This window comes from Hermetia illucens, chromosome 5 (genome assembly GCF_905115235.1).
Source record: "Hermetia illucens chromosome 5, iHerIll2.2.curated.20191125, whole genome shotgun sequence".
Lineage (NCBI taxonomy): Eukaryota > Metazoa > Arthropoda > Insecta > Diptera > Stratiomyidae > Hermetia > Hermetia illucens.
In genome coordinates this window covers 65,663,914-65,952,271 of record NC_051853.1, presented here as the reverse complement: position 1 = coordinate 65,952,271, position 288,358 = coordinate 65,663,914, and the positions used below count along the sequence as shown (strand labels likewise).

Here is a 288,358-nt window from a genome sequence, read left to right as displayed (position 1 = left end):
GCCATGTGATAGGAAGACGGAAGTGGCAGTGGATAGGTCACCCATTAAGAAGCGGCGACAATAGCATTACGGGCTATGCCATGCAGCAGAATCCACTCTCCTAAGATGGCCGACGGCAAGAGCACTTGGCGCAGAACAGTAGAGGAGGAGCGCGAGCGTCTCGGGAACCCATGGAGGGAGCTAAAGCGCATTTCAGGTAACCACGAGCGTATGTGTGGTTGACGCGCTATACCCCATCAAGGGGTGCTTTTAAATATATCAATTTCTACAAATCATAAATCACACATTAACGAATAATCGTCAATTAGTTGTACTCCTAATTGACGATTATTCGTATATAATCCTCATCATCACAAACCTGATCCAGCATGAGTCAGCGTAATTTGAAAATCCCCAACTGGATATACTGAATATTCTTGATTATTCTGAAGCTGCAGGCGTTACCGCCCCTAGATCCTTGGTGTTATTTGAAACGCTCCCAATCTTATTAACATATCCCACTCTTACCCTAATCAACCAGAAACGTTCTAAACAACAGACAATTTTAAAGCACTATGTGTAGTAATACTACCACAACATGTTTATTTTGTAGTACAAGGACCCTTATCCGCCTTCACTATATCAATTACGCAAACAAGGACTAGGTGTATTGTGGGTTTGGGGATGAATATAAAGTATTTATAAATCGATATAGGCATGATTCTGTGTTCTTTGGAACATACTATGCGATAGAAATAACTTCTACCATAGTAGGTTAGTTTAGTACTCCTTCAAAGGATCATGAGCTTAATTTGTATGTTCAAAGCGAAATTGTCATTCTGTATGTAAAGCTGAATTTTCATTAATAGTTCATGATGCGAATAAGCAGCAGGAGAGGTGGGCAGAAGCTCATTTATATTTAAAGCTCTACTTCCTGGTTCGCAATCATCTTCCCATTTTATTGGCTATAGAAATTTCAATAAAAATCACTGAAGCGTTCAGTGGATCTCCTCCATTCTAATTACTTTCTTCTCGCCCGCAAATTTCTATAGTTCAGAGAAATATGAAGCGGGGACCATTTATACCAACATAACTAGTCCAGAAAGCTAAAGAAAAAGACACTTCCTGCCTTTTAAAAGTCACAATTGGAATTGAATACGGGCATGGCCTTAACATCTTCATGTCCATTGCATATCTACCTAGAACATCTTTTTTACTCCGCACATCCTTTCACTAGGTGGGTGCATACTTTCGTAACAATCATGCCTTCAGCATGAATCTATGATTGTAGATTTCCGTGTGAAGGAGTAAGCGTCCATTCAATCTAATCACCCGCATTTTTTGAATAATATTATTTATTTAATAGAAATAAATTTCAATGAATAAACCGGAATCACAAATAAGTTATTTCAGCTCGGAAATAGCTTTTAGTACGGAAAATATTCATGTATTGAGTACGGTTAGTTTCTCTTTAAATAGAATCGGAAAAGGTTTGACAACTGAAAGCAATTGAATTTTTTAAATTAAAATTTTATGATTAGCTGTTGGAAGGAAATAAACTCAAAGAGGGACTAAAGGATGCTGAAATGAATTTTTCGAACATTTCGTGGAAAATAGCTGACAATGAACCACAAGTGGCTTTAAATAGCCGTACTGCGTCCTTATAACCGCAACCTCATCAGCCTGCGTACAATGTGGTATCTTCGTCTTTCCTTTTCTTTCGCCTCATGATCGGTAGCTATTTTGTTCTATCCCAGGCGTAATCTAGATGCAGTTGCGAGGTTCTCAAATCACCATCCAGAGTATCAAGCCAGCGTTGTTTCAGCCGGGCGGTGTCCAGCCTTCAGAGCAGAGCTGGAAAGAGCTAGGAATCGGTCAACATGATCCCCATCCAACAGATCAATATGCTCCGGAATGCAACCACTCACGTCTTGTTAGCGCAATTCGCTGCGGATACCAAAACTGAACTAATGTTCATCAGTGAACAATACTAAAACAAAGACATAGCCTGATGGCACCCCTGCCATATGGGTTCGCGACGGCAGCCACCTTAGGGTTCTTGCCTAAGGCCGAATAGATGGATTTATCTATATTCGGTGTTTAGGAGTAACGTTTTTCAGTGTCTATCTAACACCGAATTAGATGATGCCAGACTTTCCAAGCAAGCTTGATGCTCTGGAGGACGCTATCTTGGGTGGTGGTCAGGGGTGACTTCAATGGCAGCGCGCATCAATAGGGCACGCCTCAGCCAGAATCAAAAGGAAAACGAATTCTCAAAATGGCGACAAGAACAAGACTTGCTGTTTTAAACACCGAATCCACCTCAACGTTCCGGCACCCCGGCTGCGAAGGAAGCAGTCTCGCCGTAACCTTTGCGTCGGAGTCTCTGGTGGACAGGTGGCAAGTTCTGAAAGACTTCTCGGCAAGCAGCCATCAATACATTGCCTTCAAAGTGGTTGACGTGGACTGTAGGTATGCACTCTTTCTGTGCGTGGAACCTCACGAAAGTAAGAGCTACGAGGTTTGTCGAAACTCTTGGAGGAGGTGGAGCAGCGCTGGAGCATCCTCCTAGGGATGGTAGCATCGCAGGTAAATTCAGTTAAGAACCTGATGACGACGGTGTGCGAAGCTTCGGTGCCAGCAGGGCATCGAGACATGGTAAGCGTTCTATGTATAGCTGGACGGCGGAAATTGCAAAGGTCCGGAAGAAGTGTCACAAACTCCGCTGCTTGACACAACGTCCAAACGACCAGTAGGTGGCATGTACCATGATGACAGAATACAGTCCAGCGAAAAGGAGAACCCACAACACAATAAACAGGGGCAAAGCCCGCTCTTGGCAGAACCTGGCCAACAAGGTGAATGGGAACCCGTGAGAACCCGGTTACAAACTGGTAACCCGAAAAATCAGGGTTCGGCGGAAACTTTTCGCTATAAAAGAGTTCGAAGAGGCAGCTGCGTCTATGAAAAACAAGAAGACGCCAGGAATCAATGGTATCCCAGCAGAGGTATGCAAACTGCTGTTCCAACATCAGCCAGACCTACTGCTCGGCGCATTCAACGCTTGCCTGAAACAGGCATTTTCCCATCTAGCTGGAAAGTGGCGAAGCTCGCGCTGATCAACAAAGGAAAAGGCGACCCTGAGTTGCAGTCTTCATATCGATCACTTTCTATACTTGACACTGCCGAGAAAGTTCTCGAAAAGCTCACCAGAAATAAACCCGCTCAAACGGAACGTACTGCCGGAGACTTATCCCCACGGCAGTTCGACTTTAGAGCAGGGAGACCCACAGTTGATGCTGTCATGAAAGTCGTGGATGCCGTTGATCGAACGAAGGAACACAGCCGCCGAGCTGGATGCGTTGTGCTTCTTATAACACTTGGCGTCAGCGGCGCCAGAATCCATCCTAGGGCCGGACCCCTGGAATGCTTCCTATGATAGTCTGCTTGGACTCAACATGTCAGAAGTTTTGTACCTGGTCAGTTATGCAGATGATATCGCGGGCGTCAAACGGGCGCAAGGCAGGCTGCCTGTCCTGCTCTACGTTGCAGAGATACGGGCTGCGGCTCATGGCAAGAAGGTAAATCGTAAATGTCTTGTGCTAGTACAGCGAGCTTTGCGGGTGGCGTCAGTGTTCCGCACTGTCTGTGGACCACCCGTGATTGTGGGAGTGACCCTCGAGAGACTGAGAGAGAGACCCACTATTTTCTTACCCAACTCCTAAGTGGGCATGCAAGTTTTCAGTCTTACTTGCACATAATTCATCATCATCAATTTCGCAACAACCGGTATCCGGTCTAGGCCTGCTTTAATAAGGAACTCCAGACATTACGGTTTTGCGTCGAGGTCCACCAATTCGATATCCCTAAAAGCTGCCTGGTGTCCTGTAACAAGTTGTTTTCCGTGTAGGGTTGTCGGGCCTACCCAAACCCCAACCTGGAGGACCAGTTGGTACAATTCTTCCCGTTTTTAGGCGCGGGAGACTCGCCTTCATCCTTCTCCGTCTGCAGCTTTTTGTTAAGAAAGAGCTCCCAGCGGTCGCCACGTGGAGGTAGAGATAGGGTTTGGTAGTAGATCTGTTGATGATCAGCAGGCATTTCCCACGTTTCATGCTCCATCGTGGGTATCAATCCACGTTTCGCCCTGGGACCTATACTACCCTTTGACCCCTCTGCACATAATTGGAAAGGCAGAATCTCCTTATTGTGTATTTTGCAATGGAGTTGTGGACGACGCCCATCTCACTTTTTTTTCTTGTGGAAGGTGGGATGGTATTCTCTCTTCATTTTCTCTCCAGACCACACTGTAGAGGAGGTAATTAGGATCGCTGTCAAGTAGAACCGCGTTGCGCATTACGTTCTGGTTCTCCTCGTTGCAAAGAAAGTACAGCTCGAGCGGTAGAGGGGTCGGATGGCAGAGGGTTTCCCGAACAACAGTTTCCTTCTCCCTCTCCCCTCCCTGTTGGTGAAAGGAATTCCCTGATTTGAAGGCTCCGCAAAAGCAAGAGGGCTTGGGGGTTAGCCCGAACTAATGTGACAAACGGTTTTAAGCTAGCTCCCTAACGATGGAGATGTGCTTAGCTGGTAATCTGACGGCCTACGATTGCGGGAGTCTATAAGAAAAATAACCAAAACAATCAAGAGCGGTGAGAGGACGCTTCCTTGATTAACACCAACAGAGACATGAATCGATTTTGATACACCTGCCACACTTCGAACTTTACTTTTCGGATCGTAGGTGGAACAATTCAATCCAACGCATGACTTCTTCTGGGACTAGGTGTTGGTCATAGAATATACCAGATGAGTTGGTGCAGAAATGCAATGCAAAGAGGGCGATGCTTCTCATGATATATCTTCGTGAGTAACCGCGCAGCATGTATTGCGTCAGTAATTACGCAGTTCCTGACAAAGATATTTAATTGATTTCACGAATACGGTTGTGAAGAATGCGTTCAGAAATCTTCATGGTATGGGCAGCAACCGGATCAGACGTTATTTGAACATTCTGCTGGACCACCCTTTTCTTTCCATATTGGAACGGTGGTACTTTTTTGCCAGTCAGATAGTGTTTTAGCTTCCTCAGTAACCTGAGTAAAGAATTATTCGTTTTATTGCTCCCTCGGCTTCAATGGAAGATGAACAAATTCTTCCGTTGAAATCTACTCGAAATATTCCCACCACTCATCGGGATTAATAAGTCAGTAAGCAAGGTAGATTTTCGTCATTAACCCAATATAAGTCTTAGATATCCTGTGTGCGTTGGTTTTGGCTTTTGATAAGTCAAAACAGTTCCTTCTCACCATCCCGAGTGTCTAGTTTATCGTAAAGATCGCTCGGGAAACAGCAATCGCTTTCTTTGATTTACGGTTGGCATTCTTATAAATTTGCCAATTGATAAGTGTTTTATCGTCGAGAAACTTGTGGTAGAGGCATTTCTTTTCACGGACCTTCATTTCAACATCGCAGCCAAGTATCTCGGTTTATGAACCGCTTACTTGGGTTGATGACTCCGAGGGTTACATCGGCCGCTTTGCCCATTGTGTCTTTAACAAAGTTCCACGATTCGTCCACATTTATAATGGTTGGTAATCGTGTAAGTGAGATCATTTCTTCTTTCTTGCATTCCTCATGCTGTTTTATCGATGGCTTGATTTGCGTTGGATGTTGAGGTGCGGTGGTCTCATTCATAGCCATCGACGGTAGTAAAATGTCGGCGTCTTATCGAGACTATACTCGATTTGCGTTTTACTGTTCCCGCTATAAAATGTAGGAAAATGAGACAATCGCTTGATGAACCATGTATTCATAATTACAAGTTCATGGGTGTCCGCAAAATCTACTACACGCTCCCCGACCTCATTGCGCGCTCCTTTTCCCCCCAAGGGGAAACCCTTTTGACCCGCAAGACCATTAAGGTCGCCTGCAATGATGATATAGTCATCATCAGACACGTTATAAACCCTCAGAAATGGCAATGCCAAGACCGTATTGAGCATGTGAACTACCAAAATATGGAAGTTTATAGCTATTTTTACCGCGTTCACGTTCTATGTCGCCGCTTTTAGCACTAGACCATCGGGTTTCTCGTAGAACGGATTTTCCAACATTCAACGAGTCCTCCCAGTTCTTTCGGAGGTTTTTGAATGGTCTTCCAACTTGCAGGCATAATCCTATATAAGCTCTGCAAGACCTGTCCAACTAAGGTATATTCTGGATCCACCAACGGTCATAATGTGCGGCAAAAGCACCAAGCTCACGGAGTGTTTACCGTGGCGTTCAAAATAGAAGTACCTTAACGCTTGTATCAAACTACGACTGTTTTGCACGCAGCCACGTAACATAGAAGTGGTCAAAATTCCAAGCTCTTCATCAATACATTCTACGACGCGTTATTTATGTACAGTAAACGGACACTGTCTGCCTGCCTCCAAGACATACATATATCCGCTGACCCATTAAACGAAAAGGACAATCTTATTTCACAATGCTCAATTCACAACAATTATTGCTAAAAGATTTCGTAGACTCTAAAGGTCCTGCCCTTTAAATTCGCAAACTCTGGGATCCACAGGCATGCGAAGGGATTATACATTCAAACTGATCAGCCTAGCCAAGAAACTGCAAGCCGCCAAGAGGAACACTGCCCCTTAAGTACAAATGCACTTATTTGGAAATCCCACTCACAGGATCCCACATTTTATCCGATTTTATTTAAAAGAACTATGCTAGGCCAGCCATTAAAATATTTATTCAAAGGTTCCAAAATAAGAGCAACAATGGGCACATTAGTATACCATATAAACCAATTTAGCTACCATGGCTTTGAAAAGTAATTAAAAAGCAATTTGGGAAGTAAAATTCAGAAAATTAAAAAAAATCAATAAACCCAAACGGCTGGGCACACTTTTTGGTAACTTTTTAGGGAACTCTTCCCAAGAAATTATTATCAGGACTATAATCCCTAGACATTTGAAAACCGGACATAGTACACTAGTAACGCCAAAGTCGAAACAAAACTTGTCGACCCGAACAACTTTCACGGTTCAATTAAATAACTAACGCACAGCTGCCAAGCCCGGAATAGGGGCACAATATGGAGGACACGGAGGACATGGTGAGTAAAGTGGACTCGCCGGTCCCGGAGGCACGTAAGGAGGACACGGCGGACACCGGTATCTTGACGCTGGCCTGCAGTTGAGTGTAGTTGGGCCGGTTGCGTAGCAACAATATTCTGTTGGTGGAGGCACGCGAACAACTTGCGGAGTTGGTTGGCATAATATTGCCTGGCATACCTCCTTCGGCTCGACAACTACTCTTGGATAACACACAACTTGCGGCTCTGCGTGCTTTTCCTCATGCCATGAAACTTTCGGCTCCTTAATAACTTGAGTGACCCACGTTAATTTGGGAATTCGCATTATCATAACCTCGGTGGTGACATGAGGAATACAAATTTCCCTCATTGCATTGATCAATTTTGGATCTTGACGAATTTTCTTCACGAAGATCACTTTCTTCTCAACAACTAACCTAGGAGGTTGCTGGACAGTTATACACCTCTGCGCCAACTCGGGCCCTGGTTCTGGCATCGGCATAACCCCGGGATATGCACACTGCAATGAAATCCAAGTCATAGGAAGGTCCACAAAACATTGAAAGTTAATTTTAAATTACCGGAAACCCTGGTCTCGCAGGACCGGGCGAGGGGACAGTTGGCATTGCCATCGTTAATGCGAAATTCTCCTTCCCTAGAAACTCCTGCTTAATTTATAGTTAATCAAGCCAATTTTCAGCTTCCAAATTAGTAGTGTCGATAGTTTAGTTAATAATTAAAATACCAGAAAATCAAAGGAAGATTTTAACAAAAGCTGAAAAAATTAAAAATTTTGCCTTTAAATATTTAAAATTTTATATATCGCCAAACTGGTCTCAATCGCTTTTAAAAGCCGAATGAGCACAAAATTGAATGCCTACTTATATTGTCATAATAAATTGAAAACTAAGGAGGCGTTTCCAAAGCTAATTACAGTCCGAATAAGTAGATACGTACAAAGAAGAGTGAAACCAGCTTAAATATTTGAAAGCCGGACTTCTGTTTTGTACAAGCTGTTCTTTGAAATGAAGAAGGAAGTCAAGATACCTGCAGGTTACATCTAGGGGATAAGGTAGATTTTCAAACAATGAAAACCCTGATTCGTGAATGGTGGTCGTCACAAATCTGTGCTTTGTAAGCAGGTGCCTCGTCCTGATGAAACGGAACCACCATTCGCAGTGGGAGCATCCCTCCACTGGTTACAATGCCCCATTTCCTAAAAGGTCAATCTTAATAATTCACTGTGCATACCAGCTACCATAATTTTCCCGGAAATTTTGAAAACTGAATTTTCTCGCTGTCGGTAATGACACTCTAGTCACAATCAACATTACGGGAATTCGTCGTATACCAGATGCTTAATGCACTTTAGAAACCAGAACCAATAATTTTGGTATTTTTTGTACAGGTAGAGCGTGAATACATTTACTTAGAAATTGAACGAGAAAAGAAGAGAGCAGCCAATAAAATACAATGATTTGCATCAATGATTGGGCAGTTCGCCCACTTTGACGAGTTAGTGGTATCTGCTTCAGGGTAGTGTGTTGAAACCAGCCAGCTACTGCAGGCGAAGAAGTGTAAAAAGAATCAAATGAAACCCCACTGTTACCTAGTTACTTCAATGAGTAAGGCTGACCTTACCGAGCTGCGTAGGCTATGGCACGGCAGACCTTCTGATGCCCAAAATCGTGGGAACAAAATGAACAAAGTCAACAATAAGATAAATATATAACAGAAAACAAGCAAAACTCCTTACCGCACACAAACTGATCCACCAAACGGAGGCGCATCTTCACAATACTGATAATCAGGTGATTGCACCAAAGCAGGGAAAAATTGGAAAGTGGAGCCGGGCTGCAAACCGCAAGAGGCCCTCGAGAAGGCTTTGGATAAAGCTAAACCTTCAACAGCAAAACTGAAGAAGAGGAGAGCAGCAGAGGTCGTCTATAAAATGGGAATTCTCACAAGAAATAAAATCCAATCTAAAGAGGGAGAAAACTTCGGGTAGGGGAGGGGTAAATGTTGGAGCTAGGAGGCCCACCGTCAGCTATTCTAGTACGGCAAAGGAGCTATTCTAGTACGGTGAGGAGCAGGAGATTATCGAAGAGCTAATGCTCTGCTTCGATTCACAGGTCTATCACACGGTGGACACCACTTAATGGCTTAGGACCACAGTCCCTAAATTTCCAGGATTGAAGGGAACAGCACTCTCAAAATTTGTTGGAAATGATATACCAGGGTGCAAACATACTGACAGTCTATACCCCAAAGCCGCAGCGATGGAAGCGGAGGACCATGTAGATTTCCTAACCAGAATAAGAATCATCATACATGGTTGTGGACAGTCCTTAGAAGGGAAAGCAAAACCCTCACGATCGGGGGGAATAGCTAATCCCTGGAGGCAATTAAACGCTGTAACTGCTTCAAATTTGGTAATATCCCGGTGCATGTTCACTTCGGATGCTACGGAGGACATATTGGATAGCAAGCCTAAGACCCCCGAAGGAATCGCGGAAATCATAAAGGCCACAATGGTAAAATCGAGCAGGGAAGTGGCCTGCTGGCCATTGAGGAGTAGAGGCTGAAACGTCTAGACCTGGATTTCCTAGAGCTGAAGGCGGGTAGCGAGATATAAGAAAATATCCTAAACAATAAGAAAATGTCATTTCAGAGGAGAAGAACGATAACGAATAGCTCCCAGCATTAATGGAGGCAACGGCCAGAACTAAGATAACCCAGGTAAACATCCACCATACAAAAATTGCATCTGCAGTAATTGCAAGGGCAATTTTCAAGGGCAACATTGGAATAGTGCTAGCTGAAGAGCACTGCATGTATATAGCTGGCACGATTCTTAAATGCAATTTTCCGTATATAAAGATATATATCTTTCATTCAGGAACTCTGAGACACTCTCTCTCTTGAGACCACATTCGAAGACATTGGAAGAGGAAAACTCGCGGGCATTCTTAGCATCGCGCTGTTTCCCAGGTGTCGCACGCGCTACCCACCAAATCTACAACAACTTTAATGATTTCCAGGTCCATAGCAGGAAAGAAATGGGGATGCACCCCAGAAATACTACATTGGATATACACTGCAATAGTAAAGCCAATGATTACCTAAGGAGGAGATCTGGGCAGATAGAACTGAACTCAGCAGAACAACCTGGGTATTATACGAAGTTCAAAGTGTATCACTGGGACAATGAGGATGAACCCATCGTCACTCCTGGAGATCCTTCTTGGATTAGCTTCTCTTCTTTGCATATAGATAAATATTATCTATGGATCAAGCCTCCATATATATTCTAGAACAATATCCAGCTTCTGTGCAAAGTAGCTTGAGATACCAAGAGGAATCCTTGATACCGGATACAAGGCTAGAACACCTAAAAGTAAAGTACATTTCAAAATTCCTTCGGGCTATAGGCTTCCTTGTTATATCCTTTCCTTCCCCAGATGAGATTCGTAATAAGTCTGAAACTCGCATTTTAAAGTTCTGCTCTGGCAACTAAATCTATGTAGTTAGAAATATTTGGCCAGCATCGAAGTTCCATTGGCATTGACTGCTCTGCTAACTCGCCCCAATTATGGTGTGACTAGCTCTGTAATTATTCAATATCCTGTACGAAAGCGGTTCCCAAGTTATAAGAGCACGCCTTGCAGTTAGCATTAATCAAACACCGAATTCACGCTTACTTCTTCCAGGCTTTCCGAAGTCCATAGCACAGTCCCGCAAGGAGAGGATTGCTTCCTAGAGTTCCGCCAACTAACATCATTTAACCCAAGAATTCCCAGTCTATAACTTTGGAACTCACACTCAAGTTGAAGAAAGCAATTCTATTGCAAAAACTGAGAAAACACTCGCCAAAGTTGTGTATCAGATAGTAATCCGTGGCGTACACAATGCTGACCTGACTACATAGTCTCGTAGTGTTCAACTGAAGGTTGAGCCATCTATTCGTTATAATATTGAGATGAAAGTAGCTGAGGGTCCCAAATATATTCGAACATGGACGAGGGAAGGGCAAACGGAGTTTTAGAAACTAATGTAGTCAAGGCTTAACTCAACTAAGTGGAATCGAGCCTTCTGGCTGTCAGCTTGATGTCTAGTCAACATGCTATGGTATTATAAATAGAAATGAAGAATACCAACCCTCAGGTATGTTGATGGTCACTTCAATACCACCCTAATTGTATTTGCTCTAGTTCCAAATCCATTTGATCAAGGTTCATGATTTAAAGAATGCGAAGCTAAGGACATTTGCGCACTTGCATTATTTTACGACAAGGTTTATAGATTTCTGCAGCTTTCCCCTTCCCTACTGTTTTAACGCTGGAGTTTCATAAAAATATATAATAGCCTGGAACTCAAACCCGAATCTTTGATAATACCCACACAAGGGACCTCATTATAAAATAGGTAGGAAACACTCTTTTCGTGGTAATTCCACAAACCTGGGAGGGCTCCTAGCCAACGACAACGGAAGGCACTGCGAAAGAAGATGAAGTTACTTGAGAATGAGAGCATGGGCGTTCCTACACCACCAAGTATGGCAATGTCCAGAGAAATCGTACAAAAGAAAGCGGAACTTTCGACGGAAGATGAGGACAAGATTCACACAACGCAAAAGACTTTTCAGTTAGCGGCGGCTTCCATATTAGACTACTATCTATTATATAAACATACGAGTTAGTCAAATTAAAGCCTCTTCCTATCTACCGGCAGCAAGACTGGAAAAGTTGTAGGACTGTCCTTATATATTTCTGGCTCAAGAGCCATGGGTACGTTTTAACAAAATCTGTGATATTGGATCAGTCGAGGGAACTAGTATCTTCTTCAATGAAAGATCCTGAAAACCGAGAGCCTCCATTCTGATGTCAAAATTGTTAGAGCCAACCATGCTGAGACAATTTTGTTTCTAGGACCTTGTTACGGTCAACTTACAATATCAGGTTAATAATAAGAGGAGCAACATCATAGTTGTGTCTGCTTACTTACTCTATGTTTCTTTGTATCCTTCGCCGACATAAGAACTAAGGGATCTGGTAGTGTATGCAGAATCAAGTGGCCTTGAACTCTTAATAGGTTGTGGTGCGAACGCTCAGCATAGTTGTTGGCGGAGTAGCAAATGCAATCCTAGAGAAGAGAGGATTTTGCACAGTTGTTCTGATGACCGCGAAAGTAGGGTGCACCCCTACGTTTGTGTGGCCAGGCAGAATTGCAGTAACAATCTACACGTCAAAGTTGTTAGAATTAATTAGGGACTGACGAGTGTTAGATAAAGACTCATTCTCAGATCACCGTTACTTAGAATTTAGTCTGACTATTGCAGGCGAACAGTCTGTAATTCAAAGACGCAATCCTAGGAAAACAGATTGGATAAAGTTCAATGAACTTCTTGCCGACAAAATAGAGCTCCCTAGGTGACTAAGGACTCCTTTGGCGATAGAAGATCAATTGAAAAGTCTGAATCGCACACTTCTAAAGTGTTTTGAAGAGGTTTGCCCTATTTTCGCGAGGTCAACGCGGTAAAGTGGTTTCATGCAAAGACTCAGGAAATCAACCAGACGACATCTAAATGGTGCTTGCAAAAGCAATAAGGATGAAAACTGGTTAAACTTTCGGAGACTTTCAGGCTGTGCAAAGTCCTTAATAAGGATGTGTCAGTCAGGTTGGAGTCTCTTAGAAACTTTCACGAATTCCAGAGTTGAGTCTACACAGACTCTCTTGGAAGTACACCACCCGGAAGAATAGGTCTCCAAAGTGGGAGGAGGAGGAAGAGAATTGGTGGTTTCTGCAAACCTTTCAACACGAATTTGTTGCAACGGGAATTGGAACACTGCAGACCAGTTGTTACCAACGAAAAGGCGACACCTGACATAGTATCATTTCGACACTTCAAAGCACCGCGTATGGATGGCATCTACCCATCGACGCTAAAGAAGTATATGGAGCACTTAGAGCAACTTAGAGGACCTACCCAGCAATGCTAAAGAGAAAGCAACTTCTAAGAAACATTTTTCGAAGATGTCTTGCTCTGCGCTATGTGTCTTCCTCTTTGCAAAAGGTTAAGGTAGTCTTCATACCTAAGCCAAAGAAAGATCACTATTCAAATCCAAAGAACTTCTGGCAAATCAACTTAACATCACACTAAATGAAAACCAACATCCTTACCGACGTGGAAAGTTCAGTGACTCTGCGCTTTACTCTCTGATTTCAAAGGTAGAGGACGCAATTCTGAAAGACGAGTACGCGATGGGCATGTCCGTGGACATTGACGGGACGTTTGACTGTGTGCCCTTCCAAAAGCTTTATGATGCCGCCAGAGAGCATGGTGTTGATAAAAGTTTAATAATTTGGATCTACGCTATGCTAACGCGGAGATTGCTGTGTGCTGAAGTGGGTATTGATTGCTACCTAACTACCTAACAATGAAAACGACGAAAGGCAGCCCTCAAGAAGGTCAGGTTCTGTGGAATATGTTGATCGACTCATTACTATGAGAATTTCAAAATTTGCCAAAATACGCTCAAGCCTATGCCGACGACGTAGCTTTGACAGTTGTTGGTCAAGATCTCGGAACGGTGTGTAAAAGTAAACGAAGCGAATGCGTGTCAGGATATACTGACGTCTTCTACACCCATGGTTCAGAAAGAGAACAGGGTTCTGGAGCAGTTGTCTTCGTCTTGAATAAAAGCGAAAAGTGTGTTTTTCCCTTGGGACAAAATACAATGGGCAACAACCTGGATGATTGACTAATGGTTGAAGAGCAGGCGCATCGCAATCTGTAGCGATAGTCAAGCCGCATTGAGGGCGTTGAATAGTCCTTTGATCACTTCAATAATTGTTCAGGATTGTAGAAGTCGATTAAGCTCTTTTTTCAGATTCAATACGGTGGAACAACTCTGGGTACCCGGTCCATGTGGTCTAAAGGGAAATGAAATTCCGGACGCTTAGCAAAAGAGGGTTCACTTTTCCCACGCCCGGACCAGAACCAGCAATTGGGGTGTCAGTAGCATTGGCTAATGCGACCGTCAAAAGCCGGCAACAAATTTCCCATAATGACAGGTGGCTGAGCCTTAATGAATTACGAGTGCAGATTCCGATTACAGACTGCGGTCGGAGTTTCAAGTAAAGATTCTCTGTAAGTCCTAGGTTTTTCGTGAACCAGTCAGTCTTATATCTCTTTCAACTGGCGGCGAAAGAACCACGCAAATCAATAGCAATGCAATCGCCGATAGGAAGAGTGTTGGCTTTACACGGTAAGTAGTGACTTGAAAACCACTAGTCTCCACCCTGCGGAAGTTTATGTTTAGAAAAGTCGTCCGGGTTTTTATAACAGGAACTAAGAAGAGAGGTGCCTGGATATAGTTCTAAGACTCTATCCACTCAGGCTTTGTTACTAAATCTAGTGACTCGTAAGCACCCCGAAAAGCTAGCCTTAAATGAAACAATTTCCATAGAATAGATATGTATCGTCTCACATAGTAACAAAAAGTAAACAACATTGACAATTTGGACTATTTAGACTCCCCCGATTACTTATCGTTAATTCTTTCCAGGCATTATATTTACCACTAGATTTATGTTTCACTTAATCCGAAAATATTGACACTTTTCTCGAAATGAACAAAAAAAATAAAAATCAGATTCGCATGAATAGCAGCTGCACCGGTAGCCAATACCGTTCTGAATAGAAAAAATAATCCTTTGCTTGAACGAAGGACAATGGAAGTTACTATTTCAAGTGGGTTGAAGACATCAGTAGCAATTGAACAGGCTGCTCCTTGGTGCTCCACATAACGTACCTTTGACGTGTGAGAGGCTGAAGTCATCCCAAGTCCTACAGACGTGACAACGTGGAACCGCTCCGTGAACGGTTTGACAATACGAAGCTTTCATTTGACGAACTATTCTTAGGCGTTTTCAAAACAACGGTCTGACGCAACGTCGTACCAGACGGATTCAGAACATATTTGTAGCTATACTTCTTATTCAACGTAGGTGTAGGTTGTACTCTTGATCGCCTTGGCGCAAAATTCCATGTCCTCACGGGCGGATCTGGAATAAGTTTCAACTTCTGCTGCTTGGAATCTGGCATTGAGCTCCTTTGAATTGGTGTAAACTCCATTTTGAAATCTTCAGTAACTTTTTCAACAAACTTTGGTGTCTTACGATTGATAATTGGTATGCGCGTAGTATTCATGACCACTGAGACAAGGTCACGCTTGATACGAAATCTAGGAGTAAAATCCTGAAACTTTGTACTTGTGATGGATCCATGTGATGCTGAAATTATTTCAGGATTCATATGTTCGCCATTCATGCGACTATCTGCTTGCGAATGTCCGCAAGCATATAGTCTTTGGGTATTTTTTCGAAGCTGTCCACCGGTCAGAGAACGAACTACGCCTTTTCCAACACCTGCAAGGTCTTTTTTCCCAGTCATCACAGACTGTAAAGGCGATGTGGACTTCTTATCGGCGGATACAACTCCTGATGACGTTCGGGCTTTGTTTCGGAAAACTTGCATAGTTCGCTCCATGCTCATGGCAGGATGTGCCTTCTCTACCCTTCCAAAAGAGTGTTTGTTGGCAGAATTCGGCAAGCCTATATCATGAAGTGGGAATCTGTCTAAGGTTTTAGAATGATGCGGGGTGTGGTCTGATTTACTGATGAGCGACTTGTTTAAAGTTGGTGCTTGTTGTTGTGGGGGGCTTCGGGGATTCAACTTTTGTTTGAAATCTTCATCTACTACGGAGAGTTCATCCGTGAAAACAACTTCAAGTTGATCTGGTTCCTGTTGCTTAAACTGATGCTTCTGTTTTTTGTTGTACTGAGAAGTCGGCTCGCTCAAATACAATTTCGAAAACATATTCAAGCGAACCCGAGACAAAGATCTATAATCGCTTGACAGGTCCTGCTTTCGGCTGAATGCAATCTCATTGAGATTCCTAGGAGGAATGCGTGGCCGGATCTTCTTTAGGCCGGATTCATCCGTTAGAACAGGCTCAGTGGTCTTAATCACTTCATCATTTTCGCTTTTAATATTCGGTTTTGTTTGGTGAATGTCATTTGTTTCACAATCCTGAGGCTCTATCTTTACTGGCAATAAGGATCCCGAAGAATACTGTGAATTCCGTTCCAACAAATATCGACGCGGACTTAGCAATTTATAAGCTACCAAATTTCTAATCACTCCTTGTTTAAATCCACGCCAGGACAATTTGGCAACCACTATTTCTTCATGTTTTAATACGCCTAGCAAATTCGTCTTACCTGTTTGAACAAAGCATGCATAATAATTGCCCATGCATGACGTTACCAATTAATATTACAAACCTCGTGTTGTCAACAAATGGTAGAATCGACAGCACGTTATGCCAATATTTTTAGGTTGGATTATAGGCTGGAAAAAGATCTTGGGGTAATTTAAACGTATTTATCCCTTTACAATAGCTTACATAAAATTTTGACCTCGTTATTTCACAAATAATTTTAGTGCCAGCCTTGTATGCCATTTATTTAATTTATACGAGTAATCGAAAAACTTGAACAATAAATGGTGACGGTTTGGCTTTTGTTTCTAAAACTTCTGACAGTAAAAAAATGGCATCTTAGATTTTGGCAAACAAACGCACAATATGAAAGCCGTCTCTATATCATTTAACAGCTGATTGATTTAGGAGTAGATAATTTTGTACTTTGTTTTTAAAGGCTTTGTGTAAAAATTTATTTACTCTTTGTCGTCCTGTCTGAGTCTTGCCTTCTTTGACGGGGTGGAAATCTTCAAATGGCACTGGCCTGGACACGTCAGCGTGTTTTTATCCACTAAAACTACACCGACTCCCCCATACCCCGTGGAAACACCATAAGGTACTACATCATGGCGCTGAGTCAGTTCACTCTAGCTTGGTCACCATCCTTCTTTAAGCAGGTTACGTAACCGCACGCATCATCACTCCCAAGTATTTGATTCCCAATTTGAATGTAGGCATAATTTTTTCTACGGCGCTTGGTGATGATGACCGCTTCCCTTTTCTCCTCCGCAGGTGTCAGATCAGAAATTTCTAGCCAACACTTAACAACGCTGATTGCTACGCATGTATATAACTCAGCGTCTTCGAAATGCTTTGAGGCTACAACCAGTGCTATGTCATCCTCGTGATCCACCATAGTTGCTTCGTCCGGGTCCAGTACATTGAGCACATCGTTATACATGATGTTCCACAGTAGTGCGCCAAGTACAGAGTCATACCAGTATTTCCGTTCTTGTAAATATCTATCGACAATAACAGCGAAATAAGCGAGAATACCAATCTTTTCTTACGTGCAACGTCATACCCACGCAATGTGTGCTGGTACTGCCCTTTCCATGAATTGCATATTCGGCGAAGCCAGTAACCAATTTGATGGCATCATCAATCATCATGCATCATGCCAATTTGATGGCATCAAGGTTAATGTCGATCGCAAATGCCTGCTTGCCTCTCGGCGCTCCAGCACTTTCCTTACAGTGCCCAGAAGGGATATGGGTCTTTGGGGGATGGTTCCCCTAGCAGTACCAACTTCTGCCGCTTCCATGCTGCAGGAAATATTCCCTCGCATGCTTCGGCGATCATCTTCGATCTGGATTTCACGGAAAACTTAAACACCTTATTCGGCAATCCGTCCCGGCCCGGGGTTTTCTGCCGCCTATTCTGTCTCTAGTAGCTCCTCTCTGACTGCCGGAATCGCGTCAAATTCGGAGGCCGCTGGAAGTTGTCGGTGCGCCTCTTTTGCTGGGAGAATAACCCCATTATGATTTTCAACAAGAAGGCAGCGTGTGATCTGCGGTGATGAATGGCTTCTGAATTGTCCTACCACGATTGTATAGACATTCCCACAAGAGTTTAGGTCCAAACAGAGCTGCTTAAAGCATTCCCTCCGCTTGATAGCAAGCTTGAGCATTTTGCGGGCTTCCTTATAAAAGTGCTCCTTTTGTCTCTGATCGATCCTACCTATTACCCTCTGAGTCGTTCGTTTGGCTCAATAGCCGACTGATAGCAGGCTGCCAGCTCAATATTCCAGTTGGTCCTACTACCGGGAAATTCGCATCTCCTAGGCATTCTTTTTGTTGAGGTGCCTACTTTATTGAGTTGGTCTAGCCACACCTGTATGATTTTGCACAACAGCCGGAAATCTTTCTCGGTTTCAGACAGACAGTTCTCTGCCCGTCGCATTTAATGCACCTCTTTAGTCAGATCTGTTAAACGCCAGACTACTCATCAATTCCGAACTTTTCCAGAAGCTGCCTCCACTGGTAATCGTATTGTGACCGATTAAGTACCGCCATAGGCTTTTTCAAACTAACAATAGACGGAGGTCTTGACTTGAATTGCTCCTTCAATGCTGTGCAAATTTCTCTTTTCAATGTCGTCAGTTTTATTCACGCTGAATATTTTCAGCTTCAACATGAGACCCGCTTTTTTGTTCTTCGGATTCTGTTTGACGATGCCGCTCAGATCCTTTAGGTCGGAATGAACTTTGACCTTTTTGAGTAAATCCGCATACGACAGATTGCCCTTGCTGAAGATAACAATGGCGTCAAGGCGAATTCGCACTTTTGCTTTCCACTTCGCTTTTTGTCGGTAACTTTGCCAGTGTTTCCGTTCCCCTTTGGTTTCGCTACACTAGCGGCCGTTTGAACTTTGACCCCTTCTATGCTTTTCTGTTAATTCCCTAGAGGTTCCCCTCCTTTTCCCGTACTCTCTTATTCCACCGTAATCCGATAGCAGCACGGTTAGGTGTCACTTGAGTGACTTATGACAGCAGAGTTTGGCTTCTCCTTGGAATTTTTTCTTCCATCTGTGATCTGTTGTAAAGGACTGTAATAACACTTACCACATTTTTTCCGGTTTGGTGCATGTTGTCAAGGACAAACTGGACAGCTCAACTATTTTTACCCCAAGCTGGATGAAAGGTAATTCCTCCGCAGCAGGTCTCTGCTCTCTGTGAGTCCCAAAAAGATGCCTTTTATGTGCTCTTTCACCTTTGACTTGTATTGATCTTTCCTGTACTCTTTATTTTATGGTTTTCGGCATTGGCGGAGATCTCAGAGCTGACGAGGTTCTGTCTCTCCTTCCTGTGGAATTTTTCAAAAACTGGCCTCCTTTCTGGCCTGTGATGTAAAAGAGGAGAGTGCGGGGCACCGCAGTGAGTAACATTGTTATACGTTAAGTTTGGGAATCTCCATGCATACAAATGGGGGATATAACATTTTTCGCCGAATATAGTCATGAGTACACATGAATACAAATGAAAGGTCTTGATTAGTACTTTCCAAAGCTAGTGTTGATTTTGACATTAGGTGTGAAGGAGAGAAGTGTTGGGGATCGAAAGTGATTATTGCGGACTCATTCTCAGAAACTACCCAACGGAAAAATTTGAAAAAATTAAGAAGCTGTCCCTATATGGGGTTTCCAAAGTTCAAAAAAACGGTCAATACCATAATTTGCTGAAATAAAGATAATATCGGTACTTTACTGTGTTTTTAAGGTTTTGTGTGAAACAAAACCTTATTAGAATCGATTCAATGTCTGTCTGTCTGTCTGTCCGTTTATCTGTCTGTCTTTTTTTTTTTTTGAGGAGGTGGAAATCTTCAAAAGACACTGGTCTGGACACACCAGCGTGTGGGATTATTACCCACCAAAACCACCCCCGACTCCCTCCCTACCCCGCGGAACCACCATAAGGTATTACATCACGGGGCGGAGTCAGCTCACTCTAGGTTTGCCACTTTTCTTCCACACGCGGCGCACGTGACCGCGCTTTTCTCCTTTCCTCTGCCTTTCGCAATTTATCTTGAATAGATGCGATCATAGAGTTGACCGCATCCCAATTCTCTTGATGTGCTAGCATTTTCGGCACCAGATATTCTGGTACCAGCACCTCTCCTAGAGTCTCCTCTAGATTCCTCCTTTCTTCCACAAATCTCGGGCAGTGGAAGAATACATGCTCTGGGTCCTCTGGGACTCCATCACAATTTGGACAGTCGGGTGAGGTCTCCAATTTAAACCTGTGAAGGTATTGGAGATATCCTCCATGTCGCGTGAGAAAATGGGTGAGATAATAATTAATCTCACCGTGTCGTCTCTCCAACCACTCCTTGATGGAAGGAATGAGCCTGTGAGTCCGACCCTTTCCCGAGCGTTCCCACCGCTCTTGCCATCTATTTATGGATCTCTCCCTCTCAGTGTTCTTCGTCTGCAATAAGGGAGAGGTTGGCTTCGCATTGTATATATTCGCCATCTCATCTGCCAAGATGTCAATCGGCATCATTCCAGAGATGACGAATGCTGCATCATCTGAGACAGTCCTGAAGGCAGAGCATACCCTCAGAGCTGTCCTCCTGTAGACTGCATTCAGTTTGCTAGTGTTAACTGACATCCGCAACGCCTCGCTCCAAATTGGGGTCGCATAGAGCATGATTGAGGTCACCACCCTGGCTATAAGCAACCTAGAGGTATGCCGTGGCCCTCCCACGTTCGACATCATCCTGGCCAGGGCCATACTGGCAGTGGATGATTTATCACAAACATACTGTACGTGTTGCTTATAGCTGAGCTTCCTGTCTATCACCACCCCCAAGTATTTGATGGCCGGCTTGGAAGTGATGATATGATTCCCGACTCTAACACATGCGTAATTTCTCTTCCGGCGCTTCGTGATGAGGACCGCTTCCGTTTTTTCCTCCGCAAGCGTCAGACCAGAGCTCTTCAACCAGCATTTGACAGCACTGATTGCCTCGCTCGAGTATAACTCAGCATCTTCGAGATGCTTTGCGACAACAACCAGTGCAATGTCGTCAGCGTAACCCACCACTGTGGCTTCCTCCGGTAGGGGAAGATTAAGTACATCGTTGTATATGATGTTCCACAGTAGTGGGCCCAATACGGAGCCCTGCGGGACACCCGCGGAAACGACATACTCCTGCGGTCCGTCATCAGTGTCGTACCAGAGCCTCCTTTCAGTTAAATAACTATCGACAATTGCGGCGAGATAGGCGGGAATACCAACCTTCGCTAGGGATTTCCGAATTAGATTCCAATTGGCCGAATTGAATGCATTTTTCACATCCAGGGTTACTACCACGCAGTATTTGCTGGTACCACCCTTTCCGTGGATTGCATCTTCGGCCAAGCCAGTAACCAATTTGATAGCATCAATAGTTGATCTGGCTTTACGGAACCCATACTGCCGATTTGAAAGGCCGCCTTGGCTCTCAACTACCGGGAGTAATCTATTATAGATTACCCGCTCTAACATTTTCCCCACCGTGTCCAAAAGACATATGGGTCGGTTCACCTGGAGGTTTACCAGGCTTAGACAGAAGCACCAACTTCTGCCGCTTCCATACCGCTGGAAATATTCCCTCGGACATGCACGCTTCGAACAACTCAGCGAACATGTCCGGCCTGGACTTCACGGCAAGCTTAAGGGCTTTATTCGGCACTCCGTCCTGACCCGGTGCTTTATTGTCTTCTATTCTGCCGCAGATCTCCAGCAGTTGGTCTCTGGTGACTGGAGGAATTGTCGTCACATTCAGAGGTGGGTGAAATATGTCGGTGCTCTCCTCTTGCTGGGGGAATAACCCCTGGATGAATTTCAGCGAGAGGGTGGGGCACGTGATCTGCGGAGAGGAACGGCCTCTGAATCGTCCCATCACGATTCTATAAGCACTCCCCCCACGGGTTTATGTCCGCTTCTGAGCAGAGCTCCTTAAACCATTTCCTCTTGCTTCGTTGGATGGCGAGCTTGAGGGTTTTGCGGGTTGCTTTATAGGCGCACTCTTTCTGCTCCTGATCGACTCTACCTACCGACCTCTGAGCCGCTCTTCTGGCTCGGTGGCAGGATGATCGAAGACCGGTCAGTTCATCATTCCACCAGTAATTTGGTCTTCTACTGGCGAATGAGCACCTCCTAGGCATGGACGCGTCACATGCTTTGGCGATGCATTGAGCTAGATGGACGGCTCTTTCCGTAGAGGCACCTTATCAGGTTGATCTAACGACACCTCTATAAAGGTCTGCTCATCCAAAGATTTTACAGACCAGCCTGAAATCTTTTTCGTTTTCGGGCATGATAGCTCTTTGCCCTGTGGCTCGACACATGTCTCAAAGAAGATTGCCTGGTGATCGCTGTGGGTGTAGCGTTCACTGACGCACCAGGACATACCACGTGCCAGCGCAGGGCTGACAAATGTCAGGTATACAACCGAGCCTGTTCCCCCTTTCTGAAAGGTATTTACAGCACCTTCGTTAGCCAAGACCATGTCCATCTGCGCAAAAGCTTCTAATAAACTACGCCCCCTAGCATTTGATTCTCTGCTACCCCACTCTAGGGCCCAAGGCCCCTTTGGACTTCGTCCCCTTGCGTCGAGAACAAGATTATCAAGGATTTGCTCGAATTCAGACAGTGTCAAACTTGGTGGGGCGTAGCAACTGTATATATATACACTTATTTTCGCCCACACAAAGCCACTGGCTGCCTCACTTGCAGTACATTGTATGCCCTGTCGACCACAAGCCCATATCGCCGCTCCACTACTCGAATCTGTGACCCATATGCCACCGTGACGGTTTCTATACGGTTCACTTATGATGGCAACTTCCATCTCAGATTCGAACTTGGTCTGATCAAGTAAATCCTGAGCGACCCTACAATGATTGAGGTTTATTTGAATAAACCTCATTTTCTCATTGCAGTGAGCGCCTTCCTAAATTCCGGACATTTGCCACTTCCGGCAATGTGCCGGTTATCCTATCCCTCTTTTACTTCGCACAATAGGCATTTGGACCGATCAATGCTGCTGGTGCATCCCTTCGCGAAGTGCCCAAACATGAGGCATTTAAAGCACCTCTTTAGTGAAGTTTGTTCTCTTAAACGGCAGACAACCCATCCAATCCGAACCTTTCCGGCAGCTAACAACATCTGCGCTGCCTCCGCTGGTACTCGTATTGTAACTGGTTGAGTGCCACCATAGGCTTTTCGTAGGCCCACAACAGACTCCTCTGTAAGGTCTTTCAACTTGAATTGCTCCTTCAGAGCAGTACAAATTTCGCCTTTCGATGTCACTTCATCGAGATCCTTACATTGTATATAGATCTCATGTTTTTGGGCACGCACAGCGGCATTCTCCCCAAGTGAGTTTTTCACTTGAGTGCGAAAGTCATCAGCTTTGCCCACGCTGGATCTTTTCAACTCGAACATGAGATCTCCTTTCTGGGTTCTTCGGATTCTGTTCACATTTTCGCTCAGATCTTTTAGGTCAGGATCTGCTTTGACCTTTTTGAGTATCTCCGCGTAGGACAGATTGCCCTTACTGGAGATAACAATCGCATCTGGACAAGTTCGCACTTTTGCTTTTCGTTTCGCTTTTTTGTTGGTAACTTTAGTCCATCCATCGTTTTCGTTCGTCTTGGGCTTCGCAACGCTGGTCGATTTTCCTACATTCGCTGTACGCTTTCCTCCTTCTGAGCTGTTGTTGCTGGTTTTTAGAATGTCCTGTCCACCTTTTTTTCTCTTAGGCGCGTGCTGATTATTTATAGGATCCCCCTCTTTTCCACGTACTCTTTTATTTCGCGGTGATTTCATAATAGTACGGTTAGGTGTCACTTGGGTCGCTTGTGATACTGTTGGCACAGCGGGGTTCGGCATATCCTTATTATTCCTTTCCTCCATCTGCGATCTATTATAGAGGATTCTAATAGCCCTAACCATATTTTTTATGGCTTGATGCACGTTGTGCTTGTCCTTGATAAACTCGGGAAGCTCAACTATTTTTGCCCCAAGCTGGGTGAAAGGTAATTCCTCCGGATCGGGACTCTGCTCTCTATAAGCCCCGACAGGGTTGCTCCTTTTATACGCTCCTGCACTTTTGGCGTTTATTGACCTTGCCTGTACTTTATCCTTTATCGTCTTTGTCGTTGGTGGAGATTTCAAAGTTGACGAGCTTCTTCTGAATGGATCTCTTCCTTGTTCCTGGAGCACCTCTTGCTGTCGCGCATCTTGAACATATGCGGTGGGTATTGTCACAGCTTTCGTCGTCCAACGGTCCGTCTTCATTTCGTCCTTGGTTGTTCTTGCTACTGGTGTTCTCGGTAAGGTCGTACTTCGCTTGAACACTTCCTTCTCCAGATCCAAATCACTTGTAACATTATATGCCAAGGTGGCCAAGTTGTCCACCACCGAGGCACTGCGGTCGAGGGATATCGACGGCCGGGAGCCCGCTTGCTCACTCCCAAAAGCCGCCGGTGCTGGGGTTCCAAGCCCCTGCACCGTAAGTTTACTCCTTCTCTCGACTTCCATGGTGGTTTTATGTTCTGGGTATCCTTCCCATAGCCATTTTGGTCCGCGCACCAGAGATGAGCAAACACTAACCCATACACAGTCAGAAAAGAAAAGTGCATGAACACATATTTACACATCAATAGGTATGCCCCAATCCGCCAGCTGGGGTCGCGCCTGATGGGAGTTCTGGCCACTCCTCACAGGTCTGTCTGTCCGTCTGCCTGTCTGTCTGTCTGCCTGTCTGTCACAGCCGATTTATTCGGAAACGGCTGGACCGATTGTCACGAAAATTGGTAGGAGTATGTGATCAGCGGTTCCCTTTACATGCAGCAACTGACGCCATTTTGTGTTAAGTTTAAGGGGGGCTCCCCATACATGTGAAAGGATGGTACAAAATTTTTTTTCACAGAATGTAGCTATGCAGGATATCAAATGAAAGGTCTCAATTAGTACTTTCTGGTTCAATATTTGATATTGGGTAAAATATAGGGGAGTGAGGGCTCAAAATATGACCATCAAAAAGTGTAACAGGTCTCGTTCTCAGAACCTATCCAACCGAAAAATCTGAAAAAAAAACGCAGTAGTGAATCTCTACGAAATCTAGGCCTCAAAATATATCCGGTTCCGATATCTGCACAAATAAAGTTAATAATAGTATATTTCCACATTTTAGAAATTTATCCGGCACCCCCCTTATGTTCATCCCAGAAGTACAAAATTTGGCATGCTTATAATGAAGAACATAATGCACAATTTGGTCAAGTTTGAAGAAAATCAAACTGTTGTTAACAAAGTTATAGGAAGTAAAATTTTACAATTTTTTTGCGAATTTCGTGCACTCTACAACCTGCATGACGTCATCATCACATATCAATTCATCAATACCACAACGAAGTAAGTTCGCATGAATTGGATGGAAAAGGATTATTTGGTTTTAGTTTTTTAGTCGTTTGTATATAAATATCAATTATTCCAACGAGACATGTGTGTATGTAGGTATATAGTATATGCGTGCTAATGGCCTTTGCGGGTAGTGCCTAATTCAGATAGATATAAGAAGTAAATCGGAAATATGGGTACGATCAATTTATATACGTGCATATAAATGTACAATATTCGGAAATAGGCAGTTTGTTTGTTTAGGGTGAGCGTACCATCTACGGCTGTATTATGTACGTATGTCTCGTAGTTTTATAGCTGTATACGGATAGAAAAATGGGCGTTGAAATTTCTTAGATAAGATGAACACAAAACCTTTATACCCGAAGAGCAAGCTTCCGGTATTCCGACTTGTTTCAAAATTGAGAAAATTGAGTGGAAACCCTCCTTACATTTATAGTCGCACCAGTCGTTCAGATTTTTTTATCACTAGTGCCAAATATTTTTTTGACCGTACTAATAAGTTGGTTGTGAAAATCTTTTATCAATTCGTCATCTCCAGGATGTTTTATAAGAAAGAACTCTCAGCGATCACGGTGGAGATAGGGGTTGGCTGTAGAGCTGTTGGTGTTCGTTTAGCAGATGTTTCCCAAGTTTTATGCTCCATCGTTGGTACCAATTCACGTTTTCTCCCTGCAAACTATACATACTACCCTTTGACTACTAATGGTGACATTGTAATATAAAAATGGCGAAAGCACCTGCTACCTGATTTGCTGTCAATATGCAGTTAGCGCTGTTATTAGAACAAATGAAAAGTCGTTTTTTGGAAAGTTAAACTAAAAAGAATTTTTACAGTGCAACTATGTTTTGTTTGTTTTTTAATAAGAACAAATTGGTTAGCTGCCTGACACAAAGATTGCAAATATTAATTTTATTATCCTTATGTATCTTTATTTTTATATTCGCAACTATCGGGTAATTTTCCACCCTAGGGTGTTAGTTGACTTAGCAGAAATAAAATGATTTGAAAACTGATAACAATATAAGAGAGGGTACTGAGATAAGCTACTTAATCTTCTTGATTCTATTATTTAGCCTCCTTTTCAGCTTTTCTTCAAACACGAGGAATTATGCTGGCTACTATTTTAACTTACGCATTTAGATATGTATTTCGATGCAACACGAAGACAGTTCCTATGAACACTCTAATTACAGAATGATTGCTTTTAATTACATTTTAGCTGATTCAAACGCATCAGCCTCAATATTATCACCTATCCGCTATCAGACGGTCATTACAATGGCTATCATTCGGAAACTTTATTCTGAACGTGCCGAAATGCGTAATGGCTTGCTTGCTTCCAATGCGTTCTAATGGAATTACCTCCAAACTCCAGCTACTGAACGGAATTGAACATATGATTACGCATATCAAGTAGCTGAGCCTCCAATCGAATAGTTGTTCTTTGCATATTATGCTACAATATTAGATTCGTAGCGTAAATTGGGGGGGCTAACATTATTGCTAGTAACGATGGATGCATATAAGCTGATAATCCTAATATCGTACATAATAATCGTGCCGGGAAAATTTGGAAAATGTGTAAATTTGTCAAATCATCATCTGGGGAAGCCCTTTATAACGCCAATATAAAATATTCATTATTTTTATAGCTGCATCCTTCTCGGAAAAACTACAGAGGAATATAGACCTGCTTGAAGCAACTTCATAGAAACGAATCGCAAACAAGTCGGAAACCTTCAGAAACGTAGGAAAATGCACGAAGTTCTCATTGGTTCATAGCTAAAAAATCAATTGTGAAATATTTTTTCAAGACCCTCTTACATGACGAGTCGCGTTCTGTAAAATATTTTATCGGGAACAATAGCAACCTTTTATTCGTTGTTCTAGTCTTATCAGCTTTATCTATTGCCTCATTTCTGAGTCTGGGTCCCAACTAACTAAAAAAACAAAAAAATATATATGTAAAATGTTCCTATCCTGTCCCCATCTAGGCGATAGCCACTCCCAACAAAACTTAACTTCGGCGAAATATTAGTTATATCCAGTCAAATGAAAATTCATAGTCGTTCCAGCAAAGCTGATGTATCCGAAAAAATAATCTTCTTGGTACATTTTTCGTGTCTAAGATTTTTTTGAGCCATACTTTATCAAGTTGATACCGGCGTGCCAGTTGTAATCAATAGAGGCCAACATCGGTCCGTGTCGATCAATTTGGATATAAATGGATATAAATTGCCACTTGCAACGCAAAGCTTGCCACAGCTTATTGAAGGATAAGCTTAGTCAATGCCGTATTGCCAAAAATAACCCTGCCAATTGCTTCCCGCATTCATGTGATTTAAGATCTTCAGACATTTTCTTTGGGGCTATATTAGGTCTATACTGACGAGCTAAATAACTTAGAGAGCAATAACAACTACTCGGGCGTAGACAACAATGGATTGTCACCTATCCACGCCCACTTTCTGACCCTCAACAAGTCCACAGGTAAATGGCATGTATGCTGACGAAGTTTCTGCTTATGCTACCCCCATATAGCAAGCAAGCTGGGGCTGCAAAATTTTTTCACCAAATATAACCATGTAAGATATCAAATAAAAGGTCGGAATTAGTTTCTTAGGAGAGAATTAAGGGATTAAAAATTACTATTATAAATCATGGGCCCATTCTCAAGGAATAGCCAACTGGAAAATTTGGAAAAATCATGGAACCCTTATATAACTTTATCAAAATATCATCCATAGTAAAAATAGTGACTAACGGTTTCGTCCAGGGCAGAGGCAACTCATCCGACGCTGCCTCACATCTGCCCTGGGAGCAGCGTGACCGTAAGTGGCAACAGTTGGAAAACGCTCCTTTATATAATCGCAAAAACACGCCAACAGTGCGAATTATATCCAAGTGAAACCGCCAATAGTTTGAGCCTCAGCTACGCTAAAGTAAATTATTATTGAGGATAGTGAGGGTTCCTAACTCCACATCCAGTTGATATTGGACCGGACCAAATGAAGAGCAACTTACTCTCACGTTTTTGCTCGCAGAGCAGAGGTGAGGTAGCATCTGATGAGTTGCCTCTGCCCTGGGCGAAACCGTTAGCCCCTATTTTTAAATGCTTGAGTGCCATGCCCCAAACGAAGGATCCGTGGACCAAAAAACATGAGAGTAGGTTGCTCTTCATTTGGTCCGGTCCAACATCAATCATATAAAGGAGCGTTTTCCATCTGTTGTCACTTACGGTCACGCTGCTCCCAGGGCAGAGGTAAGGCAGCGTCTGATTTGTTGCCCTGGACGAAACCGGTAGTCCCTATTTTTGAATGCTTGGGTGCCCTGCTACAAACGAGGGATCCGTGGACCAAAAAACGTGAGAGTAAGTTGCTCTTAATTTGGTCCGGTCCAACATCAAATGGATGTGAACTTAGGATACCTCACTATCCTTCATGGCGCGATCTTTTACATCAACAAAGGATATTTTTATAAACAACGCCAAAATTATGACACAAAAGAGAATAAGTCAAGAAACCGGAAGCTCGGCGCTTCAGATATGAAAGGTTTTGTTGATTTTTTACGTGATGATATTTGGGTACTTTATTCTATTTATATATAGCTCGTAGTGTATATACGTCGAATATACCCGAAATTTATTTCAATGTGGTACTACTGTGGTACTAACAGTAGCAATTTGAAGCAGATGAGGCAAATTTGACCTACTATAACTTTGATAATAGTAGTAGAATTTCCACCAAACTTTCCAGAATGCTGCAATCGAATCTATTATGAACTTACGGCAGAGAGGGGGAGGGCTCGGCGGGGGTTTTTTAAATTTAAAAATATACTATTGTTAACTTTATTTGAGCTGATATCGTAACAGAAAGTATTTTGAGGCCTAGATCTTACGTGTACGCACCGCCATAATTTTCAAATGCTTGGGTTGGGTAGAAGTAGAGGTAGTTGTCACTTTTCGGACCCTCGAACTCTTCTCCTTTGCAACCAATTTCGAAAGTAATACCAGCTTCGGAAAGTACACCTCAAGTCCTTTCATTTGATTCCTCACATAGTAAAGAAAAACTGACACCTTTCTTTTTAATATATGCGGACCCCCTTTAAATTCAATATGCAGCAATCTTATTCACCACATCCGTAGGGGTTCACAGCTTCCATCTTCCCACCAAATTCATGTCAATCGATAGTTGTTTCTGAGGAAAGTGCCTGTAACAGACAGGCAGGCATGACGATGAAAAATGACGCCCACCAGACAATATATAACGATTGCAAGTACAACTTGGCAAACGGCAGACAACTGATGAATGATATAATTGAAGTGGACCAAATAAAACGCCGACCCTCAAGTCTCCAAAATAACCAAAGTTTAGAAACTACAATGAGGTGGTCACGTTCAACGTACGGACAACACTCAAATACTGAAGGGAGAACAGACGGGCGAAGATCACTGGGTAGATTTCATTGACGAAAACAGAGTATCACTGATCGGATATCGAAATTGAAAGACGCAATCGATGGATCACGATGATTGGAAAAAGGACATCCTAAAGGCCAAGACCCGAAATGAATAACAGTACCAACAATATGTTCTAAGCAGGAGAAACATTCTGGAGAAACTAATAGCTGTTATCAGATCGACATAAAGTGTCACGTATAATATAATGTTTAAACCTCAGAAGAACTTGAAGTCAAAAGCGGAGTCTATCAGGGTTGAATTTTGTTACCGATACTTTTTCCCATTCTCCTCCATACTGCCTTAGATAGAGGACATGGATGGGTTCCATGAACGGGATCATCTTTCCACAAACACCTTCACTACACTAATGATATCTGCTCGCTCTCGTAGTTCTGGACCTTGGCCAAATTACTTTGGATTCGGGGAAGGGGATTGTACACCGATTTACATCAATCATATACCTAAGAAACGTTGTTTCTGCCCACGGCGGTACCAAACTTGAAGTTCCTAACCGCATTAGCAGCACTAGATCCGCTTTCGCTCTTTTATTCAAAATCCGCAAATGTAACTACCCCACAGTCAGCATCAGACTATTGAGGCTGTTTCGTGCCATTGGTCTCTGTTTGCTGTAATATGGGAGAAGCCCATGAAAAATTACAGGTAAATTCCAACCTTTCATCAATTCATGTCTGCGTTATGTCGTCAGAGTACTTTGGCTGGACATAATCTCAAACGAAGAACTACATCGGCGGAAGGATTGCGGTTAAGCTACCTTATTTGCATTCTCCCTATTGCATTATTTCACGCCTTGTCAAAAAAATATAGAGGGGTGCCTATTACATTTCTTATCCCTGGAGGTGACCAATGTGTGTGATGAATTATCTGGATTTCTTATGTCAAAAAGGTACATCGATTGATGGTGAGAGTATCTAGATGCTTACTGATTCCTTTCTTCTCATTCGAAGAAAGACGAAAGTTCACAACTTGTTCTGGAAGACACGGGCACAAGAAGCAAGTGAATGTATGCATCAAATCATGTCCTTTTTCGAGAGTGATACATATCACTAGTATATGGTACACTTTTAAAAGATGTGTAAGTCCTACATCTAATCCAATTATATAATTTGGCGCAGTGAGTTTTAGTTTACTTATGGTGGCAGGAGACAACTAATCTCAACCAACTTGCCTAGCTTGAACCCGGAAAGGAAAAAAGCATGGAATATTTTCCGTTACGAGAGTATATCAACTATACCAATATATCTAATATAAAACATTTACTATACCAAATGGTTTTCCCTGAAAATAAATTGAATATCTGCCATTCCATTTGTAAGTACAAATAGAAGTTAGTGATACCCATATGAAAGCAAGCCACTCTGTTATCTAAAAATAGACCTCCTTACCTAATAGCACACAACTAAAAGTCCTAGAGGCTATTGAAGGTTTCTTGGAGGTTCCATTGACTAAAATCGAAATTTATCCTAAACACATGTTTGAAGATACACCACAGATGCATTCATGCAACTATGCATATGCACTTCGGTAATGTTTGACTACATTTACAGTGTGGTTTCTTCTTATCAGTTGCCTTGTCTAGGATCAGATAAACTAAGAAGATATATCCGCATCTGTAAAAGAAGAATATGTCCAACATTTAAACTTCTGAATAAAAAAACAATAGAAACTACTTTTTCCCGTGATTGCCCTACGAAATCGTCACATTCGAAATTGATAAGGCGCAAGCGCTTCCAAAATTAAAATGTTATCGCCAGAGGCGTAGAACATATGGAAAATTACATGCACACATGGGGTGATAGTATGCTATGTGGACTATTGGAAAACTTCTAAATTCTGTAGAATTTACACTGGCGAGGCTCGACGACGCCATTGGACTAGTACTATCCGAATTTACAATTCCATTCCATTAAGGGGAAGTATGCGCACGTTATCAGAAACGCGAACTGAATTCTTGACGAGTGTATTGAATATTCTGCAGCGGGACCCCCTCAGTCAACCTTAAGTACTACTTCCATTATTATTGAGTCATTGTCCATTTTGCCGGTATACCATATAGTTCTGTAGGCAGCCACTTTGGTTCGCTGTCGCCCCAAATTTTCCCTAAATTTTTTAATTGAAGCAAATTTAAAATTCGTCAATTAAAAATGAGTGTGTGTAGTTGTATAAGTACAACATGTGTGGTTATTGTTATCCTGCAAATTATCAAAACACTGGTACCATGGCTTTACAAAAATCTTCTAGGACCTAAATTCTTCGGCCCCAAAATTGATGTTCGGCGTATGGGGCAGTGGGCAGGTAAGGGCGGTTTTCCGTGTCACGTTCTGCATTTCTGTGTGTAATAATTTTGATGATGCAGTAAAGTCGCACCATAAAATGCACATGTTCGATAATTAAAGAAAATCTTATCAGCATTGTTCGTGTAATAAATTTGGTGAATGGAAGTTTTATTTTATTCTAGTGATCACGGGAGCAACCGATGGTATTGGAAAAGCGTATGCAAAAGCGGTAAGTATTATCACGCGCAGGAGGAAAAAGGGGTTCGAAAAATCCGGCATTTTAGTGACACATAATGCACACATGAGCAGTATTAGTCTACGCATTACTACATGAATGTTATCAATGAACTTTGAACCTAGACAACTGCGGGGTAATATTATCTCCAAAAAATTACGTTGATTACAGCAAGGGTTGCAAGTAAAGAAATATTTGATAGTCATGCTCGCCTGATATGGTTACTCATTTCAATTTCATAACACTCCCTACCAATATTATACCTATTTCTAATTAATTAGAGGTAGAAACTAAAATGTACCATCAACTAACCCCGTAACTAACGCCTCTCTCTGTTGTCAAATTTTGACCTTGGACTGCATATAAAGGATATATGGATACTAATATTTTCGTTATTATTTTTTTTGAGTATCAAATAAGTAAATACCATTCCTTAGTATCTGATGTAGATGTAGTTGCACAGTCGGGAAACTAGCCTGTGATCCATGTTTTTTTGAATGGAGAACAGATTTGCAGTTTCTGGGAAGGAAACACTGGGGCTGGAATGAAAATCGTGCATGCCGGGGTAAAATTGCATTAATTGATCTCGAACAACTTATCCCGAAATGGAATGATCGCCTCATGCAGCATGGTCTTAGATTGAATCTAACAAAACTGAATTTTTAACGACCAATCCCCATGAAACAGGCACAATCACTGTCAGCGGCAGGAATCTGCCCAGATCTGAGCAATTTAAATACCTCGGGTCAACGCTATCAGCCAATGGAGAACTGCGTTATGAAATTGCTTCCCGCATTAACGCAACCTGGATAAAGTGGCATTCCACAACTGGAGTTCTTTGTGATCGACGTATCAACGAACGTTCCAAATCTAAAATTTACCGCAATGTCGTCCGTCCTGTCGCCCTCTATGGTCCTTAATGTTAGTCAACTATAAAAGACAATGATTTTCGTCTTGCGGTAGTGGAGACGAAGCTGTTGCGTTGGACTAGTGGCGTGACACGTTTTGATCACATCCGAAATGAGGATATCCGCGATCGTTATGGGGTTGCTCCGATCGTGGAAGAGAGGCGCCTTCGATGGTATGGTCACGCAATTCGTGCTAACGAGAATTCACTTGCTAAGATTGGTCTGAACATCAAAGTCGATGGAAAACGGCCAAAAGGCAGGCCGAAACAATGGTGGCTTGATACGCTGGATGGGGATTTAAAAGCCTCGAGATTACACCCAGATCAGGCATCCGATAGAGCAATCACGACGAGCCGACCCCGTTTGTGAACGGGACAAAGGCTGAAGAAGAAGAATCAATTCTGTTAAAATTTCTCTATTTGGGGCTTCTGATATAACTCCAGGGTCTAGGGAATCCCCCCATTTTCTCCTCGAGCACCCTGTTTATTGGTAATGCTTTCACCATAATACATATATCATCACAAAGTAAAAATAGCGGCGAACTACTGAAAAAATCAGTATAAAATAGCTTCGTTGATTTTTTCACATAATAATAATAATAGTTGGTGCGACAATCTAATTAGGTCTGGTGCTTGAAGCGTGTTAGAGCATTTCATTCAAGACTGCAACAATACACTACAGGATTGCGTTACCATTTTCAGGGCAATATCGTCAGCATTACGCTGAACCGTGATTATTATCCTGATTTGACTAAAGTACTCCTTCACAGCTGAATCGATTGGTATCCGACTTTCAGTCACAATACAAATCCCTCGGCCACCAGTGAAATTTGAACAACAAATGTTTTAATTGAAATTCCCACACTATCTTAACATTCCATTTATGAAAAGAAAATACTAAATTACTCTCCTTAAACATCATCCTTCATGATCCTTCTCTAGATTGACCTCTACAAAAACTGTCCATGTACTTTTACCGCAGAGGAAATATCTTAGCCTTACTCACTAGATCTGCCGTGCAATCAGCAACATAGTTCTCCCAGCTGGGTCGCAACTCCCCAACCCTGCGAGAAGTGGCGGACGCATCACGCAAGCGAACGTAAGCGACCATCAGATGGTAACCCCTTTCGACGCCAATGTGGTTGCGTCTCTTGTTACACACATCCAGAAGACAACTCCTAAATCTACTGTTGATCGGGAAGTGGTCGATCTGATTACTCATACGGAGTCGGTCAGTTGAGCCCCAACTAACTGCCATAGGCAGATTGTTTGCTTGAACACCGATGACGAGGCAATGGAAGTTTCAGAAATCCACAAACCCCCCACTATTACCGTTACGGTCAGCAAAACCGCGCTTCCCCATCACATGTCCGAGCAAAATGTTGCCACAATGTCACCTTTAGGAAACTTCCCCTCAACCGCGTTTAATTACTCATAGAAAGCATCCTTCCCCACTAGATCGGAAGTCTCCGTTGGTGCGTAGGATTGCACGATTGTGTTGCTTCTTAATAATAATAATAATCGTTGGCGCAACAATCCATGTTGGATCAGGGCCTTGAAGTGTGTTAGAGCACTTCATTCAAGACCGTAACGGTACACTAGGAGGCAATGTGGTCAGCATTGCGCTCGCCCGAGATTATTACCCTGATTTGACTCAGGTACTCATTCACAGCTGAGTCGACTGGTATCCGACGTCAAATCACGATACAAACTCCACTGCCGCCAGTGAGATTTGAACCGCGGCCTTCCGGACGACAGCCTTGCGCTCTAACCCCTCAGCTATCCGGATGCTTCTTAACCTGGACCAAAATTTAGCAGTTCAGTTCAGTGTCAGTCTGTCAGAAACCGGGTCCCAGGTCAAGAGAGTGGGCCTTGCGGTAACCGTTAAAAGCAACCGGACCCCGGATTCGCATCTGCTACCACCTGGCTTTCCAGAGCACAAAAGCACATTGTCGCAATAGTTGATTGGAGTACTATCCAAAGTCCCACCATCTTATTTCGCTTAGGCCCAATACGTCCAATTTATATCGCCGGAATTCTCGCTCAAGCTGGAAAAAGCGAGCATTCTGAGGACCCTCACTACCTTACACAACTTTATCCGAACTTAAGCTTTGTCTGCGTAGAATCAAGGACTTCCCAAATCATAATTTTACGGTTAAACTCGTTGCTGTTTCTAACGGTCTTTGGGTAATTTCCCATCGACTTGAATGTTCAGACCAGACTCATATGACGTAAGACCGAAGAAGCTTCTCTCGCAATTTCCCACGATGTGCATTCAACGCCATGTTCAGCGTTCAGTTGATTGCTTCCTCAGCTTTTATGGTGATGATATGTGAAATTACCCCAAATTTCGATTCTGATGGACGAGTAAATTCTCCTCTTGATAACTCCTCGAAGTATCTTCGTCATCCGTCTATCCAAGCTGCCTAAATTTTTAAAAAACACACGACTCACCTTTCGCATGAGGCAGAGGCAGACGCTGCTCATTCCCGCTCTGAGAACAGAGTGATCGGAAATGGTTGCTAGGTGCTATGCACTCCCTTCTATGGATCCACAAACACGGAAAAACGCGTTGTTCCAATAGTCGTACGGTGGTCTTGTAGAACACGATTTTTCTACCCCTAGTAATGAAAAAATAGCGGCGTATTTTTAAAATATAGTCAATCTGCAGCTTACTGTTGTACATAATGTCTGTTCTCTGTCAAGCGATGGATACTTTCCCTATTTCTAGGCCTGATTTCTAAATCGACCTTAGTGATTGTCCATTTTGGCTGAACTATTTTCCACTTAGTTACCGAGACCATCATGATACCGACAACTGACCATGCCATAGCACCAAAAATATATTGTATTTCTCTTAATTCTTAAATCTTTTCCTAAGAAAACGCACCGGATCAGTGCAAATCGATTTATCGCCGAGAACAAAAACTGGGCCTATCTTTATTCAATTATGCAAGTCTTTCATGTCAATCGGTATAGCCGTCTCCAAGAAAAATGTGTGTAACAGACGGACAGATAGACAGACATTGAACCGATTTTAATAAGGTTTTGTTTGTAAAACTGAAAAAATTGCCTGTTCTTTTTGGAAGTTAAAATATTATGGACACATTTACAACCAGAAATATTGCAGAACAATGTTATCATCCTTTATACGCTTTCCTTATTTCTGAAACGACTGTATCGAGTTTTTCTCGGGGAGATTAATATTTTCCGAAGTAGCCATTGGGGAGAATTGGAACGATACAAATGGGCCGATAAGATGTAATATTTTCTATTGTGGGAGGATCATTATTTCTTAAAGATAGTGTTCCAAACCAAGAATGCCTAGAAAGTGATTCCTTAAGTGTCTCACAGCTTCGTAATTTTTGATAGTTTTTGTGTCCAGGTGCGTTCTTTGCGTCAAATGAGTTTTCACTGTAGTGCTGTATATAGGTAAGATATACCTGTCAAAATCAACGGGAAACCCTTTGAAATTTCATTACGACGGAAAATCATTGCACACCTTCGACCGCGATGGGAGTTGCGCGGCGAAAGTTCAGCTCATAAGGGTTAGTGTTATTGTCGTGTATCTGATGCTGCGCGTTAGTATGCGCCCACTTGGCTGCGAGCACGTGGCAGCATCTGTCATAACAATAGACATTGCACAGCGGTTTATGGTTTCCCACATCCCAGCAGGAACCAAAGGCGGAGCTTTTTTAAAGATTCATTTCGGATTAATGGTAAGCCAATGATGCTTCAATATTCCTCTTGGATCCTCACGGCGATGAGCAAATAAGTAGATGCAACCATCATGTTACATACATTCAAGCCAACTAAGTTCTGAAAAAAATAATTTCAATGGTATCAGTAACTGAATACATACACGATCAAGCACAGTACATTTTATACCAACGAATCGAATCTGCTACCTAGTTACCTCACCTGGTGTTCCAAATATCTGCGCGCTTATCTAATCTGCATTACCCGAAAACACACGGTAAGCATACAGTAAGATCAAACAATTTGGGTGTGTTATGACCTAGCTAACCTTTCTATTGTAAAACCAGCGCACTTCTTTAAAATGATTGATAAACACATAAAACGATAAACAATATATAATCAGCGTTAACTACAAAGAGTCCGTAATTGTGCTTTCCTACTTTGATCGTATTCGCTGGCTCCATTATTAGCCCCTCTCAACTTTATTGTGATTCACTTAGTAATTCCTCCTAGCTTTTTTCATCCTAATATATTTCTACTAAATATAAAATAATACATAATTCTGATTTTCAGCATAATCTCCAATAAGTCTAAGTCTACATATAAAATGCATAAAAAGGGGTTTTTATTTTTCACATTACTGAAATCGGAAATAGTCCTTTGGAAATTCAAGCTGCGAAAATAGCACCGGACCGGTTATTTATAATGAACCGCCTACGAACAATACCTAAAAGGGTTTTTGGAGGCGATTGCCTGCCGAAGAGATCTGAGAACCCTTCTACTCCACCCGGACCAAACCTATGACTGAGGCTGAGAGAACCATCATTCCTTCATATTTTCATTTAAAAAAGAACTTACACCCCGGAGCCGGATTTTTCGTCTGCGATCCTGACTGTTCCCCTCTAATACATTACAACTCAAGATAACAAGCACAAAGTACTGGGATGGCCAATTCATCCCCCCCCCCTGAAGTCCAATTTAAACATATGATTTAAAATATGTGTGGAAGCAATTTGGCCAATTTGGCAATTAGCGATGGTCAAAACGCAATCTCATAAAGTTCATACCAAATGGCGCCGAACTTAATCTCAGGGTCGTAGGTTGGGGCCGTAGGTTGGGCGCCATTTGTAATGATTTATGGGGAAGTACGGAGACAACCTAGAGGGAAGAGCTATCCCAAAAACCTAAAAAGTTGGCGAAACTAACCGTGAAGGTCCACCCGCGAAGCGCTCGGTCGATACATGCTCGGACGCCTCTATGCTAGCCAGGTTCGGAAATGTGGGGGTGGTCGATTGAGCGCTCCGATCAGACATGTGCATGTTGTATAATGACACGTGCGGGATCGGAGTGCTCAAGGACCCCTCCACTCACGAGCCTGGCTAGCACAAACCTTCACGATCAATTTCGCCAACTTTTTAGATTTTTGGGATAGCAATCCCCGCTAGATCGTCTCCGGCCAGTAATGATGATCGTCTGAGCATTGTAATTTCCCATAAGTCATTACACATCCATAACAAAAGAGAGAGGTGATAGACACAATCTGACCAAAAAATCTGTGTCCCATATGATATGAGCCAGTCTCAAAAATTTAACTCAGCAGGCCCTGGATGCTATACTCCAAACGATGTGCCCGTGGACGAAAAAAAGTGAGTGCTTTCCATTTGGTCCGGTCCGACATGAAGTAGATGTGGACCTAGGAAACCTGATATCCCAAACAAAAAAAAATCACCTTTGGCCTAGCTTGGACAATTGTATTGGCGGTTAAAGGTGAATATAGTTCGCACGCACGTCATGTTTACGATTGTATAAAAAGAATCGATTTCCATCTGTTGCCACTTTGGGTCACGCTGCCGGCCTCAGATCTGTCTAGAGATCAGATCTGAGGCCAATGATGAGTTGCTTCTGCCCTTAACGAAACAGTTAATTCCTCAAATTTCAAACAAACAAAAAACTTTTCCTTCTAATATTAACAGAGTTATAGAAAGCAGATTGGCCCTTAGCTTATAGTTAGTAGGTTACCTCTTTTGCTTAAACTTAACGCACACAAAGTCATCATATGTTGAATGTCAGCATCACATAACATTTAGTTAAATTTCTACTTTTGACAAAAACAATTTTTAAGAATTGATTTGAGAACCCTTTGCAAGTTTTGTGATTTTACCTTGAATTTTTCGAATTTTTTAAATGCGGTTCTAGATAATATGACTACTTAAGACATTAGAAGACTTATTTGCAGGTACTTTTCTTTGATTTTTTTTATTGAAAATAGTTAATTGAAATTCAATCAAATTTAAACATTACATTAGCAATAGTTTGAACGCACCACAGACAGGTCGCCCTGATGCCAAAAAAGAAGCCTTCTGGCAACTTTTCGACGACTTGTCATGTGCCTGCTGACGACTATATCATCATTGCCGGCGACCTTAATCATGTGGGTGAAAATTCCGATGGTAACAGAGCGTATAATCGATTTTGCGGACACCCATGACCTTGTACTTATAAATATATGGTTCATCAAACGATTGTCTCATCTTCCTACATTTTATAGTGGGAACAGTAAAACGCAAATCGACTATATTCCCATAAGACGCTAACAATTTACCACTGTCACTGATTGCAAAGCCGTTCCCTATGAGACCATCGCACTTCAACATCGGCCGTTGATTGCCGTCCTGTGAATTAAGCCACCGATAAAACAGCGTGAGGAACGCACTGGTCCGCCGCGTATCAAATGTTGGCGATTTCGTGCGAAGAAAGAAGAAATGATCTCACTTACGCGATTACCAACCATCACGAATGTGGGAGAATCGTGGAAGCAAATGAAAGACACGATCCACAAAGCGGCCTCTGCAACCATCGAGGTCACCAAGCCGGGTATATGTCAACCCAGATACTTGGCTTTGGAATGACGATGTTGAAATGAAGGTCCGTGAAAATAAACGCGGATTGGACCACTTGGGAAGCAACTTTTGTGGACCCCTCTTTTTTGGGGTGTGTTTCCATTATTTTTATTTTTATTAACTTTATTTGCGCAGATATCGTAATGGGATGTATTTTGTGGCCTTGATTTCGTTTAGTTACACCACTGTGATTTTTTTCAGAATTTTTGGTTCGATGGGTTCTGAGAACGAGGCATGTCACACGTTTTAAGGGTCATATTTTAAGCCCCACTCCTCTAAGTATCACCCGAGATCAAATACGGGACCAGTTTCGAAAAGTACTAATTGAACGCTTCCATTTGATATCCCACATGGCCACATTCTGCGAAAACAAAATTTTGTACCCTCCCTTCGCCCGCCCACCAAACTTAACACAAATGGCGGCACTTGTTGTATGTAAAGGGATCCACAAACCACACACTCTAACCAAATTTGGTGACAATCGGTCCAGCCGTTTCCGAATAAATCGGGTGTGAAAGACAAACAGGCAGACAGATCGACTCGATTCTAATAAGGTTTTGTTTCACAAAAAATGCGATTCTGAAAACCTCCCTATGTGATTTCCCCCTTTAACGGGGTCATCCCGTGTAAAGGCCGTTTTTTTTGGCTTTTTTTAGAAATTTTTTGTGAAGAACTGGATAAAGATACAAATATGAATTTTTCACCATAGATTTGTTAGTATCTTGAGCGTAAATAGTAATTTCTCCACCCCGATCGCATAGTTGGTTATTGAAATACAAGGCAATTTATGCACCCATCTCCAAAAAAAGGTGTTTTTCTGCTGCCACGCTAGAGGGCGCTATGATCATCTTAAAGAAAAAAAGTAAACGGCATTTTAACGTACAGACTTAACTACAGTCCGCAAACTAGGATTATTAAAAAATATTAAAAGCTAAATTTTTGGTGCAGTGTTAAACTTGTTTTTGCGATTTTTGGTGTTTTTCCACGGCTTCTTCAACGAATAAAAAAAACTACTGAACGAATCGCAATTATTCTAGTTGTTCTGAATAAGTTGTGAAAATTTCAAAGAATTTCGTTGGATAGATTTTGGGCTACAGTGACAGCCGATTTTCAACATGCAGTTTCGAGAAAAACGCATTTAAAAAGTAGAATGCGATTTTTAGCCATAAAACCTTAACTGACCATTAATTTACTATACCTAGTCGATAAACCTTAGGTTTCTTGAAGAAACACATATACGGCCTTGGCTTCAATTCTTATCCTATTAGCGAAGTCATTCGAACGTCATTCGGATCGATAAGTACGAGCTTTATTACGGGGATTGACATAAATCTGACATGTGACTTCCCACGTGTTTAACACTATAATTTCCGAACGACTCCGAATATCAAAAAATCACTTTGCCCAGATATTCTACACTATATGTAGATACAACTGATGCCAAAAAAAAATCGTTTCCGCGAATCCGACACACGGGAAGACCCCCTTAAAGAAGTGGAGTACTGCACAAAGGAGATACTCTGAAACACCAGAGAATTAAAAATTTAAACCATGAAATATTTACGAGATTACGTATCATACTATGTGCATATATGAGCAAATTCTTCATTCATTACGCAATGAATCTTTTCAAAAATTAATAGCTGCATTCACCCCTACCGTGTTCGTTTCGTTCGTATGTATGTAGGTGTTTTCAAAATGCAACTGCTATTAACCTCTCCATTCAAAGCAATTATCGTAAAAGGTAGACGCGCTCGATTGATCAGTGACATAATATATGTAAGTAAATTACTTTGCCTTTTCTTACAACTTATTTATAGAAACAATCTAAGCTTATATCATAGTTTTCATAGTTGCACCTTCTCAAATATAATTATCGGTCATATGAGTAAAAACGTTTTCAATGCAGTTCAAAATCCAACGCGTAAGTGCATATGTGTACACTTCGTAGAAAAGCAACATTAAATAAACCAAAGTATCTTCATGGAAGTGTTTATTATGCAAATAATTAACTAATTGATGACTAGCTAAAAGCGAGCTTGCGTATGCGTATACTCCGAATATGGCACAAGTACTGTTCAATCATTTTCCAATGCTAATGATTCTAGCGATTTTGCATATGCACAATCATGAATATGGCTATAATGGCCAGTTCGTCTCTATATTTCTGTAAGGGTGTTTGATTCATAGCGGATTATATGGAATGCTTTTTGCTCTACCAAATCTTTGTGGACTGAATACAAAAAGGATAACTGAATTTGTACGTCTCACCTCAAAAGAACTCCTCAAGTAAACCAACTTTCCTTAAGGGATTATTTACAGTTGTAGTGGGTGATTTGATGGCATTTTCTCGATTTTTTTCCACATCTAAAAAGCAGTTAGCAGCATCGATTAATACATATTGTCAGTCGTCGATCCATTGATACATATTGGCACTTACCAAAAAAAAATTTAAAATTGCCGATCTACAGATATTTTCCAAAAGTGCTTTTTTGGGAATGGTTTTCGAACGACACGATAACTCAATTCAGCGGAAATCAGAATTTAAAAAAATATTCGTTACTATATCATAATAACGCTCCCTGTACAGAGAAGGAGTTGCCAAGCAGCTAGCCGATACCCTGTCAAAATATAGGACTGATGTAACAGCGTTACAAGAGATGCGTTGGACAGGGACCGGTTTCCTGGAGAAGAGTCGCTACACCATATATTATAGCGCCATCCAGTAAACCATGTGCTCGGAGTAGGTTTCTTAGTCAGCCAAAAAATGAAACCTTCTGTTATCGGTTTTGAAAACGTAAGTGAATGGTTATGCACTCTGCGCTTGGTAGGCAAATTTAAAAATATAAGCCTCATTAACGTTCACGCCCCTACAGAGGAGACTCCAGACAGAGATTACCTTCTACGAGGCAATAGAACGAACTCTCGAAGCTTGTCCCAGATATGATATCAAAATCATACTTGGGGATTTTAACAGCCAAGTAGGAACGGAGCCCGCATTCAGGCGATACGTTGGCTCCCATATCTTACATCAAAATACAAATGATAACAAACTATGGATGAATTAGCAGTGTCACACGAAATGGTTGTTGGATATACCTGGTTTGCGCGGAAAGCGGTTCACAAACATACGTGGGCCTCGTCAGACGGGACCACTTTCAACCAAATTGGCCACGTGCTGATCGAACACCGCGACCTCTCAGCCTTGATGAATGTCAGAATATATAGGGGGGCCTATATAGACTCGGATCACTATCTTGTTGGCATGACGCTCCGAGCTCGAATAACAACACAACCCAGAATCCCCTCTGACATCAGGTAAGCGTTAACACTGAAGCCATCCACAACACAACCCTCCGCAACACCGATAAGAGGGAAATGGATGCCGCAATAATCGCAACAGAGATCCTGGAGATGAAACATCAACAAATGATCTTCACAATTACCTAAAGAACGTTATCATAAATACGGCCACAGACATGCTTGCCCCCAGCCGCAAAAAAAATCGGAACGGTTGGTTTAACGATGAATATAAGCTAGAAACGGAACGGAAGAATGCTGCATACCGAGTAATGTTGCATTCTCAAAGGATGCGGTCACGCGCGGAGACTTATCCCGAACTCCGGCGATCGGAGAAGGGATTTCACAGACGGAGAAAGGAAGCCTAGGAGAACGAACAGGTCTATGAACTAGAAAAGTACAGGGAGCAACCGCACCAGGCGCAAGTTTTACCAACAAGTCAGCAGGATTGAAGCCTTACACACTTCGATGTTCATCCTGCCGAGACAAAGAGGGAAATCTGATTTCCAACAGAATCGGCATATTGGAGCAACGGGTTAAGTACTTTGATGAACTACTGAACAACCAGAAGATCGACGAGTTGGAGCTCCCACCAACTGAAGATGACGGACAAATACTGCCACCACCAAATATAGAAAAAAAAGTCCGTGCAATTCATTGGTTTAAAAATCATAAGTCGCCAGGAGCCGATGGAATTACGGCCGAATTGGTTAAATATGCAGGCGACCAATTACACCAAGTAGTTCATCAACTTGTGCACAAGGTATGGGACAGCGAATCAATGCCTGACAACTGGCAAAGAGGCATTATCTGGCTCATACATAAAAAGGAAGGTATCACGCAATGAAGCAATTATAGAGGTATCACGTTACTGAGTACCATCTATAAGATATTCTCCGCTGAGTTGCTAGGCTGGATAGCCCCATACGCCCAGAACATCATTGACCCATGTCAAAGAGGCTTCACTCCTGGCAAATCGGCAACAGATCAGATTTTCTCTCTGCGGCAAGCAATGGAAAAACTGTTGGAATATGGGCATCAGTTGCACCATTTTTTCATCGACTTTAAAGCCGCCTATGATAGCATAGCCAGGGTAAAATTGTACACGGCCATGAGCGAATTCGGTATCCCGACGAAATTGATAGGATTGACTAAGCTGACCCTGACCTATCTGCGAAGCTAGATAAAAGCAACAGCATCACTCTCAAGACCATTCGACATCAACAACGGTCTACGACAAGGGGATGCCCTATCATGCGTCCTCTTTAACCTGGCGCTGGAGCAAGTGATCCGTGATGCTAAAGTAGATGCGAGAGGTACGATCATATTTAAGTCCTCCCAGCTACTGGCCTATGCTGACGATATCGACATCATGGGAAGAACGTCCCGAGATTTTCAAATTGCCTTCATCCAGATCGAGCAGGCCTAGACCGGATTGCGGTTATTGCGCCACTGATGATGACGATATCATATTATCTAATCACTGAATGAAGGATAAATACCAACTATTAAAAGACTGGCGGCGATTTTACCAAAATGTTTACTTTTTTTAGCTTCCCTTAAACTGTACTGTGCTATATGGTTTTATAAAAAACTACTTAGCTGAATAAAAGTGCTACCAAACCCACATAGAGGCGGCAAAGGCAGTGGGATATCCTTCGGGCCCGGAATTCTCTCCGAAGTTCAGAATAGATAAACTTTAACAAAATTAGATAAACTATGTTAGTGTGTGGAGCCAAACCATTTCTTCATGCGATTTTTTTCCGTGATTTTCTTCATACTTTGGTTATAGGTGATGAAATTACAGAAATTTCGCGCAATTAGTAGGGTCACGAGGTGATGGTAATCATCCTGCTAAAATATGGTCTACTTATCACGATAATAATTCATTGAATCATTTCTTAAAAAAATTACCTTCTACCTATTCGTTAAAAACGATCTTCTCAACCAGGTGATTGGTTTTTCCTGATCCACCATTTCAAAAAACATTGAGGAACTTTGGAAATTTATTTGATAGCAAGCACTGTCTCTTCCGACATACACTATAGCGGCCTAACTTTCAGGTCCGTTGTTTCTATGTGGGAGTGGCACATGGAAAGTGAACCCCACTATTACTCAAACGCTTCAGACTTTCGTTAACACCTGTCTGCATCATATCATCAGGGTATACTAACCTGATACAATAACAAACGGTGAACTTGGTCGACACACAGGCTCGATACCCGTATACGTTATGATTGGAAGCCGGAGATGGTAGTGGATAGGCGATACATTAAGGACGAACGATAATTGCATTGCTGGCTATACGGTGCAGTGGAATCCACTCTCCCAAGAAAGCCGCCGGATGAGTCGCCCTAAGAGCATTTGGCGCATAACATTACAGGGAAGTGCAACTATCTCAAGAAATCGTAGGGGGACCTAAAGCGCATTTCAGCTAACCGCGAACGATGGCGTGTAGGTATGGTTGACGCGCTATACCACATCAAGGGGTAAATAACAACCATACATATATATATTACCGTAACATTTGCGCCATCATCGTGGATGAGAAGCCTACCGTTTGCGTCCCTCACTAACTATAGAAAGGGCTACGATGACCTGCAAGCGAAGTCATTGCTATTTGCAGCAGCTTCTGCTCCTCTCGAAAACAACAAATTTCCTTTTGTCACGTGGTACATTAGGCTACATCGTATTTTTTTATGTAGCAAAGCTCAAGTGCGTCATGTTCACCCCCTCTCGCCACATTGCACCCATTAACAGATCTCCCAGCTGCTTACGTTCATCGATCTGGCTCCACGTTCCCATAACCAACCAGATTTTTTAACATCCTTTTAGTGGCCGATAATTTCAGATGTACCAAAGGCAAAGACAATTTTGATAGTAGCCCACTCTCATTAATAATATTCTCTGTCATACGCCGTTCGCAGCAAGAAAGTTTTCCCACTGCTGGGCAACAGCCGGAACGCGGAGTTGAACCACACTGAATTTGGCGGCCGAATTAAATATTGGAATTTGGAAGTCCGATGCTTTACTGCCTTTTGAACAGATGCCATAGCAACATACAAGCGAATCTGTCTTTTCTCCTTTTGCTCCAAAATCCTCGAAAGATACGTCAACGACTAGTTGACCACGCACTTCGGTCACTTCATTGTAAAAGAGCAGGATGATTTCGTGAAATATAGATCTACTGCTTCAAACCTTCCGGCCAAATGCTTTAAGTTAGGATAACAGGTGCATGCTATTTATACTGATTTCTCCAAAGCCTTTGATACCGTTGACCATAACAATCTCCTCTCCAAAATCTTTCTGCTCAACTTTCCTCCCTCAATCATCTCCTGGCTTTCCTCCTATCTCTCATACCGTTCCTCCAAAATTTATTTTCGTGGTGACTCACCTCGTTCCTTCTCCTCTTCCTCTGGTGTTCCCCAAGGCTCTATACTTGGCCCCATACCAATGACCTCGCCTCCATCCTCACCTGCTTGTGTTTGCTTTACGTGGACGACTATTACTTCCCTCTGTTTCGTCTCCACTGGAATGTGCTCCCTTGCAGTCCAACCTTGATACTGTGATCCGTTAGTGTTCGGTTAACAAACTTACACCGAATGTCAGTAAATGCCATTGGAGGTGCTATTCGCTTAAACCCTCCCCCACATCCTTTTACTATTCTCTTAGTGGACAGCCCCTTTCACTACTGACCTCCTTCCAAGACTCCTTCCATTATTCGCTGACAAACTTTGTTTCAATTCCATTTCATCCACATCATCAATAGACCTTCGAAAATGTCTAGTTTTATCCTACGTTCATTCTTCGACTTTACCTGAAATCAGCCCTCCATGACACTCTTCAACTCTCTTGTCAGAAACATCCTTGTATATTGCTGTGTAGTCTGGTCCCCTTTCTGTATCCGTGACTATCGCGTTCTTGAAGTTGTACAACGTAAATTCACCCGGACCCTCTTTTACAAAAAGAACCTTCTACAGGCTGACTATCCATCACGACTCCACACCCTCAATCTCCCTTCCCTGCAGCAACGCCGCATCTTCCTTGACAGTGTAGCCTTTTCAAATTCTGTAATTGCCTTATGGACTGCTCTGCCAACTCTGATATTATTTTCCGCAGCGCCTCTCATCTTTGAAGTACCCTTCGCGGAGTTCGAAATTTACTTTCACTCTCCAATCCCGAGGATATGCCGATCCTACAATGCCCTACAGTTTGGATCTTTTGACTCTGTCTCCTTCTTTAGCGTTAAGCGTCATGTAAGCCATTCACTTGCTCCTCCCTCTGCGGACAATATGTAACAAGGGATTTGCTCCCTGAATACTGTCTTAATTAATTAAATAAATAAATCAGATAATGGCCCTTTCAAAATCGATGTCAATTCCTCTTTTGTTACGTACATTCAGAAGACAACTCAAAAATCTACTGCTGATCGCTATATGGTTGAAAGTTCGTTGCCGGTCAATCGAAACCCAACCAGCTTTGTAGCAGGCCCTGTCCTCGAACAGTATTCTACTGATCACGAGGTAGTGAAAGTTGCAATACCCCGGTTTATGATTGGTTTTTGAAATGTGCGCACGCGGAAAACAATATGCTTAAGTACTTAATACATTCAGCGCCATTATTATCTGCGGATTCTTTCTGATGGGAGGATCCCGGTCTCTGCAGGGTCTATCGTTAGGAAACATAGTAGTAGTTCTTCGTGAATAGATCCGCAACCACCCTTCGCCCCCAAATAATATCATTGGAAAATGTACAGCATTTCGATTTTGGTAAGTACCAAAGCCCTTGACAAAAGACTTCTTAATTGACGCGTTGTAGCTTTCCGTATGTTCTTACACATGCCTGCAGTTACACCGCACTGGGAAGGTAAGAAGCACCTTCTTGTTATCATGTCAAGTATATGTCATATTCCGTGCGGATTACCATAAACCCAGCAAACTCGCTAAGCCAGCCCGCAAGGGTCACCTGCATACACCAACATGAACAACTCCCAACTAGCACCTACGAAATAGTGCAACTATGTTAGTTCTTCCAATCGCCCACTACCCAAATCCATATCTGAACCGTTCGATATTCGCATTTCCATTTAATATAGCTTCCATTCGGTTGTCGCACTAAGAGTAACCATAGCTGCTTTCACTTCCTCTACTCGAGGAAAATCATATCTTGTGCCGACCAAACCATAACAATTACTGAAGCGAAATGCCATGGACTTTAACATGTGCCCAGCCCGAAGTTCTGAGAGAACTCAGTTGAAGTAGAGAACCTCATTGACGCAATTCGCAGTTTTGTGACCATTTTGAGAGCCCCAACGGAAACTAGAGCAATGTGTCTTACGGACCTTTATGGTCTTCGCTTTGAACTGAAAATGTGCTTATGCTTTATTTTTTTTTAGAATGATAGGATCCTAAGTCCGCATCAACTTAATGCTGGATCGAACCAAATGGGGAGCAACTTACTCCCTTTTTCCTGGTCCACGGACCGCTCGCTTAGGGCTTGCACCCAAACTTTACAAAAATGTCAAGCGATGACGGCTTTACGGTTTCTTACCAGGGCAGATGCAAATCGTCAGACCCTGCCTCACCTCTGCCCTGGGAGCAGCGTGACCGTAGCGGCTCGCAGATATTGAGTGCTCCTTTATATAATTCGTAGAACACGACATGACTAAGAATTATATTGAGCGCAAATCCGCCTTATTGACCAGAGCTTAGCCAGAGCTGAAAACATTTTTTTTTGAGCTCTGGTCAATAAGGCGGATTTGCGCTCAATATAGTTCGTAGTCATGTCGTGTTCTACGAATCATATAAAGGAGCCCTCAACATCTGCGAGCCGCTACGATCACGCTGCTCCCAGGGCAGAGGTGAGGCAGCGTCTGACGATTTGGCTCTGCCTCTGCCCTGGTAAGAAACCGTGTTGGAAATCACACTATTACTAACAAAGTTATAATAGGTCAAAGTTGTCACTTCTTTGGAAATACAAGATTTTGAAGGTCAATATCACCCGAAAGTGGATATTCTCACATAATGTATGCGTATATTACGTGGTACGTACTAATGGAACAAATTCACACTCAAATGTCTTTATAAAAGAAATACCCAAAACCTTTCATGCCTGAAGCGTCCAGCTTCCGGTTTCCCGACTTGTTTTATTTTCTCATTAATAAGTAACTATTCATTTTTATTTCAGCTTGCCAAAAAGGGCGTCAACGTAGTCCTCATCAGCCGATCCAAAGACAAATTGGAAAAAGTTGCTGAAGAAATAAGTAACTCAATTAAAAAAGCAATTTTCCCTAAAACATACAATAATTATAACCTTCCCTTTCCACAGAAAGCGCTTCCTCTGCGCAAGTCAAAATTATCGATGTAGACTTCACACAAGGTCCAGAAATCTATGACAAAATTGAAAAAGGCATTGCGGGCCTTGAAGTCGGAACACTGGTCAACAATGTTGGGATGAGCTATGCCAATCCTGAATTCTTCCTCTCAATCCAGGACCGAGATAAGCTACTTCGCGACATAATTGAATGCAATATCCACTCTGTAACGCACATGTGCAAACTTGTGATGCCTGGAATGGTCGAAAGGAAGAAGGGAGTTATCATCAACATATCCTCACTCTCCGCTGTGGTACCAAGTCCTCTGCTCAGCGTTTACGGGGCAACAAAAGTAAGTAACAACTTAAATATCGAGAGATGTTAATTAAAATTAATAACATTTTCCAGGCCTTCGTTGATAAATTCTCAGTTGATTTGAATACGGAATACAGTTCTCAAGGAATAATCGTACAATCAGTACTGCCTGGGTATGTGGCAACAAATATGTCCAAGATCCGCAAGGAAACCTTCCTTGCTCCAAACAGTGATAATTATGTCGCATCAGCCCTGACTACATTGGGTATTACAACAAGGACGACTGGGTTCTTCCCACACAGTTTAATGAAGCTCACAGTTGACATCATTAAGGCGGTGGCCTGTGAACCTGCAGCAAACAAACTCTCGCTCAAAACAATGTTGAATATCAGAAAGAAGGCATTGAGGAAAAAGGCACAATAGGGAGGAAAGCTTTGTAATTCTTTTTCCAATATTTCAAAATTGTGTTTTACACCAAAGAATTATTCTGTTTGTAGTTTCTAGCTTGGGTGATATTAAAAAAAGAAATTTTGAAAGAGATTTATTGTTTTATTTAAAGAATGAACTAATTTTTTCGATGGAAGTAAACCTTTCCGCATATAAGCGCATATCTTAATATTCTACAGAAAAGATAGCCCCATCCTGACTGAAAAAAAGGATGACTGCTGCCTGATTGGTCAAAAAATATTTGTAAGGATTTTAGAAAGTAGATGGAGAGGACAACATAGGTGCTTGTAACAGGCTGCATAAATACAACTTCACCTACTTCACTGATATAGCAACTTCTCTGAAATGTTGCCATCTCGGATATGATTGAATTTTTCGGACACAACAGGTCACTACTGCACCGAAACGAAAATTAGTTTTGAGTTACATGTGGATGCAAATACGCAGCTCGGTAATCTAGGGGTTAAATCGTATAGTTGTTCAAAGAGTGATCGTCGAACAGACGAGTCAATCCCGTGAAAAAATACGAGCATGAGGAAAATCGAGTTCCGCGCCGAGATCAAGTTCCTTACCAAATAAATGGACACTCCCAAACCATTATGTGTTCCAAGAGACTTTTGCCCAGGGAACGCATTATTTGTTAACAGGGTCTCTTCTCCAGCAAAAGTCAGGTTTACAAATGACACGATCTTATCAAGCAAGGCAAAGATTCTTTGGGAGACGATCCAGATTGTTGCTAGAGACGAAAGTTGGGTTCATAGTTGTTGAACCTGAGTCTAAAAAATATTCCATGCAACGGCATGGGATTTACAAGGAATCATATAGAACCAACCACCTACATAGTCGAGGAATACTACGCTGAGCAGCTCGAGGAGTTGAAAGATACTGTAAAAAAGAGAATGAAGGGAAAGTGGACCAAAGATAAAGCCCAATCATAATTGACATACATACATAAGAAAACATATGCCAAATGTCAGTTTTCTGAAGAATGTTGACTTTACAAAATGTTCGAGAGTTGATGAAGTCAAAGACACGATTTCTGGTTATTCTGGAGACAAGGGGAAATTATTTTTTTCTGAAGGGTTGAATAAACTTATTAAAGATACTAAAAATATATTAGGATCAAAGGAGAATATATTAAAAGAGGAAACGAAATTTTACTGTCATTTCACTTTAATAATTATAATAATCATTGGCGCAACAATCCATATTGGATCATGGCCTTGAAGTGTGTTAATAATACACTGTAGAAGGTAATGTGGTCAGCCTTGCCAGTGAGATTTGAAAAGCGACCCTCCGCTACGACAGCCTTTTTTTGCCGATGGAAGGTGGAAAGCTTCAAAAGCTACCGCAGGCTCCTGCCACACGGTTATGTGGGATTCTTACCGACTAGAACCACCTCCTTCTCCTTCCACTCTCCCCGCAAGACTCTCATTTGGTATTACGTCGCGGGGCTCGATCAGAATTTATTCTGCGCTCATGTTAATATTCGTGTTTCTCTCGTGTTCATTCTTTCGGATGACTTCTTCCTGCCTAAGCTTCTTTCCGATGACTACAGTCACTTTTTCGACTTCAGTTCATATCCCCTTTGGTTTCACCATAAGTTCGATTATACTTTCGCGTGTAAAGTGCTCCCCGGTTGTAGGTTCTAATGTAGCCCTTTGGGCTTCGAATCTGGGGCAATGAAAAAAGACGTGTTCTGCGTCCTCTGCAATATTTGGGTATTTTAGGCAATATGGCAAATCATCACGCCCAAATCGATACATATATGCTCGATAGCCTCCGTGTCCGCTCAAGAATTGAGTTAGGTCGAAACCTACTTCGCCGTGAGGTCGCTCGAACTATTTCCGCATATCCCATATGATTTTGTGAGTCCAACCGCCTTTTTCTGACTCGCCCCACTTCTCTTGCCATTCCGCGACAGTTCCAGTTCGTGCGAACTGTCGCCGACGGGCAGGAGATTCTCCGGTGAGATACGTTCAATCGTAAAGTCGGGATCATTCCTACTTTCACGTTTTCGCGCTTCATTGGATATTGCTCTGTAAGCGCAACATGTTCGGAGTACACTTATGCGATAAGCAGCTCCAATCTTTCTATTATTTGCTATATTTTTCAGTGCATCTGCCTATACTGGGGCTGCATACAATAGGATCGAACTGACCACCTTCGAAATAAGGAGTCGAGGCTCGGCCTTGGGCCACCTATATTTGGTAGCAATCTCGCAACCAGCGCAACCTTCTTAGCTGCACTCTCCACATGCAATCTGAAACTTAACCCCTGGTCAATCATTACACCTAAGTACTTAAATGCAGGCTTGGAATGAATTGTTGGCGCTCCAACTTTGATTTTCATGGAAGTGCACTTTCTCCGCTTGGTAATAAGTACTACTTCCGTCTTGTGCTCTGCGAGCTGTAGACCAGCATTCTCTAACCAGGATTTAATCTCATAGACTGCTTCATTTGCATAAAGCTCGACTTCTTCGAGAAGCCGTGCAACAACCGTCATACCAATGTCGTTCCTTCATCTGATTCGCAGCACAGAATCCTATCGAATCAAATGAAGGAATGAAATCATACCAAACGCTCTAACCACTTGAGCCATCCAAACACATATTTCGCTTTCCTTAGGACTATTTCAAGAAATTTTGACTACAAAATTTCGGTTTAGACTGCGAAACAACAGAATATGTATTAAAATATTGCAGACCAACAGAAGCTGTCACCCATCGTATCAACATAAGTTTTCGATTCAAAAGCATTTTTTCTATTAAGACTAAATGTATATTTAAAACTGATATCGCAAATCTAATGGGAAATATTCGACGACGGCGTCCACACCAGACGCATCGCCAAAGTAACTCATAATAACGCAGCGACCTTCCCCATTGAGCTAGGGCACCTGAAATCTTAGGAATCTCAGAGCTTTCCAGAAAGTCGAAGTAGGAGATAATCGTTAAGATTCCAAAGAAGGGCACTCTCTTTGAATGTGACAAATGGAAGGGTATCCATGTGCTCCCTACCGCCACAAGGATAATAGCTAAAATCAATATATATATATCATATCTCGAAAATTCAATCGACAGAGAGCCGATTGGTTTCCGCTTCGAATTTTCCTGCATTGACCACATCAACTCCCTACGGATCTTTCTGGAACAGTATGCGGAGTTTAAATTTTTCACTTCACCTGCTCTTCGAGAAAGCTTTCGACAAAGTGAAAAGGGAGTGTATCTGGCATGCTCTACGCAGGAGAGGCTTTCTGGAGAAACTGTCACGTGCTCCACCGAAGATTTTCAGGTCAAAAGTAGAGGCGATCAGGATTCATCTTGTCACCGATATTATTTCTTTTTGTTATCGGTGATGTTCTTCATGCTGCCTTGTCCGGAGGACATGGAGGAGTTCAATGGACGACGGCATCTTTCCTTAAACACCTCGACTACGCTTTGTTCTCTCACCAGGTCATAGACTTTGACCAAATGGTTCTGGATTTGAAAAGAGATGCAAGTAGAGTAGGACTGAACATAAATACCAACAAAACCAACATTATCAGTCTGGCTGTTTATCGCGCATTAATGGGCATATAGATATAAATATGTACATATGAATATATTGTGAATATTATCAAATATTCGCAAATTTTGCAAGCGTTAAACACTGACTTAAAGGCTGGCTCTCTAAAAGGGACTACCTTGATGATCTCCCACGAAACTGTTCCTTAAAGTCCAAGCATTTTCTGAAAAGTCGCTACTTCCACTAACACATAAATCTTGGAAATCTGAGATCTATTCCAGAAAGGGGAATAAGTGAATGATCATTAAGATTCCGAATGAAGCAATCGTACAGTCCCCATATATTGTTCGGAAACCTTTCGCTTTCAAGAAGCGAATCTTTTTGGACCCCTACAAGAGGATGGATTTCGCAGCCTATTAGTCAAGTCATCAAAGCTTTTAATCTCCAAATTCTTTTAGTCAAGATCAATTGACATGAAATTTGGGAGTAAAGGGTGGCATAAGAAACAAAAGTTATATAGCGGCGATGTGCGCGTGTTATCTAGTTTCCGAAAATGATTGAGGTAGTGGGAAATTGTGATTTTTTTAAGAAGGTCACGCTTATTGACACTATTCACGCAAAACGCTATAACTCTGTTTCAGTAAAAGATACAGAAAAAGCCCATTCCATGCACCAATTTTCTTCAAACAGGTGGTACTATCCACAATTAAAATTTGTACTATCATAAACGGGACACCCTGTAGTAGAAAAAAAAAGAAGACGTGGCAGACCTTGCCTCAATAATAAGAAGAAGTAATATCGGTGATAAGACGTAACCCTGGTGGACTACGCTTTGCACTTAATTTTGTGTGGTAATATGTCACTCTGACAACAGCTATTAGTTTCTATGGAATACCCAGACGAGTCCCCTTTTTCGGAATCCACTGAGAAATACTCCCCCCCCCCCGCCCATTTTTCTCGAAACTGCATGTTGGAAATCGGCTGCCACCATAGTCCAAAATCTATCCAACGAAATTCTTTGATATTTTCACGACTTATTCAGAACATATTTCTAGGGTTCGCCAACTAGGATAATTGCGATCCATTTGGTAGTTTGTGTGAAACAAAACCTTATTAGAATCGAGACGGTGTCTGTCTGTCGTGTCACATCCGATTTATTCGGAAACGGCTAGACCGATTGTCACGAAAATTGGTAGGAGTATGTAATCTGGTGTTCCCTTTACATGCAGTAAGGCGCCATCTTGTGTTAAGTTTAAGGGGAGGCTCCCCATACATGTGAATGGAGGGTGTGAATTTTTTTTACAGAATGTAGCCAACCGAAAAATCTGAAAAAAATCACAGTGGTGCATCTCTACGAAATCTAGGCCTCAAAATATATATCCGGTTCCGATATCTGCACAAATAAAATTAATAATAGTATATTTCCACATTTTAGAAATTTACCCAGCACCCCCCTTATGTTCATCCCAGAAGTAAGAAATTTGGCATGCGTATAATGAAGAACATAATGCACAGTTTGGTCAAGTTTGAAGAAAATCCAACTGTTATTAACAAAGTTATAGGGGGTGAAACTTCACATTTTTTTGTGAATTTCGTGCACTCTACAACCTGCATGACGTCATCATCACATATCAATTCGTCAATATCACAACGAAATGAGTTCTTATGAATTGGGTCGGAGAGAATTATTTTGTTTTAGTTTTTTTAGTTATTTGCCAGCCAGACATGTGTGCATGTTGGTATATAATATATGCGTGCTAATGAACTTTGCGGGTAGTGCCTAATTCAAATAGATATAAGAAGTTAATCGAAAATATGGGTACGATCCCTTTATATACGTGCATATATGTGTACAGTATTCGGAAATAGACAGTTTGTTTGTTTAGGGTGAGTGGAATATCTATGGCTGTAATATGTACGTATGTCTCGTGGTTTGGAAAAATATGAAAGATTATGTTGAATTTGTAGTTATATACGGACAGAAAAATGTGCGTTGAAATTTCCTACATAAGATGAACATAAAACCTTTATACCCGAAGCACGAGCTTCCGGTATTCCGACTTGTTTATTCATTAAAGAAGCCTTGGAAAAACACTAAAATCCACAAAACAAAGTATAACAAGACACCAAAAATTTAACTTTCAATATTTTTTAATAATCGTAGTTTGCAGACTGTGATTAAGTCCGCATGTTAAAATGCCGTTTACATTTTTTCTTTAAGATGATCACAGCGCCCTCCAGGGTGGCAGCAGAAAAACACCTTTTTTTTGGAGATGGGTGTATAAGTTGCTCTGTATTTCAATAATGAATCATGCTATCGGCCTGAAAAAATTACTACACATGCTCAAGACATTAATAAATATATAGTGAAAATTTTGCATTTATTCCTTTACCCAGTTTTTCACAAAAAAAAAAAATTCTTAAAAAAGCAAAAAAACGGCTTTCACACGGGATGATCCCCTTAAGGAGGAGCCGGTCTACGGGTGTGCAGTTTATCTCGTCATAGACGACTTGGTTGAAGTAAGGATTGGACTGGGGAAGAGACAGGCGGAGGAACCTCCTTTCAGGTACCCGAAGACGTTCCATTTGGGCTGCGACGAATCCATACGTGATTAGAGGACAGATAGCAAAAGAGTTTGACTTTGGGAAGGATGGAAGAGTCTTTCTTGAGGATGGGTCATACGCTTTTCAGCCCAGCTAAGGTTTTGGAAAGGATAGAATTTACTTGAGGTACGGGTGATAGGCGGGTATTGAGAGTTATTCCAAGGTATTTAATGGATTGGACGGAGGGAATGGGGGAGTCCCAATTTGAATAATGAGGTTGCGGGTGTCGGATAGCATCTTGCGGGTAAAGGTGGCTCTACCGCGATGGCTTCACATTTGCTGGGCTTAAGGAGGAGTTTCCAGGAATGAAGAAGTTGGTTGAGGGTTAGGATCGTGGGATTGACGCGGTTTTGGGCAGATTGTATATTTCGGGAAGAGGTATACAGGATCAAGTTGTCAGCGTATTGAATAGTTTTGAGGGCTTGGGAGGAATTGGTAGGGTGCTCGAGTGGGATATCGGCAGTGTATAAAGAAAATAGGGTTGCTGACAAAACTGATCCTTGATGGATGCCTGCAAGAGGACTGTATGTGTCGGATAGGATTTCATGGATGTGGACTAAGGATAGGCGATCGGAAAGGTAATTCAGAATAAGTCGGCATAGTGGTGGATGAAATTTGAATGTATGGGAGAGTTTAAAGATGAGGCCCTTCGTGCCAGACAGCGTCAAAGGCTTTCTGGATATCAAGGAGGCAAGCGGTGGTGGGGATGTTGTTGCTTAATTGGAAGAGGATGTTCGAAAATTTTCGATGTAGAGTTAAAGAGATGGGGCGATAGCTGCCCGAGAAAGCTGATGCTTGTTGTTTTTTTTAGAATGGGAAAGATGTGAGATTCTTTCCATGGAGTGGGAAAATGTGCTGATAGGAAGCATAGGGTAAAGAGTTGAGACAGGAAAGGGCTTAGAGTTTTCGCCCATTTTTTCAGGATGATGATAGAAATGTGGTCAGAGCCGGTTGATTTTTTATTGTTTCGGGAAAGGATGATGGATTCTTCCCTGTAAGGGGCGTAACGGCTTGTGTAAGTGAGCAGCGGGGTGTTGTAGGTACGAGTGATAGGATTAGAAATTTAGAGTAAATGGATGGTGGGTCGGGCATATGTCGGGTAGTGTGATAGGCGGCAAAAGAGCTGTTAGCAATCAGGTCGGCGTGGGCTTTGAGGTAGACGAGGAGGTGGTTGCTTACCAGCAATAGGTCGATGAAGGAGTGGACATTTTGCCTGTGGAAGGTGGGTTGGTTGGTGGGGAGAAGGGTGAGCTGGAGAGGGTGGGAGTGCTGTGAGTACCAGTTGGCTAACCTATTGCCATTGACGTTTATGGCGGTGTTGTACAATGTATTGTGTTTGACATTTAGGTTGCCCCCTAGTACGAGGGAGAAACATTTGTGTTAGCTAATTTGGAGGGATTTCAAGTGTTGCTCTAGGTTGGAGATGTCAGCAGAATTAAGGGTATGATCGGGGCAGCAGAGGCTACCTGGGAATATAATGGAGGAAAGGATGGTTATGGAGGCGACGGTTAGTTCAATGTATGGGGCAATAGTGGTTGGGATGAAGACTCGTTGGGCGTCCAGAGGATTTGCTACTAATATGCCTGTGTCCCCGCCTTGGCGGTCAACACGGTCGGAGCGGAAAGTGGTATAGTTAAGAATGTACAGCTTATGTCTTGGGTTAAGTTTGGATTCGGTAAGGAGTAGGTTGGGTGTGTGGACAGAAAGGAAGTTGTCCAGTTGTCGTTTTTGTCGACTAACAACTAAATTCATGTTTAGTAATACCATTTTAGTGGACATTACTGGGGGACCCTTGGCAGAGGAAGGAAAGGAGCGCGAGTTTTTTCTCCATTGGTGAGGAAAGGGAGTTGTATGTAGGGAGGAATGTGGTGTGCTGAGAAGCTATTTGGGTAGTGGGGGTGTTGAATAGCGAAAGGATCTCGAAGTCGAGGTCAAAGGTGGGTACCGGGCGGGTGGCATTCCTAGCCATTGCAGCATATGAGAATGGTGGGGATGCAGTGGTATGGGAAGGGGGAATTTGAGAGGGATTTGGTTGGGGACCGATTTTGGTGGGAGGGATAAAATTAGGCTTTGTGGGGAGGGATGGTTGTGTGGCCGGCACGGGCTTGCACAAACATCGGGCAGTTGCGATAACTCGCCGTATGCGCGCTACCTCCGCAATTGATGCAGGATGAATTTTCGTCCTGCTTCTTTGGGCGTTCCGTCCCCACGTACTCGAGGAGGGCGATCAGACCCGAGTCTGCAAGGGACTCATCTGAAGTGGCTCTGCCACGAAGCCTCACCGGAGGTTATCTGATACCATGGGAACCGGGATGGCCCTCTGAGAGCATATGCTTCAGGAGAATTCCTGGAGGATGTATTCTCGGCCCGGTTATTTGCGGTTGGCCCCCTAGTGGGAGTTTCATGGTGGTTGTGGTTATGCCTACATCACGAGCAGAGCTCCTCGGAGCTCGAGCGTGGAGTTGTGCTGTACAAATCGGGTGTCGTACCCCTTAGTTGCGGCAGAGGTGTTAGATAGGCCTCGCATCCACTGGTATGAATGCTGAGCCTGCACTCAGTATAGACCAGGACCGCTGTGCTTAGATGGCGGGGCTCTGATTGTGGTCCCAAAATCAATCCGTGTCGAAAAAGGACCGTGGGATTATGCCTTCACCGCAGGTACTCACGTTAAACCCCCAGGACTTTCATGCTTCTTTGGGCATTGTCAGGGGCCATATGGGAAGTGGTTTCTGTGGTGGTTATGTAAAAGAAAGAGGAGGATCCCACTTTCTAAAAAGTTAGAGAGCTTCGAATGGGGAGTATTCTCACGTCATTATGGTAGAGTTGAATTTGTCAACCATACCCCAGGGACAGGGAGTGAAGAGGACATGTAAGAGAAAGAAAAAGCCCACTTTTCTACCCCTGCTAAAAATTTGTAACGGTCAATACTCCTTAAAACGCTACGACACTCCGAACTTTTTTGAACTTGAACGTAACTGCATATTTGCAGGCACCTTTAAAAGGAACTTCAGTCGCCACGGGGTTCCTATTCGATTCTATCAAATTTCTGTTTTCGGTGGGATTCACCAGACGCGTGAACCACATTGAAATTAGAATAATCCTAGATTCTGATCTGTATATTAAGTAAATTACTGTTTTAATATAATCGAATTTTAATATAATCTTCTTTCAATTGATAGTTCCCAATTTTAAAATTGAGTCGTTTCGTTTTTTTTTTCAATTTACATATGTATTACGCATACCAATTTGAAAACAAATTGCCGCTGTAAAAGTAGACCAATCAATTTGTATCTGGAAACTTTAGGCAACTTGTCAGCTCAACGTTTGTTTTGGTCGGCAAACATCTCGATAACTGACTTTTAACCGGGGACAGTAGCTCTAAAGGTAAGGAAAATTCAGCAACAACGCAGGAACCATGCCGACCTAGTTTTATCCTATGAAAACTACTTACTATCCCCCATCAAAGTCCCCAATAACCTCAACCTCAAACCCAACTAACTTGGACTTGACATCTCCATATTTCATCTGTCAAAAACTTACATAATTTCCCTTTCAATCCCCAGTTTTATGGCCCGAAACTCAATCCTCTCTACCATTCGGAAATACTCAGTCGTTGTGTTCTTCCCGACATTTGCGGCCGCGACAATTTACTCCGACTGGTCCCACACGAGACAGTGGAAGCGACAACAAGAATTGCTTAGGCGAAATTCGGAAGAACTCCCGCAGTAAATTAGCAACAAAATGGTTCTAGGACTCACCAAACAATACGCCTGGCTCGCACTGCCCATGCTTGGGTTCACTATCGGCTGGTACCTGGATAACAAAGAAACCCAGAGGATGACCATGTTCCGCGACAAGAGTGCGCTCTACGGGCGTGCATTGAAGGAGGGAGAGGCGCCCTCGTGGTAGGTCTTAATTTAGTGTTGCAGATGTAGGAAGGAAACTGGAGTAAATAAAAGTCTTATTTAACACGATTCTGATCTTATTACTTTGATTGCACGGTGCATTTTAGGATTTACAATTGAAAGTCTCCCGCAGGAGTCCTGCGGACGATGAGGGAACGTCGAGTCGACCCGCGATTCACGCTCTGCTGCCTGCCAGCTTCATTCATCTCTGCCAGGATTTTAAATGCTGCCTTCTTGTTCTCGTTGGTCCACTTGCTCGCAATTGCTTCGGGTTCCACTTCGCTCCTGCTGGTCTGTATGGTCTTTCCCTGCACTTTAGGCGCTCTGTGGCCTCCGAAAAAGGATAATACTGACTTTAGTCGCCGAACTTTATCCGAGTCATCGCTAGTTTTACTAGAAGTGCTTGTTCTGAAGGTTTGTGTGTTCCCCGGGTCGGGCGGGACATTCTCAATGTTGTATTGCACGTATTTCTTGGGGGACTGGAATGTGACCTTTTGCATGGCTTTCGGACGCTTCATTGTGGCCAGATCGAGCTTCGCTACTGTAGGCGGTGTTATCGTGTCATTCGGAGCTAAGCTACTATCAATGTCGTCGTAAGATGGCTTCTTAGAAGGTTTCTTGCTTCGGCGGACACTGCATTTACGCTTCAACAACTCCTCGAGCGATTTTTCTTTCGCAGCAATGCGTTTTGCCCTTTCGTTTAGCTCCTTCTCCCTAGCGTCCAGCTCCGCTTCCTTTTGCTTGATTAAACTCTCTCGCACTCGAATCGCGTGCAGCCTGTCCGCCAACGCTTCGTTGAATATATTTTGAGTGACTGCGCTTGGCTCGATGGTCTTATGATGGACTGTGTCCTGGTCTAGGTGGCTGCCTACAGTTACACTGCTCAAATCGGGGTCAGATGTTGAAAAAAGTTTACGATGGATTGAGCCGAAAAGTGCTGACCGCAATGCCGGAGTTGAGAGACTGTTCAGCTCATTGGGGAGTGCTGTACTGGAAAAGTCCGGTGCAGGACTGAATTTCATCCCCTGTGAAGACAAGTTTACGAACGGAGGGAACGAGATGTCCCCGCTAGGAACATGACCAGCCAGAATTGGATGGCGCAAAACGACGTCTACGCTGGGCCGGGAGTCATTACTCACGTCCAACATGAACGCGATCATATTTTGCAAATCATCTGAGTAGCAATCCGGGATGCGCCTGAAATTCCCTCTGGTAATGTTCTGGGAAAGCTGCTCCATCCACCTTCCACCGAAAGGAGGCTTCAGGGCACACATTTCATAAACCAAACAGCCCAGTGACCAGACATCTGACTTCCTCGAGTACTTTTTGCCTTTCATTATCTCGGGACTCATGTAATACGGCGTCCCAACGAAACTCTCCGCGAATGGTCTTTCTGATCGTAATATTTTGGCCAGTCCGAAGTCACCGACTTTCACATTTCCATTCCCATCTAGGAACACATTTGCCGGCTTGATGTCTCGGTGCAGTACCGACCCCGAAGCGAATTTACTGTGGCACATTTGCAAAGCCCGACAAATTTGATAGAGCACTCGCCAGATGAAGTCCTCCAAGAGGAATACACTGTGGCACTTGCACTGTTCGATGAGTTGCGACAAATCGCCTCCTTCGCAGTATTCCATGACGATGTACACCGTCTGCGTTTCCTTATTAAGAACATAATCCAAGTGTCGCACGATATTCGGATGTTCGAGCTCGAGAAGAAGCTCGAATTCAGCAAGCAATGACTCTTCCCACACAACATAGTCAACCGCCTTCCACGCAAATATCTCGCTTGATTGCTTGTTCCGGACTTTGAAGCAAGTCCCGGAGGATCCGCAGCCTAGCACGGAGAGGACTTCGTAGTCTGATAAGCTCCGCATCGATATAAAATGATCAACCTGAAATGAAACGCAATTAGGGACTAGGATTTCTCAAAACGCAAAGGCACTCACCTATTTGGTTCAGTAAACACATCAAGAGCTCTCCGCATTCTTCGCAGGATTAAGCCGAATTCCAGGAATCGTCCTGTGGAGATTGACAGTTAACCGTCGCCGTAAGAAGCACAACAATCTCTCGAGCAATACCCGCACGCGAACTACCTGCTGCGTTGCGGTGGCGGCGGTTTGTTTTGGTTTCCATTTGAATTTCGCAGGTCCAAATACCCGAAAATATCGAGACTCGAAACTCAGCTGATTGGATGGAAGTGATGCCGCTCGTGTATGACAGCTCTGTAACAAATTTGAAGTGAAAACAGTTTTTGAAGTCAAATACATTAAATCAATAAAGTATTTCGGCATCGCACAAGTTTAGGTACATTTATACTTTCTTTAAGCAACATAGAAAGGACAAATTAGGCGTTGTCACCGCGTTCCGAAAAATGGAAAAAGGAAGAAGAATGACTTTTTAGTCGAAGCTAAACTAAACTAACCAATGCTTGTAGAGTGGGAGGTTTACTGAAAGCGGTAATGAAACGAAAAGCAAGGCACAAATTTGAAGTGCATTTATCAGGCAACGTTCAAAAAGATAACTCTAGATTGGGATTGGTTCTTTTTGCTTTCGAAACAGTATTGTTCCTACTATAGATACAAATGCATGCGCAGATGGAATTATACCTCCCCTAGTGATGAAGAAAATAGATTTCCAAAGTGGACATGTTACATAGTGGCAGCATCCACCAACCTCATCATATTCTAAGGATTCTAAATACTTAAATGAATGGGTTGAAAAGCATGGTTTGCCATCGAAATGATCCATCCTAATAATTTTATGAGGCGAAGGGACGACTGAGAAGCTGACATACCCTTCTATTGTTCGCCATGCGGTACGCGGCTTACTTCAACGCAATCATATTTGCTCCTAATTTCCTCGTCATTTTTATTTTTGGAATTTTTTCCACAACTTTTCTGAAACCGTCTCTAACCTTTTATGGTACGTAACAGCTCTCAATTTTCATACTGATTCGTATTTAGTTCCTTGTGAAAGATTAGAATTAGAATTAATATTAAGGCATGGATATTAATTCTTCAAAAAATACCTCTTCTTAATAAATAATATAATAGGTCCTGGATAGAAAGCTGTCAAAGGCCATATGTACCAAAGCACAAGTTCAGGCTAAGGAACGTCTTGTCCAATTGAAAATGAGGAGGTTAATTAGAAACTATTCACTAGCTCCAGTTAACTATTCAATGTTCAAGTCAAATAGAACAATTAAGTGGAAATTACATGCCTTTAGCTCCAGCTAACTTGTTAAAGTCTTGAAATGTTATTATTCGGGATCACCAAAAATAATGTCCGAAGGCGGGCTGAAGAAAATAGTCTTATGGCTGCGTTTTACATAGAATGGTTTATTCCTGATTCTACTCACGCAACAAAACTGCTTACCATTAATAATTTCCAATTTTACAAAACTCGGTCCCAAATAAACGCACGTGTCAAGTACTATCTCTTTCCTGAATAATCATCGAATAAACTTTGTTGGTATGAAATTGGAACTGAATTACTCTTTGAAGGAATTATTGTTTCAATAATAGATTTGAGATAATCTTCGAATTTTTAACAACCGCATCAATGGACATCGAAGTCGTCGGCAACTGGGATTGGTATGAAGTTGCTGTTGATCAGTTTGTTTCCTAACATGCTCCAGTGAAGAAAAAATCGATATTATAGGCGGAAGAAAGACGACTAGGATAAGATGTCTTTCACACTGTCCATAGGCCGGTACTGTTTTGACTCCCAGTGGTGGATACCTTGTTGGTGCGTGGAAGTTTTTACAAAATCGTTTACAGACGAACTAGCCAGTATGAAAAAGTTCACGGAATCTGCACATTACAGAATGATTACAGTTACGCACGGAATTCTCAGTTGGTGCTTCCTAAACGGACTCATCGCAAATTCTACGACGGCTAGACTAGTTATGCCCACTACGAACGATAAGTTGAGATAGGAAATCCAATTCAATGAGAACAGTTAAATATTTACAATTGTATCTTGATTTAAAATTAACGCGAAAACACCACATTTCAGAACAATATCCGAAGTCTTGCAAACTGCATCAGCGCTATTAAACTGCTATGGGTGAAACCTAAGGACCTTCACCACAACAAGTCTATTAGCCCACTTCTAAGTAACATTGGCGTTTGAAGCAACGACTAATCATAGGTTCATGTGCAGATATCAAGTGGCTTTGATGCCTGGGGATTATTCCTAGTTTTGTTGTTGAAAGACATTTACCGCAATACCGAAAAAGAAAAATGGTTTGCCCACGACTACTAGTTACTTGAAACTAATAGACTAATAGCATCATCATCATCAACGGCGCAACAACCGGTATCCGGTCTAGGCCTGCCTTAATAAGGAACTCCAGACATCCCGGTTTTGCGCCGAGGTCCAGACTAATAGCCTCCAATGTAATTTACAAATGGAACTATCACATCTACTGTCAGCTGAAAAATGTTACAATTGGCGGGATCACCTCCGTTCGAATCTGCTTTGATTGCCCATTAATATTCAGCTGACGCCCGTTGACATTTAAGGTCAATCAACTAATTAATTTAGTTCCAAATGTGGACGTTAAGTCATTCGAACATTGTTAGCTATGAACCGACTTACAAGCTTGCCTGCCGAGAGTTTGGCGCTATAATATCGTGACCAGAACTGTCTTATCTTTAAATATCAAGCCAATCACTATAAACTGAATTATGAAAGAGGAAGCATCAAATATTCAGCCAACATTTAGAAACTTCTTCGCAGAATGAAGAAAACTGATCCTTTTCTTGTTAAAAAATTAATGGAATCCTGAGTCCACATCCACTTAATGTGGGACTGAACTAAATGGAGGAAAACTTTTGCCCCTTTTTTTACCACGGGCAGGGATGAACCCTTCGGTCACGTTGCTCTCAGAGCAGAGGTGAGTCAGAGTCTGGTGCAACAGGATAAAACTGTCAGTCGTCCCCTTTTTTGGAAAAGTTGTGTGCTTAGCCCAAAAAGTTGAGCTCGTGGACTAAAATAGTGGAAGAAAGTTCCTCTCTATTTGGTCCAGTCCAGAATCAAGTCGGTGGCATCCCCCAATATTTATGCAAAAAATTTGGTTCGGCCAAACTTACGGCTGAACAAAAAAAGTTGAGAATTTTTGATTATCTTCATGACGTCATGAAGCTTTGAGTTTCCAACCCTATCTTACCTCCAGAGAAAAATGGACGAAAACCACCACCTTAACCTTCTTTAAAAATTGCGGCTGCCCCCCTCTTAAAAAATTAAAACGTCTCAAAATGGAACTATTTTCATGTTAAATCAGTCGGAGTTTCCCCTCGCCCGTGGGATGCGTGGGGGAGCGAAGGGAGAAAGGGGTAGCCAAGTTGATAATCCTCTTTCCAACAGGCTTATTAATAGCACGAAACTAGCCAATTTTGGAGTTCCATGACTTTTTAGGAGGGCATATGCTGCCCCGAATGTCTAGTGAGGGGGGAAAAAACGTCCACTTCCTCCTGCATACCCTCTATACCCCCCCCCCAAACCCCCTCTTCTTCAATATAAGATTTGCCAATCAAACTTCACCATGATGATGTCAAAACATGCTTACTTTGAGACGCCGTAACATTCTAATAGGCGGTGATCGCCACGAGTTTTCATGAGTTCGGGACAAAAAATCTCCCATTTTATCTCCATTCTTCGTTCCTATATTCCTCTCCCTCATGCAGACCCTTCCCATCTCCTTACCATTCATGTGTAAGGTTCGAACTCAGACTCTACCCTGATACCAAATAACTGTTTTTGAGACACCATAAGTTTTTAAGGAGCTGACCTCCCCGCGGGATGGAGAGAATTATCCTCGTCTTCTTCCCTATAACCCCTATAATACCCCTATAGAGGTGGAGCTGGAAATTCAAACCTTACCGACTTATGTATGTTATAATAGGATATTCTAAATTGAAGAAAGGATCATAAACACTTGGTTATAATTGCGATCTTACGCAGAGTTTTGAAAAAAATCATGATCATTAGTTACGAGCTGAAAGTTTCCAAATAGGATATAGAATGAAGAATCGAAAATTCGACTAAAATGAGATAAATATAACAAAAACTTTGAAAACAAAAAGAACCGAATTTTGAGATATTTGTAGCAGAGAAATTGGTATGTCCGTGGATCAATCAAATATAAACGGGAATTTCATTAGCAAATGTTGTTGGAGGAACGGAAGTATTTGAATTTTTACTACAAATTCCGTCTGGGTCTCTCTGTTCCACTTCCGCACCCACTACCAATGTTATTCCTCTTCAGTGAACATTTGAGCAATGGGTGAGCTAGTAGTCTTTACTCCATGCAGTTAAGGAGCTTTTGGGGAAAGAACCGCGACTCACTGTCGGGGGGAAGTGTAGATTCCATCATCACAGAGCAACTTGGATTCTCAAAGATAACAATACGATGATTTCCTCAATTTCTTTTTCTTGGTAAAAAAACTACAGTTTAGACATTTTCCAGAGATTACTGGTTATGCTGAAGAAAGAGATAGTCAGTCGTATATTCGTCAGTGACGAGATATGGACCCATCTTGATATGCCTAATCAAAACAAGCGAGCAAAGAGTGGGGACTAAAACACAAGAATGCACCAATAAAGGCGAAAATACGTTTGAAATTTAACTCTACTGTGTGCAATTGATCAAGGACCCTCCCTTTAACTTTTTATGACGATTTAATCAAGAAACTGCAAACTATGTAGAAAAAAATGTTCTGCAAATATTTCGTAATCAAAAAATCATTTTAAAACCTCACCCCTCCCCCCAGTTAACCATCAGTTTCCTGATTCTAGCAAACGCTCTATTAAGCCATCGGGTAATACATTAATAACCCCTTTTTATTTCAAACGGATTAAATTTCTCCCGCGCAGTTCCAATCGGATTATTTTCGCGTATCTCTGACAACTAGAGATTTTGCATTCCATACTTCACCACGAACCACTTTTCTGCCACAGTCTGTATGCTTTCGGCAGAACTGCATTGCCCCGAACACACCAGACCCATTTCCCCTTGAATCGCGAGCGAGTGTGCGAGGGCAGACGAGTCGAGAAAAAGCCGAAAACCGAATTAGACGAACGAAATCCCCGCAGATGTCAATTTTGTGAATGAAATACTAACCAGAAAAAAACGATAAACACTAAAAGCAACGACCTCAAGGATTAACCCGGGTTTCACGCGACTACGCGTCCACAAATCGGCAGCCGAGCGAGCTCCCACGAATTGTTCAGGCCAAGTTCCGTGCGGGCACGAGAAAAAAGTTTTTGTGTTTGCTCGTCGGTTTCTGTCAACGAGAGCGCCTCATGGCAAAATGACCATTTAAGTATTTCGCTCCGCCACATTCCTGTGTAGACACGGTCCGGTTCCGTTCTTTCTTCCTGAATAACGTTATTTTGAATTGTCTCCGAACGGAGCCAGCGCTTGAGAAACCCGTCGCGGTCGTGCGTATCCAGTTTTGTGTTTATCGAGTCGCGTGAGAGTCGAGATGGCGAGGAGAAACAATCGCCCCCCAAAGCTGCAAGTGGACGTCCCGGCGCCGCAGCCGGTGTAAGTTTTCAGTAGCAACCCCCGGCGCTCTAACCTCTGACAACTGGTTTTCGTTGCAGTACGCCGCCAAGGAACCTAGACAGCCGCACCACAATCACCATAGGCGAGCAGACGTTCGAGGTGGACGCGGACGGGCTGGAGAAAATCTGCGACTTGGGACGAGGGGCTTATGGCATTGTGGAGAAAATGCGACACGTCCAGAGCGGGACTGTGATGGCCGTGAAAAGGATAACCGCCACGGTTAATACTCAAGAACAGAAACGCCTCCTGATGGACTTGGACATATCAATGCGCTCGAGTGCTTGCCCGTACACAGTCCACTTCTATGGCGCACTCTTCCGCGAAGGAGATGTGTGGATCTGCATGGAAGTCATGGACACGAGCTTGGACAAGTTCTACCCGAAAGTGTTCAAGAACAACAAAACAATGAGTGAAGATGTTTTGGGAAAGGTATGGCGTGCATCCGAACGCAGAATCATTAGTTCTTTCATTACCGTCTGTCCCCCACTCTCTAGATTGCCATTTCCGTAGTCAATGCCCTTCACTATTTGCATGCCGAGCTGAAAGTCATCCACAGAGACGTGAAGCCTTCGAACATATTGATAAACAGGAAGGGTGAGGTGAAGATGTGTGATTTTGGTATTTCAGGTACGTTACCCACTCCTCTGGCGACGCTTCGCAGATTACCATTTGTTCTGTTTTGTCCGCAGGATATTTAGTTGATTCTGTAGCAAAAACTATAGACGCGGGATGCAAGCCGTATATGGCACCAGAACGAATTGACCCCACAGGTAAGTTTTTAACTAGAAACCCTTGCCCTCTTAAGGCTATCTTGGTGCTGACATTGTTTACTTAGTTATCCTTATGCTCGGGGGCATAAGCTATTATATTTGCAATGGATGATGTAGAGGAGTTCTGTGGACAATAATTTAACTCGCTCAACTTTGGGTTTCGGTTAAACGACTCGGAGGGTTTGGAAAATTGCATGTCTAAGTTTCCGATGACAGAAGAAGTGCTTTTTTTGCTCAGCAATGGATGTGGAATTTTTAAAAGACATCAATCGAAACCGCGTACGTGCACGATTCGCTGACCGAAGATCCGCAGCTGCAAACAAAACCACACCCGCGAAACATTTCATCCGCCGAGAGCTGCCGTTAGGTAATGCTTCGCGGGGCCGCTCGCCTCTACCTTTCCGCAATACGAAGGTCTTGTTATAATATATATAAATGCCACCCGTACTCCGACTGTAATATGTAATCCACCAAGAAAGGCACGCTTGGAATCTTGGTCGTCCATATCGCTGAGTATCTTGGCTTGGACAAGTTGGACATACCGGAGACTCATCGTGTGTTAATTTATAGTTTAGTTTAATGGGCGGAGTCGCAGCTTCATGCACTCAGGCATTTGTTAGGCCCATTGTACTATCCCCAGTGATGGCCTATTCAACATCGATCTTCGACAGACTCTCACGAATCTGAGAATATTCTCTAGAGACAGAGCATACACAGACTCTCCGGTGAAGAAAACCTTACCAAGGTATCTTCATCTGATCCATTTCTGTCGCAAATAACATATATCTCCGCCTGGATCCTGGTTGTCAATTTTCCGAGAGATCGAGCCAGTTCCACAATCGGATTTCCCGAGAAGACCCCTGCGCCCGATTCGTCGGTGAAAATGATTAAGTCTTTGAACTCAAAAGACTCATGGCCATCTATCGATCATTCTTCTCTTTTAGTGATTAGGACAGAGTATGTTCTTTTCAAATGCGAATCCAGAAACCTTGCGATTGGCCAGCTTTAGAGCTATGGGATGTTTGTCAAGGAATTTCCGCATGACCGTATGATTGGCCGAATTTCCACACTCCAAGTACCGAGTCTATATGCGTCGTTGGCTACTATTCCAAGTGAACGGGGGGTAGATTTAGGATAGCTTCGAGTGCAGCAGTCGGCGTAGTACTCATTGCAAGGCAACCAAGCCTCTGAATCTACGTTAGCAGCTTCCTACCGTTAGCAAAATTCAGTCTCGCCACCGCACCATGCATGCATATATCAAAATGGGTTTTATTGTAGATGTATACATCCAATGAATCCGTTGTGGTGAAAGTCCCCAGGTCTTACATATCGCAGTCCTGCAGCACCAGAGCAATATGCAGGATTTCAAATATTATTCCTGAATATAGCGCTTCCACCTTAACTTGGAGTCGAAATGTACTCCTGTTTCTACCAGCTTGATTCCCGTAGTGTATAGCTGCCCCACCTTACATTCTTAATGAATACAATTAGTCCAGTCTTCCTGGCGTTTACCCTGAGGCCATTACATGTTACATTCATGCAGTCACATACTGTGCCCCCAACTTGTCGATAATTATTACGACTAGATCGTTTGCAAATGGTTGTGCAACGACATTTGTGTCCTCCACGAGTCATAACAGAGGAGAGAGAACCCCTCCCTGTGGGCAACGCTATGCTTCAATAGACTTCAGTCCGACCAATATACGGATCTTTCTACACTCTAGCATATACAGAATCCCATTGATTAACAGCGCTTCGATTCCATGCTGTCTTGTCGCGTTACAAATCACCGCAAATGAGGCATAATTAAAGGTGCCTTCGATGTTCATGACTCGTATTCTTTATCGGACATCACCTTCTCAATTTATACTCAATATTAAATATATAATAATAATAATTAATACGGAATATATATATAATAATATATATTGTATGGAACGTCGGCGGGGCTCACTAAGGCAGGACATTGCTAGACCGATTCAAATTAGTTCTGGCAATGCCAGCAAATGGATGAAGAATAAAGTGCAGAGGGTTCACAAGAACTATGCCATCTCCAGTGACACGTAGTTGGAAATCTGGACACACTAAAGCAGACACTTTCTGTCATATGCAGTCGGTTATGACAGTATGGCGAAAGTCATTCCAGAGGTGTCCAGAATACAACGTACGCGAGGAACCAGCAGAGTTTTTTCAGATCACTCAACGAATCCCAACAGAGCGTCCAAACAGTGCAGTTTTCAGTGACGGAAGCGAAAGAGTATTGGGGTGGACTGTGGGGATTACCCATGCTGAGCAGGATGCTAAGTGGATCATCGCCAAAGGTACCCGCGATGCCAATACGCTATAAACAGCTCGAAGAACTGGTGCCCAGGTCTCGATCGGGTGCAGAACTTCTCATACAAAAAGTTCACCAATGAGGTCATGAGTCGGCCGGAGTAATTTCCACAATTTTTCACTGCGGGAATTACCTACCTTATCCACAAGACCGATTACTTGCTTACCAATCCTCTACAAATTCATAACGTCCATCATTAGTGGAAGGGTCGATGCGTACCTCGAGACCAACACATTCTGTCCGAGGAGCAGAAGGGCCACCGAGTTAGGTTAAAGGGTTACAAAGAGCAACCCATTATCGACTCGGTAGTTGTAGGACAAGCAACTAGAGGCCAACGAAAACTCTTTAGTGCTATATCGATTATGCCAAGGCTTTCGACAGTGTCCCGCATACCTGGTTGATCGATGTCCTTCATTTGTATCGCATTAATCCGAAACTAATAGTTTTTGGCGACAGTCATGGAAGAGTGGCATACCAATTTATTAGTGCCTTCATCTGAGGCTGCCAATACCTCAGGGTCTATCTATATATGGGGGGGGGGGGCGTCTTTCAGGGGGATTCATTGAGTCCCCTTTGGTTTTGCATGGCGCTGAACCCCCTTTCATGGCTACTGAATGATACGATTTGATTTTGCAATAAAGTGCCTAAGTGCTAAGTGTGTGTCCTTATATGACATCAAGTTGCATGCGGCTGTCTGTAAGGCAGACTGTGGATTGACTCGACTCAACTTGAAGAATCGATCTTTCGATCCTCTGAGTAGGGTGAAATCGAACCAAGAGCGGATCGATGATTCGAAGTCCAAGGCAATGCAAGGTAAATACGTGAATTGTCTTTAGCAGGCAATTGACGAATAGATGGCTGTGCGCTGGAGAGCTCTTTGTTGAGACGGAGAGGTTCATGTCTGCAATTTAGGGCGGCGTGGTCGCGACCCGAGTTTATAAAAAGCTCATCGTGAAAGAACGGGTGGAGAACAACCAATGCAGATTGTGTGGTTCGGCGTTAGAAACGTTGGACCATCTCATTTCTGTTGCACTGTTATGGCACCGGTGCAATACACCACCAGGCACAATGGTGTAGGTAAGGTGATTCATGAAAACCTTGCATACAAGCATGAGCTGATCACGGGAATATGTCTGGTGTACCAATATAAGCCGCAAGCGGTGCTTGATAGTTCTGCTTACAGTATGTATTGCGACCGGCAAGTTCTAACTGATTGCCATATTCCACATAACAATCCTGACGTGCTATTAGGTGACAAGACGGGTCTCCCAGCAACAGCAACGTCGAACGGAAATACGTGGAGAAGAAGGTAAGCCATTGGCTCGGGAAATCAAAGAAATTTGGCGTCTCAAGCGGTTGCAGTTCCCATAATATTGCCAGCTACAGGTATTGTACCTAAATCCCTCACGGCTTCCCTTGGTGTCCTGGGACTCACACAGTCTGGTTTAAACCATACAGAAGTACACCATTCTGCATACGTGCTCGATTGACCATTGACCTACCACCGGCCACCACCACCAGCGCCCCTTTAGTTTTTAAGTAAGTAAAATCGTCCGAGCCTAAATGATTCGTGCTAGTATTAGGTAAAATCCGGCATCTGCCGAGATTGTGACAAGTCGGAAAATAATAATAGAATAATACCATCCACACCCACCAACTTGTATATATGGAACGAGTTAAATGCCCATTTCACCCGCTGTAGTTCGAGTACATCATATATCGATTGTAGAGGCATATAGAGCGGCATGGGCATTACACAGTAACTATTCGCTTGTTAAGCGTGAAATATGTTCGGGATCATTGTTTTAATGAAAGAAAAATGATTGCTCTATTCCAAAGGTCGAAGCTCTTCATAATAAATTAAACCGCAACACATCAATGTGTACTTTTTAGTAAAAAAGTTAGATAGGAACGTACTTAATGCATTCGAATCTTTATTGAAGATGACACATGGAATATCGACGAGTCTGGTAGATTTCTTATTCTTCGATAGTCTAATAAATTTTGCTTCGAACGCTGCCGCAAAATGAGGTGTGATTAACTAATCGTAGTTGGAAGAGTGAGTAGAGAGAAAATTGAGGAGATAACATCTTCCGCTTTTTGAGGAGATTCAGAGTTCTTTGTTAAACCTTCACGAAGTAATTGGGCAGATTCTCAGTTTCCCGCAGAGGAGCGATGTTCTAATGAAGAATGGCCTGTTGGGATAGTTTTCTTATCGCACTAATAATTCGATGAAAGTGCAGCAAACATTGCGTTGAATATTTTGGTGAATTGCCTTGACTTCTCCGCAAACTCTCAAGTGTAAGTCGATAATTGCCGTTGTTACCTAAAGCGTCAACAAAGGTCACAGATGGCTTTGTCAAATAATTGATCGGGTAGTTCTCCCGATTTGTGAGGGCTATCACAGTACATTCAGCGAAAACCAGGGTGGCAGTTTGAAGCTGCGTGTTTAACACATTACCGGGTTTTACAGTTTGAAACTTATTTGCTTCTTATTTTGTTCGAAAGGAGGTATTGGACGTAATTAGCCAGAGATTACTCTTACGATTTTCTAGTTTGGCCTGAGTCGTGATAGGGGCTTAATGCTGAGACAATTTGTAATATTTTCCGCCCGAATATCGTTACCGATTTCTTCAGGAGAATATGTGTGGTCTAAGTCACGCATGATTAATTACGAGTTTTTGTCGGTAGGAAGCGCGTATGTAAGGAATTTAGTCTGATTTCCGACTAGCAGCCTTTTTTTCTTGCTATAGTCGTCCATAGGCGATATCAAAATTTTATTAGTGTTATTGAAGGTAGTAAGTACTGGGTTTTATAGTTGGTGTGTGTCTTCTTTTGTTTAGAGGCAGGGAATCTACTGACGAAACTTCCAACGATATCTTTACTTGTATTTGTTAGTTGAAACCGGATGTAACTAGTTGCTCCTCGTTCATGGCAGGAGACTCCGCTTTTGGGTGACTGGATCATGTTCGCTTGCCATCATGGTAAGAAATGCCATTTGGTCATGCTGGGAGTTGATAAGAGTTGGAAGAATCCTATTTTCGGCTCTGGCCTCTTCATCCTTGAATTAGCTGCTCTGATCGGTTGTGTTGGCATCGAGAACGTCAATAAAACAGTACTGATCGGGTTTGCATCGGCGGATTGAAGGCAAAACACCGCTAGACAGCGTGTAAACGGCAAGCGCGATATCCGTTTGATTGTAGCTAAGAGCCCACATTGCCGAGGTGTACATGTTGAATTCGACACCGACCGACTTTGCTGATTCGGCATGGCAGGCATGTTTAGCCCCATTACATACTATTCTTTTTGACATACCGCCAGATGAATTCCTTTCGAATCATTTCCCTTGTGCATCAGCCACTGAGATGGAATTCGTTGTGTCCCCTGTCAACAGGTTTGCTTCCCTAACTACTTCGGTATGTACGATCAGTTTCTTTGCAAACTCGTGTTTCACAATACGAAGCTTGTCAGAAAATTAACGCCCTGACCGCTATGTGACAAGCGTTTCGTAGTTTCGATATTGATATACGGGGCTGCGCTTCTTATCGGATAATCGCTTCTGTGCTGACGTGGGATATTCGGGTGAGATCTGTTTGAAAAATATGTTGGTGGCTGATAGCCAAAACATCAGCGGTTTCTGGTTGTAGCTTTACGCATCTCCTTATATTCCGTCTATGACTTTTCTTAGATTCACCATTATGATATCGTGGGCTAGACAATCCACTCCGACAACATGTTGTGAACATCGGCAATAAGTTGCGGCCAAGACCAACTTCGCCGCGTGCATGTCAAATGCCATATATGGTTATCAGCAATGCATTTGCTGCATATAATCTTGGCAATGCGATACAGCTGTTCGCGAAATCGCCGACAACTGTGTCGTCAAGGTATCGGATCTTTGATCGGACATTTGGGCGATTTGGGAGTTGACGCCTGCCGGAATCGTTTTCCTGGCATTGGGAATCTTGGAAGTTAAACCTTGCTTCGCATTTGGGTACACCGCCATCAAACCCTCGGTGGAAATACGTAGGTATTGGCCGCTCCGAGGAGCCTAATTAGCGCTGTGGTGCGTCGTTTTGAAGCCGAAAACTGCTAAGACCGTGACTGCTGTTGTGGGAACAGGGAGGCAGAATCTATAATAGCTGGCTCGGATCTTCAGAGCCAGCCCGTAGCATTCTCGAAGTAAAACAGCTCTCCCACCCTGCAGCTAGAAATCTCTCTGGGGTCCCCAAAGAATGGTTTACCCAGTGTCCGTAGTCTGGCTCTAGCTAGAGCTGGGCAATCGCAAAGAAAGTACATGAAAGTTACCCTTCCTTCTCCGTCTGGCACAGGAGCTTTCGTGATCGGGCTATGTTATAAGCGGGCCAAATTCCCCTTGACTTGGCACAACTCGTAAGCATTCGCCATCTAAGGCTCGCGGCTGCTAGGTAGTGTGAGTAAGCTCGGCCCCCGACAGCCGCCAGCGAAACACCGAATGTATTCACCGAAGAGCTGCTAAGAGCAGAGCCTCGCCTGGCCAATCCGTCAGCCCGCTCATTCCCCCCTATGCCCGGGAACCCAGAAGAGGGTGACCTTGAGCATACCGATCAGACGGTTCAGCGCATCTCTGTACTGTCCCATCAGCCTGGAATATGTCTTCGCTGAATACAAAGCCTTGATTGCCGCTTGGTTGTCGGTCAGAATAGCTATTTTACGCTTGGGGCTCGAATCTCGCTCCAGCCATCGACAGACTTCCAATATGGCCAGTACTTCCGCTTGGAATCCACTGGCGAAACCTGGGAAACCATACGACTTGGATACACTGTGTGTATTCGAGAAAACCTCGTGCAGATTCCACAGACCATCTTTGATCCGTCGGTAAAGAATACTGACTCGTAACCTTGCAACACGCCCTCGGTCTTCCACTTTGCCCTGGTTGGAAGTCCACAGCAAACGGGATACCGAATTCTCTCATGGCCGTGTACAGTTTTACCCTGGCTATGCTATCATAGGCGGTTTTAAAGTCGATGAATAGATGGTGCAATTATTGTCCATATTCCAACAGTTTTTCCATCGCTTGCCGCAGAGAGAAAATCTGATCTGTTGCTGATTTGCCTGGAGTGAAGCCCCTTTGGTATGGGCCAATGATGTGCAATGTCGGCAACTTGAAATACAGCTAACTTTATAGCAAGCTGTGTACTCGAATTATGTACTATCAACGACGAAGCGGTGGAAGTTGCAGAAATTCCATAATGGTACCTTTAAGAAGCCTTTCGTGGATAGCATTCAATTGCTCATAGAAATTCTCCCCCTCTAAATCGGAAGTCTCTGTTGTTGCGTATCATTTTACTATTGAAATGTTCCTCATTCTGGAGCGGAATCTTGCAATCAGTATATTCTCCGAAATCGGCACCCAAGTAAAGAGAACGCGCCTTGCAGTTGTAAGCGTAAATCCGAGACGGGATTAACATCTCCATCAGGCTTTTTGAACCGTAATAGCACCTACCTAGTATTGAAAATCACAACCAATGAAAGCTATGACGATGAAATCCGCGCACGGTTATTGGCTGCAAACAGAGCCGATTTCAGCTTACAAAAACTATTTCGCTCGAAACGTCTCACCATAGGGTCCAAGCTCTGACTGTACGAGATTATGATCTTGCCAGTCTTTATGTATTCCTCGGAGGCTTGGGTTCTTAGCAAGATAAATTGCGAATGGATGAGGATGATCCATCCCGGAACGTTTATAAAGGTAATATCTATGGTAGAAAAAGAAGACGAGGCAGCCCCTGCCTAAGATGGAGCGATGGCGTAAGTCAGGACGCCAGACAGCTTTTAGGGGTATCCAATTGGTGCACCTCGGCGCAAAACCGAGACGTCTAGAGCTTATTACTAAGGCCTGCACCGGATACCGGTTGTTTCGCCATTTATTAAGATGAATAGCACAATGGGAGAGAGGAATGTCACTCAATTTTAATCGATAATTTGTAATTGAATCTTCTTTTGAAACCCATGTATGTCCATTTATAAATCATCAAAAATGTATTAATTTTTATTACTTCAATAGGGAATCCAGGTCAATACGACATCCGATCAGATGTATGGTCATTAGGCATTAGTATGATAGAAATGGCCACTGGCAAATTTCCCTATAGTACGTGGGGAACCCCATTTGAACAACTGAAACAGGTAATATGCGCACAGAGAGTTGAAGATTGCTCTTTTAAATAGCACTTGTTCCTTGCAGGTTGTCAAAGACGATCCACCACGCTTAGAACCAGGTAAATTTTCCAAAGATTTTGAAGATTTCATTGCTAGTTGTCTGCAGAAAAAATACACTGATCGCCCGAATTACGAGAAGCTATTAGCACACGAATTCATAACAGAACACATACGACGAAATACCGACATTACATCGTTCGTGGAAGAAATTCTCAATCTTCCCGACTAGTGTAAGAAGAAAAATATAATTCACATGAACTGGTTATGCCAAAAATTGAAATGCATTTGCCTATGAGAAATATTTTCTCCCTGTTCACGTTCGTTTCGTAAATCAACCAGTCGTCATAGATTGCATTGTGAATTATACGCGTAGATTGAAATAGAAACTGCAAAACCGATTGTCTGCCATCTGTGAAATATTATAAACAAAAAAACTAAGATAAAAGTGGAAAGCAAAAGTACTAAAACAATAATAGCAGATAAACGATGAATTGAGCGCCTAAACGGAAATTGATGAAATCTGTAAAAATGGAAAGAAGTCCTTCCTGTTAATATGATAAGAAGACAGTTAGATTTTTTAGTATTTAGTATTAAACGATGAAAATAATGAAGAATTATAAAACCTTGAAATGCAAAGCATATACGTTAAAAATGTGTAACAAAAAGTACTGTAAATAACCGCAATTCTGTAAAAGGAAATAAAATAATAATGAATGCGAATATTTAAACAAACATAAATTGGTTTTACAATGTCCGATCAATCTAGAAGGTTGGGGTAGAATCATTACAAGAATCTGTATTCGTCTCCGTTGAAGAGTTTGATTTTTATCCTGATGAAATCGTCACAACACACTGCAGAACAAGACAATGGCTGAAGACATGCTCCGCAAGATCACCTTCACGATGGCTTTGGAGGTTCAAACTGACCCTCTTCCCAATTGAGATCCGTCGGATAACGATTTCGATCAGATAATAAATTCAATGACCATTTTCTTAGCGAAAAAAAAATTGAAACCTTAGAAGATTCTTGTGCACGTGCTTGACAGTAAGTAGTAGCCTTGACCCTATGGCGATACGTTTTAAGTGAAAGTGTATGCTGAAATAACCTCCGTTGGCTGCCAACAATCTTTTGTTATCGATCCTAGATAGAAGAGATTTTCAATGTTTTACAATCTCCTATTTCGTATTCTATTCAATTGGCCAGTGCTATTAGGTGTTGTTTTGTCTTCATTAATGTGCAATCAAAGATCTCGCGTTGCCTGCTGCCTGATAAAAGCAGGTTGTACATTACGATCAAAAGTTCCGTCCCCACGTACTCGAGGAGGACGATCAGACCCGAGTCTGCAAGGGACTCATCTGAAGTGGGTTCGGCCACGAAGCTTCACCGGAGGTTATCTGGTACCATGGGAACCGGGACGGCCCTCTGATAGCATATGCTCCAGGAGAATTCTTGGAGGATGTGTTCTCGGCCCGGTTATTTGCGGCTGGCCCCTACTAGTGGGAGTTTCATGGTGGTTGTGGTTATGCCTACATCGCGGGCAGAGCTCCTCGGAGCTCAAGCGTGGAGTTGCGCTGTACAACTCGGGTGGTACTCTGAGGTGGCGGGGAGGAAGATAGGGCGGCAACCCTGTCGGCTGAACCAAAACCAAGTGGCCCAGGAGAACCTCCACGTGGTGGCACCGGGAAACGCTGTATCGCATTGGCTTGCCGGCCGTGATGTAGTAGGCGAATGCTCCGAGGCCTAGCAAGGGCGATCAGACCCGAGTCTGCACCGGGACTCATCTGAAGTGGCTTCGGTCACGAAACCTTACCAGGGGTATACTGGTACCATGGGAACCGAGGTAGCCCCTGGACTCTTATACTTCAAGAGAATTCCTGTCGTATCTGAGTACAGCTCGGTTGGTTGCGGTTGGCCCCCTTGTGGGAGTTTCATGGGGGCTGTGGTTGTGCTCAAGCGAGAAGAGACCTTCGGGCCTTGACGTGGTGTTGCGTATCAACACGGGTGCCGTATTCCATAGTTCGGTAGAGATTTAGGTGATGCTCGCATCCACCAGTATGAATGCCAAGCCATGCACTTGACATAGACTGGTACCGTTCTGCTTGGCTAACGGGGCTCTGATTGTGGTCACAAAATCAATCCGTGCCTGAAGAGGGCCGTAGGATTAAGTCTCAAGACAGGTACCTACGTTAAACACCGAGGACTTCACTGTACAACTCGGGTGCCGTACCCCTTAGTTGCGGCAGAGGTGTTAGATAGGCCTCGCGTCCACTGGTATGAATGCTGAGCCTGCACTCAGTATAAACCAGGACCGCTGTGCTTGCATGGCGGGGCTCTGATTGTGGTCCCAAAATCAATCCGTGTCAGAAGAGGATCGTGGGATTATGCCTACACGGCAGGTACTCACGTTAAACCTTCTTTCATTACGATCAAAAAGAATGCATGATAAAGCTTCACTTTGTCCAAGATCGCTGGTGATGGTAACAGGTCTCGATTGTGAAATTGCTCCTTTTATTTGACCTCGCACTTTGACGAGGAAGAGTTTAGTCATTTTTAATAATTTTATCGAGATACTAAATTCTCCCATGGTCGTGTAAAGTTTTATCCTGGCTCTATTATCATAGACGACAAAGGTAAAGATTCTACAACCCAATATTTAGAGCCTATAATTAATAACAAGAGTATTTTCTTTCGCCAAGTCAAATTTCAACCGGACCCGGTAATCTTTGGACTGCTCTTTTCCTTGGACAATAGACAGTATAAAAACCATATGCCGTGGTGACTCTGTCAACTCTTCCAAAAGGCCATTCTGTGGAGATCTTAGTTTGCAATTCGGATTTCATATTTCTGAACAATGGAAAGGTTAGGCTCAACTGGAGGAGCTCTTTGAAAATTATTGTGCTTGACGAAGGAATGGATCCACCACCGTGCATCAATCATTTCCTGCTCCACATTTTTTTGTCTAAAATCGAGCATATCATGGGAGTTTCCTTTCATTAACTGGTGTCCAAAGTATTGACTCGTGCCTCCTCAAAGGCATAGTAACGCACGAAGAGGTACCTATGGGTACCTCAGTCCTAATGCGCAGGTTGATAGCGTACAGGAAGTTAATTATTGAAGACGATCTCAGCACTATAAACAATGAGCTGCCACAAGGTTACGTTTTAACCCTTGTTCTGCTTAACCTGTATACCACTGCGCTTTAGTATTTTCAAGCAGCAATTAATACGGCTAACAGTTTCGTACCGTAGGGAATTTATCATCCTATTAAGGATAATGTTCTATCTGCCCTCAAAGATGCCATGTAAGGGAGGTAATAAATATTGCGGATTTGCGGCTGTTCCTCTAAATTATCTGGTCAGCTTGATTTATGATGAGATAAGAAATACAGATTTAGAATACTGTTGTATCCTTTGCCGCTCTACCTGCAGTTGAAATGAATTCAACCACGAGATAGCAAAACAATGCTTACCGCCATGGCAGAACAACTATCCTATCCCTAGCCGTATTTCATGTCTAGAGAATCATCCAGGTTCAAAAGGAATCGTATTATGAATGCACGTATTTCGTCGTGCCTTCATTAATGTACAACCCAGGATCTCGCGCCAATCACTGTACGTCCCAAGCTGTTCCTCGCATTATGCCAATATCATCAGCTTAGGTCAGTACTTAATTGACTTGAAGAAGATATTGCCCTTCGCATTTGCATCAACATAACGAATTACTTTTTGCTAGACCAAGTTAGAACCTCTTAGATTGTTGTTGATGATGAAAGTTCTCTTAATTTTGCTGCTTTGAACTAGTTTCGCACATTTATCAGAGTCAACCTAGTCAGTCCTATTAATCTTGTTGGAATACCTAATTGTCCCATGGCCGCGTACTGTTTTATTCCTGAATATGCTGTCATAGACGGCTTTGGAATCAATAAAAAGATGGGACAGCTGATGGCCATATTCCAGCAGTTTTTCCATTGACTGCCACAGAAAGAAAATCTGATTTGCTTAGGCCGTGCAGAGAATTGCCATTGCGGGCTCTCAATAAACCTGCGGGACCTCACTCACTCTCGTCAGGGGAGTCTATCACCGATTTGTCTGAAGTATAACCTCATTGGTATGGTTCGACAATATTCTGGGTGCATGATCCTATCCAGCCCGAGAATATCTTATATATAATGCTCAGAAACGTAATACCGTTGTAATTGCTGCACTGAGTGACATCTTTGTATAGGACAGATAATGCTCCACTGCTAACCATCAGATATTGATTCCCTACCATAAACCTTGGTCATAAGTCAATGAACTCCTCGGTTGATAACCTCCATATTTAACCAATATGACGCTATTGGTCCCTGGTGACTTGTAATTTTCAAGCGTTTCTTCTATGGTTTAGGTGGCAGCGTCGTCTTCAGTTGGCGAGGCCCCTTTCACTGATTACTGAGCAATTCATCAAAGTACTCAACCCATCGCTTTAATATATCCATAGGATTGGAAATCAGATTTCTCTTTTTGTTTTAGTAGGGTGCATATCAATAAAAGAGCATACTCGTATGTCGCTTCATCTTGATGAATTGTTGGCAAAACTTCCGACCCTGGTGATGGTGGTCTCTGTAATTGTCAAGTTCATAGACTTAATTCTTACAGGCATCCTTTTTGTCTGTGAAGTCATTTCTTCGTTCTAGTAGTTTTCCTCAATTACTAAATACTAAATATACATGCACCACATGGAAATCTATTCTTTTCCGGAGAAAACAGTTTCACTTCTGACTTTTTCAAATAGCAATTAATTTGGAAATATTAGCGGAAAAACTTATGAGGAGTGCGAATTGTATGCCTGGCAGCTGACGTTTTTTAAAGGAATAAGATCATTGTAAGTCTACCGAACTCCTACCATCATCTGGTGGCAGAATAGGAGAAATATGGTTAAGTATGCAAGGGAAAATCACGGAAGCAAATGGGATTATTACGATTATTTGCACCGAATAAAAGAGCTTACAGGCATAACATCTGAATCTTCTTATGCTTCGTTTAAGGATTGTATTCTAGCATGTACTAGATAAGTAAATTAGTAAATAGTAAATTCAGGCACTAACTTCATTTGTTTCCACAAATTTAGCCCTTTAACGAATATAAAATTCCATAATTCTGTAATTACTTGAAGTTCTACTGCAGAGTCGGCGTAAGACGTGATACATCCTCATCATCAACAAAGTTAAAACCAATATCCGGTTTAGGCTCGCCTTGGTAAGGAACTCCAAACATCCCAGTTTTGCGCCGAGGTCTACAAATTCGATATCCCTAAAAGCTATCTGTCGTCATGGTCTACGCCATTGCTCCATCTGAGGCAGGGTTGTCTTATCTTTTTCTGCCATAAATATTGCCGTTATAACAACAACAAATATTAGGCAACCAAATAATGGGAGGGTCACTTAATTCGTATGGTTAAGGATAATCCAGCTCGGAAAGTGTATAAGGACAATATCTATGGTAGAAAAAAAGACGTGGTAGACTTTGCCTAAGATGGAGCAATTTCGTAGACCAAGACGCTAGACAACGCTAGAATTGGTGGACTTCGGCCCAAAGCCAGGATGTCTGGAGTTCCTTACTAAATCAGCCCTAGACCGGATATCGGTTGTTATGCCGTTGATTATGATAAAATGTGGTAAGTAGTGAACGTGAAGTATTGACAAAATGGAAATTATTATCAAACATTCCGACGATATTTCGACCTTTTAACTGTGGTCGCTAAAATATTAATATATACATTCTGCAGTGGTTTGGGGGAATACATAGGCAACAGTTGGAATTGCATTGGTTCTATGACGCATCGGAATCAGCATATGCACCAGTCATTTGTTTTAGAACTATTGAACATAACAAATCATTACATCTCTCTTATGTGCAAAAACTAAAATGGCCCCTACGAAGCGGTTCTGCTCGCGGAGATTATGCTGATGGACATCAACGAGGGTGCGGTGTGATTTTGGTGTCATTCACTATTGTTTTAGCTTGGTTGGGAAAGAACGCGGTGACCCTGAGCGCTATATTGTAAACGGGGTGATGAAGATTTTGCAATGTCAGCCGAGCCGGACGGGACTGCCAGTACGTTAGCATTGAGAAAAATCATTCAGATTGTGCGTCTGGAGATATGAGCCCATAGGAAATCATTGGGTAAACGCTAGGGTGGAAAAGTCCTAGTTGATCACCAAAGTCCCAAACTACACTAATAATAAAAGGAGCATTAACTGTTGTGAGGACAGATTTCTCCACTCAATACTCTAAAAGGATGACTGCGTTCTGTACACACTTTAAGACGAGGTTTAAAAACACGATAGCAGCTGAAAAGTACGAACAGACGCGTGAATCATTCGGGATATATAACAGAACGAATTTGCCTAGGAGATTGTAGGCTTGGGAAACCGAAAGTCCCTCAATATGAAACTACGCAGTCTTAATGGACCATAACGTGGGTGGTAGGCTTCGCAACACAAACGTAGACGAAAATTTTAAACACTACCATACTATCACTGAAGCGACACCATGTAATAATATATAATTACCTTACAAGAAAAGTTTTAACGTACAATAAACATCGTCAGAAATATCTAACGATGGGTTATTGAATAGCAATGACTTTCGCTGCTCCAAGAGCAGGGGTGAGGCAGCGTCTGATGAGTTGCCTCTGCCCTGGACAAAACCGCCAGTTAACTTTTTTGAACTTGAGTGTTTAACCGAAATAGAGGAATCCGTGGACAACAAGAGAGGAAGTAAGTTGATTCCCAAGTGCTCCGGTCTCCCATTAAGTGGATCCGGACTCCCTGTATCCTCAACAGTGACCATAATGTTGCTCGACATAAGATTCACTGATATCTGATGTGCTTAAAGAATAAACATTTTTGAAACCCAGTCAATGATGTGTGATTTATTAGCAGTTCGGCAAGTCTCGCCTTTTTGTATTACGGAGTAGAAAGAAAGAAACACAATATAACTGGGAATATGGAGGGCTACGTATGCTTTATGCCTGCATGGTCACCAATGTCTTGCATTTGAAGCTCGTCATTGATATAACATCGGGCCGCTCAATCGATCGGAAGGCAGTGATGATACTGAAGCCTTGACAACAACTCACTTGTTGACGAACTTTTCGTTGCTTATTTTACAGCAGATAATAATAATAATAATCGTTGGCGCAACAATCTATATTGGATCAGGGCCTTGAAGTGTGTTAGAGCACTTCATTCAAGACCGTAACGGTACACCACAGTACACTGTGGGAGGCAATGTGGTCAGCATTGCGCTCGCCCGAGATTATTACCCTGATTTGACTCAAGTACTCATTCATAGTTGAGTCGAGTCCAACGTCAAATGACGAAACAAATTCCACTACCACCAGTGAGATATGAACCGCGGCCTTCCGTACGGCAGCCTAGTGCTCTAAGCACTTGAGCCATCCGGACACATTTTACAACAGATGACAGCAATTAATACAAAAGCACATTTTTTTTCGGAAAAGTTGGACTACGAAATATTTGCATTATCTCTAGAAAGTAGTGAATTGGACAGAGGTCAAGCCCAGCATGAAGGGTGGCCAATTGGTTTTAATATGTACCAGGTAAAGGAACCCCCAACTAAATGGGCATTAGCTAGGATTACAACAGTCCAGCCTAACCTCAGTAGTCGTCAGCGAGCCTTAACGGGTCGGTTACAATACAGGGAGTGACGTTCTGGAGACCTTGAGCAAGTAGTTCTGGCCGCCTAGTTGAGATAATACCTCTGTCCCAGGTAGCAGCCTCGAGGAAGTTTCTCGGTGAAGAACGGATTGCTAATGACCGATACACGGAGATTTTTCGTGAAGGGAATGACAATGGTGATAACAGATTATTCTTCATATAAACAAATCGGAAACCAGAGGCTCAACCTTCTCACCCCCTAGTTGGTATTACACTTTATGACAACTCTTTGCCGTCGTCGATGGGATGATGTGAGCCTAGCTTTACCAAGATAGGTTGTGGCGTGTATCAGGAGCCAGCCCACCTGCGACGGAGGCGACAACCCAGACAGTACCACGTAGTGCTGTCTTTGCGGAAAGAGACATAATGCAAACTGCTGAAATCGACCAGACGGTTTCGAATATAAGCCGGGTTATAGCGCTGTCGACTACTCTCTCTTCTACTCTGGCGAAAGCTGAAGAGGAAAGCCTTATCGCGACAGTTGAGAAGCGCATGCGGTCTGCGACGTTCCTCCAGAAAAACGTCAGTAAAGGCATGAAACCGGACTGATGGAGCTCCTGAACAGAATTTCGTAATACAGGCGGAAATGAAGGAAGATGCCAAAAAATCAGAAAACACTGCGCGCGCCAAACGAATCGCAGACAGCCCGTTGCAGAGTTAACTAGGGAAAAACGAGAAGAGGAAGGGCATCTGAAGGAGATTTCACTCAGGTACTCTCCAGGGCTCAAAAGAAGAAGGCCAAGAGGCAGCAACAAGCCGCATCATCAGAAAAACTTCTGCTTAAAATTAAGGCGGACACGAAAGGGAGCACCAATAGAAAAGGTGGGGAGATGAAGCAAGACCAGACCGCCTGTTCTGATTATTAAGCCGACGTAAGGCAATATCTTTGCAGAAGTTCTCTGCGAAACCCGTTATAGGATCAAATCTGAAGATAGCGAAAGGGAAGTATTTTCCATTCATGATACGAAAGGTGGTGGAGTCCTAGTCGGATTAGGCGCCAAGACAACATATAAAGGTACGCTCTGTGAGGAGTCAAGAGGCTATTGGGATAGAAAGGTTTTGTTTCTAGCCTGGAACTTACGTAGTTTCTGCAAATCCGGATTGCAACCGATCACGAGTTGCTAGCGCAGTTCACTGCGGAGACCACAGTTGATTTAGTGCTGATCAGTGAACAGTATCGAAACAAGGACCCAGCTTCATTGCACCCCGACATGTCAGGTACCGCGGCTTCGAAATGGCACCCACCTGAGGGTTATTGCCTAAGGTCGAGGGGACGGCTTTGTATGGATTCGGCGTTTAGGGGTAACGTTTTTCAGTGTCTAACACCGAATGAGGCGTTGCCGGACTTTCGACGCAGGGTTGTTGCTCTGAAGGACGCTATCTTGGCACAGAGGGGCGGATTCTGGTCGGGGGACTTCACTTGGACACTTAAATGGAGCATGCTTCACGAACGCTTGCCTGAAAGAGGGCATTTTCCTTCTCATTGGAAGGTGGTGAGGCTTGCGCTGATCAGCAAAGGGAATGGTGATCTTAAGCTGTATGCTTGATTCTGCGGGAAAGTGTTCGAAAAGCTCATCAGAAGTAAATATCTTTCGAATTTATATATACATACTTTTTTCTCTACACCTGCAACACCCTTTAATTCCTTAATTGGATATTAAGTTCAACTTCACCATACATACGTTCAACATGATAATATCATTAAGGTGCTAATATTCGCTATCCAAGCGAATACGACCATTTCGGTGCAAACAAATCCGCATTCGCACCTAGAAATACACGTATTCACCCAACAGAATTCGTATCGTATTCTCTTTCGGACGTGAAAATACAGCCTTTCGTATTCACTTGTGTAAATACCCAAATATTCACTTTTTTGAATACGAATATACTCGCTTTCGTTTTTACGAATGCAAATATGCCTAACACTCTTGGCAAAGAGGTACGAGCATATGTTAGCCGTCTCGCGTGAGTACAGAGACGGGGAGATTTGTGGGTGGCGTCTGCGTCCCGAACTGTTTCTGAAGGAGCATGGTGAGACTTTTTTTTACCCAGCTCCAAGTGGGTATGGAAGTTTTCCTTGAATCAACAGTTCATTTGCTCCTCTCCCCTCCCGTTGGTGAAAGAAATTCCCTGACTTGGAGACTCCACAAGGCGGACTAGCCTGAAGTAATGTGACAAACGATCTCAGGCTAGCTCTTTGACGATGGGGAATTGTTTAGTTGATAGTTCGATGGCGTACCGTCGCGGAAATCCAACACTTTGTGCGTGAATGCATTCACCTGCCCTACCCCAAAAGAAATGAAATGATGATAGAGTACGCATCGTAGCATTCTTGTAAACCATTTGTTTAAACGAAATGGAAACTACACGGCAGATAAATAAGATTATGGGAGACGAACACCAGCATGAGGCAAAATTCCTATTGGCGTTTTAGGAGCCAATAGTGAGATTGAATTCGGGCTGCGAGTGACAATTTCGCGGAAAAGCTGGCTCAAAGTTGAAAAAAACGCAGGGACTTACTATCTTTTTTTCATTGAATTTTCTATTCCGGACCCGAAAACATGCACAGGTAAATCGCCCTTCTGCTGATTCTTTTTACTTCGGGCGCAACGGCAAAGTATTTCAAGTTTTGCAGCTCTCACTGCCAATAAAAACGAACCAAGTCAATCTGTATCAACACAGCGATAAATTAAAAGACAGTTTCTTATTGTAATTAGTACTTTAACTCCAGTGAATGTATTTTCAGTTTACACTAGCAATAAATCATCCATTTTCCCCTTACAAAAATGAAAAATACTCGTGAAATCATCATTAATTTTATTATATATGCGTATCATTTACGTGTGAAGTCAGATAGACGGACAAAAATTAGGGAGAAATGAAGATACGTATCTGAAGAGTACCCAATTCTCTATAAAAAATTCGTCTAAGCTTCCAAATAACTTATACAAAATTTACAATTCTCGTTTGGACAAGCGCAACTATTCGCAAATGAATGAATTAATCTATTTTTTGAACGAGCTCATCTCCCTCGACCGACTGCAATGCAACTACTCGCGACTCCTTGTCCCGCCCGGACGCCATCTATCCAACTTCATGTTTATTGTATAAAATCGAACCTAATTCCTTTACGCTAGTCAAATACTTCTGTTTGTTTGCTGTTCGTCAGCGACGGCAGATATAATCTTGAAATGAACTGAGTGGGAAATTAACAAGACTTGGTTGGCTTGGTAGTGTCAATATTCTATTGTATGCACATGATTCTTACGACATGAGAGAGATAGAGAAAATAAACATTCTTAAATTATTCATATTTCGGAAAAAAGAAAAATTACTTTTACAACTAAATTCTGATATTTTTTTCTTTGTTTTATTTTTTCTTTTTTTATCATTAATTAAAAATATTTTATTTTGTTTACGATTATATGAATTTAATCGTAATGACGACCACAATCTCCGCCGGTTTGCTGCTGATAGACTTCAATCGTGTCGCCTTCTTCCATTTCCAACGAAGTTGGGGTATCATTTTCGTTTATTGGTTGACCATCGAAGCGGAATCGCACTACTTGCATGGACAGTCCCTGGAAAAAAAAAAACAGGAATTCAGCGGTTTGGGTCGGGAGTTAAATGTTTTGTTTGCTACTTACCGCTCGGTCACAATATGCGTTCATAAGCTTGCGGAGTGGAGTGTGTTTCTTAATTTTAAACTGCACTACTGCATTGTCTTGTCCTAAAACTTTCAAGTTGATGTGTTCGGATTCGGATCCCTTTGAGTCCTGAAAATGTGAAGGATCACTGTTCAAAATGGCATTGATGATTGGATGTACATTTATGAATTGCCTAGCGGTGTGTATTCGCGATGGCAGCATATTTTATATATATTATGATTTTGTCGGCAATTATGCAGGAATACCATGCATTTGTACTGTATATTGACATAACTTGAGCTTTCTGTAAGCGAATATTCAAAGTATCCCGACGAGCAACTTAAAACCTATAGGTATGAGGGCGAACTACATTGTTTTGATATTGTAGAATAAACGCTGAATAGCAAAGGTGCGATTTTTAGCTTTTAGCTGCATCTTTTTAATATTAGAAAGGAGGACCGAATGTTTCATAAAACGCCTACTTTTCCAGCTCCAATGATATTTAGATCCTCATATGAGAAATCCAAAGGAATGATCAAGTGGATAAGAAGCAGATTCGCAATATGCCGCAGTCAAACTACAAAAAGTTACAGCCTGAAATCTAACTCCCTGGCTTGCCCAATTTTTCAATACAATTGAGGAAGTGTGAGGGATATTGATCGAATGGCAGATGATTATATACGATAGAACTTCGTTTATATGTCCCTCAATTATACGTCCCAATTTAAAACATTTCAAATGATCTCCCAAAAATTTCTTGCTCTATTTTATCATTATTTTGGCTGTTGGTTTGGTCCGCCGTTGCGAAATTGATAATGCCAAAATCACAGTTCAGTTAACATTTCATAGCGTCAGTCCATTAGTCTAGTAGAAAATTGACAGAGTTCAGTATAGGTCCTACATCGTTCTAAGGAAAGGGGGGACGGACGAGGAAAAGTTCTTTTTAAAGAAGGCGGATCTGGTGAAATCAGCTTGAACTTTTTCGCGGGCAACACAATTGCATTTATGGGAAGAAGACTAAATCACGGAACAATACTCAAGGATACCTCGAACGGGAGTCGAAGAGTGTTAACGAGAGTTGGGCAGAGTGAAAGATGTATGTAGAGGCCAAACATACTGGAGGTACGATTGCCAACATCACCGGGATTTTGGATGGAGTTCCAATATAATAAAGGGCGACCGGCAAGGGACTAGGAAAACGAAGATTGAAAAAGTATTTGAGAGAGTAGCACCTTGAATGGCATTTGTTAACGTTTAGTGTCAGGAACACCAGCAAATCAGATTTCCTAAGTTCGACGGTTGGAACATACAGTCTATTGGGAAACTCCAGAGAAAAAGAGCTTGGGGTCATCGGCGCAAGGAGAGAGAGAAGGTAGTTGATGTAGAATAAAAATATTGGCGGACCCAGGATTGATCTTTATGCAGCAGGTAGAAAGCGAGTAATGTATTGAGTAACAGGATCAGTGAAATGAATTTGGACAAAAATATGTGATTAACAAAGTCAAATGTCTAGGAGAAATCCGTGTAGATAATGTTCACTTCCTTCAGAAAATTTGGACATTTGGCCACGAAGTTGATGAAGTTTAGTGCAATGATAGTAGTGACGTTTCACAAAGCCGTGTATTTGTTTAGCTATAAGGTGTCCAAAATGGGTAGTCAACCAGTCTTTCGACATATCTCTCAATGATTTTGGAACAAGAGGAGAGAAGGAGGCGAGTGCATGATCATTACTTTTGTGTATACAGATAATGAGACCCTATCTCCACAGGCCCTATTAGAAATTGTGCAGAAAGAGAGGAAATTGTATTGATGTGTAATTAAATTGATTATTTTAGCAAAAGGGTGGCTTAGTATTTCCAATATTATGATTAGCAGTCGTACTGAAGAACTAAGTTGGTTACGTCCATATTAAAAAGTAGGGCAGGAGTGATGTTCTTCTGAACTACATAGTACAACGAGCTATAATTTTTAATGCAAGCTTGTGTCACGCTAAAATTCCAGAAGGCGTGCATAATTGATGGGGCACTAACTGCTAATGGTAGCGAAAAAAAGACCGTCATCATTTCCACTAACACCACTACTACCAAAACGGGGGTGTAATCCTGGATCCTAAGCTAAATTGGAGGTTGAACATAGAACTGAGGGTTAAGAAGGCCTGTATTGCATTCTATGCCTGTAAGAGAACGTTTGCATAGAAATGGGGTGTCCGGTCGAGGATGGTTCTCTGGATGTACACCGCTGTAGTGCGTCCGATCCTGACGTATGGCTCTATTGTATGGTGGTAGGCTTTGAAGAAGAAATAGGATTCAAAGAACCGCGTGTGCAGGTGCTACGGGGGCTCTGCAGTCCTGCCCGGCAGATGCTCTCAATGTACTCCTACATCTCCTCCCCCTAGACCTCCACATCAAATATGTTGCAGCGTGTGCCCTCAGACTACGTGAGTCCGGATGCTGAACAGCGAAGTCCTACGGCCACAGCAACATACTAGACGAAATACCTCGAGAAATCTGGGCATCCCCCACGGACTATGTCACACGCAAGCTGAACTTTACGAGAAACTTTGCTGTGGACCTTCCAACCAGGGTAAAGTGGAAGACCGGCGGCGTGTTGCAAGGCTATGACACGGTATTCTTTACGGACCGATCAAAGATGGCCTATGGAGTCGGCGCGGGGGTTTCTCGAATACACACGGTGTATCCAAGTCGTATGGTCTCCCAGTCCCTCTGGCAGTCCCTCGGCGAATACAGTCGGTGTTCCGCTGGCGGCTGTCGGGTGCGGAATCTACTCGCACTACCTAGCAGCCGCGGGCCTGAGATGGCGAAGGCTTACAAGCTGTGCCAAGTAAAGGAGAATTTGGCCCGCTTATAAGATAGCCCGATCACGAGAGCTGCTGTGCCAGATGCGTGCAAATGCATTCAATATTACAGCGATCTGCACGGGGCACTGGCCCATAGGGGACCATGCCGCTAGGCTCGGCATACCCTACAACTCGCATTGCCGAAGCTGCGGAGAAGGAAAATCCTCATGCACTTTCTCTGCGATTGCCCAGCTCTGACTAGAGTCAGGCTGCGGACACTGGGTAAACCTTGGAGAGCCGCTTTCCTTCGTGAATGCTACGGGCTGGCTCTGAAGATCCGAGTCGGCTGGACTCTGCTTCCTTGCTCCCATAACAACAGTCACGGTCTTAGGAGTTTGTGGCATCAAAACGGCGCACCAAAGCGCTAATTGGGCTCCTCGGAGCGGCCACTGATACCTACCTACCCTCCACTAACAGAAAATTGATAAATTAATTTATCATTTGAGAATTGCGGTGCAGGATGGGTTCAGTCTAGGGCAAATGTAGTAAGATCAGAGAAATGATGAAAAATCAGCAGAAATCTAAAAGAGCAGAAGAAATTTAGATATGGAAAGGTTTGTTACAATGGCAGTGTCTACGACTGGAAGATGGATGTCATTTATACGGAACTTGGAAAAGTGAAAATGGTGAAAAGATGTGAAAGCTGATACCAAGAATGAAGATAAAGGACATCCGTTTGGAACATTACCCAGGAACAACGTTATCAACCAGTATCAAACACCATTTTTACTATGATGAATGCAAACCATTATTTGCAGAATGGGTGGAGTCGTGAGAGCAATGGGCATTTGTAGGATTGAAGACGCAGAGGAATGATGATATGTTGAAAAATGCAAAGTTGATATTATACTCAAACGTGATATTATGACTGAATAAGGCCGTCATCAGTAAGCGTCAACGAAAAATTGCAACCTAGGAGAAAAGCGACATTTTACTTGAAAAACAACTCTACGTTCAGCCAAAACGTGGAAAAATTCCGAAAAACGTCGACGATGCCTTGATTATTTAATTAGCGCAAAAGAGGACTCACTAGCTAAGAAGTCGGTCAGAAATGACAAAAAAAAAAAAATAACTTAAAACACCGGAAGCGGGTGCTTCAGGTACAAAATCTTATGAGAGAAACTTTCTACGCGCACTTTTCCATTCATATATGGCTAAAAACCCAAAATATTTCGTCAAATTTTTTTTTCAAACTGCGAGAAATACGTACATATTATGCTTACCCTAAACAAACAAACATTGCCTATTACCGAATACTGTATTCTATATGCATGTATATAAATTAATCGTACATAGGTTTTCGATTCACTTCGTGCATAAAAGTGTACCTAAGTATGAACAGATAAAGTACGTGTATTGAATAACGCTTGCTCAATGCACAAATACATCTATCTGAATTAGGAATTACCCCAAAGCTTCACTTACTTATACATATGTATGTCTACCTGGAGTAATTGATTTCGATATATAAATGATTAAAAAACTAAACCGAAATGTTTCCTCCGACCTCCCATTCTCGTGAGCTCACTTTGTTGTGATATTGACGAAATGATGTTATGATGACGTCAAACACGTTTGTAAATTGATAGACCAGTAGCTTACTCCAAACTAGTACAAAGCTACAAGAACAACAAGAAGTAGCTTTGTACTGATGAAGGGGGTAAGTCGCTCCCGAAATATATATATACACTATAAAATAAAATTGTAGTTTGGAGTAAGCTACTGGTCTATCAATTTTAGACTTAACCACAAATAGAAGATAATATCTAACCTCTTACGTTTGTAAGTGTAAAAGTTTCACTTTCTATAACTTTGTTAATAATAGTTGCATCTGCAGTTTCTACTATTCTCACTCATACGGAAATCCCAGACCTTTTCCAGAGAGTAGAAGATGGGGATGCTTATTAAGAAACCGAACACGGCTAGGCATCTTGAGCGCGACAATAGACTCCCTGCCGAAGTAGTAATTTCACGTTCCTAATTACCATATCCGTTGAAAAATACCAATTCGGAATGCTCATTTATTAATAATGGTTTAAAAATTACTAACTGGCTGGTTTAGTGTTTGTTACTTTTCACTTTAAAAGTATTCAATCAGTTTTTAACAGAAAAGTGGATATTTGTTGCGTAAAAGGACAATCCCTCAATTCCCTTACGTTTCGGCAGTAATGGCGCAAGCTATATATAGCTTGCTATAGCAAATTCTGACATTTTTAGCGGAATGGCAATAAAACGTACCTTTCTGAAAGGTCGCAGGTTCCCAAAGAAATGTATTTGCGCTGAGCCAGATTCGAAGCTTGGGCCGGTTAAATATTCTGCGGTAACTCTTTTTTTGTAGCTTGATTTGAATTTGAATAATAATGACACAAAATTCTAACGCAGACATATAATATCAATTAAGATTGGAGTTAAAGTTTAAAAAGTGTTAACTCAACATTGAAATGATCCCCAAAAGTTAAACCTGACTTCAAAGAAACTGGACTCCGTCGGGCGATGGCGATGCACTTCTTATTTTTTTTCTTCAGGAGCTTTCAGCAGGGTTTTGCGAAATTATATGTGCAGCAAGGCACGAAACAATATCTCACCGTCGTTCTTGACAATTCACGCGCGAAATTAAGCTTTACACGTTGATATTTTGATAAGCAACTTCCAGTTGCGGATCTACTGAAGTTTGGTTGAAATTTAAAATGCTGACAATTTAAAAAATTGTTTTGTCCGGCCTTTGAGAGCTTTGTTAGATTGCACCCTAGAAATGGTTTCCGTCATTAGTGAAAATGAGGCGAGGAGTCTATTGGAAGAGAATCTGCAGCGCATCAAGGAATACCTTGAAAACTTGATCGGCAGACAGCAGGCTAGTTTCCACACTCTGGATTCTCCTGCATTGACCACATCAACACCCTGCGGATCATTTTGGAACAGTACGCGGAGTTTATATCTTCACTTCACTTGCTCCTCAGATTGCAAGGTTTTCGACGTCAACACGGAGTGTATCTGCCGTGTTTCACGCAGGAGGAGCATTTTGGAGAAACGAATAGCCATTACCAAAACATGATTAGTCCATTCATTTATGCTTTCCACCTCCGAATTCTTTCAGGCAAGACCATTGACATAAAATTTGCAGTGGAAGTAGAAGGGCGCATAAGAAACAAAAGTCATATAGCGCCGATGTGCGCTTCCTCCCCAACGGGGGTGGACACTTCTTTTTTTCTGAAATAACCACAGAAATCGATTAAATAACCAGTTCTAAGCAAAAAATCTTTTAAGAAAAATTTTCGTACAAGTAGTGGTTTTCGAGTTATTCATGTTGAAACATGTAGATTTTCATCGAAAAAATGCATGTTTTTCGCAAATAACTCCAAAACCGTACGTTTTATGTATAAACGATGTTAAGCAAAAACAAAGCATATCTAATAACAAAAATAATGAATCTTTTTTTATTTTTGTAGAACTGAACTGGGTAAATGGTTAAAAAATTAATACTTTTAAGGTCAAATAACGCAAGACCAACTTTTTAGTAGAAATTGAACTAGAGCTTTTTAGAAGTGCCTGAGAAATAGACGAGCTATGATTAAAATAATGTAATTACCTGAATTTTTGATATAGAAATTAATAAAAACAAAACCTAGTTTTCTCTTATAAATTGAAAATAAGTCGAATCCTTTAAGAATCGACTATATTTAAATCCTCGCAATAAATTCTGAAAAGTTGGTGGACAAGGGAATGGATGGGTTCCTATGCTTTTCAATTGTTTGTGGTCAGAACGCTACCCACTGATCCCAGAGGGCCGCTACTACATAAATCCGATCAGATAATGGCATACCTTGATGATATTAACCACAGTAGATCTACTATAGGCAGTACCCTTACAAAAATGACCCCACTTGCAAATGTGCTTGCAGAAGCTTATCTGTACACATCAGAGACGCTAAACAAGGAAAAGGCATAATCTTCGCCAAATCGTATTGGTAAGAGAGAGATCGTTGAGCTTTTGCTATTCTGGTACTACGGCGTGCTCACCCATATATCAAAAAGTTGTTTCACGTATTCACTTATACATAAGCAAAAACTTGCCAGTCTCACCAATACATTGGCAAGTCCGGGCGGTATGTCAAACACAGCTGATGGGGTACATCTCGCTCATGCTCAAGGGCAAAACAATTTGAAATCGTGTGTATTCGCACTGATTTCCCCCCTTGAGAGGCAAGGGGGAGTGAGGTAGCTGTCTAGTATCTAACTGTGATATTAACATTTGGAACTGACCTTGTCCCATTGGTTGGTCTTGATATTTCAGCAAAAGAAATCGGACTTAGGATAAATGTTATTGTTGTAGTTGTCCCATGGCGTCCCGGCAGGATAACAGAGAAAGCGAAGCTCTCTGGTCCGGCCCATGACGATCGTACTTGGCCAGGCCTTCGGCCTATGTGTGCCAATTATCGCTCGGTTTTTGGGCACTGGACCCTGTGTTACCAGACTCGTTGTAGGTTAGATAGTCCACATATGTTTCAATACGTTTTGTGCCAACACTTGCAGGCACGATCGTGTCGGAGACTGTCCGAATAGGCAGGACACGTGTTACAAGTTTGGAAACAGTTAACGTTTTTATATGTTGTTCATACGTTCTAAATTTTATACAATTTGCTACTTCACGTTTTGTTATTATGTCAGCTTCTATTAGTCTTCGTGATAATAAGACGCAGAGTTAAATGATTTGTATTATTTGAACACCGTATGTGCTATTTTGCATTACTCGATCACATCGATTTTACCAGGAAGATAAGTAGGGGATATAAGGGATGGATTGAAAGAGCTAGGAGGGGTACTTTGAGACAGGACATGCCTTGTGGCTAGCGATATTCTCATTTTCGCACAAAAAGCTAGGAAAAGCAATATGAAATAAAACGTGGGAGACGCACAGTTCTAAAACTTCTTTTGGGAAGCTAATCAACTCCCCAATCTGCAGTTGGTCTCCTTCTTTTAAAAAAACTAGGTAGTTGAAAGGTTTTTTCAAACTGAATTTGTTCCTAGTCATACTGTGCTTCCTACACTTAAAAATAAGGTGGTCTATTGTTTCCTGCACGCCATACTTTAAACAATTCTCATTGTTGATTTTGCAAATCTTCCGAAGGGAGGATTTGTTGTAGATATGATTTGAGTAACGTCTATTGAAAGTTTTTTATAATTGCTACACTATTTGTTGAGATGAATCCTGGTATTTTAATGGGCAGTTCCGGAAAGATTGTCGCGAAATCTTTGCCTTTTGATGTCGACGTGCCAGTCCATCTTGATTTCATTTTGAACTAGCCATAGTACATCCTCAGCTGCAAGGGATGAAACCATCGTGCTTCCTGCTGCCTTTGCTGCTGAGTGGGCCATTTAGTTCCAACATAATTTCGCTTTTGGCTGGACACCACAGTATTCTTATCTCCTCGGACAATGAGATGTCTGATGTCTTGCTTCTCCAGAAAAGTGCAGGCTTTTTGGCAGTTTGTGATTATTGCTATCTCTTTTTTGCCATTTGCATGGCGATCTTTAGCCCATTCGGTTCAGCAGAGGGGAATATCATTGCTTGCAACCTATAGCCAGCTTTGACTCGAGGGCGGTCAGAGACCACCGCACAGCCGATAGACCATTTTAGGCCATGGAATTGTCTATGACCAGACTATAGGAGGAGGGAGCAGATGTTTTGAGCCTTATCAGCTCCTTAGAGGCTAATAGCGCCTTTCTGAACTTTTGGGGGATGATGCAGTGAAGACAGTTCAATCTAAGCATCTTTTCAACTGAGACGCCATAATCGTGGTTATTCTGTTGTCCAGGTATTTGGGCATTAAAAGCGTGGAGGTAGCAGCCTAATCAAGCACTGATCTCACAATGGCCTTAAATAGTTTCACGGCTCTATCAGGTTTTAATCCCCATGAGAAACCGGTGGCAAAGTTTACTACCGCCGAAACCTGTTTCGTTTATAATTGTATTATTGACGTAATCTTTCAACGAGGCCTCATACATAAAAAGGGAGATATCACACAGTGCAGCAATTATAGAGGTATCACGTTGCTGAGTACCATCTATAAGATATTCTCCGCTATCTTGCTAGGCCGGATAGCCCCATACGCCCAGGATATCATTGGCCCATACCAAAGAGGCTTCACTCTAGGCATCCAGGCAAATCAGCAACAGATCAGATTTTCTCTCTGCGGCAAGCGATGGAAAAACTGTTGGAATATGGACAGCAGTTGCACCATCTATTCATCGATTTTAAAGCCGCCTATGATAGTATAGCCAGGGTAAAACTGTACACGGTCATGAGAGAATTCGGTATCCCGACAAAAGTAATAAGACTGACTAGCCTGACCCTGACGAATGTGCGAGGCCAGATAAAAGCAGCAGGATCACTCTCAAGACCATTCGACATCAACAACGGTCTACGACAAGGGGATGCTCTACCATGCGTCCTCTTTAACCTGGCCCTCGAGAAGATGATCCGAGATGCTGATGTAAATGCAAGAGATACGATCCTCTTTAAGTCCACCTAACTACTGATCTATGCTGACGATATCGACATCATGGGAAGAACCACCCGAGACGTACAAACTGCCTTCATCCAGATCGAGCAGGCGGCGATCGGTGCGAGACCTTGGGCTGCATATCAATGAAGGCAAGACAAAATATATGGTGACAACGTCAGCACCGAAGACGAACCAACCAACGTCAAACCGCACTGATCAAACAGGAAGAATAAGAATAGGAGAATACAACTTTGAGACCGTTGACAATTTCTCCTATCTAGGGTCGAAAATCACAACCGATAACAGCTACGATGATGAAATCCGCGCACGATTGTTGTCAGCCAACAGAGCCTACCAAAACTGTTCCGCTCGAAACGTCTCACCATAGGAACAAAGCTCTTACTGTACAAGACTATGATCTTGCCAGTCCTCATGTATTCCTCGGAAACTTGGGTTCTTAGCAAGAAAAATTGCGAACTCTTGGCCGCGTTCGAGAGAAGAATCCTCCGAAGAATTTTTGGCCCCCTACATGAGGATGGACGATTCCGTAGCCTACAGAATGACGAAATCTATAAGCGATACCATGACCGTCCGGTTGTGGATAAAATCCGGTTCAATAGGTTACGGTGGGCGGGTCACTTAATCCGTATGGAGGAGGATGATCCTACCCGGAAAGTCTATAAGGGCAATATCTATGGTAGAAAAAGAAGACGAGGCAGACCCTGCCTAAAATGGAGCGATGGCGTAAGCCAGGACGCCAGACAGCTTTTAGGGATATTGAATTGGTGGACTTCGGCGCAAAACCGGGATATCTGGAGTTCCTTATTAAGGCAGGCCTAGACCGGACACCGGTTGTTGCGCCGTTGATGATGATGAGTTGACGCGCACAATGAAATGCACCTGGGATGATGCGTTCACCGGACCAAGACGTCTGGAGCCAAATGTTGAAGGAGAAAACACAATTACTTTTTCTTTGTAAAGATAAAATTACCACCCAGATGCTCCCCTTGATGCGTTTCAACCAAAATTGTAAAACAACCTTAAAAGGGGTGCATTTGGCTTCCATTGAATGTGTCCGGCCCTAAATTAAAGGACAGGAAAAAATATTGCCACTGACCACAGCCAAGGTTCTAAGTTTTAAAGTTTCCACTGTAATAATAAAAGGGTTAGCAGTTTTGCTTCCTGGCTTTTTGATAGAGACTGAATTGACGGCTAAATTCAGAATCTGAACTGAATAGAACCTTAGCATTCAACACGACGCCTGCATATCCACGCCTCAATTGAAATCTCCGGATTTGGATGAGGCCAAGCGTTGGTACCTACAAAGGGCTCAGCCTGCTATGTAGGCACAGCTCCTTTTTGCTGTTTACTGAATGCGCTAAACAAGTTTTTTGGTAGCACAACTGGAGGGATCGCGCACAGTGAATCATCCTGTCGTAAGATAATTATAGTGTGTAAACTGAGTCGTCGAAGACTTTCCATATTCGTAAATGATTTTACAGAAAAGCCGGCTGCCTCGCAAGCCTAATTTTTTGTGTTACGCTTTCGTAACTCAGACACTGTAGGGGCGAACTAACTTCACGGTAGACGTTTTGAAACGATTAAATCCTATGATAAAAACGGTGGCATTGAAATACTCATGACGCTGTTTGGGCGTCCATAGAATTCTCACAGTTGAGTTTGTAAAGCTAAACACATTTTCGTAATTCGCCTTTTTCCTTGGCGTTGGTTGTCCTTCGGGAGCCATGACACCTTCACGGAGACGATGCTCTACCCGGGAATGCCGGCAAATGCTCTCAATTTTTCGGGGTTAGGTTAAGCGTGGTCAATCTGAGTCGTGTGTCACTAACTTACTACAAATCTTCATTTCGCCTGACGAAAGAGGTTCCACCGAACCGCCCATCGACCTTCGAATAATTCCGGAAGTATCGTGGGTTTTCATCTTAGCCGGTAAGGCCGTTAGCCCGAGTTTCACAATATTAGAAATATCCTAGAAACACGTGTGAATTCCTGATAAACCAGAATATCGCTGAGTAACGATCTGCTCAGGAAGGTCCTCTAAACCATTCATCAATAAAAAAAAACCCGAAAAAATGCCGCGCCATGTCGGCGTCACGCTCCTACACTACCACCTCGGGCACAGCACGACGATGCCGTTCGCCGACCATTTGTTCTCACGCGAAAACTTTAAAAATCACATATCACTGTATTTACGTCGAGATAACTCACCTTCTTTTCGTCAGACATTTTCTATTAGTTGGAGTTTCTGTTGGAATGGAGGAAAACGACTTTACTAGAGTATTTTTCGGGATTTAAGCCGAAAACAAATTCACAAAATTTTCGCACACGGATCGTCCAGTGACACAAGCAGACGCAAAAACGGCACAAATGGCGGCAGTCAAACCTCGCCGCGACTTCGACTTTTGCTCAATTGACGATTCAATGATTTGGTCGAAATGTGCTCAGTGCATAGTTGCGAGTAGACACGTTGGTGGCGCGTTTTTAACGGTTATGTATGATAAGGTTTGAATTTGAAAAAGACATCTAAACAGCAATAATATTGCTGGAGTAGTTTGAATGAAAGATGAAATAAACCATCCTCATTTCAGCGGTAAAACTAGTTTTTCTAAAAAATGTCTTGGCAGTTGGAAGCTTATAATCCTTCTGTTCAATTTCGATGAAACTATTTATTCTGCGCACAAAATAATATTCTTAGTCGACTTTTGACAAACGCGCATATCATGTGAAGTGATTAGCGGACCTTGTTTATGCTGACGCGCCAACTGTGCACTTCCCGCTTATAATCATTCAGCATTCTGATCGCAACAGACTTAATTCCTTGATTTTTTTTATGCGAGACTATTCAAGTTAAATTTAACGATATCTTTTTTGTTTATATGATGGCTCCACTACTCGTCACTGGGTGGAGTAATTTTCTCATTTTGGTATAAAAACTGACATTTGTGTGCGCGGGAAGTTTCGAGTGAAATCAATTAGATTTGGAATCGAGATGAATTTTGTGGATGCTGAGAATTATTTACTGGTTAAACAAGGAGAGGGTGCGAAGGAGGAATTATTTAAGGTAGTGATTGCATCAGCTTCTTTGCTCAGACAAATATTCAAAAGAGCAGAAGTGGCTGGCTTCCCGCCGTCACGCTCCCGCTCTTTTCTCACTGACAATATTTTTGATCTAGACAGTGTTGTCGCTCTGATAAATATTTAATGCTTGCTCTTATTTTGAAAGAAACTGACACTTTGTCATGACTTAGGGTGAATTGGGCGTGAATTGTTCCGGATATAGCCGGTCGAGAGACGAGAGCTACTCCAAAAACTTAAAAAAGGTGTCGAAGGTGACCGTGAAGATCCACCTGCAAATATTGAAGCACTACAGACAGGTCGACCTGATGCCGAGAAAGATGCCTTCCGGCAACTTCTCGATGAAAAGACTTGTTACGTGCCTGCTGACTACTATATTATCATTGCCGGCGACCTTAATAGTCATGTGGGTGAAAAGGCAGACGGTAACAGGTGCCATGGGGGAAAAGGGTTTGGAGCACGCAATGACGGTGGCGAGCGTTTAATCGATTTTACGGACACCCATGACCTTCCACTTATGAATACATGGTTCATCAAAAGATTGTCTCATCTTCCTACATTTTATAGTGGAAACAGTAAAACATAAATCGGCTATATTCTTATAAGACGCCGACATCTTACCATCGTAACCAATTGCAAAACTATTCCCTATGAGAGCATCTCACCTCAACGTCAGCCGTTGATTGCCGTCCTGCGAATTAAGCCACCGATAAAACAGTGTCAGGAACGCACTGGCCCGCCGCGCATTAAATAGTGGCGATTTCGTGAGAAGAAAGTATAAATGATCTCACTTACGCGACTACCAACCATTACAAATGTGGAAGAATCGTGGAACCAAATGAAAGACACGATCTACAAAGTGGCCTCTACCACCCTCGGGGTCACCAAGCCAGATAAACGGTACATCAACCGAGATACTTGGCCTTGGAATGACGATGTTCAAATGAAGGTCCGTGAAAAGAAACGCTTCTATCACTAGTTTCTCGACGCTAAAACGCTGGCCAATTGGCAAATTTATAAGAATGCCAACCGTGAAGCAAAGAAAGCGATCGCTGTCCCCCGACAGCGATAAACTGGACAGTCGGGATGGCGGGAGACATCTGTATCGACTTGCTAACAGCCGAAACAAACGCACACAGGATATCGAACAGTTCTGTTGCGTTAATGACAAGAACGGCACTTACTAACTGTCAAGCCGCGACGGATAGATGGCGAGAATATTTCAAGAATTTGCTCATTCTCCACTCTACCTACCTACCCTCCACTCTCACAATCATTGTGGACATTTGGAGCAGTTCCACCTGTTAGTGCAAATGAAGTCCTTGAAGCAATGAAACGAATTAAATTGGAGAAAACAACAGGACCTGACAACACCGCATCTGAGCTGTGGAAAGCGAAGAGCTGGGCTCGGTGAATTCTTTAATCGGGGTATTCAGGAAGGTCCGAAGGTGAGCTATCCGTGTCCGGGTAGCTCAGTGGTTAGAGCACTAGGCTGTCATCTCACTGGTGGCAGTGGAATTTGCATCGTGATTTGACGTCGGGTACCAGTCGACTCAGCTGTGAATGAGTACCTGAGTCAAAATCAGGGTAATAATCTCGGGCGAGCGCAATGCTGACCACATTGCCTCCTAGTGTACCGTTACGGTCTTGAATGAAGTGCTCTAACACACTTCAAGGCCCTGATCCAATATGGATTGTTGCGCCAACGATTATTATATTATTATTATTATTCAGGAAGGTAGAACACCATCTAACTGGCAAGAAGGTATCATAGTTACAATATGGAAAAAGAAAGGTAGTTAAGCAGAATGTTCAAATTATCGTCCGATCCGGTTACCTTCCCATATGATAATAATAATAATAATAATCGTTGGCGCTACAATCCATGTTGGATCAGGGCCTTGAAGTGTATTAGAGCACTTCATTGAAGACCGTTACGGTACACTAGGAGGCAATGTGGTCAGCATTGCGCTCGCCCGAGATTATTACCCTGATTTGACTCAGGTACTCATTCACAGCTGAGTCGACTGGTATCCGACGTCAAATCACGATGCAAATTCCACTGCCACCAGTGAGATTTGAACCGCGACCTTCCGTACGACAGCCTTGCGCTCTAACCACTCAGCTATCCCATATGATGATTTTTGAAATCGTTGAAATAACCGTGAATCAAGCCGGATTTGTCAAGAATCGCGCAACTACTGATGCAATACACGCTGTGCGGTTACTAATGGAGAAATACCGCGAGAAGCATCGCCCTCTTTACATTGCATTTCTGGATCTGGAGAAAGCGTTTGATCGTGTGCCACACGAACTTATCTGGTATGGTCTATGACAACACTTAGTGCCAGGAGAACTCGTGCGCTTTAATTGCTCCACCACGATCCGAATAGTACAGTTGGAAGTGCGGCGGGTGTATCAAAACTGCTTCGTGTCTCTGTTCGCCCGCTCACCACTCTTCTTTGTTTTTGTTATGGACACCGTCACACGGGATATCCAACGTCCAGCGCCCTACACACTGCTTTATGCAGATGATGTTTTCCTAGCATCTGATAGCAAAAATGATCTCGAGCAACTTGTCCAAAATTGGAATGCTCGCCTCATGCAACACGGTCTCAGATTGAATCTGAATGAAACTGAGTTTTTGACGACTGATCCCCATGAAAAGGGCACAATCACTGTCAGCGGCACTGAGCGATTAAAATATCTCGGATCAATGCCAATGGAGAACTGTGTTATTAAATTGCTTCACGCATTAACGCAACCTGGATGAAGTGGCGTTCCACAACTGGTGTTCTTTGTGATCGACGTATCAACGAACGTCTCAAATTTAAAATTTGCCGCAATGTCGTCCGTCCTGTCGCTCTCTATGGTTCTGAGTGTTGGCCGACTATAAAAGACAATCAATGGCGTCTTGCTGTAATGGAGACGAAGATGTTCCATTGGACTAGTGGCGTGACACGTTTTGATCACATCCGAAATGAGGATATCCGCGATCGATATGGCTTCTTCGATGGTATGGTCACGTAATTCGCGCTAACGAGAATTCACTTGCCAAGATTGGTCTGGACATCGAAGTCGATGGTAAACGGCCAAAAAGGCAGGTCGAAACAACGGTGGCTTGATACGCTGGAAGGGCATTTAAAAGCCTCGAAATTGCTTCCAGATCAGGCATTTGATCAAATAAAATGGCGAAATCGATCACGACGAGCCGACCCCGCTTGTGAACGGGATAAAGGCTGGACGCCTGGACGGCGTCTGGGAGCCACACAATCAGACGGCAGACACTTTTCGGAAGCGAAAAACCGCTTGTAGGAATTTGCATTTTTCAACGCTAAGTACTAGACCTGCCTTAAGACGTTGCAAAATGCATTCGAGGTGCTTGGATTCATAGGAAGACACTACCAGAACATCATCCAAATATATGAAACAGAAGTTGAGGTTTCGCAGCACCGCGTTGGACAGTCCAAAAGTCATCAATAGTGTGCATAATCCTGTTTTCGGAATGTTTTCTGATGGTATGCCTTGACTAAGGTCGAGAAATTCCGGCAGTTTGCGATAGAGTGCGCAAAATCATGGATGAGTGGAATGGGGTATCGGTCCGACTATTTAGACGTCTGTAGTCGCCACAAGGTCTCCATTCGGCGTTAGGTTTGGGGACGATGTGAATTGGCGAAGGCCAATAATTGTCTGAAAGTCTGCAAATACCCTACTTGGGAAGTTCTTCAAACTCTTTTCGTACATCGGCAAGCTTCTGCAGTGGTAATGGCCGCACCTTAGAAAAGATTGTACTGTTGATGAGATGTTGAACATCATGCTTTTTTTTTTTTTTGGGGTAGGGTAGGTGAATGCATTTACGCACACAGTGTTGGACTCCCGATTCGGTACGTCGTCGGACTACCAACTAAACACCTCCCCATCGTCAGAGAGCTAGCCTGGAACCGTTTGTCACATTACTTCGGGCCAACCCCCGAACTCTCCCGCCTTGCGGAGCCTTCAAATCAGGGAATTCCTTTCACCAACGGGAGGGGAGAGGAGGAAGGGAACTGTCAGTTCAAGGAACCCCCTGCCATCCGGCTCCTCCACCGGTCGAGTTCTATCTTCTTAGCAACGAGAAGGGCCCGAACGTAATGGGCAACACGGTTCCAGCTGTCAGCAGTCCTCAGCATCTCTTCCACAATGTTGTCTGGAGAGAGATCCCCTGTGTTTAAATAGAGCTGCTGACGAACCCCATCCCACCTTCCACAAGAAAAAAAAGTGTGGTGGGCATCGTCCATAACTCCATTGCAAAACACACAATGCGGAGAACGCGCCTTTCCAATCTTGTGCAGGTAAGACTGAAAATTTCCATGCCCACTTAAAAATTGGGTAAGGAAATAGTCAGTCTCACCATGCTTCCGATTCAGCCACGCACCTAAGTTGCCGATGAGCCGCGCAGTCCATCTGCCTCTAGTTTCATTTTGCCAAGAGAGCTGCCACTGGTCTAGAGTGTGTTACCGTTCTTCGCGAGCAACCACCTCCCTTGGCTCATCTCCCTTGCGCTTGTATGTGGCCTGACGCTCCCTAGCAAGAAGGGCAACGGGGATAGCTCCCGCGATCACCATCACGGCCGGTTCAGAGACTGTGCGGTACGCAGACGCCACCCGTAAAGCTCCCCGTCTCTGTACTTGCGCGAGGCGTCTACGATATACCTCCTTGTTAAGAGCGCCAGCCCATACCTCTGCACCGTAGAGCAGGGCAGACTGCGTTGAACATCATGCTTAACGCGCTCAGAGAGATTATGTCCGGTAATGATGTTGCGGTATTTTTGAAGAAATGCGCGAATACGTGCGTCGGCAACGTCTTCAAAAACAATGCAAAGCGTGCTGGGTGAACAGGATGAGATTTTTCCTGATTTCTATGAGTGATCTATTGTGTATATTCACTAGCAATCCATAGTGAAATCCGCGCCTAAGATGGGTATACTAATGTCTGCGATAATGGAACGCCAAGAAAACGCTCGTCCAAATCCTAAACTCAAGTCTACTCACTTGCAGCCGTTTTAATGATTGTGGTATTAAGTTATGATGCCGGGAGTCAAGGAGTCGTAGATTGTTAGGTGACGTGATGCTGCATTTCGGGTAGCAGACGCCAGAATTCCCAGCAAGTCTGTTTTTCTGGTGCAAAAATTGCAGGGGCTGGTACATTTCTTTGTTTTTACGACCAACCTACAATGGTACCAGCATTTACCATCCGATCGCCCATTGCGGCAGGTGGATCTAGACCTTGATCTAGTCCTACTTCTCGAACGCAAAGCACCGACGGCCTCTGCCAACTCAGAGGCGGTGGCTGTTAATTCTGTCACCATCAGCTTTCATTGTCAAAAATGGTTTTTTCGATGTCATGACTACCAAGGTTCACATTTGCGTGCGTCCGATACGCAAGCTGCTCCCTCCGCCACAAATAGAGTTAATAATAGTATGTTACTATATCTTTTTAGAAATTGATTGGAGACACCCTAAAGTTCATTATTGAATCACCAAGATGCAGTAATATAGGCTATAATACAGAGCATGATACTATTATACATACCAGGTTTGGTGGGAATCGCCCCACTATCAAGAAAGTTATAACAAGTCAAAGTTGTCTCTTTTGTGTAAATTTACTGCAATCTAAGACTGAATGTCAGTAGCACACTGAATTGAAGCGCAGAGCTTCTGGTTTTCGATTTGCCTTGGGGTTTTTCTTCGTAAATTGTTGAAACTTTAGGAGTTAAATACGTATTTATCGTTTATGGAAATGATATGGAATAGATATCATTTGTTAAAGAGGAGTAGAAATTAGAAAAGACTTATTCCTTCTTCTTAAATGGAGTAGCGAAGCCCAGTTATTTTTTAGAACTGCTGTTGGATTTAGTGAATTTTCACCGTATTCAGCATTGCACTTTTAATTTTTATGGTTGTAAACAATCAACTGACTTGTTACATGGGAATAACACCTATAATTTTATACATATATGCAATCCTTACCGCAAAAGGGTTTTGGTTTATTCCGTGGTTTTTGTCCCCCTTTCAGCTTGCAGTTCATTTCGCCGAAAAGTCCAATACGGTGCTTTATATAAGCTCTAAGCCATTGAAGAGTTTACCAGCTGTTGAAATACCCGATAGAGATGTCCTCAAACGAATAATATTCATGTAAGAAGTTACCTAATAGTTTTTATTCATATAAAAGCGCTTATATATTACATGTTTACAGGTACTTCGAACAAATTCATCAACTGACGGGAAAGCTACTTGAACTTCACTCATTTTCGATAACACCAAAGTTGATAATAATGGAGTCATTGCATGAATTTAAATCTGAAAATAGTGACGCCGACATCGATAAACATTCTCTGGCAATATCTGCACTATTCAACGGTATGCAGTATTTACGGAGGCAATTGGGGAGCGGTTGTACGAGTGTTGTTTCGGTAGATTCTCTTCGGAGCAATGTTAATTTACAAACTCTTGTAGATTTGTATTATTATAAGACTGCAATTTACTCGTTAGATAGCATTTTTAATAAAGATGTATAGAATTCTATTTATGTCTACTTCGTTCGTTTTTAGATACATACTCGTATTTCGTTGTTGTAAGGAACTAAGTGGTGCATAGTGTGTCAAACGATCGCTGTTTGGCGTCGTGAAGTTCTATGGCAATTCACTCGGCAATTTTGGTTGGAATGTGTCTTCAAAGGGACATTATAATATGGTATTTTTTTTTAGGGTAGGGTAGGTGAATGCATTTACGCACACAGTGTTGGACTCCCGGTTCGGAACGTCGTTGGACTACCAACAAAACACCTCTCCATCGTCAGAGAGCTAGCCTCGAACCGTTTGTCACATTACTTCGGGCTAGTTCCTGAACTCTCCCATCTTGCGGAGCCTTCAAATCAGGAAATTCCTTTCACCAACGGAAGGGGAGAGGAGGAAGGGAACTGTCAGTTCAAGGAACCCCCTGCCATTCGGCTCCTTCACCGGTCGAGCTCTATCTTTTTAGCACCTTCAAGTGAAAAAAAGTGTGGTGGGCGTCGCGTCGTCCACAACTCCATTGCAAAACACACAATCCGGAGAACGCGTCTTTCCAACCTTGTGCAGGTAAGACTGAGAACTTCCATGCCCACTTAAAAATGGGTAAGGAAACAGTGAGTCTCACCATGCTTCCGATTCAGCCACGCATCTAAATTTCCGATGAGCCCCGCAGTCCATCTGCCTCTAGTTTCATTTTGCCACGAGAGCTGCCATTCGTCTAGAGTGCGTTGATGTTCTTCACGAGCAACCACCTCCCGTGGCTCATCTCCCTTGCGCTTGTATATGGCTTGACGCTCCTTAGCAAGAAGGGCAACGTGGATCACTCCCGCGATCACCATCACGGCCGGTTCAGAGACAGTGCGGTACGCAGATGCTACCCGCAAAGCTCCCCGTTTCTGTACTTGTGCGAGACGTTTACGATATACCTCCTTGTTAAGAGCGCCAGTCCATACCTCTGCACCGTAGAGCAACAGACTGCGTTGAACTCATCAGAAGACGTCGCTTGCTAGACTTAGGACCCCGAATGTTTATCATTAGCCTAATTAGCTGAAACTCCAGCTGCAGCCTTGTTCGCTGCTGCTTTGATTTGCTCAAAAAAGCTCATCTTTGAGTCAAGAGTCAACCCGCGCTACTTTACCGCTCATTTCGACTCGATTATCGACTCGCCGAACGATATGGGATGCGGAGTCGGAATTCTCTTTTTAGTCAGGACGACTACTTCGGTTTTTTTCCAGTGCAAGGTTGAAAACATGAGTAGTCATGCATTCGCTTATCGAGTCTGCTTTGCGCCTGTTCGACAGTGCGTCCAGCAACAAGCGCCGCGACATCATCTGCATAGCCGACCAGGCGCGACTCTTCTGGCATGTCGAGTTTAAGTAAACTATCATTGGAAGCGTTCCAGATGGATGGATTGTGGTGGATTGTGGGATTCCTGTGCTACCTCCGATGTGACCTCCTTCCTCCGTTGACCCTCTAGTATTTCATAGAACAGGGAGCGGTTCCCCAGATAGTCCCTCAATATCCCTAAGAGATAGTTCCGCACGTGGAAAGTATTGTCTAGTGTGCCTAGAATGTCTTTCCATCTTACGGAATTAAAGGCGTTTCTGACGTCAAGCGTTAGGAGGAGCACCACTCGTCGAGCTCGTCGGCTATGTGCCTCCGCTCGTCGAAGGGCGTCCATGACTTGCATGACAGAATTATCTGTGGATCTCCCTGCTCTAAAACTAAACTGTCGGTGAGATAAATCTCCGGCAGCGCGTATCGCTTCAGCGAGTCTACTTCTAATGAGTTTTTTGAGAACTTTCCCAGCAGTATCAAGCATTCATAGCGAGCGGTATGAAGACAGCAACTCGGGGTCGCCTTTTCCTTTATGGATCAGGGCAAGCCTCGCCACCTTCCAACGAGCAGGGAAAGTGCCCTCTTTCAGGCAAGCGTTGAATGCGCCGAGCAGCAGGTCTGGCCGGTGTTGGAATACCAGTTTGTACACCTCTGCTGGAATACCATCGGGTCCTGGCGCCTTCTTGCTTTTCATAGAGAGGGCTGCCTGTTCCAAATCTTTTATAGAGAAAAGTGGACAGTCCTCTGCGCTCTCCGCGCCGACGTCATCATCCCATACGGGTGCGCAGGGAATAGTGTCTTACAACGCGGTCCATATGCTTGGCCTTAAGCGAACAGGGTTTCCACAGAGCCCCGATTCTTCGGGTTACCAGTTTGTAACCGAGTCTTCATGGTCCCCATTCACCTCGTTGACCAGATCTTGCCAGCAACGAGCTTTGCTCTTGTTTATTGCGCTGCGGAATCTCCTTTTGGCTGATTTGTACTCCGTCTTTATGGTACCCGCCTCCTCCCGGTCGCTTAGACGTTGTGTTAAGCGGCGGAGCTTGTGACACTCCTTCCGGAGCTCTGCGATTTCCACTGCCTACCAACACATGGAAGGTCCTGGGCCTGGAGCCTCCGCAGGCCGTCGTTATCAGGTTCATAACTGAATTTACGACAGTGTCAGCTGCGGCGCCAGGAGTACCCTCCAGCGTGGTCCCACCTGTTCCCAGAGTTTTCACAAACTTCCCGGTGTTCACTTTCGCGACGGTCCATGCATAGAAAGATCGCCGGGGTGGCGCACACCGAGAGTTTGTGTTCACCACTTCAAAAGCAATGTATTTGTGGTCGTTTGCCGGGAAGTCTTCCAGAGGTCGCCACCCGTCCACCAGCGACACCAGATAACGTCCTCTAAAGCATCAAGCCTCCGACGAAAGCCCGGCATCGTCTCATTCGGCGTAAGATAGACACTAAAAAACGTTATCCCTGAACATCGAATCCAGACAAAGCCGTCTCCCGGCCTTGGGCAAGAACTCTAAGAAGGGTGCTGTCCCGAACCAAGATGGCAGCGGTACCTGATATGTCAGTCCTTGTTTTGGTACTGCTCACTGATGAGTACTAAATCAGCTTTGGTCTTCACAGCGAACTGCGCTAGCAGCTCGTGAGCGGTTGCACTCCGGTGCATATTGATTTGTAGGATGCGAATGATGTTGACCGTGTCCTAGCTCTTTCCAATTCTGCTCTGAAAACTGGACCCGGCCCGATTCCGCAGTGTACGCAACGCTCTCATCAGTCGCGCCACACTCCCTGCATAGGACGCAGCTTTCCTTTTCATTGCAGGTGTTCGCTTTATGGCCTGCCAGACCGCATTTACGACATGTTGCCGTTCTGTCAGGTCCCCGACAGTTTGCAGATGTGTGCCCATAATCCAAACATCTGTAACATGTGGTTGGGGCGGCCCGGATTCGTATCCTACACACTACCCAACTAATTCTTATTTTCCCTCTGTTGAGAAGCTTCCTCGCGCATTGCTCGGCAACTTCCACCACAGCGAGTTTTTGGCCTCGGGGGTTTGCAGAGGTGATACAAATCCGGACATTGGTTACCTCCGGACATTCGCGTTTGATGGCCTCTTCTACCTGGTTCTTTTCTGTGAGACAGTCAAGGTCTCGGATTTCCCAAGGACACGTGGGTTCCAGGCTGGAAACCAAAAATTTTTCTCCCAGAAGACCCTTGAATGCTTCACAGAACGTAACTTTATTTATAGTCTTCTGGCCTAGTTCGACTAGTACTCCACCACTCTTCGTTTTACGAATGGAAGACACTTCTGCTCCGTTATCTTCGAGTTTAATCTTGTAACGGATTCCGCAGAGGACTTCCGCAAAAGTCTTGCCTTCCGTCGGCTTAATAAGCAAAGCTGGCGGTCTAGTCCTCCTTCGTCTCCTCACCTTTTCTTTTGGTGCTCCGTCCTTCGTATCCGCCTTAATTTTAGGCAGAGGTTTTTCTGATGGCGCGACGTGTTGTTGTCTCTTGTTCCTCTTCGTCTTCTTCTTTTGAGCCCTGGAGAGTGAAGTCTCCTTCAGATGTCCCTTCCTCCTTAATATGGTAATAACAGCATTTAATTTATCGTATGTGTCCTCTGAATGGTGCTAATTTGAAAATCCTGACTTTGCCCAGGCAGTTGCTATAAAGTCGCAAGAAAGTTTAGGAGGAATTCTCTATTTTGAAAACATCGTTGCAAATATTGCTCGTGAATTCTACCTGGCACTATGAAGAGAGGGCAGCTTTTTCCACTTGATTTTCATCATCATCGCTTAATCGTCATCTTTTTTGCTATAATTACATATGTCCTTCATAGAGTTCAAAAAGGAACTGAAAGTGATGTCTCCATCTCGGGTTTTTTGATGATAGCATATTTCCTATGGCACAATATTGCATATTTTCATATTTGCGTATTCTATCAAAACAACTTGTTTCCAGTAAAGTTCCTTACATAATCAACTTCCACTCACTTTTGTAATACCAAAAATATTTTTGAGGTTTTTTCTAAACTGCTTCAAACCGCTTCTTTACTTCTTGTGAGTTTCAAATGGTTTTATTAGCTTGCGAATCTTTGTAGAAATTTCTTGCATTAATATAAACCTGAAATCGACCAACAATGTCTCTATTTAAAGGTATTTTGAACATATATTATTTCATCTCTGGAACCATGGGACGGCGCTTCGTAGTTGTTTTCGAATATCAAATAAGTAATGACAGATGTATAAAATGCATTTATCATCATCAACGGCGCAGCATCCAGTATCCGGTCTAGGCCTGGCTTAGTAAGGGACTCCAGCCAATCCGGTTTTGCGTCGAGGTCGACCAATTCGATATCCCTAAAAGCCGTCTGGCGTCTTGACCTACGCTATCGCTCTATTACAGGCAGCGTCTGCCTCGTCTTCTTTTTCTACCATATATATTGCCCACATAGACTTTTCGGGCTGGATCACCCATACGGATTAGGTGACCCGTCCACCTCAACCTGTTGAGCCGGATTGTGTTCAGAACCTGACGGGCGTTGTATCGCCCATAGATTTCGTCTGCCCTCATGTAGGGGGCCAAAAATTCTTCGGAGGATTCTTCTCTCGAAAACTGCCAAGATTTCGCAATTTTTCTTGCTAAGAACCCAAGTCTCCGAGGAATACATAAGGACTGGCAAGATCATAGTCTTGTACAGTAAGAGCTTTGATCCTATGGTGAGACGTTCCGAGCGGAACAGTTTTTTTAAGGTGAAATAGGCTCTGTTGGCAGCCAACAACCGTGCGCGGATTTCAACGTCATAGCTGTTATCGGTTGTGAATATGTACTTCGTCTTGCCTTCATTAATGCTAAGCCCGAGATCTCCCGCCACCTGCTCGATCTGGATGGTTGTTCTTCCCATAATGTCAATATCCTCAGTGTAAGCCAGTGATTGGGTGGACGAGGATGGTGCCTCTTGCATTGACATCTCCATCGCGAACCACTTTCTCCGGGACCAGGTTAAAAAAGACGGATCATAGTGCATCCTCCTGTCTTAGACCGTTGTTGATGCTGCTTGCTTTCATCTGGCCTCGCACATCGGCCAGAGTCAGCTTTATCAATTTCGTTGAGATACCGAATTCTTTCATGGCCGTATACAGTTTTACCCTGGCTATGTTGCTTTAAAGTCGATGAAAAGATGGTGCAACTGATGTCCATATTCCAACAGTTTTTACATAGCTGAGAGAAAATTTGATCTGTTGTTGATTTGCTTGGAGTAAAGCCTCTTTGGTATGGGCCAATGATGTTGTGGGCGTCTGGGACTATCCGGCCTAGTAAGATAGTGGAGAATATCTTATATATGGTACTCAGTAACGAGATACCTCTATAATTGCTGCACTGTAGCTTTTATGTACATATAGGACAGATAATGCCCCTTTGCCAGTCGTCAGGCATTGATTCGCGGTCCCTCACCTTGAGCCTGAGTCTTCAGTTGGCGGGACCTCCAACTTGTCGATATTTTGGTTGTTGAGCAGTTCATCAAAATATTCAATCCATCACTCCAATATGCTCATTCTGTCGGAAATCAAATTTCCTTCTTTGTCTCGGCAGGATGAGCATCTAGGTGTATAAGGCTTTATCACGCTGACTTGTTGGTAAACCTTCCGCGCTTGGTGCTTGGTTGTGAAGATTATTGTTGGTGCTTTATCTCTCGAACATCAGTTAACTGCGGTTATTGCGGTAGTCATTTACGTCTTATAGGTGTAACGGAGGGCTGTATTGTGGATGGTTTCAGTATTCACTCTCACCTGATTGTTAGGTAATTCGAGCCCGGAGCATTATGCCAACGAGATAGTGATCCGAGTCTATATTGGTCCCCCTATATGTTCTGACATTTATTAAGGCTGAGAGGTGGCGGCGTTCTATCAGCACGTAGTCAATTTGGTGGGAAGTGGTTCCGTCTGGAGAAGCCCACGTATGTTTGTGGACCACTTTCTGCGTAAACCAGGTACTTCCAACGACCATTTCGTGCGATACTGCTAACTGAATAATCCGCATCCCGTTATCATTGGTATCGTTATGAAAGCTATGGAAGCCGACGTATCGCCTGAATACGTCCCTACTTGGCTAGCCCTACTTGAAATCTCTAATTTTGACTGTAATTTTGACATCATATTTGGGGCAAGCTTCGAGGGTCCCTCTTGCAACGCTGTTAAATCAGCCAGTCTTATATTTAGCATTCGGCCTGTACAGTAAGCTCACATTCCATGAGAAAATGCGCAAATCGTAGTTCCATTTTCGTTGCCGGGTTCGTCGTTGCTCCTTCCGTGGCTTCGTCACTTGGATTTTCCGTGTAGGGTTGTCAAACCTACTCAATCCCAGTTGGTACAATTTGTTCTCCTTCTCTGTCTGCAGCTTTTCGTTAAGAAAGAACTCACAGCGACCACCATGAGAAGGTGGAGATAGGGTTTGGTAGTAGAGCCGTTCAGCAGATGTTTGTCAGATTTTATGCTTCATCGTTTGTACCAATCCACGTTTCATCTTGGGACCTATACTAACCCGTGACCGCCCGTTAAATAAGAACTCCCAGCGGTCACCACGTGGAGGTGTCTCTACTTAAAGGCATTTTGAACATAACTTTAATTATATATTGTTTCATCGTTTGTCCGTTTATCACACGAGACTTCCCCCGAAAAGGTTGAAATTTGGTGAGAATATGAGCTTCGTGAACCGCTACACGTGTAACGAGTTGTATCATTTTGTGTTGGCTTAAGGCCTTAAGGCTCTCCCTATATGTGAAAGGGGAAGCAACATTTTTTCGCACAATATGTCAATGGTCAAACATATTCTGTGAAAAAAATGCTGCTACATTAGTACATTTCGAAAATGATTTTATTTCTGATATTTGGTGAAATGCAGGAGAGTGAGGACTCAAAATGGGTACTCCAGAAAGTGAAACAGATCTCGTTTTCAGAGCCTATCCAAATCACAGTGATACACCTATACAAAATCTAAGCCTGAAAATACACCCCATTCCAATATATAGCATAGCATATTACTATAAATTAGAAATTTACCTGAAAACCGCCCTTAAGTTTGTGCTAGAAATATGAAATTCGGCCTAATTATAAGTGATAATATGAGACACAGTTTTGCCAAGCTGGAAGGCAATCCAACTATTACTAATAAAATTAGAGATGTTCTACTCTCCCCGTGAATTCATTGTACTACAAGACATGTGTGACATGTCCCTTTTTTAATTGAGTAAGCAAGACATTGTGTTTCTAAAAAAATGTTGGGCTCTTCCTATTTTTGTTGTATTCAATTGACTAATGGGTCATAATCAAAATGCTTCTTCCTTTGGCACAGATAGAAGAGGCCCGTCGAAGCGAGAACTAAAGCATCTTGTAATTTATGCGGATCCCAGGGGTTTTTAATGGGATGTCATGCCAATGCTTGAGGAAATAGCAAATACAATCCTAAAAGAGAAGCTATTTGAATTTAGACTGCGAAAGTATACTATCTAGAAACTCAGACTTCCGAAAACCTCACGCAATATAAAAGGTTCTACCCTTTACCCAGAACATGAATTTCTTTCCTTATCCACGCTCTAATTTTTATCAAATTAATTACTAACAAAATTAATGCCTTCAGAAACCCCAACCTCAAAATACAAATATCCAATCTTGTTCCTTGAAATAAAACGCACTTTTTTGGTTTATTTGCTGCACAAAATATGTTTTTAATACAAACTTAAAAATTTCTATACATATGATTTCAAAAAAATTATGTAGATTATTATTTAATATTGAATCTTGTCTGGTTTTGTTCATTGCATTGTTCAATATTTGGGAGCAACATGGATTATCTCCCATTTTCATTGATTCCATTCTTGACCTCTTTACTATTATTTATATGAATTTTACATCTTTTTATTTATAGTTATAATATTAACACTGTGTGGTTGAAAATGTGCTATGGGAGACAATGCTCATATAGTTTTTATTATTTCAATATATAATATATGAATATAACATTTTCATTCAATAGTTTTTAATGGTGTATTTTCATTTTATTTTTAATTTTGCATTTTCCTTTGGTAGGGGTATTGTGTTCATTTAATTTAGTTTATTTTTTTCAAGTAACCAGCTATCACTTAGTTCTTTTTTTTCTATAGACTATTTATGCTATGCATTTTTCTATTGAGATATATAGACGTAATATGCGTTTCCATCATGCAAAAAGATGTTCAGTTTAACATAATTTTTTGATAGTTGTATTGATGTGTAACATAATCGAAACATTATTTTAGTTTTTGTCTTTTTCTTTTTTATATAAAAATGTAATGTTTATAATTTTTTGAAGTTTTTATTCACGTCAACATTTACACGAACACTATTTCATACTTTTTCCTTAATTTTCATATTAGCCTTAAAATTGTACACATATTATTTATGAAAAGAGTAGAAAAGTAAAAATCTTTATTCATTACATGTAATTATTTTAGTATATATTTTTGCTTTTTTAATTACTTCCCGTAATTCCTTATAATTATTCTAATATGATAATATAATTCCATATAATAAAAAAACATTATATCTAAAGGGACTATAAAATTCATTTATAAAACAAGGTATTTAGCATATCGAATTTCCGTTTTGTCCTAATATCGTGACAATCTAGATATTTTAAATCGAAAAATTTGCCGTTTTTTTTTAATGCAACTTAATCAATTTTATTAGAAGTAGCTAATATTTTTAATTGCATTGTTTTTAATATAAACATTTTTATAGTAACGTGCATTGATGTCATCACTTGGTGAAAAGAACATTGGGAATTAAGTTAATCAAATTACTCTGGCTTAGTTGGTGGACATATTTGTTTCATTTTTATGTAACAGTTTGATTGAAAGCAAACTTTAAGCGTAGAATAGCTGTATATTGATAATAACAATCATTATTAACAATATATGAGGGTCAATTACTTTATTTTTTATTGCACTGTTAATGGAAGCAAAGTAAACCAGAAGAAATTATAGTACAGCGAAAGCTATTGTACATAGTCATGGACTCTATTAATTCCCTTTTCTCATGTGATTTCATTTCAGTTTTCTTATACAATTTTGCGTATTTGTTGGTTTTCATTTGTTTTCATGTACATTTTGTAGCGCCTTGGGGTGTGCAGTAATGCATTGTGTTTATTTTATTCACACATTTTTTTGTAGACAAAACTCCTCAGAGTGCCTTTGGTTACCTTTCGTTCAGGTATTTATTATGATATATTATATTGCTGACTGAATATTTCTTTTATATGAATCGAGTATCCTTTTTTATTCATTTGTTAGAACAGGAAATTATTACTCAAATAATATAGTATTCAAATGTGTTTTATTTTACATACTTAATGTTGAACTGCCTCTTGATTAATGGTAGGAAAACAGGAACACATACGTGTAATAAATTGTATTTGTTTTAAATTAATAGAAACGTTTATACATATTGAACCGAAATCTTTTCCATAGCTTCACGTTAATTATGATTAGGTTGTGGGAGTGCTAGAATGGTACACGTATTTAAAATGATTGCTTCCACTAACTTTCATTGGCTGAAGTGGCGAACAATTTCTGTAACTGTTGAGGTTTTGTACTAAGGGTGGTAGATCTATATGAGTTCATTTCGTTATAGAAACTTGTTACAAATCAGCGGAAAACGAATTAAATGAGCTATTTAGGTAATTATTGCAAATGAATTAAACATTTGTTTGTTTGTTATATCATAATTTAATTTATTTATATAACCCTATTCACCTCATATAAAATGAAGTAACCGTTAACGAAATTCGGCGTTTTGATTAAAAATTCGCACTATGATATTAGTCTAGTATATTTAATGGAATCTATAGAAGCACAGCATAATTTGTCTTATCAATTGTCATTTGAATATTTCGCTTAACATTAGGTTACATCTGCATGCTTTAGTTATTATATGTGGAATATTTTTTATTATTTTCAGAAAATTAGTGAATGGAACTTGGAAAGCCAAATATCTTACACAAATTATTTACACTTCTGTTTTCTGTTTTATATAAAAATAAAAAAGAATCACTTTATCATATTAATGAGCTTTTTGTTTTATAATTTTCTTTGTGTGTATATAAAATATATGTTTATTATCTGTGTAAAATTCTTTCTATTATTCTTTTTTTTTGGTTGCATTTATCTTTCAATCTTTTTTTGTGAGCATTCAGATTTTTTCCTATCTCGACATTCAATTACATTTTTCAGCTGAATCTTGTTCATAGGAAAACTCCTAATCTGGAAATATTCCTCAATTTTTTAATTGGTTTAAATAAAATTATGGAAAAAGTATATTAATTTAGTATTTTTTCCTACAAATTTCCTTCAAATATTTTAGACATCTATATATTGTAGATTGCTTTCATTCATGATGTGAATTCGGTTTGTATAATATGTACCAAATAATTGATTTCTCTTTTGGGAAAATAAATAAAATAAAATTCAAACGCTTTCACATTTATTAATACTAGAAAACTGCTTGGAGAAACCTAAATTATTTATTTATATAAAGGGAAATCAAAGTGTATAAATAGGAATTTGTTTGAAATGGAAAGGACCATGGCTAAAGAAAGTTAATGGTGATTTGGGAGCCCTCTATGTTGTGAAGTAAAAGTCACCAGGCTTATTAGGGAAATGCATGTAGTAGATGTATCGCGGTTGATTTGCTTCCATCTCATGAACAGCGTTCCCGTTTGCAAGCTTACGAACCTGAGGGACTGAATGAGCCCACAAACACACGTTTTGTTCTATATTTCCAAGATACCCGTAAAAATTCTCTTGATTTTTCTTTTAATGTAGCAAATGCCACGAAAAATGAGTTTGTGCATATTCCCTATAATAGAACTCACCGTCTTATTATGTATATATGAAAAATCTGCTTTTTTTTCGATTATATTTGAAATTAACAAATCACTTTTTCTCCGTTTGCGTGAAAATAACTATAAAAATTAAATGAATAAATCAGATGTTATTTTCTTTTCAAACATTTCAAGCGCATTGTAAGTATTCGTCACCATAAAGTTTCGGTAGAGATAAAACTGCAATTATATTATATATGTACAATATATTTAGTCATATCTTTATACATATGTAGTATATATATAAATTGATAGAAAAATGCAAAAAATACAACAATTAAACACCACATATTGATATCATTTCATTTTTCCTAAATACTCTGGAGATTTTTTATAGTTTTTGCTATAATTTATATTAGATTTTTTTCATTTGCTTCTATTCTAACAAGAATATTTATTAAACACTTTACTAAATAGGTTGCATAAATCTTGTATTTTTTTTATTTATTTTTATTTTTCATTCGTATTGTGATTTCGTATGAAAAAATTTTAATTAGTGAACATGTTTTTGTTTGAATAAAAAATCTACGTTCAGTAACAAACTAGTCTATTCTATTTCTTCTCCATTTCTAAAATAGTACAGCTACGATAATCACTGTTTTTATCATATATTTATACTTCCTAGATTTACCTACTATTTACTATACTGTTTTTATGGTTTTAATCAGATTTGTGGATTGTGTTCTGACTATTTTCTTTTATTTTGTCCGCTATGTATTGAAAAAATATATATATATTTCGAAATCACATCTATTGGTTACCTAAATCTAGGCATGCCTCTATTTCATTCAATAATCTTTACATGAGTTTCATTAGCGGAAGTTCTTTCTATTAGTTTAGAACAGGAATTATGATGGTTTTAAATTTTGTTTATGAATGAGCTCACTTGTTGGGAGTTAAGGAATTGATTATGCTTCCTTGTTTAGATTCAAGCTGGCGCCGAGGATAAGAAAATTAATGTTTCTTAATTATTTAGTGGTAAAAAATAGTATTTGCTATCTCAAATTAGATTATTGGTACAATAGAATTTGAATCCAGAATATTAACAAAATATTTATGGTATGGCCATCGAAGCGTGGTAATTTCCGATATTTACAAATACTATGGAAATTTAGTTTTAGCTGTTTTCACATATTCAATACTCACAATTTTTACTAGACAGGTACTTTATAGCTATGGTATAGGTACGTATTTTAGTTCCTTCTTTAATCCGCACGTAATATTATTTTCATATTTATCCACTATTTGTTAAAGATCAATCTTTTTAAGTAGCTCAAGTAGGAGTGAGTTATATATTCAGGATGACTTTCAGAAAAAAATTTTGCAAATATTATATATGTCCGGATAGCTGAGTGGTTAGAGCGCAAGGCTGTCGTACGGAAGGTCGCGGTTCAAATCTCACTGGTGGCAGTGGAATTTGTATCGTGATTTGACGTCGGACACCAGTCGACTCAGCTGTGAATGAGTACCTGAGTCAAATCAGGGTAATAATCTCGGGCGAGCGCAATGCTGACCACATTGCCTCCTAGTGTACCGTTACGGTCTTGAATGAAGTGCTCTAACACACTTCAAGGCCCTGATCCAACATGGATTGTTGCGCCAACGATTATTATTATTAAATATTATATAGTAGATTTTGCTGGATGGGTCGCAGGAGCCAACTGCAAGCTGTAGTTTTACAGGAATAGTATCCAGGGTTCCTTAACTGGAGGTGTAAATTGCTTGTGGATCTTTAATAACGTTTAATATATACGTCCTTCGGACTACCTCGAAAGATTATGAACGATTTACGAATGCATCAACGTAAGCTTCGTATATATTATAAAGATGTTTTGGTTGGAAGATATTAGACTGTGAAATCTAACGTTTCTTAAATGTTGGCGCCTTTAAAATTCCTTTTTTTTCCATATATGATGTGCAATCATACCTTACCCTTATCATATGCGTGTTTTTACTTTGTAGACATTCATTTTTTGAAATAGGTGTGTCTGGAGGTTATTCCCGATAGTAATGAAATGATAACGATTAGCACCTTGTTTTTTGTTTTACTTTTAATTTTTTTTTATGAATAAGTTTCAATTAAAATTTATAGCCCTTATAATTTAGGTAACAAGTTGTAGTTCTTTTTCAATTTTAAATGATTTTTATATTACGGCTAAATCAGCATTTTCCTTTTTACCATTATTTTCTTGACTATATTCACTTTTATAGATTTTTCTATATTATATTCTTTATCAATCAATCAATTTGAGCTTAATACCCATTGTTTTACTTATAAATCGTTATTGAATATTGATTTTCTTTCAACATTGAATGGATGAAAAAATTCATCATTTTTCCGTCTCAATTATTGTATTAACTTGATATGCAAATGTAAAACTGTTTCTGATTAAAATATTAGCCTCTCCATTTTGGCTTTCCTTAACTGATAATTTAAGCGTCATTGTGTTTGTGTGTGAATGTGAATTGGCGAATTATTAGGAAAACAAATTTAAGCTTTACTCAATCAAATATTTTAATGCATTAACGGAAATGAGAAAACCAGCAGCAGTGCCCTTCGGAGCTTTGCCTTTACCCATGTTTGGAATTCATGTACAATACAGTAATGTGGCAATGTTAAGTATTAATAATGGTTTAAAAATGTTGCTTCGAAAATACTTTTTAAGTGTGTGCCCCACTGTTTCTTATAACCTTATGATTATATTTATATAGATTTCTGTTATTGATTAAAATAAGATTAAATACCTGTTTGCATACAATCGGCTTGGTGTACAGTTTTAACATTAACGAATCTATCTTTTTGACCTTTATTTTATTTTTCTTTGAAATATTGAATTATTTCATAAAAAAAAATAAAATATTATTTTTATTGGAATTTTCTATTACAAACTAAATAAAAAATATTGGAGTGACACACAAACATGGAGACTGTCTCAGGTATAGGGCAAACGAGTTTTTTTACGGAAAACTATTATTACTCTTAGATTTAGCTAGTTTCTGTTCTGTTAACGTATAATGTATAATAATTTAATTAAAATAATAAATAAATAAAGATAAATAAAAATTTAGTATATGTAATAGAAGGATATAAAAAGATGAGATATGCCTTATATTGTCCTAACTATTGAAAAGTATAGTTTCAAATAATATTGGAAAATATTGCTCCAATTGAAAATCAAGAGAACTTTTAAATATTTTTAATTAAAAAATCAAACAATTAAGTATCAGATATATTTTTTTTAAATAAACATTTTTTGGGATTTATTGCGGATAATGATCATTTTACTTTATAAATGCTTATGCTGCATTTCATTCCGTCTTGGCTGGGCGGTTAGAGATAAAATACTCTAAATTCGGGGATATATTTCTTTGAATAAATGGCCGTGTCGAATTGATTCTCCTTTTATTTAGTTCAACTTATTACACAAATATTTTTATTCTTGTGGTTTTGACTACCAAACCAAGAGTTAAATTTAATAACTTGGAAAATTGGTTTAATAATATTTCTGTAGACTCAGTTTGCTTTGATCAATATTTTCGATAAAGAAATCTATTCAGTAAATTAATACTGTTCAAGAAAAACCTTCCAGCGACAATCGAAGAAAATATTTCCTTTTTAACTAGGGGATTTATTTGATTTTCGGACATCAGTATTTTGGGAACCAATGGTTCTCTTCTTCAGTGAAATAGCTTTGAAAACATCTATTGCACGAGTATATGTAGACAAGAAATAATATCTTTAGCAAAAACAAGTGGTATCATTTTTGAATTATACTTAAATTTTGAACATTGTCTAATAAATTCAATTAGATCATGTGGCAGTAATAGGAACAAGATTTATCCTCGTGGAATTTGATTAAATTTTCTTTTGGGTATTTTCCTGTAAAATTTCTTATCCTTAAGGGGTTTCAGCAGAACATTATTATACCAAAACCTAGAAAACGACTTGAAACTAAATTGAAGAAAGGATGGATACTCTTCCTGGTTAAAACCTTTCTTCTCTAGCAATATCCAGACCACCTCCGGGACCATCAACTTCCAACGGCGCCATGGTTTTTTTTTAACCTGGAGCTAGAAGTACTTCACTTCTAGACTTTCATGGTTTGTTAGCAACTAATGTGGCTAGCACTCCTCTCGACTTGGGTTGACTGATATCCAGTAAGATTCAAATCTTGTTGCGATAGGCGCGCAAATCTAAAATAGGTCGCATCCGAAGTTAGGAATTCGTGTATAAATTTTTACCTAAAAAAGCAAATCGTGCTAGCTATGAATCTATATTTGGAGACCTTGCAAATCCAACGTTGTTACGAAAATGTTTCTAAGGGAAGACCCGATATATTCATGCCTTTATTCAATTACTACAATTATATGAAAAAACTGGTGCGTCTGAGCTAGCGTCTTTTAAACATTTCCAGGATCAAAAACACGGTGACCATTGAATCGATTTTAATAAGGTTTTGTTTTACAGAAACCCTTACAGAAATAATAATCCAACTGATTTTAAGGTTATTAACAAAAGGGTGAAATTCTTCAATTTGTGTCTGATATATTAGCGCGCTTGAAGCGCTTAAATTGCGTCTTCATCAAATTGGCTATATTTTGATTGGGAAACGGGCCGCAATCCGAATAACTGAGATTAGACCTACGATCCTTTCCACTTAATAATAACAGACAGAATTTTGTTATTACTTAAAAATTGTCAGACGAAACAGAGCAGTAGTAGTAGAGAGGAAAAAGCGTAAGTTAAAGGAAGGACCGCTATTCGTCCTTCCGGCAGATGGATAGCGTAATTTGAAGTCGAAGAAACAATGTGAAATTTGGGAAAGGAATAAAAATTTGTTAAAAAAGCAAATGAACTCGTAAAACTTTCTAGAATGAGCTTAAAGGGGGTTTGCAGTAAAATTTCAAAATATAATAATATAATATTAACTTTATTTGAGCGAATGTTTCTACAGCGAATATTTTGAGGCCTAGATACTATATGCACGGACTACCATGATCTCAGATTTTTAGGTTGTGTAGTTTCTCAGAACGGATCCTTAAAATAATTTACCGTTTTCGAACCCCTGCACTTCTAATCAAGACCTTTTATTTGATACCCCATATGGCTATATTCGGTGAAAAAAAAGTCCACCCACCCTTTTGCGTGTATCTATTGACAGATTCTGATGTAAAATTTTATAATTGGACCGACGAAAGGTTGGGCCTACTAGAGAATTCGATACAAAAATGAGTTATGATTTTTTTTATATTCCAGCAGAAAAAGTAATTGATAATTTGTAAAAATTACACTAGGCTTGTCATATACAATGAATATCTGACGAGCGAACATCTAAAAGCGGATTTTTTATTACAAAACGCAAGGAAATTGATCTGTATGCAACTTAAACAAGCTCTGGAATGATTCTGGTAAAGAAAAAAAATATGATTGTCTCCAACTGAAGTATAGGGTAAAAGAAATTGCACAGATGGTGCAATGATCAAGTTGATTTAAGGACCTTTCGATCTTTTGCGCCGGGTTCGAATACTGGTTGTATTAAGAAGAAGTTCAACGTAGAATTGGTAGAAGTTTTCATATTCAAACGTCTCAGAAAAGCAAGGAAGATGGCTTTTGGGAGACGAGAGTTACTACGAAAAAACAGCATCACAATATTCTGCTTTGAAGTTATCGTTGTAGACTAAGGAAAAGTAGGCAATTTTCCCCCTCAAGGCTATGTTAAACAATAAAAACAAATGTTCCTGTTCAAGTCAACTTAGGCCTGAACTAAGTGATTTCATTCGTTACAATCTGCAACCACTTTGTACATGAGGATTAATTAAAAGGGGCCACATGCAACTGGTTATGACTTACAGTCATGCTGCTTCCAGAGCAAAGATTAGACAACGTCTGATGAGTTGCCATTGCATAGAAATTTTTGACTATAAAATTGGGCAAAATTTGGTTTCAGGATGCAAATATTCAAATTTTGGATTGCCTTGTTTCGACCGAATAGACCCCAATTAGTATATAGAGCCATTATTTCAAGTGATGAAGTTACCTACAAAATAATTTACCAAATAAACTCCGTATTTTGGGTACTGGTTGTTTCAGTGTTGCACTGAAGAAGGTAGCAAATGATTCCCGAAATATCGTATTTGTCTGCAATAGTAGATATTGTTGACCGACTGAAAATTTCATGATCTGTTGCGTCCCACATTCTGCCTGACGAGTTGAAATGTCTGAAATTTAGGCACAATGAGTGCCGAAAAAGTATCAAAGAAATAAGCGCGTTTAGTCTCTAAAAGTCGTCCAACTTCACCATGCCAAGAAATAAGATTTTTGATCGAAAATAGTGAATGGTGATGGAAGCTAGGTTCTGTAGGCTCGAAACAAAACGGCAGCCTAGTAATGGGGACATTCCGATTCAACGCCCTTAGTGAAGGCAAGGAGAGGCATGGTTTCGAAAAAAATAATTCAATTACCTTTGGGATTGAAAGGCATAATTTCGTCTGATATATTTGGATAACCTGGTTGATTTTTTTGCAACAGGGGTAGTTTGGAGTGCCGATCAGCCATCGTTTTATTCTAGATCTGGTGCCTTCAGATCGCAATTCGTATACCTCAAAACAGACTCCGTGGGAAATCAATTTAATGACGTGGGTGAAGTTGAAAAAGCTGTTGATGAATCACATTCGGATTATATTCATTTTCCTTGTTTATGGAAGAAATGGAATTTTAAAAGTCTTCCTATGAACTATCAAACAGGTTCCACCCTTAATGAAGAATATATTAGAAAACTGTTGGAGACCCAAAGTCCAAGATCATAAAATATTTGAAGAGTTTTATCAAGTCTACGTACATGCTAGACATTCTCCATACTACTTGCAGCGGTTGGTGGCAGCCTCAGGACCCCACTGTAACTGAAGCTGCAGTTTAAAAAATAATTTCGTTTCATAAAATTCATTATGGTAGATTAAATATCTGAAGCTCGGATTCAAAGCGGTTTGATTGTCGCAGTAGACAGAGGGGTTGATTAGTCTCTTCGCGATTTCATTTTCTACAATCTCATCAAATCAGCACAAGACTCGTGCCCTGGTGTTCCTAGTATTTGGTTGTCTTTCTTCATATGAGCGAAAAGAGCCTCTGCGAAGCTTGTCGCTACAAGGCAGGGCTGAAGCTTGGGGTTGGCTGAAATTATGACTTAAGAAGGAAAGAAATCATCAAATAAACTAGCCAAACTCAGGAAAATAGATAAATCGCGAACGAGGTTTACACAGCTTTCAGAGTAGCATTGTTGCCAGCACGACAAAGCATAGTGGTCAAAAGGGTATCTACCTCCTGGTGGTGTAACCTGAAAGTGCTTTTCTACATGCCATGCTAGTCAGGATCGTAGTAGTGGAGGCTGTAGGACTTTCCGTGATTTGCAAATAAAATGTGAAGATGAAAGCGAAGAAGACAGAATAATGACAACATGAAAATTTTGTCGATTGTATGAAAATAAATGAGGTACTTGCGGCATACAGAATAGCATGTGAGACATGGATTTAAGCCACACACATTTCTTTGTAGAGACAAAGACAGAAACATTAGAAGTAACCCAGACGATTCCAAGACAAGATGAGTTCAATGCTTCAAAGAGCTGCTGAGTCAGACTCCAGCGGGTACCTCCGCCCAAACAATCAATCCATAGGTGAAGCTTTTTCACGACTACCATCATTAATTGAGATTGAATCAGCCGCGCATGACCAGAGGATAACAAAGTTGCTGGTGTTACTTAGTATAAGTTAATTCTTATGATATGGGCCAATAAAAGAATACCTGATAACTATGGTAAAAACATTATATGCTGGTTATATAAAAAGGGCGGCTTTTCACTATTATGTTTGCTATACAAAACGGGAGTATAAATCATTGTAAATTGGCTAAGGTCATGTATGGAAAAAATCAATGGAGGATACCAAGGTGGCTTCAGAAATGAATGGTCTATAAATTATCAACTTTTATCATTAAAACTAATTTCTGTGAAATGCTTATTAACAGTGATGTGCGATAGATCTTTATAGACTTCGAGCAGGTTTACGACAGTATAGTTCATATATAATAATACTTGAAGGCGAATCCGGAAGATATCTTCGAGAACAATTGGTATCTAGAACGAGAGAAACTCACCAAAGCGGCATTCGAAATTGGGAAGGGTCATTTCAACTAGCAAAAGTAGGAGTTATGACTTGTAATAAATGAAGTGTCAATTTTTGACGATGCGATGCGAGGAAAACGCTGTATACGATCAAAGGAAATAGCTGATGCGAATTTAACAAAAAAGCGGATAATTATTATTCTAGTTCCCTTACTAAGGTGATTCAGTAGAGCGAAATAGGGGATAAATAATAATCATTTATCTAGGAAATAAAAGATAAAAATTTGACAGTTAGGTTTAAGTCATGAATTTAGACGGAGTCATTTTTCTCGAAAAGTTGTTTGCTCAATTTTAGTTTGAAATTTCAGAAAAAAATTGAATTAAATTGGAAAAATAAGAAAAAAAATGTTGTATTATTCATTTTCTTTTATTTAAAATCGCTACTTTCTCTGTAGAAAAACAAAATATTTCAACTATTAATATGTATCTTTCCTCATTAATCGACTAAAATAGTAGCTTGTTTGGGTAGAAAAATATGACATCGATTAGTATGCTCACAGAATAAACTAGTTGCATTTTTAATATTCTTCACATAACATTCTTTTCTCAATATTGTTATTTATAAACATTTTGCTAATAAACATGTTGATGTTGCTGTAACCATTATTTAATAGCAGCAAATATTTATTTAATATATATATTCTGTTTAAATAAGTAGAGTTTAACATAAACCACTTGAGAGTTTTTTTTTATAAATTTTCTATATTTGGTATAAGAATAAGAGATAATGACAATTTTAGAAAAGTAAAAAAAATATATATGTATGTATATAAATTTTAGTAGGTGTATGTGTTTACAAAAAAAGTAAGAAAAATGTGTTGACTCTATTCATTTTATACAATTTAAATTATTATCTGTTTAAATAGTAATTAACATATTATAAACAATTATGCAATCGTATAACAATGTGTGTCTGTAATCTATACATAACAATAAAAGTGTAAAAAAATATTATCTAGTCTCAATATAAAAAAACGTGAAAAAAACATATATATCTAATCGAATTGTATAAAAAATATATAACGCAAACAAAACTACAAATATACACATTAAATTTCTAGATTTTTTTTCATTAAAAAAAAATTGCATACCATTAAAAATTATATTTGATAAATATTTATCAATCTGTAATAAAAATAGATAAAACTCAACACGCCAAGTTCACTTTTTTCATCCCTCCTAGATTTTTCTTTTACTTCAAACATTCCTTGGCAGCATTGGTATTAATTAAAGACTATTTAAAGTTTAAATCGAACTCATGTTGCATGTGTTAATAACACAGATTCATAGTTAGAGGTGTGTAAGTGGGGCGCTACAATTAGAAGAAATATAAAACTGAAAAAACAAAGGTTTTTATCACTAGTCTTGTATGAGTGTTTTTTTTTGTTTTCACAATGTGATGTTGATGTGCAAAGCCTTCCTATTTTCTTTATATTTTACCTTTAAATTGTTTATTAATCATAATGAATCACTAGAGAGTGCTAGCTTGTAATATTGGTGTGACGAAAATATTTAAGATGTTGTAAATTTTGTTGGTTAATCTCTCGCTGATTTGTATTCACGAGTCTAAGATAGGAGATCATTGTCACAACCTAGTCAGCTAAGGTTTTGCAATAAAATTGATTGTTGCCATGGTGCCACGTACCTCGAGAGAAGCACATGGAATATGAAGGTTTCATATTAGGATACGGATTGAACAAGCGTATGCCGAACGGATATGAACATAAAGACTGTTCCGAATCAGATAGCAGATATCATTGGAATACATACCTGCCTCTATCCAAATTTACAGCTACAAATTTCTCACCCTAAAACGTTGAGGCGTTAGTTCACTTAAAAAATAATCACGAGCACTACATGAAAAAATTGCGAATCTTTACAATTAATAATCAATTTACAAACTCTTCGATATTCTTTCGTTCGGTTTTATCATTTTGTCTTGTTCTAATTTGTGATTTTACTAATTTGAGTTTATACATAAATTTCTTCTCGCATCATGTATAAAAATTGATATTCACTACTCGTATTAATCGTGGTTTTCTTTATATCAACATTTTCACTATTAATAAACATTTCTTTCTTCCCTTTTTTTATTTGTTTTTGTATAAAAAAAGTAAAATCTAATAAAGTTTTTTTTAATATTTTGTTGCTTATTCAATTATTCACAGTGGACTTTTTATTTTCTGGTAGTTTTTACTTCCTTATCAATTTATGCGTTATATATTTTATTTATTTGAATTTTTGGTGGGTAACTTTCAAAATTTTTGGTATTTTGTCTCTTATATTTTTCATACCATGTCAATGAATTCATGGTTTCATTTTCGCAAATATCATTCCATTCATTGCCTTTTATTTCTTTTTATGTGACCACATATACAAAAAAATAGAAAAACTATCATGAAAAACAGCATAACGAAATTGTAAAAAAATAATTGTTTATCTTTGAATTATGTTGTATTTCGAAACGCTAGAAACTCATAGAAAATTGATAATATACTAATATAATGTAGTGTGTGTAGTAATAAAATTTTCCTACGACCTAATATTCATTTCGATAATAGTTTTATCATAATTATTATTAAATTTACAAAATGTATAAAAATAATAATGTGTAACTTTTAATTTAAGATCAAGTGTGTATTTGTATGTTTCCTTTGTATCATTTTTTTGTTTATGTGTGTTTTTTTCTCGACTTTATTTAAAAAACGTTCATAGAAAAATATTACTTTTAGTTTTGCATACGAAAAATATATTATGGTGTATAGACTTTTTAACCTTTGCTTTCATATTTTTCCGCATATCCTTCCCGGGATTTAGTTAGCAACCAAAAGGTGCTGATAAGGTCCAGCGTTGGAATAAAATGAGTTGAGCCCGTCCATCAGCTTGGAGTCTTGACTAGCTCCAGGTGAACTGATTGGAGTACTTTGTGTCGAAGAGATCGGTCCTTGGCTAGATGAGTTGTTGTTGCTGTTATTGTTGTTGTTATTGGCTACAACAGAGGTCGGGGTGTTACCCGACTGGTTGTTGTTCGATGCACCGGTTGCGTTAGGGGTCGGACCGTTGAGTGGAGCTTGTTGCTGGTTGTTCAATCCATAGAATCCATGTGGCTCAATGTAGGAAGAGAATTTACCAGGGCCGTTGTAGAGTCCATTAGCTTCAGGATGGAAGTGAGAATCGAACATATGTCGTGGACCACCAAACTGTGGGTACATTCCCATATTGATATTCGGGAAGTAGAACGGCTCATTTTGCAATCCCAAAGCTAGCGGATTTGGCGATAGTGATCGCGAAGGTGATGCCGGTCCGATTGGACCAAAGTGATTACTGGATGGGCCATGGGAATGATGAAGTTGTTGTTGCATAGCTCTTTGTTTGATGTAGTTGGAGAATTCCGTAGGAGACATCCTGTAAGAACTTTAAGGATTTCTCTTAATATTGTTCGAATGACATAGAATCTCTAGATAGTCTACCTGTTTGTTCGTTTTGAATTTGTCTTTAGTTTTGTGCTACCAAATTTAGTTTGGGCGAATGTGGCTGTTGTAAATGTAAGAGGGGCCTGCGTACGTTGCTGAAGGAAGGAGCTATTAGTCACGCCAGTAGCAGGAGCGGGACTTGCAGCCAGATTTCCATTTTTCAACGTTGGACTAGACGACGACGTAGGTGGAGATCCTTGTGGTGAAGTCTTGGGGCTTAAACTAAGTCCATTCATGCTTGAACTCACAGCATCAATTGGTCGGAAACATTGGGCTTCCGGATTGAAAGTTTTAGTGACTTCATGATCAGTTGACGAATCATCTGTTCGCTCATTGTTCTCGGAATATAAAATCTGAAAGTGAAATGTAGTGTTAATCGTGGACTTGGAATTATTGAAATCGGTGTTGTTTTACCTTCACAGCACCCTTTTCACCTATACGATACGATACTTCACCGGGATCTACCCACACTGCCAATTCCGATGGAAGATTCTCTAAAATATCTGCTATGGGGACGCCACTTTCACGTGCAGCCCGATCTAACACAGAATCCACTGGATCGCCTGTTTTCAGACAACGAAATGCCGAGCCCTGTTAGTAAAGAAAAGCAGACATAGTCCTTTTTATTATCACGTAATCTGGAGGGAAAGGAGCAATTCAGAAAAATATTAGTCAACTATTAGAAGTAAAAAAAATAGATTATATTCATTTTGGAGAACTCCAATTGCGAAAATGATATCAAGTGAGGCAAAAACGGGACGTTTCTTGTTGACGAAAGCTGTAACGATTAGAACTTCTTAAAGAGAAATGTGGTTAACCTACAATTTATTGACCAGTTTTGACGATCTTTACGGAATTTTCTTGGCAGACAAGGTGTCTGAGCTTCCGATAAGTTGGAAGTTGAGCAGCTTAATCCTAGCAGTGTGTAAGTATAACAAAAATATGAGAGGACTTTATGGATAAGATATACTTTAGTTTTATATTGGAATATGTAAGATCTTTGAGTGATTCAAGACGTTTTCTATTCTTCTGCTTCTAACTAGCCTTTAGCCTTAAAAAGGATGGCTGGATTATCATTAATGTGGGGACGAAGGTAAGCGGTATTAAGGGCCTGCTATGGACATAACGGATGAAGGGTGTAACTTAAAGGTACAAAGTAACTCCCTTATCCTTCGGGATAACCATATGCTTCTTCTGTTTGCTGAAGAAGAATTGATGACTTCTCAAGAAGAGTAATCCTACTTGCAACGCTGGATATCTGTATCGCATTCAACAGTTTCAGGGGGGCTCATTTTTTCGTCCCTGGGTACTTGCTAACGATATTGTAAAGTTATCTGAAAGATCGTATTTAAGATTATTATTATTATGTATCGGAAGAAAAAGAATAACGGTGCGTAGATTTCTAGAATCTAACATAAGATGCGATTATACACCTAGAAATGCCGGATAAAACCTATCTAAGCGGAAGCTAGGACTCGGCTGAACCTTAAGGCATCCGGTTTGAACCTCGTCACAGCAAAAAACAAACTTTTATCTCTAATGAAGCGGCACATACGGGTAGACATTCCAATGCGAGTACTTTATAATACATTGAGAAGGAAGGACCTTAAAGATCGTGTTAAATGTTTGATCCTAGGGCTACATTTTTGGGTTCAAGTGAAATACGCGGGAACATTGCCGGCACGCTGAGCAGGTTGATGGTAAATGTTAGAGTTTCTACGCAGAGTAAGCGTAAACTTCTAGTGTACAAGTTCGGCAAAATAACGAAAGAAAATTTTAAATGGTAGGAGCTCTAAAAATTAAGACTAATTAGCCTTTTATTGTTTATGTAGTGCAGATGTTAAGGAGTTCTAAAATCAGCCTAGGGGTATCTACATATCGTAACTTTGCAACGTCAAGAAAAGTACGCGCTGGTCCTGATAAGGTTAGACCACTGGGTCAGGAAATGATATGAATCAGATGTAGATAGTGATTCCGATACGGATACCGACTTATCTTTGCCGCATGATCGAGAATAAGTGACGAAGAAGGGTTAAGTGAAATGGTGTCGTGAAAAATTTGTCACACTAGAAGTAGTTTGGGTTCGCTCGCTTGTGTAAATAACCAAATATTCAAATTCAAATAAGCACAAATTTTCAAGATAGATTGCACTCAGTTGACCCAATTTACGATGCCATTGGAAAGCACTGCCTCGAATTGGAAATAGACGAAAATCTTTGCATTGACGAGCGGATTGTTCCGGTTGCAGGAAAGGCCATCAAACAGTATGTCAAGGGCAAACCAACACTGTGGGGTGTCAAAATATTTGTTTCATGTGGGAAGTCAGCATTTGTATACGGTTTCATAATTTACGAAGGACCAGCTACAGAATTTGGCGCAAACCATGAACATTTAACTCTGGTGCGGTTGTCGTCCTCCATCTCATAAAACAGATCAAGGAAGTAAATTGTACTGCGACTATTATTTTTCATTGCTTTAGTTATTGGAAATACTGAAATAGGCAAAAAGGCAATCAGGTTTTCCAATCCTCCGTTGGTTTCCGATAAGGACATGATACAAATGGACCGAGGAGCAAGTGATAAGATGGTTAGTGAAAATGGTAATGTCATTTTGGTGAAGTGTCTGGACAACAGGTCATTTTTTTGGAATAAAATTTTGTTAGTTGCGGTGATGAAGAGGATGTTTCCAGGTGAGGCAAAAAACAAAGAAGAAAGAAAATATGTCACTATCAATCGTCCGAAAATTATCCGTTTGTGTAATCATTCTACGGGTGGTGTCGATCTTCTGGACTAAATGATCGGATTATACTGACGCTCTCGGAAATGGACATTACGTATGATCTTCCATATAGTAGATCTCCCTGAATGTCAGTAGCCCAGTAATTTTTTTTAATGTTAGTCCACATCTGTGACATAAGGGCCACCACGTTGGAATACCACTGTTTTGCTGGACCAAGGTAACACTCAATCCTCCTCTAGAGGAATGGGGCTAGATTTGACAAACACCCAAAAGGTCAGAACAAAATATGTCGAGAAGAGGCTGTGGATCAAAAAGAGAAAAACTTTAGAAAAATGCTGGGAACTAGTGGAAATACCTGTAAAGGCCAAAGGTAGCTTCCGGGATGGGAAAACTAGAGATAGAGATTCAGTTAGGAGCGGCGCAAGAGGGGTAAGAGGCTTGCTAGCAATAATATGAAATTTGTGGTTACACATCCATTAATATCTGAAAAAATATCTTGCTGTGTGCTTGCAGTTGATGAGTTTGCAAGATTATAGGAGGCTTTTGTATAATCAGGTGAAATATCATGGGGCCGAATTGCGACAAACGAACAGACGGGTTTAAGGTAACATCCAAAGTGGGCATCACAATTAATGCTGTCGAGACGAGACGCTGTTAAATTGTCAACTATGCAGGATTAGATAAGTTGAGAATGGGTTCCACATAATATTTCGAAAGGGTAACGATTTTTCGCTTGTCAAGATATAGTTCGGCCGTTAAATCGAGTTTTTCAACGCGTTATGTAAATATAAAGGAACTAATCTCATCCTTGAAATTATAATGGAGACTACTTGGATCTTCCGCAGCTTCCATATGGTCCATAAATCCTCAGAAATGAATAGTAATGTTTTGAGATGGTCACGTACAAAATTAAGTCAGGACTTTGTAGGAGATGGGAAAAGAATTGATAATTTCAGCCTAAACATTCCGTTTTTGATAGTTGACGCCATCTTCGCCAAAACGTTCAACAATGAAGAGCCGCTCTAATTTTATTGAGGGGCTCCCAACTGTGTTGAGTATTGTTTTCTTGTCCCTAGGGTCCCACTGATAGTTTAAAGAATGTTCTTCGTACAAGTAATTGGGAAGTAGTCAGCTCTACGGCAGAACGACAATATTGTAGTGTTCTGTGATCAGCTACAAAGGTAGGGAAAGTATCTGAACTATCATCCGATAGTTGCGTCTCTTTATACATCCACTCAACAGATGATATTAGTTAAAGTGTAAGAGATTGAGGTATGGATAGGCAGAAAAGACAGGCACGGGGCAGAGCCGATAGAAGAATGTTATATTGTAGAGCAATTTCGCGAAGAAAGGACCGAATGCTAGTGAAATTGTACTGTATACAATAAACTCAGGAGGATTATTTTCAATTTATGACTTACAATCATAAAATCTTGGACAGCATAAGGCTGAAACGCAATTGTAAGTCTCAATTTTTACTAGCCATTAAAGCTATTCTAAAATATTGACAAAATACTGGAAAATAATATATCTGTAGTATACGTGCACTCATTATACTAAAGCAATGTCAGTAGAGTCACTTTAGTAATTACATGAACTATTCTCTAGAAAATCAATTTTCGTATATTATTTACGCTTAATTCGCCTTCCCAGACAAAATAGTATGTAACTGGTATAGTAAACACAATCAAAAAAATATGGAATACCAAGCATTCCACAATGAAAAAGAGAAGGCAATCAAAACGAAAAACAGTATTAAAAAGTAATGCCAAATGAGGGAAAATGGTCACGTTCTGGTAATATGAGAAATGTATCTAGGTAAACAGATACATATTATCAACAGGTTTTGACCTTGTAACGAATGCCTTTAGGGTTATTATTTCATAACAATACGGGTGGAAATGCAAAACAAAAATAGAAGATTAACATTAAATTGGAGAAAATTGCTGACACATATAAATATCTCATGGATAGTAGCCACACTATGTAGGTGTATGTCTGTGGCTGTGTAGATATATGAAACTGTAAGTAAAATAATACATTTTCGGCATATATGAAGAGAATTAACAAACTTGAAAACAAATTACAATTTACAATTTAGAACAGAAATGTTAAATAGAATTTGCTCCAGTAACGTGTTTTGTGACTGCGCCGACTATGTCAAGTACAATAGACGTGATAATTAAATTTTATCATAGATTTTCATCTGTAATGCCTTAGTACATCGGCGGTTTTTAGTATTGTTTATAAGCTTTCTTCTAATTCAAATAAAGGTCATAAAATATAATAATCATTTTGAAACCTTGAGTTTGTAGGAGAAAGCTGCTGCTGTGATTCATCATTTTATAATACAAGTATTATGGAGACATGTAACATGAGAAAGGAAAAGTTCCTATTCTCATTTTGGATATTTTATATGAATAATTTATTTGTGTATCTGAATAACTTCCTTGAGTGTCCTGTTTTTCATGAATTAATTTTTTATTTATAGTTGACGTATCGAGTAGATATGGTACAAGAGATTTACTTTTGTGATTAAAAGTTTTTGTTTTCTATGTTTGCAAAAAGGAAGAGAATAATTAATTGTCGAAGTATAATCTTATAGAAGACATTTCATTGAAAAAGGGGAATAATGCTTTCTCGAAATATGTTTCTCAAGAATCACCACGTAACAACTGGTTCCCTAAGTATCTAAAATATCAATTACGTATATGAATTACCTAATTGTGAAATTGTAAAAAAAAGCTGTTATTTTTTTCCTTCTTTTTTGGCTTTATTTTGTTTAAAGTTTTAACTGTAGTAGATAAAAGATGCCACCAATAAAATCTTGCAATTAATTGACGTATTTGGGTTGAACAGAAATTAACTACAGAAATATATCTCAAATATAACTAAATCTTGGTTTGTTGTTGATTTTTGGAATCTTAGAAATAAATAATAAAATATTGTGAATATCTTACCTTAAATGGCTTCTCAGGATACCAATGTCCTTGAAATTTGTCTTTTAATGCTTTTTCTAATTCCTCCCCAAATAAATTTACTCGTCGTCTTGGCAGTTTATTATATAAATAAGATATGACAAAATTCAGTGCTACTTGTACTTCCATATGCATTTTGATGATGACTTATGAGTTTTTAATGTGTCGTTTTATGTTGTTTCAACTACTTTGGCAATTTTTATTTTTATCTATCTCGTCTGCTTGTCCGTTACTTCGAAAATCCGTTTCAGTTTAATATTATTATCACGGAGAAGCTTTTTAGCCGTAGTGGTTATATAGATTTTGCATGAGATATATCTGAAAATATAAAAAACAGATGTTAATTATGAAAAAGCTGTTTTAATAGTTGTAAAAGATAATTTGCTTTTCTTTTTTTTCTATTTTTTTTAAATTTTCCTTAACTTTCTAATTTATTTAAAAAAAAAAACTTTCCGTTTGGACGAAATTTGATTAAATTTTGAGAATGCAGATATTAGATAGTATATTATCCCAATAACGCATCCTATAAACGCATCATTGCCAGCAATCAAAATATATAAATATCGTAAAAGTATCCTCTAAGGTGACCGCGGACAGGAAAACATATTTTAGCTAGTTCACTATTTTTTTTTGTCCTAAATTTAAAAAATCAAAAACAAATGGATAAAATTAAAATTTAGCTTATCAAATTTGAGGATAAATTATTGCGTCTAATTTCTCTATGGTGATTTTATGAATATTTAAATATCTTGACAGTAGCGGCCACATGCAATGGATTCATCGTTGAAATATGGTGTCACGATCAAATTAAGTTTTATTTTTAATTCAATTTGAATCAGTCAAGCCGTTTCCCAAAAAGTTCATTGCTCTATTTATTTGCGGGGAAACAGAAAGTCATCCGGGAACATTGTTTGTGAAAAGTTATTTTCTATGTCACATTAAGTTGAATGGCTTTGTGGGACAGTCTCAACGGCGAAAATGAAAAAAATGGCAATTTCTTTCATTCAAAATCGAACGAGGCATGCCTTAGCTCAACTCACATAACAGTCAAGCACGTCAGGAACCTCAGTAACATTCTAAAATTTTCACAAACTGATGGTAAGGAAACTGGGTTGCCCTCATCTTAGCAACAAAGATGTTAGTTACACATGATCGCAACATTTTTCAGCAGAATTACCAGTGATCAGTGTATTGTTTTTTGTCATAACTAAAAACCATTGACAGCGCTCTAGCGTGGGGAGAGGGGGGAGGGTTTATCCCTATGGCCCTGGTCGCCGGACTACGTGAAAATTGCCATAGATTTGGGTAGCTCTTGCTGAGCGTGACATCCCAATATAAAATAAAATTTGCGAGCCAAGTGAACAGGGAAACGCGAAGAAAGAGATCACTATCTTTTAATCAATTAATAGAAACACTTCTGCTGTAATTAACTAATTGTTAATAAAAATAAGATCCGACAGAGACTCAGAAATTTGCTGTTTATTGGGGCACGTTCAATGGAAGTGAGGACAAGACAAGGACTACCTCAAAAATTCCTCCAGTCCACTATCTCCGAGTCATCGATGAAGAAGATTGCGCTACGTTTGCAGTAATCTGGTGGAGAGCACTTATCGATGAAATGCGGGTAGAAGGTAGTAAGGGATGCCATTTTGAGCCAGTTAGAAAGTTACACATATTCCTGACAACTCATAAGTTACCACGCAGACTCCAGTGCTTTATTCTAGTAATGCCAGAAGAAGAACACCTAGAGCTTAAAGAAAATTATTCTGAAAGAAGTTTACAAACATGCAGTAGTGCATGAGAGGTGAAAGAATTAGTCCGGTGTAGCCTATATTTACGTAAGGATGGTTCCATGAGATTCGATCTTTTTCTCGTTTAGACCAATCTTGGCTAGTAAGTTATCATTAGCGTCCTTAAATCCATGCTAAGATAACTTAAAAGGTCACATAATCAGTCACGAATATCCTTACTTTTAAATTAGATCATTGTGAGGCTTGGCAATAATTCGGCGCGACAGTTTAGCCTCCATTACTGCGAGTCGGCGTTTATTGCTGGTGATGTTATTCTGCACAGCGTGTTTGGAACATACTATAATCTTGCAAACCAAGCGAGTAAAATGCTCACTCTTCCTTCCGAAAACAAAAGCCATATGAAATTAGTACACAGTGTTGCGTCTACTATCTATAGACATGACCATAGAAAGCAGCCTTGGAATCCGCTTTGAATAAATTGAGTAGCTGGGATTGACCAAAATTACCCTTCGAGTCATCTGTGGTTAATAAAGAAGGTAAAGTAATCCAAAGAATCAGAAGAAATGATGTTCAGGTCCATTAGCGCCTAAGTGCGACTCTATTGGAGTATGCTGTTGACGCCCATTTGCGGGCCTATATACTAGCCAGTTTAGGCCCTTCTCTTATCAGTCTCCAAATTCATTGACTTCTACCTAATCTACCTAATAAACCAAATATCCATTTTCCAAGAAAAATATGCTCGTTTCCAAGAAGGAAACAAATTGAGGAAACAACCATATTTCTGCTAGGGTCGGTTGTCATTTGTGGTACCTTGGAGACTATGCCATGCAGTGTCCAATAGCATGAAGGCTCTTTCTCCATGTTCAGGCTGAAGTCGTCGAGTAAGATTTTTATATTGTTTGAGACCAAGTTCGTCCTTTCTAGAATCGATCTTTTGCTTCTGTTAGAGCATATATATTCAATAAGCAAATATTATTCACTTCCATACAAACGGTTCACCTGCCTCCATTAATTGGCTTGGTAATGCTGCGGGTGGAGTTCTTCTGAATTACAAGTGATATGCTGCATGTCTCTTTAACACTTTCAAAAACCGTTTGGTGGTCAAACACCCACTGGCTAATAATGGCTTATCCTGGATAGCTTTTTCGATATTTTCAGTAGGCGAGCAGGACGCATAGGGTCTCGGTTCTAATTTAGTGGTTGCCAAATTAGTTCTAATTTATCAATTCCAACCCAAGGACTTTGCGCTTTTGGTGTCTCGATGGGGAGTAGTAGCTTGCGATTCTCATCATCATCATCAACGGCGCAACAACCGGTATCCGGTCTAGGCCTGCCTTAATAGGAAATTCCACACATCCCGGTTTTGCGCCGAGGTCCACCAATTCGATATTCCTAAAAGCTGCCTGGCGGCCTGACCTACGTCATTGCTCCATCTCAGGCAGGATCTGCCTCGTCTTCCTTTTCTACCATAGATATTTCCCTTATAGACTTTCCGTGTAGGATCAGCCTCATCCATACGGATTAAGTGACTGCCCTATTGAGCCGGATTTTATCCACAACTTGACGGTCATGGTATCGCTCATAGATTTTGTCGTTATGTAGCTTACGGAATTGTCTATCCTCATGTAGGGGGTCAAAAATTCTTCTGAGGATTCTTCTCTCGAACGCGGCTAAGAGTTCGCAGTTTTTCTTGCTAAGAACCCAAGTCTCCAAGGGATACATGAGAACTGGCAAGATCATTGTCTTGTATAGTAAGAGCTTCGACCCAATGGTGAGACGTTTCGAGCGGAAAAGTTTTTGTAAGCTGAAATAGGCTCTATTGCCTGACAACAAACGTGCGCGGATTTCATCGTCGTAGCTATTATCGGTTGTGATTTTCGACTTTAGATGGGAGAAAATATTAACGGTCTTAAAGTTGTAGTCTCCTATGTTTATTCTTCCCGTTTGACCAGTACGGTTTGTTCGGTATCCCGATGAAGTTGATAAGACTGACTAGCCTGCGATTCTACTACTGAATAAATTCCTTCCTTTAGTTTTCCCATAAACGCTTGGGTTCGTCGTTATTCACATAGGACGACTCGTGCTGCACTTCAGTCGCTATGAAGACTCTGCATAGAATTAGAGCGTCCGATGTATTGGCAATTGTTTTTGGCATTAATCAGTGAATTTTGCCTTTCTTCTGACAGAACAACATATTGAAGCATTGTCTTTGGAAGGATACATCTCAAGTACGATCTTTGCTTTTTTTCAGTGCCGGGATAAAATCGTCTGTATAGAGAAAACGAGGATGAGTAAACAATGAAGGAAGATCATTAATGTAACAATGGACTAAGGGTAGAGCCCTGGAAAGCTTCACATTTTACTCTATCCCTTAAGTAAGATCTTAACCAGGACACAACATATGGTGGAAATCCTTACGAGTCGAGTTTCTTGAGGAGCAGTCAACGGCATCAAAAACTTTGGAGAGGTTACCGTAAATTGTGCACACGACTTTCCTATCATTTGTGGACTCAACGACAAAGTTGGTAAACTCCAGAAAGGCAGTTATGGTTAAGTATATGATATGTGCCGCCTTCTACTTGTCTGGAAAGGCATTTCCAGATAAACTTATCTATGTTGAAAATTCACAATGCTTCAATTGACTCACATTTTAGATTGAGAAAACCATCAGGATACTGCCATTAGTATTAACACGGTCGATGAAAATTTTGATAATGGCAAGGTTCAGAAGAGGATTGAAGGACGCATAAGATGGAGTTTTGAGTTTAACAGAAGAGGGATAGGAAGACAGGAGTAGCCTAAGACGGGGAAGTTTGGGACATGAGACCCGAATGACTTAAATTCTATTTGCTGGAAAGAGTCTTCTATATTTGATAGCTATTTAAGATAAGCGTTAATCATTAAGGTATCTACGAACTTAGGGCTTTACAGTTGACTAGATCAACTGCATTCTCTGAATGACAAAATTTTAGCCGAGACCGGCGCTTCGCACAGAATGTAGCACGAATTTTTCTGCGAACCAAGTTGGATATTTGCAAATACTTCATCTTAAAAATGAATACAAACTCGACCTAATGCTTATATTATATTTGTTAGATATACACTAACTTTTTTATTATATCGGCTAGATATCCACTGAAATATGGAACACATTCTTCAATTTACAAGATTTTATCAAGATGTTATATAAATAGATAAAAAGAACGACACGTACCGCCGTCATCATTACTCATAAATTAATTTTCCATTGATAACCTAGTTAAATGCATTGCATTGCAAAATGTTCTCATTTCACACCTGAAACCACTTAACCGAAAACTTTTCTTTTTATCAATTTATTAATGATCTACAAGAAATCAAAACACAAAATTAAATTTACTGATCAATTTTGCAAATTTCATTGAAAACGAGAAACCATGTTTAATTTATTAAACTTGGCACACATTCATTTAAAAATTAAATCACAAATTATTGCACTTTTCAGAAAGTTCACTTGGTATTTATTTGGAATGCGGGTGAATTTATCACACTTTGTGCAATTAAATGAAGGAACATGCATTTGAGTATTTGATAAACACATGTAAATATGTATGGGGTCATTAACTGTTGCCCTGAAATAAAAACAGAAATACAGCAAATTACCATGTACCTACTTTTGTTTTGCATATCAAGACCCGGTATCGTAATTAAATGCGAAAATAATGGAAATTTTTCGAGGTAGCTTTCACGTGTGACGATTAATCAATATTCAACAGTTTTATAGACACCAAGAGAGGGTGAATTTCAATTTCAATTTATGCGGGGTCTAAATGATTTAATAGGCGAAAATTGATTTAGGAAAATTTATGTTTATATGATTTGAATTTATTTTATTTTGAAATTTCTTGATATATCGGGTGGACAACTAAGTTGTTGCTTATTTTTATATAGACGCCCGGAACGGAACTTTTTGATAAGTGAACGCCAAAACTATTTGTTGCTATTGGCTTTAAGGGTACAATTCGAATTTATAACAATATTTTGAAGGAGTTATATGTCATATTGAGTATTTATAATTTTAAGTTAAAATTCGAATAATTTTCGAACGATCAATGGGTGGTGGATTAGAGATCACCCGTCCCATTCGTGGAAAGGCTCTTGACAAAGCATTCATTGTGAATAGAAGAAAGTTGAATACAATAACTTATTGTAAGAATAATATAAGTACTTATTTAAATTATTTTGAATGAATAGCAAGATAATAAAATGCAAATTGTACATTCAATCAAAATGATCTCTCCTTAAAATTTTGAATAAAATTTTGCTATGATATTCGAAACTTGTTGTTTAACTCTAGGAAAAGTGAAAAGTGGATTGACTTCTAATTTCACACAGTTTTATTCAGAAAAAAAAATAGATATTCGAAAATGAACTCGTATATTCAGAAGTAGAAGAAACTGATGAATGTCATTCAAGAAAAGAAGCCAAATTTATAAATTGAGAAGAAATATGTCCAGTCCTGACCTCCCATGATCTGACTATAATCAGCTTCATTTATTGGAAAACTTGTGTGGTTTCAAATCGAATTTGCCCTTTTTCTTCGTTGAAAGGTAAGCTTTTATTGATTTTCATGAAATACTGAATGAATAATAATAATAATCATTGTCGCACCAATCCATATTGGATCAGGGCCTTGAAGTGTGTTAGAGCACTTCATTCACGACCGTAACGGTACACTACAGGATTACAGTACTCTGTAGGAGGCGATGTGGTCAGCATTGCGCTCGCCCGAGATTATTATTCTGATTTGATTCAGGTACTCATTAACAGCTGAGTCGACTGGTATCCGACGTCAAATCATGATACAAATCCCACTGCCACCAGTGAGATTTGAACCGCGACCTTCCGTACGATAGCCTTGTGGTCTAACCACTCAACTATCTGGACACAATGATATTGGTTCATGTTATTCCCCAGCACAAACAAAATTTCTTTCTTCCTTCATCTAGAGGATCCGCAGTTACTACACTCACCAATTTTTCGTTTAGGGATAGATTGCTTACTTGATGGCGGGCCGCGCTACTTTTGAGGAGCGACACATAAGTTTCTTCTAGTACCCGGGACACTCTGACACGTTGCCTCACCTTTGCGCTGCGGAGTAGTGTGAGAGGAAGCGGCTACAGGTGTCGTTGGTTTCGAATATATTGATTCAAAAACTCAGTATGATCAAAAACACTCGCTTTGAAACCTTGGCTGGTCTGAGCCTAGACAATGACTATTTCTCTTTAGACTCTGAGTCACATACCATGAGAGAAAAGTTGAAGAAAATCACAACACCTAGGTCAGGTTCTTGATGAGTGGCAACAATGCAGCGGCCATACTCAAATTGTGCCGGAAAGTGCACCCAAGGAATTAATCTCGCAATCTGAAATTCAAAACCTGTAATGATCAATGACAGATAGATAATAATGAGCTTTGAAAGAAGGCCCCCATATCATCTGAGGTCAAATGTTTAATTCCTCCGAGATTGTGATTTTGATAGACACTCATTATCACGAATTATAGATGGATCACAAGGAAGAAGAAACGCAAATTTAACTGCTGCGAGATTTTATTGTAGATACACCAGAGTAACTACTAAGCTAACTGGGAAGGAGAGATATCCGTATTGGTAGTTGTAGATGCCATTATTTCGTTTGCTAAGGAACCAGTCAGTGGAGGGCTTCAAGGCGACCTAATGAGGGAGGGGACACAATCACAAAAAAACCTAATGCGCGAGGAATGGACGACGAAGGATTAGCTCTGTGCCGATTCAGGCATTTACGCGACGAGTGGCCCCGTTTTCCTTTCTTCTTCATGTGGGGCCAGATAACATGTTGAACCTGTGGCGGCCTACCCCAACCTAATTGTTCACCCCTTGCTACTTCCTAAGTACTTGAAAGGATTGATGACTTCCTAGGAAATAACTTAGGTCAATGCATGATTAAACTTAATATTCAAATTCTTTTTTTTTACATTTTTCTTTTCTTAATTGGAATGATTTACTTATTTTTGTTTGTGTTGTCTGTACTCAAAGTGCCAAGCCATATAATCGTTCTTAAACCTTACACGCTTTTTGCTCTAAAAAAATCGGGCAAGTAGCGCTGCAAGCAGAGCAAGGGAAATAACGATCAATTTAGCTTCCGTGACCGAAGCTTGATGACTCAAATTTGAGATTTCAAATTTGAATAATCAAACCTCGGAAACGGCCAGGGAAATTATACCGACGTAACAATTCGCGAATAAAGGGTGCATGGACCACCCCTAATATCGTCCTGAAGATCTCGTTAATTGAATGCTCCAAGAGATGGATGAAACTCTCAAAATTAGTCGCAAGTCTTGACAGCGAAGAGGGATGTTTCTCCTCTAGAGCTTCGATCATTATTGAACTAAATTAAGACAAGTAGCACGCCTCTTACTGGGCAACTTCTTCGTGGTGAGGTGAGTATTGATGTGCCCAACGTTAAATAATCTTCTGACCTAATTTCCGTGCTCTGAATATATGTATCCTTCTGTGGATTGGTGCCTGTTGCATCGTTTTGTTTCGCTCAGTTAGAATTCCGCAACATTAACTAGAATTGGCATCTCATTCTCTTTCTATTAACTAAACTGCTTACAGCGTTGAGGTATAAGTCAGCCTTCTTAAAGTCTTATGTAAAATAAAATCTTAAATACAAATAAACTGATGGACAGCTATACAGACAGAGATTGAACCGATTTAAATTTAAATCTCTGTCTATATATCTGTCCATTGGTTTATCTGTACGTCATACCCAATTTACTTGAAAACGGCTAAACCGATTGTTACGAAATTTGACATCTGTGAAATACTTTAGATGCACCAAATGTGGCAATTTTTGGCTGAGTTTAAAAGGTGGAATAATTTTCAAATTTATCAAAATTTTCACTTTTTCTTTGTTCTATTTTCAAAATGTAAAACATCAGATTATCAAACAATTGGGGCCTAATTAGTACTTTCAGAACTGGTCAAAGATGCTTTGGAAAATAGAGGAGTTAAGTTTCAAAATATACGGACTTTAAAATGCAACAGGTTTCGTTGCATAAAGAAAAACTTTTGGAAATAGTCACTATAATGCACCTGCATAAAATTTAATCTCCAAAATGCATTCTATTTAAGAATATGTTATTGTCAATAATAGTATATTTCTATTATTTTAAAGATTTTCTGGGTGATCTTCTTTAAGTTTATTTCAAAAGTGCAGAATTTTGTAGCATATACTGTACGACACGATATTGGAAAATTTGGTAGAAATCCCATAATCATTAACCAAATTATAGTACGTATGAATTGTCTTTTTCCTGCTAGTATCATATTAAAGTGAATAGTCTAGGAAACTAAAAGCCCACAGAAACAGCAACAATGTTCTCACATATATTGTTGGACAATCACTCTAAAGTCTGACTAAAGTAGTGTTCATTTATTACGTTGCCTAAGTTACCAATTGAATTCATATATGAGGTAATATGGCTTCACACTAGCTTAAATTACATAACATTTTATTAACAATTACTGAAAGAAACTGAGAATTAGCTGAAAAACTAACCGAAAAAATTGTCATTCTGCAAACACCGCGGTTAAGTACTGTTGGGAGTGATGAATTCGTAGATGGGAGATCAAAATGTAATGTTTTAATTTGAGTTCTTCCTTAGATGATTATAACGCGGATGCAATCACCTGATAATAAGTAGAAGTGCATAGGCTACCATAACAAGTAAAGAAAGACTGTCTGTTTGCCTGTCTCTCCATGTGCTTTTCTCGAAAATGACGAAATTTTCTTTCAATATATACCTGACTCGAGTAGATATGAATGTTAAAACTAATTGCAAAATGGGGGAGGATTTATTTCCAGAAACTATTCAACGGAAAAATATGAAAAAATTACAATGATGTGCCTGTATAGAATATGGATTTCAAAATACAACGTATTGTCATAATTAAAGTTTTCAACAAAACCTTAAAAAACCACTTTCTGGAGAAATGGATCTTAGTTGGAATCTTCCGTTCCCTAACGTTGAGGAGTAAAATATAAAATCTTGATGTTTCGGGATCATTATGTACAGACACTAGCCTGGACGCCTCAGTATTCGCCGACCATAGAGCAATCTTAGCTTGTACTGCAATCTACAAGCTGCAACAGGTATTAAGTACATTCACCTTAGAGGAATTGAGCATTGGTTTGAACCGTGGAGAGTACAAATGAACGAAACCAAAAGTTGACAAATTATTTTTATACTTAAGAGAAACCTGTTCATCCATTACATTGAATTTAGTTACTGCCCCCAAATCAATGATAACTAAAGTTTTTTTCCGGGGATCCATCGCGATCGCTGATTCAAATGCAAGAAACATAACGACGTCCAAATATTACAACTAAATATGAAAGGGGGAAGTTCGCACTGGCTCCTTCGCAAAAGGTCTTCACTGCAACCAGACTGAAAACTTTTACTTTATAAAGCTATTTGAAATCCAATGTGGACTTCTTGAGGGTCAACCTTGAGACTAAGCGAGTATCTCTAACATTGAACTACCACAAAGAGCTCAATAAAAAATATTTCGAATGATAGCTGGTGCGTGCGTGACGAGCTCGAAAACCGATGAGGACCCAAAAATTCCAATTATATGAGGTAAAATTGTTACTTTAATAAATAGTGATAAAATAAAGCTAATAAGCCACCCAAATAACAAGCTAAAAGTTTGCTGGTTCATTTTAAAATTTATTCGATTTCACTTCAGGAATCCTCTATTCCAAATGCTAACTTCCAATTCATCAAAGATTGAATGGAAGGCGATTGTGAACTTTCAAGGTCAGACTTGTCCCTGGCGCTCCATCAAAGGCTTATTCCTCACCCAGCAACACTTATAATCAATATAACCTTGCGTGATTATTCTATGATCAGTTTAGCAACCGTTGCTGGTGGACCTTTCTGATTTCCATCGGACATGGTGTGATTTTGGGAATGAATAATTTTTGAAGTTTTCTGAGGGGAGTACGCTTATGGACCTCTGTGGTGTGACTTGTTTTTGATCCCTTTCGTATTGAGGGAACCTGCGCCCGAGCGTTACAAATGTGCCACGTAAAAAACAATGACTTCCGGAAGGTCCTTTCGCATTCTACCTGTGGTATGGTTGTGAAGATTTTTTCCATCCAGCTTCTCTTCGATGATTTGGCAAAGATTATTATTTAAAATAAAGGAAAGATGCAGATCTCCCAAACGTAGTGGATAATTGCACGGTTCACGTTTTTTATTCTTCAGGCGTTTGCCCAGAAACACTAGCCAGTTGACCTAGTAGGTTACATTGTAACTTCAGCTACTGTTCACCTTAGATTCCCATAGGTTTTTCTTTTTTTTCATGTTGGAGCGAACTATGTCTGTAAATTTCAGCCAGTTAATTGATTTGTTTGTTACATTTTAGTTTAGGTAGCATTAATTATGAATAATTACAATAGTTATACGCCATACAATTGAATCCGGAGTTTGAGAAGGTCATTTATGAAATTTTTCCATTTCGATTTTATTTGGATGGACTTGAACCATTTCGTAAGTTCATTAGGAGTGCTAATTGGGTCAAACACCTCCACAACAAAAAGCAGGCTAACAAGCATGTGGGTATGGTTAGCATATGATTTGGAAAAGTTTACCAAACATTATGACTGTAATATTTATATAAGAAAAGTCATACTTGACCCGTGATAATCTCATATCTAAATATTTATACAGTGCACAGTGAATTTAACATTTGCACTATTTATACAAAATGAAGGTCAAACTATGTCTGCCTGCTAAATGCTGATCTATATACGTAATGCATTACCAACTCTGCACCATTGCCCGACATATTAAATATTCCAGGAATTTTTGGCAATAGTGTTTCAGCAATGCAAGTTCTCTTGCTTGGTTGCTATTGGCCACAGCGCCAAAATTTTGTCGATTGCACAATGGGACAATATTGTGTGAGTGTGATTAATGAGACATTTGCATAGTTTAAATAAATTTCTTGGCACTCGACATTACCAAATGTTTTGTATGAAAAGGCAACGGCAGTGAGGACGACGTCCAAGACGATGGACTATTTGAAGGAGAGAACAGACTGCAATATGTGGAACGTGTTGGCCATGCATCAATAAGGTGAATTTTTTTGGTTAGTTTCTTCATAATTCAGATTTTGTGGGGTAGAAATCTGTGTAATTAGAGCGTATTCAATTAGAGATGAAAAAGACAAGTAACCGTGTTTTATTTATATCAGTTGTTCTCAGCAGGAAACTAGTTTGCCGGCGCTATTTTCAATTGATAAGGTTAAAAGCTATTTCGAAAGGCTGGCACCATTCCCGATAGTACGTCAAAACTCAAGTGGCTAAAAATTATTTTCTCGTGATCGTACCGGAAAACGTCAGTTCAGATAATATTTCAATATAATCAATTTTTCTTCATCCGGTAATTCATGCTGTAGCAATTAAAACGGTATACTAATAAATACTAGTCCTTGACCTTGACCTCCCGGAATTGCCTTATTTTCATTTTTGTATTAGTTTCTTGGAAACTGGTCAAGGGAACCGTTCTGTTTGAACATTTTTTCAATACCCTTGTCCAATGCAATTTAATCTCCTTCGTTAAATTACGGCTCATTTTCGAACATCTATCTGTTTTTCCTCTATTCATCTTTTTTATATGAATACTTGGACAATATATGTTAAAAAAAGTTCAAATGCCCCTAGATAAAGAGAGTTTACCGGGACAATGTCACCCCAGTGTAAAACTTGTGGTGGAATTCCTCGATACACAGAAATTTTCTAGCGTTCAAAATGCAATGTATGGGAGGAATCAACGGGTCTTTCTCATGCCACTTAGGAAATCTTATCAGGGCAAAGCTACTTTCCGTGATAGATGTGAATGACCACCCTGTTAGTGCGTTTATCTGCGAGTAATAACACTTTAGACGGAGATCTCTTTCAGTGCTTTGGAAGATGATCTGCTGCCGGCATTTTTACGACGTTTGCTTCCACTGAAATCGTATTTTTCAGGAAGAGATAAAATAAGCACTTGCACTGTATTCTCTGCCCTTTCACTAGCATGTTCCTAAACCAACAATACCGGTATAAACACAAACATGCACGATCGAAACCAGGATTCGAATCCGCGGCATGTGAGTGAAAGGGTGACGCTCAAGAATGACTGTCGTACCATCTACAGTGCCGGAGAGAAACGTGCTCAAAGTTTTTAAAGATACTTTCCGTTAAAAAATAAATGTACTTTTAATCTTTATGTTATATGTGCTATGTACATGATTTTGTAGCATATCCCATATAGTATTAGATGTGTGATTTCAATTTTTGAAAAAAGTTGTCAAAAAGTAACCACTTTCAATATTTTGCAATATTTTGGGTGAAATAAAATACGTACCCAAAGTAATTTTTTCACTTTATGGTTGATTTATCGGAAAAAAAACGTGCTGGAAGTGATTTACTTGGTTTATTGATGATTTATTGTGTTGTTTAAAAACAATTTCTCCAGAAACTGAGGTTCTTTATTTTTAAAGTCCTCCAAAAATCCCATAGTTAGAGAGTAATTGGTATGGAATTCAGCATCTCGCAGTTCGATTCTGCAACACGAACCCCGTTGATTGAAAGGAGGGTAGTGGAAGTTCGAGGAAATCAACTGAGGTCCAGGACCATCTTGGCAGTATTGTGTGAAAAGATTCATTTGAAATAACGTCCTCATGTCGCAAATTAGGCGGACCACTCGTGGAAGTTGGGAATCAGAGCTATACACCGCCAATGACTAAGGGTGGGTGGAACTTCCATACGACTGAAATTTAACATCTTATTCTATATAAAATATTCTCTAAAATTATGTATAAATATATAATGTAACTATTAAAAATACATTCGTTTTTGAACGAAAAACACCTTTAAAAACTTTGAACACTTTTCGGGCACTGTATAAGACATTAATGTAAGTACTTATCAACGAGTGTAATTTAGTGATTTCAACTATTATATATTTATATACATATATATTATATAATATATTCATATTTTAAAAATTAACAATATTAAAATGGAATTTCTGATACCATAATACAATGTGAACTCTTCTAGATTTGATTACTTCATATTCGATCTCAAATTGATATAAAAATGAAAACAAAAAAAGATTTCCAGGAATAAAAGATCTAAAGCTTGAAATGAAATGATCGATAGATAAAATTCATGCGTACATTCGCGCACATTTTTAGTAGAGGTTGTCATGATAGCTTAAATAAATTCATTTGTACGTGCGTACAATTTACTGATCAATCCAAGAAAAATTTTTATTTTTTTCAGAAAGGAAGATTTTTTTTGACACCAAAGAAAATTAGTTTTTTGCCTATGTGCTCTTCACATGTGTTTTATTCGTTATAAGTTGCATTTATTGGTAGGAAATTCGGTTGGTCAGTGAACTGAATGACTTTTTGTTGAATTTAGTGAAAGTTCTTTTTAAATGACAAGTTGGGGAGGTAGAAACGTATTTCTCCAAATGTAGCCTTGTAAGTCATTTAGTAAGAGGTCCTTACTAGTGCTTTACAGGTTTTAGATTAAATGAAAGAATTGAAACTTTAAAGTAGATAGAGTTACAGTAAGACAAGATGGTACACGCATGATAAGACAATTTTCAAAATGTACTTTGTTACCGTTGATGGGGATGGACAAATGACCGTCTGATGAGCTACCTGTGTCCTGGACGAAATCGTTAATCGTATACACCCAGGACAAGATTGATAAAAGGAACCAGGCGTGCATAGTTATGGAAGAGGACCAATTTCATCAAAAAGCAAAACAATATTGGCCGCTCAACAGCGCACGTAGGTCTTCAGTAATGTAGCAAGGTGTACAAATAGCGCTGGTGGATCATAATTTCACTAGTGGCTAATTGTCGCCAGAAATGTGGAAGGCGTCAGACTAGAAGAAACTGATTCCTGGCTTGGATGATTGATTGAGAAACAAGTCGGGAAATCTGAAACTATAATATATATAAAAACATTTGGGTGGACATTTGCCCGGTTAGTACCTAGCACGTAATGCACATGCACATATTATGTCAGAGTATTGAATTTCGTATGCTACTGACCTCCAAAATCATAGAATTTGTACTGAAGTGATCACTTTGACCTATCATAACTCTGTTAATAATTAATGTTATTAATGTTATTAATTTAAAAATACGACATGTGTATGAATTATAATGAAGACTAAAATCGCCTTGTAAAATCTAGGCTTAAGTTGGCCGAGGCTAAACTAGAATTCTGTTTGAAAATCGAGGGATTCCAAGTCCATCATCTAGTCTAGATTTTTTGGTTGGGTAGGTTCTCAGAATGGATCAGTGAAAGAAATGACCACCATCCAGTCCCCGTCCTCTCTTCTTGTGCAGTATATGTCAGAATTGAGACCAGTTTGAAATCGACACTTTTTATGTGATTCTCCATATGACTATATTCACTGAAAAAAATTTACCCCCTCCCTTTTTTGCATGCATGGAGACTCCCTTTAAACTCCATATAGAACAACAATATAAGTCACTGCATCCGTGGGCGCATACGGTTCCCACCTTTCAACCAAATTTGGCCTCAATCAGTATAACTGTTTCTGAGAAAAGTGCGTGCGACAGACATACAGTAAACCGATTTTAAAAAAGTTTGTTTTGTTTGGGGGTGGAACAATTGCTGCCAACCTCCACAATTTTACCTAGAGTGAGTTAGCACTTTAAACCTTAGCGTTTTCATAGCGATATATGGCGTGACCTCTCTTGAGGTCGCGAGGTGGCTGTTTTTCCTATGAAGCCACGTCAATACGGTCTAGCTTTGCACAGTATACTTCCACTGTTAAGATTTGGTTGCATGGCAGCAGTTCCCAGTGAATAATTCCTGGAATATCCCACCAAATACATAATAAGTCCTTGTTGTCGATGGAGGTGTTCGTTCTTCTGCGACGTTTAACATTTTTGTTACATCCCCAGTAACCAAATAGGAAAGAAAATCTTCAGATTTTTATCTATTTAGTTGTGAGGTCTCCTTTGTTGTTGAAGGATAATTCAGGGGAAACCCAGGAACTGAATTTCACAACATAATCCAGGGGTCGGATTCCTCTTTCTATGATGGTGCGGTCTACGTTGAACTTGATTGTTAATTTAATAGTAGTCAGTTTATCTTCGTCCTCCAATATCACCAACAATTCGTCGCTTTTCAGCTCGTTTGGCGTCTGAACCACTACGTACACATATATTTGGTTACAACGTTGTTGCCGTAAATAAAAATACGACACATAAAATTTCGACAAACATACGCCACTCGGCCTCACACAGTAAATAATGCATTAAATGAAATTTATCCATTTCCATTTTGAAGACGTTGTAATTCGGGGGTCCGTATAATTTTCACCCCAGACTCGTATAATTTTTATTCGGCCCTGCCGACGGGGCTAACAGATATTAAAACGTCAATTTTAAATTGATGAACTTGGAAAACTGAAAAAATCTTATGCACATACACAATATGTTACGAGCTGGATAATTCAATCAATTTGCCCTCCTGGAAAGTGTGCTGGAGTAACTATTACTACGAATGGAACCCGAGTTTGGCCTCCTGCGCTGAACAGATAAATGCTGTTACTTTATTTGGAAGCAAAGTATCTTGCGTGATCGTCGTTAAGAAGTTGAATTGGAGACTAAGGATAGAACTGGGGGTTAACCAACGCTTACAAAAAGCTTTGAGGTAAAAATAGAGGCTTCGTCCGCAAATGGTTTAAGGATGTACACATCCGCAGTTTATTCGACGCTCATGTTCGGCTTCAGAAGAAGCTTCTCTATGGAATTTCCAACTAGGCCAAATTGGAAGACCAGCGATATGTTGCAAGATTATTGCACTATTTGCCAATCGTTGACTTCAGATGGCGCACGATCACTACCTGTGCTATATAGAGAAAAATTTGGTCCTCTTACGACAAAACCCGGTCATTGTTCTCTACGAATTAGACACGTATGAATGCGTATAGGATCACAGTGATCTACACGGGATACTGACCAATAGGCTAAACGTAATATAGATATAGTGGCATCATTACGATTTTTTTTTTAAATTTTTTGAATTTGAGCAGTTTTTGATTTTCTCCACTTCCTCCTTTGCAACTAACTTCAGAACTAAGTCTTGTGCGAAATGGACTACCCAGGACTGTTCTTTTGATTCCTTACGTGATAATCTGCGGAATACTTACATTATATATATTCATTTTATGCAAAACCTTAGAAAGGTGGTAGAGATTGGCGAATTGGAAAGAAAAGATTTCTATGGTTGGTTGGTATTCGCCTCTCTTACCAAAAACTTTTTAACTAATAAAGGAACTACTTTTCAGAACCTGTTTAATTTTATTTAAGAGATTCGTAAGGAAGTTCCCTGGGTATCTACAATGAATTATTTTTATTATTAATTATATTGCAAGTCCCTGTCCCTTTTAATATAGATCGACAAAAATTGAAATGAGGATGGAGGTCCTTGGTTGATTTTGCGAAAATATGAAACCCCATAACAATATTATTATCTGGGAGAGTAGAAGCATAATTTTAAGTGAATGTTGTTTATTTAAAAACTATTTTCTTTTTATTTAAGGAATGTGAAAATATTACGAATTTGGATAAATTTTAAATTCCCACTTTTTGTGGTAATTTCCGCTTTAAAATAAAGGCCTGAGTGGCTTCCGACTTTATTCTTTCCTATTTATATCCTTGGCCGATATAGTTCCACTTTGGCTGTTGAGGGATAAATATACTTTTTGTTTTCATCGAAATCCTGTTAAAATTTAACATTCTTCAAAGTAAAAATACAAGGTAGGGGGCATGCATGGATCCAGATAATTAAATCGATGTTATTCAGAGATTTAAAAACTTCGTAGAGATCAGAGTCTCCCAAGGAAAAAATACTCATCAATAACATGTGGAGCATATGGCATTGTGTACCGATTTTCTACTAGTTAATTAGTATACCACTAATTATAATTTTACCGAACAACGCGAAAAATATTTTCAAGGTAAAATTTATATACACACTCGTGTCCATGTATCAGTGGAAGCACATGTGTGGATGCTTATCACTAACGTATTCTGGTCTAGATATACGAGCACTATCATTAAATATTTTTCCAAGAGTCACAGACATTTCTCCAACAGTCTGCCGAGAGCACATGGTACATATGTATGTGTGCATGCATGTGAGCTTTGAAATTTGAACGTATATCGTCCGACTAAAAAGCAAGTGCCACATGGAAATTGGCCGTTGCTGCGCTATTGTTAAATTTTTTTTCTCGCATGTGAACACTCTATTCGCCCAAATGTACATACGTACAAATGTTTTTGCAGATCTACAAATGTTTATACGTACATAGATATGTGTTTCATATGATGTGCTAACTTTTCGGTACGTTAAAATTTTCCGGTGGCATAACAAGGCCTTTTGTTACTTATTTCTACGTTTATGTACCACCATTATTATTTGTTTGCAGACATTTTTTTCTAGTCGATTAGTTTTTTTCCGGCGCAATTGCGATAAAAAAACCGAAAATATAATTAAGCTTTTAGTGTCATTAATGGACAATTTTGGTTTATCAGAGGAAAAATCATTCAAAAGATTTCTTTACCGCTGGAATGCGTAGTTTTACTAAGGGGCGTATAAATACTGAATAGTAAGATTAGTTTGATTTATTATTGCGCCACACAAATGTTTGATATTCGATTTTAATAGTGCCCCGAGAATATATTGATACATATTAAATGGCAGGTTCTTGGGGCTATACCAATTTAGGGTGGGGGCATTCATTGATTTCAATCGTAAGAATAAAGCAATATAAATAAGTGGGTCTAAATAAAAAAATTGATTAGGTGCCAAATGAAGAAAAAGTGCTAATCTTCATGATAACCCAATTCTTATAACCCAGTTTTAGTATAGAGACCAGATGGATTAAAATATTGAATTAACTGCAACTTGCTTGTCAGAAATAATGGGCATTCGAATGAATAGATGATTTCAGTAACTACCAGAATTGACAAATCAACCAGACTTTTTCTTCCTCTGGAGACCACTGTTTAAAGTTGGGGTTGGTTTATTGCGTCTGAATGAAACATTGAGTGCAGCAAAGTCGGGAAGCATGCAGTGCCTATACCACTACAATTTACTTTACTTAGCACTTTCTTGTTTATCATTCTGTCTGCTCCTTTTGAGATCACTGATCACACTGAATGCACCAGGCATGTTACATTTTCCTTTTTTTTAGATGGAGTGAGGTTTTTAGAACCAAAGGAGGTAGCGATAACCATCTGGCAAAGCAGCACCGTACAATGCTGGTGGAGCTTTAGGTTAGCCTGACGAAATTTTCGCTTAGGATACTAAAGTTTTGGTTCTCTGGTTCGTTTTAGGTATTGCCTAATGTTGCTTGCATCTGTAGGTAAGTGTCTGACTTTGTAATTTCTGGTGATATGATATTGTATATATTAATCTTCTATGAAGGTTGTTAGTTTTCATATCATTTCATGTTTCATAATATTTAACGGTAATGTGACCGAAGCGGTTGGCAGGTGGATACGGACCTAGGACTCTTCAATCTCTAATTGAAAAAACTTTCTAGCTCCGACCAAGTTTTGGTCTTAAGTGTGGCCGAATTTACGTTGGATATAATTCGCACCTACGTTGTGTTTTGCGAATGATAAAATGGAACGGAATAATGTCTGCGAATCTGCTGTTCCAGGGCAAAGGTGAGGCAGCGTCTGATGAGCTTCCTCTGCTCTGAGTGAAACCGTAAGGTGTTTTTGACGCCTTTTAATTGTTTGATACTGGTTAAGCTTGAGAAGAGGAGTCCGTGGACCAAAAAAATGGGAATAAGTTGCTCTCCATTTGATTCGGTCCGACAGCAAGTGCTTACGGACATAGGACTCCTCAATTCCTAAGAAAAAAAAATTCTAGTTCTGACTAATTTTTTATCTGAAGTACGGGAGGATTTATATATAATTCGCACTCTCGCGAGCTTAGTTGATTCCGAAGGCCTTATGGAACCTGAAGAAATACTCAAAGACTGCGACCCAGGGGAACCCAATATTTAAAATGATAATACTCGAAAAGTATTTTCAGATTTTCAGAAATATATAAAGAGGAGGATGACGACAGGGATGACAATTGGCTGTAGAGTCGGATAAGAATATATATATATATAAACCTATAAATGAAGGTTATGAAAGATGTATATATGTTGATTCCATCGGACACATGTGAGAGTTCTAAATTTACACTGGGAAGTTATAGTAGGTCACCGAAAAAAACTAGGACACTGACTGTTCAAACGGTTGGTATGTGGGAAACCATAAGATCTCTTTTAACAAATATTTTAACTCGGCGGACTTCAAAAATGACTTATTAGCGGATAGAATCTATACGTGTGGTACGATTCGTAAAAGTAGAAAAATCTTCCTAGAGCTAAGGGCTGATAAATGTACGAAAAGGGGTAACTCTGATTTTAGAGATTTCACCGATGGACTCAAGGCATTGAAGTGGATGGATCGGCGAAGTTTTTTCCTGAGCAATCATCATAATCTGTCCAAGGAAATCCATAGATGGTAGGGTTCAAGGGATTATTTTTTAAAGATATTGGGCAACATTAAAAAACCAATCTCAAATTGATAGGAAATCACAATATAAAATATAACCAATATAAAATGTACTTTACTATCTCAAATAAACATGAATTTAAAAGATTCTGATTAAGTTCCTGGAAACAAGCATACCAGTCCTTAAAGGGTTGAATAATGAATCCTTGGACCGGAATTGCTGGTATCTATTGCAATGGAAAAATATATGATCGCCACTATTAATCCCCCATGCGTCCTAGCGATGAGATATTGCGTTGATTATCCTAGTGCAAAAATGCTTATCGAAAATGGAAGGTGGGTGACTATCCTAAAGGAGGGAAGGGTTGCGGTTTGTTAGGGTTTGAAAAAAACTTCTTTGGTTCCAGAAGTATCAGAGAATCCCGGTTTGCTAAGGTTCTTTTTGTTTCGGAGATGTTCCAGGCACCCATCATCATTTTGTGATTATCTACAGGCCTTTTCCGATGGAAGTGTGAGTGGATGTTTGCAGGTACACGAAGTTCGTTCGTTAATTTGGGCATCAACGTTCACCCAGGTGGGAGGTGCAGTGAATTTTGCTGCTTGATAATGAGTAGTAGGTTGAATGAATGTTTCGTAGAGTTTGCATGTATGCATTTCTCTAAAGAAGATGCTGCAACCACACCACCGGTAATTTTCACTGAGAGTGTTTCGTTACTGAAAGACGGATAGAGGGATAAGAATAGGAGTCAAAATGTGGGGTTCTATTCTTATTTGTTTGGGGCGAATGCGTGCTGGTTTAATTTGGTGGCCGATATTCCGAAGGATCTGAAGGACATGTCTACATTTTAAGCTTCGAGGATAAAATAAATATTTTCGAAGGCTTGCCTTTTGAAAGGGGGTTGAGGTTGTCAAGTTAGCAACTTTCTTATCAATGTATTTCGAACTATTGACGATGGAAGATGTCCCACATCCAGGAAGAAAAATATGGCCCCGCGAAGAAGCTCATACGGGCTTTTCACGAAACTGAACCGTCAACTTATAGCACTCTCCTCTCCACAGACTTGATTTTATTTACTCAAGCCTGAGTTTGATCAGGCCTACAGTGCTTCTTAAATACATTTTTATCGCGGGTGTCTTTTATGGTTCGTACGGCGTACAAAATTGGGTCTAAGTAGTATTGCCTCTTGGTTTTCGAAAAACCTCATGATGTATTTTGAAAGTCAAAGAACATAACTTTTCCATATATTAAATGTTAGAAATAATTAATTTAGGCAAGTGCACTAATTTCTGCATTTTGGCCGTTGGAGGCAGGAAATCCGATTTTGTCATTGCAGCACTTCTTAGCTAGTGCCATCTGCGCTACAAAAAGGACGGAGAGGAAACCTGTCAGGTCAGCAGTCGCGAATGGTTGAAGGATATATAAGAGTGTCGATTATTATCGACTATTAGGAGCAATTGTGATGGTTGCTATCCCTGGAGTATATAAAGGCATTTGATATTTTCATAATTTCAGGAGAAAGTTTGTTGATTCTTCTGCAGCGACTTGTAGTTTGACGAAATATCAGAAATTGAAGTGACTTATTTTTACGATTTTGGTAGTCTTATGGACGCATTCGTGAATTCGCTGCTCCCACTGTTCCATTGATTAAAATTGGAGGGGAAAAAGTCTGGGCGGGGATGGAAATTATGTCGGGGAACCGGGTGAACTAAAGTTGTTATTCTTGCCCCTCGAGGAAGCTCTGAGATAGGAGAAATTCCCCTCCATTTTCCAGGTTTCTCCCACCACGCGAGGCCTTTTTAACTAGCCATGGTTCATTGGATTATGATTTGCCCGGAAGGATTATTTTGAAGCAAGAATCGGTTTCATTGAAATAATCTGGCCAATCTGATTGTCAGGGGTAGTATTTTGCAAGTTTTCCCTGATTTGGCTTTTCGCCAAAAATTACTTCTTTATGTGGGTGGTGGAGGAAGAAGAAAATATCAGGATTTGGTTTTGGTAACCGTTTCAAATGCCATCACAGTGTCCTTTGTCTATCCTGGATTAAGGTTGTTGATTTGGGTTAGGCAAAGTATTGTGTGTATGGGGTTTACCAATGTTGAAAACTTGAAAGTCTGATTCAGACTGCCTTTAACGGAAGTTTTGGTGTTGCCTTACATTTAAAAACCGCTCGAGCAATATAAGTGGATCGCCAGCATTGGCAGCGAGTATTTGGATACTAATTCAACTTTTCCACTTGAAAATGGATAGTGAACATCTGCTTACATGCCAGGGTAAGCGTCATTAAATCGCCTCATTAATAACACATTACAAAATTACTTCCAGGAAATGGGTAATACATCTAAGTGACATGATCATAATTTAAGGTCCACCTAAGTATAATGATCGCCATTACAATATGTTATTAGAAGGCATAGATTGGCCTGCGGCGCACCTCTGAGTAAATTAGGTAAGAATATGCAACACGGACAACAATCCAATTGGGAAATTGACAATTGACCAAGAAAGATCCGGAAACATGAAAATTGAAAGTAAGATGAGCTAGGCCAAATCCGGAACTCTGCCGCCACGCCACAACTCAATGCTATTATCGCCAGATGCGAAATCCGCCCTGTGATACATTCTTTAAACGCGAAACAACTTACACAGAACATACAGTTGACTTGGTTCCCCATTTTACAATTAGTATTTGCTCCGCAATGGAGACCGCAAGGCAACATGTGCTTTACATGAAAGGGAAATTAACTACTGCTCTCAAAATTGGTAGGACCTACGGACAAAAAGTTGCCTCAACTGGAAGAAGATTTCCTCAAATTTTTCATGTAAGCTACCTTCCCCTGATCGCTTCATTTGTATACGTCAAGTTCTTCCTTTGAATGGATCGCGCACAAAAGACGATTAGGATGAAAAAAAATGGCGAATATTATTCCTCAAGTGTATGTATGACTTTGTTTTGTAAAAGCCATATGTTAAGGACACCCTATGTACAAGTTATATTATAGTTTCGGTGTCAAGCAGGATACCTCATAAGTCTTGACTGACTTTTGTAGATTTATTTTTACATAACAGTAGAAGGTAATACCTGCGTAGGGCTCTATTTGAGTAGATGTTCAAGACCGAAAGACTAGATTTAGTTGTCTTCGGTTGTTTTTTAGAGTTACGTTCATCGTAGTAATAGAGGGGTAGCGGTGCTAATGGATGAATCTACTGAGAGCAAAAATTTCCAGAATATGTTCAATTTGGAAAGGAGAGATACTCTTTGCGGAAATATGCAACTGTCAAAATTACTCAAATTTGTTGAGTGAATTTTGTAGAGTGAGCGTGAGGATGTTTTTCATTTGTAAATTCTTGTTTTATTCACGGTAGATTCGTCAATAATCAAAGTCAATATTTCAAGTGCGGTGGTTTTTTAAAAGTACAAAGTCACCGAGCATACTAAAAGGCGCATATCTTTTTCGACCGTCAAAAGAAAATTAAGCGTTCAAAATGGCTGCAAATGTCAACACACATTACGTCCATGCCTAAATATCTAGATCTTTTGAATGAATTGTCACATTTCAATCTGAAGAACATTGTCCCGTCGTATCTCCTCTATAAAGTGCTAAAAAATAAATATGTTCTATTTCAATTGTTTTAATTTTCTCTGGCCATTTCATAGCCAATTAAATTTATATCTATTTTGACACTCACACAATCAACTGGTTGAAACAAATTTACCTCAATGAAAATATGGATACGGAGTGGTTGCTATCAGCCCAAAATGATAACATGTGCCGATAAAAACGACATGTGCGTAGCGGGAAATACATTAGAAACGTAATCAATCAATGTTTACGTATCAAAATGATTCAACGAAAAACTAACCTTTTGTTTAATTGTTATCAGTAAGATAAGCTGGAATGTACAATTTCCTCGTCAGCTGATTCATTCTGATATTTTTGGTAGAATTTTATTGCAATTTTCAATGTCATATTACGAATTATAGATGGATTTTTTGTATAGGTTTATTATGTAAGTGTCGAATATTGGACGTAATAGTCGTTTCACAATATATTTACACTTACCAATTTTATTGATGGGGAATTCTTATATTTGAAAATAAAAGCTGGAATTTACATTTTTCATTAATCAGAATGCATATTTTCGTCTGACTTTGTCCGATTATGCAGATATAAATCGGCTTTTATATAAATCTTCATTTCATGATACGAAACCATGTAATTCCAACTAATATCCTAATACAGTAATCCTAATACTACAGTGTGAGCTTCACCACTTGAATCGCAAGTTCAGCTCATAACTCATCCATTATGAAAAAAGATTGATTGTGGGTAAATTATTGAAAAAGAAATCACCTGCTTCCGACGACATCCACGAGGTTATCATAAGACAACATTCGTAATAAGCTGGATCAACGCAGCCCAACCCTTCATTAATGTACTAACTATGTATCTGGGGGCGGACATAAATTTGACGCCTTATTCCAGAAGATCATCAATTATTGAAGATACGACTAGATTGATGAGAAATAAGCATCCGTGGTACGAGGCCCTACACGTGCCTGTTATTTAAGATTTTGGTTATTTTACGGAAAAAGACTATTGAAATTGTGTTTTGAAACAGTTGATGAGGCAAAAACATGGTAGAGGTCTCGTGAAAAGTGCAAATATTTGTGTCCAACTATACATTGCGCGTTAAATGTGTATTAAGTAATATTTATTTGGCGGTTTATTGTAGATGTAGTTTACAAGTCGTGACAACGAAATACATATTTAAATTTGAATGTGAACTTGTTTTTAACCTTTTGAAGTGGATTGGTTAACAATTAATATACAAGTGTGATAATGAATTAACGCTAGACATCAGTTAATTCGATATGCACGACTTTATGCGTAAAAATGTAGTCAATTTTTGTTTTATTTATTTGGGTAGATACCTGGAGAAAGAACTAGATTTTTATTAGACGTAAAATCTTTTAATGCTACTAACTGCTCCTCTTGATTTATTTGAATTTGTCATTATTTAGAATTATTCCGATGGTCACAGTAAGTTGACTCCCAATCAAAATATATTAAGTTTGTTTTTCGTTTTATGCAGCCCACGGTATGTGGAAATGTTTGAAACTTGCATTTCAATGAATAACCTAATGATTTTATAAGTTCAACCTACAGAGCCTCCTCGCGCCATAGGAGCATTGCAGGTAAATATAAGTGAACTTAATATAATTTGGATGAAAGTTGACTTACTCATTTGTCCCTGCCAACTCGGACAGACATAGAAAAATTGTTTTGAATTGCTTTATTTGAAACAGTGGAGGAATTCATGGACCCTGGGAAAATCCAGTGATAGCTGAAGGATCCGTTCAGAAAGAGTGCTAAATTGAAGCGATCACCGATAGCGAATTCCGAAACGAATGTCGGAACAGCAGTGGAGTCGTTTCTGAAAATGAGGCTGACGGGTTTACATTGGGAACACGATCGAGGACCAGGCGCGATATATTAGGGAAATGATCTTTACAGGAAGAGAGGACGTGAGGAGACGTGAGGAAGGAAGAGTCTCGATCATTAAACAGAAAGTGATGGTAATAGTAGCACAGCAAATAAAGTTAAAGACATATTTTCCCAAGAAGCTCTTTGGCAAAGAAATCAACGCTGCGGCAGAAGGCTTTCAAAAACAAGTATACGCAGACACGCACAACAAGTGACAAAGAAACTTTAATAAAGGGGTGCAATCTCCCCAACTAACCGCAACGCGAAAAAAGGAGTCGGCCGCAGATGGAAACTTTTCTGGCTACTCAGAAAAAGCCACTAAACGTACCGTCTAAATCAGAGTAAAAAGTAAGTAAGTAGGCGGAGATCTTACTTAAAGTCAAAGCAGGCGTCCCTAACGAACACGAGTGGAAATGTCACGCGTAAAAGATGAACACAGGAAGATAACTTGCTAGTCGCTTAAAGCGAGTGAGGATAGAGATGCAGCAAAAAATCGAAGTGCCATAAGATGCAGCGCAGTTAAAATGAGCATGAATTCGATGGTAATCGAAGTTTGGCATCTGGGGAAAGTTTGCACTAGGTGGCAAAGTAGAACTTATCTGTAATGTATGTGAAAAAAAAAATCATCTACTTACAAAAATCTGTATAGTGGTTTATTGATATCGAGTGCGGATTCACGTTCGTCGAGATAGCGGGTATACATATAGCCGTTGTTGCTCTAGAACCTATCCTTCGATGGAAAATATTGTAATAGCCGTTGTATTTAAAGCATTAAAGCTAATATCACGGGAAAGCTTTTTTTACCTAATTTGAAAAAAATGTTAGTTTTTCTTAGAAAATCAATAGCTTGATTTGACAAAAATTAATTTCATTTCGAAAATCATGAATTTGACTTGAAAACAAGTGAATTTGGTGTAGAATGCCATTAATTTGATTCTCTGAAGTTGTTGATTTTGCCTGGAATGTCGCTAATTTGAGGTGGAAATGTATGTACTTTTCGGTGAAAAATGTTTTGGTCCTATCCTCGTAGCTCATCACTAGATGGCGCTGGATGGATAATATTTTGGTGCTATTTACGTTGTTAAAGTTATCCTATACGTCGCCGCAACGGATCATTTTATATAGCTTTCAACCAGTTGCTCAGCACATTCATCTTTGAAAATTATAGAAAATGCTAACCAAACAATCGAACATTGGAAGATCAACTGCCATAGCCAGTATAGTGTCTGAAATATCTGAAAAACGAAACTCGCGACTGGAAACAGAACGAGTCAGAGCCTCTGTCACAGGGAGTCAGGTCTTCTAATTTAAGACCTGAAAAGCTAGGACGATTTGATAAACTGTATTTCCAGTTTCAAAAAAGCGGTATACAAATTACAAATCTTCAGGTAAAAGTGTCTACTTTCAAAGCTCTCGCAAATCCGGAAGAGCAAAACAACCCACGTGAAGCTGAACATCCACGACAGGCTCGATCAAGGCTGAGAATCGATCCCAATAAAGTAAGATTCAATTACAATAAAGATTACCATTTCAAAGAGGAAAGTCCATAGAAATGTCCTCATTGATTTAATGGCTTTACAATGCTTTTTTTCACGCCTGGCATGTGGTGTTCCAGTGGCGAGAAGCCACCTCTAATGCAACGCATGCTTTCAAATGGCATCATTTGATATATTTGGTATTTTAACACCCATATTCAAAATGCAAACATAAATTTATCATCAGATTGATTCAGTTATTGGAATAACCTGCAGGAACTCCCCAGTTTTTGCAAATATACCCAGATAGAACTGCGCCTACCGGGTTCAGGTAATCTTTTATATTGATGCAAGCTACTTGGCAAATTAGCGCTGCACGTGAATGCAGTGATTGACACATTTCATACAAATCATCTTGAGGAATAATAGGATATGCTTTTCTGTTGCATAAATAAAACAATTCACTTACACTTACTCCCCAATTACTCGAATGAACTTACCTGTAAAAAATAAGAAATAGGAAGATCATTAGAATACCAGTATGTTTGGTTAGAAAATAATATAGAGTGAGTTTACTACAATGGTTTTGAAGAGGGGGAACATATACGAGTACATATGACACTATATCCTTCTGACCTAAACCGTGTTTCACTTAATAAAGGTGCAAGACTTACGAATTTCTATGTAAGATGGTCGATTTTTATCTACGTTTTTTTTTCAAGATTTAAGAAAGATTTTCCCTTAATTTTTTGTCTACCTATACATACTATTATTCGAGTACGCCAGTTGCACTTTATTGCAGTATCTATTTTTAACTATTTTTCGATTAAAAAATGTAATATTTAAAATTTTATAATTTAAGCTACATAATCAAAAAAGACGACTAATGGTTTCGTCTTAGGCAGAGGCGACTCATCAGGCGCAGCCTCACCTCTGCCCTGAGAGTAAGCGTCATCGAAAGCGACCAAATGCCGGACTTTTCACTTTAGGGTGATATTCATATTCAGTGTCTCAGTGTCAAGGTTGCGAGAAATCTGCACAAAAGGGACAACTGACTGACCTACTATAACTTTATTAGTAATAGCCAGATTTTCACCAGCTTAATAGCTTATTCAATTTCCAAAAATATAGTGGTAAACTATTATTAGCTTTATTCGCGCAGATAACGGCGTGGAGGGTATTCTGAGTCCTGGACGGATCCTGAAAGTACTAGTCCACCTTTCATTTTATAGCCCACATGATTACTATATTCGTTGAAAAGAATGTAACATCAACGCCCCTCTCCACCCTTAAAGTCACTTTAGCACGATATTACTCACTACATGCATCGATCAAGTTTGTTTGCATTTCCATCCAATTGGTAGTATAATAAAGTGGGAAGCCGGTACTTGAATCACGTGTCCGCAAGTATTCCCAATACTTGGGACTCGGCAGGCTAACAGTCCAAACAAGACCTGATACTACTCTCGAAGTACACCAACAGGACTGATGGCAGGCAGAAAAACACTATCGTTTATGGGCAAATGCAGGCAAACACAAATTTATTAAATTTGAATCTTTTTTTAATTAGCCGGCACACTTTCAAGCACATAATTGTGAAAGCCTGCCCGAACAGACTGGACACGTAATGCAAGCTTAACAGGTATTAGTCATTAATGATTTAGGGTTATGAATGTTTAGTCGTTATCGAGTTGATAATACTTAAGTTGCAAAAAATTAATTCACGAATTCATGATGCGTGATATACGTTTTTAGTCGTTATCGTAATTGAAGATGACGACCAGGCTGCTTTATAAGCTTTGGTATACAAAAAGACGAGATCCGGTTAAAACAGGATGCATTGTAGAATCGAGGGTGCCTGAGGTCTGGAAACCAGGCTTCAGTATTTCTTTGAGTGAACTAAAAGGTTGTCTCTGCAGAATGTGTTATCAAAAAACTAATGTCATAAACTCATTCAAATTTGGAATAACAACCTCATGCCACATAATGTACGTCAAAATCTGATCTGAATCTGCTAATGTTATTCAATCATCAGTTTTCCATGATTTGTAAGGACAGCGACCTGCTAAGAAAAGAAAAATCTAAGCTCTTCAGATTCTTGCTTTCTGCCAAGCTGAAGCCAAGAAAATTACATCATAAGCCGGTTCAGCCTGGACGAAGTCGCTTTTCACAACCGACATTTTTGCTACAGATACACCAACGAACTCCAACATCTACCGCAGCGTTGTCCGCTTTGCAGCTTTTTACGGATCCGAGCGTGAATTATGTCAAACTGTTTACTTTCTTGTTATACTGGCATTGAAAATCTTAGTATCATCTATAGTAGAGGCTATATTGATGCAAAACTTGATGATTCTAGGATAAACCTAAAGGGGTTCCAGTCAATTTCTAAAGAATTTGCTAATAATGAATAGAGTAATATACCATTATTTTATTTAAGTAGATGGCGATATGGGGGCGATTTAAGGCCTAGATACCATATAGTGATAGCTTCATGATTTTTTTTCAATTTCTGTGTTTTTGAGAAAATCGGTGCGACATTGCGACAAGCTTTTCTATCTGCCTAGTCATTGTATTTTTCCTTGTATTAGTCGGCAGAATATAGAAGGCTTTGAAAATTTTATACATCTAAAAAGCGCTGGAAATGCACCAAAATAAAGTTATTCAAAAGTTTTAAACTTTTTTCGACTCATGTTATCGGAGTATTCTTCCCTGAAACAAAATCGAAAACCGAACGAAGATACTCGAGGATGTGTTAATGAAAAGGTGGACGTTGTAGTTATATTAACTGCCACACATTGAGAAAAGGCAACAACTCCATTGCCGCTTATCCTATTCCCCAGAATGGCTAACGAGTTGACCACCGTAATGTTAGGTGAGTTAGGTGAGGAAGGTTACAAGTTTCTCGGAAAGTCTTGGGGAGAGCTGAAGACCATTGCTAGAAATAACTGTGTATATAATTGATACACACATTGATACAATCTGCTTTTATTTGTATCAGTTGTAAGACGTTGCCATTAATTCTGGAAGCCCACTTCAGATAAGACTTGGTTTGCAAGGTTTCTGTTCAGAAAAAGAAGCAACTGAACCTCATTGCAGAAGAGAAGAGTGTTGGTACAGAAATGATACTGCGATTGAAAGGGAATAATCTTTAGAGTCTCCTGTTTGTGAATTAATGTCGAACTTAGATCAATTTTTAAATTTTTCGCTGTAATTTTTCCGTGCATTACCTAAGTCTCTCCAACTGAAAATTTATGTATCTACGATGCAACTGAGTATTTCATAATAATAACTGAATACAAAGCCAAAACAAATAGCTAAAAGATAAATTTATTTTCCAGTTGATTGATTTTTCCGTTATAATGAATGCTTACATATTGTTTTGTTTCTCAATCGGTACCATGACATTCTAGTCTATTTATTTAAAACTTTTCTTGGCAACTTGAAGTAATACAAATAACTTTCGTCCCAGTATTTTGTAAATTGAAAAAGCTAAGATACAGATGTACATACATTTGGTGATATAAATAGAACAATAGTTCCTAGGAAAGGGGAGTTTGGTGTTCAATCATGAATAATGAATTGTGCGCATGTTTGTAATAACTTGTTTTTGTGATGTAACCTATTAAAGTGTTTATAGCGGCTTTTGTTAATTGTATTTATATAAATTTAAATTAAAAAACTAATAGATCCCCTTAAATATTTGCGTTTGAACATTAATGTATTATACATCTAGAGATGCAACTGGAACTGGATAATCATAACCATTGACATAATAGCACTTTTGATCATGTGTGCAGAAGATTGTTACATTTTATTAATATATAGGTATAAGACAAAAAAACTAACGTTTAATTATACAAATATAAATGCAAAATCTTTGTCACTATGTTAGTCAGAAATATTTTAAATAGTGAGAAATTGTTGCATTGAATTCCTCTGTTGCAAGTATTATTTGGCAATTGTCTTAAGATGCAGAAGGGGTTGAAAATGTTATTATATTATTATTTATTTGCTCAATATACTTCAGGCAGAAATTTCTCATAAATGTATTATAGTACTCACAAATGAAACAATAGTTCTGGTTTTATCTTAAACATATGCTTGAGAATATATTATAAGTCGTGTATTATAGGTAGTACATGTATCCTCCAATTTTATTGTCTGACCTGGAAAGTATACGTTGATTTATCAATAACTTTGACAAATTGGATTTGAATCCAATTAATCTAATGCCAAGCACATATAATATACAATATTACAAATACCCCGAATCTCCCCTATTAAATTCGAGGTAAAAAACAATGTTCCTAAAATATAATAGATTGGCTGTCCTTGGATAGTATGCCAATTTTTCATGTCTATAAACATATGCACATACTTTATCTTCAGAACTAGCAGATCCAAATAGAAGAGTATGTAGAACGGTACAGAAAGCTGTCTATAAGAAAATTATATGTATGTACCCGAACAATGATTCTGTCTGAAAAAAGGAATGTGAACAGATGCACAGGTGCTGAATAAAAAATTAGAACCTACCCCTTCACTTTTTCTTATCGATTTATTGATATGATTGTGATTGATGGGCGCTATGCGGACATGACTGCGCACATCTTTATATATAATCTGTCTATTCTACATAATGTCAAAGGTAAAATAGACAGTATTTTACATGTACATCTTTTGGATAAGTCTCAAGAAATATAATTGGATTTTCTTTGCGTAAGAAAGATAAACGATTCAGTGTTGTGGTGCAAACACGTGTGTTATGCAAATGGCACTGAAAAAGCTAAATCTTTCGGTAGAAATAATGCTTTTTACCTCGATTAATTGTTAATCTTATTCAAGGTAGTCTCACTAGATATTCTAAGTTATACGTGCAGACCCGGTGGGATATGGGAATGGAAGTTTGTTCTTAGTAGTTTGAATGGTTTCGACTGGTTTGTCTATATTATGTATGGATGTATACGAAAAAGGTGATTTTGTATGTTTTTAGCTCAAAATAAAAATATGAGAAGACAATTAATCTCTACTATAAATGTTTTTAATAAACTTTATTTAGTGGGAAATAGACTTTACAGAAATTATCAATTAACAGGCAACATTGCATAGCTTAAGAAGCCTAATCGAAGTATTCCGTTAAAAATTTCAGGAAAGCAGATTGAAAGTATCTCAATTAATCACAAACTGTTTTGTTACGGTACCTAAAAATTAAAAGCCCTGTGCATTTTAAGTTCTTTAAATTCTTGAAATACTTTTTAAAGTTGGCGCCCAACGTGGGTATTCACATTGTATATTGGCAAACCCTGTTGTTAGCGAGTTTGTATCTTTACCTTGTAGTCGATCCACTTTGGGTATATGGGTTCATGCTGGCAGAGTGGGTCAAGGTTACATTCCAATTGATTGAACAGTGGCTCAATTAAGAGGCATGCGTGAAAGTGATAGTGCGTTTATTACTGTGATCAAATTTAACATATGTTGTTTGGGTTAGGGTTGTTAGAGGACAAGTATTCGCGCTTTTTATTAGAATCAAAAATGACAGTGTATGGCTTGTTGAGATATTGATTTAAATCGAAAATGAAAATAATATTAAAGGTAGAATTTACTATTTAACTGTAGCTATCTATAGTGTTAGACGTATATTTATTACGACTAGAAGCTAGTGTAAGGGGATCCATGTCAGTGAGATATTGGCTCCAGTCTTAATGCATATTGAAATATTCAGCGGATGAGGGCAGATTTTTTCTTTTCGAATCGATATTAGATAATGTTGTATTTTGTGGTTATCAATAGTTTTGAATAAGGTACTTGATATGTTAATCAAAATTTTCAGCTTCGAATAAGTGCCATGATTTTATCCCTGACTTTGTTTGAAAACAAGATATTATGCTTGCTTTTGTAGGGTGGAGTTAATTGTAGATTAGGTGATATCCCTCGACCGCAGTTCCTCAAAATTCACTGTAGATAACCTACCTATACAAGGCTGCAATAACTAGCGGTTGGAAGCCAGTAAACCAAATAAATCTCCTTAAAAGGTATCGAGAATCAGAGAACGAGGAAATAGCAAACTCAGGGGTTTGGCACATTAAAACTAAGTAGTTCAGAAGAGCACAATCGAAGGAAGGTAAACAAAGCGTGAATATTCACCAAGCGAAAGTAGTACGTAGTAGAATACCAATCCGGCAAAAAGGGAATCAACCAATCCCCAATTGATGGAGGTAGGAGTAGATATCGCTAAAATAAGAAGTACACAGAAGGGTAATTTACTTTTTCAACTCAAAGCTGCAGAATAAAAGACACTGGACATGTAAAATTGAGTCAAAAATATTTTCGCAGGTAATTATCAAGTACTATACTCATAAGGCAATACTAAATTATGGAGGTCAGTACCAAGCTATTACCAAAGACTACTATATCAAGAGCTAGCGTTTCAGTTTGATAATAAATGGCTCCGCTATTAAAGGTGTAAGAAAAGCGTACAGAGGAACAACTCAGTTTGCCATGGCATAATTATAATATGATAATAATCGTTGGCGCGACAATCTATTTGGATCAGGATCTTGAAGTGTGTTAGAGGACTGCATTCAAGACATTAACGGTACAGTGTAGTGCACTTTAGACAATGTGGTCAGCATTGCGCTCGCTCGTGATTATTACTCCGGTTTGATTCACGTTCGGATATGGCCAAACAAATTGCATCAAGAAGTCAAGGTAACAGTTGAATGGGTCATGTGGAGACTTCATGAAAAATTAACAGCAATCATTTGTTTTAGATGTTGGGAGTCCACACCTTGAACTGCTGCAGAAGAAGTAAAGACAGAGGCTGTTTACTTTGTAAAAAGATGGGTAAGGAGGATATTGGACACCTTGCTGAGCCAGTTTGGGTCTGGCCCGGAATGGGGAAGAATGTTAGAAGAATGTTAGAAGAGACGATATCGACATTGTCATCTCCTCTATAAAGAAGATTCACCATAAAATCGAATTCACACTAGAGGTAGAAAGGGATGGGGCTCTACCCTCCCTAGATCTGAATATCGTCAACTCTAGCGGCAAGCTTAATTTCGAGATATACTGTAAGCCTACAGCAACGCAGACGACGGCACCATACATTTTCCGAAAAAAAGGCAGCCTATAATTGCATGATTCAACGGCTGACCACATACCCCCCTTTCGGAATACGGCTTCAATGAGGAACAACAGCATATTATTGACACCGCTATTAAGAATGGGTATAATCCTCAGGCTATTGAGAAGCTGATCGTCAGGAAAATCAAGCAACAAAATAGGCATGCCTATACAACACTATTCTCGCAGCATAAGAAGGCAACCACGAGACGGATAAGTATCCGGTATTCCTATCTATTTAACAACACCAGGAATTGAATAAAAAAGTTTCAACTGGAAATCGTAGGTTCGAGTCGATCGTCCACCTTGCGGAATTTACTGCGAAGTGTTAAGGATCCTTTGGCAGAGGAGGAAAAAAGCAGGATTTTCCAAATAACGACAAATAGTCGCCAAATAACGGTTGTAGTAAGGTATACATAGGACAGACTAAACGCCTAATAATGACTAGGTTTAATAATCACATTAAGGAAGCGGGAAGTAGTGTTGGGAAACAAAAGTCGTGCATAAGATCATCAGTTGCAGCGCACACAGTCGAAGATCTTGAGCTCTTGCACCATGCAACCTTGGACGCTTGGGAAAGTTTTTAGAGAAGACGCGACGCGGTTATTAGACACAGATTCAGGTAACCCTCGAAATCAATAAGACTCGCCGCTGTAATTAGCAGGTAATTTGGTTGATAGTTTAAAAGATTTTTAAAAGTAATTTAATTAATTAAGGAATAAGTATAAAAGAACCTTATAATACCAATTGTTTTTAGCAGCTTTGTACTGACGAAGGGGGTAAGTCGCTCCCGAAATATATATTTACATTTAAAACTAAAAATTGTCTGTCGACCTTTCAGGAAGCTACTCATGCTTACTAAACAAGAGAACATTAATCTTAATACAAAGAAGAGGTTGACATAAATAAACGTCAATCTTTGTGAAGCTGACCACGATTTGTTGTTTTCTACGAGTGAAATGACAGTACCAGTCGGCTGAGAGCAAGTGGAAGGTATCAGCTCTACAATAGAACGGCAAACCCTCGAGAGTGATAGGATGCATATAAAACCATAGGAACAAAACGCCCATAAGGGCGAGCATCCACACTTGCTACAAGCAATTATGTGATGAGGTGAATATCGATCCCTGAGGCACCGCTGGCAGGATGGTTATGGTCAAACTTAAGGAAAATGTCCGCCACAGACAAGTCGAACTGTGTTGCTACCGAAAGTAGGAGGTATAAACACTAGGTTTTGGTAGAATTCTTAACACAGCGGTGAAAGCCACGGTTGAAAAGAAAGCGAATGTATTCATCAGCCACTTCACCATCTGCCTGAAAGAGGGAGTCTTTCCAAAGGTGTGGAAAAGAGGTTATTCCTAAGAGAGGTGAACCCCAGCTTGGTCATAGAGGCCACTCGTTAAGCTACTAGAGCAGATTATTTAAAAGAGACTGCTCCCCATTGATATCTAAATATCAATACAGTTCCATAGATTGCGGTCCACCATCTACGCAATGAGTATCATCACAAATATTACTAATGGAGTATGAGAGAGTAGCAGTGCTAGGAGGTGCTGTGCAGTCATTACCCTTGATGTAAGTTCAGTTAGTTGGGATCGACAGTGGCATCACTGCATAAAATTTCTATGAATATTGAAAACTTATTTTCCCAGTAGAGAACTATGTGTATTACAATGTATCTAGAAATATTATCTGCACAATTAGCTGTAAGTTTTTGACTTGTTCAAAGTTTCGTTCGTGGGCATAGTCCAATGGTTGAAGTGTTGATTTGACTTCCGACAGTATTGAGAATTTTACTGGATCTTTTATATTTTTATTTGATGCTTTGTCAATAGATTGAGCAGGGTGATGAAGCGATGACATGGTGGATATGGTTATTTCTCCTGCACCTAGATAGAGATCTACTACACCTTCCTTCTTGGAAGTCACAACATAGTTGCCGGAGTGACACGGGGGTCAGTGGTAGGGTCATTGCTGTGGAATATTATATACGATTGCGAATCTGTTCCAATTATTAAAGACTGGGTGGGAACAGAGGGCTTGGGGAATGCAAGTTAGAGGCAGTGTTTATTCCCGCAATATAAAAGTAGAGTAGTAATAGATGAAAGAGCAGTATTTAAAGGCCATTTCGGCGCACGAAATCACAGAAGAGGAAATTACCCTGCCATCACGCGCCACGCCAAATAGTGGTGAAGTAAAGCATCCAAAAATGGAGACGTGTTTGTAATGGCTGGGATGATATCGATTGACATTCTTCTAGTGCAAGTGAAACATTTCTACGAAACCAGAGATTGTTTGTTTTGCGGGCAACATCACTTATTGGAGCGTTTCGCCATCTTAGTCATCTAGTAATAAAAACGAGACATATTGCAAAAAAGAGGATGGACACTCCACCTCCTGACGTGTTAATCTCATCATAACCGCTATGGATCAGGGCCTTGAAGTGTGTTAGAGCACTTCATTCAAGACTGTAACGGTACACTACAGTACACCGTAGGAGGCAATGTGGTCACCATTTCGTTCGCCCGAGATTATTACCCTCATTTGACTCAGGTACTCGTTCACAGCTAAGTCGACTGGTATCCGGCGTCAAATCACGATACAAATCCCACTGCCACCAGTGAGATTTGAACCACGACCTTCCGTACGTGCTCTAACCACTCAGCTATCCGGACACCTTTTCGATAATAGGTAAGATAAAAATTTGGATTCTTCTTCTTCTTCGTAAAGTTTCGTTTTTTGTCAAATATTCCTTTGTTCTTTTGATTCTAGTCGGAAATAACGTAGGAACGCCTTAATGATGACTGAAAGGAAGCGGAAGTAACCTGCATACTGGGCAAAGCAACAATTTCAAAGAACGCGAGCAGTCGCAGAGACTTATCACGAGCTCTGTCGAGCGGGAAAGTTACTTCATAGACAGAAAAACGAAGCATGGGAAAAACGACAGGTCTGTGAACTAGAAAACTACAGAGAACAACCGCGCCAGATGCGTAGTTTTACCAGCAAATCAGGAGAATGAAGCCATGTACACCACGATGCTTATTCTACTGAGACAAAGAGAGAAATTTGATTTTTGGCCGAATGGGGTTGAGTATTTTTATGAACTGATCAATAACCATATCGGCATGTTGGTGATCACGTTAACTGAGCATGACGGGAAAACGCTCCCACAACCAAGCACCGAAGAAACCATCGGTGTAATTCATCAACTTAAGAACTGTAAGTCGCCTGGAACCAACGGAATTACAGTCGAACTGATTAAATATGGGGGCGTCCAACTACACTGACCGATTCTTCGTAACTTATGTTCAAAAATTGGGGCAGTGAATTAATGTTTGATGACTGGCAATGGAATGTTATCTGTCCAATATAGGAAAAAGGATGAGAATATCACGCAGAGCAGAAATATAAGATAATCTCCGCTATCTTGCTAGGTCAGGTAGCCCCATACGTCTAGAACATCATTGGCTCATACCAAAGATGCTTGACTCCAGGTAAATCAGCAACAGATCAGATAAAGAGAGAGAGAGGGAGAGAGCGAGCTAGAGATAGAGATAGAGAGAAACCCTACGGCAATTGATGGAAAAACTGCAAGAATATAATGCTTCATCTTGTCATTGACTTCAAGGCCGCCTAGATAGCATAGCTAGTATAAAACTGTACATGGTCAAGAAAGAGGCAACATTTTCGGGGCCTATCACCATTAAAACGGTCTAAGGCAAGGGGGTACCTTATCATGCATCCCTGGTCCCCATCATGGCAGAGGTTATGTTATTGACATAATGGGAGATGCGACTCAAGATGTACCATCTCCTTTCATTTAGATCGAGCATGCGGCTATTGACGCAATCTTGGGCTGCATGTACATGGTGGTAACGTCAGCCCCAAAAACCAAAGCATCAAGGTGCAATAGCTCTGGTCAACTGAAAAAGTGAAGATTGGAGAATACAAATTTGAAATCGTTGATATTTTTTTCTATATAGGGTCGAAAATTACAAGCAATACAAGCTATGATGATAAAATCCCCACAGGTTGTTAACAAGCCACAGAGCCTATTCCGTAAGGTCAACATTTCTACTGCATTAGACAATGATCTTGCCAGTGCTCATATATTCCTTGGAGGATTCAGTTCTTGGCGAGAATAATTGCGAACTCTTTACCGCGTTCGAAGAAAGAATCTCCCGAAGAATTGTTGGCTCCTGACATAGGGATGGACGATTCGTGGATAAAATCCTACTCAATAGGGTATAGTGGGTAAGTCGCCTAATCCGTATGACTGAAGATCTCCATTCCGTCTGTGGTAGAAAAGGAAGAAGTGGGCAGCCCAGCTTCAGATGGAGCGATGGTGTAGGTCACGAGGCTCGATAGCTTTTAGGAATATCGAATTGGTAGATCTCAGCGCAAAATCAAGATGTTTGAAGTTCCTTATTAAGGCTGGTCTAAACCGGTATCAGTTGTTGCACCGTTCTCGAGTCTAGTTAGTTACATTTAAAATTCGATTTAAGTTCCGTAAAACTGAAAGCTATATTACTTGCAAAATTTTAAATTGTTGTTGCAGAAAATCTAATTCAGTTCGCGTTAGCCCAGGCATCGGTAGAGTCTCGTCTTCTACTGGAAGACCATTATTTGTCACTTTCCTATTATTGTCATTAATTTGTTCCTTCTGTTCTTTTTTACAATTCATCATCAATCATGTGCTCCTTTAACTAACTCATTTATTCCAATTGTTAAGTTTACTTTCCACAATCCAACAACCACGAAGGAAACTATGTACATTTTCTTTTTATCTGAATTCCATAGCAATCTGCAGAATTCCTTTGCACGGTGTCATATACATACATAGACATTCCCCCGTCAACAAATAAAGACGTATCAATATCCGTTACTTCCCAACAGAATGCTGCGCTTCAAATTGTAAACCATGAAAAGTGATAATTTAGTTTGCTGAGTGAAACGAGAAAAAATCTAAATTTAGCATACAAAACAACAATAGAAAGTAATACAATGTCCTTACAATCGTCAACTACCATGGGAAGCCAACCATCATATCTAAACCACCACAGCTTTGTATAAATTCTTGATGCGGAAAAAGGATAGATACAAGAACTCATCAAAATGGGGGCTTGGATCAATAAAGCTGGAGCTGTTAACCTACTTTCCTCCAGGGAAACAAGTAAGAGATAGTGTTGTTGGCTTGCAGCCAGCATTTGATTGTATATGTGTGCTTATGGTATCTGTATGTCTGGAAAATGCTTGCTTCTCGACGATGTGAAATTTTGAAATCCTTTGGAAATGTTAAGGGCTAAGCTACGAGGATTTGCTCAAGAGGGTGGATTTGAATATTTTTCCAGTAGCTGCTTTGATAAGGATTTAAGACACCGTTAATGTTGGAATATTTGATTTCAGTTCGAATCGGAGGAGTGGTGCTTGAATCCTTAACAATGTATAACAAGGAGACGTGCTGCAGTTATGAATGATATTTAGTATGAAATTAGATCCGTAAGCCGTGGGGGGTTCTAGGTTAGCTGTCACCCTCATCTCGCATTTTTTGATGTGGATAACCAGATCTTTTTGAAAGACTTGTTTGGGATATGGTAGAGTCCCAGCAGGATATGTGGAGATTTATAGAACCAGTTCACAGCATCTCCTTAAAGTACAACCCCACGTAGTAGTCATTGCATTTACATTTGTATTCGTCTGTGCAGTTAATAACGTGGTCAACATCGAGTTACAAGTGCATACATATATACATAAATGTAGAACTGTATCCTCATGGCACACTTGCCATTTCGAAACTAGACAAAAAAAACTCCTGCAGACGTAAACTGTGTATCCACTATTCACACAATTCGAGCGCCAGGGTGTAAAATGTCATGCCTCGAATCAGTCCCGACCTCTGCTCTTCCGTGAGTTGTGTCAGCGAGTTATAAATGGGAAAATGGGAAAATCAATAATATCTGGGGCAAAACTTCTACACAACTGAACAGGAATGTAGCTGGGAGAGTGACATCTATGTACTATGATTTCCAAGACATTTCGTTTTAGGATATGGTCGATGAAAAGTTGTAAGGTAAGTGAAATACTAAAGTGCAGTAGATATACGAGAATACATTTATGTATGTCTATATGACGGGAACGAAAAATTAGGGAAGGAATAAATTTATTAAAAAATTCAACACCGTTCCGTTAAGTTAGAGAGGTACTCGTCTTTTCCGTTGGAAGTAAAAAGTATTTTACTGTTCGTAAATGCAATTTTATTGTGCCTGTGTAGAAGATTGAAAGGGCTTACGATTTTTACGTTGCAACTTCCTGTTTTTAACAGGAAACATAATAAAATTTCACCATAAAAATGTACATTTTATGTGTGCATGCACCTTGAATGTCTTGTAATAAACGAAAGTAACAACGAATATGTGGAAAAAGATGGAAATCAAGAAGGATTTATTTGCAAGATCAAAGGATTTGCATCAGGCCAGTGTTGAGATTTCCAAATTCCTGCTCTCAAAAAAACTTATTTGCATGAAAAAAGGTGAAATCAAGGTCGATCGTTATTCCTCGTCTGACAACAACTTCAATACGGATGATTCCGGTAACATCAGTGGAAAAGCAAAATCTCATCATCTCCATGGAAGATAGAGTTGGTAAATTGAGCCGGATGAAGGTTGCCTAATCAAAATTTTTTAAAGTAGGGAGAAAATGGAGATTGAAGATAAGCTACTTCCACTAGAAAAACTTCCAAAACTTTTCAGTGGGATATGATGGGTAGAGCACCACATACCATCTTCAAAAATTTTTGGCGAGTAGCTATGAAGAGCGTTTTCGTGGTGGAACACATTGGCCTGGGAGCATATCCTTCCTTTAATGAAATTCTGCTTTTGAAGTCGCTCAAAGCAATTCACCGCGTCCACATTCTTATGTTGTTCTTCTTTTCAAAAAAGGATAATTTTTTTCTCGTTTAGGGGTCCAATGAACATGTGCCGTTTAATGAGTTCCTTTGAGTTTATGAGGAATTCAAATATTGAGCTGGTTCACGTAATTAAGCTTCTTTAAAAGTGACTGATCTTCAATATTTCTGCAGAATGCAGTGGTTAATGGTACGATTTTGTTGTCATCGACTTTGTTGGATAACTTTAATATAACCAGCATGGAATACCTGGAATCCCTGAAACTAGCTTTAAAACTGACGTCCCAAATCTTTTTTGCCAAGTTGCCATGTTCCACCAACTACGCTTTATATGGGATCATTAACATTCGTGTGACCTATACAGTTTCTTTCATAGAAATGCATTTTGCGTCTAGGGTTACCAAGAGATCATCTGATTCCAATTTGATGTCAATTTTTATATAAGTGTCCGCTTTTACCTTCAGATCACCGAAGTTTTGTTACAGTTTCCTGGAGATATCATTGACCAAGAAACCAGTAGAACTCACCAGGCGTCAAGAAGCTGTTTAAAAAATAAGAGCCGTTCAAATGTATGTTTGCGTACTTAACGGAGCCCGCTAGAAGCAAGGTTTTGATAAGAACTGACGCAAACTTCCTTACTTTGGGAGCGTATCGTATAAACAGTATTGTATATGTCTAGATTGGCATCTCCGAGAGATTTGACAACCTGATGATGCAAAGAAAGCAGTATCTATTTTCCACCGTGTGCTACAGATAGGTCCATCCGATGTCGAGAAAGATTATTTTTGGAAGCTGTTTAGCCTAAAAACTTATGGCGTGCCTGTCGGCGACTACATTACCATTGTGCGTGACCTTAATAATCATGTCGGCGAAAAGAGGGATGTTAGGCGATGACATGGAGTCAAATTCTTTGGCACACGTAATAGGAGTGCGAGCGTAACGTCAAGTTTGCCGACATTTTGAATTTCGATGTCAATACATAGCTTATTGAAGGGTTGTCACACCTTCCCGCAGATCAACTATGTTCTTACAAGAGGCAGCCACTGACAACAAAATCGTCTAATTCGTTACTATTGCACCTCAATATAGGCGAATGATTGCTGCTGAAACAACACCAGGGCCACACCACAAATGGTAGCAATTTCAGGAAAAAAAGCAGACAAAATAACTTCACTTACGCAGCTACCAACCGTCACGGACATTGAAGAAACATTGAATTTAGTTAAGAATATGATTTGCAAAGGCGTAATTCTCGGAGCCGCCATACACGAAAAACCATCGTCATGATGCCTGATGTCAGAAAAATGATGTGATAAGGAAAGTCCATAAAAAATAAAAGCTCTACCGCAAATTTATTGAAAATAAGACAAATGACATTTGTGAAATTTATAAGATTGCCAATCATGAAGCAAGGCAAGTGATCGTTGTTTCCGTAAAGGCTACAGAGAGCTTTATGTTAAACTCGCAATGGGGACAGGGATCTGTACTGGATCCTAAATGAATTTCTGCTGTATTTGAGTTTTGAAAAGCGAAGAGGTGGAATCAGAAACTCTGGGGCCATGTGAGTGATGCCAATTATGTTATTATGCAATCTGATTGGGAAGAGAGTACAATGGTTCCGATATGGAAAAAGGTGTGCTGCCGAATGTACAAGCTATTGTCCTATTCGGCTGTTATCAGTTATTGTGACGATTTTGGTGCATATTTTTGACAAGAACATTCGTCATGTCGCAAAAATTGCCATCAACTAAACTGAGTTTGACACGAACTGTTGTTGATACGAGGTTTGCTCTTGAAGAAGAGACATCAGAAAGATCATCATTTCTATATTTCTTTCCTCGATTTAGGGAAGCGCACATCTGATATGCATTGGGATATCATCCAGTATAAAAGGAACTCAACTGTTGAGTTAAACTATAATTTCGGATGATATATCACAAAGAGACCGGCACAATTGTAGCCTATGATAACCACAAGCTCGGAACTGAGCGATTGAAGTACCTCGAAAGAGTGCCCCCAACCAATGGTGAACTACTATATGAAGCTACTTGACATATTAGTGTCGCCTGGTTGAAGTCGCGTTCCACACCTGGTGTCCTTTTTGATCGGAGCGTTAACGAAAGTTAAAAAAAAAAAACAAAATCTACAGCGGCGTCGTTTGCCTTCCCTTCATGGTTCCAAGTGCTGGACAGATACTAAAGATTATGGTTATGGAGGCGAAGATGTTGCACTGAATCAGTGGCACAAATAGTTATGATCGCCTCAGAGGAGAGAATTTGAGAAGAAAAATTCCACTCTTTTAGCTGGGAAAGGCTGAAAAATATTGTCGATTTGTGGATTACAAGGATGATTAGTGAGTAATTTTTTACAGTGGTTGAAAAATCACTCAATACTCAGTTCAGAGGCATGTCAAAGGTAGCAAGTCAGTTTAAGCTCAGTTTTAGAGTAGAAGTCAGAATGACTTGCTTATGTGCTTTGAGCGAAGTTACTTGTTCTTTGTTAATTGTTCTTTATTCGTTGAAGACCACTATTCCATGTCTACTTCTAATTGTCGATAACCGAGGGTTTCACATTCGGCAAGGGTAAGAAGACTATTAGTGAAGCTGAATTATTTGATAAGCCGTTGAAATTACATTCATTGAGCTCTACACGTTATATACTGAGAGCTTCCTAACTATCCTCGTTCCTGACAGAGGTTCGAAAAAAATGTCCCACCACATTTTTTGTATCAATGCGTTTGTATAATTTGATGTTAATTAGTGGGATCTCTTCCACGAGGACAAAACACGGCAGTTCGGGATGATAACTTCTTCGGCACTGAGATATGGGTTGATGCAGGAAGGAGGTGTAATATAAGGGCCTGGCTCAGGTGCAGAGATCTGTGTCTGGGTAGCGTTAGCCTGCCGTAGTATCTTACAACTGATTGCGATGGTTATTGAGATAGTAGCCCCCGCCCCTTCTTTTATTAAGGAATACTAGACCATAGTATCCAAGAGAGCTAGTTTTGTTTGCTTATGAAGAACGGCGGCGTACACTGAAAGAGTCGCATCTCACTTGGGAAAACGAGTTGAGATGCATATGCACTGCGCACGGATTTTTTCAGACCTACCTCCACAAAATTGGCAAGATATGACTCCCTGACTGTGTGTTCTGCACCGGGGTAGTGAGCAACGCTAATAGCACATTTTCTCTTGTGGATGGTGTGATAGGATCAGATACATTCATGGATATCAATGGAATTTTCATCATTCTGCGTTCACTGGCGTCTATGAAATCAATCTGTTGTTGCTTAATTGAATTTCTCACATGGGGGAAAATCCATTCTCGTCAGAAAAATTTGTGAACAGGATGACTTTTGGTATGGTTTCTAGAGGAAAAGGTAGTTTTCGCAAAGGTTTTTGGTGTTGTTAAATATTCTACAGTTGGTATCTCCAAAGAGTGATGGTGAAGGCTAGGCATCATTCCTAACAACAACTAGGAATATCTGAAGGTGGACGGTCTTTGCTTACCAGCCGTTAAATGCAAATCAAGCGAAGAATTTTCATTTTTGGCTGAAAAGTTTTTATTTAATTAACAAGAGAAGAAATTCCACTGAAGAAGGGAACGAATAATTCCCGGAATGCAGTATATATGGTAATTCTTCTTCTTCTTTTTACCTAAACAAGCAAATTCTCTCTATTGATTTACATTTCAAAAGTCCTGTGTATTGCGTTGATGCAACTACAGGATCGATACCTTTGGGAAAGAATTCGAAAAGGTTATAGATGAAAATGCTCTTGCAGATGCGCTGGTAAATTCGTGTATTATAGTGAAATGAAGTAGATGACGATCAATATGCGGAGCTCATTGCCTCAGTATTACACTTGTCAAGTGTGTGTTCTCCATTGAAACTATTGAAGAAGGAGGGGATACATTCATTTACTTAACCGCGTCAATAATATCAGATGATGGATAGACTGATTCATATGGATCTCTAGAGTGTCTAGCTAGTCCTATTTTTGGAAGTTCGTCTACTTAGTGGAATATATGAAATGCTCTTTTTCAATCCAAAGGAGATTAAAATAATCCAGAGATATCTACAATATAAGAAACTTGAAGCCTAGAAAATCTACCCTCTGTCATTTCAGGATATCTAATTTAAATCAGCAATTGAAAATCGAAGTACCAAAACAAATTTACATTTGGTTGTGGTTTGTATAGCAGTTTCATACTTCATTTGATAATTTGCAAAACTTCTGTCGTAAAATTAAAAGGGAAAACGTTGATAACAAACACGTGTTGATAAGAGAAAAATTTAATTAGCTGTGGTTAAACTATGAAATGTTCTAAAGGAAAAGTCGATATATAATACATATTATATGTATGTGTATTATCTGGGTCAGCAACGTATGCAAGCCATTTATAAACTCCTTGAATTATTTATTTACACCTAGCATACTATACTTTGGTTCACACCCATTGCTAACTAAATCATGTATGATGCCTACGTGGATCGTAGGGCATATCTATAATACCAAGGTCAGTCGCTACAAGGACAATCCTACATTTTAATCAATATAGTTGTTGTGTGTTCTGTCATTATAGGAACACGAAAAAAATCCCCAATTATGTATTATAACTCTACGACGAATAAATTTTTGGTCGATATTCCATTTAACCCAAACACATAGTTTCCAGCTGTTTAACATTTCAGTTTCATTTTCCAACAATGAACACCTGAAAATCATCTGGATTAGTATCTATTACCATAGCAAATACACATTTTCATGGCTGGAATACAAAAAAGAAAGCACATAAATGCGTAATACCTAAAATATTGTAATAATTATGAGAGTAGTCTTGTATTCATGACTACAAAATTTAGTTATTGAATGAAGTCACGAAATATCTGAAGCATTTTATTTTCACGACAGTAGTAAAGCCGTACGATATGTGCGTTTTTTGGTTGATCAGGGCGTACCTTACCCAATCACATACTGGTATATTGTTTACATCACGCAATGTATGCTGCAAACAAGGGCCATACCATACATCTGTGAACATACATCATCTACATTAATGTGTCTGGCCTCAGAACCGACTAACTGGCTATTGGTGACTTCAAAAATTTCAAAATATCCTCAAAAATAGGACAGATTTAAATAGAAATAACCTTAGGCTGGTCAGAATGGTAAATGGGATGCATAGTTTCAATGTAATGGGGGGACCGTTTAATTATAAGATTAAGCTCTTTACGTAAATTGATTCGTGTGTAATATCATAAGTTATGTCGTGAGCATAAAATGTTTCGTGATGGTTCAAAATAAAAACTATAATTGTGCAATTACATATTGACCGTCGCATGAGGTACGTGGTCTCGTAGCAAATTTGTAAGGAAAATTACTTTACAGCCGTTCTCAAGGAACCATGACTCCTCTCTTCTCATTTAATACCAAGTTAAAAGAATATTTCCTTTTATTGCCGTTTTCACACGCAGCCACCATGCACAAATGGAATAATGACCATCTTGTCCTCTAGAATGTTTTGCAGGCAAAAAAGTGTAAATGTTACGATTGGATATCTAATCCGGATACACAATTAATTTGAGTAATTTTTGACTTTTAATAGTGTAATTACTAGAACTAGAAAGGACGGAGAAGAATTACTAAAATCAGCATGAAGGCCGAGTAGATATGATGACTTCATGCATGTGGGATAATTTAAACTATTCTGAAACTATGTATTTTGGTTATACAAATATTTGTATGTACGATTGGTATTTATATGTGTGATTGGTTTATTGCATTTGGTCGAATATTGGATTCTTTGGAAGGCGGAGTTTTGGTGATACAGAGTGTGAAAGAGCATATAAGGTGCTGACTCATAAGTAAAAAAGGTTGCATTCAGCTTTCCTACTTCTATATTAGTACTTTTTGTCTGTATCCTTTGCTTCTCCAATGATTAGTTCTCATGAGCAAAGTGCAAGTCTCAGGACTCCTTTAGTCCTTAAACAAAAACAGGGCGGGCTTTCGCGCTCATACTGTGCTTACGAATGTATATGATGGAGCAATTAACACCTGAAACCACTTCTACAAAATCCCAGCTATTGTGAACCTGCTTCGGCTCAGTCTGGTAACGCGGACCCTATACAGCAGTTCACAAACTAATTCCAACCGTTTTTGACTTATATCATGAAACTGATTATTAGGTTCAAGTCATCGGTCAGCCCAGATGTATATTGATGAGAGTCCAGCCCACACTATTTTCATTGCTTACTTCCCGATACTTATCAATTAACTTAATCTAGGTATCGCACTACACGGACTATCAGAATTAGAATTAGCTGCATTGTCAACGATAAGAACGTTCGGGTTAACCGCTCGGAACTCGTTTGTGTGAACTGATTATGCTCGATAATCATCGGTTGATTTCTTAGAGGCCCGCGTTGTCCCTGTTAGTTCATGACCACCCCTAATTGACTAGAGGCTATGTTGGGTCGGTGACGAATGGTGTTAGCAATCCGTTTGCTTGTGTAAGCTCATTTGTCTAATTAATACGTAGTAATCATATCTCCTGAGCTTTATATAGATCTCGTATTACTTAGTCAAATAGTGTCATTTACCATTTGAAACCATGCGTGGCGCAATATACCACTAGGTTGCAATGGCTCGAGGTGATGCGACCTGTCGAGGTACTGAAAAAAGTCAAAGCTACAGAAGATGATTTAGTTTTTGGTAGCAAGGAGCGGAAACTGTGGCGACCCTCCGGATGACGCTTGATAATTCCTTTGTCTGTTTGGATTTCCATCACCTTCACGAGATTATCGTTGGCAAGGAACACTTTGATGATTCATCCTAACAGCTACTAAATTGGGGAGTGCTGTCTTGCTTTAGCAGTACCATGTACTTTTGAAGGATGTCATCTGGCTTATGTTTTCCAAAATTTCGTTTTCGATTCTGTAGTGGCCGCGGCTTTGTGACGGGAGCGGGATTTAATTTCCCTTTTTCTGGATTAATTTGATCAAATAATGCATTTCATAATGTGCAATTACTTTAAATTTCGCTGCATATTGCACATTATTGAATGCATTCGAGTGAATTGATCGCGACCGAGGTGAATGATCTAACGCATCCGTCAACGCTGCTGCGTATATTGCTGGCAACATAAACTCGAGAAGTTCAAAGCCAAATTTAGCGGGTTCGGCTAATCGCAAGACAGCTGATTGGCTGAGGGGATCATTTTTGGTTTAGATTTCGGAAGTGTTGGAAGCGACAGTTGACAGCTCTGTTCTTTGTGCCTGTAAACTTAGGAGAAGGATTTTGGTCCGCGGTGGATCGAAATCGCGAGATTTTATCGTGAAGACTCCAAGTGTTTTTTTTTTTATTTTCTTTTCGATTTTTGTGAATTGATATACGATTCCAAAGAAATACTGTTCACGAACGGGTGTTGGCCGCACTATATCATTGGCTGTTTATAGTTAATGTATTGAATATTTTAGTGACTCCGTGCTCCCTCAATAATTTGAAAATCTTATCGCTCGGTCTAATAATCGAGCTGCCCGCGAGTAGCATGAGCATGAACAGAATTTCAAAATATTATAGATTTTTACTTTAATTAATTTTTAATTTTATCCATAGCAATAAACATGAATTTCAACACGCAGGGCTCTGGGTGGAACCGTAAGTTTTGTTAATATTTATTCATTTTTAAGATTTTCATTTTTTATTTCCTTATTTTAATTCATTTTTCCTTTCAATTTTGTTTTTTATTATTCATTTTTAAGTTATAATATTTCAATTATTTGTTATTAGATATTTTTATGTTATCATTTTAAGTTTATTATTTAAATTCATTTGTTCTTTTAAATTTCATTATTATCTATATTCTTTATCGGATTCCCCTTTTTTTGAATTGGCGCTTGAATTCATATACCATGCATTTGAGATGATTTGTTTAATTTAAGGAGTTCCTTCTTTTCTCCTCCTTCTTGGCCCCGGAAACATGAACACTAGGGATATCCTTCAAATAATGCCAAGGAAGGGAGGGAACCTCAGGGGCTTCGCCTCATTAAAAATCCGAGGTAGAGGAAATAATGATTGAGGCTGTGATCTGTTGTGGATTTCCCCCCCTCGATCGCAGCTCTCGGGTCCGGCTCGACGCGTTTTTTTTATCTTCCAGTTTTAGTGCGCGTTCTGCTTTATCTCGTTAGGCCGTCGCGAACTACTTTGTTCGTTGAGTTATTTTTAGATCCGGTGCGGACACACGCATCGGTATAGACACGTTGATTTTGTAAAAATGACATGAGATCCTTCTCGCTCAAAGGATCCCCCCACATTCCCGGGCCTGGCTAGCACGGAGGCATGCAAGAACGTGTTAACCGAGAGTTTTAATGGAACTTCAGTATTTTCCGCCAGACCTTCACGGTCACTTAGCCAATTTCTTTTAGGTTTTGGGATAGCCCTTCCCTCAATGCCGTCTTCGGCTACTCAGGATGGTTACTATAGTTCATTACAATACATAAAAGTTAACTTCTGCCCTGTTTAGCAGACGAAAAAGTTTTATTTGGTGGTAGGTGGTCGCTATCTAGGGCAATAATTTGGTTTTGACTCTAGTGCATTGAATAAATTGTTGGACGATTGTCCGTCTCCGGGACTTGCCTCTTATCGGCCAGGATCTTTACCGCATTATCTATAACAACATTTGTTTGTCGACGGAAGATTCATGATATAAAGAGCTTATTAATTTATGTGGTGTTCGGTGACTATCTTCATCCGAAGCGTTTAAATCCACCATTCCATAACTTCACTCGAACGATTGATCTGTTGTTTTTTGCGTAGACTAGGGCTCCATAGGCCATTTTAATATAAAAATTTCCCCATTGCAACACTAACTAACGAATTCAAATCAAATTATCTGAATGTTTAACTCTTCTCCGTGTTTCTTATTTGCATTTCAAAACTCAGACTCCAAGCTTAGTAAGCACTAAAAAGAGGAAGTATGAATAAATCCTGATTTTTACGGTGAAATTTTAAAATCTAATTTCCACTCGATGTATAGTTCAATTTGTAATTGGAATTAACTTTGCTTACTTTTTTTCATTCTGCTTAAAAATGTGTGTCCGGGTAGCTGAGTGGTTAGAGCACTAGGCTACCGTACGGAAGGTCGCGGTTCAAATCTCACTGGTGACAGTGGAATTTGTATCGTGATTTGACGTCGGATACCAGTCGACTCAGCTGTGAATGAGTACCTGAGTCAAATCAGGGTAATAATCTCGGGCGAGCGCAATGCTGACCACATTGCCTCCTACAGTCTACTGTAGTGTACCGTTACGGTCTTGAATGAAGTGCTCTAACACACTTCAAGGCCTAGATCCAATATGGATTGTTGCGCCAACGATTATTATTATTATTAAAAAATGTGAATGAAGCTTCTCAATATTCGAAAAACAAACCTAAAATATTTGAATCCATTCAATGACTTCTGGATAGGTGCATAAATTATGACTTTATTTTGAATGGCTGGTAAAAACCTGATCTTATTTCGCATCTATCTGCATTTCCATCTGTTATGGAAACATTGCGTTGACATAACTAAAAGAACATTTGGGTAGCTTTTGCTAGGGTAACACATAAAGTAGTTGATTCAATTTATTTATGGAAGGTCTCAACCTAATAACAGGTCAACGGCTAGACGTTTAAAGTATAAAGGGCTTAACCATTTTTTCTTGCAACCAAGTTGGTGGGAAATTAATTTCATAATTTAGATATTATTTTACGGAGAGATAACACACACAACGCCGGAGGGCTTGACAATTTTGATACCTTTACTACAAAGTGAAGTGAGGGTTCCAATGTCAATTAGTGCCATGTGTCATTATCTTGATGTGGAAAACATATCTTTTAAACAGATGAATCTGTTGTGTAATTAATACCTTAGGGTCGGTATACATTTCCCTTTCCTGTTATGGTCACGTATCTCTCGTGTTCCGAACACAATATTGTTGAAGATTACGAACTTTCAAAAGCTTGTTTGGAAAAAGTCACTGGGTGTGCTCCCTTCCAGTAAACAATCGCGAGAGCTCGGAAAGATTTGAATATGCTCCTCCTAGAAACCAACACTATTCTGCTATCGAATACGCATGGCAGCCCACTTTGTCAGAAGGAATTCTTCATCAAAATCGAACCCTGACGGTGTAAACTGAAAAATCTTCGGCTGATTTAGTGGGAGTTAGGGTTTCATAATGAAAAGTGGTGGTTCAAATCTTGCCCCTAACAAAGGTTAGGATCAGGTAATAATCCTGAATGAGCACAATGCTTACTATACCGCTTCTTAGCGTACCGTTACGGTCTCGAAAGGAAGTACCTCAATACGCTTCAAGGTCGAATTGAACAGTCGCGATATCAATTATTATTATTATAAACTGATGATAGGATAAAGGTGTGTGTGTACCTTTTTGTGGGATATAAGCAATCCGCACAGTCTTTTGTCATTTTAAATGGGACTTTAGTTTCATTATCATCCTTAATGCTGTGTAAAAGTGGGTGCGAAACTCATATGCGTGGCAAGGAGATCGAGAGCCGAGCATAATCTTATAAGCGGAAGGTATAATATTCTATGAAAAACTAAGATGCTAACAGACAATTCTTTCATGGGACACATTTTTACTTGTTAGCAACGGTCAACAAATGGAACAATAAATATTGGGGAGAAAGTGATTCGTTCTTGACAGCGTCCCTCACATTCAAATCATCTTACTGGGGGGTACGTGCCGGTTAGCACCCTTTTTTTAAGGCAAATAATTGCATAGTTTCGATCACACGGAATAACTTGGATGCTTAACTCAAAAAGAGGGGTGTTGTCTAAAAGAGACGAAGGGAATTGCTTACCAAGTGGTCCACTCCATCATCAAGTCGAATTCAGGACTCCCTGAATCCTCAAACAAAAAATTGTAACATCTGCTAACTATAAATTAACTATGGTTAATCAATGTTTTAGGAACCATCTGAGAGCAGGAAACAGGAACAGGATAGCCATTGTTAGAAATGTGATTTTCTAGATGGAGAATGTTGCCCGTTTTCGGGATTTATCAATTTGGAATTAATTTCTAGGAATTGAAGCACTTCTGCAATTCCGCTAGATATACATACATACTTCAGCTGATAGTGCACAACCTTAGAGATCGTTTCCAATAATGTATCTGAAGAAGTAATGATAACTCTAGGGTTCGGAACATTTTCATAGATATTATGGTTTTGTGCCTGAGTTGATTGAGCGCCAGTGTTTCGAGTTCCTGTTCGTCATAGATGTTTGTGTTCGTCTTTGTGCTATCCTGGGGGAGGGGGGATCTGGACTTAAACACACTCGCATTGAAAATCTATTAGAAAAAGGAACAACATAACAAGACAAAAAAGATTATTTGGATGCCTTATATTCCAGTAGTGACCGAGACACATGGACTCGTACAGATACAAGTTGCATATTTTCTTCTAAATGTGCAATCCAGTTTTATTAGGCTCCTGGACCTGGACGGAAACTTGATACTTGATTGCATTTTTTTTTTTTTTTTTATTCTTAAGTGTTCCTTTTCCAAGAACGAAATTTCAAAGATTTGATAAAGATGATTTCTTTGTTTTCTACAGTTGATTTAATTAAAACTAGTTCCGGTTATATTATTATTATACTGTGGATTTATTATTTACAGTTTTGCACACACGTGTTTCGGACACAACATGTATCCTTTTTCAGTATTTTTACTTTCTCTACCTCTACATTAATTATAAAGTTAGCATTTGAGAAGTACACATGCTGTGTTCAAAACACGTGTATGCGAAACTTTGAATAATAAATCTACAGTATAACCGGAAACTTATTTTAATGAGATTTCAAAGGTTTTGAATTCCTTCATCTACTACTAGCTGCTGCATAGGTTCCGTTGAGTAGAGGAAAACTACTTGCGAAAATAGCTCTAAACTTTGAGTTATCATATATGTTGGGAAAGGGGTAAAAATATGGATACATCCACTCTGATTAAAATAAAGATCTAAGTGCAATTAAGGCTCGTACTCTACAAAACAATATAGAGGAAGACAAAAATGGAGAAAAGTTACTTACCACAACACAACCTATAGAATTGTCCTAGGTCAACGTTTTAATCTGAAATAAGTAAGAAAATAATTATTGTTTGTTTGTATAAACTTAAATTTGAGAAATAAAACTACATATCCGTACTATAAAAACAAATACTCTTCAGCATCCCCTACCAGTCATTCCTAAGATTTATCTGTATTTTCCTTAGGATACCAATCTTACATTCTTAATGCAATCAACTAGTTGGTATCTCTTCAAGAAAGTAAATGAAACCATCCATAAAATAAATGAAAATTCCAAAAAAAAATTATTTACTCAATAATGCAATTAATCAATTGCAAATCTGCAACGAAACCTTTTAAATTGAATCAATATGCACTTGGACTAAGAATAATTCCCATCTGCTTCTCATTTTCCGACACACTGCATAGTATCTGCGCTTCAAAAATTCTAATCTAATTCCCAACTAGAGCTCGTGAGCTCTGGATCAAACTCGAGCTCAGGCCACAAAAGCCAAGAGCAAATACCTATTAAGTTTTGCTATTTAGTGGCTTCCTTTTCCGGTCCCTCTTTATACGTTCACTAGTTCATGTTCTACCATTGGAATCATATTTTTCCACAAATAAATAATGTAATGGCGTCGCTGTTGAGGTTTTGAGTCCCGTACAAACTAGAATTGTCTGCCTCGTTTTGTCTATTTACTAGTTCTATGAAGTAACTGGTTCATTCGATGATATATGGACGTATCTTTAGATATTAAAAACATTTGAATGCATGATGAGTTAGACATTTAGAGCGTTGTGCAGCCTTTGCACTATGCAATCAGTTGCAAATATTAGGTTATAAGGGGGTTCGTCTGAGGGATATCGTTTATAGAGCAAAGAATTGTAAAAATAGATTCATAAATTTACTTATGTGAAATGGTGTTGATTGAAGTAACAAATGTACCTTCTGGAGGAGGAAAAAAATAATAGTATAGTTTCTCATGATATTTCAGTCTGGACCAAAAATATTTAATATATATATGTATATTTAAGCCTCTTTATTTTGGAGTGTTAGCCTAGTGATATCGGCCTAAGTCCTGGGTTTGGACCCTTAACCCGGCCATTATCCCTTTTAACTCTCTGAAGGTAATGGTATTCCGGGCCCACTGCAGGTATGAGTACTGTAGCTACGAGAAGAGAAGTGGAGGTCCCCTAAATAAATAACCGAGTTTACTATTGTCAACTACGAGGACAGAGCTATGAAAACATCGGAAAAATTTGCACGTCTTGACCGTGCAAGTCCGTCAATATCACTTCATTGCTAGTTAGTTCAGGAAGAGGGATTGGGTTATTGTTACTTCACCAATTCGTAATTTGATCTGGACTCTTCCTTGTCACCCGGAAGTTTCGCAGGTATGACGGTAAAATTTGATACGACTCAGACGAAGAGTCTAAAAGGAGCAAGAGAAAAAGAAATTAATGGCGGCATGTGAAGAATGGTACAATTCGGTGACCTGATTCCGACGGTCGAGAGAGCCAAAATCCATATGTGACACCTCTTTCTACCTTAGCTGTGATTGGGGTGGGGTTTAGTTTATAATAGAGGTTCTATATTCCACAAGGGAGTAAATAGGGAGCATATGCAGTAGGGGTAAAAAAAATGGAAACAATTGATTAATATGATATTTTGGTATTTTGGAACTAATAATGTTCATTGAAAATTAAAAATATCCAAAAAAAGAATTCTAGTTTTTTTTTTTCGAAAAATTATCCAAAAATTTAGGTGGTCAAAAAAATAGAAACAAATTCATTAAATCATTATCGCATATACAATACATTTCAAACTTTAGAACATTTTTTTCTATTAATATATCGCATTTGCGCTCATTGAGTTTCCAAGACTAATCAGGGCATCTCTTGGAGTATTCATACATTCTTCCTTCGATACAAACGTTCATTTCACCTTTTCAGAAAATATTTGATTACAAACAAACCAATTTAAACCTTCCCAAATCACAATGGAGTTTAGATAAGGTTCTGGGACGTTAAATCCGTTTAATTTTTTTTAACTCATTCTATTGTTTGGCCTAATTAGATGAATATTTTCGACCAGGATCATCTATTCAGTTAATTTACATGGGAATATGGGAATATAGTTGGTACAAAAATAGGATACAGTACAATCCCTATAATTCGTATGGTCAAGGGACTGACAATTTGGTATGAAATATCGGAATTATCAACTATCATCATCATGAACGGCGCAACAACCGGTATCTGGTCTAGGCCTGCCTTAATAAGGGACTCAAGACACTCCGGTTTTGCGCGAAGTTCACCAATTCGATATCCCTAAAAGCTATCTGGCGTTCTGAACTACACCATCGCTCCATCGGAGGCAGGGTCTGCCTCGTTTTCTTTTTCTATTATAGATATTGCCATCCTCATCCATACGGATTAATTGACCCGCCCACGTAAGAAAACAATAAAAATAGATTCACATGCTATCCTTTTATAAGCATTTGTTTAGCATATTATTTTTGAGACTTCATTTATTATTTATTTAAATATAGTATCAACCTCGTTGGTTTAATGTAATCAATTATTATATGTCAACAGTTCTTCAAGAAAATGAATTAAACTATTAATAAATGAGGTGATGCAATAGATGAAGGGTTCAGGCAATGACTATCTACTCAATAATGTAATTAACCAATTGCAAATCTGCAACAGAGCGCCCAAATTGAATTAGTATGTACTTAACAATTTGATTCCGCTATAATATGGAAAGAAATTCCAAAATAATTATAGATAGATTCAGTCTGAACACTTTTCGTACTTGATAAATGACGATTATCCTCTTAACAATCTAATAGATATGATTGGAATGAATTATGTACATACTCGTATATCGTCATATCATGCTGGGCATCGTAAAGTGGACTTATTTTTATTGATTTACTCTGACAAATTGTAGCAATTATAGAGTTATATGTTATTCTTACATACATATATATGGATCTAGGGTGGTGTCCAATCACGTGATGATCATCATTCACTATGTTTTTGATAAAAGTGTACACTCCACGGTCACCAATTGCTCTCAGATTGAAATTGTGATTCGGAAAAATGAAGGTGGTATTTTTATCCAATAATGATAGCTCTAGCTACATCTCCTTTCGCCCAGCACTGGCATTTGCTATTAGCGTACACGGAATCCGTTCTCCCTTAGACTGAATCTGCTCCACTATGTGGTCAACTATTATACATTCCACTTCTCTTGCGCGGAAGTATCCCCCCCCCCCTTTTTTGCTACCACTGACCTTCATCGTGTCTTCTCTAGGCTCTTCTTCTCCCCATTGAATCTAGAACAATGGAAGAAGACATGCTCTGAGTCTTCCGGGGTACCACTGCAACTGTGGCAGTTGAGTGAGCTATAAAATTCAAACCTGTTCAGATATGCGAGAGGGCGCACACTGATGCTCAATATTTGGCATTATCCTCGCCACGATGGTCGCCACAGAAGTCGTTACTAGATTCCAATTTCCCGGGTTGAACGCATTTTACGAACAACTTGATAAATCTATCCAATCTTGATTTATTAACTAGCTTAATGGCTTTGTTTGGTATACCGTCGAGACCCGGTGCTTTTTCATCTCCCAGCCCATTGCAAATCTCCAGCACTTCCTGGTATAAAGTCCTGGTTCAACATCACCTTCACAACTGTCTAGTATACTTGCTAATTGCGTGTTTCTCATTCTCGGACGCACAGATCCACAACCGCTTGGCTTGTTTTTTGGGACATTTCAGAACATATCGCGGGCTTATGCTTGTCGATTTATATGTGTGTCACACATTTTTCTCAGAAATGGTTGTACACCTATTGAGACGAACTTTAGTGGAAAATCTAAAACTGTGAAATTTATGTATGCAGTAGCTGACAATGCCTACGGTGATTTTAAGAGAAGAGTTCCCATACATTTTGACCGATTATTGGCATACGGGGTATCAAAGGAGAGACTTAGTTTTGACATCAACTACAAATAGGGAAAGTGGGGAGGGAAAGCTAAAGAGTGGTGAATTATTTCAAGGATCTGCTCCCCGAAACTTCCCGGTCGAAAAATCAAGGTAGTCCCTGGATATGACATCCAGGGATTTGATTCCTACATGCGATTGAGTTTAAAAACGGTAGATGTCTATCCCATCTACGTACGATTGCTATGCTCCGCTAAGCGCAAAAAACCGGGATTTTGAACTAATGTTAGACATAAGGCAGCTTGCATCCATTTTGAAAATGTAATGTGGATTTAATGATCATCATCATCAACGGCGCAACAACCGGTATCCGGTCTAGGCCTGCCTTAATAAGGAACTCCAGACATCCCGGTTTTGCGCCGCGGTCCACCAATTCGGTATCTCCATCGCTCCATCTCAGGCAGGGTCTGTCTCGTCTTCTTTTTCTACCATAAATATTGCCCTTATAGACTTTACGGGTGGGATCATTCACACCCATACGGATTAAGTGACCCGCTCACCGTAACCTATTGAGCCGGATTTGATCCACATGATATCGCTCATCATATCGGTCATGATATCGCTCATAGATTTCGTCGTTATATAGGCTACGGAAACGTCCATCCTCATGTAGGGGGCTAAACATTTTTCGGAGTATTCTTCTCTCGAACGCAGCTAAGAGTTCACAATTCTTCTTGCTAAGAACCCAAGTCTCCTCCGAATAGATGAGGACAGGCAAGATCATTGTCTTGTAAAGTAAGAGCTTTGACCCTATGCTGAGACGTTTGGGGCGGAACAGTTTTTGTAAGCTGAAATAGGCTTTATTGGCTGCTAACAACCAGGCAGTTTCACGTCGTCACGGGTCGTTCTTCCCATGATATCGAAATCGTCAGCATAGGCCAGTAGTTGGGTGAACTTAAAGAGGATCGTACCTTTTGCATTTACCTCAGCATCAAGGATCACTTTCTCAAGGGCCAGATTAAAAACGACGCATGATAGGTCATCCCCCTGTCGTAGACTGTTGTTGATGTCGAATGGTCTTGAGGGTGATCCTGCTGCTTTTATCTGGCCTCGCACATTGGTCAGGGTCAGCCTAGTCAGTCTTATCAATTTCGTCTGGATACCGAATTCTCTCATGGCCGTGTACAGTTTTACCCTGGCTATGCTATCATAGGCGGTTTTAAAGTCGATGAGAAGATGGTGTAACTGATGTCCATATTCGAACAGTTGCTTTCTTGGCCTTAGTGATTTTAATTAGCCAACCTCTAATTGTGGCGCTAGTTGTCTTTATTCGGAAATTTCATTGAAGAGACAACTGATTCTCAAAAGATGAATTTTGTTAAATGAAAGTTTAGCCAGAAAAGGAAACTTTAGGTTTTCCATAAGAACGTGTTACAATCTTCTTTGAGAGTGATGACGGAGGGACTTAACTTATTTTTGTTTTGTCCCGGAAATTGAAGCTTTTGATCTGAACGATATATGGATACAACGAGATGACTCAACGGGCCACATAACACGGGGACTTTCAAAATATGCAATTTTGAAAGATGTTAACGGAATTTGGCTCATGATCTTGCGCTGTGATACCGTTGGCCTTTTTTTTGTGAAACTATAGCTGCCCGTAGATCCAATTAGAAACCAAAGCGTTATCAAATCATGCCCAAATTCTGCGGGATACTGGACAGAATGCCCACTTAAGTAATATTGTATTTCATGCATAATATTCTATTCTATTCTTTTCTAGTTCAAAATGTCAATGGAATGCGTTTTAAGGGTCGTGCTTTCCGTGGTGGCATACTGAATACCCAGTGAAAAGAGGTACTTTGAATATATTCTGAATTGCTACACAAATGTAAGACTATAAACGGTTTAATACAATTTTCATAATATCAGGGTTAGTGCGCATTTCTTAAGTAAGAGAAAATAATAATAACAGAATAGTACTGTAACTATAATAATAGTAACTCCAAAATGAACTCACGTGATGGGGCGCCAGTGTAAATCTATTGAGATATCTTCAACTTAATAATATAATTAATATAATGTCATATTTAATTGTTTACTTATTAAATTAATAGCTGAATAAACAACCTAAATTCTTTCCCGAGACAGAGGAAGATATAAAATTTAAAAAAAAGATAAGACATTCAAAATAAAAAACTCATAAAGGTAAGAAAAATTATACATTTTTTTTGTACTGGATTTAAATGTACGTTACCGCCTGACCATTATTATCTAATTTTTAACGTCATATCTTCCTGTATCTGTTGGATAAATATGACGTAGATGAAATGAGCAAACCGAGCATTATTTTCACATTATGTTTGAAATTGAAAGATTATTTTTAGATGTTACTAATGAATGTAATTAGTTTGTTTGCGCGTCCACGATTTTTTTTTCTACGTTTCTACTAAATGACGTATTTAGCACAATGTGTACAGTGATGGATAATGTATTGGGAAATTTTGTATATTTTGGTGTCGAGTTTATTTAGTTTATTTCTTTCTAATTACTACCATAGGTATTGATTTTCTTGTACTACTTTGGTAATAAGACATTTGGTTTAGATTTAATGGAGCGAATGTTTTCACTTATTTGTTGAGTGTCTGAAAGGAAAGTATCTTATAATTATAGGTCCTTATTCAAGCGTGTTATTAAGAGCTGAAAAAGAAACTTATCGACATTTGTACTCTTTGTGCTATTCAGAAACTTCAATTTATTGAGAGAGTTAGAAACGAAAGTAAAGTTCAAAAGTTCACACCATTCCCCTTATGAGAAAGTAATACAATATTTTAATCAATATGGTGAAGTAGGAACACAGGACAATACATCGCAAATCGCAGATATAAGATGAATGAATATGGATGGACGACAGATTTGAACGACTTCTTTTGAGCCATAGATTGTCCTTTTATTATTTTTTAATTAAAGATTTAATTAAAGATAGCCAAAAAATGGCGGTAGTAGAAGTAGTTTGTAGATTAGTCATTGCCGGTAAAAATCTTGGCTAAAAAGATGTCATGAATCAATACCAATCCCAGGACAGTTTGGAAATTATGAAGAACAAGGAAAGAACAACATCAGTGGTCAAACGGCAAGGGATAGCTCAACGTAAGACACATAGAAGCTAATTACAACCATCTATATATGGGTCAACCGTCACCACGGAGACTCCAGTTACCAGTTAACTCAGTTACGGAGGTCAAACCTCAGTAGTTACCGGAGATACCTATCCATCTGTCAGGTTTCAGCACGAAAATTCGCCTCCATGTTCAACTTGCCTAGGCCACAAGGAAAACGGAAATCGAGCAATATTCTTCTTCAGTCGCTTCGACGAGTACTAACATTCTAAGCGCGTGTTTCTTGGTGGGGCACATGGTACAGTAGAAAAACGGGTTACAGGAAGTAGTGCTTTTTGTCAAAAACAAGGTGGTCCAAAAAGTCTAGATCTAAATCTTTCAACAAATGCAGATTGTTCGCCATTATCACTTGCAACACTCTTGGAAAGGACGCAAGATAAAGCCGTAAATTTAGCTTAAAATCATAGAGATGTATGTCAAAAATTGCTGAAAAATTCATTAGATGACCATTTTATTTGTTTAATTATAATTTTCGGATGAATTTTTGGCCTTCTACAGAAACGTGGACAATTTCACAGCTTACTTAACGAAGAATTTTGTGAGCAATATAGGGACGCAATTATTAATAAAATCTGATTCAGTGAGTTTCGATTGGGGGGGGGGCGGTATGGGCGAAGATCAGCTTATCTATCGGGCAATATCTACAATGCAAAAAGAAAACGAAGGACACGCTGCCTCAGATGAAACGACGGCCTAGGTCAGCACGCCATCCAACTATAAGAAATATTGGACAGGTAAATCTCGATGCAAAACCAGTATATTTTATTACTAAGTCAGGTCTAGACGGGATGTCGGTTATTGTGCTATTGTTGATGATGACGATGAGACTCATTTTATTTTTCGAACTTTTCGAGAGAAAGAAGAAAGACAGAATGTAAATCTGCCTTCTTGCTCTCGAACACGTTTTCCTACTTGTTTTCAAAGTGGGCTTTCTTATGACCGAAGGAAAAATTCGATGAAAATCATCTTCCCATTTCGCAGAATTTCTCCTACCAGGGCAACCAACATTTTCAGATTACCCATCCGAGGATAGTCATCTGGTATGCTCTATAACAATACCTAGTGCCAGAAGAACTCGTACGCTGAGTAAAATTACTTCGAAGTTTGGCGTATCAGTTGCAAATGTGGCGTATCAAGACTCCGTTCCGTTCATCAAAGAAGTGCCCTCTCACCACTTCTCTATGTTCTTTTTATGGACAATGTCACACGGGACATCTAACGTCCAGCGCCGTATACACTGCGTTATGTAGATGGTGTTCTCCTAGCGCCTAATCTCGAGCAATTTGTCGAAAAATGGAATGATCGAAGATCGACTTGTAAATATTGTTTTGAAAACCGAAGTTAGTTAGACAAGGCTCTCGACTTCATCCAGATCAGGCTTTCGACCGAACAAAATGGTGGAATCGACGCATGACTCCGCTAAAGGCTAAAGAAAAAGAAGAGGATTATATGGAACGCCAATTTTACTAAATGCCACTTCTGCTTCACGTTTGTTACCCTTCTGCAAATATCAGTTTTTAAAATTTGAACAAGACTTCTACACCGGGTTCGGCTTCATGCGTATATGAGGCGACAAACCTCGATGGATCTAAATAGTATCCAAGAGAAGTGCGCGAAAAGAGAGTTACCTTTGTATTTCATGTTTAGATTCCTCAGCTCGTCCATCATCAACGTGGTCTGCAAAGCCTCTTCTGTTTAGCTTCCAGTCGAAGATTGAACCTTCGATGAAGTCACATAAACATGCACCAACCCAAAACTGGAGAGGAAAATAAGTGATCCCTCCCTTTCTAGCCTCCAGCGTCAACTCTCTCTGTTTCTTCCCCCATGCCCTTATGTGAAAATTGACGGCCATAACCGTCCACTTGAATTTGACACAGAACTCCCCCGCTCAGACCCCAAAACTGCGCGTAGTACTGTTAGGTTCTGGAAAGCCATTTTTGACGGTCTCAATTCAGCGCTAACGTCAATCAAACTCTCCACGTAGTTAACCTCTTCGCACCTTCTATAACATCCTGTCCGATTCCTGTCCTGTATTCTTCTACTTGTCTTCGTTCTTATTCAACTTGGTTCATCATGGAGGTCCTTGATAACATCTGCCTGAAAGATGCATTGTGGAAGAAGTTGCAGATTTCAAAGAATGACGTCGACTTTGCCCATTTCAAGGGAGAACGCGCCACTGTGATGTCGCTGATTAAAATAGCGCATAAGAGATACTTTTTGAGCGTCGGTTGCCCGCGGTAATTTGAAACTGTTTTTATCCCACACTAGCTATTCCCGTAGTCCCACCCAATCTTTCCCTTCTTCCATGAACTTAGCAGATTCCACCGCCAATTCCCCACAACAATCCTCCGGCTTTCTTTGTTGTCACCTGTCTTCCGCGTTTACTCGTTGCTAAATGTCTTAATTCACGACAAGAGGTACACACTGTTTATACTGGTTTCGCCAAAGCCTTTGATACCGTTGACTACAATGGTCTCCTTTCCAAGCTCTCTCTACTCAACTTCCCCCGCAATAATCTCATGGCTTTCCTCCTAACTCTCATACCGTTCCTGAAAAGTTTCTTTTCAAGGACATTTAACTCATTCCTTCTTTCCCTTCTCTGGTGTACTCCAAGATTCCATACGCGGCCCCTACAATTCCTGTTTTTTATCAATGACCTCCTCTCTATCCTCACCTGTCCATGTTTACTGTACGCCGACGACCGACTTTAAATTATTTGCCTTCGCTGGGCCCTCTTGCAGTCCAACCTTGATACTTTGGTGTCAGCAAATGCCACTGGATGTGCTATTCACTTAAATCCTCCCCAGCATTCTTTCCCTAATCACTTCGCGGACAACCCCTTTCACTACTAACATCCTTTCAATATTTGGATGTAATCTTCGATGAAAAACTTCGTTCCAGTTTCCACTTTATTGACATCATCAATCGAGCTTCCAAAATGCCTGGTTTTATTCTACGTTCCTACTCCAACTTTACCTCAATTCAGCCCTCCTCAACACTCTTCCTTGAATATTACTGTGTAGTTTGGTCCCCCTTTCGCAACCGTGGCTGTCGCGCTTTTGAAGCTGTACAGGGTAAGTTGAAAAAGAACCTTCCCCCGGTGAGCTATCCGTCCCGGCTCCACACCCTCAATCTACCTTCCCTGCAGCACGGTCACATCCTCCTTGATATGTGTAGCCTTTTAAAACTCTACTATTGTCCGATGGAGTGCTTTGCTAACTCCGATAGTGCGGACATTTTTAAAGGATCCTTCGTGGAGCTCGGCATCTACTTTCACTTCCTGAACCCAAGGCTATGCCGGTTTTAAACGCCCTACAGATTGGGTCTTCCTTCGGCTCAGTCTCCTTCGTTAGTTTTAAGCGTAAATCAAGTCGTTTACTTGCGCCTCCCTCTGAGGACAATATGTAATTAGCAATTTACTTTGCTGTATATTGTTTTTAATTAAATAAATAAATAAATTTCCTTACTATCCCTCCAAATATAGTTATTTGTTAACGCTGGTATTCTATATAGGACACGTGTTTTTTCGATGTTTCGATGAATTAGAATCATTATGCGTGTTGGAGTTAACATCAGATAACCAAACCATACGCTATTCAAACTACAACAGCGGTTTTTTTCTGTAATTTTCACAGTGAATTTGTTATACTTGGATAGTTTGTGTATGTACTAAAACTACCTAGGTTTACCTGCTAAATGTCCCCGTATTGTTGTAGCTGTATGCTAACTTGAACCCTGTAACATTAGTTACTTTCTTCGACTGCTTCGCCGTGCTGTAAAATTTTATTCAGTTGTAGTTCTGAGTAAATTCAACCCTGAGATTTCCACAACTATCTCTAGAATGTCAGATGCATAACATAATAAGTGACAAGTTCTGGGTATTTAGCATGGTCTTTTTAAGGTTTTGTGTGAAACAAAACCTTATTAGAATCGATTCGATGTCTGTCTGTCCGTCTGTCTGTCTGTCTGTCTGTCTGTCTGTCTGTCTGTCTGTCTGTCTGTCACACCCGATTTATTCGGAAACGGCTGAACCGATTGTCACGAAAATTGGTAGGAGTATGTAATCTGCCGTTCCCTTTACATGCAGCAACTGACGTCATTTTGTGTTAAGTTTAAGGGGGGGCTCCCCATACATGTGAAAGGAGGGTGCAACATTTTTTTTCATAAAATGTGGTCATGTGGGGTATCAAATGAAAGGTCTCAATTAGTACTTTTCGAAACTGGTTCAATATTTGATATTGGGTGAAACATAGGGGAGTGAGGGCTCAAAATATGACCCCCAAAAAGTGTAACAGGTCTCGTTCTCAGAACCTATCCAACCGAAAAATCTGAAAAAAATCTCAATAGTGCATCTCTACGAAATCTAGGCCTCAAAATATATCCGGTTCCGATATCTGCACAAATAAAGTTAATAATAGTATATTTCCACATTTTAGAAATTTACCCGGAAACCCCCCTTATATTCATCCCAGAAGTACAAAATTTGGCATGCGTATAATAAAGAACATAATGCACAAGCTAGTCAAGTTTGAAGAAAATCCAACTATTATTGACAAAGTTATAGGGGGTAAAACTTTACCATTTTTTGTGAATTTCGGGCACTCTTCATGACTCCATGACGTCATCATCACATATCAATTCGTCAATACCACAACCAAATGAGTTCTTATGAATGGGGTCCCAAAGAATTATTTTGTTTTAGTTTTTTAGTCATTTGTATATGAATATCAACTGTGTATGTAGGTATATAGTATATGCGTGCTAATGAACTTTGTGGGTAGTGCCTATTCAGATAGATATAAGAAGTAAATCCGAAATATGGGTACGATCAATTTATATACGTGCATATATGTGTACGGTATTCGGAAATAGGCAGTTTGTTTGTTTAGGGTGAGCGTAATATCTATGGCTGTAATATGTACGTATGTCTCGTAGTTTGGAAAAATATGAAGCAATATGTTGGGTTTGTAGCTATATACGGATAGAAAAATGTGCGTTGAAATTTCTTACATAAGATGAACACAAAACCTTTATACCCGAAGCGCGAGCTTCCGGTATTCCGACTTGTTTATCTATAGTTCGGATCCCTTTTATCTTGAATCGGTGGCAAGACCAGTCATAAATTTTGTGAACTGAGGGACTTGATAGGAAGTGGCAGTAATTGTATTCATGAACCAGTTAGAGAACTGGGTGATTATGTGGTATTTTTCCGAGAAATTTTTATGTGCCCCAAGTCCCCACTAAAAATCCCACATCGCGCGCTGTCTTGAAAGAAGTAGGAGCTGTTGATTTATTGTCGTTTTCCAGCAAAGCTTCCAAAATACTTAAAGCATAAATTTTATGTTTATGATCATAGAAATAAGAACAAAAACAGCTCCACATTCAGCCCGGTAGCCTTGAAAAAGATTTAGGAATTTTAAGAGCATTGCACTTTTTGTAAATTTATAATAAATGTAAACTTACGGTCATACGCTTCGAAATAGCCGCTCAATTTGTAACAACACATTATCCGCGCTTTATGGCTTTCCGTATTAAATTTTTAATGCAGAATAATGAAGCTAAACGAAACGTTATTTTCAAAAGAATTTTTGGCACTTTCCGTGGATTATGAGTAAGACTCCTTAATTTTAGTGCACACAAACAACTTAAATCGGGTGGACTGGCGTGCGTTATTTAAAAAGGGACACAACTATTGGAAGCAAATGTCGTCTGTAAACAACGCATATGTGCATATACTCATGGTATTATATGAGAAAGCAATTATTTTCCTTGGTTAATTCTCTACTTTTATTCGCTGCTATATAACATCTGCAAATTTGTTTACACCCCGAAATCACATGATGGCCAAGTAATTAAATATACTCGGTAAGTCACTCTTTTCCTTCAGCACATACTATTTATGGTCTGTGAACTTGACCAAATGAAAATGATGACGAACAGCTTGAATTCGATGTTTTTCTCGTTAGCTCTAACGCTTTTCCTTCTTTCCCGGCTGTTTGTTGTGCGCTGTTCGAAGGCGTCATAACCTATACATGTACATACATATATATACTGGAAATTTGCCAAATTATGTGAAGAAACTGTAAATAGCGTATAGAATGGCACCTCAAAAGGTATGAGTAATATGCTAAGGAATTATGATGGAAAAATACGAATATTCGTAAATACAGAAATAGGAAAGAATGAAATTCGATTTTCTCCCTCTGAGGGAGGGAAGAATGAATGAATGGAATATTGGCAACAATAAATAAATATATATTTAGAATTGGATATTTTTTTTGCTGGCGAATATAATTGTCATTTAAACCTTGAAATTAGTCAGTGTAGAATATTTCGCTGGTTGAACGCATTTTGTGAAGGTTATGGCTGTAGATAATAATAAACTTCATAATTCCCTAAATGTTATTTACATAGTTACATGAACATGTATATTTCTAAGTCAGCAACAACTCGCTTAGGTTCGATTTTCAGTGATCGTGAATTCTGAAAACATGTTTGCTGTTCATAGGGGTTTACTCCAAGGCTTTTCGCGTTCAAAGATGTCTTTTAAAGATACTTTCTTGTTTGTTGTTTATAAATATATGGTCGAGACATTATTTTTTACATTTTCAGTAAATGTAAGCATCTGGATAGGCTTACGGCGTTCGTATTTCAAAAAGTGAACTTTCTTTCTTCCCAGAGGCTAGCCAGGCTAATTTCACTTTAATTCGAATAATGTTGGCACCAAAAATGGTGACTGGCAGAGCGAAGATTAAAGTAAAGTAATCAACTGTATTCAGAGAATTTATAATGCATAATAATGGAATACTGGGGAAAGTAAATCACAAAGATTATAACGTGAAGAAATCCTACATTTTAGATTACCTTTTGCTAGCTTTTGCAGGCAAGTTTAGGAGTTTGACTTCAACGAGCTAGGCAAACCATTAGCAAAATTTATTGCTTTTTCATGGGAAACTCGAATGTTCAATTCCTCGTCCTGGGAATCGCAGTTAGTCGATGAATTTTACTTTGTATCAATAATGTAGTCACTTCAGTCTTCGATCCGAGCTCTTTTTAGTTCCTACCAGATTCAGGAATCTTTTATTGTGCATTGTGCCATTCGAAAAATGCATGATCTACCTGATCCAAATGTTTTAACAGTTCTCTCTTCGGCAAGGAGGGGGGTCTGGGTTGGAGGTGATTTCAGTGTCAGGGTAATGCGTGATAATAACGGCGAGAATGGGGTTTGTCGTTTTAAACATCGGATCCATGCAAACGTTCTGGTGGCTGTCGGAATCAGTAGTGTAGCCGGTGCACGAATAATGAGTTCTGGAAGACTTCCCGGCGAATGACCATCAATACATTGCGTTTGAAACGGTTGACGCTATCTCTCGGCCTGCACCGGCCCGGCGTTTTCCCTGCGCGTAGAATGTCGCAAAGGAGGGGGGAGATTCGTCGAAGCTCTTCGAATGGCATGCGATGCGCCGTTGCACTCTTCAAAGCGTGGTGGCGCTACAGCTGGTATTATCGTAAATTCAGTTATGAACTTGATAATGGCAGTATGTGGAGCTTCCCGATCCCAGAGCGCCCAGCCGTGACAAGGCTTCTACATATTGGTGGGCGGCACAATGATAGGGTAAAGGGCGTCTGAAAGAAGGCTCCGCAGCTGAAAATCGAGGCGGAGATCCTTTTCACCTAATTTCCGACTTTTCATTAAAAAAAGAGCTGAAAGAGACAGTCCCTTCTATCAAAAAAAAAGAAGGCGCCAGACCGTTATGTTATTTTGGTAGAAGTATATAAACTGGTATTTTCCGCCGGAAGGTATCAGAATAATTTAGTTCAAGAGAAGGAAGATCGACAGAGGATCATGGACTAGATAGTGTTGGGGATCCTTCCTCTTGCAGAAAACATTTTCTTATGAGTGCGACAGAGTCTATTATGGTGAGGTTTTGGCTGATACCCTTGGCAAGGAGGTGCAAAGTTGAGAAACTTTGCCTTTGTCTGCGCGATGTGAGTGCTGTCTCAGAGTGCATGTCCTGAAAATATTATGCGAATAGATTTCTCGATATGTACATTGCTTTTCGTTTCGAAATGAATGCAGTTAAAATCTGAAGAGCGCCGTGATCACTGGACTGATTTAGAGGCGCAAGTCATCCTGAATTGCAGTACTTTTGATGTAGATATTTGAGCTGCTCTACACCTACGAAAATCAAGCGGCTGGCTTGGGTTCTTCAGGAAACTGTTTGGCTTTATCTTTCACCCAAAAGTGAATATAGTTTTCCGAAGATCACAGATCACAGATTCAGTACAGCACAAATCAATATATATATATATAGTTCCACACAAAAATGTGACGTATAGAGCTGACATATCCAGCATTGATCTGGCATTACATGGAGGTTCATAGGGGTTTAACGTGAATGTTTGCCATGTAGGCGTAAATCCACTACCCTCTTCGGACGGATTGACTTTGCTAGCCCGTTAGTAAGTAGAATACCGATAATGGTTTGTACTGAGTACAAGCCTAGAATTGATACTGCTGATTATGGGGCTCATTCAGCACTGCCACGAGAAGCTCTGCTCACAATATTAGCGTAAACATAACCATCATTGTAGTAGTAGTAGTAGTAGCAGCTTTGTACTGACGAAGGGAGTAAGTTGCTCCTGAAATATATATATACATAATAAAATAAAATTGTGGTTTGGAGTAAGCTACTGGTCTATCAATTTTGGAAAATTTTGTTCTCCTGTTTGCACACAGATGGAAGCTACCCTCATCAATGCTGGCTAGTGATCACTTTTAATGCATCATTTATTATCATTATTATCATTGAGGCTTTCATCAAGACTTTGGTTCAATGTCTTTCATAATGGAGGTTACTAATGGGTGGAAGGCTTAATTCTCTTTTGCACGGTCAATAAATAAATTAGGGCATTGAAAGCTTCAAGTACTTTCAACGGTTGCAATTCCTCTCTACAATTGACCCTGTTAACCTTAAACACCCCTAGAAGTATAAAACGTTCACAAGCCAATGTAGAAGTTTTCCACTAATCATTGATCGATTTTTCACATGGACGTCTCTGTATAAATATTATGATTATACACCCCACAATATGGCCCTGAATAATAAAACCGTATATACTCCATTTATTACGTCAATAGTAGTATCCAACGTTGATTTGATAACGCCAAACATTGACGTCAAAACTTTCACGGGATGAGACGCAGGAATAATGTAAAGCAAATGTACTTGCTACACCGTAGATATCATTCCATATGGACATGTGTATACAATACGCACATACATAAGCACATCCCATTTACCATGAATGAATTTTTTGCAATTTTTTATTTGTAAAAGCTGGGCGCTGTGTATATTTACAAATTTGGCGGTGGAAAATCAACATGCTGTCGGCCCGTAAGTGTTCAAGTGGCACGAAAAATTCAAATAGAATATTCATATCGTCGTGAAGATGATGCTGATGATGACGAAGATGAGGAAAATCTGCTAAAAGCAAATTTATGCAATTGACGCAAAAAAAAGTATAATATATATTATATGTATATACATAGAAACATTCACATTTTGAACGATGCAAAAATGCCAGAACGAAAATTTAAATACTCGCAAACCAATTTAATTTATTTGTAATGTATTTAGAGATAAAATAATTTTTACATTTGTAGAATATCAAGGAAATATCAACTGAATTTGTTACAGTTTGTATAAAATATTTATATTTCGTGCAAAATACAAAAATTTAATAAAGATATTGCGTTGCTGTTTCAAATAAATTTTATTTATTCACACTCAGATGCTCTCTTCGTTAAATAAATTGGATATAAAATTACACTTTCGGTCAGACAAAAATATTTACAAATACATTTAGAAATGTATCTACTTGGTTTGCATATCGATATATGTGTATGTTCTTGACAATTTAATGCAGTTATAGTTTTTTATAAGCTGACTGGCTAGACTAGTTCAAATAGAATGATCCTGCAACTTTGTAATAAAATTACTTTGAGCTCGCTAGTTTTAAGGCTTCTATAAATATATCTCACCAAAAACATGGATGGTATGTAAGATAAAATTGAATTAATTCTTGTATGATAGCATGAATACTCTGAAAAATATGAATGAATCTTACATTGCACAACATTTATAATACTTTGTTATTTTTAGTTGACAATGTTAAGAAATCTTTTCATATTTAGATTAAACTAATATTTCATTTTAATGTTAATTTTGTTTCGTTCAATTTATAATGTCGAAGGACAGTAAACAAATGTTGAAAAATATTTAGAGAAAAAATTCTGTTCTGAGGTCAAATATTCTGAACAGATAAAAAACAGATTTTTGATGTTTATTGAAGGTATCTGTTTTAAAATCAATGAAATAGCCTTTCACCAAAGATAAATAAGAGTGAGTTTTCATGGCTCAAAGTAGAAGTGTTCGTTTAGTTCTATTATTGATTATTTCAAAATAACTTAGTAATTAGTCTTTACTTTGATGTTACAATAACAAATCAAGTTCAGACTATTTTTGATAATACTCCAAAAGAGTAAAACAATACAACAATCAAAACAAAACTTTGTCACGTACATTTTCTATCCAGGAAAAGAAAACCTTTTGATAACTTAAAATAATCGTTGTTATCTTTTCTATTATTAGTTTGCAGTTAGACAAGTTAGACAGTTGCCGGTAAAAATATTATTATCTTAGCATCAACGAACATTTAATTCTTTCAATATCTTAGCCAAATGTCAGTGCACTTCGTCCTCTAAAGTTAATTCTGCAAAAGTGTGTATGCAGCTTTTTTTTCTATTTGATTAACATTCTGAATATTAAAATAATTAAACAAGGTTGTAAATTAAAATAAAAGATTGAATTTATATATACAATAGCATATATTCTGGGTTCATTGGAAAGATTTTTAAAATTGAAAAAAGTTCAATTCGAAAGTCCTTGATTAAAAACTGTTTACTTTATATAAGAGTGTGGTTTGGAAAAAGAGAATTATGAACTTTGGAGCGAATGAAATATATCATTTTTATATGTTTTCTGTATGTTTTTGTGAAGCGTATACTCCTCATAGTAATGGTTTCTGTATAATATACGCAGTATGAAGTAATTTTACGAGTGGCTTAGACCGTATTTTTTCTTCCTTATGCGTTGTTTATCATAACATTTTAATATTCGCAAATGCTTCACCCAGATGGTTCAGCATCATCACAAAGCAAACTTCCGCATATTTGTAGGATTATACAAAACTAATTAAATTTTTGTCTACCTTCCTGTGATGATTCCAAGGCGACAGGTCGGAAATCAAAAGTTTGGCGCTTCAGATAAGAAAGGTTTTATGAATTTTTTATATAAGAATATTTGGGTGGACGGCTGCTTTATTCATACGTAGTCTGTCACTGTCTGTGAGGTATTTGCGACCAACTAAAACTTTGCCAATAACGGTGTCGATTTTCATCAAACCTTGTAGTATTACTCTGCATATTATGTTCTATATTATTGTAAAATGATTCAATTTTGGAGTAATTTTAAAAATATAAGGTTCTGTATTTTCTGTTAACTTTGTGAAGGATAGGGCATCTACACAGTCTGCTTTCTGTATTTCTTTAATTTCAATCATAATCATTTTACTTAATGCTGTGCAAAACTTACAGCAGCAGGGCTTTACCAAGATTAACACAAACCGAACCCATCATCAATATTAATAATAATAATAAAGTGTGTTAGAACACTTCATGCAAGACCGTAACGGTACACTACAGGATTATAGTAACCTATGATCAATTTCGCTGCCGCTTAACCAACGCGTCCATCGCAACGTCAACGACAAAGTCGCTGTGTGTATATGGGACGGTGGAGGGCACAGCCTCTGAGCACTCAGGTCGTTTTAGTTTTGTTTAGAAGGAGAGCCGCAGCTCCGAGCACTCAGGCCTTTGTCAGGCCCATTGTACTATCCCCGTTAATGCCCTATTCAATGGCTTCCCGCCTGTGGCGTTAGCAGGCTTCTAGGAATCTGAGAATATTCTCCAGAGGTAGAGAGTGCGTAGTTTCTTCGTTTAAAAACACTTTACCGAGGTGCCTTCATTTGAGATCTAAGGCCGAGCCGAAGCCACTACCCCATTTTTTTCCATATGGTAGTTTAAGAGGCAGTGTTCTGTTGCAAGTCCTATTATAGTATTCATGTCCAACTTCTTAAGGGACAACAAAAATGTCGCTCTAGCGGCCCCAGGTTTCTTCACAAGGATTTTCACCTATCGGGAAGATTACAAGTTTCTTCATTTAGCTGCATGAATCCTTACAATTTCACCCTTCAGAGTAGACTCAATTTACATTGTGGATCAAGATCCTTGGCGGGCCAGTCTGTCAGATTCCTTATTACCAGTGATGTTTGAGTGCCCTGGCACCCACATCAGAAATGTTTCACTTAGTCTGCCAAGTTTCAGCAGCAACTGGTAGCAATTTCACACCAACTGGCTTGATATGTTTTTGCTGTTTGGTGCTGATAACCCTCCCTGACTATCGAAACAGATTCGAATGTTGCGACCCCGCAATTGACATATATCTCCGCCTGGAATATAGCCGTCATTTTACCGAAGGTTCGGGCTAATTCTCGAGAATACAACTGCGCCCGATCAGTATTCCATGACTGACTTGTCGTTACGATTGTAATCCAGATAACTTACTGATCATTCATCGACCATTCTTCCCCTTTGGTGATTTCGAGAGAGTATGCTTTTTCAAAGACGAATCTGGAAACCATATGTTCGGTCGACATCAGAGCCCCGGATTTTTATGAAGGAATTTCCAGATGGACAGATGGCCTTATGATTATCCAAGTCGTAGTGGTCCACTGTATCCGACGACCCCTTCTAAAGGATGTCTCAGATTTGTTTATATATCATAAGAGTTCCAATAGCGAGGTTGTGATGCTACCCTCTGCAATTGCTGTAGACTAGCAAAAAAATTTTGATTACTGATGCATCCATAGGAATTACGACAGTCAGAGTGCAATTCCCTTTGCCTTTCGACAGGACAACCTTGGCAGTATGTTTCCTTGGTTGGAAATTTTTTTGTATCTAGCCGAGAGTCTATCAGTTGTCTTCATAAAAAGTTTGCTCCTAGTTTTTGATAGGAGCATTAGTTCATGATGCTGACTCGGACGGAAAGGCATAGTAGGATGGATTTTATTTACCTCCACACCTCACTCTGGGTACCTAACCCAGAGTATTTCTACTGTATTGATCTAGACAAGCTCCCTGAACGCTTTTTTAACGTGATAAATGGATAGGAAGATTGCTGTTTGTTTTCATCCGAAAGTTAGAATTCTGCTCCAGAACCGTGATCTATTTTTAAAGAGTAAAGGACCACGATATTTCACGCCACTCATTTTCCTAGTTCGTTCCAATTTTCTTTACGTTTGGAGACAGCTTTATGTATTCTAAAAACTGAAGTTTTTAGGATCTGGGATGTATGTAGAAGGCATTACAGGATCTAGATTCAGATCTCCTGATATCTCTTCAAAGGCCCTGCCCCACGTCCGCCTTTTCCCAGACCTAAACGAACTACTGTATGAGCTGCTCTCGTTGCAGTGCTCTAAATATATACATCCAAGGGTTGCAAATTGAGTAGCGCACACAGAATTGCGCCAGATGGGATATAGTTTTCTTTTGCATAAATAAAAAAAATTACTATACTCACACTTATTTTGTAATCATATTTGATGAACTTACCTGCAAAAAAGAAGAAAATTGTTAGTATGTTTGGTTAGGAACTTATATAGAGTGAGTTTGTTACAATGACTTAGAGCACAATTTTGTAATATACTGTTATTATCTTCATTTGAACATACATATTATTAAAGTATTTAAGGTATTTTGAGCCTCAGTCTTGTTTTTGTTTCAAAATGCCGTCTCTTCACAATGAATTCCTCTTCAGCAACGTAAAGTGCTAATCGATAGCTTTCATTTGTGGTCCCCACTAAATTTCGCATCAGTCGGATACAATCCGATTTTAATAAGGCTTCGTTATACACATAACCTTAAGGGGGTCAGTCCGCGTGACGGGTTGAATAAAGCGATTTTTGGATAAATTGATTCCTGAACATATTTAGAATGTGTCGGTCAAATAATCATAGCTATAAAAAGAGCAGCTGGTTGAGGTGCTCAGTTTAGCGGTAAAGCGTTTAAACACGGCTTTCTCAAAGCTGTGGTTTTATAACTTCTTTCAATGATATCTTAAAAAGAGTTTGACCGATTGCTTTCAAATTTTAATAGTAGATTTGGTGAAATGAAGTAGAATCATTTGGAAATTTCGATTGATTCTATTTTTTTCGAAGCAAAATTAATGAAAAGTCTGTAAATGAAATTTGAAAATTAATTTTCAAAAGCAGCAAAAGCGAAAGAATTCATTTTTCATTATTTTCTGATAATTCTAGTTCATTCCATCGCTGCAGGAGTACAGCTTAAAATACCGTTTGACTTTTTGAACGATCTCAGATAAGTCGATCAGCCTGAAACATGGAGAAACTCAACTTTTCTTGAGGTTTTGTGTGAAACAAAACCCTAATAAAATCGATTCAATGCCTGTCACACTCCATTCACTCGGAAACAGCTTAACTAACTGTTACGAAATATAGTGAAATATCCCTTTACATATAGGAAGTAACACCATCTGAAAGGGAGGTGTACTGGTTTTTTTCAGAGAATATGGCCATGTGGTCATCAATTAGTACTTAAATGATCTTATTTCTGGTATTATGTTAGGTAAAATTAGGGAGTAAAGGCTCAAAATGGGTGACCCAAAAAGTGAAACAGGTGTCGTTCTCAGAACATATAGACCCGAAAAATCTAAAAAAAATTACAATGATGCATCTAAACGAAATCTAGGCCCCAAATAAGGTTAATTACAGCAAATTACTATATTTTGGAAATTCACGCAAAAATCCCCCTTAAGTTCATCTTAGAAGTACACAATTTGGTACCAGCATAAGGCACCAACATAGCGCATCTTGTTGAGCAGCATATTAAGCAATCTAACTATTATTGACAAAATTATAGAAGGATAAGCACAATATTTCTGTCTTTGATATGTATGTAGATATGTATATATAAGAGTGGAGATTTATGCCTTCAAGTTTTTTACATACTACTGAAATGCTATTAAATATATCTTAAAGAATTCTAGGAATGGGAGAAAGCAGATACTTCTTACTTACTGAGTTTTTATTGTTATATCGCAACTATTCACCTTAACTATGACGCCAGAAAAACAACAGAGTGTAGTAGAATTATGCATTTTATTTGGCAAGTTATTGGGACAGAAAATACCATATTTTGAATTAGATAGTTCCCGAAGATGAATCTTGTCTCACTTTTACTTTTTGTCCTGTCTCAGCTTTACTTTTTGACCCCTTACTCTCCTCAACTTTGAGCAGGCTAGTTGCTTAATTTTTAGCGGATTAGTAAACCTATCTTTCTTCTACTGAAATTGAATTTGAGGTGTTTTATCATAAACATATAGTAATTATGCTTTAGGTTGAATGTTTGAACTTAATTTTGCTATTGACATTGATTGCTTGGGTGATTTGAATTGCTTAATGATACCCCCAATTCTTATCAAACCAATGAATTTGTCTTATCAGTAGGTTTTGAAAGTAACCGATAGGCTGGTCATTTAATAAACTCTTTTCACTTCCTTGAACTCATAGCAGGTGAATATCTGATTTTCTAGTTTAAAAGCACCTTAAATAAGAAGGTGAAAAGTTTGAATTTGAAGCTCTTAACCCAAGAGTAAAGTAATGATTCAGGTCCGTAATATTTGTGAAAGTTTGCATTATGAAGTTCTCATATCTCTATATCTCTTGAATAATATTAAAATACCTTTTTCTACTCGGAAATTCGAAAATTGGATTAGTTATGATCAAGGTGCGCACATGTAAATACTAGAATTACGGAAGTTTCGGGTTTTTGGTTAAAACGAACGAGGAATTTTCAGCGCTCAATGAGTGATCAGTGAGAGGTTCAAAAAGGGAAGAAATTATCTAGGCTTGATAAATGCTTTTCCCACCACGAATTATTTTCTTTGGAGAGCAGTGAAAAAGCTCAATAGGCCAATCTTGCATGAATCACCATCCGATTGTCGGACTGCAACCGAGCGAGCGAGTTGCCGATAAGGGTTCAATTTTCCCTCAACATTTGAAAGGCGTTTTTAAACTAAACTCACGGTTAACACTCTCGATTCCCCAAGATGCACCCAAACCGATTCGTTTCATAGTTTCTGAAGCTTTAAGATTTTTGCATTGATCCTAAAACGGCTCCTAGTTTCGTTCTTATTATGGGCAAAATAATTCAAGAACTGCCAAGATTCAATTGGCATGTAAATGTAATGGTGTTAATTGCGAAATGCTGAAATTTGTCACAAATAATTATGATCTCAAAGGGTGAAGAGCGATCTAACGTTCCCAAGATCAGTGTTCATCCTATTTATATCGGGTAGCCTGGAGATTTCTAGAATTTCTAGGATGTCCAATGACCGTGTCCCTCTTACCGTGGGCAGTACCTCGTAGTTATCTATGATGATGTTATGGTTCTTGTTTACCACCATACCAGCTTCGCGCTTTTATTTCGCTCAGTGCTCTTCTTTTCTTCAATGTAACCCCGCCTTTCTGGTGTTAGGGAACAGAGCTTTCACATAGAAGGAAGCTAGCATTTCGTCGTTTCCTTTAGGTTGTATTCAAAGGGCAGATGTTCAACTTTTAGTGTAATTCAGAATTGGGAGGATACTGTAAAGTCTACCTTAAAACTAGGAAACGCAGCCAATAGCAGGAACCGACTTAAAATGGAAGAGCTGCACGGCTAAAAATATGAGAAAAAACTGTTAGCAACCATTTGAGAAGTAATATTGGGCCCCTCAAGGAATTATGCCAGGAAGTGGACTCTGGCTCATGAGGGTGAGGAAGATTTCCGAAAATAAAGCCTCTAATTTAGTCCGCATGGGCGAAGAAACATATATTCGCGCCCAGCGTTCAAATACCTAGGAGTCACGATCAACCAGATGCTAAACTTCAACCCACATCTTAAGAGTCTAGCAAAAAAAAACATTTGAAGGGAGTAAATTACTTGCAGTAATGTTGTTAAGTTTAAGGAGCTCAATAGAAAGCTGTTGGCTCGTTATCCCATTGGCCCAATAGTTCTTTAAGGACGCAATGCGACTTCCCCATAAGAGAACAATAATACCTCATTGGTTGTTAGCCCGTTTTTGCTTTATGCAGCAGAGTAAAATCAGAGCTCCAACTGATCCCATACCAAAAAACCTTTGGCGAAACCGCATGTCTAATAGCAGGCAGGTTCGGCACTTCTATTACTCATTACATGCGGTTGGCGAATTCCAATCCCTACCGGTAATGAACGCGGAATATTCATATTCTCCAATGGTTAAAAAGGATGGAACACTGGATCTACTTAATTATCCCAGATGTTTCAAAATTGATTAAACACACCACCTGACCGGACCCGGAGAGTAGGGCGTATATCTTTATCACTTCGTGCATGATGCCTCACCATATTCACCGACGTGTGGAATTTGTGGTATTTTTGAATGACCGAGTTGGCGAAGTTAGCGGTAAGATTTGTTCTTTTTCGGCTTATAACGAGTAAACAAATCGGAAGCCGAAGCTTGGCGCTTCAGATATGAAAGGTTTTGTTGGTTTTTATGTAAGAGAGGCATACGATGGCTCCATTTATACGTATCGTACGTAAGTATAACTTTGTTAATAATGCTAGGCTCCCCACCAAACTTTCCGGGATGATACTTCCTTTTAAAACCTATATCATTGCAAAATTTTCCGGATATGGGATGAACGGGGTAGATTGCAGTAGATCTTCAAAATACACTAATATACTATAACTAACTTTACTTGAGAACATAACGTAACGCGTAGTAGTTCGTAGCCTAGACACAATGTGCATGAATCAAAATATTTTTTTTTTCAGATTTTTTGTTTAAGTAGTTTCGGAGAATGTGTCCTTGAAATAATTGACCCCTTTCGGAACTCTGCACTCCTCCCTTTTACAACCAATGTTAAAACTAATACCTGCTTCAGAAGACGCTAATCGTTTGATACCCCAAATGATTCAGGGAACAAAAAAATTGTTACCCTCCTTTTACCTATAAGAGGGGAGGGTCCCCAAATTCAACGTGCAGCAAATATAATTCATGCATGCGCAGAGGTTCAGAGTTTCAACGTTTCTACCAAATTTCGTGTCAATAAGTGCAACCTTTTCTGACCAAAGTGCGTGAAACAGACAGACAGACATTAAACTGATTTTAATGCGGTTCTGTTTTCAATGTTTTGTTTCAAATGATATCGAATCAACTTGAATAAAGCTTTGTTTTATATAATACCTTAAAGGTCAGCAAGGCAAAAAAATAGAATAGGCCAGCTAATCTTCTTAAGTCGGCTCGACTTATGACTGAAACCGATCATCATGTTTGTAACGACATTGCCTGTCGCGGAAGCTGTCACCAAGAGAGATCAGGTGGGATTTAGCATAGTGGAATAACTCCAACTATACTCTATTTATCTCTTTCCCTGATCTCAGCATTTGATTTTTGTTTTACTAAGGATAGTACAAAGTGCGTTGCCTCAAACCCTCCTCCTTTACCTGGGCTTGGGACCAGCATACTATGTTAATAGTATGGCGGAGTCAGAATAGGCCAGCTAATGACTAGAAGAAAATAGAGATTCGGAAGCTAATGACAGACCGCTTATTTTCAGCAAGGCGGTGCGCCGGTGCGCATTAGATAGAAGATCAACTGAAGATTTAAGATTAGAACTATTTCTGGAAAAGCTTTGAGGGGCATAGTCCTGAAAAACCTTGGATGCAAATCTTAGATTTTTTACGAATACGAATACAGAGCTGAAAACGCACCCACTAATGTCGTAACAAACTGTATTTCAGATTGCGTATGTTTGCTACGGAAATGATTCGCGTCCATTACTATATATAGTAAGAGTCTTTATTCATCGGATGGGGGTGAATTCTATCTCCAGTTTCAGGTAAATAAAAAATGTAAGCTAGATTAGGGGTAAGCCCACTGATAAATACAACCAATTAAAGGGAAATGGGTTCGTACTGGGTATAAGTTTATATACTCACACATATAAATATGTACACATAAACAATGCCAAAGAACATTTTAAACTATGCCATATGTTCCTGCTTGCAACCGCTTACCCTCTACACCCCTAACAATTAATCTAAACGTGTTACGAGAACCTTGCGTTTATATTCTTTTATGGCACTTTGCATTCATCACCCCAAACAGTCCTAGATTTCTAGAAGTGCAATCATGTTATGTATCTACAAAATATGTGCGTCGAACATATGACTGAGAATTCACGTTTCACTTACCATGGATTATTATACAATACAGATAATATATTGCACTGAATGTAGCGGGAAATGCACCTAGATTGATTTATGTCGGTTTCTTAATTTAAGAGAGATTTTTACCTTCCTGGATTTCAGCAATGTATTGTACTTTGACAGAATTTCATTCAAGTTATTTCAGGAACAATTGCTCAAACAAATTGAATTTTACTAAACAATTCCAGCACTGGAATGGAATAGGAGGAAATTTATAAAATCTTTGAAGCGAAAATAGAGTCATTGCAAATTCCTAACCTGAGCTTCAGTTTTATTGCTCAACTGAAGTTTTGAAATTGTTTGAAGTTATTTTTATTCTCCAGGAATCCCAGCACGAAGCATACTCAACTGTTCTACAACGTGACTCTTGTGTGGCGGAAACCCTTTGAAAACTTTTTCTTTAGATTGTTCATTATTCACGATGAAGTTTGTTAAGAAGATTTGTTTTTGATGAATGCAGGTTGATAGGAAGGATATGAATAGTGACCTTCAAATCAATGGGAAACACATTAGTTTCACGTGGAAGATTTAATTCAACTCAACATGAAGTGAGCTTGGTTCCTTATGATATCCATCACTACCATTTTGTTAACATGAATATAACCGCAAATGCAAGTTTTCAATTCATCTTAATCTAGTCGTATTCGTTTTTATATTCAATTTGATCCAAGGAATTACGTCGCTATATATCTTAAATATTATTTTTATTTTTTTTCTTTCGAATAATGGCTTGCATAGAAGTAATTATTGTCCAGTTTATGTGACACGCGCTAAACATTTTTTGTTTAAAAATGTCAAATTCCGAACATAAAATCATAAATCATTCTGAATGTTTCTAAACCGCATAAGCAATAAGACACTGACATCCCCAGTGAGAATTATTTAATATTTATTCCAAGAGATCATTAAGTGAGTAATTCTCTTTAGAAATATTTTTTTAGAAACAGAAGAGGACAAAAAAATGAATTTGACTTTCGAATTCATTACCATTGAATTTATTATAATTTCATTATCATATAATAACAAAATATTTGGCAAGTGCTTCTAGTATTAGGTATGTATGTTTGGGAGTCATCCGTGGTTTAAGCATTTAAATTATTTAAAAATTATATTTTTAGGTGATGTGGCTCTGTGAAGAAAAGTCAAGCACGGTCCCCGTTGTTTGGCAAAAATAGTAGCTTCAATGTCGCTGAATCACGAATCTGCGCAGCATGTTATAGATGATGTTCGCAATTTGGGAAAATCAGCATAAAGCTGGATCGATATTTATGTTAGTAGTTAGAACTAGCAAAGCAGCCGCTTGAGAAAACGTGCTAGTAGCAATAATGAGCATTGACCCCTGACTGACGTTATACTATAAGAGTAATGTGCTTTTATAAGCTGGCCATACATTGTCGCTCTCGAACCCTATCATATTCCTGTCGTCCCTCCCCACTATTTCTTTAAGCGTTCCCATATTAATAAATTAATGTTCGCATTTTAATCTCGTGTAGTGACCAGCTTCTCGGAGAATTGCGCGAAATGGCCAGAGAGACAATCACGAACGAAGTTTTAATGAATTGTGGAAAGAGAAACTTTTCTGCTCACCCAACCTAACCTAAACTACCTTAGGAGCTTGGTCAAAATTGCAGACGGCTTCCTGTTAAATTTGCCAATCAACACCACTTTTGCTGTTCAAAATGGAGGCACTTTTCAAACGGGTACCAGTGTACACCTATTAGGTATATTATGGTTAGTAATGGGCGTCTAACCATAATATACCTAATACCCTTAAAACCCCAAAAAGAAATAAGTATATCTGAAGATACAAGAAGAACACATTAAAAACCAACTGGGTGATATCGAAATGAAAGAACCACAGCAACAATAGCAACAGTGGTACAGCAATTTGCAACAGTTAAACACTATGTACTTTAATTTGGCTTAAACGATGGGTATAAGGGAAATTACGATCAGTGATAAGCATGTCCGCATAGTGAAAATCCAGCCATGAGTGAAAATTATACGTTTTCTGCGCTGCGTCCTCGTTTTTACATGAGCACAATCCGATATCCTCAAGGAGTTTTGCAACTATAACCAATGCTACTTTTGGTATTTGGTATTCTTCAATAGTGGAAGAGCCGTTTTCTCAACTGGGAATGCCAATCGTTCCAAGCGACATCTCAATTTGGTTCTGTTTGATTGAATTTGATGTATTCTTCACTCATTTTTAGCAAAGCTGCTGACTAATTTTATGGTTTCAACAATGAGATCGCGTCACCGAAATAACACTGCCAATCCGAAAAGTGTCCAGGCCATCGATTATCCAGAGCAGCCGTTACCTGCCTTAGTGCTTTCTCAGTAAGGCTAGAAACATGTGTGGAACAATAAAGATATGGTTCGATTGAAGGTACCTAAAGTAGGTGATGACTGCTCTGGATGATCGATGGCATGGATGCTTTTTGGATTGGTAGTGTGATTTTTGTGAAGCTTCTACTCTTCTTCTCTCTTCCACTCCTATATTACAAGGAGGATTTTTACCGCAATACATACTCTACATAACTTGGTAATCTCCTATGGCGTTGTCTTTACCATGAGCTTGAAGGCCTTATAAAACATTCCTTCAGGGCTCGAAGCTTCGTGCCTCCATATCCAACTGCTTGTATTGTAATGTCGTCTCCCAAATCTCTTGTGGTTGTCATGATCCCTGCCTTGCTCAGCCAGTAATCACTGAATAATGTGCAATGCGTGGACGTGATTCCTCATATGGTCTTTGAGGGACTTTCTTCAACCACTAGACAACACGCAAAAACATACGTTTGTCATGTAATTTGGTGTTTCTTTAGGCCACTTTTAGGCTTATTCTTTCCTTCTTTATAAGGCTTATCTACCGGCGATCAGAGGTTATGCAGTTCAATATTTCCCCAGAAGTTGGGTTTGCTAAGATAAGCTGAGGAATGTGTATCATCTCAACATTAAATCGCATTTTATCCTGAAGAAAGTAAACTTTTGGGACAATATACACACGTTGACAATATATACACGTCGAAAATTTCATAAAATGTTGTTTAATTTATGAGAAAAAGTATTTGCAAATTAGCTTTATCGGATGAAACCTTTAAATGAAGCCAAGAAAATCATTTCACTGATTTTATCCATTATTTGAGAAAAACTCAATACTTCAGTTCAGAATCAATGATTTTCAACGAATTTCAAAGGTGAGACACTTTTCTCAGAAGGACTTACATAAAAGACGAATACATCTAAGAAGAACAGATAACATTGAACCTTCTACGCCAGTACACATTGTGGGGTATAGGTAGATACGAAATATATTTCACGTAAATACAATTTCTACACATATGTGTTCTCCACGTTCTCGCACATGAAACCATCAGACCATTCAGTGCGGCTTCTACTATGCCAATCTATAGAAATTCTTAAAGAATTAATACAAGGCGACATTGATAGAAAATAGGAATAATATCACACAAAACTAGTTCAAGTTAAATGTGAGTATCGATGTCAGCTCTTGAGCACTAATAACAACTCATTCATATTGTGCATTTAGGTTAGATAAAGAATGAACCTAGAGAAATAGACGACGTTCAATGCAATTTAAGATGACAAACAGAAGTGTGTACATATCTGGGATATTGGTTGAATGAGAATACAATTTCTGTGTTTGTTGCACGTCACTATTGATGATTGTCGTCATATTTATCAGGTTTTTTGGTTCTTTCTAGGTTTGTATTTGGTAAGAAATCTAGAAAAGTTGATTTAGAATCCTTGCTCGATTAAGGCGAAAATGCTTATTAAATAGGGCAAGTTAAATAATTTTACATAGAATCTGGGCTTATCCTATTAATTTTGTTTACGACTTGTGTCCAGCCGTAGCAAAACATACTAAAATGTTACTTATTATCTTTTCCTTGTACACACCATTTCCAATAACAACGTTTTTAATCTTTTTTCCTTTTCAGATTTTGGGTGGGACTTGAAAATATAGCCACATATATAATTCTCGAAGAAGGTCTCAGTTCTGACGTTAGTTGTGAAGAAGGGGTTGGGGGTGTTCAAAATATAAAAAATCAATCAAAATCTAAAAATGAACTATACAAACGACAACAATCTGAAAAATCATGATGAGGCCCTTATATGGTATTTTGTTTTTAAAATATATCCTATCCTGGTATTTGGTATTTTGTTACCAAATGAAGTTAATAATAGTATTTTACTATATTTTTGAAATTTATTTATATTTTTGATATAGTTTTTTTATTTAATTTTTTTATTTAATCCTAGAAATACCAAACTTCCAAAATATAAGCCAATATATATAGAAATTAATACTGGAAAGTTTGGTGGAAATTTTATGATTTTTAACAAAATTCTACTCAGTCGAATTTGCCTCTTTCGCTTGAATTTATTGATTCCTACATATCATCAGATTAGACTAGATACTGCAATATACTAGATGCGTACACATTATGATTTATGAGTTACAAACAAATCGAATCGTCGTGCACTCACAAATTTTAGCATAAGGAATCCACGAAACCTTTCACGGCTAAAGAGCTGAGCTCCTCGTGTCCGACTTGTTTGTCTTCTCTTATATCCTTCCCTTAACCTTCATCGACATGACTGTCTTGTGTTTAGTAATTTCAAAATCGATATTTTTTTTCTTTTTCAGTGGGATGGGCTGAAAATGAGCACTATAATTTCTCGGAAAATTAAACCAAAAAAGTTTGTTTTGTTTTTAATTTCTTGTTTCTTCCCTTCAAAAGTGAGGTGTTCAATTAGAAAAGCGAAAAGATAGCCTGATGATGCTAGAAATTTTCTGTTTGGACAGGATTATACATAAATACATATTTTGTTAATATTTCACCACTTGTATTATAGAATGGAACTGGTTCACTCTCAGTTCTTATCCCAGGAGAAATTGCCAATATCCTTTCTGTTCCCATCTTCCTCCTTACTATTTCCTTTGTTTTGTTAACATCTTTTCAATCAAAGGGTCCAATTAGTTCAGCGCCTTAGCTATTTCCAAAATCAATTAATATATATTCTTATATTCTTTGCTTCTGGCCAGGAAAACTTACAATTTTTTCTCAGGGTTTGAATGTTAATTGAATTAAGGCAACTTGAGGTAATTGGAAAAATTTAGAAAGCAATCTATTTTGTGGCGGGTGGCGACTGGTTGCAATTGGCTCCCAAAATATTGGCTTATGCCAAAAATCAGACGGTTTTCTGCCTCATGTGAAAAAGAAAATTAAACAATTTAACCGCAGGATATCATTTGCACCTGTTGAGCGTGCGGTTAAGATGACCAAAAGGGTAACCATAACCAGAAAAACAACTAAATGTGGAATATTTTCATTGAAAGAGATAATTGCAGACAGTCTGGAAACGAGCTACTTCTATCAGAAGAACGTTGTTGCAATGGATTCATGAGAGAGTTTGTTACAGTTGCTGCTTTAATGAGCTATCGGCCTTAGCTCTTGAGGAAGTTATTGGATAGCAGATTATGGAGCTACATCATGAAAATTCGACCAAAGTATGGTATTTTCAGACATACTGAAAGGGATTTCGAATCTTGAAAAAATTGTAATCTTCAGTTTAAGAAAAGTATTTTCCAATAGCTTCTGGTATGAAAGATATCGTGTATTTCTTTGGTAAAATTATATGGCCACAACAGCGTCAAAACGACAAAAAGCAAACATCTACTATCTCAACACTTAAAGGGCGATAAGCTTAAAAAGAGGAGTCAGAAGGGAGCAAATGACATGTCGGACTGTGAAGGAAAAGCCGAACGAAATATAATAATCAAAATCGCGAAGGAAGGAGTGTAAAACTGAGCCTAAGATATGGTCGGCAATAGAAAGAAAGCAGCTACAGATGCTGCAGATCAAACTCTCCAAGAAATTATGGAGAATTTGGATTCGCCAGAAAAAAATAGCTGACGATTTATAACTGTCATGTTGTTTTAGGGTACCAAGTCACAATACGATGAAACGGACACAAGAAGCTGAAAGACCAAAATCAAAGGCGGTGATTTTAATGTGTGAGCTGTGGAGTGAGGCAGTCAAACTACAAACACCAGTTTCCGTGTTCTTCCTGAGGCTTTCGCACAGCTTTAGACTTGTTATTTACAGGAAATAGAGCTAATTTTCAAGGTTCATACCCGAATTCAATACTCGATTTGACGTATGTGAGTACCACATTTGCGAGGAGATTTATGATAGGTTATTAGTAAGCATGGCGTCACTAAATAATTTTCTTCCAAATCCAGAATGCCACCAAGAATTGAGCGAGAAATTCGGGTTGCTCTATGAAAAAATGTGTAGGGGAGGGGAAGGGGGGTGATGTGGAGATGTTATTGGCGGAGCAGTAGGATCAGGCACTTAGGATAATACTTAATACCAGATGCCAAGTTGAAACACTTGCAAGTAGGGAACATAATAAACTTTCTGTCGGTTATGAGTTCAAACGACGGTTATATAGTTGATATACATATATACTTTAATCAGTAACGAGAAACAGTAGTTCTTTTAGGACGTAGTGCGACATCTCTTGACGATATTATTGTTACTTTGAAGAAGTTGAAGGGGTGAACACTACGCCTGAAAGAATAATCCACCTGCGTTAATTGGAAAGGAACTTTTGAAGATTTACCTGTAAATTAGGGATAATTAAGTTCACGGCATGCAGTTTTCAATTTAGCTTGTGAGCTCACTGTTTAAACCAGATCGGACTGGTTTGTTAGAGCATCTGAGATATGCTTGGCAGAAAAAGTTTTCCATACTCGGTGGAAGAGGCAAGCCGTTGTGCTGGTTTTGCTAGTGACACTTAATAAGCAACCAGGAAACCCATTACCATACGGCCCAGTTTTCCATATAGAAGAGACGCCAGGGAGGGTCACCTATAACTTTTCATTTCATGGACTTTGTGGGCGAAAATTTGGTTTCCGTTAAACTTATTCAATGATTAACGCCATAGACGTAGTATGGAACGAGTATCCCTAATTACCTGACTAGCTTAGTCATCAATCAAAAGTTGCTCTTTGAAAGGGCACTTTGACAATGATATGGATCAGGGGCCTAAGAAGTACACTGCCACGGGAGGATTACGGTAGGGATCAGTGTTGGATCCTCCTGTGAAAATGTGCTTTTTGCATATCACTACGATTATTGATTTTCAGTACGATTTAACTATAGTTCTTCTCGCGAAACAATCTAAAGAAGTTGAAGCATACACTGATGAAACCATCAGCTTCTTAAAAACGTGGATGGGGATAACTTTGCCTAGCTTGAGCTAGCGGAACAAAATACGGAAGCGTTCTTGATCACCAATTTTAAGTGGAGCTCAGTGGCTAACTCACGTATTCATACGAAGCATAATTCTTGGTAGAAGCTCTAGTGTGTGAGGGCCATCAGGTGACGGTAAACATTACTCGCCGCTTAGGAACATTAGAGGTTCGTACTGTCTATAGGTGCGGCAGCCTGTGCTATGCCCTCAATGAACTTTATGATAAGTGAGGTGCACTGTCTATATGAGAAAAGCAAATGCATTTACCTGTAAAGGGTGTAGAACACTGAAGGTGTCATGGCACCTAAAAAGGGTGGCCGAACCAACATTTTGATTCCCTATATTCAGGAATACACGGATAATACAATGAAATTAGTCGTCAGCCGACATATTGCCTGACAGGGCACTGTTGCTTTAGGAAGTATCTGCACCGGTTCAGGTTAGATGATTCTTCTTTTTGCCCTGAATATGATTGTACACCTAAACAGAAAGAGTATGGGATATTCTACCGTGTGCGTAGAGGAGTTTGGAAGGTGGTAAATAGCAATATTATCGGAGGATAAAAAAAAATATTCCAGACGCTTTCCGGTGATTGAAAGAATCGATGACATAAGTGTCGTACCACTATGATGAAAACCCATCTTTTGATTGATCTTAATTCTTACCAAAGAGACGTCTATTAACAAGGAGAGAATGGTTAGAAATATGAATCGTAAATGATTTGCTACCCAATAATAACATAGTTTTCTGTAGCATGGAAAGTAAATCCGGCTCTCGAGGGAGACCAAGTTTGGTTCATAAGATAGGTAAGAGAAACATTTATGCCTGCTTGTATACTCAAGTTCAATTTCAACTTCTAAATTCTGAACATTCCTCTTCGGTTGTTTTCCGCCACGTGCCGAATCATTCATAAGCTATCCGGGCATAGTAAATTCTATAGCACAGCATATGCAGCAACAAGCAACTGCCACTTTGGTCCGCTAATTAGTACTTTCATATGAAGGGTTTACGATTTCCTGTTTTAGTTAGGGAACATGTCAGATTCGGAAATGTTGAACTTGAAATCCAACTCAGCTCCCTAAAAGAAAAGCTGCAGTGCGGAAAGTTTCATCAAATACGCCCGTAGTATTATCGTCGACTTGAAGTGGTTTCCAAGACGTCTCGTTCAGTAGGTGTAATTAATTCTATTGTCGTTTTCGGATATGGGTGGAAAGCGTTTAGTGAAATGTCCCATTTTCCTTTTTACGGAAACCCGTGGATGCTGAATACCATTGAGTGTTACATCCTTATTAAAACTTGTTGGTTGAGATTATTCGGAGAGGATTACATTGTATAATACGGCTGGACCAATCTTCTAAGGAGCTTTTTTGAGGCCCCAGAAGATTTGCCGAATTTGAGATTTTTTGGTCCGTATTCACAAATCTACCCTTAAAACATTAAAACATTCCATTCAATAGTTTTCTTTCAAAAAATTCCTAAAAATCTCCTTTTGGTCAGGCCACATTATTGGTGCTTCTTAAAGATAATGAAGTGGATCTAGCTGATTTCTAACAACCTGCGAGTATCTTTGGCATGATTTTCGAAGGCGATCTGAATGAATGTAAGGTTGTTTGCGTTGAACGAAATTCTCATGAAATCGAACAGGAGGATTTCGCTTCGTTTCTCCTTAAATTTTTGTTGAAATTGGTTGGCCATTATTTGGAAGGTTTATGAAGGACAGGGAAATATGAACGGAATTTGAGTGTTTGGTAAGATTCTTTTCCTTTTTCGCATAAATGGGGATTTCATGACGAAAATTCATGAGAAGAATTTATTTTTACGACTGGTGTCATTCACTGAACGAAGGCAGGTGCATTGAACTGTATGCGTGATGAAAAGTAAACATAAATTGTTGGTTTTGGTATCAGGTAAAGTAATTTATCAAACTGCGCTCATGTTACATAAGAATCAGATAAGTTGAAAACATTTACAAACAGATGTAAGTTATTGCCATATTCCTGCCGGCGATCGCTCCAAGTTAGTTCATTTATTCATAAAATCAGCAATTTGTTGATTTTTCGTCTCCAGGCAAATGCAAATAAAAGGCACAGATGTATGCATTATCAACAACTTTTTTGAATCAATATGCACTAGAATTCAGTTAAAATCCTCATTCCAATCAGCTTATTTATTACAAGTACGACAATTCCGTTCGCATTCTTTCAATAATCCACGTATGTATGTGCATTGTATGTGGTACAACTATGAAGCAAACTTTACGTCTTTCCTGTATAATATAATTGGTTACGAATCAATTGCACTGTTCGGTCCAACAAAATGTTCATTGAAACGAATTGAATTGTTGCAAGTCATCACTGTTTACATAACTTACTGTATCCATGTGCACTCGTATATATTTCTGCTTCTACGTGGGTATCTTAACAGCAGTAAGAGATACACAGAAATTATTTCCAACATTCCATTGTTATCGAGATATCCATTTCAGAACCGCTGACAATTCAGGTGACATCCACGTAATATCTCGTATGGGTTGGTCTGTATGAGCGCTTGGAAGTTCTCTATCTTATCCTATAATTTCTCTTGCGATTGTGCAAGTAACAAACACGTACTATATTAAGACCGACAATTCAATTATCTGTCTACCCACTGACCGCAATCAGATATTTAAAGGGGTGGGATTAAGACAAACTTTAGGCAAAGTAAATCCTTATGTAAACTGTACAGAGAGAAGAATTGTATAATTTTTATGAAAAGAAGCTTAGAGATTACATTGTCTTCCCAACGGAAGTAGTTTTACCTCGTTCAGTTTTCCCATAGTCATTGTAATGCTTCCTCTTTACCGCAGATCAACCACAACTACTATCATGATGTTCATGCATAATTGCGTAATGTGCACATAAATTCAGACTACACTAAACTGGCTCGTTATGCTCAATAAATATTAGGGCAAAAGCTTCCTAAGTGCTACTCAGGGCTGTGTACATACTCTTCCATAGTAAATAATTAGACTAATTGAGCTAATCTCACTATGCTTCCTTTCGGAATCTGACGCCGACTATCGGATTATTCTTGAACCCAGAATATTGCTGCCTACGACTAAATTTCCTTTTCCAACTTTTTATGCAACATCGAAAATCTAAATAAAATCGATGTATTTGATTCAGTCTATTTTCCCCGGCGCAAGCCTCCCACAATCCGTACATAAATGTGACATAGAGCCCAAGGTCTAGAGTAATCTCATATTACGAGCATAGATACATATATGTATATGTAAATGCACCGTCTGATTGCTCTATGCTTCGTACCGCAGACTGGGAAGACCTTCCATGACCTACAGCAGCTCCGTAAATCCGCTACTACTTTTCTTTTGCATAATGTCAACTTTTGCGAGTAGGCCGATCGAATTCACCACTAATTATGGCTTCTCAGTACTCCCCGTAATCGTAGAAATTGTCCAAGGCATATTGCAATGCAATGAGTTTAGGTCTAGTGGCCAGTAGATACTGATAGATATTCAGATACTTGTTAGTAATGACTAAGCGGTTTTAGATATACAGCTCATACTTAAGGCGACAAAATAGACATTGAAAAGATGATACGTTCACGTGTTTTCACATGAATGATTGAAATATAAGTCCACAGGTTTATGCTGCTTTGATAGGTTGCATCTTACAATGGTGGCTGCACATGGTATCAGATGATAGATGTTATCTAAAGAAGCTGGTTTTGTGATGATCACTTATTATTGATCGACCACAGAAATCGAAATGTTTATTAGGTGTTTTGCGGTGACATGGAATGTTTTTTCATATAAATAGTATATTTTATTTCATAATCCTATGAATTTTATCAATATAGAAATAATTAAATTAAATAAATAAAAGATATATTTTTTTAAAAATAATAATGTGAAGTTCGAAAGGTTGGGGTTGGGATTTGTTTCTTCAGACGATTTCGTACTTGTACCAGATAGTAAAATCAACTATTCCGATATTTTCAAAGTTTAAGATACAATACTCCAATTCAAACCTTACTAGTACTTCATATTTCCCCACCCCCCAATTTTCACATTAATTAGGTCTTCTTGGTTGTTCATAGTTTAAAGAGCAATACTAGAATGCAGACTATTCTAGTACCTTCATATGCCTACATTCCGCCCTTTGAGATGCGGTAAGAATGCCGATCTTATGTTCCATCATACAGATTTTCGCTTGCAGGCATACACAAATATTCGCTTGCAACACTGTGTGACGACCATTTTTATCCCACAAAGACTAAGTAAAAGGATAATAGGGGCCACTGGCACAAGAAATTCAGATAAGTTCGGTAAAAAAGTTGTTTATATATTGATGTATCCCATGAGATGAAAGGTCACCCAACAGAATTATAGGAAAGTATTAACATTGGAGGCGGATAATACTGTTATCGCAATTACTTTCCATCTACTACCTTCCTAAGGTTATCAGTTCTCATCTTCTGAGTAATAAAATATTTGTTTCCCTCTTATTTCCTAATTATTGTTGTTATGTTATGCTGTATTTATGGTTAACTTGATGTGCAGTTTAGGTTTTGGGCAATCGATGGATTTTTGATATTCAAGACAGTCAGCCGGCTTGAGGTACAAATATTACGAAATAGTTTCAACTACTCTGGTAGGAACGATACCGAATGTAGGCAGGTACTTTCAGGCTGCTTCTAGTGTCCGGATAGCTCAGTGGTTAGAGCACTAGGCTGTCATACGGAAGGTCGCGGTTCAAATCTCACTGGTCGTAGTGGAATTTGCATCGTGATTTGACGTCGGATACCAGTCGACTCAGCTGTGAATGAGTACCTGAGTCAAATCAGGATAATAATCTCGGGCGAGCGCAATGCTGACCACATTGCCTCCTAGTGTACCGTTACGGTCTTGAATGAAGTGCTCTAACACACTTCAAGGCCCTGATCCAATATGGATTGTTGCGCCAACGATTATTATTATTATTATAGCCAGCGTCGTGGGCTACGATTTATAGATCGGCGCTGCACGTTTTGTTTAACGAATTAAAATTAAGTGCACTCTACCAAAGTATAGCCCCGAGGCAGTGTTCTACCTTCAGAACTGTGTCAGGTGATGCATTGATTGATACATTCACATATATAATGTATATATATATATATAACACGTCAATCCAATCTTTTCCTTCCCTTTACTAAAGACGAAGGAAGCCGAAATAGATGGTAACACCGATCAAAGGGGGCAGTAGGCATACAGATCGATCCCTGGCATCGGAAATGGCTGGAGCACAGTTAGATACTAGACAGCTACCTCACTCCCCCTTGCCCCTCAAGGGGGGAAATCAGTGCGAGTACACACGATTTCAAATTGTTTTGCCCTTGAGCATGAGCGAGATGCACCGAAAACCCGATCAGCTGTGTTTGACATACCGCCCGGACTTGCCAATGTATTGGTGAGATTGGCAAGTTTTTGCTTATGTATAAGTGAATACGTGAAACAACTTTTTGCTATATGGGTGAGCACGCCGTAATACCAGAATAGCAAAAGCTCACCGATCTCTCTCTTACCAATACGATTCGACGAAGATTATGCCTTTTCCTTGTTTAGCGTCTCTGATGTGTACAGATAAGCTTCTGCAAGTACATTTGCAAGTGGGGTCATTTTTGTAAGGGTACTGCCTATAGTAGATCTACTGTGGGCTGGAGATTAAACATGAAGAGCTCCATTACAATCTCTCCCAGTTTCTCACAGCGCATAGAGGGCATATTTAAATTGAACCATGTGCTGAAGTGATGGTCCATACTGCGATAGGTTTCCAGAGGAGCTCGAGCACGTATTATTCCAATGTTTAAGATTCGTGGATGAGTAGAGAAATCTAGTGGAAATTCACGGTAAAACGCTGGTACCGGAAAATTTGAAGTGGAGAATGCTGGCATGATAGGAAAATTGGGATCCCATCAGCACAATCATCGAATTTATATAAGGTAAATTGCGGAAAGCGCCGCAGTAGAAAGGAAACCTGATGGTGATTCCATGAGGAAGGGTAGAATCGGAATGATTTTAGTTCGTAGAAACCCCACATTCTGGCGTGTCCATTGCAGTAGAGGTCCTCGAATACGTGAAGACGACACTATGCAACAGGTAGGTAGAGCGATAGGTAATAAACCAACTTCCACTGAAACTATAATTTTTACACTAAATCCAAAATTGTAAGAATTTTATCATTATTTATCACGACCACAGCATCCTGAATGGCAGATATAAACCCCTCCATCTCAGCAAAGAGCTCTTCAACCCACAGCCATCTGTTTGACAAATAAAGATCAACAAATCAACATTACCGTGCATTGCTTTCAACTTCCATTCATCGGTTCACTTTTGGAATGACTTCACCCCACTCAGAGGATTGAAAGATCGGTCCTTCAAGTGAAGTCAGCCCGCAATCTGCCTTACAAACAGTCGCATGCAAGGGACTTGCTTGCTCTTTGCTATACGTGCTTAGCGAGTTGACTTAGTCGTGATGTTGAGCCGCAACGTGAACCTCGGCGGTGATGAAGTAAGTTCATCCGTCACAATTTATATGGTGTATTCGGAATTTGGACATAGTAGTCTGTATTCGTCACTGGCCGTTTTTCAGATGGATCTTCAACCACGGCATATACTAGGAGAGCGATAGCAATTGCATTCAGGGGGCTTATTTTATTCTTCCCCAAGAATCTTCAGCAGCAGCTTCACTCACCGCACTCGTCAAAGAGCAAATCACCAACTCGAACATGGGGACCTTTCAGAATTCCTAGGTATTTGTAGAAGTCTGTCTCGGTAGAGGGGGATGTTATCCGTCGTAGATTTTTCCACCTTTAATCGCGATATCCGGGGTTCGCGAGATATTCGAGCCATAAATTTCCCTGGTTTCCGAGATGGGCTGTGCTCTTGAATTTTTACGACTGTCCTGGTGCAAGGTACGAAGATACTCATGCTATAATGCAAGATTCGTGTAAATGATGTGAAACAAAACGAGGAATTGAAGGTCGTGACCCAATTCACCGAACTGGCTAACAAAAAAACGAGTAAGCGTGTATCGACGGGTACTTCTTTGGAGTTACCGATGGACCTGAACGATCAATAAACGTATGAGTACTGAGTGACTGGTCAATAGTTGGTATGCTATTATTCAAGAGGAAATATTAGGAGTTGTCCCAAATGGAGAAGAAAATAGGCCTTCAAAAAAGCATGTAGCTAGGAAACGACCGTTTAGCGAAACTAAGACATTTCAACAGTTTTATGTGAAGTTAAAATAATAAGATAATATCTTTACCATATCTCCGTTAATATCGGACCCTTCTTCGAAATAATTATCATAAAAGGTTATGCCATCATTATTTGTTTTACGGAAAACTTTAAAACGAGGTGGAACTCTTTCGAGTGCTTTCACATATAGTGGGTGATAAAACGATTACGATGGTTACACCCAGATGACAGAACATCTTGACTGGATTTGCAACCCACCTAAGCACTTTTTTGTATATATAAAGATGTGGATGTCTCTCTCTTTTGAGGACAGATATTGAAACTGAAATTTGGAATAAATGATGTTTTAGCTGTAAAGTAATATGAATTGCTAGTCTCAGTTGCTTTCAAAATGCATATTTAAACTAAAACCCTCCCTTCGGTTACTTTATCTACTAGACGAAATCAATGAACCTGTATTAACATTAAAGTCTATTGGTCATCAATGATACTGAAGTTATGAATATTCAGACTTTCTAGACATTGAATTTGACTCTTATATAGTTCCAACAAATGACCTGTCGACAGACGGATTTCGCACGCGACAGGAGAGTTTTGCCATTATTAGATTGATGGTACACTCTGATTGAAATGGAATTTTCATTTGCCAATTTAAAATATTGAATATGTCTTGGTACGTGACAGTATTTACATGACTAGGTTAGAATGGATGAAAGAGCGTTTGTTCTTATAAACGTTAAATAGAGCTGGCGAACCACGGTTTCGTAGTAAACTCTGGGAATTTCGACAGTGAGAAGACCACTTTTTCAATCAAGAGGGCAATCACTGGATATTTTGCGTATGAAAATGTTGAACATTGACCGTGCAAGTTCGTTAGCTTGCAGTTGCACACTAGTGTTTGGATCGTTTGGATTTGGCCATCTACAGGTAGGTTTGGCAGCGAATTACTCGAAAATTACTTGACCGATTTTTTTGAAACTTGGCATGCATATTCAATATATGTTTTATAGCGGAAATGCGACTATTTTTTTATGAAAAGTCGAACCAATAACTTTTACTGTCTGGCATTTTTTGTAACCCATCGACATTTTTTTAGTTCAGATTATCCAATTTGGTCACCACAAAGCAATTTTTTTACGGTCATTTGTAACAACCCTATAATATTTTGCAATAAAAAATGCATTAATATAATGTAATATATGATTGCCTTTTACCCTTTGGTGGTTTATAGCGCGTCAACTACGCCTACGCACCATTACTCGCGGTTACCTAAAATGCACTTCAAATCTCCCCATGACTTTGCGAGACGCTCGCGCTCGCCCTCTACTGTTCTGCTCCAACTGCTCTTGGGGCAACCCACTCGTCGACAATCTTGGGAAAGTAGATTTCACTGCATTCAAATGTCGCCCCTCCTCAATGTGTGACCTATCCACTGCTACATCCGTCTTCTTATCATATCGCATATGAGTGCCAAGCCCACCAAGTTGTTCGTTGAAAATAGTGTGAGGCAACTTTCGATGATACGACGCAGACAGGTATTGACGAAAGCTTGGAGCATTTGAGTAACAGTGGAGTTCACCTTCCATGTGCTACTCCCAAAGAGCAACACAGAAAGAACACTAGCTCCGAATAGTCTTAACTTGACCTTAATGTTGAGACAACTGCATTTCCAGATTTTATACAAGGCAACGAAAGCGGATCTATCGCTACCATTGGCAGAAACCCCACTTTCTAGACATACAAATTGATCGACGCTTTCGATGCCCTGCCCATTAATACAAATGGAGTGAGTGCGATGGCTCGTCAGATTAAGAATCTGGGTTTTGTTGGTGTTTGTCTTCAATCGAACTCTACTTGCCTCTCTTTCCTCTCAATCCACAGCCATTTGGCCAAGATCTATGACCCGGCGAGAGAGCAAACAGATGTCATCAGCGTAAAGGGCACGGCACACTACAGATCGAACAAATGTCTTCAAAATCTGTATACTGATGTGTACAGGGAGGTGGCAAAAATAGTCGAAATTGTCACATTAATCGATGCTTGATGGTAGTTCATATAGTAAATATAGGGTTACCTTCTATTGTATGTAGAAAACTGGACACTGAAAAACATGATTTATAGAAAGAAAGGCAATAGAATTGAGAAAAGGAAGAAGAAGAAAAGGAAGTTAATTTGAGCCATCTAATCAAATCTATTTTTGGTTAGATGCCAGACTGCAAATCTCAATCATTTTCGTTTAAAGTTCAAAATTGGTGGTGGAGATGTAGGACTAATCAAATAAATCTATGATTAAACTAGTACTTATCATAAATGTTTTCCTCCTAAGAACAGTGATAACACAAGCAACATGATTGAGGAAAACATCAATAACCGACTAATTCTTCATTCCCTATAATATTCAGCACACATCCGATACTTTTTCGACAGGAAGCAGATCTGACAAGAAGTTTATAGAAACCTAATTGTGCTTTACATAGAGGCGAGGAAATACACTTTTGAAAAGACCGGACGGAAAAAAGCCCCTCTCAATTCAACCGCAGAGTTTGCAATTTTTAGAGGCTTCGGAAACATAGAATCCCAAAGGAAGAAAACAAAAATGTCATAGTTTTTAGGGAATTCTACTAAGAAACGGCTAGCATTTATGCATTGTTTGATGTATCACGCTAGAGATAAAATGTACGAGAGATTTGGGATGTCCTCTGGTTTTGCTGTTGTCATCTGGTAATTCAAAAACGAAAATTGAGGCTAGGCCAGACTATGTTAGGCAGCCCCACGTGTTTAGACCCCACATTGGGCACCGTTTGTAAAATCATGGCACCAAGTTAAGTTCTGTGAAGCACCTGAGCAGAATTACACAGTCCGTTGTTTGTAATTGACAATAAAAGGCTTTGTTGCACCTTAGCGATTGGAGAAGGTCAGCTCCGGATGGTCTTTTGACTGACCTCGAGGGACTATGAGCAGTACAGGATGTTTTTGGAATATGTACATATATGCAGCTCTTATCAAATATTCCCCAGCAATTTAATAATGGTTGTTATTGGAAAAACTTAACTATTTTTCTCAAATAGTCAATTTTAATAATACAATCCCTGAATCCAGCACATTATTGTATTTTTATAGTGAGTGAATAAATGAATAATGATTTCGCAACGTTCATGGAAAGAAATTTACCCTTAATTTTTTTAGCATAGGAAACCTTGTTTTCATTCTCAAATGCACAAAATGAAACCAAAAATACTTCGAGGCTGGTGATATTTAGATTAGCGACCCTTCCAATAGCATTTAACCCTCGGAGTGGTATTCAAACATAAAAAGTGAAACATTTTTAACATTCTTATTCTAAACGGGGCGGTTTAATTATTCACCATATTATCATCATTAAATCCACAACTTTGTTGTATATAACTGATAACAAGTGCTGAATTTTTCCAAAGTTTATCGGAATAGTGGTCAAACATTGAAATTACGTACACCGGCGCAGACCGCACTCACGTTATGTGCACGACGTTTCTGTGTACAACCTATGGAGATTTTAAATAAAAAATCATTCTGGAAATGACGAACAAAACTCATGTGAACCTGATATCATGCGCCACTACCATTCCGATAAGATTGTCACGCGGAATTCAAATTTCTTCGGTAAACAATTGGAGAAAAAAGTTTTGTACTTAAATACATATGAATTTTAGTATATTCGTATGTCTGCTGTTTTTGTACATAACAGAAGGTAGCATACCTATATGCACACCTCAAAAAGTTCAAGTAGACTATTGCATAAGAATAAGTGGCTCGATTTCGAGAACTACGCTATAATTAATAAGACATACAACCTTTACTAATGGACTCTAGATTTTTATATCACACTTACTGATTCCATGTGTGAATAATTCACTGCGTATATCTATTTCACAAAATTGTTTTGAAATAAATTAATCACTCTCTAGTGAAGAATAACAAGGCCATAGTTTTATCTGAAATCTGGTTTATAACCATCGCGTAATGACATTTTCATGATAAAGGGAGACACCCCCTGAAACAAATAAACAATTTCATGATCACGATGCAAGTAATGTTGTCTACAAAAAAATCCACTAATTATTGTTGCTGAAACAAAACAATAAATGTCAGACAATGGAAAAGTGCTGACATCACGTCTTTTATTTATAAGTAAAACTATTATATTTGTATAGATATATAAATGAAGGTTGTTCTAAGTTGCTTGAAATGGCGCTAAAAGCCACAAGTTTATATTTAATTTATAGAGAAATGATGTCTCATTTAAAAGGTGGTTCCCCATTAATAAACAACATGAATTTATGCCAGATTGCTGGACCCCCTTTCTTTAATACTGTAGGGATTTTTTATGGGAATTCTTTAACATGTGTTATTTGCTCAGTAATGAAGCGGTTGTATCTTATAAAGCTGCTACATTTATGCATTTTAATAATTTGTTGCATTTGATACAGTCTTTTTCGATTTTGAATTTAAATTTCCGGACTTCCGGTTGCCAAACGCTTTACCAGTAGTAAGTGCCACACTTTTATGTTGAGTTTAAAGATGAAAAACGGGAATATTTTTTCTCGAAATATAATGAAAGACCTCAATTACTACATTTAAGAACTTTCAATATCGGATTCAAGACCGTGGAATTAGGACTGAAAATGGATACATCTTTAAGTGGCGCAGGTTTCGTTTTCAGATCCTGTCCAATCCAAGAATCTGGAAAAAACTTGTAAAATTTTACAGCAATATAGCATGCTTTTAGGATGTTTGATAGGAATTCTCCTATTATTAACGAAAAAATTTGGTCAAAGTTTCCTTTCCCTTGCGAAATTACTGCAGCGCAAGGCATTATAAACTGTTGGTATCACATTAATGTGAATAGTCTGACATAGTGAAGGCCCACATATATATATATATGTACATGTCGCTAGAATATTTTTATTAGCTATGAATTAACGGATAATTTCTGCTCAAGTGAAGTTAAATAATTGGTTTAACGAGTGAAGGAGTAGAATTCCGATCATTAAGGTTAAGCACCGCTAGGAGTGTTTAGTAGTCAAACGGGTGACCAAATATCTTACTATTATTAAAAAAAATTTTCAGAGTCATTTGAATTCATTGCATCACAAGTCCTGAAGTATGTACAGGTATGTATAATGCCAGTATCATATAAAAATGAAAAGCCTGTCAGGCCCTGTACTAAAAAGCTATTTATGTACATATGTATAAATCGAGGTTATTCTTGGCAGCTACAGTGCCGAAAAAAACTGCCCAAAATTTTCAACGATGTTTTTTGTCCGAGAACGGATATATTCTTAATATGTTATATGTTATATGTTTATATATATTTTGTAGCACATTGTATCAAGAATATAATGTGTAACTTAGACTATTGAAAAAAGTTGTCACTTCCATTTTTACGTTTTCACTAATTTTTCTACTCGTAACACGAACCCAGTTGCAAGAAAGAAGGGTAGCGAACGCCCAAGGAAATCAACTGAAGGATGTCTGACCCCCCTTTTCTGTGAAAAGATCCATTTAAAATGGTGTCTTCACATCGTAGATTACCCCAACAATTCGTGGAAGTTGGGAGTCACGACAGGTATGGTTAAACATATTTTGGGGTAGTCAATGAAATTTGTTTTTTTTTATTTATGTTACATTATGTTGTTGGATGTCTAGGCATGCAAACCGGTTGCTTGCCGACCCACTCGAAAGCCAATAAGTCCAAAAAAGTGGAACGCAAGATTACGATTCGTGGAAAAGTACGTTGAATCTGGTTCGGCTAATCAAAATGTTTCCTCTTTTCAACAAGAGGGATTCATCATGTTCGACTACTTTTTGGAAAACATTAGGACGCCAAATACCAACTGCCCGACGGTTAAAAATGGAGGCTGATTCACGATGGTGGAGTCTAGTTTTTCTCGTCATGCAGTTATCCTAATGTTTAAGGTTGAGGTTGTGCAGCCAAATATTGCAATTTTTATTCGGTTTGTATGCTACTTTATTTTCGCGATAAATTAGGCAAGCACGACAATAAGTTGAAGCTTTGGGGCCGAACGACGAAGAGTTGGCCAACCGACAACCATGTAAACATCTTTCAATGGTCTGTAAGAACCTCAGACATGAATCCCATCGAACATCTCTGAGAAATCGTTGGCAAGTAGATAAGGGACCACAATTTCAAAAAACAACTGACCTACACACCACCAATGAGTAAGAGTAGACCAGACTTCCAATGGATGTCATTTTTTGACTTGTTGACTACTTCAGCAATTGTTAATGTGTGCAATTATTAATGCGAAACGAATTGTAACAAATTATTGAACTTTTAATTCGCATACTTGTTCATATTTGAAAAAGTTTATGGTAGAAATTAGAATTTTAAAGGTTTTTTTTTCGCCCAAAATTTTGACGAAAATGACAAGTGGTTGCTTTATGACGCTTTTTTTCAAAAATGGAAATTACCCATCTTATTCTGTATAAAACGTGATATCGAATCATATATAAACGTATAATATAAAGACTAAAAATACATCATTTTTTTAACGAAAAACATCTCTAAAAACTTTAAGCACGTTTTCCCGGCACTAAATAAACCATTTGACTATTTATTAAAGATTATCTCCCAAGGGAAGTTATTTTATTAAACAATGTCATAATCACCACTTACATATACATATAATGTAATGGTATACAACATCAAACAGTATTACATTACAATACAAATGACTGAAACAAGGCGGTATTTAAAAATAGGCTCAAACCGTGGAGTGGAAGCCATCCGATCATTAAGGTTAAGTGTTGCTGAGAGTTGTTCGTAATTAGGTAGGGAACCGAGTAAACGTTTTATTTTTTAATTAATCACAAAATATATTATATTCGTGGTTCTTAAAAATACAAATCTTTTTTGTCACGCTATTGGGCAGTGCTAGATTTCGCCTTTTCCTGTTACTCAGCATCTTTCTGCACCTCCATTAAGCTCTTCAAATTCCCAAGCCCCATTTCAACTGCACACAAATAATTTTTTATTAACGTACTTGAAACATTAATTCATAGATACTCATTTTAATATCTATCACTTTGAATTTCCCTGAGACCCTACTGACAGTCTATTCAATCATTATCCAATTATATATATTTTCAAACATTAAAATGAATATTAACTTCTTCTTTTTTCTCCGTGCACAGCAATTGCATTTCTGTCTAGCGAATCGGCGCAGGCAATTGCGAAACATTCATTTTTTCATGCGATTATTGTTGTTGAACTTGGGATGGAAATTTTCGGGCAAAAGAAATTCGGATGTCCAGAGTAGTCTGAATTTGGAACGAGGATTTAATTAGTTGATTCGCTGTTGACGGCAATTTTTAGAAGTTCGTTCGTGTACATTTAATATTGAGAAGCGCAAGATAGAGGTTCGATTTGATTAATGTTAGAGAAACTATAATATGAATAAGATCTGTGCACACAAATAGTGAAATGTTTTTTCGATGATTGCATCTACCTTTCCGTTACCTTTTCCCATAACTCCTGCGGTTGTTTTCTTTGAGTTTATGGTGGGGCAGAATCATAGCCTGTGAGCACTCAAACCGTGGCGATTGTACTCGAAAAACTCCCCCGGACTTCACTTAATAAATATAGGGTGTTCGCAAGTATGATTGTTGTAGGTCAACCGCGTTCGGGGCGAGGAAATGTCGATTGAAGATGTGATTCGTGGATCTCTCCTTAGGGTTTGTGGCGCTCAGGTCTCGAGTTTTGCGTATCCTATTTCAGGTTTTTCAATCCATTAGATATTACACTATTCATGTAATAGGATATGACACCACAAAGCTTTGCGCAAATCCTACTAAGGACTAAGGACCATCAAAGGGTGGAACATTGAAATTTTAGCAACATATAAATGAAAAGGCTCGTCATATGCACAAATTGAAGTATGAAACTCAACTTGTATTTTATTTTTACAGTTTCTTTTTATTTATTTATTTTCTTCCAATTTTTTTAATTTCAGTCTTAAAGTGGAATGGAAAATACTTCGTTCAAATCCAGGACGCATCACTCAATCATTTTGTGGTGTAGATGAGTCTATCTTTCGGAGCACTTTAAACTTGAAAAGTTCAGCACTCAAATCCTTATATTTTACTCTCAAATTAGACGCATATTACCTTTGAAAGGCGAGTATCTGATGAGGTCAGTTCAAAATAAAGAAAGAAATAATTCTCAATTTGTTATCACCTGCTGTTATTTGTTCACATAGCAAGTCGGGGACGGTTACTGAACTTTAAAGTTGCTGTTTCATCTATAATACTCGAGGATTCAATTGCACAAGCGACCTAGCCAAAATTTTCCTATAATTTATATATCATGAAATAATGCTTCGAATCAATAAAAAACCTTGATTGAGGTTAATCTAAAGTCCCTTGGACTGGACATTAAACTGCCATGGTCAATAACATTTCAGCCTCAATATTATATACTCAATTTCTCTAGTGATCGGAGAAAAGCCGCAAATACTTTACACGAAATATAGATTGGCTTTTATCAACTCCAAGTAGTCTATTCCAAATACTATATATATGTGGAAACTCAGTGGCTGTTGATTCGGTTTATCTGATCTGATGCAAGATAAAGTTGTTTTGGGGAATAGATTCGTTTCGAAGAACAATATTGCGGTCTTTATTAAACAAGGCAAAGTCGGGTGTCGGCATTGGAAAGACCAAATTGTTTTCTCTTCTTTGTTGATTGTTTTGGAAGTTTAAAGGGGTTATTCTAGCACAACCTAGTTACCAATATAAAATGCTATATTTTGAATGTTTGACTGGAAAGGTGTTTCCGTAAGGTTACGTTGAATAGAAAATACAAAAGGTGCTTAGGGAAGTTTTCATGTCAAAGTAGTGTAAAACATCATGTCCAGCAAATGCCCTCGAGGAAAAACATTCGGAGGAGTTGATATATGAGAATATGTTATAAATATAATCTCCCCTCTTACGCTTCAATTGGTTAGATTCTTTACTGATGGACACAATCTGGACTAGTTCACCTCGCTATAGAATGGACAAAAGAGAATATTATTCAACCTGTGCGGCTTATTTGCGTAGGATGTAACTGGCAAAGTTGTAAGGAGTTGCATGTCTCCTGTTCACTGTTTTGTGGATTATAAAAGCTATTCACAAGTCTTTTTCAGTTTGTGCTTCTCATTACTACACTACAGCGGCGGGAAATACAAAGGCTAACATAAGCATTTAAAGTGAATGGTAATTCAAACCCAAGACACCAAGATCGAGAGATGGAAGCTCAACCAACTCGACCATCGCATCGCCGTACTGTGAACAGATTGGTAGTGTTATAACTAGTAAAGTTGTGAGGATGGGAAGATTTATTCCTGATAATTCATTTAGCCTCTCATTCAAAAATTACAAACGGACTTAAAGCACTTTCAGAAGCTGAAATGCGCCATCCAAGGAACTTATGGGAGATAGTATCATATTTCATATTGATATTTACTGAAATACCCGATTCGCCAATAAGGCTTATCCAATTTTTTTTTCTTTTGAAAAGAAAGTGAGCTATAAAACCTGGCAAAACTGATATTGCCAAACTCTACCAATAAGAAATGGTCAACAGTTACAGAAATGAGAAGAAAGCTCGATGAGTGACTTTCTTCCAAAGAATAACAATTCTAGTGACGCACTATTCATAAATTACCAAACAGATGTGAAAAATGTATACCCACCGATGAATGAAATTCACGAAATCTTTGTAAGGTTGAATAGCAGAGTTATTTCTATGAGGTGGAATAGTAGTACAGTACTGAATTTTTAGATTTCAGATGGATTCGGCATGAGGATCAAAGGATGAGTTTCGTGCAGGTTTCCGGCTTCATGGCAAGAGATACTCTTTGTATCTTGGATCTGATCGCCCTCATCGAGTACGTGCGGTCCGCTCAAATCACCTTGGAATTCACGATGGACTAGAGACTGAACTTCAAATCGTTTTTGGAAATCACGGCAAAAACACGTCTGCCCTTAGTACAATACAATACAAAATCTCCATACTTCCAAAGGTACCAGTTCGATTCCATTGAATGTGTCCCTTGCCTTGTCAATTACCCTAGATGCTAAATGAGAGCCACATGCCGAGTAAGTGCACTATGAACATGTTGTCGCAACCAAAAAACATCGGACGGAGCAGCGGGCATGTTTTTCATTGACATTACGAGGGTTGACATCTTCATAACGAGAAATACGGAATAGGCAATTGTATATTTGAAAATCGACTAAACGAAACCTCAGAAAGGTCAGCTCTGACTTAATGCAATCCTAGCAGTCACGGAGGAATTAGATCACATCTTTTGTAGTTTGAGTATGCGAGTTCACCATACTACACGAGATTTTGAAGCTGTTGCGAGTCCAAAATTTGTAGCACTCAAGTTTGTACCACAGGGTACCGTGGAGTACATGGAAGAAATGTAAAAAGTGGTCAGTTAATAACTGAACCTGACTCGCGGCGTAAGACAGCTCCAGGGAATAAATCCGCATCATCTTTGATTGAGTTCAGGGAGGTTTTTTAATCATTCCTGGTGCCTACCACAACGAATTTGCACTGATTGCCACCCATAAATTTTGCCCGTTTTATGTTAGACTAACTGGCGATGAAGATCTAAGTAGGTCGACCAAATCGCGATTAGCAATAGATTTAAGAGTTGTCTTCTGAATGTACGTAACAAAAGGTGTACTGACATCGACATCAAAAGGGACGTTTATGTGTCACTTCTGGGTCTGTTCGAAGGGAAGCAGATCGTCGTAAATTCAATACCTTGCCTATTTGGATGTCACCCAGAAGTGCAAAAGTCTTCTTGTTGTCCAAGCAGCACAAACTTGATACCCGCCCGATAATATTCAATATATTCATTAACGCCCTTATTTCTGGTGCGAATTATTGTCGACAAGAGGAATTCTACCATTACGTTGGTAAGGGAAGCAGAAACTGCTGTAAACAACAGCGATTTCGCTACCGTATGTAGCATCACGAAAGAGCTTGCAGTAGCCGAAAATATTTCAATGGTCCTGTGAGTAAGACACGGACAATGATGAGCAGATTCTATCAGGTACCACCTACGATAAGGAACAGCCGAGGTAGAAGGAATACTTCATCACGGTTTCCAATCGTATAGCAGCTGATGGAGTCCTACTTCTTGTTAATGATATGGAAAGCCTCCGCCTACTTTCACTCCTTGAATACTAGGAATCTGACACCCATCTCAATGAGTGGAAAGAAGAGATGATTGTTAAAATCCCGAACAAAGCATTCATCTTAAGTCCCAGAAATGGAGGTGTATTTGTGCGCTTCCAGCTGTAGCGAAGTAATGATTAGCTAAACTTAACCTAGAACGATCCAAGGAACACCTCGAAGGCTTGATGGGCAGATGACAGGTTAGTTTTCGATTCCCCTTGTGTCGACTATATTAACGCCTTTCAGATCACAAAAAAAGGTTCTCAGTCTCACAAGGAAACCCGGAAACTAGATCAAATCGGAACATTTCAACTGAAATTCTATTTGAAGAAGTGTAGTACCGGAAGAAGGACTTAGGTTTTCGTAAATGGGGATTCATTTTATTGTTTGAAAGAATCAGATGGTTGAAGATCAGCTTCGCAAACTCCTTGCCCCTGGTTCGAAATTCGGTTTGCCATGGGTGTTTTGTTAGTGTTTGTGCTTTCCCGCTGCTGGATGCCTATTCCCTCCGCAGAATCTATTATGCTGAAGCTCAATATCATCGAAAACCGAGACTATGTGGGTGTCCTATATTCCACAAAGGAGTGAGCAGGAGCCACAAAAACTGGATATCATACCGTATAAATACCGTCTAATTGTAGGTGTTCAGACAGACTATGCAGTTCACCAGAGCTGTTATGTATATACCAGTAAGGAGAACATGTCCTGGAGCGTTCCTGCGGTAAGCTGGGAAAATTAACACGTAAAAATTACTCTCACAATGTAAGCGGCGACCAAAAGTTTCTACTCGACATTTAATTGCAGGAAGTGGATAATCTCTGTGATCTTAATACGAACTTTGAACCTTCATCTGTATTTTAACTCACAGGCAGGGATGATCCTGAAAAGAATGGGGACAACAAAACTCCTCAAACACCGAAAAAATAAATTAATGAATTGCGTTAGCATAATTACTATCAGGGAAATCCCTTCACGTTGGAAATTGCAGTTGGATAGTCGAGAGGAATGAAGGCAAAAAACATTTTTCTCTCTCAGAACGTGCTAAGAATGGTTTGAAAGATTCAAATTGATAAATTATAACATTAACAGCAAGGATCATGGAAAGCCAATAAAAAAGTTTGAAAATAATGAACTACATGAATTATAAGACGATGTTAAAATACAAAAGAAATTAGCGGTATCTTTAAACATTATCCAACAGGTTATTTGACGTCGTTTACATGTCTCGAGAAGATCCAGAAGGAAGGGAAATAGATACTTCATGAGTTGATGGGGAGGAACAAGGGGCGGCGGGAAGGGAACGAGACTGATGGACGGTTTTGAAGGTAGTTGTTTTTTGACAGTATTGAGACTGGTGGTCAGAAATAAGTGTGTTTGGACAGTCCCAAACATAAGAAATCATAAGTAAGTCCAGAACAGATAAAAACTCCGACCTCAAAACGGAAGATCTAGTGGAAGAAAGTTCTACTGTGCTACTGGAATAATTGTATTACAACCGCCACATTCATCGCTATCAATAATAACCAATGAACCAAAATGGGCAGATCGACTAAGTGCTATAGCGCCATGACAAAGCAAGGGTGCATGTCGCGCATTCGGAAAAAGACTTCATATGTGGTAGCCATACCTCCTTACCTCTTTCGCTCGTCCTTACCTCTTTCGTTCAATAGTAAATGGTCTAGCAAATCGGCACTTTTAAAAACTTCAAGGGATTTAAACATGGTTAGATGAATGGATTACTTTAAAACCAGCAATATTTTTTAAGCCGCTTTTCTTGCAGCTTTTTAGGTTTGAATATTCATCGCTTCCGAAAGATATTTCCTCGCTATAGTGGTTCTATATGCTTGTTTAACATAGCCGTTCCAGAGGTCCTGAAATTTAATCAGCCTTCATTCTTATTGTTTGTACAAGCGCGATTCAGGAGTCGTCTGGTTAATTTTCTGATTTTCTGAATGTTTTCACCAAGGAGCCTTCACTTGCCTAGGGAAGTTCACTGAACTTTCAGCTGGTTTGCCATTAGTAGTGAAGCTAAGTTCGAAATGACATTGGCCTGACAGTGAGACTTTGTCTAGCACTTGTCTGTTAACAATCAATCCCAACATCTCTGAAGTGCAAAGGGTTATATTTGTTTTGAGAATGATGGGGTCCTAATCAACTCCGCATCAACTTAATGCTGGACCGCACCAACTACGGTCACGCTGCTCCCAGGGCAGAGGTGAGGCAGCGTCTGACGATTTGCCTCTGCCCTGGTAAGAAACCGTAAAGCCGTCGACGCTTGACTTTTTTTTTGCAAATGGTTAGGCAAAACTCTTTTTTGGACGTCGATCGTAGGGGCCAGCTGAAGTAATACAATCTAGGTACTTCTTTTTTCAGGACTGTATTCGCTACTTTTTAAACAAACATATTAAGTAATCACATCATAACCTATTAAGACTTCAAAACAACTTGATTCTACATACGTTATCTGATCAGGCAAAGAATCAAAAGGTAGGTTTACAGAAGCGAATATGAGGTTTTTCCCCTTATCATTAACTTGGTTTTGTAAACTGACTGCTGGGTCCAGGGTTCAGAATTATCTCCGCATCGTCGCTCTAGCAATTTTGATATCAGAACATAAACTCTTGTTTTTTGAATATTTCATTGTAGAAAATTCTAGCCGCCTTCATATATACAATACCACAAATTTCAGTATGGAATAATCAGAACTCGACACCGCGTTAATAGTAGATTCAGTGTTATCTATGCGATGCGTTGATATCGATCGATGCCCTCAATACAATCCTTCTTACTATTCTTACCGAATATGAAGTCTTTTGAGTAAGGTGGATGATTAGGTTTTATCGAGGTATTCGGGAAGCGACGTCACTTTTCCATCGTCTCAGCGCTTGAAACACGATATAACAATGTATTTCACGAGCTGTAGGAAACATAGTATCAGTGTCAGTACTTGGCAGAGTATGTATATGTTTATATTATAATAACAATAATTGTTAGCGCGACAATTCTGTCGGATCTGTGAGCATACTAGGACACTTCATTCAAAACCCTATTGCGCTCGCTCGTGATTCTTACTCTAATTTGGGGAGGGGGTACTCATTTATAACTGAATCAACTGGTACCGACATCCGATATCCCTATGACAGCCAAGTGCTCCAAAAACTGAACCAGTTGGACTGTATATATTATACGCGTATTTAGTTTCAAATGCAAAGAGGCTTTTAATTATCTGCATATACATATTATACATATAACGAAAGAATTACATGTTGTAAAACCCAAGGTCTGTTTCCAGAAGAAGAAGAAACTAATTGGAGAAAAATAAACTGAACTAGAATGACTTCTTCATCCTTGAATTTGGGTTTGAATTTCAAACAAGATATACCAAACATAAGACATCGGTATTTCCCTGTAATGTGATTACTGTCTAATGGACAGCGAACAGCACAGTTAATATAAAACCTGACGAACCAACTATACCAAACCCCTGAAATCCGGGGGATTTATAAAAGTTCTCACATTTCCACCCAATTTTTCGAAGATGAAATTGGGGTAGCGAAAACTGGGTCACGCGTTTATCCCTGCAAAAAACAAGTTTGGGGTACTTTGATATTTGAAAGTCTTCATCATCTGCCAATTAGTTTCCAGTAAGAGTATAAATCGCATTCCATTGCCCAAACGTTAGGTTGGGATGCCAAATTTAAACCCGCAAATCCTTAGGGATAGAAACAGTAGACATGGAAACCGCTTCCTTGAGATGAGCAAAAACTGTCATTTATTTTCGTTTAAAAAGTGGATTTTAAAAATATGCTCAAGGTGTCCCCATGTGAGTGAAAAGTTTTTAAGGACATGTCCATATAAACATGTCACCCCAGCCTACACGAGTCGGCTAACTTAGCATAATATGAGTCCCAAAGGCATTTTCCTAGCATACCGAAGCTATCTATCAAGTTTCCCTTGCGAAGTTTTGCATAAATCATTTCCTTTTCTTGTTGCCGGTCGAACCAAGATGTGTTGGCTGTATCGAATGCCCAAGGTACAACCCAGAAAAACGAACTTATCATTAATAACTTACCCTTTTCACTTAGTCGATTAATAATGCTTTCCACCAACAGATGGTATTTGGTACATGCACGAAAATAGGACGCGTGGCACTTTTTTTTATCCTCGTCGCTGCGGGTGAGGGTGTTTATCCCAATGACCGAGTCACTACCAACCACCCTTGAACCAACAACTATATCAGAGAGAACAAGGACAACTCAAGTTTTGGGCTGGGGGTCGTTTTACGTATACGGCGGATCGACGAAGAGATACCGAGTAAGCGGCGAGCACGTACGAAACGCTCACGATAGCGGTCGAGGACGATTACGACCACGACAACAACAACACCAAAAGCGAGGACGACGACAACGACCTCCCACTACCGAACAAATGGAGCACACACGCGATACGAAACGGTCGCAACTGCACAGGAATGACGATAGCACTGGTCCGTTGAACGCACAAGGATAAAATGGTCCACGGGATCGATTCGTTGGTTTGTGTACCCACTGACTGCTAGCTGCACTATATATTCGGATGTGGGCGGTAAGTGGCGTGTGGCGTTGACGCTTCTGCTCCCTTGCGTCCTACCTCCTGCTGCCAACTTATCCAGGCGAACTCGTAGATAGGTCGATCTGCCGACACAAGCTTTCAAGGGGCTGCTGATTGCAAATTATCAAGACCCTGTCGAACTTCTTGGTTGACCGAGAAAACAATTTTCCGACACAATTTCCCAGATAGTTTCACACTGTGCGAAGGAAATGCTCTTCACGCTGCGCTGGGGCGAAAGGAGTCCAATGCAGTATCTTTGCGGACGACCGGAACTCAACTCGGGGCACAGAGCATCTGACTAGGGAGCTTCAATTGTCTTTTATTTTTATTAACTAACCTTTCGGGGTGGTTTAGATCAACTATTGCCAAATCTATTAATTAGACTTCAATGTTACGTTTTACGTATTATTGCGATGATAACTAATTTTAGCAATCTAAATGTAAAATTAGAGTTGACTGACTATATAAAAGTAGAAAAATACAAAAACAGCTAATCCTTGTTATAAAAATGTTTACAACTATGTCTCTTACTTTCCTCTAATTCTACGCGTTACTATGTCGGATTTATTGGGTAATACTTTATATAATTTAGCGCATGATTTTTATGTGATTGGAGATGAGTTAGAAGATTTCTCGCTTCAACTTTCGCACACACAAGAAATATAACTAAGTATCTATTTCCAGTTCAGATTTGCACCGTTTCGATTTCGATAATTAATTCTATTTGTTTAATTGTATTTAACTATGACTATTTAGCTTTCATTGGATTTATTTTCGATTTCGAGGACTAGGTAACAAGAAGTGGAACAGACAGGCAGATACGCTTCAAACAAACTACGGACTTCTCGCACTCGGCTGCCTACGCACAGGAGTGCTGCTGACTTTTCTTCGTCGATTGGAAAATTCGGTTGGAGGAAAATAAAAGCGAAAACTGAGAACGTTCGAACTGAATGGGATACGGCCAAGCTATTTTTATGCACTTTATTCACTCAAGGTTTGCGTAAAATCTGCGTACTTCTGCGGTTTTCCGGAGTCTTCTGCGTTTTCAGTGAGACTTTTTCAGCTATGAATTGAATTTTCTTTCAAGTAAAAAAATCTTTGAAGATTCACCGAGAGAATGTGTGAATGACGTGCACTGCGTTCTGTTGACGATGTTGTATTAACCACGAAGCTTCGCTTTCACTCGATAGAAGCTCCAACTGAACGACCAACCGACTGCCAGATCTTAGCCGCCCCCTCAGCAGACCTTCTCCGTCCTGCTCGCGGCGTTTTCGAGTATATAAAGTGAAAATGCTCCATTGCTGGGGCCGCCAAGTGGATACATAATGGAAAGCTCGACGGCTATTCTGATAGCGAAGCTCAGAGCGTTCTAGTTGGTATTATAGAAACGACCTTCCCGCGCCTGGCCCACCCTCTCACACCACCACGCGGCCAGCCGAGCAGGTAGCGGGCTTTTTGCTCGAGCAGCGGAAAATGGAAAAGTCACTGATGGCTTGCTGACTGGCCCACACACGTGTCGTATCGCATCCAAAAGCTTGTCGCTATGACGTCAACGATTTCGTGTGTGACGTCGTTTGGCGACCGCTGGAATAAATGTTTACAAGCCCGCGATATGGAGCCGAGCAGGCAGTGGCACACATTTACAGTTTGGCCCACTCCGGCCGACCAGCTGGGCTGGTGGCCCGGCTACGGGGTTGCGCTTTTCCACCCGCATTCGTCGTGGGTAAGGTGCATGCCAGAGAGAAAAGTTCGGACGGAATTTAGGCTGAGGATATTGCGGGCGGCGGGGGTCGCGGCGCTCTGTGGTGCTGCTACTGCCCCATTTTCCCAACGTCATCATCATTCACTCGAGATCTGGAAGATGTTGGTTGGCCTGATTTTCCGATTCAGTGGGAAGTGTTGTCGCCACTTGGTGATAGTAGGTGCATCAAGTGCCAAAGGTAACTTTTAGGAAGTATGGCGTTTTGGCTCAAAGAGACAACGTCGGCCTCTGCAATGGGAAGAAAAGCGGTTACTTGAAAGTGGTTCGTCGCAATTTGGTATGAGGAAAAGGACGACGTTTTTGAACTCTGTTGAAATTCAACAAAACTGCATAAAATCAAATCGACATTTTGAATTTTATTTGACTATTCGTAATGAATATTGGTGCGTTTTTAATGCATAGTATCTAAATAAGGTTTTAGACTTTATTCATGCATGGCGTCTTACATCCAGACAATATTTTGTTTAATAATAGGTTAATTATTAGTTACAACTGTATTTATTTCCATTTGTTTGGCCAACCCAACCCTTTCTGTAATTCACTTTATTTCTGGAGTATTTATTGCATTGATCTCGACAAATTTTATCTTGTGTAAATAAGTACTGTGCCTGAACTAAAGGCGCGAGAAGATTTCAAACAACTTACTTAAGCTAACTTAGTCTAACTTAACCTTGCATAAATGCTTGAAAATTACTATTTGCATTCCTATTGCAGGGAAATGTGATTATCGATGGTCAAACGGCGATCCTCACTGGAGATGACCAAGAGGGGAGAACTAAATAAAAAACCTAAGAAGAAAAGATAGTTGGCGTAATTTATCCTAAAACTCCGCCCGCATATACTGAAGTTCCATCTAAGTGCTCCCCGTTGACACGCGCTTGCTTGTCTCTCTGCTAGCCAGGCTCGAGAATGTGGGGGGAAGGCTCTCCTTGCCGTAGCCGGTCGCGGGTCCGGCTGTGAAAGGAGGAGGGATAGATAGCTTCAGTCTAAATGTTTGTAGCCCACCGCAGCGTCTCAGGGAATAGGTGAGGAAAGTGCAGGAACTTTGCAGAGTATTCACTGAGGAAACTATCACCAAACCTGGCACTTAGGTACAAAATGTAAATCCATCCAATAAGAAGAAGAATAAATCTGAGGTAGGGCTGATCGGAGCCGCCAGACTTGGTGACAGGGCCGGGCTTACATAAAGGACGGCGCGACGTCGAAACCGCTAATCGTGGGCACAGCTTTGCCTGCTGCAGTTGTTTCGCCAGAATTTTTGGTGACCACAGTTTCGCGTAGGCGGCGGATGAAATGGACTGAGGATTTGAACATCTTCATCATCCGCTCCTACTACGAAATAACAACGGTGGGGCAGGTACGGTTAGAACATTGACACATGGCATATACCAGGTCATCAGTCGGCCTTCCTCACTACGAGGATTAGCTTCCTTGCCCCTAAAAAGGACACGGTGCAGGACCCCGCAGATACAAGGCCGATTACTTACCAAGCCTCTACAAGTTCATAACGCTCTTTATTTGTGGAGGGGTCAATGTTCCCCGGGAAGCAACAACTTTCTGTTCGAGGAGCAGGAGGGCTGCCGAGTCGGATCAAGGGGATACAAAGAGCAACTCATTATCAACACGATAGTTGTGGGAGCCAAAGAAATCTCCTGCGTTGCTATATCGGTTATGCCGTCTCGCATACCTAACTAACCTATGTATTACGCCTGTACGGCATTGATTCCAAACTAATACAGGTCATGGGAACAGTCATTGAAGGGTAGCATACCACCTTGTCAGTGCGTTCATCTGAGGATATCAACACTTTTGAGATCATCCGCATACGAAGGATCATTTTCCACTGAACTGAACTGAACCCCGTGGCTACTGAATGATGCTAGAGGGCACGGTATTGCAATCAAATATGGCCTACGTGATAACTGCGAGCTGACACACTTGACGTGCTTAGATAACATCAAAGCCTGTTACGAAAAGTCATGTTCAACCGTAATATTCGGATGGAATTTGGATTAGATAAGTGTCGAACCCAAGCCATCCGCAAAAGTCATCACGAACGGCATGCCGAACATATCATTGGTGACCTCCACATCCAAGCTATGATCGAAATAGGCTTTTACAAATACTAATTATGCTCGAGTTAGTGATCTGAACGATGGTCTGCTGTCCGAATGCCTGCGACGTGTTAAACTGGCACTGAAGTCGCATCCATCGGAAAAGAATAAGATGAACGCAAAATGAATGCACTGAATGAATTTACTATCCCTTCACCGGTTTATGCATTCGGAATATTTCCGTGGACGAAAACTGGTCTGGAAAACGTCCAGCGGCGGATACGGTCTACTTTGTCCAAATTCTGAATGCATTATCCAAATTCCGCCGTGGAGCGGTTGAAGGTGGCTCGTGACACTGGAGCTAGGGGCGTGGTTCACATAGCGACACAACGTCACCGCTCGCTACGCACTGATTTTTACAGCAAAGAGGAGGCCAGTGCCTTTCTTGCGAGGTGGTTTATCAAACCATGCATACAAGCATGGGTTGATCACAGGAACATGTCCGGTCCATCGGTAAGAGCCCCTCCCCCGCAGGCAGCACTTGACAATTCCGCTTACAGCATGTATTAAGACTGGCAAGTTCTAACTAATGTCCATATACCAAACAATAAGTCTGAGGTGCTGCTAGTTAAGAAGACGAGTCCCTCCGCGTATATTATTGATGTTGCTATCCCCCAAAATAGCATCATCGAACGGAAATACGGAATACGGATCAAGGAATTTTGGCGTCTCGAGCGGGTAGTTGGAGTTTCCATAATATTGTCAGTTGTAGGCATTATGCCTAAATCCCTCACGGCTCCCGTTAATTTCCTGGGACTCCCACACAGTCTGGTTCAAACCATAGAAAAGGGCACCATTCTGCATACATGCTCGATGTTACGGGGGGTTCTCGGCACCACCAGCGTTATCTTTTATTTAAGTAGGAATGTCCGAACGTTAATACTTGGAACTTAAAGCTAGTATTATGTAAAATATGGCATCTGCTAACATTGTGACAATCCGGCAAAAATAAAAGTAAAATGACTTAAGGCAGTGTTCTCATTTGACATTTTCAGAAAATCAAATTTTTTTATAGCATTTTTTTAAATTTACAAATAAAATACGATGTGCATTGTTTCAAAATGATCTGCAAGGTGTTGATGTGTTAACGCACGAGGATCCGGAAAAGAAACCAACCTGCCCTCTGTCGATCAATCTTTCCGGATATTCTTTGTTGCGTTCCAGGATTATTTTAGAGATTATTTTTGCGACGGCAGGAAGCACGCAGATACTCCTCTCAAATTATCATCACACTCAAAATGGGTCCCCATTTCTGGAATCTTGACCATAATCCCCCTCTCCCACTCTCTGGGAAAAGTCTCGGATTCCCAAGATTCTCGTACTAGTGGAAGCAGTAAATCTGCAGTAGCTGCAGGGGCACCGCTAAATGGAGGAGGTAGTCAAGCCCAACGACTTTACTTCGTTTCAATGCATTGATGGCCGAAATGATTTTTCTTCTACTTGGGGAAACAGTCCGTACCCTCATGCAACGGTGACTAGCCATTTCATTCACCTCACCGCATGTGATGCGATTAAGACCCGTGGTGGAATGTTCTTTCCACCTCTTCAGTTGTTCATCATCGTGGATGTGAAGTCGACCGTTTACGTCCTTTACAAGGCCATCGAAAAATTTGCGACCATATACAAGCTCTTTCGTGATGCGGTATACACTTCTGAAATCATTGCGCTCTGCACAATGTTCCGCTGCCCTGATCAGCGCAATAGCAAATTCTCTCTTGTCATAGCGTACATTACACTGAACTTTTCGGGATTTTGCTCTGTATCCGAGCTTCCACGATTCCGCAGTCAATCAGATCTCATTAAGCCCTTTCGGGACGTGGCCGACGCCCTGTGCAGCATCCGAGAAAACAGCATTTTTGATGGCCGCCCAACGCTCATCGATATTCTTAGACAGGCTATTCAGTATGTCTACCATTCGCCTTCTGCAATTCGAGCGATAGTTCCAACGACCTAAGTTGGATTTTTTGGGTCTAAGTGAAATATGATCATAGAACTCCTGAGAGTACTCCCCTCCCTTTTGCAGAAAAGTGCTTTGGTACTCTAGAAAGACGAGTGAAAGTAAACGCGAATCCGGAATTGTGTTGTTTCTGACGGCCAGTCGCAAGGTGCGATCTCTTGACCTGGGAGCCGGTTTCTGGACGGCTTTTGACTGCAAGATTCCGGCATGTATCAACGGAGACTTCCAATATAATGGAGAAGACTGTTTTCTACGAGAAATTGCACACAGTTCAAGAGGACCTTGCTAAAGGTGACATTGTGATCGTGATGGGTGATCTCGAAAGCGATCACCATCTTATGGTCGCTTTCCTTCGCTTGCGTGTTGGATCCGTTTCTCGTAGAGTCAGGTGGCCCATCGCATTCTAACTGTCTGCATTAATGGGCAGAAGATCGAAGAGGTCGATCGGTTTGTATATCTAGGAAGCGTGGTTTCGGCTGACGGTGGCATCAAACTGGAAGTCGCCCGACGTATTAACAGTGGAAAATCTGCTTTCGTTGCCTTGTTTAACATCTGGAAATTCAGTTATCTCAACAATTGATCTGCGCTAGTGTTCCTTCTGTATTGTTATATAGGAGTAACACAAGAAAATTGACCCCCCCTACTACTCTAATCGCCAAGCCTTCATGAATACTTGTCTACGACGTATCATCGGAGTATGCTGGCATGATACTGCTACGAACAAAGAACTTGCGCATAGACATATCATCCGCGGATGATATGATTGGAAGGCGGGAGTAGCAGTGGATAGGTGACATAATAAGGAGGAGCGGCAATTGCATTTATGACTACATTATGCAGTGAAACTTTTTGAAAGAGATTCTTCCATTTTTCCGTCTCCTCAACTTGTACGCTATCCTCCACGTCTTTTCTTCCTTGATGCCAACGATCATGGATGTAATGTGATGTGAGCATATAATATTTCAAGGAAGAAGCTTCTCTATGTCCTATTCCCCACCTTCTACACGCCCAGCCTATATATGAATTCGCATGGCTTGGACATCCACCTAAGGACGATTATGGATAAAACGTCCTTCTCTAAGTCCCCCCCCGCCCCGCCTACTTCAAAGGCAAATTCATAAAAAATCTACAAGGTAATTGGCACCCTGCACTACAATACAAGCACCTTTCGGTATTTTATTCCAGGATCATTATAGTATCAGGGATGATATTAACGATATTGGTATCAGCGATGTTTCTCTCCATTATGAACAACATCATGGAAGGAGCGTTAGCAAAAGTGTACCTGTGAGCGGCAAGATGTGGACTCGGATAAATCGAACCAAAACAGAGTTGATACTATTCACTACCACGGGTACTCAAATTCCACCTCCCGCGGCTAAATGAACAAAGATTGGTTCTTTTCTCCAACGTAAAATATTTGAGTGCAATTCTGGATTCGAAGTTAAATCGGATATTAACCATAGAACTGACGGTTAAGAAGGCCTGCATAGCATTCTATGCTTATAAGAGGACTTTCGCAAGGAAAGGGGATCTCCGGTCGAGGATGACTCTGGTTGTGCACAGCCGTGGTATGGCCCAGCTTAACGTACGGTTCTATTTTGCGATAGCAGGCACAGTGCTAAAAGTGCAATAAAATGAAACTTAATATGATTGAAGGAACCTCGTGTACAAGTGCTACCGGTGCTTTGCAGTCCTGCCCGCAGATACTCTTAATGCATCTCTGTACGTCCTCCCGCTAGACTTACCCGCACGCTGTATCATGTAGTGCTATCAGACTACACGAGTCCAGATGCTGGACAGCGATGCCCTACGGTCATAATAACATCCTAGACGAAGTGTCTTCCGGAGTATGGGAATTCCCTGCGGACTACGCCACAGGCAAGCCGAACTTCACGAGGAATTTTGCTGTGCACTTTCCAGCGAGGGCAGAGTGTAAGACCGGCGACATGATGCAAGGCTATGTCACAGTATTCTTGACCGACGAATCAAAAATGGTCTGTGAAGTCGGTGCGAGAACTTTTTCGAATTCACACAGTGTTTCCACAGGATTCCAGGATTCGTCAGGCGATACAGGAAGACCGTCCATGGCTGGCCTAACCCTCAAAAATAACACAGCCATTTTGATCGACAACCAAGCGATATTAGAACCTTGCATTCAGCGCGGACATCCTTCAGATTGTTGGCGTAATACAGAAACAAACTGAACAGTCCTCTGAGTTCCGGCCATAGGAACATAGAAAGGAATGAGCAGGCTGACGGATTGAGCAGCTAGAGCTCTGCTCTTAGCATTCCTTTGGTGGGCACAATCTGTATTAGGGGTGTACTCGCAATACTTAGCAGCCGCAAACTTCGGTTGGCAAAGGTCAGTCTGCCTATAACAAAACCGAATCGCTAGAACTCGTGTACCAGACGCCTGCAAATGCATACAATATTACGGTGGTTTGAACTGGCATTGATCTATGGGGGGACCTCTTCTTCAAGGGGTTTAAAGTCTATCAAAGCCAAGTCATTTCGCCGCTTGTTCACTCTCTAACGTACTCCGTCTTTTCGTCCTGAAAACTAGCGATCACGAATAATGCTCTTTTCTTTTAAATTTTCAATATTGATGGAGATAAAAGCGTTTGAGGATTTTCCAAAAGGCTTCTTTGTTTCTCGTCAATTTTCCCGTCTCCTAAACCCACAATCTATATACCATACCTCTTTTCCTAATGGAAATCAGGAATCACGAATTTCTCTCCTCTCCTCTCTCCTTAAGTTCTCAATAATAATGTAGATATAAGCGTTTATAGTTTTTTAGAAGATTCTTCCATTTTGCGGCCGTTTCTTCACCTCATAGATCCCTCAACGTTTATACCATTTTCCTCGTCTTCTCTCTTTGGAAACTGGTGATCACTTCGCTCCTTTTCTTCAAATTGTCAAATATTAACGATGTGAGCGTTTCAAATTATCCACAAGGTTCCTCCTTTTTCAATCTTTTCCAAGTCTTCTAGTTCGCTGTACTTATACAGCAGTTTACACGTCTTTTCCCCCAGAAACCAGTGATCATGAATTTTGCTCCTTTTTTTCAAATTCTGCATAATAACAGAGATATGAGCGTTTAAAGATTTACGGAAGATTCCGTAATTTTCCAGCCTTTTTTCCCACTTACTCTACCTTCCCCCTTATACACCATTTTTACTTTTTTCCCCTTGGAAGTCAGGAGTCACTAATATTCTTTTTTTCATATTTTCAGTATTAACGGAAATTTGTTCGTTTCTCATTTTTCGGAGTTTTTCTTAGCCTTCTAGACCCTCAAAAGTGGACACCATTCTCAGCATCTTTTCTCGTCGAATTTCGCTTCTTTTCTCTAAATTCTGAATAATAACGATGATCATCATCATCATGATAAACGTCTCAACAACCGGTACCTGTTCTAGGCCTGCCTTAATAAGGTACTCTAGACATCCCGGCTTTGCGCCGAGAACCACCAATTCGGTATCCATAAAAGCTATCTGGCCTACGGATTAAGTGACCCGCTTACCGCAACCTGTTGAGCCAGATTTTATCCACAACCAGACGGTCATGGTATCGCTCATAGATTTCGTCATTATGTAGGCTACGGAATCGTCCATCCACATGTAGGGCCCAAACATTCTTTGGAGGATTCTCTTTTCTTGCTAAGAAGCCAAGTCTCCGAGGAATACGTGAAGACTGAGCATGATCATTTCCTTATACAGAGACATTTCGAGCAGAACAGTTTTTGTAAATGAAATAGGTGAAATAGGCTCTTTTGCTGCAAACAACTGTGCGTGGATTTCATCGTCGTAGCTCTTATCGGTTGATTTTCGATTTAGATAGGAGAAATTTTCATCGGTCTTAAAGTTGTAGTCTTCTATCTTTATTATTCTCGTTTGGCCAGTGCGATTTGAAGTTGTTGCTTTTTTCGTTTTAGTTACTGACGTTGCTACCATATATTTCATTTTGCCTTCATTGATGTCCAGCTCAAGATCTCGCGCCGATCACCGCCTGCTCGATCTGGATGAAGGTAGGTTGTACGTCTCGGGTGGTTCTTCCCGTGATGTCGATATCGGCGGCATAGGTCAGTAGTTGGATGGACTTAAAGAGAATGGTGCCTCTCGCATTTACCTCAGCTTCACGGATCACTTTTTCCTTCGCCAAGTTAAAGAGCACGCATAATGGGACCTCCCCTTGTCTTAGACCGTTGCTGTTTTTGAAAGGTCAGGGTCAGCCCAGTCAGTCTTACCAATTTCGTCGGCTTGCCGAATACTCTCATGGCCGTGTAGAATTTTACCCCGGCTATGTGGCCTTGAAGTCGATGAAAAGATGGTGCAACTGATGACCATTTTCAAACAGGTTTTTCATCGCTTGCCGCAGAGCAATAATTTGATCTGCTGCTAATTTGCCTGGAGTGAAGCGTATGGCACTGTTCGACCAAGATAGCGGAGAATATCTTATAGATGGTGCTCAGCAACGTGATATCTCTTTAATTGCAGCACTGCCTGATTTCACCCGTTTTATGTATGGGATGGATAATACCTCGTTGCCTGTCGTCAGGGGGCATTTATTCGCTGTCCCATACCTTCAGCATAAGCTGGTGCATTGCTTGGTGTAGTTGGTCGTTTCCATATTAGCAAATTCGGCTGTAATTCCATCGGCGTCTGACGACTTAAGCCGATAAATTGCACGGACTCTTTCTTGAGTATTTATCCGTCGTCTTCAGTTGGCGGGACCTCTGCCGTCGATATTCTGGTCGTTCAGGAGATCATTAAAATACTCAACCCATCGCTCCAATATGCTCATTCTGTCGGAAATCAAATTTACCTTTTCGTTTTGGCAGGATGTATAAAGTTTCATTCTGCTGACGCGTTGGTAAACCTTGCGCGCCTGATGCGATTGCTCCCTGTACTTTCAGTTCACAGACCTGCCTGTTTTCTAGGGCTTCCTTTTTTCTATGTTTGAAGTCGCTTTTTCGCTCGACGGATTTCGTGATAAGTCTCTGGGTGTGCCCGCGTTCTTTGAGAATGCAACATTACTCGGTATGCGGTATTCTTCCTTGCTTGCTTACATTCATCGTCAAACCAGCCGTTCCGACTTTTTTCGCGGCTGAGGCCAAGAAGGTTTGTGGCCGTATCAATTATAACGTTCTTCAAGTGCTTGTGAAGATCATTTGCCGATGCTTCACTTCAAGGACTTCTGTTGACTGCGGTATTGCGGCACCCATTTCCCCTTTATAGGTGTTACGGAGAGCGGTGTTGTGAATGGCTTCAGTGTTAACTCTCACCTGGGGGAATTCTAGGTAGTGTTGTTATTCGAACCTGGAACACCTTGCCAACGAGATATTGATCCGAGCCTATATTGACCCCCCTGTGTGTTCTGACATCAAGACTAAAAGATGGCGGCGTTCGGTCAACCCGTGATCAATTTGGCTGAGAATAGTTCCGTCTGAAGGGAACCAGGTTTGTGTATGGACCGCTTTCTGCACATTTCGTGTGACACTGCTAATTGAATAATCCGCAGTCCGTTATCATTGGTTTCCTTATGTAAGCTACTGCTGCTTCCCTACTTGACTCTTTATTATAGAAGGTATCATTCTTCGTCTTCGCAGTAACCTCTGTAGGGGCGTGATCGTTAAAGAGGCTAATATTTCGAAATTTGTTCCAGAAAACTGGTCTCTGTCCAGCGCGTGTCTGGTCATGCTCTTGCATCAGCCTTATATTGGGACAGGGTATCGGCTAACTGTTGAACAGCATTCGATCTACGCAGGGAGCGCATATTCCATGAGAAAATGGGCAAATCATTATTCCTTTTTCGTTCCCGGGTTCGTTGTTGTGTTGTCAATCCCATCCGAGGCTCCTTTTGTAGCATAGGGTTGTCAGCTCTACCCAACCCCCAACCTGGAGGACCAGTTAGTACAATTTGTCCCGTTTTTAGGCGCGGGAGACTCATCTTCATCCTTCTTCGTCTGCGACTTTTCGTTAAGAAAGAACTCCCAGCGGTCACCACGTGGAGGTGGAGATAGGGTTTGGTAGTAGAGCTGTTGGTGTTGGTTCAGTAGGCGTTTCCAGGTTTTATGCTCCATCGTGGGTACCAGTCCACCAGACCTATACAGCCCTTTCACCACCAATAATAAAAGTTTCAAGAATGCATAAATTGGTCAACTTACCGCCCATTTTTCACACTTTCTCCACCCGTCACCTATAAACAATTTTCCACGTCTTGTACTCCTCAAACCAGCGATCACGAATTTAGCCCCTCTTTTTCAAGTTCTCAATATTGACGCAGATATGAGCTTTTAAAAGTTTCCACAAAATTTCTTCTTTCTCTGGCCGTCTTCCCACCTCCCCTAACCTGTAGACCATTTTCCACGTTTCTTCCAGCTCGAAACCAGGAATCACGAATTTCTCTCGTTTTCTTCAAATTCTTAATATAAGTGGAAATAAGGACGGTTGATATTTTGCCTGAAATTTTCTAAAAGATCCCTCCATTTTCTGCAAATTTTCCTAACCGCAAGACCCGCCAACCTATATACTGTTTTAGAAACCACCTCCTCGAAATTCAAATACTCGATTGATAGAGTGATGTAAGCGCTCAAAGCTTTCCATAAGTCTCCTCCTCAAAGAAAATGATCCATTTAATATTATTGTAGATATGAGCATTTAAAGTTTTTCAAAGGATTCCTAATTTTCCTCCTATATGTCATTTTCCGAGTCTTTTCTTTCTCCAAACCAGTGATCATGAACTTCGAATTTACATCATCTTGTAAGTCCATTTCTCATCGGAGTCAATGATCACGGATTTGGCTCCTTTTCTGGTTAAGTTCCCAATATTATTAGAGGGGCGAGTGCTCTTCTGACCTACCCTAAGATCAATAGCAGTGGTAAGAAAGCTTATCTGAGGTACCCAAATGGTGATACCCAAATGTTATAACAGATCTTCACATGCTCCATTGAATCCAGGATCTACTGCATAGAATAGAAGATCAGACACCTTTGCATAGGTAGACTTGAGTTAAACTCGATGGTGGGTCGATCTGGAATTGCAGGGAGCCATAAAAGAAGATAGTTAGTGTCGACAGTGCATTAGTACTAGGTATAGTATGGCGGGCATATCGAGGGGAAGGCAATGTCGATCAATATTTAATTTTCGTCTTCTATGTCAGTTAAACTTCTTTAGGTAAATAATAGAGTTAATGCAAATTGTAGCGTGTTGATATCTGAATCTGAGATATTCAACCCCCATCATTACATCAAAAGAGAAATTCTTTTATAAGCAAACTTATCCTGTTCCTTCAAACTTGTAAGGCCTACCAAGGTTTGCTCTTTGTTAATGGCAACGCATGTCATTGTTTCCGACTGAATATTCGACCTACATCAATGTCATAGCAGAGAATTCTTGTATCCTGTTACCCTTTTTGTATTGTACTTGAAAAACTGCTGGCGCTTATTCAAAATGTCATTGAATGTTACGGAGGAAAATCTTGATTCAAAGTGCATCTGCACACACAGGATTGGCTTTGTTTTGGAGTAGAAAAGAAAAGCAATTTTCTAACCGTGAACCTATGTGTGTACACACATGTATGAGAACATGAGTGTTCATTTATAATGAACCATTTATTATAATATCTCTCGAATGTGCTCTAAGGACTAGTCATACTGTACATGTCCTGAATATCGATCAACCAACACGAGCTTACGTGTACGGTTTATGGTCATTGCTGCACATTTATATAAGGTACACTGCACTCAATCAAATAGAAAAGATGCAATTCCGGCATAGGAAATAGAAACACTTCTGAATATGTATGCATTTAAAAGCAGAAGAAATTATTTAAATGGATGTGAATCAAATTGATCACTCTAAATTTGTACATACAATCTAGATATGTTTTCATTGCGATTTTCGCAGGACTGGATATGATAAAACGGAAGGTACCCTTTTAACAAAAGCCTGTTTTCTGGATTGCGAGAAAAAGCCACGTCTGCTTTAGCTCCCAATTCCGTTTTAGGTCATTTGCATTTTGCAGAGAAGCTACGTCTTGTTTCGCAAATTTACGCTCCGTTGAACTGCATAACGACTAAGTACTTTGGGGCTAGCGCTCAGTCCCATTTCCTTCCAGCCCTCTTGTCTGTAATTTAGAGCAATGAGGTTTTTTGCAACAGCTCTCACGATTTATTACAGCGCTCGAGGCAGCATTATGTTTTCGTCCTACCAAAATAACATGAAAATGGCATTTCAAATTAAGATAACATGTCCGCATACAGTCTCAATGAAGACAGGAACCGTTTTCTCCTCTGTCTTACATCGAACCGAAAATGTCCTTAAGAGAAGGCCCGGAGAAGGAAAACGCAGAAAACATTAGAAATGTTGAGATGATGAAACAAATCACTTTTATTGGATGAATTCTCAGGTGCTGATCCCAAGGCATTCCCGACTATCTGAACTGTTCTATCCTTAATGTATTCGCCAGCATCAACAATATAATTCTATCTGCTTTTCTTTGACCTAAACGGGTGCTTCTCTCGCCCTTGTGCCATCCTGACACAAAATGAAGAAAAAATCAACTATTGAATGTTTCCTTCACAAACATGGCGCATCGTTTAGGGGGAGGATGCTGGCGCAATATCATAGATAGAAAAAATAGAAACTTTAGCGGAGGCAAACCGCATTTATGATAAGGATTCTCCATTTTCCCCTGTCTACTGCTTAAGTCGTTTCCTGCCAGCAGTCTGACTGCTACATCTGCTTATTTTTGTTGGCCTACTTTGGAGTTTCTTCGCTTTTTCTTGGATGTTTGTTATACATATAAGTGGAAATACATACGAGTATGTAATGTATTCGGTCGAATATTTATATAGACAGACAGTTGACAGCAAATTTCATCCTTGAAGGTGACTTTTCACGCTGGAATACGATACTACCCTACTGGAAAACAGTCTTCGTGGAGTAAAGCACGACGCAATAGAATGTGATGCCAGGATCGCGGAGTACTTATGTGGTTTAATGATGTATGTATATAGAATTTCGGCATACAATTGTTTTTATGAGCAGGGCCATGATTTTTGAGTACTGGGATTCTGTCCTTATTGGGAATTTCGTTCAATTCAAACTCAGTTATTTTCTGCTAAATTTGACATCTCTCGCTTGCTATGCATTATCAAAATTGTAATAAAAAATGAGAATACATGGTGGCCGCTATATGTATATAGAAATACGAAGATTGCTTTTGAAAAATTTATAATACGAATTAAGAGACCCAAGGTATATATGCATATCTTTTCGACTCTTGTGAACGTAATTTTCTACCCTGCTCTAAGCCCTTGATTCATACAGTTTAAAGAATGGAAGCCAATTGCCAAAACAGGAAAGCGATAAGGGAAGAGATGAAAACTGCAGAACAGTCCTCCTTTTGAAGGATTGTATGTCAAACGATATCTTAATCAATTCAATATCCGCCTGCCTCGCTTGTCTGTCTGTCAATTTTTCTTTCACACGACGGATTTTTACTCTTGAAAACCAGATCAGAGGTGGCGAGGAGGCAGAAGGGGGCAAACCCTCTCTACAGAGTCAATACTAAGAGACCAAAGGAGAACCTCCAACTGGTGGCACCGGGAAACGTTTTATTCACATCGACTTGCTGGTCGTGGATGCAGTAGTCGAATGCTCTGGGGCCCAGGGTGATCAGACCTGACTCTGCAAGAGACTTATCCGAAGTGGCTCTTGCCAGGAAGCCTGACCAAAGGTTATCGGTACCATAGGAACTGGGGTGGCCCTCTGAGAGCATAGGAAGAGAATTCCGGCGGTTGGCCACTGTGGAAGTCTCATATTGGTTGTGGTTGGGCCCATATACTGGACAAAGCTGTTGTAGGCTCAGGCGATGAGTTGCACTGTTCAACTCAGGTGCCACACCTCGTAGTTGTGGTGACGGTGTTGGAAAGGCCTCTAAGGTGGTCATAAAAGCAGAGCAGACCTTCAGGGCATCTGCAGACCGCAAATAGTTTTATGCGTCGTATGAGATATGTAACGCCGTTTTTCAAACGGGCTGCGTAGGGCAAAATGCAACTCACTACTCTGGATACTACAGCCTACGAATATACCGCAAATCCCTCAGCTCGGTATCATTGTTGTTAAGACTATACTCATCGTGGATACTTCATTACAAGCATATTGCTCATGTTTGCTCACATCTGGAGTGAGTATTTAATGACCGCCTTGGAGGTGGCGTTATTTTAATCAATTACGCCGCTTACTGATGACAGACTCCATAAGTGTTAATATAGTGCTCTATAAATAAGCGATAACAGCATCAATTGCTTACCATGAGTATAACTTACCATCCTCGAGCTGCTTTGCAATCCTTGACCTCCTATGGAAGCAAAAGATTAAATACATTGTCCTATATGATATTTGCCAGTAGTGCAGCTGACACAGAGCACGCGATACCCGTGTAGACTACTTGCCTCTGAATCCGTCATCGATGTCATACCAAGTAGCTCTCAACAATAGCAACAAAATAACTAAAAGAACCAGAAATTCCAGGGACTTAAATTGGCTGAATGCATATCTTACTTCTAGGTTCGCCAGCACCTAATATTTGGTGGTATTACCCTGAATTGCATATTCGGCCAATCTAGTAATCAATTTGATGACATCAATGGTTGCTTTAAGGAATCCATACCATAAGTAATACCTGTCGTCAGAAATGCCTTTAAGTCCAGTAGGCACACTCGAAAGTTCATTCTACGTGCCGGACTATATATTACTAATATTGAGGAATAATCTGAGAGACCGCTCCCTGGTCTCACCGCTAGAGAACCGGAGGACTTTGGTGATCACGTCGGGGGAAGGACATGGATCCCTTCTAGGGCCAGACTGTTAGTCTGCTAAAACTAGACGTGCCAGAAGAGTCGCCCAAAGTCTGTAAAGCAGAATATTTTTTGCCACTTGTTCTCGAAAGCATTCTTGAACAGGCGCAAAGCAGACATTGGCATATTAATGCGACGGGAAAGCGGATGAATGACTACTCATAGATTTATCCTTGCTGGAGAAGGTGAGATAGGATTCGTCATCAACTTTATACAAACAACGTTCCGCCCGGACAACAATGTCGAAGAGATGCTGAGGTGTGTGACAGATGGAACGGTTTTTGCACATTACGTTTGGATTTTTTTTTTTTGTTGCAAAGGAGGGGTTTGATGGCAAGGGCTTTCTTGAACTTGCAATTCCTATCCTTCTGTGCTCCCAGGTTGGTAAAAAGGATTCCCTAATCTGAAAACTTCCTAACGCGGAGAGCTAGTCTGTAGTAATGTGCCAAATTGTTCCAGAATAGCTCTTTGAGTATAGAAGAATGTTTAGTTTGTAGTCCAATTCTGTACCGTCCGGGGAGTCCAACATTCCGTCCTCGAACGCATTCATCTACCCTACCCACAACAGAAATAAAGATGCAATCATAGGTAGTCTTCAGTAGGTTCATACTCCAACAATTTTTCCATTGACTTCCGCAGGAGTATGACAACAGAGTGAAACTCTTCTAAATGCGTCAATAAAGTTTGGGACGTATGGAGCCCGTCTAACAAGAGAGAAGAGAATGTTTTATAAATGAATGAATGAATGGTATGTCCTCCTTTTATGTCATCAGGAATTGATTGGCTGTTCTGCTGCTCATTGTACTTCTCGATTTCAAAGATCCGTTGGTTTTCCACAGAAATTAAAGGAAGTCTACGCATTCTTTTTGATTGCCCAAGATGCAGCATTCTTCCGGTCATAGCAATCATCACTGAAACCTGGGGCAGGCTTCGACCATTCGTTCCAGGTATGAAGGTATTCTTCTCTTACTCTTCAGTGTCCTCTATAGTGGCGCGAATGGTAATGAGGCTGATGTTCAGAAAATTGATCTGCTGAACACTGAATGCAAAACCGTTCGCTTAAGCTTCCAGAACCGATAGCAACAGATTTTACTTTATGGGCGATAGAGAAACCTACTCTGAGCACATTGTTATATTATTAAACGGCCGTTGTAATATATGATAGCGTTTTGGCCTATATATTGGCACAGTGTATCGACTCGCTGTTTAACAGCTTCACTTCTTCACAGGGAGTGCAGCTTCCGTGCGAAAATATTCAAATCAATGTTCGCCTTGTTCTTTGCTTGATCTGTCGTTGTATAGTCAGTCCAGTGCGAGCCTCCTTCCATAACTTCGTAACAGGTAATTTTTCTAAGTAGGATTATCAGTTCTAAAGCTATCCCAAACTAGAGGATGAGTTAGCATAGTTTATTCCATCTTTAGTCAGGGGAAACTCGCTTCCATCCTTTTCCTTTTATGAAGCGGCTTTCCTATGTGACGCTTGATATGCCAGCTTTTTTAGATTTTTTGTTGGTAATAAAAATAAATGTAATCTTTCCAGTCTCTTTGTATGTTATTATTGGGGGTTTGAATTAGCTCCGTCATTTTATTTATACAGCATGCTGGTCCGAAGCCCAGGTAAAAGAGGAGGGTCTGAGGCAACGTACTTTGTGCTATCCTGGCGGGCTTGTGAAGGTCACCATTATATCGGCTTATCACACGATTGACTTTTTCACCGCGTATGTACCGCAGACTAGCCGATCTGATGCTGAAAAAGATGTCTTCTGGTAAGCGACAGTTAAATCGATGAAGTAATAAAACAAATGAAATCAGGGAAAGCAACTGGACCTGATCAAATCGAATTTAAATTCCAAAGTCCGCCACTATGGTTCAGTGAATTCTTCAATCAGGTTATTGAGGAAGGTAGAACACCAATGACTGGCAAGAAAGCACTACAGTTGAATTATGGAATAAGAAAGATAATCCAATTCCGAACTACCGTCCAATCTGCCCCATACCGTGATAATGATATTCGCGCCATCGTCCAAATAACCGTGAATCAAGCGGGGTTCATCGGAATTCATCAAGGAAGCACCCTCTTACCATTCCTCTTTGTCCTTGTTATAGTCATTGTCACATGGAACATCCGACGTCCAGCGCTCTATACAATGCTTTATGCAGATTATGTCTTTCTAGCGTCTAATAAAGAATGATCCCCTCATGCAACATGGCCTCAGATTGATTCTGAATAAAACTGAATTTTTGTCGAACGATCCCCATAAAACAGGCACTATCAGTGTCAGTCGCAGTGGCCTGCCTAGAACTAATCGATTTAAATATTTCGGATCAATGCTATCAGCCAATGGTGAACAGTGGTATGAAATTACTTCACGCATTAGCAAAATCTGATTTAATTGGCGTTCCACACCTCTTGTGCTTTGTGATCGGCGTATCAACGAACGTCTCAACCTTAAAATTTGCCGGAATGTAGTCCGCCCTGTCGCCCTCTATGGTTCTAAAATTGACCGACTATAAAAGACAACGAGCGACGTCTCAAGGTAATGGAGCCAAAGATGTTGCGATGGGCTAATGGCAGATCACATTTGAAATTACAATTCGCGTCAACGAGAATTCACTTGCCAAGATTGCCAGCCGAAACAACAGTGGTTTGATACCCAGGATGGGGATTTGAAAGTCTCGCGACTGCATCCTCGTGATCAGGTCTTTGATAGAACAAACTGGCGAAACCGATTACGATGATCCCAATCGTTTGAACAGAATTTTAGTTGTCCTTCCCCCCAGTTGCAAAAATTTGGTTTTCAGAAAAACGTGTTAAAATTTTCGTTTTGTTTACATATACACGTCAGCATGGCTCGTGCTCTTTTATTTGCTGTAACTTGGTTGATATTTTGAATTATGGTTTGAAATTTTTACAGTACACCCCCAATATATTCTGCTTTCAAAATACATATAAAAGAGAAAATCGATTTCTGAAAACCGTCACATACGAAAACCCCCTTAAGAAAGAAATACCATCGATTGCTTCCTGTGAGTGGAGACAAGATTTAGTAGTAAAGCTGGTGATGTTGACGCGGAGTTTCCTAAGTTTTGTGCTCAATATTGGGCACCAATCGCACTTTTGTCCTGGGCCCAAGCCTGTAGAGAAGGAGACGGAAAGGGGGGCGGGGATATTTTCCAATTAAAAAATGGATAATAAGTATACCTGCATAATTTTTATCTCAGACCCGTATAATTTTCACCCTGGGCCCCGTTTCCTGGCATAATTTTCAACCCGGACCCGGATTTTCTCCTGCCTGCCTGCGCCCTCTACTTCTCCTAACGGCCAAATTGTTGGGTACGTCTCTAGGACTTCCTAGCGGAAAACAGTTGAAGAAAGGCGTGCGCTTCTTAGGGAAAGACCGAGTTTTCCAGCTTCTTTTATAATGACTTGAAACACTATATCTCCATAACCCTGAATCGGTACTGCTATGCTGCCTGACGGTTAGCAGGTAAGAGTGAGAATGGAAACGCGGCCTTGATTGATTAGAATACACCTGCGTCTTTCCTTAAAATTCCAAACAGTAAACGAAATAAGCCAACTGAAGTTATTATTCCGTTCAAAAATAAAATTGCTCCTCCCAACTATACAATATTTCGAGAGCAACAACGTACAACCTTAGGCAGACATATAAATGTATATTTATAACCATTTGAGCCAATAAAATTCTCATTTTGCATTCATCTGTTCCTTCTGTAATTCGCTTCAGTCAATATCTATCGTAAAGAATTCGCTTCTTTTTTGCCGAATCAAACCAACATTTTTTTGTATTTCGGAGTCGTGCCTGTTGTATTTTATCCTGAACGAAAATATCGCCGAGTGCCTTCTTTTATACTCCATAACGTTTCATCATTTGGAAATAATTTTCTCAATGATGTTAACTAGAGCATGAAAATTGATTATCGATTGAATGTAGCAGTTCTTGCCTTCTTTCCTACATCTTCTCTGCATAAAATTCATCTTTCTTTGAAAGATTGGCATTATGCAAATTGCTGAGTCGCTAAAATGTCGTCAATGAGTTTATTGGCATTGAAATTCTGTTCGGTGGAACAATTCTAGAGTGGATATGAAAAAAGGATGAGCAGTTCATATTCTTGCAGGAATTCAGTTTCATCAATCCGACGTATTGTACATGCCGACGTGCTTCATGTAGATAATAACGGGGTATCCTTGAACTGCTACGAATTACGATTTAGAATTACGCTACTTCTCCATCGTTATTACTATTGTTCCTTCATTGAATTCAGCAGATTTAATTCTGCTATTAGCTCTTGTTTCCTATTTGCTTAGTGAGGAAATCCCTGAATATGATTTCCTGGAAATTTCAATTTCTCCCCAAAACACCATAAATGAAATTACATCTTGATCAAGGCTACAGAGAGAGATTGTAGGTTACGGGCAGACAAATTCTAACCGGGATAATGCAACATGAGTTTAGTAATGGCTTCTTATCAGTGAATAGCTGTCAATATTCCGTCCGACCTTTAAGCCGGAGCACTTGGACAATAGATAAATTGTGTGTAAGAGCTTCGAGAATTTTACTGGAAATAAAACCGAAGGTGCTGTACATACAATGGTTTTAAAATAACAACCATAACAGCCAAAATGAGAATATATATTCTAGCAATTAGTCAAACCTTTCAAAATAAGGCTAAGATTGTAAAGAAAATATGCATTCAGGGAAGGATTTCATCACCATCAACCGCATCACGAAATATCCTTAACGGTCGGCTTTTTATCCAAGATGATGAGCAGTTGAAGAAGTGGAAAAGCACTTTCCCACAATTCTCAATCGTATAATCTCCGGTGAAGTTACACTTTTGTGGATGATATAGCAAACCGTAAGATGCGAACATAGATTACTTCTTCAAGCAGCGAAATTTTCTTTGCTATTAACACACTTAGATGGAGTAGAGTCGCTGGTCTTAACTGTTTTCATGCGGAACTTTTCCGAGGAACTCTTACAGTTTCTAGAAAGTGGTTATTTCCACTCATTCGAAAAACCTGCCCTCGAGTAAATACTAGCTAAAATTGTCCTGAAATCAATCAATGAACATCTCGAAAGCTCGTCAAAGATCAGACTGGTTTCCACTATGGCTCCCCCTAAACCAACTATATTAACACCCTTCGGATCGTTCTGGAGATACCTTATGTCCGCGGATTTGCGGCATAGGTAGTATATCATTCACCTTCTCCAAGGACAATTTGATAAGAGAGTGCATTTAATAATATGTAATATTAGTTATAATATTATGCTAATGACGTTCTTCATGCCGCTTTCGCAGGAGGATGGACTGTGTCATCCTTCTTCAGCAGAATCGTCACCGGAAATCATTAAACAGAGCCCCGCGAGAAGCTATAAAGGGAAAAACGCAACGAAGTTGAAAGTGAAACTTCGTCCGCCGATTAATATTATCGGAATCGATAAGCACCAGATAGTTAAAAGTCTACTACCGGCAGCCATGATAAAAGAGTACTCAATAATTGCTGTAAACAACAATGATTGGAAAGTACACATTGCAAATGCAAATGACTAAAGGGCCCTCTCGAAGAAGTTAAATATGGAAAATTCAATGGTACACGTAGGAAGATGAAAAAAGCAAGGTTGTGGCTAGGAGACTCCATTCAACGTGCCAAAAAGACTACATTGTAGAAGATCTAAAGGAAAAGGGTTTTAAGATCCTAGACGCTGTGAATATATTGAAACAAGTCAGGAAACCAGAAACTAGACGCTTCAGGTAAAAAGTTTTATGTCTCCCTCTGTAAGGAACGATGAGTGTATGACAGTTCCGCGTGTACATAGTTAAATATTAAACTGTGGGTTATTTTTTGGAGATCCTTTTACACAAAAAATTTGATCTGGAAAGCACTGTATTGAAAATATTCAACGCACTCGAAGTTTATTGTCAGCAAATGTGAAGGACTTAACCTACAAAAGATACAAACAAGTCGGAATACTGGAAGCTGGTACTTTGGATATGAAGATTTTGTGTTCATCGTATGTAAGAAACTTTCTATGTACATTTTTCCATTCGTATATGGCTAACAACCCAAGATATTCTTTTATACTTTTTTCAAACTACAAGGTATTCGTACATATTACAAACATAGATATTATGCTCACCCTAAACAAACATTGTCTATTACCAAATACTAATATATGCATGCATATAAATTGATCGTACACATATTTCCGATTTACTACGTGCAAATTAAATGAACAATGCTTGTTCAATTTAAAAAGAAAAAAATGTGATATTAATAATAATATTTATTAATGGAAAAATAGATCTTAACTCTAATACTGACAGTTACGTAATGAGCAACGATTCAATAGTCGTTCTCATATTTATAGTATGGATAAGTAACTATATGTGAAATGATAAGAGAACGACTTTGCTCTGTTGATTTCTTATCATAGAACACAATTCGGTCCTTATCCTCTCGTTTTATGATCACGTTACATTTCTTCGTAACCATTAGATAAGATACACATTTGTTTCTTAAGATGTTATTTACTTATCTATTGGTTTGTTGAAGAAATGCAATTCTTCCTTATCAATATTGGATTGTGAGTGTTTATACATAACTTGCTCAAAAGGAGACATATGACCCTATTCATAAGAACTCATTTCATTATGGTATTGATGAATTGATATGTGAGATGACGTCATACAGGTTGTAGAACGCACAAAATTCACCAAAAAAGGCAAAGTTTCACCCCCTATAACTTTGTTAATAGTAGTTGAATTTTTTTCAAACTTGACAAAATTATGCATTATGTTCTTCATTACACCCATACCAAATTTTGTACTTCTGGAATGAACATCAGGGAGGTTGCCAGGTCAATTTCTAAAATGTGGAAATATACTATTATTAACTTATTTGTGCAGAAATCGGAACCAGATGTATTTTGAGTCCTAGATTTCGTAGAGATGCACCACTGCGATTTTTTTTCAGATTTGTCGGTTGGATAGGTTCTGAGAACGAAACCTGTTACACTTTTGTGGGTCATATTTTAAGCTCTCACTCCCCTATGTTTCATCCAATATCAAATATGGAAACAATTTCGAAAAGTACTAATAGAGACCTTTCATTTGATACCCCATATGGCTACTTTTTATGAAAAAAATCTACACCCTCCATTCACATGTATGGGGAGCTCCCCTAAAACTTGGCGCCACTTGCTGCATGTAAAGGGAACACACTCTTACCAATTTTCGTGATAATCGATCAAGTTTCCGAATAAATCGGATGTGAGAGACAGACAAACAGACAGACGGACAGACAAACAACCCCCAACCGAGACGCGATGCCGTCTAAAAAAACATGTGCTGTGGTGACTTGGATCAAAAATGCGTTCAATTCCGCAAGTTGGGAGTGGATAAAAAGCTGGCTAAAACGGGTGTCCCTAGTTATTTGAGTAAGCTCCTCGACAGTTACCTTTCGAAGAGGACACTTTTGTACGACACGGAAGAGGGATCCAAGCAGTACAGCGCCATCGCAGGAGTACCACAGGGCTCAGTGTTTGGTCCTCTCCTGTGGAACGTCATGTACAGTGGGGTCCTTGTTCTTCCCATGCCAAAGGAGGATACGATAGTCGGTTTCGCAGATGATCTAGCTGTGGTTGTCGTTGCGAAACAACCTGAAGACGTAGAAATGTACGCTAAAGAAACCATTAGCGCCATAAAAGCGTGGCTGGAGATGACCTTGCGGAACAAAAGACGGAGACGGTCTTGATTACCAATCGCAGGAAGAGGAATACGGTGAATATTCATGTTTTTGGTCACGTCATCACTTCGAAACCGGTTATCAAATACCTAGGGGTGATGATTGACGCTCAAATCAATTTCAAAGGACATCTGGACTATGCCTGTGGGAAAGCGTCAAATACCAGGGTATCGTTAGCGCGGATAATGCCTAACATTGGAGGCCCTAGATACATTCACAGATTACTTGTAGCCGGAGTGGTTCGCTCCACACTATTATACGCGGCATCAGTTTGAGAGGAAGCACTAGCGTGTGTGAATAATCGGAGGAGGGTAAATATGACTTACCGCTTAGTGGCGCTAAGGGTGTGCAGCATCTTCAGAACAATATCAGGCGAGGCAGCGTGTGTTATTGCGGGAATGATTCCGATAGACATTCTGGCAAGTGAGACACGCTGCCTGTACGAGAAAAGGAAAATGAATCCTCCTAAAATGGATGCAGAATACCGAAAGGCGGCAAGGCGAGAGTCGCTGGAGAAGTGGCAGCAACGATGGGACGACTTGCAGAGGGGTCGCTGGACCCACACTTTGATTCCCCTTATAGAGGAGTGGATCCAGCAACGATACGGCCAGCTGACACAATTCCTGTCAGAACATTGTGGTTACAGAAGTACCTGTACCAATTCAGGCTGGATGATTCTCTCTTTTGTCCTGAATGTGGTTGCACACCTGAGGACCCGGAGCATGTTAGGTTCCACTGTCCACGATTTTTCTCAGAAAGGAGGAGTCTGGAAAACTCCCTGAAAACAAACCTAAGCCCGCAGAACATCGTCGGGGAAATATTGAAGTCGGAGGGAAACTGGTGTGCGGTGAACTCCGCAATCAAAAGAATACAGGAGCCACTTGGAAGAGCGGAGCGCGCAAGGAGGACGCAAAGAAGGGAAGACTTAGTCGCTTAAAGCGCAGTCCGCGGGGAAGGAAGAAGGAAAAAGTAGGGGTGGTTGTAGTGGGTGAGAATCCCTCACCCTGCTGCAACCTGGCGCAGCAATGTCTTTCTAAGATTTCCGCCTACATACATAAAAAAAAGACGGACAGACAGACACCGACTCGATTCTAATAAGGTTTTGTTTCACACAAAACCTTAAGAAGGAAACTAAAACTTACAAATCGACCCCGCCGTTCATATAAGTTCACTTTAGGTAATGATGACGGCATACACCTCTTAGAGTGCAATAAACTTACCTGACATGCGAAATTTTGACCTTCTATAACTTTCTTAATAATAGTGGGATTGCTTTCAAACTTTTCATAATTATATCTTATGCTGCCTATGTTGATAACAAATTTTATACTTCTGGGATGAACTTAAGGAGGGTTTTCCCGTAAATTTCAAAAACATGGTAATATGCTATTGTATTATTAATTTTATTTGTGCATATATCGGAACGCGATGTATTTTGAAACCTAAATTACATATAGATGCATCACTGCGACTTTTTAAAATTTTCAGGTTGGATAGGTTCTGGGAAAGAGACCTGTTTCATTTTTTGGGGAACACATTTTGAGCCCTATCTCCTCTATATTTGACTCAACACCAGAAATAAGATCAGCTTCGAAAAGTACTAATCCAGCCGTTTTATTTGATGCCCCACATGGCTATATTCGGTGAAATTGGGAGCACTCTTCAGACTCAACACAAAATGGCAGCACATGCAAAGGGAGACACAGACTACATGTCCGCATGAAATTTCGCGACAATAGGTTCAGCCGTTTCTGAGTAAATTGGCTGTGACAGACAGACATTGATTCAATTGTAATAAGGGTTTGTTTTACACAAAACCTTAAAAATAGAAACAAATGGGGAAGTATAGTAGCACATAAAATTTCGAAATTTTATTTTTCCTCTTTCTATTATTATTAAACTTTACTTTTAAGTTAATTGCGTAGAAAAACAAGAAGATTGGGATTTTCAGAAAGTCCAAACTATATATATATATTTCTCTTTGGACTACCACGAGTATTTATAGATTATATTTGTACTCTCATGAATTGAATTGAATTGTTCTGTTCAAGCTCCTCCCAGGAAAGCGTCAGCTTTCCCTAGTATTTAGGGTTACCCCCACCCCATTATATTTGAAGCACCAGGGGCGAACATTTAGGTTGGGCTGGGCCGCCGCAAGAGTCATGTCATCAGGCCCCCAGGAAGAGGAGAGGAAATCATGGGCCACTCTTCGCGTAGGTGCCAAATTCGGCTCAAGGCTAGTCTTTCCACGTCCATACCGCGCGCCAGTTTTCTTTTCGGATGAGTTTGCTTTTTTTGTATTCAGTTTAGGCACGTGAGTACAATCTCTGTGTCCTGACAGGAAGGTGCCATTTGTGAACCAAAACCTCCGGCCCTCATCTCGCCGAAGTGCTAGCATTCGGGTTAGCTCCAGCACGTGCTGTCCGGTTCCATATATTATTTCACGCAGTCGGTATTCCCGACTGGCAAATCTGTTAGGGGAGTTTGGTTGGTTGGCAGCCTTGGTGAGTTGGGGGCAAGGTGATACAATGCCGTGATCCTATTTGAAGAGTTGGCAGTTGCATGTGGACAAGTTGCTTGACCCTGAAGAGTGGTTTCAGGTCAGATTACTTGTATGGCAGAGCCTCTGCTCTTCGATTTGAAGGTTGGCAGCGAAGCAAATTTTTAATAGATTTAGTTATATTTTCAATACCAGAGAGGAGATTAAAGGTTTTTATCAAAGCTTGAGAATAGTGTGTCCGATTTTCCACACACCGTTTTTGGCTATGCTATCCTATTGGATCAAAATAGGGCAGTACAGTCTGTTAGAGATATTGTACTGAAGGGGGATGGATAAAATCCCTTAGACGATGAATGTTTGTATGAAACATAGAACTAGTACTAAAACGGAAATAGTTCTGCCTGGCGCTGTCCCAATTTCACCTGTATCACCTTACTTGACCCATAAGTCAAGCAAAAACTTCACGAAATGTTCATTGTTTTCGTGAAGTTTTTGCTTATAAAAACTGAGTAAAATCGTCTGAGTGAATCATCCTTAGCAACCTATGATTATGATAATTTTGCTTCTGTAAGCGCGCTTACAACAACAAACAAAACAGGAAACATGAGAAGGTCCTACTTTCTAAGCAAACATACAGCAATGTAATGTCATTAACCTGGTTGCACCGAAGGAGTACGGTAGGCGTATATAGTATCAGAGAAAGTCCTGTAATAGTGGAAGAGAAAGTTGCTAAATACTGAAAGGATGCCATCAAAATTTAGCAGGTTGAGGGATGGATTTTTCAAGCCCCACGCATAATCCTGCTTGCCAGTCAAATGACTCCTTTTCAAAGTTTGCGAAATGCACATTATAATCAGTCGGCAAGCTTGGTGGTGACCTCAATCAAAGCTCCATGCATTATACATCCATTCCCATCGAATTATACACGTGCCTGGCACGAGGATCTCTGACAATATAACAAATGAAAGGAGCAGAAAGAAAACAAAAAACAGAAATAAATACAAAATTACACTTATACGCACATTCGCGATGGCTGGATGGATGGATATGCTCAATGAAAAAATACTGCTCCTGGCATGAGATGGAAGCAATGACAAATGAGCAAATGGAGGACTTGACGTCACATAATGCCGGCATTGACGTCAGAATTAACTTATTATTTGATGTGTACATAATGCTGTGCGAGGCTTTTTTCCATAATACAAGGTTTTCAGGTCGGTCGTTTTCCTGATAAATCAAGACACTAGGGACGCGCAGGGATATTGATATTGAGATCCTTGATTCTGTTCAATTTTTGGGGGTTGGAGTTACAAATCAAATTTCCTTGATTTCGACTTGAATAATTTTAAAGCTGTATGCATATGGATGGATGGATTTTAAAAACTTGGTATCATTTAACCATTTGTTTACTTTCACTAGACCCAGCCATAGACGTTAAGTGCGAGTGGAAGGTAGGAAACAGCAGCTAACATTGACTGTAGCCAGATATAAATACTCGTATATTTACTTCGCCCTTACTAATGGGTGCGTCGTGTTGGTACACATTCATACCTAGACGGATAATCTGTGGAAAATTACTGAATCTCCCATCATACGCATCCCCTAGCAGATATGTGTACTACATATGACTGTATGTTTAGGTAAGGGGGCAGCAGGGACTCACTTGTGAGTAAAACTGACCATAGGAAAGGTACCACGAAAAACAAACAAAGATGAATGATGATATAAATGTCCAAGTTATTTTGCATTGCTCCCAAACTGTTGTTTTGGAAATGGGAGAGTAGGTAACTTAGCCGTTAATATTGAACAAACTTAACGTGCATATATATGTATGTACCAATAGAGAGGCTTCACCAAAAATTAATTTACTTGGGAAAGAAATATTCATTAACAGATTAGACAAGACTACTACTACTACTAGACTAGGGGTGGTGGAATTAATATTTCTCGAAATGTTTATTGTACCTCAGAGTTTCCTTTGCTATCCTGGGTGAGCATCATCGCTTGGGTAAGCAGTTCCAGCTTCCACCAGTGTCTCATGAAAGTTCCTATGATGCTCCATTAACTTCGACCGTTGAGTCGAAAAATTTTGAAATGATTTTCTAACCATCGGTCTTTTAGGCGATCTTTCATTGACTTGGACGGTCAGGCCAATCTTAGCTATCATTAGCGGGGATGATACGACCATACCGTCTTAGTTATTTCTCCAGCAACTTTTCTTTACTTTGGATGTATTCAGAAGCATAGCTGCTTCTGATCCAGCGAAATGATATGATATGCTCAGTTCTGGGCGAATTACTATTACTATAGTGATCATGCTGGCCTCAATTTGGTCGATCGTTAGACTCTTTATTTTATGTATTAGGCAATCATTCTAAGTTTGAACAACTTGCTTAACATCAATTTTGTCCTGAGGAGCTAGGAAAGTACACTGTACCTAGGAGAGTGTACACAGGCCGGAGCGTTGGTTATGATGACAATAACAAGGAAGAAGTGGGAAATGCAGGAGAACACCCACACTTCGAACTCTACTTTTTGGATTACAATAGAGCAATTCAACCCAACTCCTAAGTTCGTATAGTCCATGCGCGGTCAGAACCAGTTTAAATCCAGAAAGGCAATGTAGAGAGACCAATGCTTCTCTTTTCTCCATGAACAACCGCCTGGCATGTATTCGATTCTTTTTCATTCCAAATTGGATGCTTCTGCTGCCTTGTCAATTAAATTGTGTTCTATCCGCCTTGAAAACGTGACTGAAGACCTCACATAATCAAAACGGTTCACTTTGCAGATTCAACGCCATCAGATCTTGTTGCTTTCTCTAGTTTTATTAATTTGATTGGTCCTTTAACTTCTGTGGAGTGGAGGAATTACTCCAAATATTAGAAGTACTTGTGGTAGAATAAGGCAACAAATTCTTCCGTTGATATCTGCACATAGTATTCATGGCACCTGTCTTTCACGACTCGATATCCTTGCTATTAAAAAACCATAGCTCCCGATAACTCAATTGCATTGGTTTCGATACTAACGTCTTTGGCCCTCTCAAGTGTCTAGTTTATCGTAACGCTTTTAACAGTGGACTGATCTCAGAACAGTGATTAGCGATCACGATTATTTCGTCTCCTTTTACATTAAATCGCCACCTTTAAATTTTCATTGGGTCGTTCTGCTTTTTGTTATTTTTATTGTCCACAAAATGTAAGAAGACAGCTGTATTGACAAGTATGACAAGCATAAGGTCCTGAATGACGGTAAAATTGGCAACACGTTCACCGTCCTTATTGCGAGATCCACCTTTGCCGAAATGGCATTCATTTTGCAAAGAAAGAGAATCGTGGAGATTAGACGAACATCCAGAGAACTCCTAAATATGAAAAATTGAAAAGAAAGGGCACTCCAACAAAAAATAAGTAAAGAAGCAACATATGGATATAAGTATCTTTTGCTCCTGTTTAAGTGTGTACTAATTGAGCTACCAATTTCGTCTGAAGTAAACACTGTGTGCATTGTTTCATTAACAATATTGTCCAAGAAAACGTAGCAGTAGGAAAGAAGAGAAAAACGCTATGAAGTTAGGAAAAGTTCTACAGAAGGCCCAAATAGTGCCTTCTTTAAATTCAAAGGATAAGTAGAGAGTAGCCAATGATTTGGATACTTACAGGGCGCTAATAGAAAGCCTCTCATTGGAGACGGAAATTGATAAGTAGTTTTGGGGAATTCCTACCTCGGCCTTAACTTCACCACTCATGAGAAGTCTTAAAAGAGGGTAGATGTCCATCAGCGCCTTCCTACTTTACCTTTTTTTTTCCTACGCGAAAATACCAAAACTTTAGTCGTCTTAATGTACCAATTACAACCCCGCACAACTCTCACAAACTGGGCTAAAAAGGAACTTTCAGAAGAAAACCCGGTTCCAAATTGTCACTCCGGTTTCTGTGCTACTAGCTAATACCTCCAGACCCCTCCAGTCCAATCATGGCAGCAGGTTTCAATACTTGCTAAAAAAGTACGGAAGCATAGCCATTTTTATTTGCCTGAATCGATTGAGTTACAGAGTAAAAAATAAAACGAGAGAGTGAGATGAGGAATGGTTGAAACTTTGATGAGAAACACAAAACTTACAACGATCATCGAAGCAGGCTTAAGGGGGGAACTACATTAGGAGGTTTCCAGAAATAATTTATTTTATTGGATGTATCGTTCTTATCTATTCTAAAATACGCTACAAATATTTCAAAGCGAAATTTGTGTTCCTTTCGATTTTGTGAACGTAGAACGCGATTGTCAGGTACAGGTTTAGGCTCGAGCTTCCAGGAGGTAGTCGCATTAGTATTTGTTTTAATTGTATTTTGAATAAAATTAAGAGTGAGAAATATCTTCATATCCGCAAAGCGAGTTTTCAAACATTTTCTTTTCAAACGCGTTTTTCTCAAAGTGACGTTTTTCCTATTTGCGGGAATTCTAACTCAGAAAGTAATAGATCGATGGTTACGAAACTTGGAGGTATTATTTTTAAGGTTTTGTGTAAAACAAAACCTTATTAAAATCGATTGAATGTCTGTCTGTCTGTCTGTCACACGCATTTTTCTCCAAAACGACTAAACCGATCCGAACGAAATTTGGTAGACAGATGGGAACTATGAAATCCCACGCATACAGCGAGTCGCATAAATTTAGGTGGAGTTTAAAGGGGGGCTCCCCATACATGCAAAAGGGGGATTCAAAAATTTTTTTCACTGGATATAGTTGTGTAGGGTATCAAATGAAAGGTATCGATTCGTACTTTCCGAAACTGATATTGGTTTTGGCACAAATTGCAAAGTGCGTGAGTAAGGAGTCAAAATGTACGCATTTGAAGTGAGACAGGACTCATTTTCGGAAACTACTCAACCTGAAAATCCGACAAAAATCAGGGTGGTACGCCTAGATGAAATCTAGGCCTCAAAATATGTCCCATTCGGATATCTTCTCAAATAAACTTACTAATAGTATATTACTACTTTTTAGAAATTTACTGAAAAACCCCCCTTAAATTCATCTTAGGACTTCCGAATTTTGCACCAGAATAGAGGACAATATTTCGTACAAACATGCTAAATTTGGTGAAAATCTGGCAATTAACGCCAAACTTATAGCAGTTCAAACTTAACAATTTCGCGCGAATTTACTGCTTCCAAAGCCATGGAATATTAAAGTTGCATTTATGAAGAATCTATTTATCCGCAGCCCTTTTTAAGGTTTTGTGTAAAACACTTATGTGAAATCTAATCTTCGAGAGATGTCCCATTCCGGTGTCTGCTCAAATAAATTTTTTTAGAAATTGACTTAAAAGCTCCCCTTAAGTTCATCCTAGGTGTAGCAAATTTTGCACCGATATAGAGAACAGTCTCGTGCATACACATGCTAAGTTCCATGAAAATTATTAGTGTCAAAGTTATAGAAGTTCAAACTTATCAATTTCGTGCTAATTAACAGCATTCTAAGCCATTCAAATAAGATGCTGACGTCATAATTAACGAGAATAATTGAAATTCCAGTGAAATATTAAAATTCCATTCAAGAAGAATCTAATTCTCCCTAGCCCTTTTTTTATATTTGATGTTGGTTAAATTGTTGGCATTTGCTAATAATATTAAACTGAGAGCGTGAGGCGCATGAAGTTGACCATTATCAACACAGGGCTTTCCATCAAAAGATTTATTTGAATTGTTTTCTAGAAAATTGAGGGCAATGGAATTTTTAACTATGTAACACGGAGCTGTCGTGCACTCGTCGCTCCTCACGTCTTTTTCTTTTTCTTCGGCCTTCAGTTCACAAGCGGGGTCGGCTCGTCGTGATCGGTTTCGCCATTTTATTTTATCAAATGCCCGATCAAGCTGTAATCGCGAGACCTTTAAATCCCCATCCAGCGTATCAAGCCACCATTGTTTTGGCCGGCTTTTTGGTTGCTTACCATTGCTTTCGATGTTCTGACCACTACTAGTTGTTGAATTCTCGTTAGCGTGAATTACGTGACCACACCATCCAAAACGCCACTTTTGCAGTTTTTCCACAATTGATGCAAACCCATATCGATGGGGGATATTCTCACTTCAGACGTAATCAAAACGTGTCACGCCACCAGTGCAATGCAACATCTTCGTCCCCATTACCGCAGGATGCCGTTCATTGTCCTTTATAGTAGGCCAACACCCAGAACTATAGAGAACGGCAGACGGACATTGCAGTAAATTTTAGATTTGGGACGTGCGCTGATACCTCGATCACAAAGAACACCAGTTGGGGAATGCCACTTCATCCAGGTTGCGTTAATGCGTGAAACAATTTCATTACGCAGTTCTCCATTGGCTGATAGCATTGACTAGACATATTTATATCGCTGAGTTCTGGCAATGGCAGTAACCTGCCCTTCGAGATATTTAAATCGCTCAGTTCTGGCAATGGCAGCAACCTGCCCAGAACTGAGCGATTTCAATATCTCGGGTCAATGTTATAAGCCAATGGAAAACTACGTTATGCTCCTCACATAGGGAAGCACAAAACCTTTTATACCTGCAGCGTCAAGCTTCCGGTTTCCCGACTTGTTTATAAAATTGCCAAGAATATATTTTGTTTTTAAGGTTTTGTGTAAAACAAAACCTTATTAAAATCGATTCACTGTCTGTCTGTCACACGCACTTTTCTCCAAAACGGTTAAACCGATCCGAAAGAAATTTGGTGGACAGATGGGAACTATGAAATTCCACGCAGATAGCGGCCCCCCATACAAAAATTTCACCGGATATAGTCGTGTAGGGTATCAAATGAAAGGTCTCAAATTGTACTTTCCGAAACTGGCATTAGTTTTGGAGTGAATATCAAAGTGCGTGAGTAAGGAGTCAAAATGTACGCATTTGAAGTGAGATAGGACTCACTTTCGGAAACTACTCAACCTAAAAATCCGAACAAATTAGGGTGGTGCGTTTAGATGAAATCTAGTCCTCAAAATATATCCCATTCCGATATCTACCCAAATAAACTTACTAATATTACTAACTTTTAGGAATTTACTGAAAAACCCGCCTTAAATTCATTCTAGGAATTTCGAATTTTGTATCAGCATAGAGGACAATATTTCGTATATACGTGCTAAATTTCATGGAAATCTGGCTATTAACGTCAAAGTTATAGCAGTTCAAACTTAGCAATTTCACGTGAATTAACAGCATCCTAAGCCATACAATTAACATGAATTCCTTTCATGAAGAATCTTATTCTTCCTAGCCTTTTTTAAATTTGATGTAGGTTACATTCTTAGCATTTGCTAATAATATTAAACTCAGAGTGTGAAGCGTATGAGGTTGACTATTATCAATACAGGGGCTTCCATTAAATTATTTATTTAAATCGCTTTCTAAAAAATAGAGGGCAATGGAATTTTTAGCTATGTGACACGGAGCTGTCGTGCACTCGTCGCTCCTCACGTCTTTTCCTTTTTGTTCAGCCATCAGTTCACAAGCGGGGTCGGCCTGTGGTGATCGGTTTCGTCATTTTATTTCATCAAATGCTTGATGAAGATGTAATTTGAGACCTTTAAATCCCCATCCAGCATATCAAGCCACCATTGTTTTGACCGGCTTTTTGGTTGCTTACCATTGCTTTCGATGTTCTGACCAATACTGGTTATTGAATTCTCGTTAGCGTGAATTACGTGACCACACCATCGAAAACGCCTCTCTTGCAGTTTTTCCACGATCGATGCAAACCCATATCGATCGCGAATATTCTCATTTAAGACGTAATCAAAACGTGTCATGCCACCAGTGCAATGCAACATCTTCGTCCCCATTACCGCAAGACGCCGTTCATTGTCCCTTATAGTCGGCCAACACTCAGAACTATAGAGAGCGGCAGACAGACGACATTGCAGTAAATGTTAGATTTGGGACGTGTGCTGATACGTCGATCACAAAGAACACCAGTTGTCGAATGCCACTTCATCCAAGTTGCGTTAATGTGTGAAGCAATTTCATTACGCAGTTCTCCATTGACTGATAGCATTGACTCGAGATATTTAAATCGTTGAGTTCTGACAATAGTAGTAAACTGCCCAGAACTGAGTGATTTAAATATCTCGGGTCAATGCTATCAGCGTAATGCTGAAAAACGAAATATTATGTTGACACCTGCAAAAATTTTGATTTGGAATATTTTCAGCTGCATTGAGGTTCATAATCTTAGAAAATAAGTTCATGATGTAAAATTAAAAGTGTTTTGGTTGGAACGTCCAAATCAACACTATTGTTGATTTCCTTTTTGAATGTTCGCCAATTTGTTGATTTGTTCGGCAGTCCAGGTTGAGAATTATTGTAATTAAACTTATTTTTCACCACGGTAGTTACTTTAGAGTGCTCTGACGATGGCTCGTAAATCGTTTGCACTATTGTACATTGAATCCCACGTCACGCCCCCCCCCCCCCCCCCTTCGAAACCCCAAAGTCGATTGGGTCTGGAATTTTGTAGATATCAGTTGGCCAGTAAGTAGGCTGACCTGCTGATATCTGGTCAAGTTTGCTGCCTAAGACTGCCTCATACAGTTCTTTACTTACCGCCCCCCCCCCCCCCTTGAAATCTCCAGCGGCGATGAATTTGTTCCCTAAAGGCTTGAAGAACTGAGTAAATTGCTACCAAATAATTGTATGTCGGGAAGGACAATAAATCGATGATAAGTTCTCCTGACCACACCTTAGGCATAGTGAGGTTGATTGAATGAAATCCTTGATGGTTACCTCCAGTGGATAGTCTTTGAGCTGGCATTTAATCAAAATCGCTGACCCGCCTCTGACTTTCTCTCCAAAGAGAAGAATATGGACCAACCCTTTTTTTTTTAACTGCTGCAAAATTTTTAAGTTTGATTATTTTTACCTGCATTGAGGTTCATATTCTCAGAAAATAAGTTAGTAACGTAAAGTTAAAACCTTGTAGTTACGGACTTCTGCGGACTATTGCCGCATAATTTTGTTAATTTTGTGTTAAATTATCCGAAATAAATCTCAAAAACTGCTCGAAAAATGAATAATATAACATCAAAATTTGATTGAATTCCAACTATCAAAACCTAAGAACTGAAGAAGGCAACAAGTAGCCGCCAGAATATGCATATTTGAAAATTAATAAATGTCTGAGTGATAAAATTATTAAATAATTTTAATTTACTTTATTGGGCTTGGAAATACCGATATTTCGGGAACCACCTGTTCCCTTGATCAACGCTAAAAAGTCTTGGACTTGAACACTGATAAAGAGAACAAGTGGTTTTCGAAATATGGGCATTTGCAAGACCAATAAATTAACACTAGCGAATAGGAAAAACAAGTTTTGTTTATTATTTCAAATTAATAAATGATTTTTAGTTAAGTAAAAAGAAACTGATTTTGGTTTTTCTTTATATCTACACAACTTTACTCAAACGTTCTGAACGGAAGATTTGTCAAGAATTGCGACTACTTCTTCCCACTAAGAAAAACCCCAAAAAAGTACGGAAAATAAACAAATGTGGTTTCCTCCCTTAAGCAAAGCATATGCACTAACTGGTGGGTATGTTTTAAAAAAAAATTAGCGCAGACGGATTTACATTCTTGGGCAACAACTTACAGGCTTTCTCGGGAAAAATTGAAACAAGTCAGGAAGCCGGAAGCTGGATGCTTCAAGTATGAAAGAGTTTTGTGTATTTCTTTTATAAAAACATTTCAGTGGACATTGGTCCTATTAGTACCCAGCATGTAATATATGCCTATATTATGTGAGAATATTCACTTTCGCGTGATAGTGACATTCAAACTCTTGAATTTGCGTAAGGGTTTCGCAGTCAATTACTAAAACTTATAGTAATATACTATTTTTAACTCGACTTTGAACAGATATCAGTATGGAAGGTATTTCGGAGTCTAAGCAATGGCAGCCTCCTAATTTTTTTCAAATTTTTCGGTTGGGTAGTTTCTGGGAAGGGATCCCTGAAAGAAATCACTTTCGAGCCCCTTTCCAACAAATGTCAAAACTAAGACCGGCTACTAACTGAGATCTTTCACTTGACACCCCTGATGACTATATTTATATGAAAAAAAATTGACACCCCCGTTTGCATATTTGGAGACCCCCCTTGAATTCTACGTAGAATGTAACTGACTGTATGCGTGAGCGTGCACAGTTCCCACCTTTCAACCAAATTTGGTGTCAATCGCTATAACCGTTTCCGAAAAAAATATGTGTGACAGACAAACAGTAAACCGATTTTAATAAGGTTTTGTTTTACACAAATCTAAAAAGCGAACAGCATAACTGACCTGTCCACATCTTCTTTTCATTATAGCGACGGAATTCGCTCGGATACAAGATCTTAGTAAGAGAAGCGCTAATGAAAGAAATAGATTCTTTGCGAACTGCAACAAAAAGGCGCAAAAATTCTACTCCTCCAATTTGGATCAAATCGATACATTTCCAATTACACAGTCACATCCTTCCCATAAATTGGAGAATATCATGTATGAAAAGATATATGAGTACATGGGGGCATTTCCAATTACCCCTTTTTTGTAGGAGATCATATTATCAAACATCTTTTTCGACTTATTATAAAAGTTATCAAACCCCGATTGTGGTTACCTGCGGTGCCTATAAATATTTTCTCAACTATATAAGGATCGTAATATTCCAGAAGACCCACTTTCGAAAACATGTTTTAGCTTTTATAAATGGTTTGAAATAAATTTAACTTTGCAAAAAATTCTTATGCAAATAAGCCATGAGAAGTTAACTGGGTAGACGGATCCATCCAACCATACGCTACCTTTAATGCAAATGGACACCATTCCGAAGATTTGCTTTGCCCGGGAAAAGCTCCAAATGCCATAGTTCGAAATGGTAGTTTTTCAGTGCGAATGCTATTCTGCAGACTTTTATGTGCAAAGGTCAAAGTGAAAATGAGCCAATGGAAGCGTACTATCACATCCAAGCATATGCATTATATATATATATATTCTAGGGGCTGAAGGAATGCAAAAATAGAAGAGCCTCGTCTATCAGACGTTGCGCATGCAGGCACGAGTATCCGTATTCATATTTCGTTTAAGATTCGGTAACTGAAGTGTAATGGAAGTTGCTTGAGGTTAACATCTAGGAAGCACTTCTTATATTCACATGTCTGTGAATGCGAGGCTATGCCACCGATGCCTAACAATAGATGGTGTAAATAATTTGCACAGCTCATTACACTTGTCAAACGATTGGTGAAAATAATAGCAGTTAAGGACTATACGAGTGGTTTCATCTCAATCATCATCATTTTAATAATCGACACTTATACATACATATATGTAATAGAATTGACAAAATTGATAGTAGAGTTTCAATATTTGTACCCCCCAAAGCCAGTCCTGAATAGTAAATAATCGCACTTGACCCCACCTTCAAACTTAATCTAGCCTCCTTGTATTTTTGAACTTAGGTCGGTGGAAAACTCAATATCAGCTGACTTGGATCGACTTCCTGATAGGCTCATTGCCACTTTAATGAACTTCCTGTCTTTTATATTGTAAATGTGACACATCTAGTTGCTTGCTTGTAAAGAACAACAAGATTCCCCGGTTCACAGCTCCTTGTATTGCATATGGCACAATTTGCTTTTCCTTGTTAGGCCTTCAGTTTTCTCAGATTTTTCCAAGATCGGTGCAACCCCTTATCGATCGCGGATATCATCAATTCGGATGTAATCAGGGTGTGTTATGCCACTAGTCTAACTCAACATCTTTCTCCTTCCCCTTTATCGCGAGACGCCGATACCAAGGAACACCAGACCATTTTTGGACAAGTTGCTCAAGATCATTTTTGCTATTAGGTGCTGGGAAAACATCATCTGCAGAAAGTAGATAGAAAGGATACCGGGCGTCTCCTACAACAGTGTCCATAACACGTTCAAAGAGGAGTGATGAGAGGACGCTTCCTTGATGAACACCAACGGAGACACAAAGTGGTTTGGATATACCCGCCACACTTTGAACTTTACTTTTCAAAGAAATTAAACCCAGCGCACGAGTCCTTCTAGCATACCAGAAGAGTTCATGTGACACACAGTCAAACGCTTCCTCAAGATCCAGAAATGAAATGTGAAGAGAGCGATGCTTCTCACGGTGTTTCTCCATGTATAATTCTGCAGCGTGTATTGCATCGATAGCTCCGCAGTTGTTGACAAACCGCCTTGATTGACGATTACTTGAACGATTTTGCGAATACGGTTGGCAAATGGTTCAATGGTATGGGACAGAAACATTCTGCAAGATAACCTTTATTTTTCGATATTGGAACTGTGGTGCTTCCTTGCTACTCAGATAGTGTTCTATCTTCCTCAATAACCCGATTGAAGAATTCACTGAGCCACAGTGTTAGGTCCCAGCTCATCGCTTCCCCGAGCTCAGATGCGTTGCCGTCAGGTCCTGTTGTTTTTCCCAGTTTCATTCGTTTTATTCCTTGCTTGGACTATAACGGCGCTGACAGGTGGAATTACTCCAAATGTGGGCAATGCTTGTGGATGTGGAGGATGAACAAATTCGTCCATTGTAATCTGCTCGAAGTATTCTCGCGATCTATCCATCACGGTTCGTCGGTCGGTAAGCACAGTACAGTACACAGTACTTTCTTGTCAATAACGCAAAAGAAGTGTTCGGTATCTTGTGTACGTTGATGCCGATTTTTGGCAAGTCGATACAGATCTCTCTCACCATCCCGAACGTCCAGTTTATCGATCGATCGTTTTAATTGACCGATTGGGTAACAGCCATCGCTTTTTTTGTTTCCCACTTGGCATTTTTCTAAGTTTGCCAATTGGCCAGCGTTCTATTGTCGATAAACTTGTGGTAGAGGTGTTTTCTTCCTCTATATGTTCAACACCGTCATTACCCGCTCGAAATCCATTTTCCCCATGGCACCTGTGCGTTCACCCACATGACCATCAACGCCACCTTCAATGATAATATAGTCATCAGCAGGCACGTTACAGGTCTTTGCGTCAAGAATTTTTCTTAGCATCAGGTCGACCTGTCTGTGGTGCATCCGCCGTGAAGAAATGAGAAGTGTGTCCAGTAATTATAATGGTGAGCTTCATCAGACGGTCATCAATATGTTCGACTTATTGACTTAATGAATACCGAGCTGGGCACGACAGAACATGATACATACTTGGTGAACAGGTCCCGAGCACGGAAGGGTAAAGGTCATGAACACCAACAAGTGTAAATCCACAGATGTGGAGCGCTTCAGCTTAGTATTCTAACTAGAATAAAAGAGTCTGAAGGTGCTCAAGGGCAATGACCATATGATACTCTGCTTTTTCCTGGAAAGATGGAAATTCAATCAGCAAACTGTAGAGCATTATTTTTATATGGAGTGTGACGGTCTCATACAAAACCGAAATGCAACATCGCGCTTCTCTCCAATGGGTTTGCGCGCGAAGGATAGCGCATACATTGTCGGAACATCCGCATGATAGCTTGCACTGGTCAAGGGATTATAGGCTGAGTCTTGGCTCCTCAACGAAAGAAACAGAAGATATGAACTGTTTTTCTAACTATGTGTCGACTATGGAGTGGTAAGATTCTTGCATCGCCTATACAATTTCATGAAGTGCAAAAGAAGCAAGTCGTTTCTAATAAAGATTCCGAATAAAGCCACCTAAACCCTTCCGACATGGAGTATTGAGTCAGCGGAACTGAAGTAGCTACTGGCAAAATTTACGAGGACTAATCACAGCAAGAATTTCTTTACGTCTACTATGAGTGCGAAAATGATGAATAACCAAAGAAGCCAAGGGTAGCGTCTTGTACATGGGATAAAAAGCAGCTAGGATTTGTTAGCCATATTAGACCGAAAAAATTGGGGGCGGCAACATATTACGATATGCTATTCAAGCACCGACTATTTACGAGCAAGTACATCATCATCGAGGTTGTTAGTATCCTTAGTATGGGCAGAAAAAAGAGACGACTGCACGGGATGATGTCGAGAGCCGTTTTTGGACTCGATGAATAAACCTAAAATGATACCGACTCTCTACAACATTATCAGGTCACGACTCTGGTCAATGCCAGCATAGAATTCGGCTGCAACTCTCAAGTTAGGAGGATCCTAGAGGAAGTTGTTAAATCAGGAGGATCCTCCGAAAGCTGGAGGAAATCGTTAAATCAGTCCCCAAGTTCTATACAAGCCAGATGGTTCAGTTCGTTTCTACTTATCTAAGCTATCGGTTATTACTTTGAATCATGAGAGAATGACAAATTGAGGATTCATTATATGGTGATAGCGATGTCTTGTGTTAGCTAGACTGTCTGCTGTTCAAGAACATCGGAAAAATACTAAAAAGGTATAACCATTCCTGAGAAAAGTGCGTGTAACAGACTGTCTCTCTGTTCATCAGACAGACACCTATGTGAGCCAGATCTTCCATCAGGCGCGTCTCTTCGTACGTATACAGGAATTCCCAACGGCGCGTAAGAGCATTTGGAGGTGAGAGAAGAACGCCCACCGGCGGACAAAAATGTCTAAGGGAAGAATATCCAGAAGAGAAAATCAAGTCGTTGGTATATAAAAACTGATTGACAGCAACTGTGTCCCAGGCTGTTAACGCAAGCTGGTGCAGTAACCATATACATATTGCTTTGTAATCGAACTGCCCCGCCGATTGCTCTGACTGTGGTTCTAGAATGCGAGCCTGTGCCTAAATTTGGGGCAAGTACCCGAACGAAAATATGGATGACATGATATGGATGAAAGAAACTAAATACGATCAACATTGGAGGACAAAGGAGATGCTGATGCTATTCTGGTAGATTATAAGACTATCGGAGCAAATACTTCAACAAGTGATAAGGAGGAGGTAACGCACCTGGATTCCGT

At 39.8% G+C, this 288,358-nt stretch overlaps 9 protein-coding genes and 1 long non-coding RNA gene across 12 annotated transcripts; 5 read left to right on the top strand and 5 right to left on the bottom strand.

Annotated features, from left to right (window-relative positions):
* Positions 1-6,708: 6,708 nt before the first annotated feature.
* LOC119657347 (DBF4-type zinc finger-containing protein 2 homolog) lies at positions 6,709-7,942 on the bottom strand. The gene is made up of 2 exons (XM_038064220.1): positions 7,657-7,942; positions 6,709-7,595 (listed from the first exon to the last, which is right to left on the bottom strand). Exons 1-2 carry the CDS (start codon positions 7,705-7,707, stop codon positions 7,038-7,040), a joined length of 609 nt encoding a protein of 202 aa, XP_037920148.1. The 5' UTR covers positions 7,708-7,942; the 3' UTR covers positions 6,709-7,037.
* A 6,599-nt stretch (positions 7,943-14,541) lies between these two features.
* On the bottom strand, positions 14,542-16,701 carry LOC119657199. Its single transcript, XM_038064005.1, has 3 exons — positions 16,546-16,701; positions 16,424-16,490; positions 14,542-16,360 (listed from the first exon to the last, which is right to left on the bottom strand). Exons 1-3 carry the CDS (start codon positions 16,600-16,602, stop codon positions 14,925-14,927), a joined length of 1,560 nt encoding a protein of 519 aa, XP_037919933.1. The 5' UTR covers positions 16,603-16,701; the 3' UTR covers positions 14,542-14,924.
* Positions 16,702-31,706: 15,005 nt separating this feature from the next.
* LOC119657766 (very-long-chain 3-oxoacyl-CoA reductase) lies at positions 31,707-50,278 on the top strand. The gene is made up of 5 exons (XM_038064833.1): positions 31,707-32,088; positions 32,252-32,298; positions 49,297-49,372; positions 49,438-49,775; positions 49,832-50,278. The coding sequence occupies exons 1-5, from the start codon at positions 31,938-31,940 to the stop codon at positions 50,159-50,161; spliced, it is 942 nt and encodes a 313-aa protein (XP_037920761.1). The 5' UTR covers positions 31,707-31,937; the 3' UTR covers positions 50,162-50,278.
* A 9,612-nt stretch (positions 50,279-59,890) lies between these two features.
* On the top strand, positions 59,891-60,269 carry LOC119657807 (NADH dehydrogenase [ubiquinone] 1 beta subcomplex subunit 1). Its single transcript, XM_038064904.1, has one exon. It carries the CDS (start codon positions 60,037-60,039, stop codon positions 60,202-60,204), a length of 168 nt encoding a protein of 55 aa, XP_037920832.1. The 5' UTR covers positions 59,891-60,036; the 3' UTR covers positions 60,205-60,269.
* On the bottom strand, positions 60,260-62,404 carry LOC119657806 (serine/threonine-protein kinase Nek2). The gene is made up of 2 exons (XM_038064903.1): positions 62,153-62,404; positions 60,260-62,098 (listed from the first exon to the last, which is right to left on the bottom strand). The coding sequence occupies exon 2, from the start codon at positions 62,078-62,080 to the stop codon at positions 60,311-60,313; it is 1,770 nt and encodes a 589-aa protein (XP_037920831.1). The 5' UTR covers positions 62,081-62,098; positions 62,153-62,404; the 3' UTR covers positions 60,260-60,310.
* A 5,292-nt stretch (positions 62,405-67,696) lies between these two features.
* Positions 67,697-77,502, top strand: LOC119657587 (dual specificity mitogen-activated protein kinase kinase 3). Its single transcript, XM_038064567.1, has 6 exons — positions 67,697-67,758; positions 67,818-68,208; positions 68,274-68,406; positions 68,469-68,549; positions 76,931-77,052; positions 77,111-77,502. The coding sequence occupies exons 1-6, from the start codon at positions 67,697-67,699 to the stop codon at positions 77,312-77,314; spliced, it is 993 nt and encodes a 330-aa protein (XP_037920495.1). The 3' UTR covers positions 77,315-77,502.
* A 10,110-nt stretch (positions 77,503-87,612) lies between these two features.
* Positions 87,613-100,211, bottom strand: LOC119657508 (small ubiquitin-related modifier 3). 2 transcript variants are annotated; one of them, XM_038064444.1, is made up of 3 exons: positions 100,049-100,211; positions 88,460-88,588; positions 87,613-88,393 (listed from the first exon to the last, which is right to left on the bottom strand). In XM_038064444.1, exons 1-3 carry the CDS (start codon positions 100,064-100,066, stop codon positions 88,244-88,246), a joined length of 297 nt encoding a protein of 98 aa, XP_037920372.1. In that variant the 5' UTR covers positions 100,067-100,211; the 3' UTR covers positions 87,613-88,243. The 2 variants fall into 2 exon arrangements, with proteins under 2 accessions (XP_037920372.1, XP_037920374.1); XM_038064446.1 differs by having other exon boundaries at positions 88,460-88,579.
* A 172-nt stretch (positions 100,212-100,383) lies between these two features.
* LOC119657507 lies at positions 100,384-107,478 on the top strand. Its single transcript, XM_038064443.1, has 3 exons — positions 100,384-100,901; positions 106,970-107,088; positions 107,150-107,478. Exons 1-3 carry the CDS (start codon positions 100,830-100,832, stop codon positions 107,469-107,471), a joined length of 513 nt encoding a protein of 170 aa, XP_037920371.1. The 5' UTR covers positions 100,384-100,829; the 3' UTR covers positions 107,472-107,478.
* Positions 107,479-115,285: 7,807 nt separating this feature from the next.
* On the top strand, positions 115,286-123,833 carry LOC119658441. The gene is made up of 2 exons (XR_005250230.1): positions 115,286-120,053; positions 120,346-123,833. It is a non-coding gene; the product is annotated as an uncharacterized LOC119658441 (long non-coding RNA).
* A 3,410-nt stretch (positions 123,834-127,243) lies between these two features.
* Positions 127,244-247,705, bottom strand: LOC119658439 (protein Tob1). 2 transcript variants are annotated; one of them, XM_038065842.1, is made up of 6 exons: positions 245,950-247,705; positions 189,572-189,613; positions 136,065-136,400; positions 130,780-130,956; positions 130,363-130,718; positions 127,244-130,306 (listed from the first exon to the last, which is right to left on the bottom strand). In XM_038065842.1, the coding sequence occupies exons 3-6, from the start codon at positions 136,215-136,217 to the stop codon at positions 129,706-129,708; spliced, it is 1,287 nt and encodes a 428-aa protein (XP_037921770.1). In that variant the 5' UTR covers positions 136,218-136,400; positions 189,572-189,613; positions 245,950-247,705; the 3' UTR covers positions 127,244-129,705. The 2 variants fall into 2 exon arrangements, with proteins under 2 accessions (XP_037921770.1, XP_037921771.1); XM_038065843.1 differs by lacking the exon at positions 189,572-189,613.
* Positions 247,706-288,358: the final 40,653 nt, after the last annotated feature.

What these genes read in the sequence shown, in the direction of transcription:
- LOC119657199 (XM_038064005.1), bottom strand. Translation starts at nt 16,602, where the DNA reads ATGGCATACAAGGCTGGCACTAAAATTATTTGTGAAATAACGAGGTCA. An exon ending in TAACGAGGTCAAAATTTTAT is followed by an intron (nt 16,491 to 16,545) that starts GTAAGCTATTGT and finishes ATCTTTTTCCAG; the next exon opens with CCTATAATCCAACCTAAAAA. An exon ending in CCATTTGTTGACAACACGAG is followed by an intron (nt 16,361 to 16,423) that starts GTTTGTAATATT and finishes TTGTTCAAACAG; the next exon opens with GTAAGACGAATTTGCTAGGC.
- LOC119657347 (XM_038064220.1), bottom strand. Translation starts at nt 7,707, where the DNA reads ATGGCAATGCCAACTGTCCCCTCGCCCGGTCCTGCGAGACCAGGGTTT. An exon ending in CTGCGAGACCAGGGTTTCCG is followed by an intron (nt 7,596 to 7,656) that starts GTAATTTAAAAT and finishes ATTTCATTGCAG; the next exon opens with TGTGCATATCCCGGGGTTAT.
- LOC119657807 (XM_038064904.1), top strand. Translation starts at nt 60,037, where the DNA reads ATGGTTCTAGGACTCACCAAACAATACGCCTGGCTCGCACTGCCCATG.
- LOC119657587 (XM_038064567.1), top strand. Translation starts at nt 67,697, where the DNA reads ATGGCGAGGAGAAACAATCGCCCCCCAAAGCTGCAAGTGGACGTCCCG. An exon ending in AGAACGAATTGACCCCACAG is followed by an intron (nt 68,550 to 76,930) that starts GTAAGTTTTTAA and finishes TTACTTCAATAG; the next exon opens with GGAATCCAGGTCAATACGAC. An exon ending in CATTTGAACAACTGAAACAG is followed by an intron (nt 77,053 to 77,110) that starts GTAATATGCGCA and finishes TGTTCCTTGCAG; the next exon opens with GTTGTCAAAGACGATCCACC.
- LOC119657508 (XM_038064444.1), bottom strand. An exon ending in ACGCATATTGTGACCGAGCG is followed by an intron (nt 88,394 to 88,459) that starts GTAAGTAGCAAA and finishes TTTTTTTTCCAG; the next exon opens with GGACTGTCCATGCAAGTAGT.
- LOC119657806 (XM_038064903.1), bottom strand. Translation starts at nt 62,080, where the DNA reads ATGCGGAGCTTATCAGACTACGAAGTCCTCTCCGTGCTAGGCTGCGGA.
- LOC119657766 (XM_038064833.1), top strand. Translation starts at nt 31,938, where the DNA reads ATGAGTGTGTGTAGTTGTATAAGTACAACATGTGTGGTTATTGTTATC. An exon ending in GCGTATGGGGCAGTGGGCAG is followed by an intron (nt 32,089 to 32,251) that starts GTAAGGGCGGTT and finishes ATTTTATTCTAG; the next exon opens with TGATCACGGGAGCAACCGAT. An exon ending in AAAAGTTGCTGAAGAAATAA is followed by an intron (nt 49,373 to 49,437) that starts GTAACTCAATTA and finishes CCCTTTCCACAG; the next exon opens with AAAGCGCTTCCTCTGCGCAA.
- LOC119658439 (XM_038065842.1), bottom strand. Translation starts at nt 136,217, where the DNA reads ATGCATATGGAAGTACAAGTAGCACTGAATTTTGTCATATCTTATTTA. An exon ending in ATCCTGAGAAGCCATTTAAG is followed by an intron (nt 130,957 to 136,064) that starts GTAAGATATTCA and finishes CTTTACTAACAG; the next exon opens with GGCTCGGCATTTCGTTGTCT. An exon ending in GTGAAAAGGGTGCTGTGAAG is followed by an intron (nt 130,719 to 130,779) that starts GTAAAACAACAC and finishes TTTCACTTTCAG; the next exon opens with ATTTTATATTCCGAGAACAA.
- LOC119657507 (XM_038064443.1), top strand. Translation starts at nt 100,830, where the DNA reads ATGAATTTTGTGGATGCTGAGAATTATTTACTGGTTAAACAAGGAGAG. An exon ending in CGAAGGAGGAATTATTTAAG is followed by an intron (nt 100,902 to 106,969) that starts GTAGTGATTGCA and finishes TCCCCCTTTCAG; the next exon opens with CTTGCAGTTCATTTCGCCGA. An exon ending in CTCAAACGAATAATATTCAT is followed by an intron (nt 107,089 to 107,149) that starts GTAAGAAGTTAC and finishes ACATGTTTACAG; the next exon opens with GTACTTCGAACAAATTCATC.